Genomic DNA, 288,358 nt, shown 5'->3' with positions numbered 1-288,358 from the left:
TTGGACCTCTGCTGATTCTTGTTTCACTTTGCTTGGGCACAAATGTAAAAATTGGCATCAGATACCATGCGCATCATGGAGGTTGTGTTAAGAAAGAAAGAAAAAGAAAGAAAGAAAGAAAGAAGTCCACACACAACAAAAACCTCCTGAATACTCATTTTAAGAAATCTACTAATATATCTTACCTTTATTCTAAATCAGGATGCACAATTTGGTGCACATACCCTACAAGGTATGTTATGCTGAGAGATAGTGGCTGGGTCAAGATCACCCAGTAAGCTTGGTCACTGTGCAGCAATGACTATCTATTGCCTCCCTGGCCAGAGACAGTGTCTTTCTGAGTACCATTTGCTGGAAATAGCAGGAGTATCTGGTTTCCTATCTGGCTTCCTATCTGGTTGGCCACTGTGAGAACCAGATGCTGAACTATAGATTGGCCTGATCTGACAGGTTCTTCTTATATTAAGGGATTGGAACCTGGGTCTCTCTGATCTAAGCCAAGTGCAGGGAGCGGGGGTTGATATACTTCTTTTGGAGCCCTTATATTGCAATGAGGTTTCTGTATGCTATCAGTGTTTCCCCACTCAGTTCCTGCTTTGGCAGCATTTTCCCCCTTCCTCCAGGCTACTACATGTGCATCTTCTATGCAATACTATGCAATACTAGCCAGCTGGCAGTCACATGATAAAAAAGACGACTTTGTGAGCAGATTTTTCAAGTTTAAGAAAATGCTTTTGCTTGGGGAGTGATGTAATTAATATACGTATATATTAATTTAAGATCCAATGATTATTGTGGCAATGATTATTGTGTGTGAGCCCTCAAAGGAGAGGGTGCTTTTCAATCCCACCAAACATGCTTGAAAAAAGTAATCGCCCCCCACCCCAATTCTGCTAAGCCCTAGTTGTGTTGCTCTCTGCTTTGGCTCAGCAGTAACAAGCCCACAAATTTGAGAACCTGGCATGTCCATTGTCACAAGGTAAACAAGAAGTCACCCCAAACCCCGGGCATCTTAACCATTTCATGTAATATAGCCTACATTCAATACCATTATCTATTCATTATTCCTACCTTGAAATGTGGTCAGAGGGAGGAAATTCTCAGGTCTGTGTTAGGACTGTGTGACAGCTCTGAGCTGCGAAAGCTTTGAGGCAGCACATTTTTCTTAATTCCACGTTAAAGGATTATGTCAAAGTGGCCGGACTTTCTCTCACAAATCCCACCACAGTCAAGCAAATGTGTCTACACTTGGAACTTGCCAAAGAACAGGTCTCTCTCATTTACATGTGTTTAGATAGAGTGAGGATCTTAGTCTGAGGCATGCAGGGTGTAGCCTTTGGGCATGGATTTCCAAAGAGAAATTCTCCCACAGCATCTGCTACAGAAACAGCGTTGCTTCTGCCCCAGGAGGGTGATCAGTCTCCACTCCACTGCCTATTTGTATTACGTTACAAGTGAGATTTATATTGCCCACAGATTCAGCCATATACACTGTATTTGGCAGTCTGCTCTGGCCTACATCAACCGTGCGATAAAACTGATCTATGCACTGAACTCTGGTAAGTAAGGTTGCCAGTTGTTCTTTTTTAAAATGCTGGCACACTGATTTATGTGAACCTACTTCAGCGTTTGTAAAGTGTTGAAGGAAGCAGCCTTTTCAGGGTGGAGGGGGGAGGAGAATTTACTTACTTATTTGCAGATTTATTTATTTAATACATTTATATGCCACCTTTTCCCTGGAGCATATGAAGTTGCCTTATACTGAGTCAGAGAGCCAGTGTGGTGTAGTGGTTAAGAGCGGTGGACTCGTAATCTGGTGAACCGGGTTCGCTTACCCGCTCCTCCACATGCAGCTGCTGGGTGACCTTGGGCCAGTCACACTTCTCTGAAGTCTCTCAGCCCCACTCACCTCACAGAGTGTTTGTTGTGGAGGAGGAAGGGAAAGGAGATTGTTAGCTGCTTTGAGACTCCTTCGGGTAGTGATAAAGCGGGATATCAAATCCAAACTCTTCTTCTTCTTCAGACCATTGATCCATCTTGTTCAGTATTGTCTGTCCTGACTAGCAGCTAATCTCCAGGGTTTCATCCAGCCCTAACTGGAGATATCAGGATTAAACTTGGGACCTTCAGCATGCAAGGCAGATGTCCTTCCTCTGAGCTACGGCCCTTGTCTCTCTTATCCTCACAACAACCCTGTGAGGTAGGTTAGGCTGAGAGACATTGACTGGCCCAGGGCCACCCAGTGAGTATCACAACTGAGTGAGGATTTGAACCCTGATCTTCCAGGTCCTAGTCTTAGTCTTCTATCCATTACAACATACAGTCGTACCTTGGTTATTATCAAACAGAATCCATTCTGAAAGTCTGTTCAACTTCTGAAAACATTCAAAAACCAAGGTGTGGCTTCCGATTGGCTGCAGGAGCATCCTGCACTCAATCAGAAGCCACAGAAGCCGTGTCAGACATTCGGCTTCCAAAAAACATTTGCAAACCGGAACACTCACTTTAGGGTTTGCGGCGTTCCGGAGCCAAAATGTTCAAGTCACAAGTCTTTCGAGAACCAAGGTACGACTGTACTGCTTTACAAGCCAAATTACCAAACTGCATAGTAAAATAAACTAAGGTAAAATGCAACAGATGAGAAATTCAGTAAACAAACAAACAAACAAAAAACAACAAGCACATGTATGTGATTTTATAGAATTATTCTTTCATAAAATGACTGGGTCACACGTCTGTGGTCCCACTGTTGCAGCAATGTTTACTGAGGCTGTTGCACAGACGCTATTTCCCAGTTGGTGTTGTAGCACAGTCTGCTTCTGAGCAGGTGCTCAGACCAGCGTGAGGCTCAGAATTCCTTTTAAAACTACTGAGCTTCCACCAAGGTGACAGTAACTTTTAAAAAACCAACATAAATTAAATCATCTGCCCATCTGCTGCAGGGAACTGGTGGATCAACAGGTAACATCAGAGCCAGCCAACAGGTTGCAGTAGAAATGAATGCCAAATATTTGCACTGTTGAATCTGCTGTGTTACCATTGCACCATTCCCACAAACTACCCTGCCATAACAATTACCCTGTTTATGCATTACTCACATGCAGGGCAATCATGAGTAGGAGCAAGAGTTGGGGGGCTATGTCCATGCCTATGGTCTCTACACTGAATGCAAATGTCTGGAATATAGTCACTACTTGAGAGCACCTGTGGATATGTAGGGTTTCCAAATAATCTGGACACCTATTTGTGCAGACATAGCACACCTGCAGGAGCAGGATCCTTTACTGGGCTGTGAGGAGAGGAGGGAAGGGAAGGTGAAGGTGTAAATCTAGGAGGAACCTATAGCTCCCCAGCCCCAGGCAGCATGAGAAATGGACTGGGGAGAGAGGTGTCATGGTCCAACAGTGTCTAGAAGGTCACAGGTTAGCCACTCCTACCATTAAGGGTCTGAGCATCAATCGAAACACTTTAAATCATCACCTATCTTATGGTGCATCACCTAAACATGAGCAAGCTTAATAGTGACAAAAGTGGCACATTATTCTTGATAGATTGAACATTCCTGCCACCGTAATTGCCTGATGCAGAAGAACTCAGTCCTAAAGCTTCCTTTCTCTTCACTGCACCGTCTGCGTTCTTGAAAAATGAAAGAAGAGAAAATGATGCAGGAAATGGAGTTACATAACAACATTATTTTCAGTGTAAGTGTGCCAAACCAACACAACCGACACTAAGATGAAACTGGATGACTAACAGCACAATCCAAGATGTGCCTACTCAAGGGGGGAGCGGGGAGTCCCACGGTGCTTCCAGATGGCCTGTTTATTGAGCATTCATTCTGATTTGTTTGCAAGGAGGTCAGATGATGCCAGCTACATAATAATGTCAGTATTCACTATGATTTGATCATGGGAAGGCTAGGTGATGTTGCATGAAGGCAAACGCTAGCCTATGCTATACAGTACATTGCCATGCCAGTTTCCTTATCTCAAAGGGCCTGATATTTGGGGAGCCAGGTTTGGCGTGCAAGACCTCACAAACAGTGTTATTTGTGCAAACTGCACCAGTGTGGCAGTTTGGAAGCGCCACCACTTAGTCCAATGGGGCTTGCTCTCGAACTTTCTTTATGTACGCAACAACAGCAGCAAGAATACTGATTGCAAAGTATTGGAAGACACAAGATTTACCCACCCTGGAAGAGTGGCAGATGAAGGTGATGGACTATATGGAATTGGCGGAAATGACTGGCAGAATCCGAGACCTGGGAGAAGAGTTGGTGGAAGAAGACTGGAAGAAATTTAAAGACTATCTGCAGAAACACTGTAAAATTAATGAATGTTAAAATGATGTTGGATTGAAAATAAGTAGCATTAGCAACAAAGTTAACAAGAGTATGCAAAATTGAACTGATAATGGATGAAAATATAGAGTTATAATATGTTAAGATATAGAGTTAAGATAAACGAAAGAGGGTAAGGATTTGCTGATTTGATTATTTAAATGGGGATACAAAAAGGGGAGGTGTGAGGAGGCCAGGAAATAAGATAATGAGTTAGGGTTATAAAAATGGATTTGTTTTTACTCTTCTTTTTCTTATTTTATGTATTTTTTATGTTTCTTTTATTGTATTTCTTTCTTTTTATATGATTTTTTAAATTTATGTTTTCGTAAAACTTCAATAAATATCTTAAAAAACAACAACAATGGGGCTTGCTCTCAGATAATTGTTTTGGAGAAAGAGGCATATCCTTACTCTCTTGTAACAGAAATAAGCACAGCGGTGATTGCTCCAAACACATTCAAACTTGGATAGATTGTCATTTGCCCACATCCACCTTTAAACAAACATTTCATACAAAAATACTTAGGCTAGAATAAATCACAGACACTGAGTTTTACAAAAAAAAAGTGAAGATATTACTCACAGAGTTTCCAGAAGTTACATCAAACAAATCCCCATTTGCTGGCAGTAAAATAAAGATGAAAAAAGTTTCCAAAAAAGTTAAAAGAAAGAACGTGGTTTCTTTACAAAAAGGACCATGCAATATTTGGGTTAGCAAAGATGCAGACTATAAAACTACATTTTAGAGAGATTCAGGTCACTTGCAGTGCCCCATTGCTACATGGCTTCTTGCTTGTTTCAGAAAGCCTGAAGAGAAAAGAAGGGGGGCTAAGCCACACCCACTGGTAACTTGAGCCCAGCACTCCAGTTAATCCTTTCATGCACGCAAGTGTGAGTCAGTAACTGTATATTACAATCAAGTGTGTATAGGACTGAAGCCTAAATGGGCTTAATAAACAGGTATTTATGTTCTTAAAAGCAGTGCAGCAAAACTGGCAAGCGGGAGTTGGACACATTGACAATTCACTTCTCTTTGTATCTAACAAGGCATACATTATCCCTGTTGTCAGGCAGGAAGTAGTTAAATAAAAAGGAGTTGAGCTGACCACATCCATACAGCTGTGTTAAAGAAGTTGCTGATATCAGGGGGAAAGGGCACTTCTTTTTGTACTAACTGGGGAAAGTGACTGCTGGGCTAAATCAGCAGTCTTTGCAGCAGTCTAGGGAGAGAAGTCTCCCATCTCATTAGGGCAAGACATGCCTACAGTGAACTGAAGCGCTCTGATCAGAACTAAGTTAACTGGACTGTGGAGTAGAGAGAGTCAGTCTCCAATTGTGTAGAAATGTAGGATGTTGTGGAAATGAAGAAATGTGTAAGACCTGAAAAAAATAACCATAATTGGGATAATCATAAAACTATCCATAAAGCAGATCATCAAAAAGCATAATTTATCTGAGGGGTGTTCACATGTTACATTTAAGGTGTGCAATCTGTCCACACATGTAGACAAATAGTTGAGTTGCATGCTTGTACACTTATCCTTGTATAGCGCTCAACAAGTGTAGTCTGTGCACCTGTGTATACAATGGCTGAGCTGTAAGATCTTACCAGTGTCCGGATTAGCTACTGCATCAATTTCTTTAATATCAAAAATAGTAGTGGCTTTGAGCCAATTCCCCAGGAGTCTCACAACTGCTACACACTTACTCCAATCATAAAGTACACAATACACACTGAAACAGCTCCTCACCCAGACAGATTGTGTAATTCAAATACAATAGTGGGAATGGTTCTGACTGCTACTGAGTTTATTTTTAGCTGCCCTTGCTTTGGGATCTGGACTTTGGGGATAGATAGCATTTTGCTTGCTTAAAGATGCTATCTCTCGCTACGTATTGGATAAGAATCACTGATGAATCACACAGAAGCCAGCTGAAATTATTCATGAGCCCCACTTACATGGAAATGCACTCATTGTACGATCTTGCTGACTGCTGTTAGCTTTTTTAGCGCTGGATCCCAGTCTGAAAATGGTTTCTTTCAGATCACACTCAGATTGTAAGAAACAAAATTAGGCTGGAATGTGAGTAATGAGCAAGCATCATACCCTCTGTTTCCTGCGTGCAGACTGTGATTGTCAGTCAAAATGTAGCCAAATGGCATCAGGCATGCATAAGAGCTTCTGTAATGCCAAGGTTTGCAGAAGTACAAAAGCTTAAAGGGGAAACCCCCCGCAAAAATGCCTCATGAAGGCTGAGCATGCTGATTGACGGGGGCGGAGTTACTGACAACCATGCTTTTGCATGCGCCATGACACCCATGGGTGTCAGATTGATAAGCACTGCTGTAAATATTCTATCAGTCTACATATATTAGAAATTGTCGGAATCAAGCCTCAATCAGTCAGAGGAATTTGGCCACTGTCCAGGTGCCCGGCTTGGATTCCTTGTTGATCTCCCCCGTCAGCGACTCCCGGCAAGACAAGGCGAGATCCCGGCGATCCTTCTTCAAACGTGAGAAGAACACACCTTTCCTCCCCCATCCCCAGGGAGGGGAGAGAGACAGACAGAAATGTATTTACATGCCTTTATTTCTGTCTTTCCAGCAGTACAGAGAAAACGTGTCTGCACTCTCTTTACATCAACAGCAGAGAGAGAAAAACTCCACCCATGTACTTCCAGTACAGGGTCATGTGACACTCTGAGCTAACATCCGGTGCTCAGTGCACACAATAGACTGTCCCTCGTTCCCACGGTACAGTCCCAAAACATCAACATCCTGTTTGGCTTTCCAGCCATCTGGAGCACTCAGCTGCAGCATTGCTCCTTTTTCGTAACAGAAATATTTCCAAGATTCTCCTCCCTGGAATTTCTCTACTGTTTTTGCAGTTCTGAATTGCTAGTCTTGTTTCCAACTGAGACCAGAGGCCAGAGCGCCGCTTTTGATCTTAGCATTCCAGCTATCTTGGCATCTGGTATGATGCATTCTGAGATGAGCTGGCTGAAGTTCTTTTGTTAAGCATTAGTATGTTTTACAAGTTGAGCCTACGCAGTCAGAAGCAAGCATCACTATGTTCAAGGGAGCTTATTCCCAGGAAACCATGCATAGATTGCTGGTTCTAATAAATTGCGCATTAATCAATGTACCACCGCTTCTTCCTCCTTTGTGTGTGTGTGTATAACAATGCATCAACACAGCTGGCTGTATTTTTGGACTCTTCTTGGGGGCATAGTGATGGGGGCTGTCAAGATGAGCCCCTGAACTTCAAAATTTGCCACTGGCAACAATGCAATCCATGGAACAAAATCAATCAACATTGCACACTGCAACCACAACCTTGAAAGCAGAAGCAATTTGCTCGCACTGGGTGTCGAGGCAAGAGGGCATCACAGGGAGCACTCCAAAATGATGTAAAATGGAAGGTGAGAGGTGGGGGTGGGCATTGCCACTGAAACCACTGAAATTTGAGAGCCCAAAGTCAGCTACTGCTGAAAGTGCTTGTGTGAACCGACACTGAGTTTCTGCTTCACTTTGCAAGCAAATGGTATGAAAAAACAGAAACTGGGATATATATATTTAGAACAACAATTATATTGTCACTCCAAATGAATGGGGGGGGGTGTGTGCATGTACATCTAATATGCTCAGTATGCCCTTGCATATTGCAAAGATCAGCCATTTTGAGCAAGCGGTTTTCAAGATAGCTTGTCTGCCACCCTTGATTTTATTATTGAGGAATCCTTGATATATTTCTAGGGACCACAAGCTTCCAGAGAAGGTTGGCATGGGATGAACCTACATAATTCGCACATCACAGATTTCCTGTGTACAGATATTACAGCAGTAGGAAAATTGGAAACTGGCTTCTATCAAGTCAGACCATTGATCAGTGTAGCTCACTGTTGTCTACAATGATTGGCAGTGGCTCTCCAAGGTTTCAGGCATGAGTTTTTCCCAGCCCTTTCTGGAGATGCCAGGGATTGATCTTCTGATTTGTGAAGCATGTACTTCTAGACATATAGCCATACCCCACTGAAGGAACTGAACCTGTAAAGTGACTGAATCAGGCAGAAGCAATTCCCCAGTGAATAGGGCTAAACTAAACACACATTGGTAGTCTAAGTTAAAATCATGAAGTGAAGATAGATTTTGAAATTGTGTATATCTATATTGAGATAGATGACAGATAGATATACATCGGTGATGACTTTGTCACTGATTTGTAGTGTAATGCCTATCTGATCTTGTCTATCGTTCCCATTCTTGTATAAATATACAGATATATATATACATGTGTCAGAGCTGCCCAAGGTCCCAGCTCACAAAGGACCAACGCTGCTTCGTTGTTAGGTACAAAGTCTTTATTGAAGTTCAGTTTCACTTCCAGAGCCGCAGCGCGCAGCTCTACGTCTCAACTGTTAGACCGCTGATGCTCCGTCTGAGTCTCCTCCCCCCTGACACCAATTTAAGATTCTAGCCTTACTCCACCTCTTCCTCAGTTCCTTCCGCCTCTGGTTCCGCCTGGCCGTTGGGGTCTCGCCCTTTCTAGCCTCTTCTGACGCTGAGTCCCCTGAGCCTTCCCCCTCCCTCCGGCGGGCTTTAGGAGCTGGTTCCCCATCCGGGTCTCCTGCTGTTCCCCGCGCCTGCACATTTGAACTTGGCGCGCGCGCCCAGCCGGTAACTTTTCTCCTGACCGTTTCACTGCTGCTGCTGTCACTGCTTCCCCCTCTGGGGGGGCTAGCTGCAACTGACCTCTCCTCCGTTGGAGGCGTGGTCAGCCCTGACTCACTCTCTCTCCCCGCTGGAGGAGACGCTGGCCCTGACACATGTGACTCTTCCCCCCCACTACGCTCTGGTGGGGAAACTGGTCCCAATCCCCCACTGCTGCTTTGGGGTTCCCCTCTGTCTCCTTGTTTCTGGTGCGTCCCCCCTGGGACCCCCCTTGCCCTGACCATAGGCGCCCCCTTCTGGGAATCTTCTGATTCGCTGGAGAAGCTCATGGAATCTCTCGGGCCACTGTCATACTCCCCTACGCTGCCCTCGGATTCTTCCCCTTCGCTCTCCATTTCCTCTCTCCCCAGTGCTCCTGCTCCTGAGTCCCTGACAACATGAAAACAAAAGAAATGTTTCCAAGAATCTGTGGGTTCACTGGGATATAACCACTGTGCATGCTCAGAGTTCATTGAACAGGGGTGGGGATTTTTGGGTTGTTGTTGTTTTTTGGCTGGGGAGACACAATCAGGGTTTTATTTTTATACTTCTGAAAAACTTGTGGTTTCCCTAAGCTGCTGACCCCTCTCAATATGGGGGATGCCATTTTGGGTATGTAAACAACAGCGTTCGTTTCTGAACACTGAAAAAAGAGAGAATGATAACTGAGATTATTTTGATGGAAAGAAACTGTTCATACTGAAATGGAGTCAGGAGAAATCAAAGAAATCCTGCCTGCTATATTCATGTATGCCACGAGTTCTGCCTCTGATGAGAAGCTACAGGCATGCAAACATGTGGACCTGAGGAAAAAGAAGAAGAAAAACAGCGTTTTGATGAAGAACTGGGTGTGCACATTAAAGGTTTCCAGTAGACAGCGAGTTCTGAGGCTGCCAGCTATTTTGTTTATATGAAACAAACCGGAGACAGATTCTTTGTTCCCTGTTTTGACAGTTAGGTATGAGAAGTAAGAAAACAGCAATATCATGATCTGGAGGATCTGTAAAATAGTGTGGTCCCTTTCACTTTTAGGTTATGCAATGCAGTGTTATGCAATTTTGGTACACCCCAAGTTCCTGCAAATAAGCTATATTGACTTTAGCCCTCTTCAAGCTTTTCTCCCCTTTGAACGCAGCAGGAGACAGTGGGGCCACGTACGCTCAACAGTGTAGGAATGGTGCCAGCCCCATTCCTACACTGTTGACATTCTTGCACAGTTGACTTCCATGCACTCTTGCACTGTAAGGGGAAGGTCCAAATGCATGCAAGCTGTCTCCATAAACTAGAGCCCTGAACGTTCCCTTCCATAAGATTCTAGTCCACAGGGACAACCCATGTGTATTGAGTGGGATTCCCCCTTCAGATATTCCAACACACTGACAAGATAGGGAAGGGACCTGTGACTGAAAGTGCATCGAAAAGAACCTCTGAAGCATGTTAATAAGTATAATAATTCTAATGTAAACAATTACACTTGCAATATAGATGATAGATAGATGATAGATGATAGATGATAGATGATGATAGATAGATAGATAGATAGATAGATAGATAGATAGATAGATAGATGATAGATAGATAGAAGCCAATATCTTTATTTATATAGCAGAAATGGCCCAAGCTATTTTCTAATATGAAAAGCACAGCTCTAACTGCACACCCTACAAAGTACTGGGTGTGCACACTGGTAGTCTGTCAGAAAACTAGCAGCTGCACCCACAAGCAATTTGGCAAGAAGCAAGTTCACTAAATCCAGCCAGCAAAAACAGCTGATTAGTGCAAACACCGGCTTTCTGTGCACATGTGGTCAGTGGCGAAGCTGCATGCTCCACTACCGGGGGCGGAGAGCAGACATGGGTGTGGCTGGCACCCCCAGGGGGCTTGATGTGTCCCTGGGGTGTGTGGCATGCATCCCAGGGGCATGGCACGCTGCCCGCAGTGGTGTGACACACGTTTTGGGGGTGTGATGCGCTGCCTGTGGGGGTGTGGCACCTGGCGCACGGGGGGCGCATGTCTGGGGGGGCACCGCGATGGCACCCTACCAGAATAGTGGTGCCGGGGGCGGTCCGCTCCCTCCGCACTCCTGTTCCTCCGCCAGTGCGTGTGGTGCTGTTTTGGCTACATGAGGACTGGCACTCAATTCAGAAATTCAGAAATGGGTGTAACAAGCTCAGGGCCCCAGTCTCTCCATTCCATTCTTGCTCCCCCACCTCAGGGTTTCAATTTCCTCAAAAAAAGGTCAGCCAGCATTGTGTGCTCACCCAGTATGCTGTCTTGCCTGGCTGTTTTGGTTTTCCCCCTTCATTCAAGGTTTTTTTTCCGGGGGTGGGGAGGGGAGTTGCACAATCCCAGCAACATTAAAGCTTGGGGTTTCTCTATTGATTTCTATGAGCAGCTCTTACTTCTGCTCCTGGGCACATTTAAAAATAGCTTTTCAGTGTGAACTGGAGAATGACCTATTCAGACAATGATATGGCCTGTTTGTTGATTGGTTCTCATCTCTAAGCCTTTTATGTGTATGCTTCTCTTCTTCAGTCCTCCTATTTCTGCTGTTCCATTCAATTTCCCCTTCCACCCAGTTATCAGTGCTCTCTTAGTAGCCAGTCAGCATTCACACTCATTCGTCACCTTATTCCCCACTTTCTCATAATGAATTTTAATAATTCTGCAAGCCTCAAGATTATCCCTGAGTCTGCTGATAGCTCTGTCATGGCTGTTGTCAACATAAGTGATGATAAACTAAGGATTTACAATCTCATCATGGGGAAATATCTGTTCTCAGTGTGCAGGCTCTAAGGAACTGGGTTTTTGATCATGATTCTATTCAAGAGAGAGAACTCACTGCTCATGCTTGTTTTATCCTCTTGGTGACCTCATACCAAGACCAATAATTCAAGGCCCCATTATTCTGAGACACTGACCGTTTCACAGCTTTGCTGGGATTTCACAGAACTTAGGTTTCAGCAGATGCCCTCAGCATCTTTGGATGGGAGGTACCTTGGAATCCCAATTATAGAACGGAAAGTTATTTTGAACTGTAATCAGTACGTAGTCATTCAGATCCTCCAGTAGCACAAAGGTAGGGAGTAGCTCAGCACAGGGATCTCTGTTATGGGCTATATGGCAGTTTCAGAGTTTGCTTATCAAGGGCCTTTTTTGGACCCCTTAAAAGAACAAAGTTGAGATCACCATAGCAAATAACATTGCTCAATTACGGTACATTACAGTACATTTAACACGGCATAACTAAAGTTAATTTTATAGATATCTTTTAATACATTTATGCCTTGAACCAGCTTAGTGATGTTTTCCTTCAGCTTGATTAAGAACTGGAGTCAGTAAACCAAATTCTTTCCCCAGAAAAAATCACAATGCAACTCTTTCCCCACCCCAAACCCAACTCAACCCCCCCCCCCAGACTCTGACTGCACCACCACTTCTTTCCCCCATTATCTACCATACGGACATAAAAAAAACTTGCTTCAAACCCATCTAGCCTAGCATTTCTGATCTCACAGTGACCAAACACCTACATTACCTTCTTACTGCAATCATACCTTCCTGTGTTGAACACATTTGAATGCATTTGGTCAAACACATTTAGAACCCTCTCTGTGATCAGGAACCCTATGTAGGAACAGCACTTCTGCCTCCATTCTGTGGAACACACTTACCGGTAATGTGCACACATTCTTCTGAACACAGAACACAGTCTGAGCCTGCAATTTTCTGCTCACCTGGGAGTAAGCCCCACCAAACAATGGGACATACTTCTAAGCTAACATGTATAGGATTGGGCTCTCTTGTAAATTAAGTCTATAGCTGAGTTTTTATTTATTTATTGGAATAACTGACCCTGAAGATTCATAATTTTTGTCCAATTAAATTAAGATGCAGCATTCATCAGTAATGATCGACATCTCCATGTTAGCACATAGAGTTTTCCATACAGGCAGGGGGAGTGGGGTGTGTGGAAGGAGACATAGAAAGACATTAATAATGTGTTGCATGCTACCATACTGGGGAACGCATGACATAATTATGCAGAATTATAATTAGAATAATTGGAAAAGCAGAGTCAATCTTACTCTCTCTGTAAGCTTCCTAATCAAACTATCATTTTATTTGTAAATACAGTGAGGCTTCAATCCTAACTCTACTTGCCTGCTAGTAAGTCATTGAATTAAATAGATTTTATTTCTGACTTTTTGACGTATGGTAACAGCCATATAAATTGGCTGCAATCTGCAGGATTGTAGCCCAGTTTTCAAGTGCATCACTGGTTTAATCATTGTAGTTATGCAGGCTGATGGCAGCAACAGCATTTGTTCAGGATAGATATCGATTATCTCTCCTTTTTCATCTCTATGAATGCAGGGTAAGCTAGAGATCCTGTTACATAAACTAATCGGCCTCCGTCCAGCAAGCATCCGTGTTCACCCCTGTCTTTTTCCTACGCTGTATTTTTATCTTTTTCTTTTCATGGAAAGTTACACTGCTTTTTTTAAAAAAATGGGAAAATATGACACAAAACTGATTATCTTTTCAAAGAAATAACACATCCGATGCACAGATTAGACACTCATAAATTACAATAAGGGGGGGGGGGGGAATCAAGAACAGAATGGAGGGAAATGATTGGGGGAAGACAAAAGAAGCATTGCATATAATTGTTCCAGGAATACAGCATGATATATACTCATATACAATTCAAAGTGTTGGTGCTGATGTTTAAAGCTCTAAATGGCTTTGGCTCTGTGTACCTAAAGGTCCAGCACCAAGGGCCTTCTGGAGGTTCCTTCACTGCAAGAAGTGGTTGCAGGGAACCAGGCAGAAGGCCTTCTCGGTAATGGCGCCCGCCCCGTGGAAGGCCCTCCCATCAGATGTCAAGGAAATAAACAACTATTTGACTTTTAGAAGACATCTGAAGGCAGCCCTGTTTAGGGAAGTTTGTAATGTTTGATGTTTTATTGTTTTAAAAATTCTATTGGTAGCCACCTAGAGTGCCTGGGGAAACCCAGCCAGATGGGCAGGGTGATAATAATAATAATAATAATAATAATAATAATAATAATAATAATGAAGAAGAAGAAGTCTATAGCAGGGGTAGCCAACATGGTGCCCTCTAGATGCTGTTGGACTCCATTCCCATAGTACAACAACATCTGAGGGCACCACATTTGCCATCCATTGAACATAGCTGGAATTAGTTCTGAGCAAATATGGGGTGCATGGGATTGCACTCAGGAGCAGCCCAAGGTATTTTGTTGCCTTAGGCAAAGGACAGTGTGGCCCGACTGCACTGGCTGCCATTCTGTTTCCGGGCACAATTCGAAGTGCTGGTTTTGACCTATAAAGCCTCAGATGACTCAGGACTGCAGTACCTCAAGGACCACTTCTCTCCATAATGAACTGATCCGGGCCCTGCACTCATCACCTGAGGCCCTTCTTTTGTGTACCTCCTACACAAGAGATCCAGAGAGTGGTAACATGAGAACGGGCCCTTTCTGTGGTGGCACCCCCTTTGTGGAACGCTCTCCCTAGTGAGGCTTATGTGGTGCCTTCCTAGCATAACTTTACATTCCAGGTGAAAACATTCCTCTATGACCAGGCTGATTAAACAATCTTTGGCATTTTAAATGTTTTGTTGTTTTTGTTTGTTTATTGTTATTGTTATTATGTTATGTGTATGTGTGTGTGTGTGTGTGTGTGTGTGTATATATATATATATATATAGTAAACCATCCTGTGATATTTGGATAAAGGACGGTATATAAATTTAATTAATTAATTAATTAATTATAAATAATAATAATCTGGCATCCATTCCATTTGCAGACTCTGACTGGGCTGGCGGCTGAATCTTAATTCAGCACTAGAAATGGGACAGCACCCTTCACCTTTGCCTGGAGGCAGTGTGCTAGTTTAGGTGGTTCATGACGAGCTCAGTAGTTCTGATCTCCAACAGAGGGAAACATCCATGGAGCTCTGGATAAATAGCTGGTGTGGGGGTGCGCATGCGCACGCACACACATGCACACACTGTTCTTCAGCATCTGCCTACTGAAGCGATTTCCTTATTCTTCCTTGATCGCAACCTGCATCTTCAAATCTGGCACCTGCATAAAAGATGAAAGACATGAACTAGATATTGGGGAAGGACGGCAGCTGTTTTTGCTATCCATATAGATTCCCCCTCTTCCTCTAAAAATGTAGGTGATTCCTCATCAACAATAAATACTTTTTGACTAATACACACCTTATCCAAGGCAAGGGAGGCTGTTCCATTAGAGCAAATGGGGCAATGCCCCACCACCTTCAGGCAAGCCCACCTGCCAGCCTACTTACTTAAAACCAGTCCAGGGTGGTAGTACCACCTATCAGCTTCCTCCTCCTTAGGCCACATTCACACACTATGATGCCACTTTAAGCAGTCGTGGCTCCCCCCACTAGCAAAGAATTCTGGGCTCTGGGTTTGTTAAGGGTGCTGAGAGCTATTAGTAAAGGTAAAGGGACCCCATTAGGTCCAGTCGTGGCTGACTCTGGGGTTGCGGCGCTCATCTCGCTTTATTGGCTGAGGGAGCCGGCGTACAGCTTCTGGGTCATGTGGCCAGCCTGACTAAGCCGCTTCTGGGGAACCAGAGCAGCGCATGGAAACGCCGTTTACCTTCCTGCCGGAGCGGTACCTATTTATCTACTTGCACTTTGACGTGCTTTCGAACTGCTAGGTTGGCAGGAGCAGGGACCGAGCAACGGGAGCTCACCCAGGTGTGGGGATTTGAACCGCTGACCTTTTGATCAGCAAGTCCTAGGCTCTGTGGCTTAACCCACAGCGCCACCCGTGTCCCTGTGAGAGCTATTAGGAGACCCCTATTTTGTTCCCAGAGCTACAGTTTCCAGGGCGGTTTGACAATCAATCCTTTTTCACAGGGGCATCTGAGAATTGTAGCTTTGCAAAGGGAATAGGGGTCTCCTGACAATTCTCAGCAGCCTTAACAAACTACAGCTCCCAGAACTCTTTCGAAGAAGTCCTTGTATAACTCAGCAGGGAGGCGAAAGTGGTCAAATTAGATTTAGTTAGCTCAGACTGACATTGGCTCCACCTGCCTCCCTCCTTGCCAGTCCCAATGAGCACCGATCACTATTGAGTAAAGGAGCTGTCCTACTTATAGTTTGTTCTAAAACAGGCAGTTGAGGCTGGAGTACGAAACATAGTTACCTGGGAGTAAGCCCCACAGACCTCAGTAAGACATTTTAAAGTATGCATGCCTAGGCTTTCACTGTAAATATCCCTTTGTACCTAAATAGTCCTTACACAACATATCTGTGTGGAGGGGGTGTGTGCAGACCTTGCGAGAATTAAGAATAACCAGTGTCACAAAGGTCAAAGCGGATATTAAGAGGCTAAGTCTTCTCAGAGACATTACACAAGTTTTCCAATGGGTTAGATAAGGTAACTCTAGATCAACTCTATTCACACCGTTCAATTAAGCAAAGGTTAGTGTGCATTCACCTTTAGTTCAACACAAAAATATGCTTCCATTAGGTAGTCTGACAGATAAACCATGTGGTCAAGAACTGTAATAGGAGAATATCCAGCAATTAATGAATAATAAGGCCTCTGTGTATTTATAGTTCTAAAGATGGGCTTGAGTATCTCCACCCATTGTTATGAAGTCTTTTCCTAGTTAGACTTCAAAATGTTCTACAAATAACTGGCCTTAAAGGCAGATGGAGAAGGGGAATAAAAAATATTGTAATAGGTAATATTAAGCTTTTGGGGTTTGTTAAAATAAACTCATACTAGGAAGGTTGCCATTAGGTTGCTACTCTTATAGAAGCTATGTAGTCATACTCTGTGCACCCAGGGATTTATTCATTCATTTATTTCAATGAAGGAAGAAAGGAAGGAGAGAAATGACAAAACAAATAAGGACAACAAAGTTCCATTCTGGCCTTAAAAAATAATAATTCTGCCTCTTTCTCTGTTTGCTTCCCTTTCTCCCCATTTTTATAAACATTAGGGTATGCCTGGGCACACCTCTTGTGCATGCCTATGACACCATGACAATTTCTTTCAGTTGCTTCTCATTTTCTGCAATGATAAGCCATAAATGATCTTAACAAGACTTGATACATCTATCAGTTTTCAGAGGCATGGAGTAGATACCCATTGTGAAAACTGCCTGAGTCTCAAATGATAAAGACTTCACGCTGGGGCAATTCTTTCTGTCCTGAAAAAAAGAAAAGAAGGTGTGATATGAAATGTTGTGATATTATATGACAATGTTCTTCCCACAAACCGGCACAAACTGTTCCTAGTAGTGTAATGGTTGGGGACAGAAAAAAAGGAATTCAAACACACTTTGTATTTTCAAAGCTGTAAAAAAAAAGTCTTGGGAAAGTTATGTTAAAAAGGTAAGTTAGGAGAGTATTTAGCCTATAGAAAATTCAGGTGTAAGGAGTATGAGATTTCCATTAAGAAAGCATAAAATCAGGGGTCAGCAAACTTTTTCAGCAGGGGGCCGGTCCACTGTCCCTCAGACCTTGTGGCGGGCTGGACTATATTTGGGGTGGGGTGGGGGGGAGATGACTATATTTGTTCCTTTTGTTAGGAAGTTGGGGGAGGATTGTTATGTAATGGGGTTTAACACATTTTATGTTACAAGGCGTGTTCTAACCAATCGTATTAGACAAACCTTCTAATGGCAAGTAAGTGCATGCACTTTCAACTGTCAACGGTCAGTTCATGTTCGGCATTATTATTGTGTTGTCCAGTCAGTTCGGTTCTTGATTTCCTATGAGTGAGCTGTTGTCACTGACAAATGTTAAATAAACGTAGTTGAGGAACTTATACTACCTTGGGCTTCTGACTTTTTCCGAACATTTAACATTGGCGATGAAGGTGGGATTGATTATCTCCCACCGGCTGCCAGAGGCCTAAGACCGCACCGCAGCACGATTATACGATTGGTTAGAACGCGCCTTGTAACATAAAATGTGTTAAACCCAAAACATAACATCTCTAAAAAGCAGCTTCTCAAAGGAAATGTTTTACTCAAAAATAATTCTCAATATCCAAACTTGCAACTAATAAACAAACACGTCAGTGCCACTCATCCTGTATTTTCATTTACTGCCATCTGTTGTTGTCAAGAGTCATTCTATTTGTCCTCTGCTAGAAAGCTCCAGCAAGCTGATTACCAGCGATTCAACAGAGAGAACAATGGGAAATGCTGCTAGAACGAGCATCTAAGCATTATCAGTAATTCAGTGTATTCACATTACAGCGGCAGCCAGGAGTTCTGCCAGGAAGGAGACGCACTGAGATCTGCAGGTACCATAATATGCACACAAACCACTTACAGCAATTCCGCCCCCCCGCCCCAATTTATTGAGACCCAAATAAATCTTAAAGTGTGCTTAAAAGTAAACTTTAGCAGAGCTGGAAAAGACTCTTGAAGAGGCTCTGTTTAAGTGGACAACACTGGGCTACATCAGCCAATGGCTTGACTCAGTGTAAGGTGACTTCACCTGTACGAAATGGCTTCCCAGCATGCAGTTTGCCCAAACATCTAGTCTATCTTTGTTCAGACTGCTGATAATGTAGATACTGATGAAGATATGACAAAGGGAAGCTTGCTCATATCAGACAAAGTGTGTTCTCCTTCATGGAGAGCACGTGTTGCGGTGGGGGCTGACAGGACGCTCCAAAGTTGTGGGGCGGGCGAATTGATCATTGGCCACTGTTGTGATTGGGCTTCCCTTGATGTTAGGAAGCTGTTAATGTTGCAGTTTGATGACTGACAGCCAGAAATGTTAAAACTCCCTGCACGAGGCGTAGAGCTTCCTCTTTTTGCTCCGTGCATCGGATTGCCCCCCCCCCATATTTAGGGTTGTTCGCTTTGACCTTGCTATGCCTGTCATAGGGTCGTCTGCTCTTGGGGCAGGGGCCCAGTAGGAATTTTGTCCATCTAGCTGATTGGCTCGGGCCATTTGGTTTTTGCCTACTGCGTAGCAAATCATGACAACTTGTAAGGTTGCGGTTAGGCATTGGTTTATGGTTTGTTTGGTTGAGGGGCATGGGTTGACTGTGCCTGCCCCTCTAATGCTGCTGCTGCAAGGGATTCTGCTAAAGGAATACAGGGGCTCACTATTGCTTTTGTCCAAACCCTGTCAAGGGGCTAGGGCCACGCAAGAGCCCCTGGTTGCATTTGGGGAAGGCCGAGGGCAGGTTCCCTGCTCCATCGCTACCCCCAAATGTATTCCCCTTTTCTGACTTTCACAGGCTTGCGAAATGTCAGTCTGTTCCCCACTGGGGGGCAGATAGTTGCCACCAATGCCAAAGCAACCACTCACATTTTTGGTATTTTAATAAAGTTGTGGCCAAAATTATGCCACAAACCTTAAACAAAAATTCTGTGTGTTGTGTGAGTTATTTGGGGTGGCCTGGGGACCTCAACACGCAAATGTTTGTGGGTGAATTGCTTTTATACTTCATTCCAATAGCAACATCCCATATAATGGAATTTGCTTCCACTATGGAAGCAAATTCTTCCCATGGGCTAGATGGGCTTTTTTGTCTGATCCAGCAGGGATGCTCTTAACACATTTCTGTAAAATGACTCCAGCTTTTAAAAAACAAAAACATATGCATTAAAGGAGTAGATCCACTATTATGTGGAGTGGCACAGATAGCTATGGGAACACTGTGGCAAGTGGGGTGGGCAATGTCTCTAGAGCGGAAGAATTGCACACTGAGAAATAATGCCTTATAATCTCAGATTTGCTATGTCCTAAAGTGGGACGTGGATGACCTATAAGGCAGAGGCTGTAGGGTTTAAGGGGACACTACATTCCTGTTTGCCTTGAGAAGTAAAAAAAAAAAAAGGGAAATAAATCAAAAATCTGCCAACCCCATTTTGCTTGTTTCATTTATTTGGCCTTGAAGGGATTCCACCTGCCTCTGTAAACCACAGAGATGACAATCAAAGAAGAAGGGGACAGGAAAGCAGGAACTTGGAGTTTTGAAGCCCAAAGTGATGGGGAAAGCAAAATAGGCATGCTAAGATTATTATCTTTCCCCCGAACTCAAATGTACCTGTTACATAACTGACCTACCTGTAAAATCAGTGCACGGCTTCTTGAGTTATATATCCTGCTAGAGAATGTAGAATGTGGTTGGTGTTTTTTTTAACAGCCTTGATTTCAAGAGATGGAGAGGATGCACATATACGGGAAGTGTGATGTTTGCAGAAATAAAAAAAAATATGCTGTCATTGTACAGGTTGTTTGGATTTAAATCGTTGCAGCTCTACTAATGACCGTTTGCAGCAGCCATGCTGCCTAACTGCATAAGCCACCTGCAGTTTAATATATCAAAGAAATGTAGCAAAGAGCTGCTAAGATTGCCATAAGGCTTATTGTCAACAATCTGCATAGATAGATCTCTGGCACATGCTGTCTTTCTGTAGGACAAATCCGAGAACAAAATGAGTCGACCGTATTCACAAATGGTAAACAACAAACAGTCTGATGGTGTAGTTTGTGAGCCTCCACCTCACAGTTATTTTCTGAACTGCTATGCTATCAGGGAATATTCACACATAGAAACACTCACACTTCAGAGAGTGAAACAGAGCTGGCCTGCCCATCAGGTACCGGTAATCTGAAATAGCAGCCTCAGGCAGTGGAATCTTGTGAGGTTTTGCCCTGCTCACCTCTGCAGCCACTGGGATTGCATGGTGGCTGTTTCTTCCAGCAAGATCTCATGAGATCTCTAGGAGATCTTGTTGGAAGAAGTTGCTGCTGCTCAACTCCAGTAAGCAAGGCTTCAGTGGTGGTGTTTGGCCTCAAGCAGCAAAACAGAACAGGGCGCCCCTGGGGTGAATATATGTATGAACAAGCCAATGCTGGCAAATAGTTCAGCTACAGTGTGGGAACTGAACTGGTCAGTTCGGATGGGAAATAAACTTCACAGAGTGTCTAGGGGCAGGATGATCTGAAGGTGGTAAACAAGGCACGGCCGTCTTACTACTCTGCCCCCCCCCCCCCCGATACAAGCATACTACAGTGTGTTCGTCACAGAGGTTTGGATAAATTTACGCTTGCATCTTAGTTTATGTCAAGGCCCACCAGTTTTTACACACAACCTGCTACTAACAACTGTGAACGGAGGTGGCATTGCCTGCACTCCAGCACGCAAATGTGCTGTTTATTTTCCTTCTTCACACTTAATATCTTCTCCCCTCCCTCCATGTACAGTATTTTGTATCTCATAAAAGGGAAACAAACTTTCCTGTCATTGGTCTTTTTTAAAATTGTCATTTTAAACTTTAACAAAAATAGAAGGGAGAATAATTGAAGAAATAAAATAATAATTTGAATTTTTAAAATGAAATAATATTTTATTAATAATGTTAATAGTAACCAAACACACTCTCACACACACCCGATCAGGTCACAGCATGGATACAGTAGCCATCAATAAATGCATCTTAAGCTAAACATTGAATTTAATATAAACCCACGTATCCACATGAAACTGACATCCGTCTGAAGTATGTTAGAATGTAGCCAGAGCAGTGTGCCTCTCAGAGTATTGCATAATAGATGGTGGGTATTTATCCTTCAAGGCTTGAAGTGTAAGTCTGTTAGCAACCATAAGGGCTCACCAAGTCCACTTTTGTTATCCTGCTATTAATCCCCATACTACAGGAATACGATTTAAAAGTTCCCGAACCTCTTCAAGGTTTTTTTGCCTATGAAAAAGTGATGTGAATAGCAACTTTAGTCCAAAAATAATATATCACTATACAAGCCTGTCATTGGCCTTGACAAAAGTCTTGCTTTGCACTTCTTGCTTCTCATTAACCCCAAGCTTTCTGGAAGAAAATTGAAGTGCAAATGTAATACAGTGGTACCTCAGGTTAAGTACTTAATTCGTTCCGGAGGTCCGTTCTTAACCTGAAACTGTTCTTAACCTGAAGCACCACTTTAGCTAATGGGGCCTCCTGCTGACGCCGCGCCGCCAGAGCACGATTTCTGTTCTTATCCTGAAGCAAAGTTCTTAACCTGAAGCATTATTTCTGGGTTAGCGGAGCCTGTAACCTGAAGCATATGTAACCCGAGGTACCACTGTAATAAAGTAATGCATAATAACAAAATAAATGCCCCCCAATTGTTGTTTTCTCAATTTTGTTTAAAAGAACAGTTACATTTGTACCACTACACATTTTCTCTGAGGTGTTCCTACAAAGGATATTGTAACATCACAAAATCCCTGAATCCTGTGATCTAGCTCTCAGGCCAACAGCTTTGTACCTGGCATTGCTCATGAATTCTGAGAAGCCCAAAGGATCAGTGCAGTTTTGAAATTGCAGTCAACACTGCGAACCGGGTGTGAGGAATGTGTTATTTGGCAGTTGGTGCTGGTTCTGTAATTTTATCTAGGTTATCATTTCTCACACCTACACAGGAGTCTTACCAAACACTTGCACTCAAACCTTTCAGTTAATTGCAAATTCTAATCCTATTTTGTTTTGATAAGTAAGCGTGTCTGAGAATCTCTCATCAGCTGGTTTATTTTTCACAGAGAATCAGCAAGCCTCAGTGATATATTTTAATCATGCATTCATGCCTTTTCTTAACAAGGAAGCAACTGCTGAGGTAACTTAGAGGCAGTATTTTAAATACTTGACTGAAGCTAGAGCTCATGGGAGGTGAAGGTTAAATATCGGAATGTCTGGAGTTCGTTTTCTCTAAACAGCGAGGCAGTTCATTCCTCAGGGGAAAGGGACAAGTTTCCTCTTGAGAAATGCTCATACAAGGAGTATGCTCCACAGTGACTGGTGATAATAGGAAGACTGAGCCTATATGTGAATATTGCTAGTCTGGAAAAATACCCCTATATCATGCTTCCTTCTCTTCTCAAAACCATTCCAATGCCAATATAGCCCTGTACATACAACTCCTCCTCCTGGCTACATGCAAGACATAGAGAAGGACGTGGGTCCATTTCCATTGACCCAGCCCCCATTTGTACAATATCAGTGCAAAGCACTGTACATGTGTATACAGCTTTATACAAAATTTAAAAAATCCTTCCAGTAGCACCTTAGAGACCAACTAAGTTTGTTATTGGTATGAGTTTGAAAGCTCATACCAATAACAAACTTAGTTGGTCTCTAAGGTGCTACGGGAAGGAATTTTTTTTATTTTGTTTCGACTACTGCAGACCAACAGGGCTACCTACCTGTATCTACAGCTTTATACAGGTAGACTCTCCACACAATCTGTAATTGTGATCATAGTCCCTTAGAGGTGGAGGGAGCCCATGCAAGAACAGCTATGCATGTATAGCTTCCCCATCATGCAACACACAAAGCGTGCAGACAATGGGCAGCAGGGATGAAAGATATGGCAAGGTCGGCAAGGCATGGTCTCATTTTCACTCCATGTGTTTATACAAATGGGTGTGTAGAGGAATAAGGCTCACCTAATGTGAATATATCAGTATTCTATTGGATCCATATTGGGGAAGCAATGTATCAACCCAGTTGGATAATAATGATAATGATAATGATAATAATTTATTTATACCCCTGCCCAGCTGGCTGGGTTTCCCCAGCAATTCTGGGCGGCTCCAAACAGAATATTAAAAGCACAATAAAACACCAAACATTAAAAGCTTCCCTAAACAGGGCTGCCTTCAGATGTCTTCTAAAAGTCAGATAGTTGTCTATTTCCTTGACATCTGATGGGAGGGCGTTCCACAGGGCAGGCGCCACTACCAAGAAGGCCCTCTGCCTGGTTCCCTGTAACCTCACTTCTTGCAGTGAGGGAACCACCAGAAGGCCCCCAGAGCTGGATCTCAGTGAACGATGGGGGTGGAGACGCTCCTTGAGGTATACTGGGCCAAGGCCATTTAGGGCTTTAAAGGTCAGCACCAACACTTTGAATTGTGCTTAGAAATGTACTGGGAGCCAATGTAGGTTTTTCAGGCCCGGTGTTATATGGTCTTGGTGGAGGAGCTAAAAACACGGTATTTTTATTCCAGAAGAGGGAATTTTGCATCAAATTTCTGGTCTCTGCTGTCAGTATTGGAGAGATCTCAGGGAACAATCTTAGACAGGAGCACCTACACTTGTTTCCTCTCCTGATGAAAAATAGGCTCACCCTCAAGTCTTGTTCTAGGGCTGTGGTTCTCAAAGAGGGTGGCAAGTGTGGTGGGAAGATTAAAGGACAATCAAATAAACATTAGTATAGTATAGTATAGTATAGTATAGTATAGTATAGTATAGTATAGTATAAAAATAATCTTTGATAATTAAAATAATGAGAGCAAGTGCATCAAGTGATACTGAGGGCAATTCTAGTTGTGACCCAGAATCGCCATTCAAACAGAGTGCTGGAGAAGACTCACTGATAATTATATTTTGGGAATGGTTCATGTTCTTAGGTACCTGCATTGTGTTATACATTCTGGACGTCCCATGATCATATTATAAAGTAGCTGTGTTCTATTTTACAAATCAAGCACTGCCAGGAATTGTTTCTTTTTGGTTTCTAGTGTATTTATTATCAATTAAAAACAGTGCGGTGCAAGCAATTTTTTATTCTGAAAGTGTGACCCAGAGAATAACTCGGTCGCAGAGCATGTGCTTTCCATGCAGAAGGTCCCAGATTCAATCTCCAGCATGTTCAGGTGAAAGAGGTGACCTGGAGAGCTACTGCCAATCAATGCAAAGAGTACTGAGCTAGACGGACCAATGGGCAGACTCAGTATAAGGCAGGGTTTAAGGGGCAGGTCTTGTGGATTTCATGAATTCTCCCATGCGTCTAGCACTGTTGCACACACATTGTTGCATGGAATGACCCTCACCATTGCCATGACTAGAGAAGCCTAATTTCTGGATTAGGGCATTGACTTGTAACTACATGTGACTCTGAACCCCATCAGAACCTATAGAACCGCATCAATACCTATAAAAGTCATTAACATATTGGGACTATTCTTTTGTAACATGGGATATTTGTGCTTATGAGTGCCACAATTTGATGCTGCCCTGTCCCCGTTCAGATTGCTTCCCTTTGTGATCATTCTACTGCCAACTGTAATGTAAGATTAACAAAGACTTCTCCTTTTCAGCAAAGATAATATAAAAGAATGGGGATGATTTGAAATTGTGTCTGCCGCAGATGGTAATCAGGGAGACATAACTACTTTACAGCGATGGAATTGCTGTCTTTGACTGTAATGTTGGATCAGAATGAAATCGACATTCAAATGCTGAAATCTTGTTGACAGCTCAGAGAATATTTGTTCAAAATTCATCTGCTGCCTTACAGATATTCCTAACTGTTCTAGGGACTCTTGGAGCTAAAGTAGAGAGAGAGAGTGAAAACAGCCTCATGACTCTTTGCATTCAGGGAAAAAACACCTTTTGGTTTAGAAAGCTTTGGAGATGGATTTGACGTGTTTACACCACTTTTACAGTACTGCCTCTCTAGATAAAAACATGCCTACATAAAATGGGCTGGTGTATTACAGAGCTAAACCATAGTGTTCACTTCACTTTCTCTGCATTCTTCCAAAGAGCTGGATGAGGACACACCATACATTTAAAGCACATGGGTTCCCGCAAAGAATTGTGGGAACTGTAGTTTACCCACCTTGGAACAACAATTCCCAGCACCAACAAACTACAGTTCCTATGATTCTTGGGGTGGGGGGAGAAACCATGTATTTCAAATACACTTTAAATGTGTGGCTTGTACGCTGAACATATGAAGCTGGTGTTACTATATACTAAGCTAGACCATTAACAGACCCGAGTGTCTAAGCGTCCCAATTTTCCAGGGACAGTCCTGAAAGTACAGTAGCTGTACTGGTTTCTGATTGGATCCCAGAATGTCCTGCTTTCCCTTTTTCGTGTCCCCCATGCCTTGGAAAACAATTAAATGTGTTGTGTGTAGGTGCAAAAACGGAGTCCTATTTCTATGAAAAATAAAATATTTGCACCCAATGAAGGAAATGGTGAAGCTTTCATATGAAGCCCATCCAAAATTTTGAAGGAAAAGGTCAATGCAGACAATATTGAGGGAGATGGACCAATGATCTGGCCCACCATAAGGCATCTCCCTATATTCCTATAGAACAGTACTGGGAGGGGGGAGCGTAAGAGAGAAATTCAGTTTGGTTTGCTTACTAACTTGCCCTTTGCAGAACAACAAGGGAACCAAAACACAGCTATCATTTGAAATTCACATTTTGCACTGCAGTTTCCTGGCCAGCAAGAGAGCACAAAAGTATGTATATTAAGAGAAGTGTGCAAAAAATGTGTATATTTGTGAAAACAACTTGCAAAAAGGCATTCTATAAGGGTAGACAGATGTATATTAGGCACCATTGCATACACACAAATATGTATTATGCACTAAAATGCTGACAAACTTTTATGAGAATTTATTTTTTCTTCCCGGTGAAAAGAAAGAGCAAACTGACGCAGAAATGCAGCAAGCCGAATCGCGTTGGAAAAATGACTAAACTGAGAGGAACCAAAATTGACAGATCCATCCATCCCTAATAGCAGCCATGTACTACCCTACCCTCTAATTGCTGTGTTACATCGGCTGCTCCATTGCACGACACACAGAGAGCAGTTTTTACTGCAGTGCTTAATGGTTAATCAATGGGTACTGTCGCTTCAAAGGCATCGGATAAATCGCAGACAGTGCCCTCTGGAAGTGTTACGTTAACAGGGAGCAAATGGTTGCTGAATGCAGCTCAGTCTGCCAACTGCGGGCAGTTTTGGAAAGTTTGCTTTAGTTAATTAATTAAATTAATTAATGTGTTACACAATGAGAAACGTCTCCGACACCTCCCTGTGTCGCTTCCAGCAGATCCTGGAATGAGCTGGTTATATCTCATCCCCCGCAATAGCGTTTATAGTTTTGGGATAGGTGGGTTGTTTGGGGGGTGTTTTTAAAAGCACTGTTTCATTTTGATCCTTCAACAGTCCCAGTCGCTACTTCAAAAAGCAGGTCAGCTGTGAGCTCACTGAATGGCCTTACGCAAGATGTTTAATCTTATCCACCCACTTGTTATGCGTGTATGTGTGAACCCTCATACATGTCCAATCCGCGTGAGGACCTCAGCTTACCCTTCAGTAAGAAGCAGGTGTGTGTTGTTTTAAATGTGTGTTTATTCTAAACCCAGTAAAGAACAACTCCTACCAAGAGCTAGGGAAAGATTGGTTTATTGCAAGGGAAGGAAAACATGCGTGCTAAGTAGACAGTAAGGTACAATGGCAGAAGTCTTTTTTATTTAAGGGTTTATTTAAGTATTAATTAGGAGGATTAAGTTTTTTTATGCACGTAAATCTGCTTTTTCCTTTATTTTCTTCTTTTCTTTTTTCTGAAATGTTTTTTCTTTAATTTTCTTTTTGTAGTATGAGATTGTAAATTATTTGTATATGTGTGTAATTTAAATTAATAAAGATTATTTTTAAAAAGGAAGGTACAATGGCATGTAAATGTACAACGTGAAATGATCTGGAAGCTGCAGTTAGCACAGAATGCTGCAGCTTGATTGCTGACAGGGGCAAGGCCTTGTCAGCATATGACACCTGGGCTCAGAGATCTGCACTGGTTGCCAATTTGCTACTGGGCTGGGTTCAAGGTGTTACTATTAGCATATAAAAACCCTCAACAGCTTGGGACCAGTTTATCTACAGTATCACCTTACCCCACATGTGCCCATTCAACGGCTTTGATCGGTGGAATTGGCACTACTACAATTGATGCATAATGCCCATTCCGAATTTGTAAGAAGTCCATCGTTTACTATGGCAGCACTTACACTTTGGAATTCCCCGCCCCTTGAGATCAAGCTGGAACCTTCGCCGTTCTCTTTTTGGCACCTGCTAAAGACATTCTTGTTTAGACGAGTCTGCCCAGATGATTAGAAATTTGAGGTAATTTTAAAATCTGTTTTAGTATTTTAACTTTTTGTTTTAAAGTATTGCTGTAGTTTTTTGTTTGGTTTTCTTGTTTTATCTTTGTGTAACCTGCTTCGAGGGTTGTTGTTTTGCAATCAAGCAGTGTAGGGATTTTATTAAATAATAACAATAATGCCGACAGCAAATAATCATTGATGCATCAAAACACGCTGCTCTAAAGATAAAATGACCCTTACATCACAGAAATTTGTAGAAAGTGAGATTAACGGAGAGTTTATGGAACTCACAAAGAAAAAGGATAGGAGCAAAGATCTTATTCAGTACCAACAAACTACAGTTCCCAGGATTCTTTTGGGGATGTCATGTGTTTTAAATGTGCTTTAAATATATGCAGGGCTTCCCCCCCCCCTGCCGCAACGCACCAGAGTGCAATTCCGGCAGCTCTTTTGCCCTGCTTTGTACAAGATGTCTGTTCACCCAGCAAAGGAGGTTACTAAGCAGGATTGTGGCTAAAGTGGTCTGAGCAGGTGGGGAGTGGCAAGTGGCAAGCCCAGCATCTTGTCACATAATTTTGGTTTCAAGATGGCAGTAGCAGCATCTGGGTTGGCGACTGAGGCAGTGAGTTCCGCCACCATTTTTCCTAGAAAAAGAGCACTGGCTACAGTATATGGTATGAACACAGCCTATATACTATGTTGCTCTGCCCATACTGTTGCCCACTTTGAGAATCAACCCCACTCTAATCTACAAAGTTCAACCCATTCATCTGTATGGCAACAACCCAGGAGAACAGACCCAGCTTTTGGGGTTGTAAGCATTTTCATTTTTAATGATGTTACTTGAGCAGTTAAGAAAATGTTCCAACTATTGCTCGGAACAGCAAAAACAAAGAAAATAATTGGATGAGGAACTGTGAATCAATGTTTAGCTGTGGGTTGGTTATACATGAACCGAGAACCATAAACTACGATACTGCCAGGAAATCAATTAAGAGTAGGTTAAAAGAGGCTGACCTGCAATTAGGCATGGAGTGCATTTTTTAATATATCATTTTCTTGGTGGAACATTATATATATAAATACACTTTCAAATATTTTCTTCATTATTCTGCTTTCTGGTCCTTGAACAAGGCTTTTGATTCCTGCAGGTTTCTAGTTATTGCCTGCTTGGAAGAAAGGCATGTGAAATCCGCCAAATCAGTTTCTTCATGGTCAACTGATAGTTGACTGGGATTTGTAGTATGTGACATGGTGCTGGCTGATTTAGGCTGCAGACACACCATATTAAAATACAGGATGCCCACAAAAGAATCTTGGGAGTGCTAGTATTGGACTATGACCTGGGAAACTTGGGTTCGACTTCCCCCTCAGCCAGGGTGACTTTAGGCCAGTTGCCATCTCTCAGCCTAACCTACCTCACAGGGTTGTTGTCAGGGTAAAATGAGGGAGAGAGCAAACCATGCACATCACCTTGAGCTCCTTGGAGGAAAATGCAGCATTTAAATGTAATAAATGGTGGTCAGGGACAAGGAAACTCATGGGTTCAATATATGTTGTTATTGTTGTTGTTTAGTCGTTTAGTTGTGTCCGACTCTTCGTGACCCCATGGACCAGAGCACGCCAGGCACTCCTGTCTTCCACTGTCTCCTGCAGTTTAGTCAAACTCATGCTGGTAGCTTCAAGAACACTATCCAACCATCTTGTCCTCTGTCGTCCCCTTCTCCTTGTGCCCTCCATCTTTCCCAACATCAGGGTCTTTTCCAGAGAGTCTTCTCTTCTCATGAGGTGGCCAAAGTATTGGAGCCTCAGCTTCAGGATCTGTCCTTCCAGTGAGCACTCAGGGCCGATTTTCTTAAGAATGGAGAGGTTTGATCTTCTTGCAGTCCATGGGACTCTCAAGAATCTCCTCCAGCACCATAATTCAAAAGCATCAATTCTTCGGCGATCAGCCTTCTTTATGGTCCAGCTCTCACTTCTGTACATCACTACTGGAAAAACCAAAGTTTTGACTTTACAGACCTCTGCTACTTTGAAGCACAGGATGTTCCATCAATGTAAGGATTCCCACTGGTGTAGCTGAACTGTACCCCACCTCCTTTCCCTCTAAGGCAGTGTTGAGGGGTGGGTTCTCCCAACCCTCCAGAGAAATTTGGGGGGACTGCAGAGTCAGTGCTTGTGGGGAGAAGAGAAAGGGAGAAAGTTCCACTGAGTAAGTGGAAATTCTTGAGCTGATGGCGCAAGCTAGCTGGATCCCACCCAACATCTATAGTATTAAGAGATAACAGAGGAAGTAGGGAAACGATTGAAACCCATTTCCTTTCACAATGGTTTGCAACAATAAAAAAAATGTCTTTCCACTCCAAATCTGCAGTTTCTTTCTCTTAGTCATGTCTTGCTCATAAATAAATGACAGCTTTTCCAAAATCCACAGCTCTTTGTTGGCAAAATGTGCTTTGAATCAAAGAACCGTGTTTTCTTCCAGTCCAAAAAACACTCAGCTGGAGCTGTTTCCCCCGCCTGCCCCCACTTCTCATATTTCCAAATCTATTTTCTCCCCTTCTGCATTTGTTTTATTTCCTGGAATTATTTTTCTTGCCTCCCCACCCTTCAGCTTTGATTACAGGCTGCTGCAGTTTGCTTCCTTCGAGTGCCCCACACAGACGAAATAATTTAGTTTTGCTACTTGCTCTGAGAAGCACAGTACATTAAGTGTGAGACATGACTAGGCCGGTGCCAAACACAATCTCTTGCAGAGAGGAAGTGCAGGAGCCTTTATTTGAAGAGTTATTTATGTATTGAATTGATTTAAATAGAGCATCCACTGTGGCAAACACAGTGTCCCGAAACTGCTTTATGAATACACTCAGGTCTCTGGGAAGTAACAAGGATTTCTCTCTCCTGTCAACTCTCACATTTTTCAGCCGGAAACTTATTCTTATGAGTGACATCTTAGAGAGGCACCTTAACTGCTTCTGCAAGCAGGAGATCTCAGTGATTAAAGCTAAGTGGCAAACTGCCTATCATTATGATGGACGGTGTTTGGAAGAAGGGAAGACCTGTATACTAGGAGACTGTTGTGATGTGTATTTGCGCCCACTGCGCATATAAGATAACAGAGATGGGAGCCTCTGCAGAGGCTAGAGAGAAGAGGGGCCAAGAGGCAGTGATGAAGAAGCCAGGCTGGAGAAGAAGCCAGGGTTCTCGTCTACCTGCTGGTCTCCCAGAACCAGAAGCGGTGTGAAGAGGTTGGAGCAAAGACGGACATGGTAACGAAGTCTCAGAAGGGGAGAATTTGAAAGGTGGTGCTTTGTCCTGGATCTTAGACAAATCAATGAAAAAATCACACTCAAAAACTTTGGAGTGCTCCTATAAAAAACCTTTGGGGTGTCCTGGTTTTGAAATATGGCAACCCTAACTTAGGGAACTGTGGATAGGAGGGGACCTTCAGTCCCCACAACTGCCTCATAAGGGCAAAATCTACTGGGATGAGTTGCTGTGTTCACTAGGCTTGGCCTCCTGAGTTGACTTTGTTTCCTTGAATAAAGAGATAACTTCACTGACACCATTTGATTTATTGCTGACCTGCTCTTGGCTACCGCTTCTGACACCTGCCCACTTTCCACCCCCTTTTTAATGCTTTTTATTTTATTTTATTTTTTGCCAAATGTGTAAAACTGAATGCGTACAAGTTAAATGCACATAAGTTTGAGTTATCTATATAGGCATTGCAATATATGTGGCACAGATATGTAGGACAAAATTTTAACAGAATGATAAACAGTGTATAGAGTTAAGTTGCAACCAGGAGTGACCTGTTATGTTTGGGGTGGCGTCTCTTTCTATGTGAAATGAACATGGAAGCAAATGAATATATTTCAACACAAATACCTCAAGTCAGACTAGGCTGTAAGATGCAGTCAGATCGACTCATCTGCTGCCGCTTCTCTAAGAGATGACATTAAGCCAGCTGCAGAGGCTGATTACCCATTTGGCAAAGATGATTTGGTAATTAAAGCTGAGATTAATTAACTCATCAGGAGGAAATGGGGACAGCTAAAGCATTTCTACCAGGTATGCTTCCAGCAGGCTCTGGGTGGCATTTGTGAGGAGCCATTGAGTGAAGAGTTATAGCAAGTCAACATGCTGGCTTGCCCTTTTCCAAACTGCATTAACTTAAAAGATGAGGAAAATATGTATTGCTACAGTTTTGTGGGCCACATTTTCAAATGGTGTGGTCTCACTTGAAATTAAATCAGAGAGGGGCCACAGCTCAGTGGTCACGCGGAGGACTTGTAGATGATTGACTGAGCGAATTCAAATAGTGCTCATTAACAGATTCTCATCACACTGGTGGGTAGGGGGTGACTGGAGTACTGTGCTCAGTTCTGGGTGCCACAATTTAAGAAGGATATTGACAAGCTGGAGGGTGACCATGATGCTCAAGGGTCTGGAAACCAAGCCTTATGAAGAACGGTTGAGGGAGTTTGGTATGTTTAGCCTGGTAAAGAGGAGATATAACAGCCATCTTCAAATATTTAAAGGGTTGTCACATAGAGGGTGGATCAAACTTGTTTCCTTCTGCTCTGGAAGGTAGGACATGAACCAATAGATTCAGGTTACAAGAAAGGAGATTACGACTAAATCAGGAGGAACTTTCTGACAATAAGAGCTGTTCAACAGTGAAACAGACTCCCACAAAAGGTGGTTCCTTGGATGTTTTAGGGCAGAGGTTGGATGGCCATCTGTCATGGATGCTTTAGTTGAGTTTCCTGCATCCTACAATTTTGTGATTCTATGATTTGCAAGCAGGAGGTTGCAGGTCTGAATGCCTAACACCTACTGTTAAAGAAAATATGGATCAAGTACCACGTGTTTGGGAAAACTTTTCAGCTAGATGACCACCTCCCCTTCTGTGCAGCCAACCAAAGACTATATGCCAGTGACAAAAGTGAGCAGAGCAATGAATGTGAATATTACATTTGTGCAGTTGGCTGGTTTCTATTCATACTCCCTCACTCAAAAGCAAGTGGTATTTATTTTAATGTGGCTTTCTCCCAAGTATATGGGTAGTACAGGACTGTAGCCTAAGATATGATATAAACAAACGCAGCTATATTTCATCCTTGCTAATCATTATACAGCACCCAAATGTTTCCTTGTGTACTTGGTATCTTCCACTCTCCCAGCTTGAGGATATTGACATTTAAGGAAAGAAAGCTATTTCACTGTGATAGCAAATCAAGGCTTCATCTACTATAAACATTTGCAGTATATTAAAACATTGCATTGTTCAGACCATTGCTTTCAGTGTGATTAATTAGTTTCAAATGGCTGTTGGTGGTGATTTTCTGTTTGGAGGAGGTTCAGAGGAGTAAAATTCTGTATCTGATTTATGACTCTTAAAAGTGAAGGTTGGTCTGCAATAAAGATTGCCTGGCCCATCCAGCAATGGGGTATTGGCTTCCTGGTGAATTATGACTTTATTATCTACAGCTACACACAAAAAAAGCAGAGTCAGTATGCATCATTTCATGTCTGTGTGACATAGTTTATTTGTGTTCCAGTGGGCTGCAGTACCAAAGTTAAGTAACTGATAGGCTGTCATGGCTTCAATGAGCTTCACTAATTCCCATCTTCCAGCACAACCACTCCTATTTTCTTGGATTGTGCTTCCTTGTCATGAAGAAGTATGGGGTGATTTAGTGTACCAGTGAAATATACTCAGAGTCGCAAAGTGATTTCATGCTCTTTATTCAGCTCATAGTGGTGAGGAGGAATGAATGAATGTCCCCTCAAAGTATCTGCTTTATATACATTATTTATACAATGGGCTGCACATGACTGGCTAATTCCGGAATTCTACTGTAAGCCAATCAGGTTGTGGATTCACTTCTATCTGGAGCATGATTGGGTGGTTCCTGCCAACCAATCATACTGCTGCATTGTTCTAGGACCAATCAGACTGCTGCATTCTGAATCCTATTGTTCTAGGACCAATCAGACTGCTGCCTTTTGGATCCTATTGTTCTAGGACCAATCAGACTGCTGCAGTTTGGATCCTATTCAACTCAGTACATAACAACCAGATAGGCAAGTTCTTGCTTCCTTTCCCAGAATAAAGTACAAAGCTCTATTGGCCAGATAAGTTCAGACAATATTTATTTAGTTAGTTGTTTTGTTGCCAATTTAGATGACTGTTCAGCTTGGATTTTTTATTTTATTTTAATATGGATAAAAAAGATTAGGAAGATCCTTCTGTAAACACCTGTCTGTACTGGTAGATCTCCTTCGTGACTATTTAATGCTTTCATTTATCACATTTGTTGTTGTTGTTTAGTCGTTTAGTCGTGTCCGACTCTTTGTGACCCCATGGAGCAGAGCACGCCAGGCACTCCTGTCTTCTTTGTTGACTATGAGGGCCACTCCATTTCTTTTACGGGATTCTTGCCCACAGTAGTAGATATGATGGTCATCCGAACTGAATTTGCCCATTCCTGTCCATTTTAGTTCACTGATGCCCAGGATGTCAATATTTATTCTTGCCATCTCATTTTTGACCACATCCAACTTACCCAGGTTCATGGTTCTTACATTCCAGGTTCCTATGCAATATTTTTCTTTACAGCATTGGACTTTCCTTTCGCTTCCAGGCATATCCGCAACTGAGCGTCCTTTCAGCTTTGGCCCAGCCGCTTCATCAGCTCTGAATCTACTTGTACTTGTCCTCCGCTCTTCCTCAGTAGCATGTTGGACGCCTTCCGACCTGAGGGACTCATCTTCCAGCGTCGTAACTTTTATATGCCTGTTGCCTTTGTCCATGGAGTTTTCTTGGCAGGGATACTGGAGTGGCTTGCCGGTTCCTGCTCCAGGTGGATCACGTTTGGTCAAAACTCTCCACTATGACCTGTCCATCTTGGGTTGCCCTGCACGGCATAGCTCATAGCTTCTCTGAGTTATTCAAGCTCCTTCGCCACGGCAAGGCAGTGAACCATGAAAGTGTTATCACATTTATATCCTGCCTTTTTTATATAAAAAAAGTGTTGAAACCAGTTTATAGGATTCTCTTCACAACAAGTAGTAAGGTAGGCTAGACTAACAGACAGTGACCAGCCAAAGGTCATGCAAGGTACTGAACCATTCATAATATCAAGATGCATATGGAGAGACACCACATTCATTCACTCATGTAAACAAAATACTTGGTGCTAAAATCCTATACTCTGCAGTGTTTCACAGTTTGCCTTCTGACATGCAGCCCTTTCCACACCGTCCTTGAAAAAGAAGCACGGGGCTTGAAAAAGTGACTTTCTTACCTCACTGACTGATCTTTTAACATTTCTACAATCCCATCTCCAGACAGTCAATTGAAAATAGAAAGTTGGATTTAATTTATTTTGTTAGGATTCAGTGAAAAATGGCTCCAGTATATATGCTTTGAAAGGTCATATTACTTGTTCATGTTAATACATAGCTCATGCATTCCCATATACTTTATAGTCTCATTTGAGAATCCATTAAGCAAGTCTCTAGTTCTCATAAAAATGGAGTAGAAACAAAGAGACGATGAAAGGGATAGCTTTTAATCATCGTTTTTATCATCGTTTTGATATTTCCCTTTCAGGAATATCAGTTTCACTACGGAAACCATGAAATCATGCTAACGGCTCCGCCAGCTTCAGTGAGGTAGATGCCAGTCTCACAGACACTTAGTGGTCCTTGATTATCCAGACCACCACTACTTCTTCTTCTTCTTCTTCTTCTTCTTCTTCTTCTTCTTCTTCTTCTTCTTCTTCTTCTTCTTCTTCCAGGCATCTACTCTTGATAAATCATTTTGTTCCTGTATTGTCTTTGGGCGAGTGACAGAGAGTATTGTTGACACAAGAAGTCAAATTATAGAAAACACGGGGCATTTTGGTAAGTCTCCATCTGCACTACACGCAGGAAGCAGTATCATCATACTTTCCAACTTTTGGAAACCCAAAACCAGAACTCACATCTTCCAGGAGGCACTTCCGGGTGAGTCACCTGACCTGCACTTTTTGGGGGAGGTGAAATCTTGCATGGCACCCAAAAACACACATTTTTTGGCACCACGCAAGAGCGCGGCCACCGCAAAACTGCTTGGGGGGGGGGGCAAAAGTGCAGTGTGAGACTGTGCGAGACCATGGCACTCAAAATGGCCACTGCAATCTTGCACAAGAAAACAGGATGTCCCATTTTTTTCTAGGGCACTTGTATCATGTCTCTTTAAACAGGCATGACTTCTCTTAGAGAATCATGGGAACTGTAGTTGATTAAGGATGCTGAGAATTGTTAGGCAACTCTGATTCACAAGGAAACTCACAGACCTATAGTCTCCAAAGTACCTTGGGAAGAAACTTAATAGTCCTACATGGGTCCCTCTGAATGTAATGGTCAGTGTGTGTTGGACTGTGTGTTGAGCATCTTGACAGCTATTGTTAGATGTGCAACACATCAATGCTTCTGATGCAACAGTGTCAAAACATTCATCATTTTTTGCTAGACCACAATCCCTTGGACCCCAACCACAAAGGCTTGGTAAATATTTTCAGTGGAATATTGGATAGCAAGGAAAATGTGAATGATGAAACAGAAGAGATAGGAAAGACCACTTAACAGTCAGGTTCCCCCCACCAATAGTGTGACAATGAGAAAATTGCAGCAAGCTATTACAATCAAAGTGTTAACAGAAGGTGCCTGTCGCAAACAAAGCTCACCACATAGATACATACTCGTTCAGACAGAAAATGCGGTTGCTTCTTTCAGCAGACGGAGTTCCAGGGATCAATATAATATTTTCAGCATGAGCTATGCAAGTTGCCACCAACTGTGTTTGATTCAAACACAAAGCTAATGAGAAGGAGTGACAAGCCCATTCTAATCATTGGGAAGGTAGAGCTGCTCAGGCTGAAGGCAGAGCTAATGTGCTTATTCATGATCTAGAAGGAAGACTATTATGCTACCTAATATCATCAAAGTGGAGTTGGTAGGATGGACCTTTAGAATGAGTCATAAAAGCAGAAGCAATCCTTCAAAGAATTGGGTTTGATGAGGCTTAAGCATGGGTAGGCAAACTAAGGCCTGGGGACTGGATCTGACCCAATCGCCTTCTCAATCCAGCCTGCGGACGGTGCAGGAATCAGCGTGATTTTACAGGAGTAGAATGTGTGCTTTTATTTAAAAAGCATCTCTGGGTTATTTGTGGGGCATAGGAATTCGTTCATTTTTTTTTCAAAATATAGTCCGGCCCCCCACAAGGTCTGAGGGACAGTGGACCGGCCCCCTGCTTGAAAATGTTTGCTGACCCCTGGGCTTAAGAAATGAAGGATAGCATATGAGAACAAACACAAACTATCTTAATGAGCGAACTCAGCTCCTCACAATGCATTTGCTCATTAAGGCTGCATACAAACAGGACCTTCTTTTATGAGTTCCCCATCATGCCCTTGTGCAGTTCATATTGACAGAGGAACTGCACATTGATTTTTGATGGGTCACAGAAGATGCCTTCCCTCAGTCTATGTGCAGAACCTGGTCAGACTGGTAATTAACTCTTGCTTCAGCTCCAGCAATGGAACAGAAGTCTCTGGCTCTGCCAAACCAGAGGGCAGCAGGCTAGCTTAGGGAACAGAAGGCTGGTTTGATTTCATTTGATTATTTAATTTCTATCCCACTTAATATGGTATATTAAAAATATATCCAAATGGTGTGCAAAAAAACTGAACTAACAACGGACGACTTAAACAAATTATTACAAAAATACAGTTATTTATAAAAACGTTACATTACTACAAAATTGCTAATATATAAAAATCAGTATCAACTCAGGCATACCCTCCCTCTCAGCCTTCGGGTTCTTGCTCAGGATCCAACAGTTGTGACTCATGCTTTCTAGGCACAGGGAAAAGTGGATGAGCCCTAGACAACACAGCCAGCCAGCAAGATGAAAGCATGGCAGGCAGTAGGGCAGCAAGGATAGGAATGGTAAAAATGAAGTACCTGAATGCAGAGACTTTTCAGTGGCACCCAGGAACATGTTTACGATTTCAAAATGCAAGACGTATTTACTATAAGATACACTTTCCTTCCTCAATGTGGTTTTGGACTACAACTCCAATCACCCTCAGCCACCATCTGGAAGGCCCCAAGCTGAGAAAGGCTGAGATATGTAAAGGTGTTACGTGACTCATGCTGTAATTTGTTACAGTGGAACCTTGGTTGTCAAACGCTTCAGAAGCCGAACAATTTGGAACCTGAAAGCCGACAACCCAGAAGTGAATACTTCCGTTTTCGAACATGTCTCAGAAGTCAAACGGCTTCTGAGGCGCATTTCTCCATTTTTAAAAAGGAATTTGCTGACCTGCAATTGTGCCTCAGTTGTTGAATGTTTCAGAAGTTGAATGGTCTTCTGGAATGGATTACGTTCAACAACCTAGGTTCCACTGTATAGCAGTTCTTTTGGAATTGCTATAATAATTCCAGAACTTCTGGAATCATCTGGTGGGTGTTGTAACATTCCAAATTGTATTTGTTTCTTTTTTAAATCCATTGAAAAAATCCAATTTATATCACCCTTATGATAAAAGTGTCTCTCTTTCCTTTCTCTCTCCTTTTTTTAAATAATAAAAAAACCAACACTGTTTATCACCCAAGTGTAAAATGTGAACTATAAAAACAGCCCCAGACAAATTTCCCCTTACTTTGCATAGTTTTCTGGAAGCAGTATGGAAAGGACTTTGATCTGAAAAAAGCAATCAAAAGGAATAAAATAAAGGTTTGTTCAAACTGACATTGTGAGCTCTGAGGCAATATATAGGGAAAACATTATTAAATTTTAAATGGAGTAGAAAGACAGAGGGAAGCGTGGGAAAGTTTAGTACAAAAACAACTTGCCCTGCCTGGTGAACCTCCACTTGAGGTAGGCTGTGCCTGCCTCAGTTGTCCTCTCTGTGATTATGGAAACATAGAATCATAGAACTGTAGAGTTGGAAGGGACCCCAAGGGTCATCTAGTCCAACCCCCTGCAATGCAGGAATCTCAGTTAAAGGATCCATGAAAGATGGCTATCCAACCTCTGCTTAAAAACCTCCAAGGAAGGAGAGTCTACCATCTCCAAAGGAGACCATTTCACTGTCAAACGGCTCTTACTCTCAAACTTATTTATTTCTTTTTTAAAAAAAATATGTTAGGAATTTAAACATAACAATTTATCAAAAATACATCATCCTCATTCCCCCCATTTTCCCCCACCCCCCTCCCCAAAAAAGAAAAACCCATCCCCCAGACTTCCCTCAGCTCCTCTCTCTTGTTTCTCAGCACATGTTATTCTCTGCATATTATGAAAATTGTAAAAATCCTTAATTATTCTATCAATATATTACCAATAAAAAATTTGTGTATGTTTATTCAAAACCTGCCAAGGAGTCCAGTTCATTTTGTTGTTTCTTTAAGTACTTTGTAAAAACTCCTTTTTTGTAGCCTGAATCCATTGGTTCGGGGCCTACCCTGCAGAACTGAAATTGTCCCCTATCCCTATGGTGAGATGGTAAAATAGTAATATTGCGTGAAATGAGTCTAGAAAGGAGAAAGGCTTTGATTTCTAGGTTGAAATTCCATTTCAAGGGGTTTTGTTTTTTTTTGCATTATATGTGTGTGTGTGTGTGTGTGTGTGTTTAAAGTGTGACTGCCAACTGGCCAAAGGCAGGAAAAAAAAGTCATCGTATATCAGGATTGGCAAGCAATATTTTATGTATCAAACAATATTTTAAAATGCACATTGAACCATAGCGCTGAGTCATCAGGTGATAGGGTAATGAAACCTCTCTCCCTTCTTCTCGCACTGCCACAAGAGCAATGAAGGGAAGAGGGAGGAGCCTTGGAGGTGAATGGAAATGAGGCTGGGGAAAAGGGCTTGCCCATCTCTGCCTTGGATTAAAAGTTAATCCACTGAAGAACATTTGCCTTCTATTTATGTGCATGCTGAGATTAATATTTCTGAGCCAGGAAACATGAAATTTGGCAAGATCGCAGGAGACATCTCACCATAAGCGTATACTGAGAAAAAGAAACACCTTGTCAAACTTAGTGTTGAATAATACAGCTAGCAGCGAGTCTCCAACACTTCAGAGAGAGGTCTTTCCTTTCCATATCCTGGAAAGAACATAATGACGGGAAAATAGCCTGCATACCCAGCCAACTGCCCCAGAAAAAATGGGACATGCCCTTGTTTCTCCTGAGAGGAGGCGGCCAAATTGACCGCTGCAGTGCCATGTAGTTTTGGGCCTCACTCTCTCTTGGGGCAACAATCTTGCATGGCTCCCCAAAAGCCTTCCCCCCCATTTCCATTTCATTTTATTTTATTCACATAATATATGTTCTTTACAACAAACAACTCCAAAATAAGCAGACAACTCCAAAATAAAATCATATGTAACAAAACCATGAGTCTCATGGAGGGCATGATCTCATGGTCACATGACTCATGTTGGGGTGTTGCCACGGAAGACGGTGTCCCGATTTTGGGCAGCTTCATATTGGAGGGTATGCAACTGGCATTTGGAAGCATTGCTGCCTCCACCTGTGAAGGTAGAGAGCATAGCCATTGTGACTAGTAAAGGTAAGATAAAGGACCCCTGGAAAGTTAAGTCCAGTCAAAGGCGACTCTGGGGTTGCGGCGTTCATCTCACTTTCAGGCTGAGGGAGCTGGCATTTGTCCACAGACAGCTTTTTGGGTCATGGGGCCAGCATGACTAAACCGCTTCTGGCGCAATGAACGGAACACTATGACGGAAGCCAAAGCACACGGAAACACCGTTTACCTTCCCGCCACAGGGGTACCTATTTATCTACTCGCACTGCTGTGCTTTTGAACTGCTAGATTGACAGGAGCTGGGACAGAACAATGGGAGCTCACTCTGTCATGGGGATTGAAGCGCTGACCTTCTGATCAGCAAGCCCAAGACACCACAGCGCAACGCGTGTCCCATTTTTCTAATACTCTTTTAAAGCCGTCCAAGTTGGTAGCCATCACTGCCTCCTGGGCAGGGGGTGGTTCCATGGTAAATATCATTCTTGAGATTAGGTGACCAAAACTGTACACAGTATTCCAGACATAGTTGTACCATTGATTTGTATAACAGCATTATGATTTGGGCAGTTTTATTTTCAATTCCTTTCCTAATGCTCCCTAGTGTGGAATTTGCCTTCTTCACAGCCACCCCACCCTGGGTTGACATCTTCATCAAGCTATCTACTATGACCCCAAGGTATGTCCACTCCAGCTGAGACTCCATGTCCATGTCTATGTGAAATTAAGATGTTTTGCTCCAACGTGCATCACTTTACACTTGTTGACTTTCCTTTTATGTAGGACTAGTAATGGAGAAATAGTATTGCTGCATCTTAAATCAGCTGAAGGAACAGAAACGGGCAGAAAATTCAAGCAATCAGCTGTGAGTAGAGGGGGTGTCCTATCTGCTATCCTTGAGAACTCCTGGGAAACCCATCAAAACCTGCTGTCAGCTGGAACTGGGTGTGAAGAGGGCAGCTGGCTGTAGAACAGGACACAGCTGTGAGCAGTTTGAGGAAGCACCGTCAACCTTGGTGCCTGCCCATCAAAGCAAGTCTGGAGGGAGAGACTAGGTTGAGGTTTGCAGGCTCCAGAAAACCCCTTCCTTATTATATTTTCTGGGTGAGCTGAGAGTTTGTTTGGGCACTGGGAGGCTGAGAAGAGAGGTGTGTCAGAGGAATTGATATTGGTCTATAGTAAATTTGCATTAATGGAACATTTGAATATGCAACGGTTTGGATTTTTGTAACATCTGCTGCTGTTTAAGTTGCCCGTTGCTGCCGCTTTTGGAGATATTTTTATATATTAAGAAATGTTACAAATAAACCGTACAGTCTGCTGGGCTTGGGTTAGATATGAGCAGCCCTTCTGGCAGCGTGAGCCAATGAGGGCAAGGGAGAGAAAATCTTTCTGGATAACTCTGGATAACTGCCTTATCCAGAGCTGGCAAGGGCAGAAAGCGGGGGCCAGCTGGAGATTTTAAAAAAGAAGATGAAGGATTAGTATACATTTCCCTCCATCCCAGCAGTGGACCTGGGAAATGGGAGGGCTTTATACCCAGCAGATCCAAAGCCTATTCCAGTCTCTCCTCAACACATCCCTGGAAAATGTCATTTTGGCCTTTTCTGCCCTCAGAGTATCAATAGCAGGTGGATGATGAAAAAAATATTTTTTATCAAAGATTTATTAGTTTACAAAAATAAGTTCATTGTCTCTTTTTTCAAGTTGTGTTTTCTACAGAACAGTGATAGTTGTTGTGAGACATCAGTGTTGCGTGCAGTATTAGGTTGGCAAGAAAAGAGGGGGGAAGAGGGGGGAGGGGTGGGGAGTGGGGTGGGGTGGCAATGCTTCTATTCTTCTACTTTGTGTATGTGTAGGGTCTTGTGTCAGCGTCACTTGTGTGGGTTTTCTTTCTATTCGCTTGCTATATTTTCTTGGTGGTGAGAGAGGTTGGGGGTGTCCTAGGGTGTGGTTGGTTGTCTTTAGTTGGCTGTAGTGAGATGTGCTTGTGGATGTTGTGGGGGGGGGGGTTGGGTCAGGTTAGCCAGATCGATTCATATGTAGTTGGTGGATTCTTGTTGTTGTCGTGTTGGGCTGGGCCCGGAAACCAATGTCCCCACTGTGGAAGGACATGTGGATCCAGAATTGGCCTCCACAATCACTTACGGACTCATTGTTAAAACCGTGTTTATGGAAGACAATCTTACTCACCTACGAGTGATCGCCAAAGAAGAAAGAAAGAAAGAAAGAAAGAAAGAAAGAAAGAAAGAAAGAAAGAAAGAACATACCGGAGTGAAGGCGTCTTCTTCTATTTGTCCCCGTGTCAGTTTCAGTTTATTGGTTAATTTTTCTGGTAAGGCTGTTTCCCATACTATTTGATACCATTGGTCCATGTTTACTCCTGACAGGTCCCTCCATTGTCTGGCTATGATGCTTCTGGCTGCTGAGAGTAGGTGGGTTATGAGCTCTTTATAATGTGAGTGGGCATTGTAATCTTGGAAAATGTTCAGTAGGGCCAGGTCTGGGGTGACTTCTAATACTTGCTTAGTTATTTTGCACAATTCTTGTATGACTAACGTCCAGAAGAGTTGGATTTTGGGACACTCCCACCACGTGTGGAGGTGGAGGTGCATCCTCTTCAGCATTTTGGTGAGGCTCCTGGGTGTTTAAGCGCTAGTTTCTGTGGTGCTAGGTTCCATCTGTAAGTGAGTTTTAGGGTGAGTTCTTTTCTTTTAGCTGAGATGGATATAAAGGGAGGTTTAGACCACGTTCTAGTGCATTAGGTAAGGTTAATTTCATAGCCTATGCTGTCCTCCCATTGTTTTTAGATTACGTTGAGAGGCTTTGTGGGTTTTTGGAGCAGTATTTTGTATATTGTGGATACCATCCCCTTGCCGTGTCCCCAAAAAAAGGGAATTTGCACCATCAAAAAACAGGACACCACTTTGCATAAAATACGCATATAGTAATTTATATGTACAGACACAATTTGGAAATAATTCACATGAATTAAATAGAAGCACCAGACATCTCACCATAGTGAGAAAGCCACTAGGTGACAGCTAACTGTTGAAGGGCTGGGGAAACCCAGCCAGATGGGTGAGGTATAAATAATAAAATTATTATTATTAAGGCTCCTGCTCTCCTTTTTATGGTGCTTTATCTTTAAGTGAACTTGGACTGGACAGTCTACAAATAAAGGACACCATCAAACAGAAGACTGTCTTCTGTAAAGTAGGACACAGGGCCACCCAAACAGCAAGTATAAATTGACACATAGACTGAATATGCGGTTATCAGAAAGATTTAATTAGTTTATTAGTTATCAGAAAGGTTTAATTGTTTTGTTTTATTATTGTGACATTCCGTTCCTGGGTTGCTTCTTTTATCTGTCCATAAGCAGGCTGTTAAAACAAATTTATTTGCACAGTTACAGAGCTCCAAAATTTACCTTGCCTTATTGTTCTGTTGCTGTCTGTTTGGGGCTTGTTTTATCAACTTCTGCTTTAACTGATTGTGTTGGCTGATTTTAATGGTGCACCACTTGGAATGCACATGTACAGGAAAAAACGTGTGTTAACCAGCAGCATCCGGGCTTGAACTAAACACTTCACTTGCAAAAAAAAAAAAAAAAAGTCTACCAACTTCTGTTCCACTTGAGTCACAGCTGCTGTTCAAAATATTATGTCTTGCATTCAGTACAGATTTCTCAGCTTAGTCTACCAGTTTCTTGTATACAGTAAGGAGCAGAGTAAAAATGATCATCCATTTATTTCAGGCACTCTAGAATGAGGGTATATCCTGAAATTTTGGGATGGAAACTGCGGAGCTACATTGGTCACTTATTTTTCTGAAGAGCAGCAGAGACCCATCCATTAGGGTAAATGGGGCACTGCCCCCACCAACCTTGGTTTGCCCTTGGCCAGCCCCACCTGCTCACCTTTGAACTCACAACCAGCCCATACCCTACAACATTTCTCCGATGGAAATAGGGACATCCCATTCCATAAAGGTCATTTTACTATTTAAACCCCACACATCTTACTGGGTTGCCCCAGCCACTCTGGGCAGCTTCCAACATACCGTATATAAAAATATAATAAAACATTAAACATTAAAAAATATCTTCCCTATACAGGATTGCCTTCAGACAGCCCAGGGGTCAGATAACTCCATAACCTCCAGCATTTCTCCGATGAAAATAGGGACACCCTAAGGGAAAAGTGGGGCATTCTGGGATCAAATCAGAAACTGGGATGGCTTCTCTAAATCAGGGATGTCCCTGGAAAGTAGGGACACTTGGAGGGTTTGTGCCACATGTAGGGATGAAGATGGGGGGGGGGGGGGACAGAATTAGCTCGCTTTGCCTATCATTGGCTCAGGCTCCACCTATTGTTGGTTTTCCAGGGGCCAAAAGTGTGACCTTCCCCTCTGCAGGCAAACAGAGAAATCTGTGGGTGGAGTAGGAGTTCTGCCCATGGAGGCAGAGGAATAGCATTGGGGGGGGGGGTGCCAGGGGGTATGAACCAGGCATTCCCATGAAGGCGCCCAGTGCTCCTCTCCACCCGCCAGGGGCTGTGCTGGCCCTCTTGTAATAATAATAATAATAATAATAATAATAATAATAATAATAATAATTAATAATAATAATTTTATTTATATCCCACCCTCCCAAGCCAAAGCCGGGCTCAGAGCGGCTAACAACAGTAAAATGATAAAACATTCTAAAATCATTTCATTATAAAATTAATTCAAAACAGATTAATGGCAACCATTGGGCTAGAGTTCTGTGAGGATTGCCAGAGGAGGGAGTCAGGCTGTGCCCTGGCCAAAGGCCGGGTGGAACAGCTCTGTCTTGCAGGCCCTGCGGAAAGATGTCAAGTCCCGCAGGGCCCTAGTCTCTTGTGACAGAGCGTTCCACCAAATTGGGGCCACAGCCGAAAAAGCCCTGGCTCTAGATGAGGCCAGCCTAACCTCTCTGTGGCCTGGGAGCTTCAAGATGTTTTTATTTGAAGACCGTAAGTTCCTCTGTGGGACATACCAGGACACTGTACACTGCAAAGCGCTTTGCACGCTGCCGCAATGATAAATATAGTAACAAATGCACATCAAGTAGAAAATAGATACAATAGGATTTGAATAAACTTTCACAATTTTATTGAGTTTAAACATGGAGGACAATACAGTGGTGCCCCGCAAGACGAATGCCTCGCAAGACGGAAAACTCGCTAGACGAAAGGGTTTTCCGTTTTATGAGCTGCTTCGCAAGACGAATTTCCCTATGGGCTTGCTTCGCAAGACAAAAACGTCTTGCAAGTTTGTTTCCTTTTTCTTAACACCGTTAATACAGTTGCGACTTGAGTTCGAGGAGCAACTCATAGAACGCAGTGTACATAGTAGCCTTTTTTGAGGTTTTTAAAGACTTTGGTGATTTTTGAAGCTTTTCCAAAACTTATTTTGCAGCCATTTGGTAAGTTAAGATTTTAAAACTTTTTTTGGGGGGTTGGATTTTGGGTTGGGGTGTTTGGAATTCAAGGACTTGGTGTTGGGGAGGGGTTTGCAAGAATCTGGAAGCTTGTGTGTTTTTTCCCCTGCATTTTTAGATTTTCTGTGACCATTGGGGCACTCTGCTGTTTTTTTTTTTTAAAAAATCTGGATTTGAATTTCTGTGTGCTGGGTGGGTGGGGGAACAGTTGGGGAGGGGTTTGCAAGAATTTGGAAGCTTGTGGTTTTTTTCCTGCATTTTTATGATTTTCTGTGACCATTGGGCCACTCTGCTGTTTTCAAAAAAAAATTCTGGGTTTGAATTTTGAAATGCTCTTTACAGTATGTGTTACTTTAAAGAGCACTTAATAAACTCTTGTTGTACCAAATTTGGCTTTGTTTGGACTTTTTTTGACCATAGGAACGCATTAATTGATTTTCAATGCATTCCTATGGGATTTCGTGCTTCGCAAGACGAAAAATTCGCTAGACGAAAAAATTCGCGGAACGAATTAATTTCGTCTTGCGAGGCACCACTGTATTGCAACAACAGCTAATAGTATATATACATGCAGAATATAACAAGCAATGTAACAGCCCAGAAGGGGAAGTTGAGGGAAGTCAGGTGGGGAGGGAGAAGATGGTAATAATAATAATAATAATAATAATAATAATAATAATAATAATAATAATTTATTATTTATACCCCGCCCATCTGGCTGGGCCTCCCCAGCCACTCTGGGCGGCTTCCATAGAAACCAAAAATACAGTAAAATATCACACGTTAAAAACTTCCCTGAACAGGGCTGCCTTAAGATGTCTTCTGAATGTCAGGTAGTTGTTTATCGCTTTGACATCTGCTGGAAGGGCGTTCCACAGGGTGGGCGCCACTACCGTGAAGGCCCTCTGCCTGGTTCCCTGTAGCTTTGCTTCTCGCAATGAGGGAACCGCCAGAAGGCCCTCGGCGCTGGACCTCAGCGTCCAGGCAGAATGATGGGGGTGGAGACGCTCCTTCAGGTATACTGGGCCGAGGCCGTTTAGGGCTTTAAAGGTCAGCACCAACACTTTGAATTGTGCTCGGAAACGTACTGGGAGCCAATGTAGGTCTTTCAAGACCGGTGTTATATGGTCTCGGCGGCTGCCCCCAGTCACCAGTCTAGCTGCCGCATTCTGGTAAATGTAACAGTAAGGTAAGATTGGAAATTAGTGTGGGATATATGGAATTTGCAATTATAAAACCGCAATAAAAAATTATTTTAAAAAGTAAAAAGAAGAAGAAAATAGGTACTGCACATAATGAAGAGAATAGGGCTTGGGAAGTGTTTGCGCAACTGAAATTTTGCAGCAGTTTTTCTTTCTAGTTTGTAAAGATACACCAAATATGAATTTGGTCTTAGGAGTTGTCTTTGGTCAAAGACTCTTCTGAAGAAAGAGTATTTGATTTCCACATACAAATGGCTGTAATGTAAAACAAACATCCCCCGCCCCCAGGCAGGAAACCAAAGAAAGTCAAATTGGCTGTATGCAAATACTTACGAGCAAAACAGGTGGTGAACTCTTCTGCCCCTGAACGGAGCCGTTGCTGTGAGTTTGATGTTATTGAAAGTGACATGCTCAGCTTCTGCTGCACATTTGCTGATTATTTACAGTCCATCATGTTTGCAACAAGTCCTAGGGAAATTAGAACGTTCTTCTCCTTTGTATTGCCTCTGCTGATCTCTTTTGTATTCCCACGTGTACTCAGTTTTTTCTCGTTAAAACGATTTAAAACATTTGTTGAATTGTGCTCAGAGCCATGCGTGGAGGTAGCACATTTCCTTCATGGAGTTGCTTGGGCTGTAATGGTGTCTCAAGTCAATTTCAAAGTATGAGAAGGAGTGGCAGTCAAGTGCACTTATTGGTATTTTATTTATCAATTCATTATGTTTTTATTCCATCCTTCCTCCAGGGATGAGAGGGTGGTAGCTCTCTATTCCCTCCTTTTACCCACACCACCACCTGTGAGGTATCTCAGAGTAAAAGGCAGTAGCCATCCCAAAATGTATTATTTACAGTGGTACCTCAGGTTAAGTACTTAATTCATTCTGGAGGTCCATTCTTAACCTGCAACTGTTCTTAACCTGAAGCACCACTTTAGCTAATGGGGCCTCCTGCTGCCGCCGCGCCCCCGAAGCATGATTTCTGTTCTCATCCTGAAGCAAAGTTCTTAACCTGAGGTACTATTTCTGGGTTAGCGGAGTCTGTAGCCTGAAGCGTATGTAACCTGAAGCGTTTGTAACCTGAGGTACCACTGTATTTGTTAAATTTGCATACCTCCCTTCACCCACAGATCCCAGGGTGGCTCACGACAGAAACGTACAAGATAAAACATAGCTGCCCAGTGATCTGCTTAGCTAAGTGGGCATTTGAACCCAGATCCCTTGGTCTGACTCTCTAACCACTGCATCTTACACTTTATCTTGGCACAGTTTTGTCTGTAGTCTCACAAATGTGAGAGCAGAATCTGCCAACAGCGCAGCATGGAGAAGCAGGCAGGGGTATATGCCCATAAGGCTGTTCTGTAGTTAGGCAGGAATGTTCCAGAGTGTTCCAGAATGTTCTATTCTTTCCCTGATCGGGGCGGGGTGTCCTTCTAGACTGGAAAGTGGTTGTACTCTCATTGGGGGTAATGGGGTAACTCATGTTCCTGCAATTGGTCATATGCCGTGCTTTTTTTTTCTTTAAAAAATGTTTAGGGATACTCTCAGTGCTTTTTTCGGGGGGGGACGCAGGGGTGCACATACCCCTAAACATTTTGTGAATCTTTGTAATTTTGTCCATTTACTATTTATTTTTCCTGAGTTGAACTATAAAATGGTGATTTTTCTGGAGTCAAAAAGAGAGTTTCCCTAAACTTTTTTTTTTTTTGGTAAAATAAAGCACTGGGTACTCTCATTTTTCTACTCGAAATACTGCCCCTCAATGAGGCCAAACTTAGATTCACAAAATGTTTAGGGGTATGCGTACCCCCATGTACCCCCAGGAAAAAAAGCACTGGTCATAAGCAGCTTGTGTGTACAAAAGGACTTAGACCGGGGGTCAGCAACCTTTTTCAGCTGTGGGCCCGTCCACTGTCCCTCAGACCATGTGGTGGGCTAGACTATATTTTTTTGGGGGGGGGGGGGGAATGAACGAATTCCTATGCCCCACAAATAACCCAGAGATCCATTTTAAATAAAAGCACACATTCTACTCATGTAAAAACACACTGATTCCCAGATCGTCTGTGGGCCAGATTGGGCCGCATCTGGCCCCCGGGCCTTAGGTTGCCTACCCCTGACTTACACACTAGTTTATACTGATTAAAATACAGTAGTACCTCGGGTTACAGATGCTCCAGGTTACAGACGCTTCAGGTTACAGCCTCCGCTAACCCAGAAATATTACCTTGGGTTAAGAGCTTTGCTTCAGGATGAGAACAGAAATTGTGCTCTGGCGGCACGGCGGCAGCAGGAGGCCCCATTAGCTAAAGTGGTGCTTCAGGTTAAGAACAGACCTCTGGAACGAATTAAGTTCTTAACCCGAGGTACCACTGTTACGCATAATACTTCGAGCAGAATGGTCGAGCAGAATGATGATGAATATTCTGGCATGATTCTTTTATCTTCCCCCTCCCCTTGAATTTTTTCATTGAACCCAAAAGAGAGATTTTGAATTTCCAGGGGTGTTGTGGAGGTCAGAATAATTCTGTTTAACACCTAAAGTAACAGCAAGGAAGCAGAGGTTTCAGTTTAGACATGAAAAGAGCTAGCAAATGCACTCTCCTTTTTTTTTCCTGCTCAAGATTTCACCAGGGAGTTTATTAAATATATTGTTCAGATGTCCTGTGTAGTACCTTCACATTTTTATTGTTATTATAAAGATACTGGAAAGCCAAGACGGAACAGCATCAAAAAGCCATATTTTAAAAGAAAGAACAGAATCAAAGGAAATGCACTGAATCTTGGCTGTTGGATCACTTTGGAAGAGATCAGATGTCGAAAGGGAGTAATGAGTGACCCTTTTTAAAATACTTTAGAATGTTGCATGGGAAATTGATTTAGCAGCAGGGACAACAGAGTATGGCATGTCATAAAGTGTGATCAGAAGTGCACCGCCTAACCAAAGTATTTGGAATCTGAAGTCTTTTTACTAAACGGCTTAGGAGAATTTAATGCTTGTGCCTAGGACAGAAAAGAAGAAGAACGTTGGCCAGCTATTTGGCTCTATAATATTCTCTTAGGACAATTTAATGATTTTAGCATCTAGCATGTCTTTGCTTGAAAGAAGGATTGAAATTACTATCTTTGAAAAATCAAACTGTTGAGTTGCTACTGACAACTTAAGATCACACTTTGTAGGTTCTGTATAACTGTATAATAATCTTTCTGTGCATTAAAAGCATCTGTTCAAACACTGTCCCTTTAAAAGTGTGTGTGTAAGATGATTTGAAATCTGATGGGGTGGGGACAATGCAAGCACCCCTTGCTCGTTTACTTAACCCTCATGGAGAGTCCCTGAGGAGGGTTCTTGTTAATGGGAATACAGAAGGACTGGAACACTCACTCGCCCCTAAGCACAATTATCCTATGCAAATATATTGCTTTGGGATGCGAACTGGAGGCCAATGGCAGGCATCCTTGCTAAGGAAGCTGGCAAAACGCACAGTGCAGTGGAATCAATTCTACACTTTTGCTAAATGGCTGGTTTTTCTGTTGCTCCTGGCTAAACATGTAAGTGCCTGCAGCTTCTTTCTGTGATGTTGGCTCCAGCAAGCAGCTGCATTAAACAGAGCGCCAGAGAGTTGGCAAGAACTTGACATATCTCTCTCTCACGCAACCACACAGTATCGCACAGAAGCATTCTAGAATAGCAATTTCAGTGAGACCCCCTTCACAGCTGGGGAAAAAAAAACATAATAGAAATTATTCTATAGTGATGAAATGTGCATTTCAAATACGACAACCAGCTGATATAGGCTGTGTGTGTGTGTGTGTGTATAAAGCTGTAGCCCCTCCAAATCTTGCTGGACTACAGCTTCAACCATTCCTGGTCATTGACCATGCGGGTCCTCTAGAGAGCAACTCTTCACTTTTGGTGGAGTTAGTTACATTTTTAATGTGGCCTACCTCTGAAACAATGGGTGACAATGCTCTTTTTGGGGAAATCCTTTCATAAAGGACCGCTGGACAGTGTAACCCTTTCCTTGTTGCACTCTAATATGCAGCGATACTGCTTTTGCTACTGCTACCTTGTTTATTGTCACCAGTTCTAATGAAATCCTAATGTTTATTAAGCCCAAACATTTAACACCCACAGATCTAGAACAGGGATTCTCCTTTTGAAAATTTGAGAGCAAATGTATCAATAGGGAATCTCCTTTACTCATGGAATATCAGGATTCTAAAATGCATAGGAGCCTCTCTATGAGTTGTAGGAAGGTGATACCTAGTGTCACCCTATAGACTAGTTGTAAGTAAAGAAGTTGGCTGGTGGGGGTTGGCTGAGGAGAGGCAGAGCTTGGTAGGCAGTGATGCATTTGCCCTACTAGACTGGGCTCCATTGAAGATTCAGACCAACCATGCCTGGAAGAGATTCTGCCCCCCACCCCATTGGACAAAAATATAATGTTATTTCATTCAAAGAAAAAACAAACAAACCCTTCTCCCAAGAATAAGAATACAAACCCAGGCAGATGAGCTCCAAGATCAAAGTGTACTACTACATAGGTAAAGGTAAAGGGACCCCTGACCATTAGGTCCAGTCATGACCGACTCTGAGGTTGTGGCGCTCATCTCGCTTTATTGGCCGAGGGAGCCAGTGTACAGCTTCAAGGTCATGTGGCCAGCATGACTAAGCTGCTTCTGGCTAACCAGGGCAGTACACGGAAACGCCGTTTACCTTCCTGCTGGAGCGGTACCTATTTATCTACTTGCACTTTGATGTGCTTTCGAACTGCTAGGTTGGCAGGAGAAGGGACTGAGCAATGGGAGCTCACCCTGTCACGGGGATTCGAACCGCCGACCTTCTGATCGGCAAGTTCTAGGCTCTGTGGTTTAACCCACAGCGCCACCCGCGTCCCTGTACTACTACATAGATGGATGCTATTATTTCATTCAAAAATAGAGGTGCAGTAATCAGTATGCAGCTGAGCCTCTTGGAATGGCAATGTGGTGAATGAACAGAAATAGAAGCAAAGTATTTAACACACTCGTTAGATCAGGGGAGCACATGAATGCCAATTGCCACCTAATTGCCAGACATCTGAATCTGGGAGGCATCACTGAAAAACGGATGTGAACGGTCCTGCCTGAGACAAATGAATAATCTTCCCCATCCTTTTCATTGGCAGATCGCTAATGTGTGAAAGATTTTAAGGGAACAATCTGTCACGAACTCCTACAACAGAAGCACTATTGAAATGAACACAACTTGCAAAAGCATATGCTCCAAGGCTGTTTACCGGGGGCATATTTGTTTTTCCTGATAAATCGCTCCAAACGACATATAATGCTAATATGTAGCAGGGAATGACACCTGTCCCTCCATTGTTTAATTACAGATACAGGGATAATTTTCATTGGGACTGAACATATGGGAAGGAGATTTATTCCTTCCTGCTCTAGCCACGATCCTGGCAGAAATCCCTGCCCCTTGCAATTAGTATCAGAAAAAAAGTCTCCATTGGTGCTGATAGGAGATTCCTTTTCTTAGCCACATCTAGCCATGGAGTAGATTTATGCTGGGACTGTGGCTGTGGATTTACCAGCCATATCTGGTTGGTACGGCATCAGAGTTCAGTAGTCAGCTCTCCCAACTCTTTGGGTGGCAGTCAACTAAATTCTTGTGACAGTGTAAGGATTAGCCCCAGCACAAGGGGATGCCCCCTCTCCTGCCCTATGTGCACCCCATGGCGCCCCACAATCTGCTACTGAGTGATCAGAGAAAAGCCAAACAATGGGGACACATCAAGGGGAAAATAGAGGGATAATGTTTAGTAAGGAGAAATCCTTGCACGGACAAAACATTCCCGCAGGGGTGCCAAAGAGGTCCAAATTTGATAAAGTGAACATGCGTGAGGGCCGACCAAAGGTTTTTTTTAGGATTGAAGTTGTTGAGCTTTTTTTTACATTTTTTTTTTTAACATATACTGCTGCAGGGGCCAGGTTAAATCGATTGGCAGAGTGGATGGTGGGGATTGTGAGGCAAAAGACCCTGGGCCCAAGCACACATGCATATTGTATAAAGGTGCAAAGCCCTTCTTTTGCACCCTGTGAAACATAAATGCACAGAGTTTTTAAAAAACTGGGCAACGGCTGGCCGGCCATGACTCCCACGCCAAGTCAAAACAAAGGGGGAAGGGGACAGGAGATCGCACAAGACACATCATATGCGCACAAGACACATCATATGGGTACTTCCGGCGAGGAAGAATGGCGGGCGCCACGGCTGCGAGCAGCTCCTGAAGCCAAGCAGAGCCAACCACGCTACCAGGCTGGCTCCGGGCTGCTGAGGCTGCCGCTGCCACGTTTCCTGGGGACAGAATTGCAAATCTGAGGACATTTCAGGATGGAATTTGTCTGGGGACAGATTTGCAAATCCGAGGACCATCCCTGGAAACCGGGGACGTCTGGTAACCCTAGATTAGGCCCCCAAAAGGCAGTGGCGGAGCTTAATGGGGTGCGGAGAGCAAGCGGGGGTGGGGCTGGCGTGCGTTCTGGGGGTGTGGTGTGCCATTGTGGGGGCAGGGCACCCAGCACAGGCGGGGGGGGGCAGCCGCAAAGGCACCCCACCTGGATTGTGCTGCCGGGGGCAGTGCTCACCCCCTGCACACCTCTTCCTCTGCTAGTGCCGATATGGATTTTGAACATGCCTGCCTTAGTGCTACATTGAATACACCCCTTTAAGTTTTGCAGAAAAAGGTAAGCAAATGTGTTGTGTGTGTAATTTGGATCTGTGAGAGAGGGGTAGCCTTCTCCCTACACTACATTCTCCCCATACAAATGCCCCTGTGCTTTTTATTGTTTAGCATATTTTTACATTTTACATTTGAGAACACATGAGAGTTCAGGTTATTTTTCTCTAATGGAGCATATTGCAGCTTGAAGGCAGGGGATAATTTTCATAAGGAAAACGGCACCGGGTGGGGGGACGGGGACTCACCTATCCTAGTGTAATGGTCTGAATCCAAATCTATCTGCACGTCTTTTTATAAGGTCTGTCTAATATCTTACCTAGTCTGGCCACGAATGAGTCAGGGCTGGTGTCTGAGGGAGACATTCTTCGTCTTCTGCCAAGGCTTGTACGTTGCTGGAGGGGTACTGCTGACCCCAGAACCTCCTTGCTTACGTTCTCTGTTCACCTCCTCTCTCTGATCAGTGGCATGAGAGAGGACATGAATCGGTATCTTTCACATGCATTGCATTCTCCTCTGGACAGTTGTGTGGACTGGGTCCGAAGAAGAGGCAAATGAATGGGCAATGGATATGTCAGTGAGAAGGATGTAGGGGTCCCACTGAAGGCAACCTGAAGCCAGACCTGACATTGGTGATCCTTAGGCTGCGATCCTATACTCACTTGCCTGGATGCAGGTCTGTTTGAACAGAGGCTTAATTGCAAGTAGTTACATAGTAAATTGTAAGTAGTTACAATGGCAAATTGTTACATAGATGTGCACTGCTAGTGTGATAATAGGATCAGCACAAGTACATGACAGTCCCTGCTTGATGTATATGAAAACCTAAAGAGACCCTTGTTCATATTCCCTTCGTTTTGTGTAGCAGAAGTTCCCGTCAGATTGTGTCCATAATCTGGGGGGGGGGGGGAATGGGAATGTATGCCTCCCCCCCCCCCCGATTTGTGTAATAGAAACATGCTAGCATCTATAAACACTCGTTCATCAGCGAGTGAAATCTTTATTTAAAGTGACTATCTACATGGGAGAAATGAATTATTCATTTCCTTAGCTAGCTTGATAAATTCCTCTCAGCATCGTTTTTCAGATAACGGGAGCTGTATTTCATTAGAACTAACTGTATCCCTGGTTTCTTTCTTTTTTTGGAAACTACTTTATTATTGGATTTGAAAGACGACTTTTAAAGAAGAAAAATCCTTTAAATAGCAAGTAGGGTAAGCATCAATCAAAAATGAGTAGCGGCTCTCATCTATACAGTGATACCTCGGGTTACAGATGCTTCAGGTTACAGACTCCAATAACCCAGAAATAGTACCTCGGGTTAAGAACTTTGCTTCAGGGTGAGAACAGAAATCGTGTGGTGGCAGTGTGGCAGCAGCAGGAGGCCACATTAGCTAAAGTGGTACCTCAGGTTAAGAACAGTTTCAGGTTAAGAATGGACCTCCAGAATGAATTAAGTTCTTAACCCGAGGTACCACTGTACAGCTTTGGCCCTGTATACCTGAAGGAGCATCTCCACCCCCATTGTTCAACCCAGACATTGAGATCCAGCGCCAAGGGCCTTCTGGCAGTTCCCTCATTGTGACAAGTAAGGTTAAAGGGAACCAGGCAGAGGGTCTTCTTGGTAGATCTACAACTGAAGGGCATTATAAAAATTCAATAAACAACAACAACAACTAGGGTGTTAAACCTATAGCATCCTAGATGTTGGACTCCAATTCCCATCAGCCTCAGCTGCATGTCCAGTGATCAGGGATGATGGGAGTTTCTCTACACTTGTCACAGAAGGAGATGCACAGGACCAGTGCTAAATATGGCTCTTGGATTCTGGGTGGTAATGGTGTAAACCAGCTCTTAGAAATAACAAACAATTGCCTTTCCTACACACGAACTGAATTCCACCATTGCTGTCATCCCTTTCATACATTTCCAGTGGAACACTTCTGGCAAGAATGATTATCAATCATCTCATGTCTTAGTAAATTGGAGCAGGAAAAAATATATATGGCTAATCAAAGAGTTTGTCACATGAGCAGCTCTTAGGCTGCTCCTTGAATGCTAAATGGAGTTGCACAGATGGCCGAGGGAGCCTAAAGACGAGATGGAGAAAGTCATTAAGGGCTGCAGAGGGACCAGAGAGCATTAGGAAAATGCAGACAGCAGTGATTCAGCAGCAATAGAACTGGAAGCCTATTAGCTAATTACGTTGGAGACGACAGTCGTGTTTTCTTTTTACCAAGGGCTTGATCCAGCAAACGTGCACAGGGTGAGGAAGGGAGCAGTGGGTGCCCTAGAGAACAACATCAGCAGTGTCAAAACATCTCAGCTGGGATGTTTGGTTTAGATGGCTGTCGCCTAAGCTCAAGAACTGGATGAGCATATATTCATCATCTCCTCCATTTCTGATGTTCAGGCTTTGAGTGACATTGCTCATTAAGTAGCCAAAACAGCAGCATCTAAGCACAAAAGGGAGCAAATTTAGAAGGGCAAGAGTTTTCCTGACTCAGAGTGAGTCACCTGCTCTGCTGTTTTGAAGTTTCAGGCCAAACATTTAAAGTGCTATTTCCACACACACACACACAACAAATTCTGGGAATTGCAGTTTTTTAAGACCCCTGTGAGGTGACAGGGACCTCTTAACAACTCTCAGCACCCTTAACAGGCAACAGAGCCAAAGATTCTTCGTGGGAAGCCATGACTGGTTAAAGTGGTATGACACCGCTTTAAATGTGTGGTGCAGATGGACTCCTTGTCTTTTCTTCAGGTTAAACATCCCCATCTCCTCCAGTCTTTCCTTTGTTTCCACCACACCACCTTAGTTTCGGCCTCCACCACCCCCCTATTTTCAAGTGTCCCTATTCTCTCAGGACATTCGAGGAGGCATTTCCCTGCTGGAGCGGAGGCAGCGGATGCACGCAATGCTGTTGCCGGAAAGGGTGATTGTCTTCCCAGGGGTAAGGACCGCTGGTAGGGCTGGGATAGTTGGAGGGAAGCGGGAGGCTCAAGCTCAGTAAGCAATGGAGGCAGTGTGACCAGGAGCATTCACTAGAAAGGGGCTGGGGGAGACGAGGAGTGGAGTGGAGTAGAGGGATGCAGGAGGCAGATGGGGCCGGAGTTCAGCAGGGTCCTTGGCAGCTGGGAAAAGGGAGTGGGCAGCTGGGTGAAGGGGGTGAGCAGCAAATGTGGGTGCAGAGGGGAAGGGAGAAGATGGGTTGGGGGTGGTGGTCCAAATCAGGCAAGGCATGTGTGTGTGTGTGTTGTGGGGGGGGGACACACACACACAAATCTGCCCCTTCAAGGGGAAAATTTGATGATGGAGGATGGGCTCGTGTTCCGATTTTTATCACCAGGATGTTGGAGGGTATATTGGAGGGTATGTTCCTCTCTGAATGCATTCCAGTTTGTCGATCTCCTTCAATTGCTGACCATAAAGAAGGCTGAATTGATGCTTTTTAATTATGGTGCTGGAGGAGACTCTTGAGAGTCCCATGGACTGCAAGAAGATCAAACCTCTCCATTCTTAAGGAAATCAGCCCTGAGTGCTCACTGGAAGGACAGATCCTGAAGCTGAGGTTCCAATACTTTGGCCACCTCATGAGAAGAGAAGACTCCCTGGAAAAGACCCTGATGTTGGGAAAGATTGAGGGCACAAGGAGAAGGGGACGACAGAGGATGAGATGGTTGGACAGTGTTCTCGAAGCTACTAACATGAGTTTGACCAAACTGCGGGAGGCAATGGAAGACAGGAGGGCCTGGTGTGCTCTGGTCCATGGGGTCACGAAGAGTCAGACACAACTAAACGACTAAACAACAAGGGTCTCATGCAGGGGTATATCAGGAGGCCGGCTTCCTTCTATTTCCTACCAAGCTCCTGTCCATACCATCCTGCTGCTGTCCAGAAAACTGGGAGAATATTTCATGCAGAGATGTCAATGGCTGGGGGGAGCATTAAGTCCCTGCAGCATTGCTGGGATCTGGAGGCCAGTTGGGCATTCAATATGTCTGGGTATCCAGCTTAGGCTTAGGGTGTGCAATTTCATTCCTCCCCCATTTTGTAATGTCATTTATGTAGGTTTTAAGCCATCATTATTCCCTCGCAGAAATTGCATTTGTTTCATCATTCATTCATTAGATATAGCATTTGCTTCATTTCTCCAATTTATTTTGTTTTCCTTAGATTCCCCCCTCCCCTTTGATTCTTGTTCCGTTTTTCTTTTTTCTTTTTTCTGAAGTCTGCTGTAGCGGCAGCTGGAAAGCTGACTTGGCAGGCACTCCTGGTAGCTTCTTTCCCTCTTGCACACACACACACACACACACACACACACACACACACACGCTTCCACAATGCCTCTTGGATTCACATTGGGGGGAATGTTGATTGCCAGGAGAGGCTGCCAATGTCAGTTCCTGCTGCCGTTGAGGCCCCTCCCACGCCTCAATGGTACATGAGTATACAGTAAATGGAATCATGAAAAGCATACTCATTCATAATTCCATGGAAACAGTTCAGAATGAAGATATATTCAGTGAACCCATTTGATTCAATTTAGTCATTCATTCTTAACTGAATACACACCTCTTTTAGGTATCACCTGCTGAGATAGCACTTGTCACATCCCACGTGAAGAAGTTAGGGCTGCTTCACATATAAATGCACACCACTTGATGATTGCAGGACCAAGTCACTACTTGCATGCGGAAATGAGTCATCACAGTTCAAATGCCGCAGCAAGAAAAAGGCTCATATCCTCACACATCATCACCAACACAATGTTTTTAAACTATTCAACCATCTATTCAATTGCAAGTCGCCAAGTAATGGCTAATCAACTAAGTGACGGCCTTCTTTGTGACTGTTTTATTCTGATGGACTTTGGGGAGCTGAATATTTTGAAGCAAAGGGCTTTTAATAGTGCTTTGCCATTTTTTACTATTTGTGTTTTATTAGATGTGTTTTTTAAAAAATTCTATTATGGTTTACTTTTAACTATTACGTTTTGTTTTGTTTTTGTTGTTTTAGCTTTCTGCGATTTATCCATTTGTTTTAATTTTGTAAGCTATATTGAGTCCTGTTTCTGGGAAGAAGACAGAATATAAGTAAGTATAAGGAGGAGGAGGAGATATCAAGTGATACAAGTGCCTGCAACAAAATGTTGCGGCAAGATTCTCATCACTCTGTTTCCTTCCCTTCCCTTCCCTACCAGTTTGAAGAAGAAGAGTTTGGATTTGATATCCCACTTTATCACTACCCGAAGGAGTCTCAAAGCGGCTAATATTCTCCTTTCCCTTCCTCCCCCACAACAAACACTCTGTGAGGTGAGTGGGGATGAGAGACAGAGAAGTGTGACTAGCCCAAGGTCACCCAGCAGCTGCATGTGGAGGAGCGGGGAAGCAAACCCGGTTCACCAGATTACGAGTCCACCGCTCTTAACCACTACACCACACTGGCTCTCAGGTCTCAGAGCAGGGATAAAATATTGGAAGCAGATGTATGCACATCAGCTTCGCAATAAGAACAGCAAAGATATATGATTAAGGCCTCAGAGAGAAATAGAAAATTCTTGGAAGTAACAAATAGGCCTAGGGGTAGAATAAGAATATGTGGTAGTAAATATTAAGGATTAGAATACCAATAAAGGAGAAGAGGTTAGTAAATGAAAGGAGTTAATTTTATTAGAAATATGAACTTGGAGAACTGTTATACAGGAGATATAATGAAATTCAGTTAGAGGGGACTTGAGGAAGTCAGTTATCAATGTGATGAGAGTTGGATATTTGAAGAGATATTCTTTTTGTGTGTGTATTTAGTTTGTTGTAGTGTGGTGTGTTTTTCTTTGTTGTGTGTTTTGTAATGTTCTTTTTGTGATAAATGTTGAAAATCAATAAAAAAAATTGGGGGAAAAAAGATTAAGGCCTCAGGTGTACTATGCCTTAAAAAAAAAAAACCAATTTCAACAAGCATAACTGCCACCCAAAGAATTCTGGGAACTGTAGCTTGTTGTGAGTGTTGAGAATTGTATTTCTGTGACAGAGCTACAATTCTCAGAGTTCACAGGGGAGAGGGATTGATTGCTAAACCACTCTTCAGAATAGGATCTGAACCAATGGGTTAAAGTGACAGTGTTTTAGAATAAACAGGAGGAAAAGCATCTTGGTGCTACAAGCTTGCAGAATATGACTCCTTAATGAAACAACCTGAAGAGTCCCACACAGTCTTCTCCATCACTGCATCTTCCAGATTTTGGGGACTGCAACTCCCTTAAGTCCCCTCCAGTCTTGGACACTTTGCCAGGGAACTTAAGAGTTTGTCCTAAGGTGTTATTGTTACACTATAAGTGATACATTTAATAGGTATGCTATTATATTTAAGTTGTGATTTTCATAATGTTTGCTATTCAGATATTTTATATTTTGGCTTATGGGATTTTATATTTCTAACACTGAGAACCAACCTTCTCCCCTGTGACATCTACAAAAAATGCTACCTGGGCAATAAAAACCCCCAGCATGATCTCTACCACCCATCCATTCTACAGCAGGAGGGAAGCAAGGCCAATAAATCTTCCAGAAGCCATGGCCCTGTCTCTTTCAGTTTTTGTAAAACTCGCCAGCTGTTCAGGAGTCCCAGTCCAACTGTTTGGAAGAAGCATAATTTTTACTGAGATTGTGCAGGAAGCAAATCTATTTTATGGAGCGCCTCTGAAAAACCGCTTACAGACACACAATAGAAGCAATAAACAGCAATAGAGCGGCATATTAAAAATGAAATATCCGTCCTTTCATTACAGCCCAATCCTACATTGCCAGCTTTAACAGTTCTGTCACAAGCAGAGTTCCCTGCAACTATAACTGAAATAGCATCCTATGCTAGAGAAATGGAGCAAGATCAATGCAATATTTTTGTTTTATCTCTTGCCCTTTGAACACCTGTCCTTCTTCTGCTTCCCCTGGAAAGGATTCCAAAGGTAATCTAGTCTTAAGTGTTTCCCTATGCAGGAAATTTACTGTTACAGCATCCTTGGCAAGTGGCCATTCAGTCTCTGCTTCAGAACCTGATGTCTACCAATGACCAACTAACTACCCATGGCAGGGACTCGCTCTGTGGAGAAAGAACTGGAGGCAAATGAGATGGCAATGGATGGCAATAATGAAGCTAAATGCTCTCTCACTGATCTGCAGGACTGAAATGGAAGAGACCTGGATGGAATGAAAAGAGTTCGCTCCCTCCTTTTGCAGACCAGGGAAAGGAACAACAACAACAACAACAACAACAACAACAACAACAACAACAACAACAACAACAACAACTTATTATTTCTACCCCGCCCATCTGGTTGGGTTTCCCCAGCCACTCTGGGTGGCTCCCAACAGAATATTAAAAACACAATAAAACACCAAACATTAAAAACTTCCCTAAACAGGGCTGCCTTCAGATGTCTTCTAAAAGCCAGATAGTTGTTTATTTCCTTGACATCTGATGGGAGGACATTCCACAGGGCAGGTGCCACTACCAAGAAGGCTCTCTGCCTGGTTCCCTGTAACCTCACTTCCCGAAAGGAGGGAACTGCCAGAAGGCCCTCGGAGCTGGACCTCAGTGTCCGGGCAGAACAATGGGGGTGGAGACACTCCTTCAGGTATACTGGGCCGAGGCTGGAGGAAGCTGGAGGGGACTGGACAAACATCAACAAGCCTTCATAGTTCCACAGATTGCTTATTTATTCATGTATTTATGTATTTCCCATTACACAGACTTTAAAATATCCATAAGTAACATGCACCATAAACTACCCCATTGATACCACGCAACAATTAAAGCCCGCGGAATACCAATACAGTTGGGGCCTCACATATTTCATCAGGGAGTGCATTCCAAAACACCAGTGCTCTTCATGAGAAAGCCCACCTCCATGTGACCACAAGATGATAATCATCAGGCCATGGCAAGGCTCATAGGGTTCCAACTGTTGGTTGCAATGGTCTTACCAGGCAATGATATGAGCTCCTTTCATCTGCAGCATCACAGTGGGTCCCAAGCTTGTGTATGCCAGTGGTTCTGGGCTGTATCACCTGAGGGTCTCTGTACTCCTAGAATGTGGTGATACAGCATTTTAAGACACATACAACATGACTAAGAGCCAAGGAAGCTGATGATGTCCCCATAGCACCACACAGTTCTGCCAAGCAGCAGATTATGCCATAATTGTCCATAGACAAGGAGGCATGATGATTTTTTGTTTTTGTTTTATTGCGTATATTTTGTGTTCTCATTTTTTATATTTATGTTCTGACGCGCCCTGTCATTGGCTGTATACAAATTTAATTAATTAATTAATATTTTTTTAAAAATGATAGGGATGGCATTTCCATTACAACTTACAAGAAATGTGGCTCGATCATACCAAGTCATTAGACCTACAACCAAATTAATGTTTTGCCATCCTGGAAAGTGCATTCTTGGCTTGTTCCCGTCTCGCTTTGGCGCTATGAATCACCTTGAAGAATGTATTTCAGTGTGCAGCACACCAAAGGAAAATGAAAAACCGTCTGCGGCTGGGAGGTTGCAGGAGGGAATGTTCAGACAGGCAATAGTAGCCAGGAATGAAAAGGGAAATAAATTACAGTCAGATAAAATGGGAAAGACCTATGAAATATAGACTTTTTGCCTCTTTTTTGCCTCCTGGGTGCCAACATCGGTAGTGACTACAGGAAGGCATCCCAGGGCATGAATTTCTGAGGACAGACCTCCTTCTATCTTTTTTTAAACTATTTTTAAATTTGCTCAGTGACCAGTCGCTTTGCCCTGAATCTACCCCTGCCATCTATCATGGATGCTTTAGTTGAGATTCCTGCATGGACTAGTTGACCCACAGGGCCCCTTCCAGTTTTACAAAGCCATGGTTTTCCCAGTAGTGAAGTATGGAAGTGAAGTATGGAAGTATGGAAGAATTGATGCTTTTGAATTATGGTGCTGGAGGAGACTCTTGAGAGTCCCATGGACTGCAAGAAGATCAAACCTATCCATTCTGAAGGAAATCAGCCCTGAGTGCTCACTGGAAGGACAGATCCTGAAGCTGAGGTTCCAATACTTTGGCCACCTCATGAGAAGAGAAGGCTCCCTGGAAAAGACCCTGATGTTGGGAAAGATTGAGGGCACAAGGAGAAGGGGACAACAGAGAACGAGATGGTTGGACAGTGTTCTCGAAGCTACCAGCAAGAGTTTGACCAAACTGCGGGAGGCAGTGGAAGACAGGAGTGCCTGGCGTGCTTTGGTCCATGGGGTCATGAAGAGTCAGACACGACTAAACGACTAAACAACAACAACATGATTCTATGATGTCTTTCCTGCTTTTGGTGCCTTTGAGTGATACATATTGTTGATTTACAGTGCAAGAAAGATGACCGTTTTCAAGAGAGCTCATCTCAAAATATATTTGCATATTTTGAGCTAGGTAATTTTCAGTTGTGAGCCAGACATGATTAAGCAGTAATTCAATTCCTGTTTTGAAGCAAACACTCCAGTCATCCAGCCTTTGACAGATTTGGAATTTTGACAGTAAGGTGGAAAACCTTCTGGGAGAGTGCTGTGATTTTCTACGGTGACTTATATTTTATGGAGACGTCATTCCATGGCAGGTGACCCATGCAGTTGCATTCTTATCATGCTCCTTTTCCACCAGCAGGTATGAAGTGTCATAGCTCAGTGAACCATTCTGATCTGAGAGAGAGAGAGACCCAACACATTTGTACTAGGAAGAGATTTTCCATAGTCCAGTGGTCAAAAGACTGATTGGATCTGTTTGGATGCCTGTCATGGCACATTATGTGATTCTGCAGCCTAGTGCTTCCATGCTGCCCAACTCCATATCACACATCAACTTCAAGCAAAAGCCATGTGGAAATAGCAAATCAAGGGTAATCTCAGGCCCAGGACTCAGTTTTCTTGTGTGGATTTGGAGGGTAGGATAGGGTATCATTTATTATTTATCCTTCCTCTTACTCACTTGTGTGAGTTGAATGTCTAGTTAGCAGAGTTTAAAATTACCATCCCTTTGCAGCATAAAATGTGGGGACAAGGTTGCCTAACCTTATTAATCATTATCCAAGATGCTTTAGCAGACCAGATCTTTCCCCTTTTTGTGTGGCTTGAATGTACCATACAAAGCCATTTCCATTGCACCACCCACTTTTGCCTCTGGCCCCACCCACCTTGCCCTTTGACCCCAGAAGGTTGCCCATAAGATAGCATGGTCCTCATTCTGAAAAGGGCCCCACACTGCCATGGTAAATCCAGATGAAGTCGTGTGTGGACTCTGCAAAAAATTGCATGCCTGAGCAGCACTGAATTCACGATAAATTGCCATGTGGAAGAACCCCCAAGCCAGACTGTCTATAGACTATTCCAATATTTCAAGGTCATTATCTTGTTCCATGTGTTTTGTGCCTTATTATAAGCCTGTATGATCTGTCAGCAGCTGATGTTATATTCTTAAGCAAAGAAAAAGTTGTGACAACTTGTTCACGTCCCTTGCATCTGACACTGGCTTCAGCTCTTGACAAGACAGGGAATCTGTGAGTGTTGGTGTGAAGAAGTGACAAGGGTGGTTGGCAGAAAAAGTAAACTCTTTTCACCCAATTTCTCTGTCTAGTGTTATTGTACATCGCCAGTTTTATTCTGAAAATTAGAAGTCGGGAGAGAAGATCTAGATGACCTTGGAAATGCTCTGCTGGGAAATGAGCAATCCATAAAATTCCTTCCTCTTTTGTGCATGCATTTCTGTCTAAAGTATCCTTGCGCTGCTGTGCTTGCATCCTGCTTTTGGGCTTCCCATAGGCATCAGGTTGGCCAAAGTGACAAGAAGATGCCTTTGGCTTGATTCAGCAAGATGCTTCTCAGGTTCCCATGTTCTATAGTAAGGAGAGCATCTTCCCAAGAGAATACTTAACAAGAAAGTCAAAAGTTGTTGTTCATAATTCCACATAGCTTTGGACTGTTGCCTTGGTCACACTCTGCAGCTTGTTAGAACTTTATTTCTGGCTTTCAAACTGGAAGATTGAGCTTTTAAAATATATATCTACAGGGACTGTATGGATGACATAAATCATCTGAATAGCCAGCCAATTGACCAACAACTATGGCAATTTCAATGCACTCACTGGGAATATAGCAAAACAGCACTGTCACATTTGTCTGGCCTAAGCTGCATGTTCAAATCTTTAGGAATAAGACGCCAGATAGGTTTTTTTTTTGTTTTTTTTTGTTTTTTGCAGACAGTCGATGACCTTTGTGTGTACCTTGGCATTTTCTGTCTATTGACATTGAGCCACCCACATGGCCCACCACTGTCTGCTGCCGTTGCTGAAACAATATGACTATCTGGAAGTGTTTCACTGTTGCTATTTATTGATTTTAAGGGTTTTATGTATATTGTGATCACTTTGAGATTTATCAATGTATAAATGAAAAGCGATGTGCAAGTTTTCAACATAAATAAAGAAGGAAATAAAGCTTTCTGGTTTAAGTTCACAAAATGTAAATATGACCTAGATTAAGTGTTTGGTCGTCAGTTCATCCTAAGGGACCCAAACTGTCTTGCTTTATTATTTATTATTTTTAAAACCTATCTCATTAATCAATCACACTAGACCGGGAAATCTTTCTACTGAAGGGCAGGTATATATTGTGAAGTAAATCAGTCTATAAATAAATAGACCAGTAACGAGCCTTTGTGAAGTGCACTGCTCTTAGTATCCTGCAACCCCTTTCTTTCCATTTTAGAGATAAGGAGTGATGGGCAGATCCTCAGTTACAGCCAGTTAACATGGCCAGACTTGTAGTAAGTAAGCTGAGATTATGATATGGACCTCCAGCCTTAGCCAGTAGATCACTTTGTTTAAGAAATGCAGCTCATCCCTGTACCTTAAGCCATTCTTTCCACTAAGTAATGACACTGAGGTGGTTCAGATGAAGGAAAATCCTCCACACAGAGCAGCACCACTGGGCACAGTGGTATGGACAAAGTACACTGGGTCAGTGCATCTGGCTGTTAACCAGAAGATTGGTGGTTCAAGCCCCACCAGGGATGGCTGTGAGCAAGGTTCCTACATTGCAGCAGGTTGGACTAGATGATCCTTGGTGCGCCAAGTCTACAGTTCTATGGCTTTGTAGTGTCTGCTTGCAGAAAAAGGATAGACATATTTTCTTTCTTTCTTTCTTTCTTTCTTTCTTTCTTTGCATCTGGATATGACAGGCCAGATGCTATTTCCTCCACATAGTTATGCCCTCAGAGTTGTTCTGGATGGTGGACCTTCTAATAATAATAATAATAATAATAATAATAATTTTTTATTTATATCCCGCCCTCCCCAGCCGAAGCCGGGCTCAGGGCGGCTAACAACAATAAAATAATACAACATTCTAAGTACTGAGTCAGCTCCCAGACAGTGGGGCTGCTATCTCCAAAGTGGAAATTTACTCTACGATCATCTCTGCTGCACCAATGATTCCTGCAGTCCAGTACCTAAAGTCTGCTGCTACTTCCCACTGCCATAAACAATTATCACATCAATAAAACACAAACCTCTGTGATTTCTCCTGTGACTGAGCCAGGCAGCTTAGCTGTCTTAACTTATTCTACTCTTAGAATTATTATAAATTTTACTCATCCATACTTCAACTCTTCTGCAAACATTTCACTGGAAATAGGAAGGTGCAGTCAAAGTGAATCTCCTGCTGGGACTACTCCAGTTAACATGAACAGGATGGCTGATAATAAAGTTTACCTGGCTTTCCAGGATATATAGGGAATGTAGGAGAAATCCAGGCTGGCTTGGAAAGAATTTGGAAACTTATAATTCAATACCTGTGTTGGATCCTTAATATGACATGTTGCTGTCTGGATTTTAATAACCTGTGTGGTTTTATTGTTCTTACTGGGCTGAATATGGATAGCTACTAGTGTTAGCGCTGATTCTCATTGACCATTTTCTTATTTTATTTATTTATTTCATAAAAGTTACACAGCGCTTGATTGTAAAAATAAAGAAGGATTTAGAGCCGTGCTATAAAACACAAAGAAGTTAAAATGCTAAAACAGATTAACATTCTAAGCATCAGGATAGGCTTGTCCAAAAAGGAATGTTTTAGCAGGCTCCAAAAAAGGTCAGAGTGAAGGTCCCTCCTTCATCTTGATTGGCAAGGAGTTCCGAAGCGTAGGTGCAGCCACATTAAGTGACCAATTCCTTACAAATGTGGAACAGGTATTATGTGGCACCTGTAGTTGTGACAATTCCACCAATTGAAGCAGTCAAGTGGGCACATGTGGGGTAAGATGATCTTGGAAGTAAACTGATTTAAAGTTGTTAAGGGCTTTATAAAGGTAAAGGACCTCTGAATGGTTAAGTCCAGTCAAAGACTTTCAGGCTGAGGGAGCCGGCGTTTGTCCACAGACAGCTTTCTGGGTCATGTGGCCAGCATGACTAAACCGCTTCTGGCACAACGGAACACTGTGACGGAAGCCAGAGCACATGGAAACGCCGTTTACCTTCCTGCCAGAGCAGTACCTATTTATCTACTTGCACTGGTGTGCTTTCGAACTGCTAGGTTGGCAGGAGCTGGGCAGAGCAACGGGAGCTCACTTTGTCACAGGGATTTGAACTGCTGGCCTTCTGATCAGCAAGCCCAAGAGGCTCAGTGGTTTCAACCACATCGCCACTCATGTCCCACTGAGGGCTTTATATACTGATAATAAGACATTGAACTCAGTCCAGTAGCAAATCAGCAGCCAGTACAGATCTCTTAGTCCAGGTGTTATATGCTGACAAGGCCTCACACTTATCAGCAGTTGTGCTGCAGCATTCTGCACTAACAGCAGCTTCCAGATTAATGACAGGTTGCGCCAATCTCCCTTGCTCTACCATTCCACTGAATCAAAGTGCATGTTCTCTACCTATGTTTCTGCACTGGCATAATGATCAGCTGCCTTTCTCCAACTGTTCTTCCTCATGGTGCAAAGGAAGGGATAAGTACCATTCAGTGGCTCAAGTTCAGACTGGTGTGTCCAAGCAGGGATCTTGATAGGAAGCTTTATGTGCACCTGAAAGGCTGCCAGATGATGTGAAAATCAAACGCTGTGAAGCAAAGACATCATGAAGAGGCATCAACAGTCACACTGGCTGTGCATTGTTCTTCCTAGACACACAAAAGGAACAGAAGGTCAACCACTCTAAATCCTGTAGTGAGACAGGATTTTTTTTAAAAAAAATATCCACAGACATCTAAAAAACAGACTTCCATGATTGTTTGCCAAAACTAGAGCCCCAAAGCAAGCCAAGAGTAGGTGGCTTTTTATTAATACTGTAGAGCTAAAAGCTCCTGGAGCATCTAGGTGTGGACAGGCTTGGATGAGTAATTGGTCTGAAGAAGTAGCCCTCATTTTTCTTTCCTCCTTATGCCAGAGGCACAAATAATTAGGTTAGCAAAATTGGCCCATGCGTTTCAAGCAAGCAAAACATGGCACAAACCACAGGATCTCTTCATCCAGCAGGTATTAATGTCTGGGTAGGAAGCTCACCCTAGCTGCCTGCCTTTTCTGCCTGACTTGGATTATAGAAACAGAGGCAGCATTTTGCCAAACATCTGGCAGCTGACAAAATATAGCTGATGGGCTGTGTTTACCTTGGTGGCTCACAAGTTTGCAAACTGTTCTACTGTCAAACAGACCCTATTATTAGGATCCTTCTAATGCTCAGCTGGATTCCACTTCCTTGCAATTTCTACCCTTCTGCCTTCGGAGAAACAGAGTAGAAGTCTTCTTCATCTTTTGGGTGACACCTCTCCATATATCTGTGATGGCTCATTCACACAGCAAGAGGCCACTGTGAGATGCTGCAGTGATGGCTAGTTGAATGTGCCTCATGTGCTTGGAAGATGTGGGCCACTGAAGCTTCTCTATACATGAAACAGCAGAACGGACTGGGAGTGCAGGGATGTGCTAAAATAGACCGGAGGTCTAACTCAGTATAAGACAATTTCCCGTGTTTGTTCCTATGTCCTGCACTGAATGTGTTTTGTGTGCATGTGCGCGTTCATGTTGCGAAACGCCACCCTGCTATTTTATGAGAGGGGCGATACTTAAGCACTTGTTATAAATAAACTCATAAATGAACCCCCCTTCCCCGGAAAGATCCGGCTTTTTGCGATAGGGGACAGGAACGCTTGCTGGGAACTGGCTGTGTGTGCGCGATGCTTGATGCGACCTCATCTAACCTCACTCCAAGCAGGCGAATGCTCATCAGCGCGTCAACGTCGTCTAACGTCCCTCGCTGCGGACAAACCGGGGGAGTGAAATGCTCAATGAACAGCTCGTTCCGGGGGGAGGGCGCGCGGTTGCTACAAACGGCACCGGGCGGACGCCCCGTCTGCGAGGCGAAACCCCCAGCTGGGTAGCATCTCCATGCCTGCGCAACCTCGGAAGCCGTCCTTCGTGCTAAAGGCACCGGGACCGAGGAGCGATCGTGGAAGGCAAATATGTGCAAGCGAAGCCAGCTTGGGAGCCCCGGTCCCTTTCTTTGGGTAGCGGCGATGTGAGGAGGAAACGCTGGCTCAGGCCAGCTGCCTAACGGCGCGCTCCATCCTCCCTCCCTCCTTCCCTCCTCCCGGGCTCGTCCGGGTCGCTCAATGTCAAGCGAAGGGAAGCGGGCCCAGGCGCGCCGCTGCGGTCGGCAGAGGGCGCTCGAAGGGAGCCTGCCGCCCGCCCGCCCGCCTCTGGCTCGGCCCTCCTCCCCTCTCCCGTCGGTCCCCTTGCCACGCGAGGCGCGCCAGAAGGGGCTGAGGAGCCGCTGAAGGGCGGGCAGCAGTCGCAGCAGCCGCCGCCGCCGCTGCAAGACGGAGCCGGCTCGCCTGGCCGGCGCTGCCTCCCTCGCTCGCTCTCCCGCGCCACCTCCCTTCCTCCGCCTCCCGGCCGCTCGCTGGGCAGAGGCATGGAGGGCAGCAAGCCCGGCTCGTCGCCCGGCAGCCGCGACGACGGCAGCCCCAGCGCCAACGCCTGCTTCCAGGGCAAGGCGGCGGCGGACAAGGCGCTGGGTAGCCCGGGAGCCGGCGGCGGCGGCAGCCTCAAGGACCATGGCAACTCGGTGTGCTTCAAAGTGGACGGCGGAAGCGGCGGCGGCGGCGGCGGAGAGGAGCCGGCGGTGGGCTTCGACGATGCCGACGCCGCCGGGCGCCAATACGGCTTCATGCAGCGCCAGTTCACCTCCATGCTGCAGCCCGGGGTCAACAAATTCTCCCTCCGCATGTTCGGCAGCCAGAAGGCGGTGGAGAAGGAGCAGGAAAGGGTTAAAACTGCAGGCTTCTGGATCATCCACCCCTACAGCGATTTCAGGTGAGGGGCGAGCGGGGTCGTCTGGGGTTATTTTCTGGGGTGGGTCGGGGAATCGATTTTTCTGTTGGTCACGGTGCGCGCGCGCGCAAAAACCGGGGCATGTGTCAGCTCTGCCTCCCCAAAGATCTGCTTGTGCTGCTTGGGCATTTTGAGTGTCTATGATGCTCTGGTGTCCAATTTTGATGCCAGTCCCTGAAGTGGGTAGCCGAAGTTGAACCCTCTGGAAGAAAGAAATATTCCTATCTCTTCCTCTGTTTTTCTCCACTCAACCCACCTCAACAGAAGCTCAGAGTTCTGAAGAATGACAATTTTCCCGAGCTTGATCCCCTCCAACCTATTTCCTCTGCCCGCCCCCTTTGCAAAGTCTTCCTTGGCGTTCAGGGAAAGAACATGCCAAGTGCTGGAATGGGGAGCATCAAAGAGGCTCTGCCCACAGAGCTTTGAAAGTGCTCACACATATGCATAGAAGCCCAGGTTGGCTTCTTGTTTCATTAGTAGCATTGCTCAGAAGTAAGTTCCACTCCGCTCAGGTGTGCTGTGCGCAAGATTGTAACCTTAGACTTTCCCCAAGTTCTTGGAACCTCAGGGTCCCACAACCCTCCATTTTTGGAAGGACAGTGAGTCAGTGGCCTTCCAGAAGTTGTTGGGCGACTATCGGCCATCCTGGGTGCGGCTGATTGGCGCTGGAGTCCAACAATGGCTGGAGGACTGGAGGTTCCTCACTCCTAGACTAGACGTTCTTTCCATCGGCTGTACTGACCACCATGAAATAACTCACCCCCAACTTGTTTCCACTGAACTCTCGTCTATATAGAAGAAACACAAATGCTACTTACTGCCCAACTTCCAGTCTTGCCCAGGTGAAATGTCACTGACCTTCAGAGATGGAGGTTAGATTATTTTCCATTTGCACTTAAAGACAACTCTCACATCCCTTTTCCAGGCGGAAGTTATAAGGGAGCCCTCCCCTCCCAGGATCCTGCAAGTTTCATGGGTCACTTTTTGGCATTCCAGTAAAATGGAGCTTTGCACAGGAAAAAAAATATATAACTTTGGCAAGCCAAGCATGTGAAATGTGGCTTGATTGTCTCCCCCGGTCCCTAATTTAGGGAGTATAATTTTTGCATCTGCAAAGGAAAAGCTACTCGTTTTGGCTATCTTGGAAGAACTGCGTGGAATCTGGGGCATGATAAACTAAAAATGAGGAATACCGTTTTCACTCAAACCCAGAAACTGCAAACATCTAAAATACGTACCTTCCTATTTTAAATATCCAAAGCCATGATGACTTATTCCCTATCAAGCTGTCCCAGGAGAATAAACACCCTTTGCTTCATTTAAAAAATCCTTGTATGGTGCTGGCTACGGGAACAGTGCAACTGACCTTGACTAATGTCCTGTGCAGATGTTCTTCTCTATACATCGTTGGGGCAGGGGAGAAGATTGTAATCTTGCCAACTGGCTCTCCCTCCTTGGCACACCCAACGTGTTGCATTTATTGTCTCTGAATGGTGTATGCATGATTTTTGCGAATGGGGCCTACGTGTTTAAGTCTCTATGTGGCTATTCTGTCCATTGTGTGGACTAGAGTTGTGTCAAGGGGACAGGGTCATCTGGCACAATCTCCATCTAACCCTTCTATATTCAGGGAATAATGCATTCACAAGGCTTTAGGTTCTTTTATTAAAACTTTGGTTCCTTCATGCCTCAGTCTGTCTTAGTGCTGTATATCAGAAAAAGACAAGAAAACGAGCAAATCAGAAAGACAGAAGACAGAGAGAAATAGGACGCTCTCGCTCTCTCTCTCTCTCTGTGTGTGTGTGTGTGTGTGTGTTGCCCTTAAAATGAAAGCTTTTATGTCATGGTATATCCAGTCATGGTATATCCATGGGAAGTTTAAAAACACGAACATGTAAGATTCAGGCTCTTAGTTAAAATTTGCACTGCTTGTTATTGTCGCTCAGTCTGATATGTGTGTGAAAGCTTTTTTGTCTGACAACTGCACATTTTTAGCTCTCTTCCCAGATACTTTTGGAAAGGCTGTGCTATTAGCTTGATAAAAAAGCAGGAACCTGAAAAAAAAAGGATTACATGGATTGAGGGCAACTGGGATTTTGCTTAATGATTTTTGGCCAGAGTGGGGTTTGTCCTTATTAATTTACCTGGTGCTTGAAAGTCATCCAGAACGCGGTATCTCCTTGAGCTATACTATTATGTGCTGGAGGGACGCATGTGGGGAGAAATAGCATTAACTAGTAGAATTTATGCACCATCCTTAACTGGGAGCTATCCAGGGTATTGAATAATAATGCATCTGGAAATCCCAGCTTTAACCTTGGAATCTGTGTCCTTGTCATTTCCAGAGTATACATCATGTCTGCTCCCATATATCCTGTAGCAGATGTAGTTTTCCCTTCTCATGTGTGTAAAAGAGGATGTCATAAGGGAGAAAGCAGTGTTAAGTTTCATTGACCTTCTGAGACATACCATTCATAGTTGGCTTGGAACAGTCTTCATATTCATGAGATCTGTCAGGTAAATGAAAAAGAATCAGTTGTGCCTTGCGTGAGATAGATTGCAGGAAGCGTAGAATGAGATGGGCATGAAGGCCATTTAAATCTGAAAAAGGATAGCTACACACAATATAATAGAAAAATGCATCTCCGAAGATTGTTGTATCACTTTATTCAAATGTGTATAGTTTTACACAAGATGCTAATACAATTAACCTTTGCATATTGTTTACTAATTGCAAGGTGTCATATGTTTAGGTCATGAATTTCCATGCAAACATTGTGTATACTCAGAGCACCATGGCATCTTAACATACTAAGGGATTGTTTGCTTTGGAATCCTTTCATGTAAAATGTATTTGTAATAAATATTGAGTTGCTTACGGATGCTGTGAAAAAATGCTCCTCTATAGGACCAAGCATCTCGTGGTAAATATATATATATATATATATATGAATTTGTGGAGGTGATGTGAGAAAGTGGTGTCTAGTAAACAGTCCTTGAGCTTTACCAGTTGGTGGTAATTCAGTGCCTGTCTCTACTAATCTATGATAGTGCTGGCATTTTAATATATACTAGTCAGTTCAGCTGTCCTTACATATTATTGTTATTATCATCATCATCCCAGGGTGCTTCACAACAGAAAAATACACAATGAGAATACAAAACACATAATAAAAGAAAAAGAAAAACAAGCAAATTTGAGGGGAAAGCTTATTTATGGCCTGTGCTTTGCAGAAACAATGGATACATAGTGTATTGGCATGTTTAAGAAATTAAGGAAATCAGTACGTCCTGGTGATTGTGGACAGAGACAAATGGCCACCAAGTACTATTCCAATGAGCTGCCTTACCTTTGGGAGCCTCACTGAAAAAATGGAAGTGAGCAATTATGTGAAGAGATTCTTAGGGCTGAACTACGGTTTTAATTCTGGTACACTATTTTTAAAGTGTGTGTGTGTAGTGTTGTCGGTTGTGAATGCTATGTATGTGTATGCTAAAATGATCAGCGTTTACTGTCATGAAAATGGAATCAGTACCATGTCATTTTCCTGATCAAGCCAGCACATCTGTGTGGTGGTTGTTGCTGCTGAATTTCTCCCCTTCCCTTCCCATCCTTATAAGGTCCCAAAGTGAGCTCCAACAGTATAAAAATACAAGAATAAATTAAATTTGAACAATTTACAGTCAATTGAATAGGGTGGGTCAGGTGTCAAAGGCCAGGGTATAGACTTTATGTCACCACACGTATATCTTGATGGTGGCACCATGTATTTTGCATGTGCACAAAAAGGAACTAGAGTATGAAATAGTTCTGCCCTTGCAATTATTTGGGATCTGCTCTGGGCTGGCGACAATGAACTATTCAAGAAAATGAATGAATGGCAACACACAATGAAACAAGAAGTTTGGCATTGTTCTTAACCTGCTTAACACTCCAGAACTGACCACTGTCAGGAACCTGGGTCCATCTTGCAGACCCAACACTATGGAGCATTTTTGAGAACCATTTTTGTATTTGTGAATGAACCTTTTGGTATGTAGTTCCGTTGGCAGTTCTTGTGTCTCATATAGGCACGAAGCAACTGTGTTTGGATGGATAGTCTTATTCTTCATACTAGCAAAGTTACCTTCATGCATAATCACCAGATTAAATTTTTACACTTACTATAGAATGTAAATCAACCTGGATGCTATGTTTATGAACTAAATGAATTTTGATAGAAATGAAATGAGTTGTGCTGATGATACATACTATGCTGAATAAAATCAGTTCCAGATCAATCTACTTCCCCTGTCTGTCCTCTTCCAGCTTTCCTGCCAACCTGGTTTTGATCCACCTGAAGCTCCATCTTGCTGGGATGTCATTGCCCGTGCTAGAAGGTTGAAGGGACCTGTGTATGGGTTTAATAGGGCTTCTTAGGAAATGCATAGTGTTGAGTCTGAGAGATGAATGGTGAGAGAGCATGGTTGTATCTGGATGAGGGCAACAATATGTCTGTCTGTGAAGGGTGGAAATTTCCATGGGTATCTTGAAGTGGCCTACTTGTGCATTTAAAATTGGGAATGTGGCTTCCTAAGAAAGACGTTCCTACACCTAATAGGCACTGGTATTATTCATGCACATGAGAAAGGATATATTGCAAAGAATAGAATGTGATCTTCGCATATCTTTGGACATTAACTGGGCTTGCAGAAAGGAGGATGTGTGGCTAATTCATACTTCCTCTTTCCATGTTTCCATGCAAGGCTGTGAAGTGGTAACACGCATATCTTCCCTAAGCTAAATGTGTCCCTGGACTTGCACAGATCCTCATGGGAGAGATGCATGACCTGTGACCTCAGATGTACCTGGGAGGAGAGGATATAGCACAGACTTTTTGTTGCCTTCCATAGCCACAGACTTCCATCGTATCATTTGGTTTCATTATACAGTGTTAGAAACTCAGATATATGAGCTAGGCATCAAATGGCTCCGTAAACCAGGATTACAGTTGCCAAAACAGAATGTCTAGTTGCCATTATGGGGCAAGACAGCTCAAAATTCATATTTTTCAGTACTTGGTTATTTGGTTACTGAATTTCGTTCTGATTGTACAGATGAAATATCATAGGTAGCATTCTACACAATGTGTTGTTAGTGTGTGAAAACAGTCAAGATCCAATGATCCCCAGGCATGTACCTCCAGATGATGGAGACTACAGATGCCATAATGGTGTTTGGGCATCTTCACTGGTTTCATATAATATTTGAAATAACTAGCTCTGTCCGTCCCCCCCCTGAAATTTGATGAATACTGATTCATAAAACCTTGCAACTCATTTTGCTGTTAATACAGATTGGCTCTATTATGGGGTATTTCTCCTGGAAGCTCCGTTAGTAACTCTTGAATGAAACCACCCATTCCATCTTGTTCCGGTCCTCTTAATTGGTGAGGACCAACAAATTGCACCTACAGGAGCAAATCTATGTGCCACATATCTCAGTGGAACATAACTGTATAAGAAGCACTGAGTCCCATTGAAACCAAGACAATTTAAGAAAGACCTGGAGTGTGCCATGCATTTATTCCCTCTCAGATGCAAATCTTGCAACACTTCATTGGTCAGCCTGAACCATGGTTAATGTTAAACACCTTCATCAGTGCTAATCCATGGCCAATGCTTTCCAGAGCTGGCTTCTTAATCAGGTTGGGGAAGCAACTGTTTTGCATGCAGAAGATTCCAGGTAGGGCTGGGAATGTCCCCCCTTTAAAAAAAATAAAATCCTGGAGAGCTGTTGCAGTGAGAGTCGAGTATACCTAGCTAGATGTAGAAGGCAGCTTCCTATGTTCCACTGCTCTCCCCAGAGCCTGAAACAGCTGAGTACTCCCTCCATCTGAGCCCTGAGCAGCAGAGGCTTGCGTTGAGCTGGTGACCAGGCATGCAAGCCTTCTTCATTTGTTTCCATCAGCATAACATCCCCTGCTGCATGTGTTAGACGTGATCCTGCTCCTGAAGCAGATGGTTAAGCGAGGGGCTGGTGGAAAGCTCATGCTACTTCATTTACCAGCTCAATCCAAGCATCAACTCATCATCTTAGGGCTGAGCCTCCTGACCACAGAGCAAGCAAACTGGTATTTAATTCGTCTGCTCCTGGCTATCGCTCTCTGTGCTGGCAAATGGGATGAGGAAGAAGAAGAAGGAGCCATGAGTAGGATGAGGATGTGGAAGAAACATAGAAAATAGGACCTATATGCGAGGGTTCCTTTTTGTGGGAGACAGTAGGAGGTGTGCCTGTGCAGTGCGGGGTGTTTGGCTTCATGTGTGACAATTCACAGGGGGCTGTTTGCAGGAGAGGGAGGCAGTGTTGTGAGAATGGAGTTGAGTAGAGGAACAAATGTTCCTTCTGTAGCCCCTACCCCACCCCACGCCATTTCCAGCAAGTTTCCACTTGCTAAATTATTAGCAATTGGGGGGAGAGTGGAACCACAAAATAGTAAGAGAAAACCAAAATAATTTACATAGCACAAAGTGACCATATACAGTGGTACCTCAGGTTACATACGCTTCAGGCTACAGACTCCGCTAACCCAGAAATAGTACCTCGGGTTAAGAGCTTTGCTTCAGGATGAGAACAGAAATTGTGCTCCGGCAGCGCGGCAGCAGCAGGAGGCCCCATTAGCTAAAGGGGTGCTTCAGGTTAAGAACAGTTTCAGGTTAAGAACGGACCTCCGGAACAAATTAAGTACTTAACCCGAGGTACCACGGTATTTAACAGTATACTCTAAGGAAATGTTTCAGGCTTTCTTGGCTACAGGAGTACAGTAAATGTATGTATAACATACATATTTTATAGGAATTGGTGGTACTGAAATGAAAAAAAATGTTGTCTAGTCCAAAATACCTAGAAAATAGTCACTTGCAATTATATTCATTTTGGTTATATGTAGGCTGTGGTCCTATATTTCCTGTGTGTAGTAGTAGTACTATTTGTTTGGTTGTTTCATAAAATGTATACACTTCTTGATTGTAAAAGAAACAAAACCCCTCAAAGCAGTTTATTGTGCAAAGATCAATGAATAATGTAGTGGCCGCTGCTGGATTACTGTTTTTCTTTTGGCATCCTGGTGACTTTTAAAAAGATTTATAAACCACTTAATCCATAAGCTCTTTTAGGTGGTATACATAATGTTTTTTCCCCTTGTTGGTGTTGTAGTTCTTCTTGCGCTTTGATTTGTAGCAACTTTGCTTTGCCTATTTTGCTGCAGGGCTCCTGTGCTCCGTCACTGCTTTGTGTTCTGATGGAACAAGATTTTGCAGGTGTTATATAAGCTGCACCATCAAAGGCCACTTTCTTTGTCCCCTGGTAGTCTGCTCAAAGGAAATATCAAGAGTCTCCTGGGGCACCTTAAAGCCCAACAATGTTTGTAGCATGAGCTTAGGTGGGTTTCGGATGCCTGAAATAGACACCCACGTGCATGTATATGTATGCATACATATACAGGGTGAGTCCTTTAAAAGAGGCCCCCTGGGTACAGAGTACACATGTTCCACGGGGCCTCTTTTAAGACCCACCCTGTATGTGCACACACCCTATGGCAGAGTGAATAAATTGATTCTATTTATTTGTTTGCAAAGTAAGTCCAAAGAGAACGTGCCATTCTACAGGGAATTAATGTCTAATTAAGAAATGATTATGTAAGTGGCCTGACAGATCTTTTCTCTGAATGGTTTCACGTATTTTTTCACAATCCAGTTGTGCCACTGGAGCTGTGTGTCTCCGTTTTCTCTTGCACAAAGGCTCCCTTGGTAGAAACCCTGTGATTTTTGTGTGTGACACTACTCACTGGTACATTGTGATTGTAACCACAATGATTCTACCAAGTTATGAATACCAACATCTCGTTATTATTATTTCTACTTCTACCTGTGCAAGTATTTTGGTTTCAGATGAGTCGTTAAACTGGTTTTGCTTCTGTTGCCGCCAGAAAGTTGCAGATGCATCCAGAAGCTGACCATTGGTGGGTTCCATTCATATGTTTAAAGGATATTCATTTAGGCAACTAGACCTTAATACAACAACAACAACAACAATTAATAATAATAATAATACAGCGGTACCTTGGGTTACATATGCTTCAGGTTACATATGCTTCAGGTTACATACTCCGTTAACCCAGAAATAGTACCTCGGGTTAAGATCTTTGCTTCAGGATGAGAACAGAAATTGTGCTCCGGCGGCGCGGCAGCAGCAGGAGGCCCCATTAGCTAAAGTGGTGCTTCAGGTTAAGAGCAGTTTCAGGTTAAGAACGAACCTCCGGAACAAATAAAGTACGTAACCAGAGGTACCACTGTAATAATAATAATAACAACAGTAGTAGTAGTTTTAGTATTTATACCCTGCCCATCTGGCTGGGTTTCCCCAGCCATTCTCAACTTGACTGAAAAGCAAAATACTCAACACACAAGTTTGCATGTCTTAAACCAGGAATGTCAACCTTTTTGCAGCTTGAGCTGCACATTCTCTTTGGGCACCTTCTGAGGGGCGCATTTTACCTTCGTAGTACAGGCTGTTTTCTGCACACATCCTCCATCTTCCATCTAGGCAGGCAAGAAGCATTAACAGAATTTATGGACGCATTCTACTCAGGCATGTGCTTTTCCACTAAGCTGTGGTTCCTCCTTTATAACCATCAGCCTTATAAGAATCAGTTTATTTATGGCTTAAAAGGAATACTTTTCTGGCTTAAACTCATGCACATTGATTAATAGCTTATCCTTAGTTACCGGTATTTGTTTGAAGAGTCTTACCAATTTTATCTGTGTTTTTAATTATGCATATTTTCTTTTTTTAATTGCTGTGTGGATTGTATCTGTGTTTTATCTACAGTTATTTTTGTGCACCGCTTAGCTCTTTGATCAAGCAGTCTGCGCATCTTCTAAATAAGTAAATAAATAAAATTTAGAAATGCTTTGTGAGAATGGTTTTCCTTCGTCCTCGCACAGTCCTCATTAATAATTTCAAAATGTTGCATTCCTTATGTGACACTGCCTGGTACAATAACTCTTATTAACCAAGGCCCAAAGAAGTGTTGTCTGTCCAAGAGTTCTTTAGATTTAGGTTTCCAAACTGCATTGTGATATGACATTGGAGTCAACTGGTCAAAGAAGACTCAAGTTTAAATAATTACTTTGGGCAAGTGTATGCACTTGTGTGAGCGTAAACTGGATTTGGGCCTTGACTTCTTAAATACTTTTTCATTCATGGTGTTGTTGCTGTTTAGTCGTTTAGTCATGTCCGACTCTTTGTGACCCCATGGACCAGAGCACACCAGACACTCCTGTCTTCAACTGCCTCCTGCAGTTTGGTCAAACTCATGCTGGTAGCTTCGAGAACACTGTCCAACCATCTCATCCTCTGTCGTCCCCTTCTCCTTGTGCCCTCCATCTTTCACAACATCAGGGGCTTTTCCAGGGAGTCTTCTCTTCTCATGAGGTGGCCAAAGTATTGGAGTCTCAGCTTCAGGATCTGTCCTTCCAGTGAGCGCTCAGAGCTGATTTCCTTAAGAATGGATAGGTTTGATCTTCTTGCAGTCCATGGGACTCTCAAGAGTCTCCTCCAGCACCAGAATTCAAAAGCATCAATTCTTTGGCGATCAGCCTTCTTTATGGTCCAGCTCTCACTTTCATAAATCACTACTGGGAAAACCATAGCTTTAACTATACGGATGTTTGTTGGTAGTAGGTTTCTAATAGAACCATAGTGCTGGAAATGCTGGCTGCCACAGCATCCCTCATTGGTGGTTTCCCAGACTCAGGTTGAAAACCTTAAAGAAGACCTTCCAACCTTCCAAGGAGGTTTGTTCTGCTGTCAACATACGCAGAGACTTCATAGTTACTCAAAATGTTTTGGAAAAGCAATGTTGATACACCTGTATTACTGTTACTTGCTGAAATAATAATACATTCCTGGTCTCCTACTACATCAATTAGTATGCACGTAGAGCGATAATTAGAAAGCATAAAAGCACTATTGTTCAGTTTCAGAAATGACAGGGATTATCTTGTGCCTCACAACAACAGCATGCGCTGCAAAGCGAATTTTAACTTAGAAAATCCCTCTTGCTCATGCCCTTCTCGCTTTCTCCCCAAGGAGAGAACAAGGAGTGAGGTCTGCCTTCAATTAACATTTCCAGCTTATATTGATTGATATTGCGCTACTAAAAATGGCCATGACGCTATAAATTAGTCTGAGACCTTCAGACAATTTACACCTGCAGAAGTCCCATTAATTTCAGTGGAATATAGCAGGGAAAATTATCTAAAGGGCTGCAGCCTAAGTGGTTAACCTAATAGTTAGTCATAAAAATAACTATGCGGATCATAAAAAGGGTAGGTATCAGTGCTGGATCGCCATCTTTCCCCGACATTGTAAAATGTGAGAATTGCACCTTTCCTATATTACACATTCTGTATGAGTGGCTCTTATATTTTTATGCACAGAAATGTGGATTGTGAAACATGTTTCTGGACTTAGTCCTCCAAGGACACAGTAGGTTTCCTTGGAAAAGCGAGTACAGCGGATTTAGTTGCAGAACCCTCTTTCTGTATGCAGATTGTATTTGCTGGAATGGGGCATTGATCTGTATGTAGGTCTAAGGGAGGATGGGGAATATTTGTGGCTCTCTATATGCACATCTGAGGGATGCGGGTGGCGCTGTAGGTTAAACCACAGAGCCTAAGACTTGCTGATCAGAAGGTCGGCTGTTCGAATCCCCGCGATGGGGTGAGCTCCCGATGCTCAGTCCCAGCTCCTGCCAACCTAGCAGTTCGAAAGCATGTCAAAATGCAAGTAGATAAATAGGTACCACTCCGGCGGGAAGGTAAACGGCGTTTCTATGTGCTGCTCTGGTTCGCCAGAAGTGGCTTAGTCATGCTGGCCACATGACCTTTCTGCGGACAAACACCAGCTCCCTCGGGTAATAAAGCGAGATGAGTGACGCAACCCAAGAGTCAGTCACGACTGGACCTAATGGTCAGGGGTCCCTTTACCTTTACCTTTTACATGCACATCTGGAACTAAATTATGTGTGCGTTTGGGAACATTCATGTGCATGTTCCCCAAACCTCTAACTCCTTATTCTTCCAGAATATTGAGCCTTCTAGCTTGGATAAATCTATATACTGTAAATGACCTTGCCAGGAACATATGGATGAGCAGTTGAGGTTGCTTTTGAGATTTGTGGTGGGTCTTTCAGAGTTTGCAGCAAATGTCATATCCTGGAAGTTGGGTGAAAAAAGAACAACCTGAATAAAAAAAGAAATGTCTTATCTACAGCAGCCTCCTCCTCATACCCAAAAATTGCCTATGACAGGAATCTACCATCAGACATGGATCTTTTTGTGCTTTGAGCTTACTTTGTATTTCAGTGAAAGTCCAATATCCTAACCTCAGAGACAGGCAATCACAGGAAGAGAGGGAGAATAACTGTTCATGAGGATTGTGCATGTCTCCTTAAGGGGGAAGAAGGGATTCCTGAGAATGGGAGCAGCTCAGACTGGTACTTATCAAAGCTAGATAGATAGTGTCCCAAATCTGCTCAGGAGGGTGTTGGTGAGAAATGACAGCATTGTATGTTTGTGGGGTAGGACAGAGGAGGAAAACAGAGATGGCTGTAGTATCTGTGGGCAGGCCAAGTTTGTTTCAGAAAGAGATGAGGAAGGTATGAGAGAGAACTAAAGCCAAATTTTGAGGATGCCCGTATAATGTCATGATGTGAGATTTTGTTTTGTAAAACTAAAAAACAAACAAGCAAGCAATCTGATCAATATTGATTTTATATTTAATGGGCAGGCAAAAGCTGAAATTGAAAAGGAGCTCTCAGTTGCTTTAGCCTTGAAACTTAGCAATACAGTGGTACCTCAGGTTACATATGCTTCAGGTTACATACGCTTCAGGTCACAGACTCCACTAACCCAGAAATAGTGTTTCAGGTTAAGAACTTTGCTTCAGGTTGAGAACAGAAATTGTGCGGCGGCAGCAGGAGGCCCATTAGCTAAAGTGGTGCTTCAGGTTAAGAACGGACCTCTGGAACGAATTAAGTACTTAACCCGAGGTACCACTGTATAGGAAGCTGCCTTATCCTTGGGCAGATTATTTGTCCATCTAGCCCTGCTTTCCTGTTGTGTTCCAGGTGTTTTGGACTTCCAGCAAGTTGGTTGGGACTGATAGGAGTAGAAGTCAAAAATATCTAGAGGGCAACAGGCTGGGGAAGCCTGAGCTCAGCTAATCTTTTCTGTGTTGACCAGCAGGGGCTCAGACAGAGTGGTCCTCTTCCCTATACCTTTAACTGGAGACACTAAGGATTGAACCTTCTGCACTCAAACACATGCTCTACCACTGAGTTGTAGCCTGTTTCCTACTTATCACTGGCTACAAATCAGACAGACACCTATGGTTTTGATATTTTGTAACCCGCTGAAAACATTTCTGTGCTGCCAAGAGTTTTCAGAGAATTAATTTGATTCCGCTTTGGTCATGTGTTCCATATTTTATGATTATTATGATGTTTTAATGTTTTTTATTGTACACCAACATTATTTTTTTTAATGAGTTGGCGGTTTAGAAAGACCCTCATAAATAAATAATAAACAAGGTCTGCATTTAAATTGTACAGATTCTGTACACATGTTTTATGAAAAATATGCATGTAGAATATGCATTCGGAATGCAATTTAAAAGTTGTGTGTGTGTGTGTGTGTGTGTGTCCATGCTTTTGTGTGTATGTATTGCAAATTTGGCTAAATGTGCAATGAGAGCTGTGTCCCCATCTTCAAGCAAGTTTGGGAGCTTTAGATTGGGTTGGTCTACTACTGCAAAAAGCATGCCGAATAAATTCCTCCTCCATACTACTGGCAACAGCAGTGATACAGAGGTCTCCTTGATGCTTTAGAGCAGAGGTTTTCAACTTTTTTGAGTCCACGGCTCCCTTGACCAACTACGTTCTTTCTGCAGCACCCCTGTGGGGCTCAGGAACCCAGTTATATCACTCCTTGCCTGCAGGGCTGGCACCCTTTTTCAAACACCATCCCTTGTGGAATGTTCCTTCAGCCTTTTCTCTTCTACACCGTCCTTGGGAATCCTCTGGGCAGCAGCTGATGCAGCCCCTGCCCCAAAGAGAGGTGCCTCCTCACATTGCCCCACAGGGGCCTGGGAAGCACCCCCTGGCCTGCCCCAGAGGCAACATTTCCCTTGGGAGCTGGGAGCCAGGGCTGTTGCAACAAACAGCTGTGCAAATCTTTGGGAAGTAGAGACACAAGAGAAAGGGAGGGAAGGAAAGAGGGACAGAGGCCAGTGTTGCCCACAGCACACCTGACTATCGTTCAGGGCACCCCAGGGTGCCACAGCTGACTGGTTGAAAACCACCGTGCCTGGGTTCAGCTATCATTTCTGAACACATCCACGGTGAATAACAGGCGTAGCAACCCCTGTTTCATTTGAAACTACAAAAAAGTCTTCTTCTACAGGTCCTGTGTTGCTTATGCATCGTGTTTTGACGCTGCAAATACCAGTTCTCTGTTAGTTTGCTGACACACATTGAAGCGTTGACACAGAAAGTGCAACGCAGCAATTGCATACGTTACCACTGAGCCTGCCCCTCTGCCGACTTTTCAGTAGTGGGTGAAAAATACTACTGTTGCTAATTTGTGCACACAGGGCTTTTTCTAGTCCCTTTTGCTGCTGGAGCTCCACTATTAAAACTTGTTTGGGCTTGGAAAGCAGTTTTGTAGCTCTATGTGACGAGTCCCTTCAGGTAACAGTTAGCAGACCACCAACATATATATGCTCCTCCTTGATTTATTTATTTTTAAAATCACTGGCTAAGGGTTATTTGATGAAAACAACCAGTTCCTTTCAGCCTCTGCAGTCCCACATGCTGTTTAGAGAAATATGCTTCATATGCAGGTTTGACCCATAGTATCTCCAGTTGAAGGCTGTCTAAATCAGAGGGTGTTTTGGTGCTAAACCAGTGTCAGTAATGGACTGGATAAGGGTGAGGCTCAACTGAGACAAGACAGAGCTGCTCATGGTCAGTCAAAAGGCAGACTGGGTTATAGGGATCCATCCCATGCTGGATGGGGTTACACTGCTCCTGAAAACTCAGGTTCACAGCTTGGGTTTACTCTTCCTCCTCCTTCTCCCGTTCTTAATAAAAATACAGTTGTGCCTTGGAAGTTGAACAGAATCCATCCCAGAAGTCCGTTCAACTTCCAAAATGTTTGGAAACCAAGGCGCGGCTTCCGATTGGCTGCAGGAAGCTCCTGCAGCCAATCAGAACCTGCGGAACCCGCATTGGACGTTCAGGTTCCAAAGAACGTTCATAAACCAGAACACTCACTTCCGGGTTTGCGGCATTTGGGAGCCAAAATGTTCGACTTGCAAGGCATTTTGGATCCAAGGTACGACTGTATTTGTAATCGGTCTTGTATCCGTACGGATAGCAGGACGGGATGCAACAAATAAAGCCCCACAGAGCTCAGCTATTCAATACCTTAAGGACCACCTTCCCCCATACAGACCGACCCAGACCCTGTGCTTGTCATCTGAGGCTCTTCTCTATATCCCCACTCCCTGAGAGGCTTGTGTGTGTGTGTGTGTGTGTGTGTGTGTGTGTGTGTGCGTGTGTGTGGCAACACAAGAATGGGCCTTTTCTGTGGTGGCTCCTCAACTGTGGAATGCTCTCCCCAGAGAGATGTGCCTGGCGACATCATTAAATGTCTTTAGGCACCAGGCAAAAACATTCTTCTGTACCCAGACCTTCAGTCATTAAATAATTCTATGTCCTGTTAAAGCTGTGGGAGAGAGGTGGGGGGCTGTTACTATGATTATTTTATTATTATACTGTCTGTTATTACACTTTTTATTACTTTTTTATTATTGTGTTCCATAAAATGTGTTCTTAATGTTGTACAGCACCTTAGGATCTTTTTATAAAGGGTGGTTCATCATCATCATCATCAAACACACCATGAGAAACATACAGTTTTAACAGAGTAAGGCAGTAGTTCAACAGAAGAACTGGTTAAACAATTAAGACAAATTTGATTACCGTATTTTTCCCTCTATAACACGCAGATTTTTTCTCCTAAAAAGGAAGGGGAAATGTCTGTGCGTGTTATTGAGCGAATGTGTGGTCCCTGGAGCCAAATGGCAAAAAAAATCAGACAAAAATCAAATCGCGCGTCTCGGAGAAGGGAAACCTGAAAAGAGGAAGTGGCTGCTTTCCTGCATTCTGCCTCAGGGTCTTACTGCCCACCCTCCTTTGTTTCCTTGCTGTGTTTGCTCAAACGGAACAAAGAGCAGGGAAAGCCCCTCCCCTCCAGGCAAGCAGAGGGGAAAGCAGAGTGTCGTCTCTGTGCTCCGGTGCTGCTAAAAACATGCAGGAGGGAGAGAGAGAGAGAGAGAGAGAGAGAGAGAGAGAGAGAGAGCTGGCTGGCTGGCTTGGGTGGGTAGGTGAGGGAAAACTTTTGCCTTCCTTTCCTCCCTCCCGTTATACCCCTCTCCTGCATTCTTAGCCAGCTGCTTCTCTGCACACCCCTCTCGTGCTCCTTGTCCATTCTGTATTTTTCCTTCCTTCCCCACTTAAAATGTGGTTAAAAAGCATGGATCCACATGGATCCTCAGGATCTTTGCATTGGGTCACCCCAAATTCACCATCAGATCACATAGCATGTCCATGGCTACAGCCTGCCCCCCAAAAATCACACACGCACTGTTGCCTGGGGCTGCAATGGTGCAAAAATGTGGTTAAAAAGCATGGATCCACATGGATCCTCAGGATCTTTGCATTGGGTCACCCCAAATTCACCATCAGATCACATAGCATGTCCATGGCTACAGCCTGCCCCCCCAAATCACGCACCCACTGTTGCCTGGGGCTGCAATGGTGCAAAAACGTGGTTACAAAACATGGATCCTCAGGATCTTTGCATTGGGTCACCCCAAATTCACCATCAGAGCACATAGCATGTCCATGGCTACAGCCTGCCCCCCCAAAATCACACACCCACTGTTGCCTGGGGCTGCAATGGTGCAAAAACGTGGTTACAAAGCATGGATCCACAGGGATTCTCAGGATTTTTGCATTGGGTCACCCCAAATTCACCACCAGATCACATGTCTGTGGCCACAGCATGAAGCACAAAAATGATACATCCACTGTTTCATTCAGAATGTTTTTTCCCTTGTTTTCCTCCTCTAAAAACGATGTGCGTGTTATGGTCAGGTGCGTGTTATCGAGCGAAAAATACGGTAATTAAGGACACATTCCAGCCTACAAGGCAGGACCAGTGAGGGGGGTGGTCAGAAGGGAGTTTAAAGCACCATTCAAAGAGGCCTGGACCCAGCCTTTCTCAACCTTGCCCCCCCCCAATGTTCTTGAACTACAACTCCCATAATCTCTCTAGGGATAGCTAGGGATGATGGGAGTTGTAGTGCAAGAACATCTAAAAACCCACAGTAGAGAAAGGCTGTGCTAGGCAATGGAACCTGGAGAAAAACCCAGATACAGGGGCTCCTTCAGGTATTTGCTTTCCAATCCATTTAGAGGTTTAAGGATACATATTGGCACCACCAAACCTTTTGAGAGAAATGCTTAACCCAGTTTCATTTGTGCATGTGTTTGGGTGTGTGTGTGAATTAAATGTACAGCAGACGACTTGTTAATTGTCTAAAGCCTTTCAGCCATCTTTTCCCTGGACCTGTTTTCCCTGGAGGCTGGAACTCAATTTTGAAATTCATCGTGTGTTCAGTGCTAATTCCTAGAGGTCTCGTGCTAGACGTAGCAAAGCAAATTAAAGACAAAAATTATTGAGTGCCATTTGTGCCATTCCCAAGGTTACCAATAGATAGTTTTCAAGAAGTATATGCTAACAGAAGATGAATTCTAATTTAGACACCCCTGTGGCACCTGCCAGCTTCTCTGTCCACCCCAATTTTATTTTTAAAGTTTTTGTTGGGGGGAGGTTGTTGTCTGTACCTCCTGCAATATTTTATTTGGATTTGAAGGTGTGTTTTTTTTTGGGGGGGGGGTGTTGTGATGGTTCTGAACTTTGTCAGCCCCCCTCAAAAAATGGGTATTTTGTGATGCCCACAACCTTAGATTTCTAAATGTGCCTCTGGCCCCCAAAGGTTCACGAAATCCTGAATGAAACCCTGATACAATCTATACAATTCTGTTAGTTGAGTAGAGTAGGTTCAGACAAAATTGCATAGGTGTGCCCAGAACATTATGTTAATATACACTGCTTATGCTAAAAAATACCAGCTATAATTATAGTTCAACCATTTCTTCCCTTGTGGTGGTTTTGATAAAAATTGCACCTCCAAAGGCAACAGCAGAAAATTCCTCATTTTATTCATTTGTTCGTTCTGTCTTTCTGCCATTTCTAAAACATATAAATAATATAAAATGTAGAGCAACAGAGTCTTCTCAAGCTGACTGGTGGTCTTTTCAGGAGCTGAAGGTACAAGCTTAGTGACCTGGACATCTTGCCTTCCACCTTCCCTCAAGACACACAGGTCTTAAATAGCCTCAGGGAGGACCACATTTTCTGAGGTTTATATGTGGAAGGTGGAGAAGTTGGGACAGGATGGAGGTGATGTACATTTTCACCATGGCAGAGGGCAACTTCCAGAGGAGAAATGCAAAGCGCTTTGGGAACTAGAAGGAGAAGGTTCTGGTAACTGGACCTGACTATCCTAATGCCTTCATACAACAAGAGCAACAACAAGCTTCTGTATTGCACAGTGATGTTGGTGTCATTAAGAAACAGTGCACTTGTTAGGGATGTAGAAGTGACTATATCCATATTTTTAGTGTGTTGGCAGGTCAGTAGGTGACTCTGTCATATGTGGAGAAGCTCTAAACAGATGTTGCCAGTGAGGACATCCTGCCTGTTTCCAGTTCCCACCCACCTATGCAGGAGGCACTCAACAATAGGAGATTTCCCCCCTCTTCAGGCAAGGGATTTTCCTTAAAACCACAGCAGGGGAGGAAAGGATTCAATTCTCCCTCCATAGCCATGACTGTTTATGTTTAGTGCCATGGGAGCTGCTTCATGGTGGCTTTTTTCCATGCTTCTCATTAACACTGGAAGTCCATGGTCACCAGTGAATGTCCACTGTTAATTATAAAATTTAAAAATAGGAAGAAATTTAAGGATTATTTACAGAAATACTATAAAATTAATGAACTTTGAAAAGATGTTGGTTTGAGTTTTGGTGGTCTCTAGCTGTTATGATAAAGATAATGGGGATTAAGATTGTTTAAGTTATTAATTTTTTTTTAAAAAAAGTGGAATGAAAATAAGGCTTATTTTAAAAGGAATGTTAAGAGATTAGGATTTGCTGAATTATTGGGATGAACTAGAAAACAAGAAGGGGAGGTATGAGGAAGTCAAAGAAATATGTTATTGAAAGACTGTTATCGAAATTGATCTGTTTTTAATATTTTTCTTTTTCTTTTTCTTTTTGTGTTTATATAAAATTGGAAAATCTAATAAATATTTATATATAAAAATAAAATAAAATACGTCACCTGTACTTCTGGCTTTCCTTCTGACCTCACAGTTTACAGTCTCCCACCTCCGACCGTTTATATGCGTACCCAAAACTCAAGATCATGGCATCTGATTAAGTATGTTCAACAAAAGCCAGTGCCATAAGAATATCTGTCAAGTCATTAAGTTGCCACAAGTCTCTTGGTTGATTTTGCTGCAACAGCCAACACAGCCACCTCTCTGGAACTGTGAACTCGAATGTCATGACTCTGTAGATGTGTTTTGTTGAAGTGGTACTTGGAATAGATTGCTCTGATGTAGGAATCGCAGGGGTTGCCTGCTTGGCAAGTGGGATGAATGCATTTTGGCATGCTTTGACTTGAAGCTGCAATCACATCCTGCACCAGAGCTTCTTCAGGGTAATTTTTGCCTTGATTGACTGCCCCGCCCCATCGACAAAAAAGAAAAAAGAAAAATAAGTTTTATGATGCTTCACAGATTTAGTGATTCCAACCAGACCCCTGTCATGATTTACTGGCTGCATTCCTCTGCCATTTCAGTATCTGATTACTGTGCAGGATTGCATTCAGTTTCCACCTTTCTGCAGGCACAATAGCTTCGCAGATAATATTGTCTTCATTTGGGCAGGTTAGCTGTTAATTTAAATGTTGCCATGGACCAGTATTTGAAAACCAAATGCACACGCTGCCAATTTAAGTGCTCCTGCTGAAGGGCAAGACCTGAAACTACACATTGTTTATTTTACTTGTTTACTTCATAAAATTAATACACTGATGGTAAAACAACAAAACCTCAAAATGGTTCGCAAAGAGAATGAAACAATAAATTTATCAGTAAAACAGTTGAAAACAACTACAGTGGCACCTCTGGTTAAGAACTTAATTTGTTCTGGAGGTCCGTTCTTAACCTGAAACTGTTCTTAACCTGAAGCAGCATTTTAGATAATGGGGCCTCCTGCTGCCACTGCATGATTTCTGTTCTCATCCTGAAGCAAAGTTCTTAACCCGAGGTACAATTTCTGGGTTAGCGGAGTCTGTAACCTGAAGCGTATGTAACCCAAGGTACCACTGTATTTAAAACAAGTAAAAGTAAAGCAATAAACTAAAAGCAGATTGAAATGCACATCAACATTCTGCATGTCTGGGTAGAGTTCTCCTAAGTTGAATGTTTTTAGCAGGTGCTGAAAAGAGTACAGCAACAGTGCCTGCCTGATGTCAATGGCCAGGGAGTTCCAAAGTGCCGATTTCTTATAAACGCAGGTATTATTTGGCACCTGTAACTGTCCCAGTTCTGCAGATTAAAGCGGTCACGTGGCATACAGGGGTAAGGCGACCTCTCAGGTAAACTGGTCCCAAGTTGTTATCATCTTCAGTATTCTGATATTCTATGCCAGGCGTCAGCAAACTTTTTCAGCCGGGGGCTGGTCCACTGTCCCTCAGACCTTATGGGGAGCCGGATTATATTTTGAAAAGAAAAGAAAAGAAATTCCTATGCCCCACAAATAACCCAGAGATGCATTTTAAATAAAAGGACACATTCTACTCATTTAAAAACACTCTGATTCCCGGACTGTCCACAGGCCAGATTTAGAAGGTGACTGGGCTGAATCCGGCCCCCGGGCCTTAGTTTGCCTACCCATGTTCTGTGCTTTCCCTTCTTGTGGTGATGAAACGCACCCTGCTTGTCAGTCCACTGACAGACTTGTTAGCTGCCAATCAGGGCATTTAAATTAGTTAGTTAGAATTCTAGAGACTTTTCTGTCTTAATAAGCAAACTTGGAAAATTCAAGTTATGCATATCTCTGCATAATACCGCATCATGTTTAGGACTTTGATTGCTGTGATGTGATTATTTCAGCCTACGTATTTAACTCCCATCTTTTGTTTTGGTTTGGCTGTAATTTAAAATATAGTGTACAGTACTTGAACAAATAGAGTAGAGCAAATACAAACGATTTGGTGAAGGCTAGTGCAGTTGGTCTTTTATTTGTAGGATATAAGGCTGCAAGGGGAGGGCCGCGGGTGGTGCTGTGGGTTAAACCACAGAGCCTAGGGCTTGCCAATCAGAAGGTTGGCGGTTTGAATCCCCGCAACGGGGTGAGCTCCTGTAGCTCGGTCCCTGCTCCTGCCAACCTAGTAGTTCGAAAGCATGTCAAAGTGCAAGTAGATAAATAGGTACTGCTCCAGCGGGAAGGTAAACAGTGTTTCTGTGTGCTGCTCTGGTTCTCCAGAAGTGGCTTAGTCATGCTGGCCACATGACCCAGAAGCTGTACGCCGGCTCCCTCGGCCAATAAAGTAACATGAGCACCGCAACCCCAGAGTTGTCCGTGACTGGACCTAATGGCCAGGGGTCCCTTTACCTTTACCTTTAAGGCTGCAAGGAGGAGATGATGGGAATAGGTGAATTGAGGGAGAAATCCTGACATCGCATCCCTTCAATGTAGTGCATTTATACAGCACCTTTCCTCCAAAGCTTTGAAGGTGACATACATGGTTCTCTTCTCCATTTTATGCTCACAACTGCCCTGTGAAGGAGGTAAGACTGAGACACTGACCAGCTCAGGGTCACCCAGTAACATCATCATCATCATCATCATCATCATCATCATCATTACCCCACCCATCTGACTGGGTTGCCAGTGAGTTTCATGGCAGAGAAGGAATTTGAACTCAGGTCTCCCAGGTCATTACCACTGGCTTTTCTGCCTGTGGCTCTAATGAGTTGGAGCTGCTCAAGTGGAGAGTCCTGCACAAAGAGGAAAAATGGGATGTGGTCCCTAGAGAGACCCTCTGCTAAAACTCTACTTAATTTTAAACCTTATTAATTTTATTTAACATAGCAGTTAATGCAGTCTTGACTGTTGGGCTTTGTTTCAGGCTTAATGATTTATAAGAAAGAAAGAAAAATCCTTCCATGTCTCCAAGATACAATCTATCCTTCTGTTTTGTTCAGTGGTCCTGCAAATCTGACATTTAAGTGTGTTTGATATTTCGGGTTTAAGTCTGCTGAAGCCATATTCAGTAGCGGAGATGCACCTGTTGCTCATCTTTTAAGCACACACTTAAAGTGCTGTCCTCATTTTGATACAGGAGAAAAGGAGCATAACAGCGAAGCAAATAATCTATGTCTGTTAGACTGTTCTGAGATTCGAACGTGGCACTGCTGCTGAAATAAATGTGATGCATTTATATTCCTTTCGTTTTGGCGATACTTTCTGATACGTGTTATAAAAATGCCTTTAATTCTCCCTCTCAGTGTTCATCTCCTTTTGTCTGCCCCTGTCTTACATAAAATAGGAGCCATTTTTGGCCACGGTCCTGTTTTTAGATTTTGTTTTCAGTGCCAAGTGTGCTGCTCAGGCTGTAGAAGGGGGGGGACCCCAAATAAATAAATGTAGATAACTTGCTCTGCTCAGAAAACCAGAAATATGCAAAGTGGTTAAAAGAATATTGTACTCGGTTAATTTCATTGTACACAGGTTGTACATTGACAATAAAGGTATTATTACTTGGGGGGAAAGCCGCTAAATATGAGCACTTAACTGAAAATCTGTGGATGTTGCAAGGTAGCTGAAATGCCTTTGAAAAATCCTAAGTACAAATTAGAAGCAACATCCTGATTGGGAAGCAATATATGTTGCAAGTGTCGTTTGAGGCTGCCACTGTAATTGTCCCCAGCCTCTGATAATAGTTATCAGAAGTGTGTTGGGGGATGGCGGCGGCAGAGACAGAAGTTAAATGGACAAGAATTGCAGGTTCTGTATGTGACAAGTTCCTAAATATTAAGAGGAAGCTGGGGTAGTCCACATGGTTCTCTGCATATGTTGTTGGACTTCAGCTCTCAGCAGCCTTGACCAGTTTGGCTAATGGTCACAGAGGATGGGAGATGGAGTCCAAAATCCACTTGGAGGTTACCATGTTGGCTGCCACCTACATTTAATTTGTTTTACTTAATTGTATTACCGGTATGTACACCCTATCTTTCCTCCAAGGAGGTCAAGATGGCATCTGTCATTCCCTCACTCCTCATTCCCACTCCCCAACAACCCTATGAAGTAGGCGAGGCTGAGGGGCAGCAATTGGACCAAGATCACCCAGTGAGCTTCATGGCTGAACAGTAATCCTAAGGGCCCAATGCTCTAACCACTAAACCAGACTGGCTCTGCCAAAACAAACCTGACTCAGCTCTTTTCCTAAGTGATGAAGGTGGACAGCTGGCAGAATAGCTGCATTTTTTCTGAATGGTGCAGGATAGGGAATCTACGGCCTTCCAGATGTTGTTGGTCTACAACCCTCACATCATTCTGGGACTGATGGGAGGCAGAGTCCAACCACATCTGGAAGGCCCCAGTTTCCCCTTGACTCATTGGATTACCGTTTGCCAAATATGTAATGCAACCTACCATTTCCCCTTCATTTTAATTTCAGTGTTATTTGCAAAAAGGTCCTTATTAGCTTTCCCTGTTTTCTCTCTGTGCGCTTAACATACTATTTTGATAGAAGGATTTTTAACGGTGATGAGGATGACGATAATAAAACTGTCTGCAGAGACAAGAGACTTGAAATACAAATTTGATTTAAAGTGCAGCAACTTCATATCCCAATATGTAGAAAAGGGAAGTTTTAACTACTGAGGATAAAGTCGTTTATCAACAAAATAAAAAGGAAGAGACGTATTGGGTCACTAGTGCCGGTGACCTAAGGTTCGTCAAGTGCTTATTTTAAGAGCAGCTTATCAGTTAGCGGCAGCTATGGGCAACTTACTTTAAGGGAAACACTTTCCAAGGCCATCTTTAACCTGTTCTTTGTGTGTCTGAAGCAAAGGAACAGCTGTGGCAGTGCTGTGCAAAGTCATTAAGGAACTAGGTATACTTTGAACTCCCAGGGATCAGAGAGATTTTTTGTTCAAAGGGTTTCAGAGAGTGCAGACGGCAGAGTGGAATGCATTTCCAAAATATACATTGTGCTGGTGGAACAGGATTGTGTGAAATAATTCCGCTTTGTTCCTGGTGTATATATACATATATGAATTATTGATTCGGAAGCCTCTTTTTGCTTGAAGAGGTGATTAAATTTTTTTTGTGGGGGGGTAGGGGAGATGGCTATAAATGTGATTGTATAGTTAGTTGCTTGAGGCATAGCTCAGTCCCCAGACATGAGACTCTTAATCTCAGGTTCGTGGGTTCGAACCCCACGTTAGGCGAAAGATTTGTGCATTGCACGGGGTTGGACTAGATGACCCTCGCGCTCCCTTCTCTGGAAACCACAGAGGGGAATATGCTCTTGTGCTCAGATCCTGCCTTTGGCTTTCCCACAGGCAATTGGCCACTGTGAGAACAGGATGCTGGACTCAATGGGGCAGTGGCTCGAGACCGCAGGCTCTTCTGGGATCGTTTATGAGCATTGGATCTGTCTGTCAGTTCTCCCCCTCAAATGTCTGATAACATGGCTCTTAAATATTTAGCTCTGAGCTGTAGAAATTACCACGTCGCAAACTGCGACTCTAATAAGATGTAATAATGGAGCGCGTAGTGCTTTCTGCTTCTTAATGGTGTTTTATAAATTGGCAAATCAAATTCTGGTGTCACTTTCCTTATGCAAATATCCATTATTTGCACATGCATTTTGTGCTTGATCTGATTTAACTTTGCTTCCTCTTCTTCACTCTCTTCTCACAGAACTGAAGCAAACACGGAGTTGTAGCCTTTTGCCCAAGCAAGTTTCAGGCATTAAATAATGCTTAATGGTGCTAATGAAGAGCAAATTCATGAAGAAGGGGGAAAATATTAATGTGCATGTAGCTACTAAGAAATTACATTTTGATTTTTTTTTTTAAGTGTGGCACATGGCCAGTGAAGGTTGATTCTGCACTCAAAATTATGTTATAAATGATAAGTGATGAGCTGTTTCCCCAGTTCTGATTCCACTTGCTCACTTTTAAAAGACAAGAATTAATGGAAGCATTTGCATATCTGAGACTTTAGTACTTAGCTTTAGGGATAAATATTCTCAAATGGAAGCTAAATGCATTGGCAATAATGGTATTTGTAATGCTAAAGCTTGCAAGGTTAAATGGATAACTGCTGAGTGCCTTAATCTGTACTTCATGGACTGCACTGAAGGAAAGAATGGACAGATGTCCAGGTGATTTTGATTTGTTGTTATCCTTAGATGATCCTTAAATAGAAATGCCCATAGAGGAAATTACATACAGGTGCCTGGTTTCAATGTCGCAGTCCTAGTCTGATAAAGCATGGCTCATTGACCTGGGAATGTATGGTCAATGAATGGTCACCCTCCTTGCCCATCACTCTTTGTTCCATGATCCAGGGCAGCTCATGCAGTGTCTTAAACCACAGAAGTTCATACTGAGAAACTGTGATTTAAAGGCTCCATCCAAACTAGAGCAACAGGCCAGAATCATACTCTGGTTCCATATCCTTGTTTGAATGGTGCCTTTAAATCACTTTCCCACTGATTTAGCCTATGGGATACAAGGCTTTAAGAAACAAAGAGTGTCACTGAAGTTGAGGAGGAGGGAAGAAATGAAGATTTGAAGAGTGAGAGTATATTTGGGTGGTGATGATCTGTGCAAATGTGCGCATTGAAAACTTGTTTGATATCTGAAAGCAGCTTCTCAGCTACAGTTTGTACTCAAGTAGTGGCTCAGATTCCAGAGTAGGGCTGGGCAACATCTGGTTTTCAACATTGTGATATATCACCAGATAAACATGTCAATATAGTGGTATATCACAATGTCTGTATCATGGGATGTAACTGTGTAGAGGTGAACAGCATAATATCCTGGCAACTGCTACTACTTAGGGGTCTAAAACGGATTCATTTTTACTGTTACATATTGTCACAACTGTTGTTACATATTGTACATACATTTTACTGTTACATATTGTCACAACTGTTAATTTATAGTACAGAGCAACAGGAGCAGCAGGAATCATGAGAGAAGTAATGACTGTCTTCAGAGTTTTCCCCATATTGTGATTTTTTTTACAAAGCACATACACATTGTGCTTCGCGATATATCGCCATGCCAAATGTTATGAAACCATTATCACGATGTGGACTTCAAACTGATTTTGGACGATGTATCAATACATCGCCCAGCCCTACTGCAGAGTCCAAGACACACGTGTTACGTGCCATGCCTGGTTTTATTTTCTATGTATCACAGCTTCTGCAAGAGCCATGGGAATGGACCAGGAAATGAAAAAGCGGTGGCTGAATTCTATACCAGAGTCATTCAGGCATTTAATGTGCTTCTGCCTGCAGCCTGTTGGCTAAGGAGTAATTTCACTCTAGACCAAATAGAAGGGAGATAGACATTAGGTGACATTTTCTTTAAGATGATTTGGTTGTGCATATGTGTGAGAGAGATAGAGAATATTTGGGCAACCAAAAGGCAAAATGTGCCAAAATTCTGGTTCTTCCCTCCCCCTGTTATGGCAGGTAACAGGGTTGTATCTGCACATGTGTGGGCACATATTGAATTTTGCTGAAGGGACCGCAGATGAACTGCTGAAGTCCAAACCTAGAGAAAATGCAACACAAGAGATTTGAGAGTTAAAAGTACTCCCCCACAGCATGCCATGAAATACCATATTGCATTGAGATGTGAAATAATTTGATCAATACTGAAGGACAGTGTAGTATCTACAAACCCCCAGAAATAATTTGAATGTCAGTGCTGATGAACAAAGTTGACATTTTACCAGTTCTTTTTCTCCATGCATGGCCTTGCAAATAATAAGCCTACATTCCTTTAAAATGCACGTTTTTAAAAGCAGAAAATTGCTTAACAATGAGACATCTCCTTTCCCACCCTGCAATAGTCATGAAGTGGCAAGCTTTGGCTCGGAGCTTGACAAAGCTTCTTTGCATGCAGATACATGGCCCACACCATAAGATGTGCGAGTTGGCAATCTTTCCGCAGCATTTATTGAGAACAGAAATTGCTGAATGCAGCCAAGTTAAAATAATAATAATAATCCCATTAACTTAAAAATGTCAGCACTGGGTTGCATCCATAGATGACAGCTCATTTCTGTCAGGGGAATAGGGTGGGAAGCAATTGCCAGCAATTCCCCCTCACTCTGCAGCCCCGCATTGTATACACATTTGTGCAGGAGTAAGGCCCATTGAACTCAATGGAGATTGCTTCTAGGTCGACATGCGTAATAGCATTGTATTTTAAAACGGACAAATGTTACTGTTTGTGGCAGAATGCATGTTAAATGCTGTGAATACCTTAAAGCGCTATGTAAATGTACTTTTTATTATTAAAGTAAGGTGTGAAAGACAGTTCTCTCCAGCATAAAACAAATTGGTAGGGATAGGAAAGTGGCTCAAATGTTCTAATTCAGGCACCCCCAAACTTGGCCCTCCAGATGTTTTGGGACTACAACTCCCGTCATCCCTAGCCAACAGGACCAGTGGTCAGGGATGATGGGAATTGTAGTCCTAAAACATCTGGAGGACTGAGTTTGGGGGTGCCTGTTCTAATTGGAACTTCAAGTGTAAAGATTTGGCTTTAGGAAGGAAGTAAACTATAGGAAATTGATCTGAAAACCTTCCTGCTTTTGTGTGTGTGTGTGTGTGTGTGTGCCCTTCACTAATGTGTTCTGTATTAATATAATGTCACTTGGGGTTATGTAACACTTCACAGTATAGTGAACATAACAGCGTTAATTACTTGGTGTTTGTTAAGCCCTTGACTGTTATTTGGATAGGCCCCGATTTCACATTAGCTATGAGTGGTATTCATTGCTAAAGATACACTTGAATACTGATGAGTTGAAATTCCTGATTTTGTGCATGTGTCGGTGCATTCCCCTTCTGTGAATAAGCATCCTTCAAGTGAAAACAAAAAATTCATGAGAAGCAGAAGTCTTGCCCGCTATCATTCCAGAGGTTCAAAAGGGGCAAGCTTTTACTTCAGCCCCTAAATGTTTTCACATGTTAATTAAAATAATGTATATGAAGTATATCGATTACTTGAAAGGTGTTTCGGCCAATGCCAACTTTTATTGTTGAAATTATTGTTCTCAGTATGTTGAGAACAATCGTTCAGGAATTGCTTTTGTACAGCAATCCTTTTTTTTAAAAAAAATGGCTAATGTATCCCAACATTATAATATACTTTGTTTCCATGCAGTCATTCTGAACACAATTCATTATTACACCACATTTCCCTCCAAGGACATCAATATGGCATACCTGGTTCCTCCCTCCATATTATCCTTTATTTATTGCTTGCATGCATAGGTAACGTTTATTCCAGTGAGCATTATCTTAACTGCTTGTTTATATTTGCAACTTCATATTTCAAGGTTTGCAATTGTTTATTGTGAACCACCTCAAGGTACATCTGGGTATAGGATGGAAATTATTGAAATTGAAATTAAACAATGTGGCCCTTAGGTTTTGGTGCAAGGATGGGCAACATTGCCTAGCAGGCTGCTTCCCAGAACTGAGTGAACCTTGTCTGTTGTGGCTGTGGGGTTAGTGGCTCTTTTAGACATCATGCACATTGGCAAACATAGCATAGCAACATTATAATACTCTAAAAAGTGTGTCATACATGCTGTGTTTCACAGCACGGATGATGGTCACAACACCTTCTGAGGACAGGCCGTAGCTCAGTGGTAGAGTGCATGGATTGCATGCAGAAACGTCTCAGCAGCTCAAGGTAGAGCTGAAAAATATTCTTGCTTGTCTTTAAGTTAACATCTTACATTAAAAACCTGACAGTACCAAACTATCGAAGGCTTTTCACCAAAGCCAGACTAAACGTCTTTCCTTCTGCAGTGTTGGATGGCAGGTTGAGAGGAGTTCCCTACCAGGACAGACTTTGCTCGTGTGCTCAAGACATCGATTCCATAAAACATATTTTGTTGCACTGTGCAAAATATGAGCAAGCCAGGGCTGAACTGATACTACCCTTGCTGGTACCTCTCCTGGGAAAATCAGAGGCTCACTATGTCAGGTTCCTATTGGAAGACTGGACAAATGCTAGAACATTAGCAGTGGCAAAGTTTTTATCAGTGGTTGCAAGAACCAATGATCCCTATATTCTGCACAAAATGCTTGTTTAACCTGGAGGTAGGCTGTAGGAATTGTGTATTGCTTTGTAATGATTTGTTGGGTCAGATTGTTGTTTGTTGTATTATTGCTTGAAATGCCGGAGAGAATATGCAAAACTAATCTAGACAGACCACTGGTCTGATTTGTATAAGGCAGCTCCTATGTTCTCTGTAAGAGCCTTCCAGTGAGCACAAGTGCTCCATTTTCTCAGTGGACAGGCTATATATTACTCATGTGTTATGGGCTGGAAAGCAAGAAGAAGAAGATACATAGAAACGGGAGCAGGCTATATATTGTCCATTTGTCATTAAGCTTATTCTGGTACATTTTGGCTTTGCATTTGGAGGGAGACCAAGAGTGAATTTCATTGGGCTGCCAAAGTGTTCATGATTAACAGCAGGCACCAGTTCATTTTTATGTAAACACACTGATAGGTTTTGACAGGAAGGCTGGGGAAAAAATCTACCAAATGCAACTCATCCTTTCAAATATGCCATGGAATGATAAGCTAATTCTTCAGCACAATGCTGCATTTATTCCATATGCCAATCAACTGGTAGGAAGGAATGGCAGAACTTGCTTATACTCTCTGGATATAATAGCAGGAATTCTCTCCCTTTGTCTTAACAAGTAATCCCCATCAAAAAGATCTCTCCTAATCATATGACCAAGAAAGTGTGTGTTTTGCAATTGTGCTATTCAAGGAGAGAGTTTTACAGTGGATGCAAAGTTCAGTATTCTGATGCCCTCTGATTAGTTCAGATCACACATGAATGTCAGGGATCCTTAATGTTTTTAAACAACGGTGTTCCTTTAAAGCTTTATTTCATTGAACAGGAAATAGCAGTAGAATTCAATCCAGCAACTTGTCATTCAAAGGTCTTTTGAGATTATTATTTTTTTTAAAAAAAAACCAAAACCCACACTTGCTAAAAACCAGTGGTATTCAACCCTAAGCAGAGTTTTCCAGAAGAGCAGCAGTACTAAGAGAGCGTTGCTCTGTTTAGCCTAGTGGTTGAGTCGGGTAATTTTAGATTCTGGACGTAATGTTTCTACAGGACCCCTGGACTCTTGAGTTGGCCACATGTTTTTTCTTCATGTGCCCTGCTGCACTTGGCAGTTCTCCTGCTCCTTTTATTGAGTGGCACCTGGACTTGTGCTCCCATGCACATTTATACTGAAGCTAGCTACCTACACTTAACATTTAGTCAATGGGATTAAAGCTTGTGTTTTTTCCTCAGTCCAACACAGACAATCTGATGTAAGTGGCATTGTTAAATGCTAACCTTTCCAACTTGGTGCCCTCCAGATGTTTTGGACTAAAACTCCCATTGGTTCCAATGAGAGCCAATAATAAGATCTTATAGGAGTCATAGTTCCATAAGATCTGGAGGGGACTGCATTGGGCTATACAGTGGTACCTCAGGTTACATATGCTTCAGGTTACAGACTCCGCTAAACCATTACCTCAGGTTAAGAACTTTGCTTCAGGATGAGAACAGAAATTGTGCTCCGGCAGCACAGCAGCAGCGGGAGGCCCCATTAGCTAAAGTGGTGCTTCAAGTTAAGTACAGTTTCAGGTTAAGTACAGACTTCCTGAACGAATTAAGTTCTTAACCTGAGGTACTGCTGTACTGTCCGTGCATTTGACCAAGAAAAGTCTCCTGCCTTTTTGAAGGTAAGGGCACTTCATGCAACAAACATGAATGTAGTAGATATTTACCAATATGCTCTGCTATCTAGGACAGCATGTTGATGGTTATCTGTGTTATACTCACATCTCTTCTAATTTTTAAAAGCCTTACAATATACAATTTAATTATACTGCAAGAAAATAATATTTTTTGCTTTGTTCAATTATTGTGTTTTCTATCTTCTCTTAGGTTTTACTGGGACTTAATAATGCTTATCATGATGGTTGGAAATCTTGTCATTATTCCTGTTGGGATCACATTCTTCACAGAGCAGACAACCACACCGTGGATTATTTTCAATGTAGCATCAGATACTGTGTTTCTGTTGGACTTGATCATGAACTTTAGAACTGGCACTGTTAATGAGGACAGCTCTGAGATAATCCTGGACCCCAAAGTCATCAAGATGAATTATTTAAAGAGCTGGTTCGTGGTTGACTTCATCTCATCAATACCAGTGGATTATATCTTTCTCATTGTAGAAAAAGGGATGGACTCAGAAGTCTACAAGACTGCTAGAGCACTTCGTATTGTAAGGTTCACAAAAATCCTCAGTCTGCTGCGTTTATTACGGCTTTCAAGATTAATAAGATACATTCACCAGTGGGAAGAGGTAAGCTTTTCCTTTTGTATATTCATCAAATGGATGCTTTTTTAAAAAAGAAAGATCTTACGTTGAGATGTTGCAGCCAACTAAGACTTCATAGTTCTGATTAAACTTAGGAAATGGTAGGGTTACTTGTTGGGTGCGGTGTAGCATTTTATCTTTCCCACTATTGTTTACTTTGTGCTACTTTTGATGATGTCTGAGCAGTATTATTAAAAACTAAATAAAGATTCAGGATACATGCTACAGGAGCAGGGTGGGGGGACTTTTCCAGAAAGGCTAAAATGAGCAGTCAGCACTCTTCAATGCGAGAGCTTGATTAGTCTGACTGGTATTTGTTTCACGTAATAATTCTGCTTTCTGTAGTGGCTTGTCCATTGTTGGCAGCTGTATGCTTTTGAACACCAGTTGCTGGAAAATGTAGGGGCGGGGGGGGGGGGAAGAGTGCTGTTGCACTCCTTTCATCTGGTTGGCCAATGTGAGAATAGGATGCTGGACTCAAGGGCGTCAAGTTGAATAAAATATTGAGGGGAAGAGGTAAGCCCTACACATACACCGTTTGAATGGCAATACCCATCAACTGGCAGAGGGGGGCTTAAGTGTTTTATTGGAGGGGGAGAAGGGACTTTGGCCTTTGGGAGTTTACTCCTATGATTGGACTAGATGGGTTACTGTTCTGATCCAACAGGCTCTTCCTATGTTCGTATTTATAATAATAGTCATTTCAAATATCACTTTAGTCATAAGCTAGTGGCAATCTTCCCACAATCACTTTGAACTGGTGTTGTGTTTGTGTGTGTTGCGGTAGTAGCCCTAAGCCAGTGGGGAGCACAGTCCTTTCTCATTTCCTCAGTGGAGGTTCCTCGATCTCTTCAGTAAGAAAAGTGATGAGTGTAGTGAATTGAGGTGAACCACATTATTTTAACTTAAGCAGATAGAATTGTGAATGCGCATTGGAGCAGAGTCGTGTTCAGTTGCTTCACTGTCCCCTTGGTGGATCCTTAACGCTACTGAGCAGGACCAGAAAATAATTTCATCAATATATAGCCACCGTGTAAAAGAAAAGAAGAACTGTGTAATGTATGTGGTCCCATGAAATGTAACTGAATTTTGACAAGCAACTCTAATGGCAGTAAATAAGATTTGGTGAAGATCTTGAAGAAGTGAAAAATATTCGTGTCCATTCACTAATTTGAGGTAAATGGCATTAACCAGTTCACCAAGCTGAACCCCAGCCAGCAACTTGGATCAGTTTTGTTTTCTTCTTGAGTCTCATAAATGCAGCCTAGATAGCTTAATAACTACGTATGAAAAGTATGTTTCTGAATGAAAGTGGGATGAGAGGTTCAGTATGTTGTTGTTTATTGTTTATTTCTCTTTTGCTCTTCCATGCTGCCTTTTCCCCTATACCTTGCATGGTTTTAATGTCTTCTTTTTTAATACATAACTTTGATCTTATGGGAGAGGAAGGGAATTTATAGGTGCTATAAATAAATGATTCGAGGTTAATTCATGCTTTTGACCAATACAGACGCAAGAGGTGATATCCAACTAAGGCCCCATCTGCACTATGTATTTAAAGTAATATCATACTATTTTCAAGAGTCATGGCTTCCCACAAAGAATCTTGGGAACTCTAGTTTGTTAAGTGTGCTGAGAATTAGGAGATTCCTTTTCTCCTCGGAGAGCTGCAATTTCCAGAGTTCCCTGAGAAAAGGGATTGATTGTTAAACTACTCTGGGAATTGTAGGTCTTGGAAGAGAATAAGGGTTTCCTAACTCACAGCATCCTTAATAAACTACAGTTCCCGGTACTTTTAAGGGGGAAGCCATGACTGTTTATTAAGTGGTATGGTACTGCTCTAAATGCATAGTGCAGATGGGGCCTAAGTCATACCTGAAGTTGCTGTAATAAAATAATAATAATTTGATGTCATTGATTTCAGTGGATCTACTCTGTTTGCTTTGGTGATACGACTCAATAGAGAAGTTAACTTTTCCATACAACACTTACATATGTGGTTTATTTTCCTTCTCTGCCTCCACCCCCTTTTCATTTAATATCAAGCTGTTGACAGGGGTATTCAGGAATTCCAAGGTATTAAAAAGAGCCTTTTCCTTGAAGCCTTTTCCCTCAGATTATTCATTAGCAAAAGGATGCCGCTGTAGCCTTCAGCATATTGAATATAAATCTGAACTGGCATAGGTAATGCCAGCCTATGTTAGCTGCTCAATCAAGCAAGTGGTTGTCAAAAGGAATGAGAGCAAAAGACATGTAAACGAAGATGCTGTGGATAATTTGGCAGGACTTATAAGTACTGATTTTACAAATTTGCACAAGGATGCTCTTATATATTAACATTATGAAGGACTAAATGTACTATAGCATAACAAACAATGATGAATTAAGGAATACATAAATGGGTACCGCTTGATCCGTCTGTTGATAGATATAACTTTCATTCTCATAAACAAGACTCTTAATCTCAGGGTCATGGGTTCAAGTCACACTTCGGGCAAAAAGCCACTCCCGACATGAGGAGGGGGGTGTTGCGGGCTCACACCCCACCTACATCCTCGCGGGGCTGGTGGCAGCCCCGCGGGACTCAGGGAATTCCCGTCATTATTATTCATTAGTCACTCCGCCAGCCAATCGGCTGGCGGCATGGGCGGGCTTACTAGGGGGCAATTTAAGGTCGGGGCAGCCCTAGCTCGCCCCTTTCCTTTCTTCTAGCAGCAGCAGTTTCCCACCCACCCACCCTCTAGGTTTGCATTTGGACTTTGCTATGGGCTTCGGCTGGTCGCCGCAAGGGGCCTGGTAGGAATTTTTCCATTTGGCTAATTGGCTGTATTTGGAAGCCACTTGGTTTTTTCGCCTACCTCGTAGCAAAACGTCACAACACCTTTGGTTTTGGCGGTTAGGCATTGGCAGGGGAATTATTATGCAAATGAGTTGGGGGGAGGAATGCCATCACCTCCCCCAAATGTTGAAGGGTAGTTCGTTAAAGGACTCCGGGGGGCGTCGCCTCGTCCGAAACCTACGGAGGCTAGGGCCTAAAGCGCGCTCCCGAGCGGTAACCCCTCGGGGAGTGCCTAGGGATGTGCATCTCGGGGGCTCCCCCTGTTGGTGCTTAACCCTTCACGGTTTTATACCGGTAGTCTGATAGGGCCAATGCCTAAAGCCAATACCGCTCTTACCTGTAATCAATAAAGTTGTGGCCATTTTTCGCCCATTAACCTTAATTCTGGTGTCCGGTGTCTTTATTTACTCTCTCTGTGGGAAGGGGTGGGTATTGCCATGCAATATGCCTGATATGCAGGGTGGGTTGGACTAGATGACCCTTGTAGTTCCTTCCAACTATACAATTCTATGATTCTTGAAATCATGTGGGGGTTTTGATATGAGGGAAAATCAGTAATAGGTGATATTCCCCATCATTTTCTTGAGGCCAATGCTCCTTTTGTATATTTCCCCTCCTCTGATGAGATCTTTTTATTATTTAATTGATGTATACTTTCAGTTTGAGAAAATATTAACACAAGGCGTCTGTTTACTCTACTGTCTGTTTATGGCTGAACTCACCATGAACGCTTCCCTTGTTCTCTTAGAATGGCAATGGTGCTCATCTGAAAGATGCCGGAACTGAGTTTCGGTGAGTTCTGGCTGAAAAAAGAAGCCCTAGTAATAACCAAATGTCACACATACCCTGTATTTTAGCAATAAAAATGAAAACAAAGAGATTTACATTTTGTTCCCCATCCAACAAACAAACAAATCACAATGATTTGTTTGTCTGTTTATTCTTGTTGTTAGATTTCAGTTGTTGTTGTTGTTTAGTTGTTTAGTCGTGTCCGACTCTTTGTGACCCCATGGACCAGAGCACGCCAGGCACTCCTGTCTTCCACTGCCTCCTGCAGTTTGGTCAAACTCGTCTGTAGCTTCGAGAACACTATCCAGCCATCTCGTCCTCTGTCGTCCCCTTCTCCTTGTGCCCTCCATCTTTCCCAACATCAGGGTCTTTTCCAATGAGTCTTCTGTTCTCATGAGGTGGCCAAAGTATTGGAGCCTCAGCTTCAGGATCTGTCCTTCCAGTGAGCACTCAGGGCTGATTTCCTTAAGAATGGATAGGTTTGATCTTCTTGCAGTCCATGGGACTCTCAAGAGTCTCCTCCAGCACCATAATTCAAAAGCATCAATTCTTCGGCGATCAGCCTTCTTTATGGTCCAGCTCTCACTTCCATACATCACTACTGGGAAAACCATAGCTTTAACAATACGGACCTTTGTTGGCAAGGTGATGTCTCTGCTTTTTAAGATGCTGTCTAGGTTTGTCATTGCTTTTCTCCCAAGAAGCAGGCAAACCACTCCAGTATCCCTGCCAAGAAAACTCCATGGACAAAGACAACAGATTTATGTTACTTATCCACATATCTATTATTGTTCTGATATCCCAGTGTCCCTTTGGTTCTCCTGCTTTCTGATTCTGCCAAGAGTTCTGGATTTTTTTTTTTATGTTAGCAGCTGAATAGATGCTGCACATGCACCCAACAAAAAGTTCTTGAGAATTAATGTACAGATAAAGGTGCAGTTGCAAAGTTCTGCCGAAGTTTTGCTCCCTGTGGATTGTGTTGTTTTTGGTGTTTTTGTGTTGGCTCCAGCGATTGTTAATCAGCAGCATAGCTCTGCCTGAACACGGTGTATATAATGTATCGGAAATACTTTTTTTTTTGCCTATATGTCTAGTTTACCATTATGGAACACGCATTATTATTTGGCAATGTGCAGCTGATGAATCTGCTCAGAAAAAAATACACATAATTAGTCCCTCAGTTAAAATCCCATATGGGTAAGAACTCTGGGGGTGCATGAGAAATCCTCATGTTCTTGTAAAGTCTGACAATTTAAAAGGGAAAACGACACATTTTAAATGCCATCTGAAATGCTAAATGGCACTGGCTGACCTTTCACACAGGAAACGTAAGACGCTGCCATATACGAAGTCAGAATTTTGGTCCATCCACCTCAGTTACGTCTACTCTGGCTGGCAGTGCCTTTCCACAGTTTCAGATGAGTTTCTCCCCCAGTGCTGCTTAGAGATAACTGGGGACTGAGCCATGGCGCTCTGCCAGATAGGACTTGATTTTGGCTTGTATCGTTAAGGTTGGTATTTTTGTTTTATTGAATTTTCACTGAGATATTGTTAGCAGTCTTGAATATTTTTGGCAACAATATTTTCCATTACTACTTAGAGATACCAGGGATTGAATCTGGGGCCTTTTTGCATGCAAAGCAGGTGCTTTGTCATTGAACGATGGCAATTTTATCTTGAACTCCTAATTTACTGAATCAGGACAAATTACCTCCAGGTTTTCTGCTGATAATCATTTGGAATACCTCAGTTAATTTAACAACAACCACCAACACCAGCACCACAGCAACAACAACCATAACCACAACAACAACGATTACTGAAATATCTAAGCGTTTCTTAGTTTGTGGAGCCACATTTTTCTTTGGGCCTGTTGAGAAAGTCAGTGTTTGGGACTGGTTGAGAGCCAGTAGATTGAGCATCCACCATTCAGATAGGATGAAGATGATCTTCCTACATGGTTCATGTGCCTTGAGTAATAGAGTTTGGCCTGTTTTTGGATGCAGTTGCACTCGCCCAGAAGGTTCAGGTTCATAGTCCGAACATTTAGAATGTTGCCACGTTTTAATCTGGTTTTAGTTTATTATTAACTGTTTTTGGATATTTTGGATAGTTGTTTTTTTGTTTTTTGTTTGCTGATAATTTCAAATTGTGTTGGGGTTTTATTGCAATCAAGCAGTATACAAATCTTGTGAAATAAAAGGAAATCCTGGAGGTGCTATTGGATCCTTTATTTTCAAGAACCTGCTATCTAAGATTGGTGTGCCAGCTATGACCGTAAGGGGACCAGTTATGCATCGCCACAAAAGAGGGCAAAAGAGGGCCTGAATTTGCATAAAGTGTGCATATGGTAATTTATATATAAATTCAAATTTTAAAGCAATTACTATAATTGAAATTTAAATAAGATATATCTCACTGTAGTGGGGAAGGCACAAGGTGTTTTGTGCCTGCTCAGTTTTCCTGATCTTGGACTGGACAGCTCCCAAATAAAGCATGTCTTCAGGGCATCTTGAGTCATAGAGTCATAGAGTTGGAAGGGATCTTGAGGATCTCCTGTGAGCTAGGGATCATGGGAGTTGTAGGCCAAAAACATCTGGGGACACAAGGTTAAGAACCACTGATCTAGTCCAACCCTCTGTAGTGCAGAAATATGCAGCTGTCCCTGATGGTGATCAAACCTTCTACCTTGCTGTTTTCAGCACCACACTCTAACCACCTGGCCTATCCAGCTGATGGCTCACCACCCCCAACTCGCGATCCATTTCCAGCCCCAATTCATAGGATGGGGCTGGGTTGCCTACAAGACTGCCTTCTCCCACACAAACCTGTCTAGCTACTGAGGTGCTCCTCAGCAGAGGTGCCAACTTGTGAGGAAGATGGGGAGGGGCAACGTTGCATGTGCAGTGTTGCATGTGCAACGTTCTGACATCGCTTCAGGATGTCAGAGGAGCCAGGGGGTGGAGCCAAATGCAGTTGTAGCACAGATTCAGTGGCCAGTGGCTCCTCCTGCTGTTGCTGCCACCAGCGGCCGAGGGCTGCTTTCCCCCTCCTTCCCTTCCGCGGCAGGTAGAGGAGGAGAAGGAGCCGGCCACTAAAGTCACGCTGTGCTTGGCTCTGCACTTGGCTCTGATTTCCCCCCAACATTTGGGGAGTTCAAAGGGTTGGGTCCCCAGGAGTTAGCGCCTCTGTTGCTTCTCCTTTGAGCTGCTCTACCTACTCAGGTCAGGTGATTGCTGTCCTTTCCATTGTGCTGTCTCATTCTACAGTGCAGAAGGCTCACCTGACACTGAGATTCATGTATTTCTGATGTTGAGTGAAGACTCTTTGATTTGTCTACTTCTTGTGCAGTTTTTTTAAATGTGGAGTACTTTTTAAAGGCTCTTTGTGGCTCTTGGCTTTTATCTCTGCTAACATAAAAGTTATCAAATCTCATAGGTTTTTACATGAAGAAAAGTGCAGAAACACATTTAAACAAATGAGCACTATTTTATATCACCAGACTGCTGATCAGAATGAAATGCAGATGTGCCGAGGAAGGCCTGTGTTGTGCAAATGCTGATGCCCATGGGATGTTTCTGTTTTTTTGAGTGCAGTTTTTTTTAACTGAAACACATCCAGAGGCTTTTCACTTCAAGAAAGCCGGGGTGTGTGTGTGTGCCATTTTGGAATTCGGTAAAGGGATTTCAAGATGCACGTCACAGCTGAAAAGTTGACTCTGTGATATAGAAATGCACTGTTTGGACCTCAGTTTTAGAGCATTTCTTGTGGTTTCATTGAATTGTCCATTTTCAGGGGACCATGCATTTGTTGTTGTTGTTATTTATTGAATTTCTATCCCACCCATCTTCCTAAAGGAGCTGAGGGCAGCTAGCAACGAAGCAGAACAAACACCAAAGTTCAAAATAAAACCTATTGTACAGCATATAAAAACAATAAAGGACATTAACAAACATTTTAAAAAGCTACATGCCCTCACAACTAATTATTTCAAGGTTGCTAGGAACAGAATCTTTCAACCATCAGATGCCTGGGTGAACTGGAATGTTTTTAAATCCCACCTGGAAGTCCATGATGAGAGAGACAGGTGCGCTTCACCACTTGCCACCTGCTTGATGAAGGGAAAGCAGAGCCAGAGCATCTCCAACAGATGGCTGCCCAGCCTCTGCCTGATGACCTCCCAGGAAGGAGAGACCACCACTCCTCTTGATAATTGATTCTATTGTTGAACTGCTCTTACTGTCAAGAAGTGAATCAAAATTTATCCCCCTGTAACTCAGGAGATCTAGTCCTGCAGTTGGGAGCAGCAGGGGAAAAAGTTCTTCTGCTTTATCCTTAACCAGATAAGGGAGTTCTTTGAGGAATAATGACAACTTGCCTGAAACATAGTGTAGCGCATGGAGATTCCCATGGCTGCTGCCTGATTATGCTGAACCCACAAAGTTTGTTCAGTTCAGGTGTAGGTTTCTGTCGGGTTAGCTGAAGCAGTCCCACAAGTTGCAGTTTGCCACAAATTGTATTTTATTTTAGTTGCCATGCGAGCCAAAACATATCACAATCCTTTGTAGGTTTCAGCCTACCAGTTGAGAATGGTGGTCCTCAGGTTAGAGCACATGTGTTCACAGATGTATAACATTTATGTAATATATTACAAAAGTATCAAGGTGATTGTGATAAATAGATATGTATAAATTGAAGAGACCACAAGTATATTTGTACATTGGCTTCAGTATTGTCGATATTTTATAGGTTTTCTATGTGTAGATTAAAACATTTATTTAAAAATAAAAATAAAAAACACTGTATATGAGCATCAGTTGCAATCTCTCCCCCTTTTAACACATTCACTTAAATTGAGCAGTTGGGCTTCACCGAATGCTCTGATTTGTGTGTGTTGCATCTGTGTTTATATAAGCTTGTTAAGCTTGAGGATATGGAGAGGTCAAACAATTTGGTGTGAGATCTGACACGGAGTGTCACTCCCCCAGATTTCTGTCTAGACTTCCATCCTGATCCTCAGCAGTTTCCTGTAATCTTGAAACCACAAATCTTTTCACAAGCAATCTTGACAGTATCTTATTGCTGTTCTGTTCTCAGAATAAATATGGCTTACCCAATATAAGTAACACTTCAAAATACAAAATTGCACCTCAGCCTCTAACCCCTATGACAAGCTGTGGCCTGATGGAAACAGAAATAGGAGTGTTGCTTTCTCCTGAAATATGTACTTAGCAATCAAAACAGTAGGCTGCATATCAAAGGCAGTATCATCAAATAGCATGAAGGGCAAATAACAATGGAGCATTAAGTGATAGGGCTTGAAATAGATAAACACACAAGCACTGCATTTCTGGACCAGTGCAATATTGATGTAGTCCAGGGATATCCAATGTGGGGCACTTCACATGTTGGGCTCCAGCTCAAATTAGTTAGATTCTGATTTCTTTTGGCCCATAGATCCATATTTCTCCCCCAGCCATAACTGTATGTTATGCAAAGTATTCAATGTAAGCATGTTGGTTTCCTGGCCCAAAATGATGTGTATTATTTTCACAGCAGTTTTGAGTACAGAAGCATTGACGAATAAGTATGCTGCTTGTCATCCTTATCCAAAAAGATAACAATAGAAACAATATCATATTCCAAGGACATGGGAGTGGGCGTTTTGCATCATTGCATCATTTGCATTGATGCCCTTCATCAATCACCAGCACTGCACAGAACAGGTGAGAGCAGCAGACTGTTCAGATGTCAGAGTGAAGAGATCCTCTGCTCCCTCAGATATGCCCATCAAATATACACCAGTATAGAGGAAGCCTAGGCAGATACAGCCCACTGAATTATGGCATTTCTGAACCCAGTAAGATAAGAAAATCCTTGCTGGATTTTGTGTTCCAGCATTTTGTTCTCACCGTGGTCAACGAGATGCCTATGGGAAGTCCACCAGCAGGACACAAGCATAATAGCACTCTCTGTCCTTTATATTGGAGGATAGGGGGTGGCTGTGATACATATTTATATACAGTATAAGCATACAGAATCTGTGGAGGGAGGGATCATACTAGGAATGGATATGGAACTATAAAATGACAGAAGAAATGCAAATATCTGAAGTGCTGGAATTGTTTTGATGTAAGTACAATAAATAGATGGAGAGAATCCGTCCAAGGCTATAATATAGAGTTTATATGAGTGATTCTGGTAGGGGAAGGACAATATTTGACTTAATGCACTGGTGTGTTTATTTAAAAACAAGAGTTGTAAGTCCTCTGTGAATACATTGCTCTATCAAGCCATTCAGATATTGATCAGGTGGTTAAATTTAGCTCACAAAGATTAGTTCCTTATGGGCTCAAACCTTAACTTTTCTTGCACATGAATAAATCCATCAACCTTACCAGTGGCTCACTTAGCACACTGATTAGATGTGCTTGCATAATTGACTTATTCCATTTTTCCGTATTTCAGTGAAGCTTTTCTCTACAGAGTTAGTTCACATTAAGCAGAGGACACAAGAAGGGAAAGGCAAAATAAATGTGTTTCTTGATTTATTTAGCCAATACCATTTAAGGTTAAACTTCAGTAAAATTACTTGATATGTAGTTTTGTTAATTATTTCACTTGCTCTGTGTACTCAGATATGCAGAAAGAGCAATGAAGTGCAGAGGGGACAAGAAAGCAAAACAGGATTTTCTTTTTACTGCAACTGATTTGGACTGGTGATGCAGCTGATGCGAATTCTGAATAGCCCAAAAGAGACATGGACACCCAGCATCAACGAACGAGCCCTTGTGCCCACAAAGGCCTTGTCTTTGGGGATGGGCTTTGGCAACAATAGTGTGGATAAAGGGTGATAGTTCATTTAGAAATAAGCCCCACTGTGCAAAATGGGACCCATTTAAATTAATGGGCATGACTAACTTGGGTCCATTAATTTCAGTGAGTCTGCTCTGAGTATAAGTTAGTTGGATGTAACCTAGCATTCATAGGATTATAGTCAGAGGTATTTGCAATGTTTCCACCCTGTTTTTTTGAACTTCCTCTGCAGGGAATCTTGCCAAGGTTCTTCTTCATTTGGTTTTAGAAAACAGCTGAACACATTTTCCTTTAGTTGAAACTTGATTTTAATCTGGGTGTTCTATAACCTGCACTAATTCAAATGTTGGAAACTGCTCTGATTTTGAAGAGGGCAGGTTGAAATACTTTGAATGAATAAACTGAGTATTTTTCTGTTCACAAATGGAACTTCTTTTCTGAAACCACAGAGCACATCAGGTCAAACCTTTTACATTAAGGAAACCTTTGTGTCGATCTCCAAACAAAATAGAGTTGCAAATAGTAATTATCTTGATATTAGTCACATTATTATTCAGAACTAGTTACACAACTGTACAAAAACAAGATCTTGAATTCTGCTCTCGGTAGGTCCTCCGAATGTTCTATAGGCATTCCCTGTAGAAACCACTAGGATATTATTATTGTTTAATTGTATGACAGTATTGGATAATACTTTGAACTGGAATTGTTCATCAGTTCCACTCCATTTCCCACTTTTACCTTGTTGCTTAGCTGTTTTGGGTTCTGCGAAACCTGCAAGAGGTGTTTGGAAAGTTCATACCTTAGAGAGAACTCTGCGTACCAATTCCATTAGAAACAATACTGTACTGTTATAGGTTGTGGTTGACATTTCTTAAATTAGGGAGATGACTGGCATGCTGTGCACAAACTCACATTGACAACGCCAAATTCCCCAATATCTGACAACCATCACTATGGATAAATGGTGTAAATTTGGTGCTTTAAGGGAAAAGTGCACAATTGTGGTGAAACCTTGAGCTGTGCTTCCACACTAAAGCTGAAATATGTGTGGTTAATTCAGTTAAATCTATTGACTACTATATTTTGTTACGTTTAGACATTTGCTATGTAGGTCCAAGCTATGGTTCATTCTAACTCCAGAGATGCTTAGGTACTCTCCAGTCAGCTGTTTGCATGCTGCAAAATATGCCAGCAGACATTAATTTTGCAGCATCCTTCTGCCACCCAACCTTCCTTCCTTTCCTCGATTTGTCAGATACATCTTGGAAAACAGAAAGTCTCTTCTCAATGCTTAAAGGCAAGAGTTGTGAAATGTCAGTGCTAATGTTGAACATGCTGCTGAATTTGTTGCTCAGGGTCTTCTGATCCCTTTTCCAGGGCTGAAAATACAAAGCAAGATTGGTTTTCAGTGACAATGTCTTTCTTGACTAGCGTAATAAAATATATGCTTACAAGACATCTTCTCGTTTTGACTTTGAGGAAAGGTGACCCATAGTCATTTAGAAAGCTTTTCTGTATGCGTGTTTAATATTTGTTGAAGATACTGGATTGTTGGGCACTGTATATCTGATGAAAATGACAAAATGAGTGCCTGTCATATTCGCACACAAACCAACACACACATAACTTGCTCAGTTGTACCTGCAAGAGTACAGCCTGTTCACCATGAGCAGGGTGATGCTTACTAGGGGCTTCGGCAGATGAATAAATTCGCCGGTCCTGTTTATTGAGCATTCATCCTGACTTGCTTTCACAGAGGTTACACTATGCCCAATCTTTGCTGAGTATTCGTTCTGATTTAACTGTGGGGTGGTTATACGGCAATTAGCATTAATCCTTGTTGCCCTACTGCCAACAGGTAAGCAGTTTCTTGTTCCAACTGAGTTTCATGTGGGAGACTTTTGCAGAGCTGTCTGGATAGGCCAAAGATTAAACTGTGATTTTTTTTCGCATGAGCTCTGATGCTGAGCTGCAGCCTTTTCCCAATGTCACAAAGGAACAAGGTGCAATGTCGTGCGTAGGAGTCAAAAATCTTTCCTTTATTGCAACTTCTATTTTGAGTCAGATTTGAATCCTAGGAACAATGGACTGGAGCTGTTTTGAGGAAAATGTGCATTCTAATCTGTCTGCCACGGTTAATGAGGATGAGAAAGACAAACTTACATAGAATCATCCATACCATTTAGGCTCTTGAATAGGACTTGGTACTGTTTCACCTCCATTCAGGGCATTAATTCAATTTCAAGATGTTACAATAAAAATATTTACCGGTATTGAAAATAATCCTGGATCGAACTCCCCCCCTCCCCCCCAAATAGCAATCTTAACAACAACAAAAAATCCAATAGATGAACTTTTATTATTTAGATCAGTGTTTCCCAAAGTGTGCTCTACAATGCCCTTGGGTGTGTGTGGTGGAATGATCTGGGGGGGGGTGGTAGTAGCCTCGGGTGCAATTGGGGGGCATTGAATAAAAATAAGGGGTCAGTGGAAGCAGAAAAGAAGAAGAGAAGATTGAGAAAATATTGAAATTGTTGTTTAATGACGCTTACTGATGTAACACAGAGTTAAAGTTGTAGTGATTACTTTATTTTCCAAATAAACACACAAAATGCAAGTTATAACCAACCAGTGGTCAAGTCTGCTGATAGATCTTAAGAAGGTTGATTTCCAGGGGGGCTCTGAGTAATTTTTTTTCTGGAAAGGGGACAGTAGGCCAAATAAATTTGGGAACCTCTGATTTAAACAATAAGAAAACTATTGAAAAGTTCTTTTCCTTGTTAGTTGGTTATTGGGGGGGGGGGGGTTAATCCTTTTGATTCTCCCTGCAGGCAAAGACAGGCTCCTGCGGATTGAGTAGATGAGACCAATAGTGGGTCCAATGGTCAGGAAGTGTGCTGGTCCCGTGGCTTACCTGAGAGGTGAGGTCCAAGTCCAGTCCGTGGTCAAAGGTGCAACATGGAGGCAGTCTGCAGTAGCTGAAGCTGGGTGCAGGGCAGGGAGTCGGGGGAAGTCAGGAACAGGCTTGCAAGCAGGGAGCCAGGGTGGGTCAGGAGCTCCGGCAGTAAAGCAGGACAGGGTTCAGGCAGGAACTAGCAACCAACAATGTTGCTCCCGCAACCTGGGACTGGGGCTGGCCGGCTTTTATCTGCCCCGAGGCATAGGACGGCCCCGATCTTCTGGTGACTCGCCTCTCCTGACCTGGAGGTGAACACTCCTCCTGCAGGAACTTAGTTCCCTCCACCTCTCTGCCCTGAGCCTCTGCAGCTCAGGAGAGGCTGGAGGGTTACCGGATCCAGAGGCAACCTCCTCTTCCCCTGACGGGGCTGTGAGTGGAGCACCTGCAGGCAATCCTCCATCACCTCAGGAGCCGGAGCAGACTCAGCTGATGTCTGCACCTGAGGACCCAGCATAGGTGAGGAACCTTCAGGCTCAGGCCCTAGCCCCGGCTCACCTGGTTCTGGAGGCAGAGAATCCTGTGCAGGCTGGGATCCCTCAGGTGCAGCATCCGACTCTGAATCCCAGGCCATTACAGGAAGGCAGTTTCTGCATGTGCTGCAGAGAGAAGTGAAGGGTGGGTGCAGCTTATCAACCTGGGAAGGTAGCCTATCTAGGAGGAGGAAAACTCTGATCCTAAACCTCCACTGCCTTGCTGGATATCTTCGGGAGAAGAAAAGACCAAGGAGTAAAGCCTACACAAATTCGGAGTGGAGTCTAAGACGGCTGTATGGCACCTTGTGCGCCTCTTTCCCACAACTCTTGCAGCTAAGCTGGCGCCAAACTTGCAGCCAAGCTGCCTTCCTTTGGACCACATCATCAAGCCCAAGAATGGGTTCTTGTCATCTGGGCAGCCCCAGACCTCCATACACACTGCCCAGGCTTGTGCTCCAGAGAAAACACTTTGGTGCTGCTAACACGGCAGTTTGACTTCACCCCTAAGGGCGCACTCCATTGTCTCTTGAGACAGATGGATGCCAGCAACTGTTTCAGTGCTAACATTGTTTTGATTGATTGATTTGCTTCTTATTGTACTCTTGTCTTTTGGCCTTTGTTGTATTTGCTTTGAGAGTCTTGCTGAGACTGTTCTGCATATGTGGGAGATGTGTGGTGGACATTTGGAGGTGCAGAATTGAAGCATGGGTGAAATCTGAAGAAGAAGAAAAAGAGTTTGGATTTGATATCCCTCTTTATCACTACCCGAAGGAGTCTCAAAGCGGCTAACATTCTCCTTTCCCTTCCTCCCTCACAACAAACACTCTGTGAGGTGAGTGGGGCTGAGAGACTTCAGAGAAGTGTGACTGGCCCAAGGTCACCCAGCAGCTGCATGTGGAGGAGCAGAGACGCGAACCCAGTTCACCAGATTACAAGACTACCACTCTTAACCACTACATCACACATGTTGCTTCCGTCAGCATGAAAAGAGAGCAGTGGCATGTGCTTTACAGGCAAAAGACTATTTAATTGTATGCATGGATTGTATGAACTGAAACCTCCCTTCCTCAATCACTGTGCACCCTTTCTTGAACTGGCTGCAAGACCACATGGGGAAACAAGACAAGAGGGACCTGATGATGTTGGTGGACGTGCCCAAGGATTAAGGCTTTCTGGGAGATGATCTATAATGAAATGAAAAAGGTATTTAAATATACCTTTCTGAAGAAACCAGAGGCCTTTCTCCTGGGCATGGTCGGCCAATCGGTGTTAAAGAAGGATAGAATTTTTTTTATGTATGCTACAGCAGCAGCAAGAATACTTATTGCAAAGTATTGGAAGACACAAGATCTACCCACCCAGGAAGAATGGCAGATGAAGGTGATGGATTACATGGAACTGGCGGAAATGACTGGCAGAATCCGAGACCAGGGAGAAGAGTCGGTAGAAGAAGGTTGGAAGAAATTTAAAGACTATCTACAGAAACATTGTAAAATTAAGGAATGTTAGAAGGATGCTGGAATGAAATTATGTGGTTTTAGCAGCAATGTTACAAAGGAGTAAGTAAAAATGGATTGTTAACAGGTGAGAATGTAAAGTTACAATATATTAAGATAAATTACTAAGATAAAAACAAAGATGGAAAGGATTTGCTGAATTAACTAATTGAACTAGAATACAAAAAAGGGAGGTGTGAGGAGGTCAAGGAAATAAGCAAATGAAAGATAAGATATGGAAAGATTGACTTGTTTATAATTGTTTTTATTTTTCTGTATTTTGTATTTTTTGTTTTATTTTTCTTTATTTTTGTGATTTTGTGAAATTTCAATAAATATATTTTTTTTTTTTAAAAAAAGAGGGACCTGATGATGGAAAGCTTGCTCTCACTTCATTGACTCATTCCCTCTTCACGACGAGGGTGAAGTTCAACTTATGAGGGTTTCAAAAAGTGAATTGAATCAAGTCAAAGGGAGTTTGACCTTGCTAGTTTCTAACTCCCTGAGAGTTTCCACAAATATTACAGTGAAAACATGGAAAGCAGCTATTCAGGCCACTTCAGCAGTCTCTCAAGCAACATAGAAGTCACAACTATGAGAGCAGCATGATGTAGCACAGATTTTTGGCAACATGGTCCCTCCAGATGTTGTTTGACTCCCAGCTCTCATCAGCCTCAACCACCATGGGCAATGGTCAGGGCTGATAACAGTAGTAGTCCAACCGGGGGCCGGTGTAGTGTGAGGAGTGCACAATTTTTGAGGGGGTCAAATCAGGCACCCCCATGCAGGTGCCCTCAGTGTGGCCTAGCCCAGTGCTCCTCTCCGATCACCAAGAGCTGCATCGGCCAGCTGGGCTCCCCCAGCCAGTCTAGAGTTAATGGGCTGCAGTTATAGGAAGGTATTGCTCAGCTGAACTTTATGAAAAAATACTTGATGGCAAGTAAGAGCAGTTGGCCAATGGAACCAATTACAGTGGTACCTCAGGTTAAGAACTTAATTCGTTCTGGAGGTCCGTTCTTAACCTGAAACTGTTCTTAACCTGAAGCACCACTTTAGCTAATGGGGCCTCCTGCTGCTGCTGCGCCGCTGCTCGATTTCTGTTCTCATCCTGAAGCAAAGTTCTTAACCCAAGGTACTATTTCTGGATTAGCGGAGTCTGTAACCTGAAGCGTCTGTAACCCACGGTACCACTGTAATTAGTGGGGAGGTGGGCTCTCTCTCACTAAAAAGGTAAAGGTACCCCTGCCCGTACGGGCCAGTCATGTCCGACTCTAGGGTTGTGCACTCATCTCACTTAAGAGGCCGGGAGCCAGCGCTGTCCAGAGACACTTCCAGGTCACGAGGCCAGCGTGACGAAGCTGCTCTGGCGAGCCAGCACCAGCGCAGCACACGGAAACGCCGTTTACCTTCCCGCTATAAAGCGGTACCTATTTATCTACTTGCACTTAGGGGTGCTTTCGAACTGCTAGGTGGGCAGGAGCTGGGACCGAAAGACGGGAGCTCACCCCGCCGCGGGGATTCGAACTGCCGACCTTGCGATCAGCAAGTCCTAGGCACTGAGGTTTTACCCACAGCGCCACCCGCGTCCCCGCATCTCTCTCTCACTATTGGTCATCAAAGAAGATAGACAGCCATTTGTTGGGTGGTTATAGGTTTTACTTTGCAGAGGACAGTCCTCTATTTGCAGAGGACAGTCCTCTGGTCCAAGTTTGGTTTAAAGGTAAAAATGAAGAAGAAGGGAGAGCTAGAAGGCTCTTGAAGTTGCCCATCAGCAGTCAGCACCCAGACTGTGGACTGAGGAGGCATAGATTGTCAGCTGGTCACAGTCTTCCCTGCTGTTGTGAGATGCATTTCTGTTTAAATTATAGTAATCATTTCTAATTTTGCTTCTCTCTTCCCTACTGATAGGCACACTAACATTATCATATGCAAATTTTATGTGCAATTGTGTGGGGTTTTTTTGTGTGTTTTATGTGTGATGATGATGCACTCTGTCATTTTGGCGATGCATCAGTGGCTGGCCGTTGCTCTACCTTTGGATTTCCTGTTTTGAGCAGGGAGTTGGACTTAATGGTCAACATGCCCCCCCCCCAATTCTATCATTCTATGTGCATGAGAATGGAAAATCATATACTGTACATATATATATTTGCTGTCTCTGAACGATGTATCTTCCATTAAATGTATATCTGTATAGGTTTTTGAACTGCCCTTCGTAAATTGATTTAAGTGGACACAGAACAACTTTAATAACTGATTTTCTGGAAGTGCCTGCGACAGTTAAAGCAACTCATTGCCTCATCTCAGATTTCTGTCTGTGTTTGGAATGGAGAAAAGGCCCGAAATGCTCCAAGTGACAGCAGCTTTTCTGTCCACGCTAAATTTGGTGAGCATGGATTCTCTATAATAGGCCATTTCAGGAACAGCTAAAAGCATCACAGTGCCTGGAACAATTATGATGCTGTTAGAGCTTTCCACATTTCAATCACTACTTCTGCTGCTTAATGGTGTTCTCATTTGGATAGCCAGATATTACCACTGGTCTTTGCTCGGAATATAGCACACAGGGAAACTCTTCAAAATGTTACATTAAAAGAGAACCTGCTGCCAATTTCCCCACCCCACCCGGTTTGCTGATTCAGAGCCTCTTGGCATTGGTGATTCAGGCATGGCACAGGGAATAAGCATGTACATATGGTTCTGTAACAGACAGAGGGGGTTATTGTGAGTTTCTTAGGATAGGCAAGTCTTCATTTCATGCCTTCACTTTCTCGTCCTTACTGCTACTGAGTATGCAAGAAGAGTTTCTTTCTTTCTTTCTTTCTTTCTTTCTTTCTTTCTTTCTTTCTTCTCTCTCTCTCTCTCTCTCTCTCTCTCTCTCTCTCTCTCTCACCAGTGCAAAGAAAATCTGGTGTGTATCATTGCAGAAAATGGAGAGAATCTTCTGTGAGGAAAATAGCAAAAAGTATATGTTAAGAAAAAATTACCACTGCCAATATCTTCACCAAATCAATGTTGCCAATTGTAAAAGTCATTGCTACAAAAACTCTGTGCTGCTTCAGCCACATCATTTGAATGTCTAACAACCATCTCCTCAAGAAGGTATTTTAAGGAGAACTTGCAAATGGAAAAAGGCCTCGAGGTGATCAGCATAACAGAGATGGATAATCTTTGAAGCAACAGGACTTCGTTGTTCCTTTGGAAATTTATCCATGTATCTCTTATGCTAATCTCCTCAAGGTCTTTTTCTGTTATCCTTAGAATATGTTCAGGAGGAGCTGGAGATGATTATTAGGCATTCAAATGATGTGGCTTGGCTATAGCTTACAAGAAAGAGCTGGGATAAAGCTAAGATAATTTGAACATTTTGAAGAGAAATGCAAAGTGCGCTAATGCAGTTGGATATTTTGTCAAAGCTGCCAAACACTTGCACTTTAATCTGTTCAATTTATAGTAGAACATTTTGGGCAAGACTTGGACTTATCCTAATGACTTCAACAGGATCTAGTTGAATAATAATGTGCCACGGCCATAACTTTTGGTAGCAAAATACTGTGGTGATTATGTTTTATTGACCACTGAGCTTTCTGCTGGCTGAGTACCGGTAAGTGGAATATAAATGAATATCCTTTATCACAAATGTAGCTTGTAAGTGGAGATATCCCCTTTCTTGTTCTCAAAACAATCCTTCAGGGTTGATGCTGCTGAGAACTATGACTTGCCCATGGTTGAACTCAAGTTAACCTAGTCCAAGCCCAGCACTCTATTTAGAGTGTAGAACACCTGCTTTGTATGCAGAAGGCCCAGCTTCAATCCCTGGCATCTTCTGGAAGGGTTGGGAAACACCTCTGGCTGAAACCCTGGAAAGCCACTGCTGCACTCAGATAAAACTGTGTTAGATGGACCAGTGTTCTGACTTCCTCTGTTGCTTCACATCATATCCTGTTGGCTTTCGTTTTGATGTAGAGATACAGATATGGATCCAAATGATCATAAACAAATAAATGATCAGTTACCGTATTCAGGAATTGTAGACGAGCCCCATTTCTGATCACTAGTCAGGATTTGGATTAATTACATTGCCAGACAAGTAAGTAGTGCAGCTGGTTTATGCCACATAACTTCTCAAAGCCTTACTGCATACTCTCCAACATTTCTCTGATAAAAATAGGGACGTCCTATTTAATAATGATTGTTGTTGTTTAGTCATTTAGTCGTGCCCGACTCTTCATGACTCCATGAACCAGAACACGCCAGGCCCTCCAGTCTTCCACTGCTTCCCGCAGTTTGGTCAAACTCATGTTAGTATCTTCGAGAACACTGTCTCATCCTCTGTCATTCCCTTTTCCTTGTGCCCTCAATCTTTCCCAACATCAGGGTCTTTTCCAGGGAGTCTTCTCTTCTCATGAGGTGGCCAAAGTATTGGAGCCTCAGCTTCAGGATCTGTCCTTCCAGTGAGCACTCAGGGCTGATTTCCTTAAGAATGGATAGGTTTGATCTTCTTGCAGTCCATGGGACTCTCAAGTCTCTCCTCCAGCACCATACAACAACAACAAAACAGCAATAACAATTTTTATTACCTGTACCACGGCCATCTGACTGAGTTGTCCCAGCCACTCTGGGCAGCTTCTAACATAAATAAAAACATAATGAAACATTAAACATTAAAAAACTTCCCTATACAGCACTACCTTCAGATGTCTTCTAAAGGTTGCATCTGCTCCTTGTATCTCCTTGGCTTGAGGGTCACATAACTCCGTCCAACATTTCTCTGATGAAAATGGGAATGTTTTAAGGAAAAGTGGACATTATGGGATCAAATTAAAAACCAGGATCCTTCTGTAAATCTGGAACTGTCCCTGCAAAATAGGGACACTTGGAGAATCAGTTGCCCTGATCCACCAGACTAAAGCAGGGCTCGTGGGAGTGGTTTGGGGCAGGTATATGTAAGAAGGATGTGAAAAAACGAGAGTGTGATCAGTTCTAGTGCTTTATTAGAAGAAGGAAATGTAGATTTACTGCATGGCCTGTAGAGACACACAACCTTAACAAATGGACACTGCAACAGTGAGAGGTCCACGGCCATGCAAACGTTCATACTTTCTTTATACATAAAGCAGCATATGTCACTTAGGCCAGGACTTTCCATTGCTTCACCTGACCAGATGAGGGCATAGGTGGCAAACGCCCAAATCTTATAGATAGTTCCCCTTTCTGGGCTCAGAGCCCAACACCCCAAGCCCACAGATAAGCATAGCATCAAACCAAGCCAATTAGCATGTATTAAAGCAAGTGAATCATTCTTGCAACAACTACCAGTTAGTTTGGGGTTATCTGGACTACCAAGATGGTGTTTGCAGACTTTCAGGAGCATTTCAACTTTGGTTCAACACAGCTGTAAAATTAAATCCCCCAATAATACCCTTTCCTTCCCTGACCCCTCCCTTCCACTTAAGCAATTTACTGCTTATGAGTGGTCATTCTTTGTTAATCGGCCATCCTATTAATAACTATCCCTGAGCCTTTTCAACCCATTCATGTACAGTTGACATTCATGTTCAGAACATCATATATTTTATTCTGTTGATCAGAAAATAATAACAATAATATAGAGTATAGTTTGAGCACCAGTTAGGCTTATCCTTGCAATTTTGTTTGGTTTTGTCTAATATTCCCAATTTGTTTACTGTATAATCTCAATACACTGCATTTCTTTCTCCATAGCTTTAATGTTGCTATCACTATGAACAGCTGGCATTTGCTAATTAAAAATATCAATCTTTAGTTTACTGCAGTTTAGGATTAGCGTACCAACTTAACAGAGAACTGAGCGTAGCTGAATACTAAATAAACAAAAAAGAACTTTAGTGAAGAATTATTGACTCATTTTAAAAATAAAATTTAATTACAGATACATAGCTTAGATTTGTTTAAATATGCATGTGGACTCCTACTGTCAGTGAAACCAAGATCAGTTTGTGTGCTTAACTTTTGGGTGGTTTTTTGCTTTATACAGCAATATAAACACCCCAGTACAAAAACAAGCCATGATGTATCCTGGAATCCTCTGTCCATGATTCCTTTTCCTTGGAAGATACCTTATAAAAAGTAATTTCTCCTCCTATTCTCCTTTCACACCGAGTTTGTACTTTATTCCCACTCCATCAGTTTCTTTCATCCTTCCTTCCTGGTCCTTTTACTCCCTTCCCTTTCTATTTCCTGTTTGTTGTTGTTGTTGTTAAATGTATGTATGTATGTATTATTAAATTTATATCCCTCCCAGCAGGATGCCACCAGGTGGGTTCTTGTGTAATGGTGGAAAAGTACAAAAGCTCTGGCTTTCTGTGTTTTAAGAGAATAACACAATTACAAATTGTAACATAACATCCAGCCCACAACTAGCTCTTCTAAAAGTATTTGAAGATAGTGATAAAGGACCAAATATTTCTTACTGGTACACAAATATATGGGAATCAGCCCGTTTTTTTTTTTTAAGGCATATAAACTGAGAACCTCTAGAGGAATAAAAAAGAACAAATTTATTTTTGTTTTATATGATTTTATTGGACACGTTACTAACATAACCAATCTCCCCCCACTCCTTCATCCTATAAATGGTTGTGGATAATACAATAAAACAGGAATTTCCATTATGTCAAAAGTCTGGAATGTATTACTAATATCTCTGGCCTCCCTTTTGTCTCCTCTTCTATATTTGATGCCTACTTTCTGTGATGATTTTGTTCTATGCTTGATTTTGCATTTTAATATAGTAATAATAATGGTTTTATTTTATTATTAAACATGTACCCCACTTGTCCTGCCAGAGGATTCTAGTGCAGCAAACACACAAATGATAAAACACTTTAAAAAATAATAATTCAGGAACATATTAAGCTTTTATATCACTTTCTAGTTTCCTTCAACACCTCCTTTGCCCTTTGGCCTTCCACCCCCTTCCAACTCCTTTGTCTTCCAGCCATCTTTCCTCAGAATGCAAGTAATTGCTGATTCTGGCATTGATCCAGTCAAAAGGCTATGTCATGCCTTGGGAGCAGGGCAGAAGTGAGGAGACACTGGACAGACTGAGGTCTACCTGGCTAAGGCCACCCAAAAGTGGCCCAAGGCCCACTGTTTGAGCAACGCTCATTTATAAAACAAGAGGAAATAGTAAGATTTTGAAAGTGTCTGGGTGGTGGTGGTGGAAACAGAAGTGTGAGTGGCAGATGGGGAAATGTTATTAACAAGGACTGCAGATCTGAGGGAGAAGAATCCAGTGGGAGGAAAAGTTAAGTCCTAGTTGAACATTCAAGCCAAAGGCAGAAAGGGATGTTTTGCAAAGGCTGCCTATGAATAAATACCCAAAGGACCTTGTTTTCTTAATTTGTCTTCTGTCGTTATGTTTTGCGTTTCTTTAAAGAAATATTAGAAAAGGAGAGAGATGCTTTAAATAAGGTTTTGTGATTATCTATTTGCTTTTGCTTATTTAAATTGGTATTTTCAATGACTGCATTGCCTGGAGTTATTGATGTGTTCAGGAAGTTATGAGAAAGATTGTAAAATTCATCAATCACAAAAAATTAAAGTGGCCTTGCCGTTAAGTCTCGCCTGCCCTATGCATTCCTCCTGCTTTCAGTTGTTTTGTGGCATGTTAATGGCACTGGAGGGGGTGGGGGAAGGAGCAAGCTAAGCCTCTGGCAGCTTACAAATGCATCCCTGCTGGGTCACCTTGAGGTACCCCTTGTTCACCATAAGCAGCCAGGTGAGTGGCTTTTTACGAAACCCGATTAAGAAAAATGGGATAAGTACCTGCAATATTCCTGCAAAGAGAAGAGCAGCTGTGCATCAACGAGAAGACATAACAGAACTAAGAAAGCAGCTGAGCACCTCATCAGCCTTGCATGTCCCTCTCCACGTAGCAGTGACATTTACGTTCTTGCCACAGGAAAACAGCCACGTAGATACAAGAGGGCTGGTTGAAGCAAGACAAAGGACAAGATGTTCTGTTCTGTTGCTGCTTTGCGAACAAATCTCTTTGTAATGCACACAGGCAAAGTTTCATTGTATCTTGTTGCTGTGGAATTTTTGTGTGAAATGTTGCAGAGGGACAAGGATTAAACAAAGGCACCAAGTAGCCTCTGGCATTTGGGCAGAAGGTGAAGCCAGTATTAAATAGGGAAAGATCAATTGTTTCTCTGTGCTATTTGCCCTTTGAGTATATATGCTGTACAGATTACTTGACATTTTCCTCCTCATTGTAGTATCAGCATGAAAATTTTCAATGTCCAGCTAAATTAGAAAGGCAGAAACCTAGATGAATGCAAGACAGAATCTGAATTGGAGGAAGTTGCTTTAGAGTGGGATGAAAAGAATATCTTAGATTGTAATTACTGTTCCATATCTTGACATCTATTGTCTGGCCTGTTTGCAGCCATTTAGGATTTCAATGTAGTTGACTTCAATCTTGGTTGTTCTGAATTTGTATTGATTTTTGATGTGGTGTGTGACATATTTCACATTTTCTTACTACATTTTGATTGTAAGCTATGCATATTAAATGCTTTGTAAACTGCTTTTGAGAATCTGATGGACTGGCCCCGTCAATAAAAAGAGTAAAGCATATTTTAAAAAAACAACAAAAAGCATAGGGTGGGATGTTTCATTCCCTTGCATTATAGAACTTTTCTACCCGTTACTTGCCCATCCCCCCTTGCATCAAATAACTATGAGTGTAGATGTAGTGCAGTGGTTAAGGGACTGATCCCTGCACCAGAAATGCCCACGTTTGACTCTTACCTCACTATGAACTCACATGGGCTAGGTGTTATCCAGTGGCGTAGTGTGGGGGGTGCAGGGGGGCCGGCCGCACCGGCCGCAACATCTGGGGGTTAGGGTTAAGGGGGCGCAAATCCACGGGTTAGGGGGCACAAATCCACAGGTTAGGGGGCGCAAATTACTTGCCTTGCCCCAGGTGCTGACAACCCACGCTACGCCACTGGTGTTATCATAGAAACATAGAATTGTAGAGTTGGAAGGGCCCCTGGGAATCATCTAGCCCAAGTCCCTGCAATGCAGGAATCTCAACTAAAGCATCCATGAAATATGGCCATCCAACCTTTGTTTAAAACCCTCCAGTGAAGGAGAGTCCATCCACAATCTTCCGAGGGAGACTGTTCCATTGTCAAACAGCTCTTATTGTCTTAAACCTCTTCCTGATGTTTACTTGGGCTCTCCTTTCTTGTAACTGGAAGCCACTGGTTCGGGTCCTACCCTCCAGAGCAGGAGAAAACAAACTTGCTCCATCTTCCATATGACTTCTATGTGCTGTTGTTAAATTGGTATAAAGTGCTGTGGATATGTTCCATCATTGGTTTTGGATCTACCTGCTGTTGGCTTTCTAGCCTTCTGCCCTGCCAGTCCCAATGAGCACCAGCCACCACTGTCAGAATGTTCTCACAAGCAACGTTTTCTTTCATTTTAATATATATTTTGCACCTGACTCTGGTTGGTAGATGCTGGGGTTCTGTCGAAACAACAACACACAAGGTAGACCCAAGAAGATTGAAGACTGCCTGCTTTTGGCTTGAGTAACTATTAGTTCAGATGTAGATTTGGGCAACTAATCACATCTCAGAATAGGTGGCCTAGGATGTGGATGAACAATGTCAAAACACACATCCAGCCAGGTCAGCGGTATTAGGATGAGCGTTACAGCGCAGATGGGGATGAGATTATTTCTTCCTTTTGCTGTTCTCTCAGTCCAGTCTGCCCTGCCTTCCAGCATGCATACTAAGGCTAGGTCGTAGGTACTAAGATCCAAGGACAAAAGTGGGAGTATTTAAAATGAAAAAACAAAACAAAAAACCTTTGGGATTCAAAATAAGAACAAACTGATTAATGGGTCATTTTTGTTGGATCTGATCTGGGGCTTTTGCACTGTAATACATTAAAATCCTGTCTTCAAAAGAAGCTTCAACACTTCATGAAATAATGTTGTGCATTTGTAACTGTGAAGACTGATTACTCAAGAGGTTCAGATGATGACTAGAAATAACTGTTTTCAAGAAAGAATTTGTGGAATTAGATTGCACAGGAACATTGTTGGGTATCGTTTAGGGCTTTTTTTTGTTTTGTCTGGATCTTTTTACCTGAAGTGCCTTGTTGAGTGATTAGATTTAGTTGAGTAGCCTTCTCAGTCTGCTTCCCTGGATAAATTTCTTTTCTTCATTTTAAAGTATTCTTGTTAAAAATTTGTCTGTGTTGGTATCTTACTTCCAACTGCCCCTTTCCCCCCAGGGACAGTCCTTTCTGGAACCTGTTGCTGTTTTTAACTGGTTGGGGGTGGGGACCCCTCTGTCTTTTGTCCCTGTTTTACCTCTTGAGAAAAGATTGGTGCATGTGTGTGCACACTCAAAAAATCCTGTTATATCTTGATTTGAGTTCACATGCTTGTAAAATGCATGCACACAAAAGACCTGCCAGCTTCCAGTGCTCCTCCCTTCACTTGGATCCTTTGTCTGGACACAGAAAATCCCTTCTTCAAAAATGAATGCAGGACACACTCTTCCTGCTGCACCACCTCACCTGGCATTGTTTGTGGAATTAAGTTGAGCAATAGGCATATTCATCCATCCATCCATCCATCCACCCATCCATCTATTTTGTTTCAGCAAATCACTGTTTAGGATGGACATGTTGCTACTTAGACACCACAACTCTGCTTAGTATAAGGATATTAAACCTGTGCTATAGTCAGAAATTCTGGTGTCAAAGTTTGGGATCCAGATATAGGTATGCAATTTAGCTCACACAGCCTCTTGAATATTTTACATGCTCTTCCCTTTCAGATCTTCATTTGAAATATTGGCAGTCAGAGTCTGGCTGCATCGACATTGTGTATGCTGGCAAATAGTAGATGTGGCTTTCATAGCTTATTAAACATGGGGGCCAGAGATAAGCCTGGTTTCAATTTTCATCGAGGCTTCATAAACCATGGTTTATGAAACTGGAAATGAGCATTGAGGCTAAGAACCTCTCGCTTTGCTTTCTCACTTTGTGTGCTGGCTTCAGTGTGAAGATCCTGGCTTGTTGTTAAGCCAGAATTTCTCATTGTGTCCAAATGAATCCGGTCTTATTTTTCTGGCTTGTTAACCGACATGTCAAAGCTCCACTGTTAGGCTGTTATGTGTAACTTTGGCCAGGATATTTGCACTGAAATACAAATCAAGATCTTTGTAATGGGAGTGGGGAGAGGAGAAGTGGTTTGCCCTGATGCTTATTCAGTTTCATGAATCGTGATGTATGATACTTCCAGTGAATGGGAGGACCTGGCTGCTTTTGTTTTCTTCTCTAGTCTTTCCTTAGGGGTGGGGAAGATGTGATTCCATTTGCATTTAAAAGTGAAGCTGCCAAATCCGTATTTTCTGAAATGGTACACCAACCAAACCCCAGCCATTGTTTGAAATTCACCCGTCTCTGATTTTTTGCAATGCAATTCTCCAGCTAAGTAATGCACACAAATATGCATATACTAGGATAAAATGTGCATAAAACGGACTTGCGAAATGCATTGTATTAGAGAAAATTGCTTTGTGAAAATGTGCATATTAGGGAAAATGGCATACAAAAAAAGGAATGTGTAAGAAAAATACCAGACTAAAATGCCAATAGATTTCCATAAGCGCTTTAAAAAGAAAGCTGATGTGGTAATGGGGAGAAATGAACTCAAGTTTGGAAAAACAAGAAACTGTCATATTCATTCATCTCTCTGTCTCCTGCATAGCATCAAACTGTTCCCCTTGCCACTGATTTTCCCAGGGGGCTTTCACTTGTATTAGTCACCATTCTTTTCAATAATGCTAACAGGGGGCTGAAACTGCATTTCATTTGGATTGCTGGTTACTTTATTTTTTGTTTGTATTGTAACCAACTCACAAGATTGCAGCCAGTCTTGGCATTTCAGTAAGTCTTTCAGTTGTTTGCAATGACCAACTAAAATGATGGAATGGAAATGTAACCAGCTGAGAGATTCTGGTTGGCTGACATGGTGTGATATCAATCTAAAAATAATAAAATGGGTACAATTGATTCTGCATGTCTTTGTGTGGTTAGGGGCTTGCATTCCTTAAGACAGCAATCCCGCTGTGCCCCATAGCAAACCATTTTTTAAACTGAGATAACGTACACAGGCAATTATTTATTTTGGCATTCAAAGGAAGGAGTCTCACTGGGCATGCCCAACCTCTCAGAAAATGGCCACCTGAACCTTGGGAGTTCCAGGTTTTCTTTTAACACAGAAAATGTGCACCTTTTCCCTTGGAAACTTACCCATTTCAATTCAATTGGTATATTTGGGGAAAGGGGCTTCCTTTGGCTACAGCCAAGTAGACTAACATAGCTTACATGTAGCATGGCTACATTACCATTTATGATGGCTCCAGTGTGCTGTCACCACACAAGCCAAGCACGCATGACGTTAGCCACAATCCATCTGTATCCCTTCGCTTTTAGAGTACTCCTGTTTGATGTGCTTTTGCTCAAACTTAGTTTCCATCTGATTGGAAAACAGAAGCCACGGTTCTGTTGCTGTGCGAACAGCTCAGGCTGCTTTTCTGCACACACAGGGGACAGCTTCACTTAGCACACGGAAAAACATTGTTGGGTGAAGGCATCCTTACCTGTGCTCTGATGTGAACCTGGTGGCGGGAGAAAGCAACTTGGAAACATAGCAGACTGGTTGTGATGGAGGAAATGACCTTGCAGCATTGCAAGCCACTAGCGTGAGCATAGCCTATTATAGGTAACAATCAAACATGGATAAGGCAGTATGCTTTTGAATACCAGTTTCTAGGAAACAAAAAGCATTTAGGTCCTGCTTGCGAGTTTCCTTGGTTGGCCATTGTAAGGACAGGATGCTGAACTAGAGGGCCATTGGTCTGATTCAGTGCTGCTAAGTTACTGGGTAACAGATGGATTTTATATTTTCAAAATGAGGGATCATCAACAATCCTAGGGGCAGCTCTAGGTGCAACTTGAAACCTGCATAACACACCATGCAAAAGCCTAATCTAGTTAAGTCTGCACTCTTTGCCCACACTCTATTTTAAGAGACTAAATGCAGACTCTGCGATTTCAGCCTCCAGCCACCCTTTCCCTCCCCAACCCCACTCCTGCTTTGTTTAACGTCCGGACTGGTGCAGAATTCTGGATAAATTGAGAGCTTGCTCATTATTTTGTGGCATTTTGGTTGCTCTTTAATAAAGGTATCACCTGATCATGTAATGTGTATGTGTGTGTTTTGATGTTGTTTAAAAATGTGCATTTACCATTGCAAGTTGGTTAAGGCACTGTTTTAATTTTTCATTTTAAATTATCTTGCACTTCATCAAGAAGCATGCAAGCGCAGGCCTTTGGATTTCAATAGGTAACCCATTAAACACACATTTATGAAAGCACACAACCACTATTTTTATAGGGCGAGTAAAGGGATTTGTTTAATCTGTTCTATTTTAAAGCGATACCAGCCACGTGACACCAGGGTATTATGGTTAAGAGAACTAGATAAACACATTAGAGTAATTAACCTGCCTGGGAAGGGGGAGCTTTTGAAACTTAAACACACTGTATTAAAAGGTAGTCAGTGTTGAATTATCAGCAGCTGCTGGATCAAAGCAAATTATCTCATTATCATTTCTTGCAAGCAGTGGTGAATTTATGATCTGCAGGCTCCTGTGTACAGGCCTTTTTGGAGAGGAGGCTATTCATTCAACTTAACAAACGTGACTATGTCAAAATTAGAGGTGTATGAGGGTATGGTGTTATTCATGTTTCTGCTTTTGTACTGTGCTGTCCCTCCCCAAACAACTGTCAAGGACGGGCTGGATGAAGAGGAGTAGTGGGAAGTATCAGCTGGGGAACCCCCAAGGCAAGAAGGCTCAGAGCCCAGGAATTGGTGGTGGAACGATGATGAACAGTCAGATAGTGAAGAGGGAGAGGTCTGGGAGGAGGAGGTGTCAGAAGCTGAAGGGGTCGGAGGGTTTAGTGAGTAGGAAGAGGCTGGGGGCAAAAAGCAGTCCAAACTCAGGGGCAGAAGAGAAGGCTGGAGAAGAGGGGGCCAAGAGGCAGTGATGAGATTGGCTGCTGAAGAATCCAGGGAGTCTCCCCTTCCTGCCGTGACCAGCTTCCTTCCACCCTGGTCTCATAGAACACAGAGAAATGATAAAGGCAGAGGAGAGATTGGCTGTGCACAGATACAGTCTACTGCTGCTTGGAGAGGTGGGGACTTAGGTAGCTGTGGGAAGGTCCTTTTAACTTCCTTCAGTCCTTTTAACTGCCTCAGTGGGGCAAGACGTACTAGGAAGAGTTGCTGTGATCACTAGGCCTGAGTTGTTTTGGTTGCTTTGAATAAAGAGTTAACTTCACTGTATTTTTATTGCTGGTCTATGCTTGACTCCAGCTCCTGACACAATTTGGACACACACACACAAAAAAAGAGTGCTGTGGACCAGTCTGGAGAAAAAGGTGATGGTAATAATGATGCCTCTGAAAATGGATTCTCCCACCCTGTAAATCCTTGGGAACAATCATATTTTTTTTTTTAATAATGATGCTGATGATGGTTCAAAACCTACCCCAACAACTTTGGGAAAATTCCTGCTGTATGGCATGCAGCAGAAACAAGAAAGCATTACCATATCCTCCCTCTACCCTCATATTCAACTAAGGCCCCTCTTAAGTAGCTGTGTGCTCCACGTGCCGGTAGGCAGCAAAAGAAGCACAGCTACAACAGGACGACTACCATATTTCTTTCTCCAACCCTGCCCTCACCTCACTTTTCAAAGAGTCCCTCAAACAGCTGCCTGTCACAGGCATCAAAATGAGTGACAGGTGATTTCTGTGATTTCTTCCCACCCCAACACACACACTTGGTTTGCATGAACATCATTTTGAGAGCACAGTATTGAATACAAGCCAGAGTAAAAATAAATTGCATGCACAGAATCAAATTTTGACCATATCAAATTGTGGCCTGTAAGGATGAAGATCTTGGACCAAACAAACAGTGATCTCTGGTTTGGATCTAGTTCTAAGCTGGAGATTGTGGTTTGTTTCTCCCCAGTGCTAGCAGGGAGGAGTGAAGCAGCTGTGATCAGATCATAACATCACGGTGATGTCTTGCTATTCTGTCTCTCTTGATTTTGTAAAAGCCACACACAGGTTAAATAAGTGCAGACTTGTGTGGAAGTTTTTCAGCTTTGGCATTTCACACTCAAATATCTCCATGAAGGTTAAATGCATCTCTGATGAGAGCTGATGATAACTTGCTACTCCAAAATGAAAACAAACAAGAATAATCTTAAACTCTTTGCGAGAAAGGCTATAACTAAATTCATTAATTTCGGTGTCCCTGATCCAAGTAAAACTTAGTTGAGTGCCACCCATATTATTATTATTATTACTCTTTTTAAAAAATGGGAAAATCTGAAGAAATATAAACCTGTGAAATGTTGTGATTATAGAATATGGTTGGAGTTTGTTCTGTGGAACCTGAGAGCTGCCCTGGGCTACCAAAGAATCTCCTCAATTAGGTTAGCTGTAAAGATAACTTCGTTGATTACAATATGGTGCTGATGACACCAAGGTTGCAGGATCGAACCCAGTAAGGAAGAGCTGCATACTCCTGCACTGCAGGGGTTTGGACTAGATGATCCTTAGGGTCCCTTTCAACTTGATGAGATGAGATGACGTTATGATTATACTCATTACAGTTCCTCTTCTTTGCTGTGCAAAAGCAGCATCGCCAACAACACTTAAATATTCAAATTGTACTGCCTAAAGTTAGGGGGAGATAATGGAGGTGTGGCTTCACAATAGCAAGAAGGATGGACATAATCATGTCTTCATTTGGGTCAGTGCAAGGGGAAGTACCCAGATAACCATATACTACCCTTCTGTGAGTTCTCTTGAAACCATATTGTTCCATACTTCCCACATGAAGAAGAAACCCAAGGATGGACTGTGGGCAATAAAGGAAAACTCAAATCTTCCGTTTTTGTTGTTGTTGCAATGCCCACATGCTGTGTTGTAACTTTGTACTGTTCAAAACGTCTAGAGGGCTTTTTTACATTCTTTTTTTAGTATGAAGTCTAGTCTAAACTTTGCTCTCTGAAGAAAGTCCAAAGATTTTTATTATGCTAAAGCAGAGTTGTCATGCCACACACGAACCATAGTGCCATCACCACATTTGGAGGAAGATTCCTTTCATGTAGCAGAATGAAAGCATCTAGAGGCCTGCGGTTGGGCCTTGCACAAGAAGGTAGAGGAAGGGAGATTGGCAGAGTTTTAAGTGATGTGCCCTGGTGTTTTTCTAGAGGTGCCTACAGAGAGTGAAGGAAGAAGGGACTGACTATATATTCCCCATGATTCCACAGGAAAAGGAGAGGGTATGTCACATCAAATGGAGGAGTTTGTGGGGAGGATAACTGCATAGAGTAGATGCAAGTTCTGCTGGCTCAGATGGGTAATAGGGTTGATCTAAGACCCACTACAGTGGTACCTCGGGTTACATGCGCTTCAGGTTACATACGCTTCAGGTTACAGACTCCGCTAACCCAGAAATTGTACCTCGGGTTAAGAACTTTGCTTCAGGATGAGAACAGAAATTGTGCTCTGGTGGCGCGGCAGCTGCAGGAGGCCCCATTAGCTAAAGTGGTGCTTCAGGTTAAGAACAGTTTCAGGTTAAGAACGGACCTCTGGAACGAATTAAGTACTTAACCTGAGGTACCACTGTATTTGCCGGCACTGTTACACTAGATTTCATATTCTTTCACAGGATAGACGAGACTAGGAACATAGGAACCTGCTGTATATTGAGTCAGATCATTGGTCCATCCAACTTAAAATTGTGCATCTCCCAGCTGTACCTGGAAGTTTTGACCTGGGACCTTGTATATGCAAAGCATGTTGGTCAGCTGGGAAACTATGCAAAGCATCAACTGACATAAGTCTCAGCTACTGAGCTGTGGCCCTTCTCTGTCTGCAAATGAGGCGACCAGTTTGCATGATGCCATCGTATCAGAATATGGCTTAATTAACATTGTTTCTTTGGTTGCAGCTGCTACAAAGGGGTTCATGTCTATTAGCTCACTCTGTGCTCGCCTTCCCCTTAATAGATGTTGATACAGCATGTGCAATTAAATAGCTGATGAGTACAAAACAATTAAAATAACCCTCTCACCTCTCAATAACAGCAATCCTTCTCACATTAATATTGGGGGGAGGGTTCCCCCTCCATGTAACTAAAAGAAGAGTTTACTTGCCCAACAGAACAATTTTAGCAAAGTGTGTTACCACTATCCATGGTGGTCACCTTTTCATGCTTGCTAATGTTGGACAGCTTCCATGTTTCATTTTATCCACCAACAAAAGAGTGCATTAGCAATTTGATAGGTATAATTGAGACTATATCTTGAAAAACAAAAGCCTTTCAGCAATAATTTAACGTTAGTGTTCTCTCAGAGCAGTCATCCAGAATGTCCTTCTCTATGTATAACTCTGTCCCTACCATGACATTGTGTTATGGCTTGCAAAATTGTCCATTAGATTATACTTAATTAAAATAATATGCTGCTAAAACTGAACAGTTGTGATATTCCTTCCATACGGTACTGTCTGAGATACTTTTATTTTCCAGCTGGTGGAACTGTTGATTAACAAATGCCTCTCAGACATACATCTGTCAAACTCCCATTTCTGTGTTCTCCTTTCAACCTAAGTGAATGTAGACATCTGCGTATGTGCTGGGTTTTTTAAAAAAATCATATCTGTAGTGCAGACTTTCTGAACCTGGTGCCACCCAGATGCTTTGGATTCTGTAACACCCATCTTCCATAACAATTGACTATTCTGGCTGGAGTTGATGAGAAATGGGGAGGAATTCAAAGGAGTGCTAAGCAGATTGTCCCATCAAAAGCAATCATTTCTGCTTGCCTGAGTGAACAATGCCTTCTACTCCACCTGTGAGCCAATTGTGTTTTTGGGGGGCATGGGGGCATACGTGTGGAAGAGGGGGGAAAGTCCCAGTGCACTAGCATAAGTCAGGCTTCCTCAACCTTGGCCCTCCAGATGTTTTTAACCTACAACTCCCATGATCCCTAGCTAGCAGGACCAGTGGCCAGGGATGATGGAAATTGTAGTCTCAAAACATCTGGAGGGTTGAGGTTGAGGAAGCCTGGTGTAAGTTATTCTGCAGGTTTATGCTGGTGGGGCTAGTGAGTTGAACCCTGTCCACAGAGTCCAAAACATCTGGTAGGCATTGGGTCGAGGAAGGATGTTGTAGTGCAAGTTTGGAAATTTTGGTATTGTAGGCAAAATATTGATATGCATCAGTACATGTGCTCAACACAAACACACAGAAGGACTTATTTCCCAATGAAGTCTCCTTCACACCTCTCTGCTTCCATCCACTTATTCCTACAGCTGGGCTAGCACTTGTTTTGTGCATAGTGTAGAGTGGGAATGGGGGAATCTCAGATGTTGTTGAACCCATTATTCCTAGCTATTAGCTATGTTAGCTGGGGCTGATTAGAGTTCAGCAGTGTTTGTGGGGCTACAGACTCCCCATCCCAGTCTAAAAGCTTCATTTCTGAACCTTATTCCACCCCCAACAGCTTAGGTTTGTTTCTTGGAAGTATAGCTGCTTGACAGCAGAGTGCAAACATACCTCATCAGTTGTGTGAACACACACACAGAGAGAGAGAGAGAGAGAGAGAGAGAGAGAGAGAACCAGTTACCAGAAAAAGGATCACGCTCTCCCTTCTGTGAATTTCAAGGGAAAGCAGCAATTTCCCCTTCCACAAGTAATTTGCTCTGTGGGTAGCGTTTCCTCTTCTTCTTTGCTTACTGTTTTTCTTCCCTCCTCCTCCTCTCCCTGAGCCTGTCTTCATCAACTTATGTAAGTCTCGGGATTTGTAAACTGGCGTATGGTGCTTATTGGCCATCTTTCAATCTCCTCCCACGCTAAGATCATCCTCCCAGTAACCGTGTAACACATCAGGCAAAGATCCCCTAATGCCATGAGCCTCTTCAATTACTTAGGTCTTCAATTATACTTCTGGGATTCTGCGACTTGCAAACTCCTTCACAGATGGTGCATACAGTGTAGGAGTTCACGCTGCATAGAGTGGCGCAGACTTCTAACAAATTTATATTCAGAACAATTTTGTGTTAAGCGCAGTTGGAAAACCTCCTTCCAGTAGCACCTTAAAGACCAACTAAGTTTGTTATTGGTATGAGCTTTTGTGTGCATGGAGCATGGGATCACTTTGGCTCCCATTCCAACTTCCCCAGGTGAGATTTCAGGGTCGAATTCTCCCACATTTCCGTGCTGTGCATCTGTCTGTCATGGACACGCCTTGAGTTTATGCATTAATTTTGTTTAATAAATAAATATATTAAATTGTGTATTTAATAATATATATACTATGTATATTAACTAATATTAACTGTATTGCAAACACTTTAATTAATGATATAGAAATTTAATTCAAATACCGTATTTTTTGCTCTATAAGACTCACTTTTTCCCTCCTAAAAAGTAAGGGGAAATGTGTGTGCGTCTTATGGAGCGAATGCAGGCTGCGCAGTTATCCCAGAAGCCAGAACAACAAGAGGGATTGCTGCTTTCACTGCGCAGCGATCCCTCTTGCTGTTCTGGCTTCTGAGATTCAGAATTTTTTTTTCTTGTTTTCCTCCTCCAAAAACTAGGTGTGTCTTGTGGTCTGGTGCGTCTTACAGAGCGAAAAATACGGTACTTTTTTTGTCGCCCATCTGGTCTGAGAGGTGGTACCACCCTGATCTAAGCCATAGCGTCTAGCTGTACAGCAGCAACTACTTGCTGTATGGATTTCTAAACAGCGGGGATTGCCAGTTTTCTGTCGCTTTCAGCATTTTTGTCTATATTTGCCTTAATAAAACTCACCTGGTGGTTTTCTTTCCCCTCTTTATTTACTGCAGTCTTAGCAAATGTGAGAGCCATATGCAGTAGCATCAAGAATGGGGGGGGGGGGTAATCTAAATTTGTATCATTTCAATCTACAGGAGAGGTGTGCATGGAGCAGATTTTTGAATGCTCCTTCACATAAAAAGCCACATGAACTAGCACTTCAGAGAGAAGACTATGCTAAGCATTTTTTTCCTGCCTGAGAGGTGCTAACTGCAAGCAGACACTGAACTCTGGGCAGGCTGGGACAAGTGGAGTCATGTAAGCAAGCAAGCAGACAAACAAACCCACATTTCCTAACCATTAGCAGAAGATCTCACATACCCTGCAGCATTTCTCTGATGAAAATAGGGATGTCCTATTTCATTTATTATTATTATTATTATTATTATTATTATTATTATTATTATTATTAATTTTACTATTTATACCGCATCCATTTCACTGGTTTGCCACTCTGGGCAACTTCCAACATATATAAAAACATAAAGAAGCTTCCCTATGTAGGGCCACCTTCAAATGGCTCAGGGGTTGGAAAACCCTCCAACAATTCTCCAGTGAAAATAGGGACGTCTTTCCATACCCTCCATCATTTATCTGATGAAAATAGGGATGTCCTAAGGAACAGCGGGACATTCTGGGATCAAAACAGAAACCAGGATGGCTTCTGTAAACATGGGACATCCCTGGAAAATAGGGACACTTGGAGGGTCTGCTGTCATACAGACAATCAGTGCTCCCCCCCCTTAAAAATGATTGGGGTACTCTCATTTTCCTACTATTGAAATACTTCTCCTCAATGAGGCCAAACTTTGATTCATAAAATGTTTTGGGGTATGCGTCCCCCCCTCGTCCCCCCAGAAAAAAAGCACTTAAGCAATGCAGTGGGGCTTTTATAAAAACAGATGGCAAATGTGTTTCATCTGCCCGAATGCCCAGGATTTGATTCAGCTCAGGAAATGTAATGGCATAAGGCATTTGTACTTTAGTTGGGTTTGGGAATTGTCAGTTTATTAATTAAGTTTGTTAGTCGCTTTATCTTTGAATCATAGAATTGTAGAGTTGCAGGAAACCCTGAGGGTCATCTAGCAACCTGAAAAAGAAGAGTTTGGATTTGATATCCCGCCTTTCACTCCCTTTAAGGAGTCTCAAAGTGGCTAACATTCTCCTTTCCCTTCCTCCCCCACAACAAACACTCTGTGAGGTGAGTGAGGCTGAGAGACTTCAAAGAAGCGTGACTAGCCCAAGGTCACCCAGCAGCTGCATGTGGAGGAGCGGGGAATCGAACCCAGTTCACCATATTACGAGTCCACTGCTCTTAACCACTACACCATACTGACTTACAACCAAACAGGCAAACAAAAACCCATATAGATACATTAAAACCAAGGCAGGTTGGGTGTGTGGGGGGTGGGGGGTGGGGGAAAAATATATTTAAAGCATCCTGTCCTCTTCTAAGAGGCCATAGATAGTTAAAGGCCAAAGGTCTGGTTATAGAGAAAAGCTTTTGCCTTGTGTCTAAATGTATGAAGTGAAGATGGCAGATGAGCCTCTCTGAAGAGAGCATTCCCCAAGCAAGGAGCCACCGCGTAAAAGGTCTGTTCTTGTGTTGCCACACTCCAGGCCTCTTGTGGCACACGAGGAAGGGCCTAAGATGATGATCTCAGGGTCCAGGTTGGTTCATGTGGCGGGAGGCCTTCCTTGAGATATTGCAGTCCTGAGCTGTTAAAGGAAGTTGGCCTTTGAATTCTCTTCTTTCTTCCATTTCTATAATATATACACTATAATATGGTTCAGCTCAGCCATGTGAATTCATTGGCTGGCCTGAGGCCACCCAACATTTGCTTTTTAAAATATTGAAGGAAGAGCACATTAAATATTTCCCATTCTGTTAAAAAGCCTGATTCTTGCCTTATGCAAGTTTCATAGATGCTCTTGCCCCTACTTTTCCATCCATTGCATATTTAAATACTTTACACTAAAACTGTCTTAGAACTCATATAGCATACAGCTTGTTATCAAACGTTCTGGGGTAGCTTCTTCTACTCATGCTGACTTGCAGTGTAGCCTTTGTCTGGAATAAAAATTCTAAGGGGCAGATATTTTTTATATTATATTATTTATTTATTTATTATTAGCTTGCTCAGCCCAAAATTTAATTAACAGACCAAAATGGGTTCATAGAGTCATATCTTAAATAAAACCAGTTTTTTGTTCCTGATCCAGTCTTTTTTCTAAAACATACAGCTAATATAATCCTGTCCCAATCCTACAATTCTGTGATTCTTCAGCCAAACCGGCTCCCAGCTTACAGATCAGTAAAGAAACCAAGGCAGTTCCTGCCCTTAGGCTTAGGGTCTAAAAGACACAACAATATTTTTTTTAAAAGAGTGGGTGGGTTGGGGAAAAGCAAATTCAAGCACCAGTTCTTAAAAGTTACAGTGCTTACCATGACCAGCTGGAATGCAAATGGTTCAAATTAGCCTGATGGAACGGCCAATGCTGATTAAAACATTTTATTTATTTATTTATTTATTTATTTATTTATTTATTTATTTATTTATTTATTTATTTATAAAAGGCTCACATACACACATAATATAAAACCACCAACCAAGGAGACAGGAATAGTAGCTAAAATCTTGTGTAAAACCATTATCTGACGTGTTGTTGTTGTTTTAAAAAAGCTTGCTGGAATAAAATGGTGTTCGGTAATTGATGCAAAATAGTGAGGGAGACGTCCAGCCATGGTTCATGGGGAAAGGTGTTCCATAATCTGAATGCAGTGATAGAGAAATCCCTGGGCTCATCCACGCTAGAGTTTAATGTGGATCTGGAGTTTTTTGTGTCTGGTTATTGGTTTTTCTTCATCCGCATGATGCAAGTGGCAGCCTGCACTCCCCCCCCCTAAATTTGGATTTCCCCGATAATCCAATAAGGGAGCAAAATCCAATATAGAATTGCATGCTACCTGATTGTGGATGCATTAAAGTGCATTGTGTGAGCAAAGTTTTTACTTGTTTGGTGACGCTTCTGTAGGTGCAATACCCTCACTTCCATTTTGTTGCCATTAGCCCAGAGGAAAAGATGCAGCCTGCCTTCTTCCACCGGTTGTTGCTGAAAACATACTTTTAAATCTTTTAATCAGCTATTTTGCTCTTGCGCAAAACAGCTCTTAAAAATCAGAATAAAAACTGCCCTTGTAGGTAGAGGAGGTGGGAAGAAAGACACTCGCAGCCGATCCTGTGAGTGAGTTGAAATCCTCTTCTGGTTTGGAGTGATACACGGCCTTATAATTTTACTGCTTTTTTTGTGATACAGTGGTATCTCGGGTTACATACTTAATTCGTTCCAGAGATCCGTTCTTAACCTGAAACTGTTCTTAACCTGAGGTACCACTTTAGCTAATGGGGCCTCCCGCTGCTGCTGCGCCACCGCCCCGCGATTTCTGTTCTCATCCTGAAGCAAAGTTCTTAACCTGAGGTACTATTTCTGGGTTAGTGGAGTCTGAAGCATATGTAACCTGAAGCGTATGTAACCCCAGGTACCACTGTAATCTGGTATGGTATGCCAAAAAACAACTGTATTTCCATTGTTATTTCTTACACAATTTTTTCTCTCACACATTGGACAAATACATCCCATCAAGCACTGCTTACTAGCAGGGGCAAAGGAAGGGGGTGTGGTGGGGGCGGGCCGCCCTGGGTCTCACCACTGAGGGGGGTGACAAAATGCCACCGCGGGGCCTGCAGCACGCCTGAACCACTCATCTCTCCTGGGAGAGACACTGTGGCTTGGGTGCGCACAGGCTCTGCACTGCCCAAACGGTTCACCTGCTGCCTACCCCCCAGCTGTAGGGCGGCTGAGTGGGAGGAGGCAGGCAGACTCCAGAGGCCCTGGGGTGTGACCTGCCCCTATAGGCGGCTTGCCCCACCCCTGGGTGCAACGCCCCAGGCACTGGAGTGGCTTCCTCCACTGCTGCTTACCGGCATAGATGGGAAACACCCAGGATGGATTTCAGAGTCATAAAACTGAAAGCACTGATGTGTAGATGAAGGTGCATGCAGAAACAGCAATCCACATACAAATTAGCTCCCACCACTGTTCCTCATCCAATCAGTTCTTGATATGGGAGCGCCACTGCCCTGCCCTGCCATCTGCTACTGCCACAGTTTAAGGAATTACCCCTCTCTGCTTTGCAAGATAAAGAAACGTCATGCTTTTATTGCTCCCCAAAACCACCAGTCTAATGATCAAATAGTAATAGCTGGCAGGCTTGCAGGAATTTCACAAGTCTATCTATCGCACAGTGCTGCCATACAACCTTGATAAGGCAGGTAGATTTGGCCTCTCCTGCACCAAGTGGATGTTTAGTAAATAGGGCAATGAATTATTGAAAGAAGAATCTGGATATCTGATGCACTTAGCTTCCAGCCAGCAAGAGAACTGGAACGAATAATAGCATTATTAATAATAAAAACAAACAGGTCGGATTTAGCAGTAGATGAAATTACTAAGAAAGAAGATGGATTATGGTTGCTCTGATATTTGCACAAGACCTACCCTTTTGTAATTAGAAGATCAAGTATCTGTGTAAAACAAAGACGTCTGGGACAGCATAATACCTTTCACCAATGTCTCTGTTCCTCATGCCACAAAATACTTCAAGTTTGCCTTGTAATTACCTAGGTCTGTAAGTTTTTCAGTATGTACTTCAGCTCATCGAGCAAAACTGTGTAAACAGTACCCTGCCTCTGAAAATTGAATGCCGCCAGATAAGGGCTGCTTGAAATATTAGCCCAAGTCGTCTTGATGCACACATTATTGCTAATTTGCATTTCATGCGAACCAGATTTTAATTTGCTCCTTGTCCTGTGCTGCCTCCTATTATCCTGAAAACTTCTTCAGCTTTTGAATTCTTGGGAATACCTTATGCTACCTGCCTGTCTTACTTGCTAGCTATGTTCAGACACCACATTAAATCATAGTTTAGTGTGCAGTGAACCTTGTGCTTGTTTCTTCTTCCTCCCCTTCCTCCTTTGGTGCAGCCACAAAGAGGATTTTGGAAAGGTTTACTTCTGAATTTGATCAACCACAGCTTGATATCTCATCTGAATCAGGCAGACTGGCTTATTTGAAACAAGCCTAATTCAAATGATGGGTTATCCGGGTGGCACACTTAATGGATCATGGTTAGGAAGCAGAGAAATTAACCATGGCCCCAGGTTTGGAAGACATGCTAAGCCAGACCTTGGTTAGTTGCTCCACCATACCAGTCTAAAAGGACCAGGAAGGAGCAAAATGGATGTGAGGACCTATTCATAAACTAGTACATTCACAAGGTCCTGTTAAGCCATTGTTTACCTGTGACATGCAAACCTGGTCATTGTTTATTTTTATGTTGTATATCATTTTTAGGCCAGAAAAGCAGTTAAAATACTGTTAGTAAATAACTTCAACAACAATTTATATAATAATGATTCTCAGCTCTGCTTCAGGGAGCAGGAAATTTGCCAAACTCTGATTTTGGAGGCGGGGCAAGGATTTGTTGTGCAAATTTCCTTCAAGTAAGTTTACATTAACATTTGGATCTGAATCCAGGAATTGCTGGTTATGGGATATTTATGGTTTAGTTTAGGGAATAGTACACACCAGGAAAATAATAGGGGTGGGGTTTGCACAGAAGGGCCAAAGTATACTTCTGATTGAGCTATGTCTCATATATTAAGATCACTAAAAGAAAAATAACATTATATGTTAATGGCATAAGTCCAGTAATTTGGGAGGTGGCAAGTGAGGGCAGGCAAGATTCTGATTGAGAGGGTTCTGCTTGCCTCTCCTCTGGCGCTGCCCATAAGTTTGGATTTTTTCCGCCTTCCTTTCTTCCTGCTTGTAAGTTTCCTGTGTCCCAGCTGCATCGTTCAAATTGTTAAGAAGAAGCAAACAAAGGTTGGGAGAAGGGAGTGCAAGACATTTAGCGAAAATTATTCATATATGCCCAGTTCGGAAGGAATAATAAACATTTGCAATTTACTTTAGAAAACTATACGGGAGCTTGTGATAAGTATGCTGAACAGTAGCTAGAAGGAGGGGGGGAGCCAGCATTAATGCATGCTGCAGTTTTTCAATTAATTCACCACAGCATGAGTCTGCACGCATGTGACATTTGCACAATGTGTGCGCACTTCTACTCCCTTTTGCCTGACTGCTTCTTTAGGCAAGTATAATTTGACAAATCAGTTTCTTTTTGAGTTCCAGTTTTATTCCACTCAAAAATAGGTGCCCTTCGCATACAGCCATGCGTGGTAATCTCACATGGCTTCAGTTTTATGTGTGAAAAACAGGATGCTCCTACCTGCAGAAAGAGGAGAGATGATTTTCACCAGTTCTCCCTGCTCCCCATTGTACTCCCTGAAAATAGGTTTCAGAGGGATGGGGAAAGTATTCATAGCTGGAGGCTGTAGAGTGGCCAGTTCTCCATGGAGGGGGGTGGGCGGGAAGGATTTGCATCATGAAAAAAGAGGGCAGAAGAGGACACCCATTTGTATGAGGCAATTTATATGTACAGTGGTACCGCGGTTTACGAACTTAATCCGTTCCGGAAGTCCGTTCTTAAGCCAAAACTGTTCTTAACTGAGGCGCGCTTTCCCTAATGAGGCCTCTCGCCGCCTGTGCCCTTCCATTTGGATTCCGTTCGTAGACTGAGGTAAAGTTCACAAACTGGGAAACTACTTCCAGTTTTGCGGAGTTCTTAAACTACATAGTTCGTAAACAGGGCTGTTCTTAAAATGAGGTAAAGGTAAAGGTAAAGGGACCCCTGACCATTAAGTCCAGTCATGGACGACTCTGGGGTTGCTGTGCTCATCTCGCTTTATTGGCTGAGGGAGCCGGCGTACAGTTTCCGGGTCATGTGGCCAGCATGACTAAGCCACTACTGGCGAACCAGAGCAGCGCATGGAAATGCTGTTTACCTTCCCGCCGGAGCGGTACCTATTTATCTACTTGCACTTTGACATGCTTTTGAACTGCTAGGTTAGGTATTCGAACCGCAACCTTCTAATCGGCAAGTCCTAGGCTCTGTGGCTTAACCCACAACGCCACCTTTGTCCCTAAACTGAGGTACCACTGTACAGATACAAATTTAAAAATTATCGGTGGAGGCTCCTTCATTAGGGCAGGTAGGGCACTCAAGTATCTCTCACCTGCCTGCCTTAGAACAGTCCAGAGGGTAATTCTGACTGTCAGCTTCTTCCTCCTTAGTCTCAACTGCAATACGTGGAGCCAGAGCCAATGACAGGCAGAGCCAATTAATTTGAGATTTGTCCCCAACCTCCTTGTAGAACTCAGCAAGGAGGAGGATGGGGAGAAAACTAAAATTTGTTGGCTCTTCCTGTCACTGGCTCTGGCTGCACCTATTGCTAGCCCCACCAGTTCCAATGAACACCAGCCACCGCTGGAAAGAATTACTGTTACTGAAACAGAAATATAAGTTGTTGCTGTTGGTAAACAATGTCAAGTCTTCTGCTCTGCCCTTGTTATGGTTCCTTATTTTTAAACCAGAACCAGACCAGCCAGCTGTCAAATACAGGACACCTTCTAATAGAGGACTGTCTCCTGGTAGCCCTTCAAAATTTTGGATTGTCCTCTGTAAAGTAGAGCACATGGCCACCCTAGCAGGAGGAGAGGGAATCAACAACATTTTCCTCCTTCCTTCCATTCCACTGAATCCCACTCTCATCTGTGAGCAGATTCTTGAATCATAATTTTGATGCAAGCAGGGGCGGATCTTGCTAATATGCCATCTTGTTCAAGGTCAACATTTGACGCCCTCCTTCCCAGCCCTCACAGTGCTGGCTTAAGCTGGGCTTTGGGAAGGAGACACAATACCCTGGCAAGGTCCTAGAGCTCTTCCACCTCATTTCCAAAGCCCAACTTTTGGAAGAAGGAAGGCAGATTCTACGACCCTCACAGGCTTTGAGAAGGCACCCATCTTGGCTGCACACCCAGTGCAGGTCAACCAGTTGCACTGCCATAGATCCAATAGTCCAGTAAAAACTTAGCTCTACTGTGCCACCAAATACCAACCACAGCTTCTTCTTTTCTGTGGTGTGCGTGCTAAGCAGAACAAGGAGGCTTTGGAAACCGTTAGGATTGGCCAAGCTCAGAAACTAGGAGATTCCAAAGATTCCCTGCTGGGGCATAAGCAGAATTTGAAACTTTAGTTTGTGAGACGTCCTGAAAGCCCTCTCCCCATACTCTTTCTGAAGGTAAGAGGATTGCTGGTGGAAGGTTCTACACCCCCTGAAGATGCACCTTTGCAGGAAGGTATCAGGTCTTGAGCAATGCTAAGCATCCTCGTAGGAGCATCAAGTCCAGTTGGTATATATAGGTCAATCAACAGCAGCCCATGAGTATGTCGCGTAAGTGTAATGCTCCATAGTATTTCACTTTCATCCTAGCATTTCTGTTGTGGTTTGCACCCAGGCCTTAGGTTGGCAGACACCAAGTGCTTGTTTGTTTGTTTAGAACAATTTCTATCCCCCCTACCAGTGTAAAAACACCAAGCAGAGCAACTTGTAGCATAGAACACCACACTGTAGAGAAATAATATAAAATCATTAGAACAAAGAGACAGGGTCAGCAGCATTAAAAAATCATTATCTGCATCATAAAATGAAAGCCTTCTAGAATAAAAAAAAGATCTTCAGTAATAGCGGGGGGGGGGAGTGAGGAAGGGAAGCAGCCACACTCAATGAATAGAGGTGTCCCCATAATCTGGGTGCACCATTTGCACTTTCTCCCTTCCCTACCCAGCCATACACATCCTGTAACTTTGGGGTTAAAGTCAATACATTTATTTCCTGTGCAAACTGTAAATGGTTCAGAGTTAAAAGCAGCTTTAAAGGCTCTGTAGCAGGTATAGGCAAACTCTGGCCCTCCAGATGTTTGGGACTACAATTCCCATCATGCCTAGCTAACAGGACCAGTGGTCAGGGATGATGGGAATTGTAGTCCCAAACATCTGGAGGGCCAGAGTTTGCCTATGCCTGCTAGCATCTATAAACCCATTTATAGTTTCCCCCTTGCTTTAATTTCTTTATTGGACATTAAAGAGCAGCTTTAACCAAGGCAGATAGCTATTTCTTTTCTTCTACTCTTATTTCTTCCAATATATTCCTTCCTCAAGACTACATCATAGGTCATGTTTTCTTTCAAATGTATAAAATGCTGGTGGTAGTCCCTCCCACCCCAAAGACATGGGCAGTGCTCATAAATATCCCACTTTCTCCATGCAGCTACATAGAGCTGAGTTGTTGACTAACATGAGAATTCGCTTCTTTTTTAAAAAAGGACACTACCTAATCTAGCAACATGTCACTTTAGCAATATGTTACTGTAGCTGCAGTTAAAAAAAAATCACTGAATTTCATTGGAGGGAGGGAGTTTCCAAATGATTATAAGTGTTCAAATAAAGTTCCTTTAGCATCTAGTAATATTTACAGCTTGAGGGACGCGGGTGGCACTGTGGGTTAAACCACTGAGCCTAGGTTGGTGGTTTGAATCCCCGTGACAGGGTGAGCTCCCATTGTTTGGTCCCGGCTCCTGCCCACCTAGCAGTTTGAAAGCATGTCAAAGTGCAAACAGATAAATAGGTACCACTCCGTTGGGAAGGTAAACGGTGTTTCCGTGCACTGCTCTGGTTCGCCAGAAGCGGCTTTGTCATGCTGGCCACATGACCTGGAAGCTGTCTGCAGACAAACGCCAGCTCCCTCGGCCTATAGAGCGAGATGAGCGCGCAACCCCAGAATCGTCCGTGACTGGACTTAATGGTCAGGGGTCCCTTTACCTTTACTAATATTTACAGCTAAAATGGAACCGAGATAATTGTAACAGAACACTCTCCCCCTCTCTCTCTCTCCATAAAGTTATTGTATGCCACTCTTACGTTCCATCCTCCTCTAGAATGGCCTGCAATCATATTTGAGTCCATCATAACCAAACAACATAAAAGCAATTGAAACAATCAACAGTACGTGGGACATAAATTCCAGGAACAGCCTGAAACTTACTCAGAGGAGCAGGAGGTGCAGGAAGTTTATAGGTAGTGATAATTGAATCTGTCCCACTATATCTATTTGTTTTTAAAGTCTGTTGATTTATGGCATTTCCTTACAAATATTTTATATAATTTTGCGCAAACTGTTTAGAGGGTTTTAGTTGCTGTTGATTAAAAAGCTTATAAATCATGTTAAATCAAACAAATAAATAGTTGCAATGGACATTGTAATGGCAGCATTTCTGAAGAATTCCATTTGCCTGTAAAAATAGATAACTCCTTCATATTGGTGACTGTGAAGTAGGACACATGGCTACCCTAACGCTTCTGTATGTGGGTGTATCATATACTTAAGGTATGTTTTGGAAAGTTGTTTGCTGTGTGTTTGGAGGCCTCTTGAAATACTCTAAACAAATCTTGCATGATATGATCAAAGTTTTGGTTTATGTTTGAATACAGTTGGATACCATTTTGAACCAAGATGGTGGGCTGAACAATCCAAAACAGTACAAATTTTAACCACTGATTTTTTTTATTTTTTATTTTTAGGATGCTATCCAACAAAAAAGGTCGGCTAGCATAAGGATTTTGGCTGTACAATGAATGGGCCCTTGCCCCCGTCTACTTTCCCTATGCACCCTTTAATCTGTTCTGGAAGTCGCATCTCTAGTCTTCAAGAGCAGATTTGTTAATGATGTGGGGAGTGGGAGGTGATGTTGCATTGTGTAAGCAGAAAAATCCTTGTGCTAAAGGAACTACATCCTTTTGTTTTTGTGTGCACAATAATATGATTTTGTAACACAGGTCATCTATCACAGGGATTTAAGGACCCAAATGTAGGATTAAAATGTGTTAAATGTCTGAAAATCAAATAATGGTCCCCAAATGCAGCCTTCATTGCAATTGTGAGCATGGCACTTTCTATAGTGCAGTCAAAACATAGGGACCCATTGGACAATTGAGACTGAAGGTCAGTGTTTTGTATTTTTTTAAAAAAACAAAACTCCACAAAAAACCCAGTCATTTGCTGAAAAGTACTTGGAAAATGAAAACTTGGACTGTGCATTGATTTTTTTTTTAAGCAACATGACAAATGGCTCAAATGCTTTCTCTTGACATGTGTGGCACGTTTCCATTTAGTTCATGGGGGGACAATGCAATTTAGAAAGAAGAAAAGGTTCTGTCCTGTATTGTTTCCATTGGCTGCCAAACAATGCAGAATAAAGTGTGAGATTTTGCAGTGCTGCAAAACAATTGGCCTTTGCTGTCAATCTTATCTCCTGCTTTTTATATTCTGTCATCTATGTATCAAACTATCTTTATTTACCAAAGTGTGTGTGTTTATTGCTCTATAAAGCTGCTCTATAATTCTGGAACTATATGCAGTGAAGTAAAGATAAGTATTCAGACAAGCTGCAGACAGGATGAAATTGTGGAAGATTAAATGAAAGTTAGAACTTCAGAACTTCAATTTAGGTCACTGACATCTGTTCTCTAAGGAAAAGCTTAGAATTTAAGGTGGGCTATTTTATTTTTTTTAAATGCTACATACATTAAAACCCTACTGAGGTTTAATGCTGTGAGCCAATGTTAAAACGTCAAGCAAGTGAGGAAAAAAACATAATTTACCTCCCTTCCAAAATTTGATCACACCGTGTACCTTTAGAAATGCATAACAAGCCCTGTTGGGTATTGGCATGGAGTACTGATGGAGAACTGCGTGATAAGAAGGGGAATTGACAGAATTGAAGAATCGTAAGATTTTAGAGTTGCAAGAGATCTTGGAGGTCATGCAGTCTATCCACCTGCTCAGTTCTGCAATACACATGCAGCATTCCTCACAGAACTGCCTGTAAGCTTTCCTCCTCAGCCTCAAAGTTATAATAATTATTATTAAATTTGTTCAATACTACCCTTCATCGGGACGTGGTTGGCGCTGTGGGTTAAACCACAGACCCTAGGGCTTGCCAATCAGAAGGTCGGCGGTTCGAATCCCCACGACGGGGTGAGCTCCCGTTGCTCGGTCCCTGCTCCTGCCAACCTAGCAGTTCGAAAGCACGTCAAAGTGCAAGTACATAAATAGGTACCTCTCCAGCGGGAAGGTAAGCAGCGTTTCCATGCGCTGCTCTGGTTCGCCAGAAGCGGCTTAGTCATGGTGGCCACATGACCTGGAAGCTGTACACAGGCTTCCTCGGCCAGTAAAGCGAGATGAGCGCCCCAACCCCAGAGTCGGCCACGACTGGACCTTTACCTTTACCTTACCCTTCATCAGAAGATCAAAGCGCAGTTCACAACAAAAAAATCTGAAATAGGAACACAAAATACATAACAGAAAGCTAAGTACAGTGGTACCTCAGGTTACATACGCTTCAGGTTACAGACTCCGCTCACCCAGAAATAGTACCTCGAGTTAAGAACTTTGCTTCAGGATGAGAACAGAAATCGTGGTCCGGCGGCGCGGCGGCAGCAGGAGGCCTCATTAGCTAAAGTGGTGCTTCAGGTTAAGAACAGTTTCAGGTTAAGAACGGACCTCTGGAACGAATTAAGTACTTAACCCGAGGTACCACTGTAAAAAGAAACCAGTACCCCCCCTTCCACAAACACATTTAAAAGGCCATAGATTGTTTAATAAGCCAAATGAAATGTTTTCACCTGGCACATAAAGATATGCAATGAAGGGAGCATTCCACAAATGGGGAGCCACCGCAGAAAAGGCTCCTTCTTGTGTTGCCACCCTCCTGATGTCTTGTGGAGGAGGCACATTAAGAAGGGCCTCAGATGATGATTTCAGGGTTTGGGTCAATTCATGTGGGGAGAGGCGGCCCTTGAGGTATTGCAATCCTGAGCTGTTTTAAGGCGTTATAGGTCAAAACCAGCACTTGGCCCTGGAAACTAATTGGCAGCCAATGCAATTGGACCAGGACCAGTGTAATATGCTGAAACCATCTTGGTCTGATGAGCATGTACCCCCAGGCTACATACCTTCTCCTTGAGAGGGAGTATAACCCCATCAAAAGCAGGCAACCTCCCAGCCATATGGTCCAGGGAAGAGGGTCTAGTTGCCCTTCTGGAACTCAGCAGGGGGAACAAGATGACAAAACTAGACTGGGTTGGCTCTGCCTCTTATTGGCTCTGGCTCCACCTACTGTTGGTCTTCCTGCCTTCCACCCCACCACTATTAATAGGGACAAGGTAGAAAATCTGTAGCTGGGTTGCCCTCCCCTGCACCACATCTCACAGCATTCCTGAGACCTTTAGCAACAATTTTGACTTAATAGGGAATGCAGCAGAAAGAAAAAGACTGCAAAACTCTGTTCCAGAAATGACCATCTACTCTCAGTGCACTGACATATGAAATGCTATGACCTTTCCCTTATGATCTCCAGGTATGGTGGCTGGGACTCATGGGATTTGTAGTTTAGAATATCTAGAAGGCACCCATTTGCCAAAGGCTGCCATAGTGCTTGAATAATAATGCCCACATATTTTGAAGAAATTCTCTTTTCTGTATTATATCTATATCTATATCTATATCTATATCTATATCTATATCTATATCTATATCTATATCTATATCTATATCTATCTATATATCTATATCTATATCTATATCTATATCTATATCTATATCTATTAGCCTTGTAAGCTTCTGGAGGTAATATTGAATATTAGAGAGCTTGGGAGTTATCTGAATATTCATTTTGCACAATCATGTTATTATGTTGACAGTAAGTCACGCTGCAGAAAATGAATGCCATTTGCCGCAGATCGCTTAATAGTTCCAGTGATTTTTGCTTTGACAATTTTAGCATATAGGAGCACCCCTGATGCATTTGAGTTCAGAGATGAAAGCTGCAGTGTTTCCACAGATTGCAACTTGGAGAAGAGAACTCCAATATTAAACAGGAACTGTGGCACCAGCGGACTTAATGGAATGTCAGGTTTAATAATTTGACTTTGCAGTCTGAAACGTGATACATTTTGCAAAGAAAGATATTTATAGAAGCCAGCCCCACTGATGCAGAGCTGAGGGAATTTGGGACAAATTTGCCTGGTGAGCGAGTTTTCCTCTCTTTTTTTTGCATGAAAAGTTCATCAGCAATTTGGGGCCTCAACAGGACCTTATTAAAATGCCCAAGAACAAATAATATAACACAGAAGATGCATACTTTAAATATTATTTACCTCCCTCAAAGGCAGCACTGGGGAAATGCAGTGGACAGATGCCTCTAGATTTCTTTCACTGGCCCTAGACCACAGCCCCTCTCCCCAGCCTTCATTTAATGCTTTTGTCTGTGTCCTTGAACTGCGACGCTCTTACCTGCTTGGATGGAGGAATGTGTTTGAAGGGGTGTACTAGAACCCTCTGGTTTTTGAATGGATGGACCATAGCGTGTCACACAAAGAAAATAGACTCATCCAGGCATAGGCAAACTCGGGCCTCCAGATGTTTTGGGACTACAATTTCCATCATCCCTGACCACTGGTCCTGTTAGCTAGGGATGATGGGATTTGTAGTCCTAAAACATCTGGAGGGCCGAGTTTGCCTGTGCCTGGTCTCATCCATTGCTTCACCCACTTTTGCCCCTGGCTTAATCCGTCGCTGGCAATAATAATAATAATAATAATAATAATAATAATAATAATAATAATAATTTATTTATACCTCGCCCATCTGGCTGGGCTTCCCCAGTCACTCTGGGAGGCTTCCAACAAAATATTAAAATACTGTAATACATCAAACATTAAAAGCTTCCCTAAACAGGGCTGCCTTCAGATGTCTTCTAAAAGTCTGGTAGTTGTTGTTCTCTTTGACATCTGGTGGGAGGGCATTCCACAGGGAGGGCGCCACTACCGAGAAGGCCCTGGAAGAAAGCTCCTGAAAGGCTTCTCTCAGTAAGGACCTCCTCAGGCTGAAAAGGGTCCTTCACCCCTCCTCTTCTAAGCTCTACCATTTTGGCACACATAGAAAATAACTTCTGGAGATCACCTTTTTGGATCCTGCTGCGTTTCTTTTCTTTTTAGGAGATTAGGCTAATGGATGCTGCGAGGCTAAACTTTCATCCTGAGCCTATCAGACAAACACCAATTAGTTGACAAGTCCTTTTGAAACATGCCTGAAGGTAGGCTTTGTTTCACTTCAAGGCTATAGTTGTTAATTCACCGATTCCCTGTGCAGTGACTGAACTGCACAAACGGGGAGAATAATTGACAGCAAAGCGAATTACTGCAGCGAGTTCCACTGTGACAGCATTACAACTTGCTTCTTCATATTGTGGTAGTTATATACTGTAGTTTCGGCATGCTGAGTATTCTGATGTTGCTAACATATTTCAGAAACACACGTGTTTTTGTATTGACTTCCTATTCACACCCAAAAATCAGTTCCCCTTCTGGCAGTGACTCCATTAACTGAGATCAGGAAATCCATCACCCACCAGAGGGCTTTCTCCCCATGTTATCCCAGTTGTGGAACAGCCATCCATCAGAAATTTGGCAGGTGCCTACTCTTTTTTCTGTTTATCTTTCAGCACCGCCTGAAGACAGTTCCTTTACTTCTGGCCTTTGAACAGGCCTTCTGGAGATGGAAATTTGTTGGGCAGATACTGGTTAGAGCATGATGCCAATAACACCAAGGCTGCAGGTTCGATCCCCACTTGAGGCAGCTGCATATTTCTGCTTTTCAGGGGGTTGGACTATATGATCCTCAGAGTTCCTTCCAGCTCTACAATTATATGATTCTATGATATATTTTAGAAGACATCTGAAGGCAGCCCTGTTTAGGGAAGTTTTTAATGCTTGAAGTTTTATTCTGTTTTTAATGTTCTGTTGAAAGCCACCCAGAGTGGCTGGGGAAACCCAGCCAGATGGGCAGGGTAGAAATAATAAATTTTGATGGTGATGATGATGATGATGATGATGATAAGAAGCTCCCTTATATTGAGTCAGCCTATCTCAAGTATTGCATGCACTGGCTGGGGCTGGCTTTTTGAGGCTTTCAGGCAGGGGTCTTTCTTAAGAGATGAGGGATTGCACCCTGGGGCCTTCGGCATATAAAAATAGTTGCTCTATTACTGAGCTACAGCTCTTCCCAGCAGAGTGATGTTAAAGGGCTGCATTCGTGAATTTTAACTGTTATGTTGTATATTGCATTGTTGTTACTGATCAGGGATCACTTGTGATGAGAAGTGGGTTATAAACTTTGTAATAAAGTGGAATAATTATAAAAAAAATGATGTGAAATTAAAAGGGATCCCCCGCCCCCAGAAGGTGCATTGAAGAGAGAATTTGTTTCATTTAACTAGGTATGAGTCTGCTAGTTTATCTGTTCAATCCTCCATCTAGGTTTCTATAGTAAGGACTGCATCATACATTATGGTCTATGGCTGTTATTAAAAGCACTTTTACATTGTGCTCTTGTAAGATTCTTAAAATGTTTCCCTGGCAAAATCGCATATAAAATCTTAATGCTGGCAGAAGCAGCCATTAGATGCATGTGGTGGAGACACAAAGACTCTCCGTGGTTGGGATGATGCACAGAGTGAGACTTACTTGTTACAAACCCTGCATGGAGCACCAATGTGAAGGTGTTTTTGTGGCCTCCATGTGGAGTTGAAATACATGAAGTGGACCTAAGTCTTTGAAAGTGAGGCACTTCTGAATATAGGATTCCATTGCATTATTTCCCTGGCCGTTTTGGATTAATTATCATGCAGTTCCAAATTGTGGCTTTCCATAAGCCCTCTCTGCTCTTTTCAATAGAAACCTGCTGGAGCTAATGCTTAGTATTATATTGGGCAACGAATAATTAGGCATAAAGCACCGAGACAGAGACTTTGAAAAATGAGCATAGCGGAAACCAACATTCAGTGTGCTGTTGTTTTGAAGAAACCATGGCCACCAAAATAAGATGGTGGACAGTGAACCAAGAGTCAAGACCACTGGCATCTCTTGCACCATCCGGCACCCAGATCTTCCTAGGGAGATATATCTGCTTCAGCAGCAAAGGCACTCCATAGCCTGGCCTTTCCCTCGCCATACTTGCAGTTCATTGACTAACAATACTGCTCTAAGGGCAGCTATTGGGTATGGCCAGTGCAGAAGGTTATTGTTGCACTTTACTCCCGCATGCTGCCCACTTACTTTGCTGGCTGATTGAGCTCTTAGTGCCTGACCTTAACTAGCCTCTGCTCCTTCCATGAGCATCTTGATCTAGTCAAATAAATGTTCAGGTTAACGGCCCCGCTTGAAGTTTGCTATGCCACTCTACCTGTCCTAGTGCATCAATCTTGCTACTGCCCCTGAGCCTTGGAGAAGATCCAGCAAATGCTTAACCTGTATGAACCCAATCTTGGCAGCACCTCCCAGTAGCATCTGATGCACTCAGAAGGCTTTCATGTACGGTTTTTAAAAGATAGTCTAGGTTTGCCTCTGAGCAGTTTGCAACTGTCCCGATGAGTTTATTTGTATATTCTTTCTTCCCTTGCTTTGCCTTCCTCCTTCTCAGGGTGGTGCACAACTTGATGAAAAGTATGTACAATAATTTTAATGCACAATATGAGCAATAACTATGCACAGTAATCAAAGCACCTGAAAAAGCAAAACAGCAGCTCATCCATAGTAGTAGGTCCTTTGTGTGGAGAGGATGACAAAATGCTATTGGGTGACAGTGAGAAGGTGGAACTGCTTAATGTCTGCTTTGCCTCTGCCTTCAACCAAAAGGAAAGCAATGCCCAACCTGGTGATAACAGAATAAATGTTGCAAGAAGGCAGCTGAAGCCCAAGATAGGAAAAGAGATGGTAAGGGAACACCTAGTTTCTTTAATCAGTGATGGCCAAACTTGGCCCTCCAGCTGTTTTTGGACTACAACTCCCATCATCCCTAGCTAACAGGACCAGTGGTCAGGGATGATGGGAATTGTAGTCCCAAAACAGCTGGAGGGCCAAGTTTGGCCATCACTGCTTTAAATGAATTCAGATCTCCAGGGGCTGATGAGCTGCACCCAAAGTTACTGAATGAGCTTGTGAATGTAATCTCAGAGACTCTGTCTATAACCTTTGAGAATTATTGGGGAATAAGTGAGGTCCCCGCAGCAGACTGGAGGTGAGGAAATGTAGTTGTCCCCCCTTCAAAAAGGGAGGAGGAGGAAGACCCAGGTAACTACTGACCGATCAGCTTGATGTCGATACCAGGAAAGGTCCTAGAAAAAAATAATTAACCAGTCCATCTGTGAGGACTTAGAAAAGGATGCTGTGATTACTAAGATCCAGCATGAGTTTGTCAAAAACAAGTCATGCCAGACAAAACTAATTTCTTTTTGGGGGTAGAGCTACAAGCTTGGTGGATCAGGAATGCTGTGGTTGGAGTATATCTTGATTTCAGTAAGGATTATAACAGAGTCCCCCATGATACTCTTGTGGACAAGCTGGTAAAATGCAGGCTGGATGAGGTAACGGTTAGGTGGATTTGTAGCTGGTTGGCTGACTGAGCCCCAAGAGTGTGCACTAATGATTTCTCATCAACCTGGAAATAACTGTCAAGTGGGGTGCCACACTGCCACAGGGTCCTGTCCTAGGCCCATTGCTGTTCAACATCTTTATAAAAGACAATGGGTGTTTCCCATTGTGATGAAAGTAGGTTCATGCCAATATAAATGTGCATGTTTCTGTAAATTAAATGTATGTACATCGTTCTGCATGATGCTTTGGCCTCTTGAAATTGCCTTTATGTGCCAGAAAGAAAAATAAGTAACACCCCTAATGCAAATATTAGAAACTCTTATGGGAACTTAAATATTTAGAGTGCTTCAGTGAATGAAGTCCATGTCTAACAAAGTGATTTTTGGCTGAAATATCTGCAGAAACTCAGGTACCTGTGGCAGAAATCTCCAGCAATCCTTCAGATGTCTCCAGGACATCGTGTTCTTACTTTACATCTCTCTGTGTCTGTTTTTTTAAAAATAAAAACCCCCACCGTTCTTATTATTTCAGAAATAGAGGGAATAGGATGCACATTATACAAGCCAGTGCAGAGTCTTTTAAATTGGGGGCAGAATGCTGAATATTCTACTGCGGGATTCAGTTTTTCAAATCATTCATAAATGATATCAAGGGGCAGAGTGAGAATGCAGAGCTTTGACAATTTATGACAAGGAAGGAAAGGAGTGGTTTTGACTGAAAAGTGTCATCACAGTAATATGTTTGCTATTCCAGCCTAGTATTGCTCAGTCCCAATATACAGCTAAATGTTTAATGAGCAACATTCTTCATTTGATAGTTATTTGATTTTATCCTGTTTTTCATACACTATTGTCTTGTATCAAACGAAGACTCTGCCCCCAGCCTTTCAAACTAAAAAAGTTCAGTGCAGATGGGAATGTCCAAAGCTTGGTGGATGTTGATAATTAGCTATGAATGCTGTCAGTTCCAAATGAAACCCATGGAAATAAAAAAAAATATTTGTTTCTCCACTTTCTGGACATTGGTGAGTAGATACTGGAGCTGTGAAATTTGTCCCAATCCATGAGCCCCTATACATATTACTCACATGAACATTAAATTGTAGCTGCTGCCAACCAAACTGATTCCTTACCAAAATCATTGCTTGGTTTCATAATTTGAACTTTAACATCAAAATCATTCAAGCAGCAGCTTTGGTGAGAGATTGGAGGGGCAGCTACTGGCATCCAAATGACTCTCTCCACCCCCAGGTGTATGAGCAGGCAGTAAAATACTGGAAGTGGTATCAGGCTGGTTCATCACAGCAAAACAATAGTGGATGCATCGTATCTCCACATTTACAAATCTTAGACACTTTTAAGACGTGCCACATGGGAATCCCTTGTAGATGACCACTGTGCCTGGAGACACACAGTCCGTTAGCAGTGACCAGAGGAGGAATGACTGCTGGGAGGATTGCAGAGAAGAGAATAGCCATGGTGCATCGGTATCCAGTTCTTGTTGTATTGCAGGACTGTAGATTCTGAGACCGTTGTGAAGTGCGAAGTTCACGAAACGACACTTTTCAACTTGCAAATCCAGGAGCTGCATGCCACTGGCTGGATTAGGCCAGGGGTAAAAGTGGGTGAAGCAATGGATAAGGCTCTTAACCTTTGTAGAATAGCCTATATTCCAGCCGTTCAAAAGTCAGAGTGTTCTAATACAGCCCCTGAAACACATCATTCTATCCAGGCAGGTAGAAGCTATTATTGCTTTATGGCAAGTGGGTATCTTGCCACATGAGATGTAACCTTTTCCTTGAGCTCACATTCTGTTGTTTTTGAGACAATGTCACCCAGTGTCATGGAGCATGCATTTTAAAAGTTATCATTGCCATCATAGGTGTGTGGGTATATACAGTGGTACCTCAGGTAACAAACACCTTGGGTTACAAACACTTTGGGTTACAGACTCTGCTAACCTGGAAGTAGTACCTCGGGTTAAGAACTTTACCTCAGGATGAGAACAGAAATCGAGTGCCTGCAGCATGGCGGCAGCGGGAGGCCCCATTAGCTAAAGTGGTTCCTCAGGTTAGAACGGTTTCAGGTTAAGAGTGGACCTCCAGAACGAATTAAGTTCGTAACCAGAGGTACCACTGTATAGACAGAGGACCCTGTAGCACCTTAAAGATCAATTATGATTCACTTGCTTCATCTGATGAAGTCAACTCGTTTGTTTGTTTGTTTGTTTGTTTGTGTCTGTGTGTTTTTTAAAAAAAGCATGCCTCTGTTAACTAATCAGCAGTTTACATGCTACACAAAAGCAGCAGTGAGTCACGCTTTTGTTTATCCACTAATGACTGCCAAGAGGACTCATGCATCTCCCCCATGGTAAAGTTCTCACCAAGATTCAGAAGGTCACAATTTGCCCTAAATGGTTCCTGCTCTTAATCAGCACATCCAGAACTGTGTTGCCATTGGCAAAGACACAGAATTCTATGCATTGTCTGTCTGCAGGATTACAATGAGGATAACTGGAAAACATGTGATAAGTATAGCTTTCGAGAGGTAGTTATGAAAGGGCACCAGGAATCCTCAAAAGGAGAACTCTCCTCAAGACACCTCATGGGCACATGCTCCTGAATCAGTTGTGTGTCCAGGGAGAGATGAAATACACCTTCACATATGGGTAATGAAAACATGTCTTTGATCTTCATTGGCCTTTTGGCAATGTTATCTTCTGCCACATTGAACTAATTGACTCAAGACTAGTGTCCTGAGCCAGGAGTCGGCTACGTCTGCTGAACAGCAGTCTGAAGGAGGAGAAGGCAGCTGATCAGCCTTCACAGTGGAGATGGCATTGATGAAAACCAGCTGGAAGTAGCCTTCTTAAACAGAGCTCTCAGCAGCAGTCAGATGCTGGAAACAACGCCTGTAGTTCCTGGCCCTACCTTGCTTCCTGTTCTCCATCTGGATCCTTGACTCTGTGAGCATCAGGCAAGAGTTCCTCAGAGACTCCTAGCTTCTCCTTATTTGGCAATGGGACTTGGCCGGGGCCACAACAGCTAGAGGTACATCTCATAAAGAGTTAATGCCTTTCTCTCACATTGTGGGCAATTTTCAAGCCAGCCAAAATGTCTGCTCTTCTGTTCGAAGCACATCTGAAGCATCAAGCCCAGTCAGCATCATCAGCATGGCTGTGCAAATGCCAAGGCCCATGGACTTTGATGGACACACTTCAACTTGCATCAAAAATACATATTCTTTATAACTGGATATCTAGATATAATCTCCAATGACTCCATTGTCAGATGGGCATGTGTGCAGCACACGAGATTCCTCTGCCAGGTGTCTCTGGGCTAGGCATTTAGAAAAAGAAGATTGTAGTCAGTGCAGAGATTCCAAACTGGACTTTGATGTAGGTTGATTGGAGGGATCACGACTTTTGTGACTTAAACAGCTTTGTGTCAGGAATAAATTCAGCAGGCTAACTTTTTTTAATAGGATGGAAATACAATTATGGGAAAACCTGGTCATAGTATGTCTTTCAGGAAATTTATTTTTTGCCTTCGTCTCCTTCAAGAGAGGGTACGAATTTGCCTATGATATAAAGCATAAGCAAACTGGATGCAAATCTGTGTGCTCTTTTGTCGTTGGGCCAGAGGATCCAATCCACCTCCTGTCTACCTCTGCTTGGCCACTATGAGACCAGGATACTGGACTTGATGGGCCTTTGGTCTAATTTAGACAGGCCCTTCTTACTAGGCAAATTATGGCATTTAAGCCAATGCTGCCAGTTTCTGTGAAAGAAAGAAAAAATGCTGCCTTTTTGTTTCAGAAAGAGATTTAACTAAATTAGGCTTTTCACATTATGTAACATCACGGTGCAAAATTAATGTCATTCTCCTTCGAGAGTTTCTGCTGCTTGAGCCTTATCTTAACAATCTTAAATCCGCTTCTGTAAACGAGCAAAAGTCCTCCCAGTTTAACAGACAGCTGAAATTAGAGTTCCTCACAAATCACCTCACAAAAAGTGCAAAAAGAGAAGAAAAAAAGTCCTATTTATTGTTGAATGTGCAGTTGCAGCAAGATTTGGGTACACAGGACTCCTGGGGGCAGTATGTGGCAACTGAAACTGATGGATCCCAGTGCTTCTGCAGTAGAGAAGAAGTCAGTAGTGTGGAAACTTGAAATCTTTCTTTGCTGGTATGAATTCAACCTGTATCCTCTGAAGCGCATTCAGCAATAGCCCTGTTTGGGCGTTCAGTTTCCCTGCATGCAAGCCGACACTCAAGGAGAAGGGTCACCTCTACACAGTTTAGAGCACTCCATGAGTTTGAGGACCAAGATCCATGAGCCCCCTCCACTCCTGGGAGATTCCCTGAGCAGTTGAAAGAACCCTGCAGTATCAGCTATGAAGCTCACTGGAGTGACCTTGAGCCAGCCACCATCCCACATCAAACGGATGCTGTTAGAGTTTTAGAAAGGGTGTGGTGTAGGGGTAATGCTCCATATTGCGAAGGCAAACATCGCACAAAGATGTGCCACAGTATGTTGGTTGAGGAGCATCACTCTTGCTTTCTCTGACCTTTTGCCTTCTTGGCTAGAAGACAGGGTTTTCCCCTTGACCTTTTGTTTTTCGGCAAACTGTTTGCTTAGACATGTTGCTTGGCTGGAGCATGACGGGTGAAGCTGATGTTATCATTTTTTTATAATTTTTATTAACAGGCCAATCACATCACATTATTCAAAATCACATTGGTTCCAAATTATACAGCCAAATTTTAACTTTTTTTGGGGTACCCATATATCAAGCTCCGCACGAGTCCAAAATTCCAGATAAGTCCAGACATCACTTATTTTACTGCATTAATTAATCAGTTCTATCCAGTTCAATCCAGATAGTCCTTTATTATTTTTCTTCATCTTGTTGTTATTGTACATTCCTTTCTTTGCGATCTCTGATGATTCTCACAAGCAGACTGATGTTATCAAGTATCAGGGGAACATTTGAGGGAAGCACCTGTTGACACGTGTATTTGCTAACGCTGGAAATGTGCTTTGACGGAAATACGTTAAGTTCAGGGTGGTTTCGCTACTGTTTCCAATTGTTGACTTCTGCTAATAAAAGGAGCCTTTGCAGAGCTAGCCGGCAGCTTGCTTGGAGCATGCTTGCTTGCTTGCTTCAGCACAGCTCACATGCTGAGCTCACAGCTCACATTCAACTCCCATGCTGTCTCCGGTATTTCTACGGGGGGGGGGGGGGGGAGAACAAAGTATGCTACCTTGAGCTCACTGCAGAAAATGATTGCTAAAGATTAAATAAATAAATTTGGCTGTATCGTGTTGAGGTCAGGTGTGTAAATGAGAGAAGGATTAGAGGTAGACAAGTGTTTGTGACACCCAAGAAGCAAACTGTTAATGGGAGCACCTTTTTCAGGTGGTCTTCTATCTTGGCCCTAATTTAACACAGGATATACCTGAAGATGTTTGTTAACTTCTCTAAACATTAAATGTGTCTGTAGTTGCAAGCTCACGTATTTTGGGATGCTGTGGCTTTTCCTAATTCATGAGCACAGTTACAAAGAGAGGTTGCCGTCTATGCAGAACGGTGCACTGCTCAACGATATTTGGGCTGAGTAATAGCCTGTGAAATTAAGACTGTAATATTAAGACTATTTCATAGATGTGAGATGCATAGAGTAACTTCTTTGGTTCGGGTATGACCTGTATCTTTCCAAAAAGATAGGACCGTAAAGGTTCCTTTACGGTGGAGAGAAAGGGATTGGCATATGAGCAGTTATGGCTCTTTAAATACAAATTGGTTAAAAATGAAATGGCAGGGGCACCAATTATATATCCTGAAATATCTCAGACACAGGAGGATAATTTCAGTTTGAACTCTTTTGTGTCTAAAAATAGGTTCCTGCCTGAGCTGGGGAGGATGAATGTGACCAGTGTAAAGCTCAAAAATTCTGCAGGACACTATTTGACGTTACAGGATGTAAAATATTCATGAATGATTGCGTGCTTATTTTTTCCACTATTGTATCAAAATACCTGCTATACCATTTATAGCAGTAGATTTTGTTTGAGCCCTGCCCACCCACCTCCTTTCAATAAAAAGCCATTTGCCTTGATAAGCAACACATTAAAGGGGATAATTTCCATTATAAATATGCAATAATAACTTGTTATTGAAGTGCTTTTGATATTTGGGCGGGGGGGGGGAGAGAATAGTCTCTGTGCGTAATTTCAGTAAGAAAAAAAATGTCATCTCAACTGCAGCAAAACTCAAAAAGCAAAATAAAAGGCAGGGAATAAGTAGCACCATAACTTTGCTAGTATATGTGGGACTAGCAACAAAACGTTGCAGTTTATTCTCCATCCTAAATGATGGCTTTTTTTGAAATTTCAAAGAGAATTCCTTATTTGTGTTTTATTTTTATTTTTATTAAAAAAGGATTCTGTTAGCAGATGTCATATGGAAAAAGAGTGCAGGGATAGCACATGCTGTTTTGCTGGTTGCTCTTTCCTGGGTTGCATAGCGGCACCTGTGAATCGCTGTCTTCCAGCAAGATCTCACTGAGATCGTGTGCACTCTGCAAGATCTCAGTGAGATCTTGCCAGAAATGGGTGCTGCTTCTTTGCTGGTGTCAGGACAGGCAGGGCACCTGTAAGGGTGGCAACCTATTGGACTTCTGCCACCCGAGGCAGCTACCCTCCTTGCCTCGTGTGTGGGCTGGCCCTGGCTGGGTGACACAGCTGTAAGCATTTCCTGTGTCCCAAAATGTTTGGAAGGACTAACTGGGAAAGAGTTCCATTAAAAACCACCTGATATTGACCAATTCTGGGGTGCTGGGTGAGGTGGCCTGTTTTAAGATTCTGTGCTTTATTATATTTTTTAATGCAAGCATTAGATTCAGTGCTCCCTTAACTGGAATGCTAGAATGACAAGCTCATTGGAGCTCATGCTGGCAGACTCTTAACCTGATTCTCTGTTCAAATCAGATTGCTTTTGAATTTGTTTAGAGCCATTAACTACAGGCTGTTTCATAGATTTTCGAGGTGGGAATAGATCTCCTATATCATCAGAAGCATCTCCTTGACTATGCAGCAGTGTTCCTGGCAGAGCGCTTGCGGGTGTTTTACAATTTAGTGCATTCACCTGTATAAATATGTCGGTGAAGGCATTGTGCAGTTTTTAAAGCATAGCTCCTCCATGCTGTTAAAAGGGCAGGAATGATTCTAGGTGGGGTGACATTACCAGGCATACAAAAAAGGGGTGGGGTAATATCCAATGCAGTCTGGTCCATTAGGGCGAATGGGGGAACCTCAGGACTCAGCTACATTAGCAAAGAAAAATCGTTTTATATGCGTTATAACACTGTGGCACCAGATGGCGCTGTGGAGCTCCGTCTTTCGCCAATGTGATTTCTCACTTTGAGGTTTACAACGTGTTTGTCTGAAATGCTTTCCTGATGTGTCTACATGCAGCCTCAGTCTATCCTCAGGCAGCCCCGACCTGCCTACTTCCTTACATGTTTATATATGGGGGGGGGAGCCCAAAAAAGAATATAAACTATAGTCTTATAAGGGAAAAATGAATTTTCCTGTTGTGGCAATTCACCTTTTCATCACTGCATGGCACAATAAAGGTTTTTCTTTTGTGAGGGCAGTCAAGCAAAAAACATTGGGACTGCCTAAGTGTTTTGTCCAGCCCTTTAAAGTCTTGAACCCTTCAAAGATGGGAATGAATGCCCTCCCTCCTAAAAATGAAGAAAACCATATGCATCAGCAGTGAAGGCATAGGGAGGATCTTTAAGCTTGTGGTAGAGTAAATGCTTTGCAAACATAGGGTCCCAGCTTCAATCTCTAACATTTCCAGTTAATGGGATCGCACTCTAGAGATCACTGGAAGTCAGAGAATGCAGTTCTGGACTGGATGGAGGAATAGTTCAACTGCTCAAGTCAGCGCGTTATGTTTCTACACTATTTTATTTACTCTGGTACAGATACCTGAATACAAAACATCAGTTTAAATGCCAGTGCATGTGAAAATGGTCCGTTTCCCCTTTCAAGCATCCTACTAAAAGCAGATAATAGAATTCTACAAATGATAAATATATGGAACTGAGCTGAATCATTATTAAACATCTGGCTGAAGTTCTCTAAACACCTATATTGCAAAATTTAATATCATAAGGGGTACTAAGCAATGATATATGTTGAGATCTGGCTTTAATCAAAAATTTAACATCTACTTTCTGCTTCCCAGAAAAGTTTCCTATTTGTATCTACATACAGATGTTATTCTACACTGTGATTACAGTTGATCATCATAACATATAGCCAAATGAAATATTTGATCCCAAAAGTGCAGTTTAAAAAAAAATTAAATATCTGAGGGGAAAATGAATGTAATGTTTTAAAATCCCTGTTCTTTGTACTGTTGCAAAGTAATAAAATGCACAAGGTAATTCACAGAAAAGGCAGCATGTTGGGGATTGAATTATGTGCATATGGTTTTTTGTATTAGTTATATGACTAGCAGGCAGGTTTTGAATTACTTGGAATCTGTTAATCAGCTTTTCTGGCAGATCTGCTGAGGGAGCATTAGAATCGTCCAGTCAAGACGCAAGAAAGAAAGGCCCAAATTAGCTTTGAACCATTTCTAGGGACATGCAGTGCATCCCGCTGGTTAAATTTCTCATTTGGGGAGAAGCAGGCCAGTTATTCACTAATATGTTATTCAAAGATGAACAGAGAATGTCTAGCTCCACTTTCGTCTGCATCTACTGTATATACAAATACCAGTTCAGATCTTCCCAGCCTTGAGCTTATGCTGCCCAAATTGCAGCACCTGTGCAGGAGAGAAAGAAGAAGAGGAGGAGGAGGAGGAGGAGGAGTTGGAGTTTGGATTTGATATCCTGCTTTATCACTACCCGAAGGAGTCTCAAAGTGGCTAACATTCTCCTTTCCCTTCCTCCCCCACAACAAACACTCTGTGAGGTGAGTGAGGCTGAGAGACTTCAGAGAAGTGTGACTGGCCCAAGGTCACCCAGTAGCTGCATGTGGAGGAGCAGGGAATAGAACCCGGTTCCCCAGATTACGAGTCTACCGCTCTTAACCACTACACCACACTGGCTCTCAGAAATAAAGGCAGGCTCAGAGCAAACCTGAGGTATATATGTTAAGGCAGGGCCAGCTCCAGGTTTTGGAGGGACTTTGGGCAAAAGGGCTCTCAGTGGGCCCATCTCCTCTTTGTGACTGCCACACTGGAACGGTCTCCCTCGGGAGGTTGTGGACTCTCCTTCCTTGGAGGTTTTTAAGCATAGGTTGGATGGCCATCTATCATGGACGCTTTAGCTGAGATTCCTGCATTGCAGGGGTTTGGATTAGATGACCCTTGGGATCCCTTCCAACTCTACGATTCTTTGCTACTCATTCACTTAACTCAGGGATAAGGAAGTTTTTTTCCCTCAGGCTGAGGGCCACAGTCCTTTCTGGAAAGCCTTCATGTGTGTGAAGCTAAGGATGTAAATCTGACCTTTGTACAGTAGGCTAGTTTTACAGACACTCAGGCATCCCTCCGTCCAGGCAAGTGAAAGGAATTACCACAAGGTAAAAGTAGGGCCAGTGAGAGGTATGGCCTGGGGAGAGGAGGGGGTAACCTGAAGGGCCCCATTTGGCCCCTGGCCACCCCTCACTTACCTTTTCTTCTGCTCAACTTAGTCCACACAACTGTCCAGAAGGAGAAGGCAAGGCAAGAGAAGGTGGATGCTGCGTCTTCTCACTCTGGCCTTTGCATATTTGGAGAGGGTAAAGTTGAGCAGCTGAGCCTGGACGCATCACACCCCCCCCCCGGCAAAAAAAGATGAAATGCAGCACCAAATTAGGAAGTAAATAGATGCACACTGTACATTTGCATATGCTAATATGTCTCTCGGTGTGTTTATATATATGCACATAAAGTTAAAGGTAAAGGTACCCCTGACCGTTAGGTCTAGTCGCAGACGACTCTGGGGTTGCACGCTCACCTTGCTCTATAGGCCGAGGGAGCTGGCGTTTGTCAGCAGACAGCTTCCAGGTCATGTGGCCAGCATGGCAAAGCCGCTTCTGGAGAACCAGAGCAGCGCACGGAAATGCCGTTTACCTTCCCGCCAGAGTGGTACCTATTTATCTACTTGCACTTTGACATGTTTTCGAACTGCTAGGTGGGCAGGAGCAGGGACCAAACAACGGGAGCTCACCCCATCGCGGGGATTCGAACCACCAACCTTCTGATCAGCAAGCCCTAGGCTCTGTGGTTTAGACCACAGCACCACCCACGTCCCATATATGCGCATACATATACGCAAATTTAGATACAATAATTTAAGCAGAAATGCAACCCATCTCACCATTCTAGGGAAGAACTGTGCCCAGGCGTACTTGCTCTGTCTACTGTCCAAGATTCAACCTTTACATTGTGCTTGAATCGGCCACCCCTTAAGAGGACTGACCTCTAACAGCCCTTCAAATACATGACTGTCCTCTGTAACATAGAAGGCATACACACCCACCCTAGGGACCACACAGACCAGTGGTCTGTTAAGAGCTAAAAAGCAGTAGTTGTCACTGCCATTTCTGTGGTGTCCTGGGATGAGGAGAAGCAAGGCAGTAGTGTGGTTTGCACCATGGAAACATGCCACACTGACCACATCACTGCTTTGACGTCTCAGTCTGCCACACCAACAGCAGCGCAGGGAGGTCACTTTCCTATGTTCCTCTCTGCTCAGCTCATTTAGTAAAAAATTACCCCTCTCCCCGCAATGAATTAATGTGAAGCACGTCTAATACTTTTTAGAATTTTTGTTTTCCAGTTCCGATGGCCATTTGTTTTATGAAAACAACTTACTGACGATTTGATCTTTGTGCCTTTGTAGAAAAGCTATTGATTAAAACGGGTTATTTATAAGAACTTGCTGTTATTCTAGATTTAGCCGTTCATGTTCTGAAGGGGATAAAATGATGGAAGTATGAAATCCAATATTTCTGCTTTCCACATAATACAATTTTTTTCTGATTAGAAAATAAAATAAGCCCAGCTTTCGCAAAAAGCTTTTATACGTGTCAGTTGCGCCACTAGATGCAATTTTCTTCACAGTAAATAAGCAAATAAAATAATGAATCAATATTAATTAATTAATTATTAATTATTATTAATTATGAATCATTTCTTTTTTAAAAAGGAGAAAATACCTGGGGCTCCTTCAGGAGAAAAAGCAGGATGTAAATGAAAATAAAAACAACAACAATAAACCCTTTATCATTAGGTTGTTCTTTTATCTACTTTTCTCAGATTTACAATTTCTTTCTTTCTTTCTTTCTTTCTTTCTTTCTTTCTTTCTTTCTTTCAGATGGGGCTCCTAGAATAGTATTCTGTGTTTAAAATATGACTGAAGAGTAGATTAAGGGCATTAAACACAGTTGTATTTTGAACCCCTTTCTTGATAATTTTTTATTTTATTGAATTATCTCCCATGATTCCGGGTTGGGTACTGCCAGTCAGAAGATTCTCCAAGCACTTAAAATAGACAAAAACATCCTTTAAGATTCCTATTATAGTAAATTTACAATCTATTTAATTACTGCCGTGTACTTCTAGAGGCAATTTATTCTTGCATAATAACTTTAGTACCAGTGAAATGTACTACCAATTTTTTACCTTCCTTATTTATTTCTAACCAAACCCTTCACCATAGGGTCCCAGAATGGGTTACAGCCATATAATATGACATTCTAAAAGCAGATGGGGAAAAAATCTGTTCCCGCTACAACAGAACAGAAAATTCAACAAAAGAGGTTCATCCCACAAAACAAAACATTTTCGCTGTCCAAAGGCTGGGGCAGATATGTGTATCTTCAGCAAAAATGATATACTGAAGATGCTAGATGCACCTCTGTGGGGAGAACTACAGGGGTCAGCAAACTTTTTCAGCAGGGGGCCAGTCCACTGTCCCTCAGACCTTGTGGGGGCCAGACTATATTTTGGGGGGGGGGGGGAATGAACAAATTCCTATGCCCCACAAATAACCCAGAGATGCATTTTAAATAAAAGGACACATTCTACTCATGTAAAAACACGCTGATTCCCGGACTGTCCGCAGGCCAAATTTAGAAGGCGATTGAGCCCGATCTAGCCCCCAGGCCTTAGTTTGCCTACCCATGGTTTAGAGGGTGTTGGAGAGAAAGCTCATTCTGGACCACCATTCCCCACACTTCTGAGGCTAGTGGAGTCCCCTCTGCCAATTTTGTCATGCTACATTATAAACTGCTGTTGAACCTGAGAGGAAGTTAAAAAGAAATTGGTATCTGCAATTCAGAGGAGAACAGGAAACTCAAAAATTCCATGGAACCAGCACAAGCCCTTTATGTGAGCTGAGCATTTCTTTAGATGACATTTTAAAGACAAAACTGTCGGTTTAGATGTATGATTTATGATGCACTTTGAGACCTATTAAAATATGGCGAGATTTATGTTGCCCTCTAGTTACAATAAAATGAAAAGAGTAACTTTTCTGATCTTACTACAACAAATGGAATGTATTCTAACCTTGAATAATAATTTGTTTAACCTATGGTGACATCTGGAGAGTGCAGCTCACCTCATTTCTTACAGAAAATCAGAGCTATATAGGCCACAGAAATGATTAAAAATATGTAAGGACTTCTGTATGAGGAAATATTTAAAGGATTACAGCTTGTCAGAGAGGGGGGAATAGGAGCTGACATGATCAGAATTTATCAAAACAATGAATGGCTTCAGAGAAAATAAACAATGTTATTATTGTTTGTTCCCATCCTTAAGTAATCTTAGTTTTTGCTTGTTAATGGAAATGAGAGAATAGCCAGATCTAAAAAGTTATGGCCGCTAGCATTTTCTTTAAATAAGTACATTCAGCAAGATTGGGAAATTTGAGGCTTTTCAGACGTTATTGGACTACAACTCCCATCTTTCCTGGCCGTTGGCTGTGCTTATTGAGGCTGATGGGAGTTGAATTCCAGCAACATCCTGAGAGCTACATGTTCCTCATTCCTGGCATTGACAAAGAAAGTGCTCTCTTTTTGTACTGAGGAAAGATGGATAAGCATGGAATGGTACAAAAAAATCATTAGATTCATTCTTGGCCAAATACATTAGATTCATGAAATTATTGTCAGCCCAAGCTTTGAAGGCAGCTAAAAGGTTTACAGGCTATTTTCTGTATCGCTCCAAATGTTGACTCATGTGGAACCCTCCATAACAAGGGGCATTCCTCTGTTGCTCATTTGGCACCCAGCATATCCTTCATTGTCACAGTGAGTAATGTTCAGGGTAATTTATCATGAACCATGTTCCTTAATATTCCTGCAGCCCTTGTAAGAGATTGGGAGACTTATCCCTGTAGACTTGTTTAGATTCTGGCTTCACCTGATAAGATTTTTTGGAGCAACTTCTTGTTTTGCAATTCATGTTTCAACCATCCCTGGAATGTATCCATTTTCAAGACATCTGGGTAATTAATTCTTGCAGTGCTGGTCACTAAAGTCATTGGCATTGTTTATGCCTGAGAGCAAACGCAGGCTGTGGGAGAGGAAAGAATATCATCCCACATCCCTGAACTCTTGCTACTGGTAAAAAGTTAATCTGGGCTGCATCCTTCCTTGCGGTTAGAACAGAGAGGGAAAATAGCACCAGTGAACTTGACCTGACAATTGCCCATATTATATTTACATCCATTATTCCTTTATCTAGAATATAGTCCTGCCTATATTTGTGGGACATAATAAGATGCCTTATTCTGAAACAAACCTTTGGTGTATCTAATTCAGTACATCCTTTTTTAAATCTGGTGCCTTCCATATTATTATTTTTTTACTGTTGGTCCATCATGGCCAGTGATCAGGGATGACTGGAGTTGTAGTCCAAAACATCTTGAAGGTACCATGTTGAGGAAGACTGGTCTTCCTCTGACGGGCAGTGGCAATCAAAGGTTTCAGAACGGAGACTTTCTCAGTCCTATCTGGATATGCCATGGATTGGACCTTGGACATTTTGCATGCAAAACATGTTTTATTCCACTGAGCTGCCCCAGCCTTCCCCAACTGGGTGCCTTCCAAACTATCCCAGGTTCAATTCCCAGCATCTCCAGGTGGGGACCCTCATTGAGATCAATTTAAAAAACCAGGAAGCAGAATAAATCCTCAGTCTCCCCAGTGAAGAAATGTGGAAAGTGGACAGTCATATAGATTTATTTTTTTTTTGCACTGCCCCTTGTATCAGACAATTTGATCTAAGTTTATTAGTCAGTTGGTTGCTAGTAGGGAGTGGAAATCAGACCAATGTACTGTAAGGCAGCCTTCCTAATGTTTATTCAGGATGGGGATAAGATGGAGATAGTAGCCAGGTTTCTGCAACAAACCACGAGGATTTGTGAATGTTATACAACAGTATTTTAATGTTAGATGCAGATTCTGTTAAGCTATTTTATTGTACAGTGGTACCTCAAGTTACATACGCTTCAGGTTACATACACTTCAGGTTACAGACTCCGCTAACCCAGAAATAGTGCTTCAGGTTAAGAATTTTGCTTCAGGATAAGAACAGAAATCGTGCTCCGGCAGCGCGGCAGCAGCAGGAGGCCCCATTAGCTAAAGTGGTGCTTCAGGTTAAGAACAGTTTCAGGTTAAGAACAGACCTCCGGAACGAATTAAGTACTTAACCTGAGGTACCACTGTACTGAACTTTTCAAAATTTTGTCTATATGCAAGTATATGAGTATAAAAGGGAGTCATCGTCCCCAAGGGGGGGGTCGTCCCCCCCAAGGATAGGTACTGGTACCTGTGCTTTTTAACTTGTGCATAAATGACCTGGTGTTAGAGATGATTAATGAAGTAGTCATGTTTGCTGATGACATCAAATTGTTGTGGGTGGTTGGAAAAAAAGGGAGATTTCAAGGAACTCCAATATTATCTTTCAAAATTGGGTGAGAATGGCAAATGCTATTCAGTATAAGCAAGTATAAAGTGATATACATTGGGGCAAGGAATTTGAACTTCAAGTATACCCTAATGAGTTCCGAACTGGTGGTGACTGTCCAGGAATAAGACCTTGGGGTCATGGTGGATAGCTTAATGGAAGATACAACCCTGGGTGCAGCCTCTGTGAAAAAGTTGAATTTCACATTAGGGATCATTAAGGAGGGGGGTCAAAAGTAAAACTGCCAAAATCATAATACCTTTGCAGCTGTGCTAAGAATACTACGTAGAATTCTGCTCAAAAAAGGATGTTGTAGAGCTGTAAAATATGCAGAACAGGGCAACCAAAGTGTTCAAGGATCTCCCTATGATGGAGGGTCACAATATTTGGGGTTTTCTGTATAGAGAAGGGTGAGTAAAGGAGGCAATGGTATTGAAATGCATGGTATTGAAAAAGTGGGCAGTCCCCACCCCCTTCTCATAATTCTAGAACCCAGGGTCATCCAGTGAAGCAGAGTGTGGGAAGAGTTGCTTCACCATAGTAAATGGCTTACTATTATTTCCAGATGAGGCCAACATGTGGAACTCAACTCTACAGATCACTTTTAACTGCCTCTTTGAGTGTGGTATCCCTGTTGCCAAATGGATCACCCGGTTTCTAAATGAATCTTGTACTTCTTTCTGCATCTGTACTAACCATGCTTAATATTCACCTTACCTCTTCAATAATAGTAGACTTGGTGAGCATGTGTGTGTGTGTGTGTGTGTGCGCGCGCATCCATTTGTTTGTTCGTTCACAGTCCATTTGGGGTTAGGAAGTCTTGCTGTGGAATAAATGAGGCCAGCACAATGAAACTGAATGCCATACTCACTGAATTTGAGTTTAGAAAAAAAATAACACATTCAAAAGGACACAAAACACTGATTGCCTTCAGCTCATGTTTTCCAGATACACGTTTGATTAAAATTAGTGTGCACTTCATTAAATCTCTCTGGTGTTTTCCCCTTCATCATTAGTTTAGCCGAATCCAAGCTTTCTACACTCATTAGCAGCTTTGCATAAACCATGTAACCAGATTTAAAAGTCTTGTATATGCCTACCCACTTTTTTCTTTTGCAGAAAGATTAGTTTCCCAAAGAAATATACTGAAAATTAACCGTATATATAAGGATTCAGTTGAACAAACACTGCTGCCTTCCAGGTAAAATAAAATATTGCACTCAGCAGCTGTTTCACATGCTCTTTGTTCTCAGACTCAGCTTCTATTTCACGCCTAGCAAAGAGTTACAAACTATATAGGGCAATAGGGCTAGACTTGACTCTGCTGACGTCAATGAGAGAAGTCCATTTGTCTTCAACAGACGTCGAATCAGGCCAACAGTTTGCTATTGATCTTTTGCTGAGAACACAAGTGTCAACAATAGTTGCTTAGTTGACAAGCTGCCTATCTAGAGCACAAGATGAATCTGCTGAAATGGCTTAAGAGGTTTCCTTGTTAACTTTTATAGCTTCTAGTGCATGGGTGGCAACCTGCAGTGTGTGTGATACCATAAATGGCACATGCCGTGACCGATTGCAGCACACCTTGAAGAAGAGGCATGTCTGGACGGTCTCTCCTGTGCTCTTTGGTTGTCTGCTTCTTGCTTGATAGAAGCAAAATCATCTGCATAAAAGAGATAGGAAGTGTTGATTTACTTACTTGCCTGGACAACAATAAAAAGAACCTGTAGCAGACTTGCCTGGGCCCCATGGAGACGGTGGGTCCATGCAAGATCACAGCATCTCAGATGGAACTGTCAAATTAAAACTTGTCTGTCCAACTCATAGATCAGTAATTGTGGAGTGGCTAAGTTCACTGTTATTGATATGTCCATTAGTAGCCTGGTAATCTCCATTCTAATCTCATGCAATCATTATGAGCAATGTAATGGCTCACTGTGGAACACAAGAAGGACTATAATTCAAGGGTAATGCTGATTTGATTCAGAGTCAGTCTTCTACTCTAAGCATTTAAGGAATGCTTGGAATAGAAGACTGATTCTGAGGTCTTGAAGAGGTTTTGCAAGCTGCAGTAGTCAAATGCAATGGTCTGGTTAATCAGTGATCTGGCTTTTCAGATGTTGCTCCAACACGTGTAGGCTCTACTACAAACTTCAGATGGGGACAATAGCATGTACAAACCTGGCCCCCCTCGGCATATTGTTCATATGTTCAGCAGCAAAATTGTGCTAGTATTTATTTGGGGGGTGAGGGGGTTAAAGTGCAGATGTTAAAAACTAATTAAAATGCACATATGTTTTATTCCATGTATCTAGTTAGTTTCCACATCAGAGTGCAAGAGTGCACTTAGCTGCCCTGAAAAAAACCTGAACTAATTTTGTATGGAATTATTGGGAGCCACAAAATGACTTTGCTCATCATTACTCATATTCAGAACAGACCTGTTGAAATTAGGGGACTTGTGTAAGTTAAGTACATTGATTTTAGTGGGTTTGCTCTGAGTATGAATAACCATACAGTGTCATTAAGGAACATGACTAATGCAAGGATATATGTCTTTCAAATGAAGCCAGACGATCAGGATGAGTTTTGGAATGTTTAAAGATGGATTATTAATCAAGTGTGAATGAAACTGATAATAGTGCAATGAACCTCTTTGACTTCAGAGGCCAATCCCTTCTCATAACCATCAGCGTCTCTGCTGATCCGTTCTCAGCTTTTGCTGAAGTTGTTTTCAGCAAGGTGATATAAAGGGGTTACAATATACAGTAACTTAAGTTTATAAGAAAGGTCTAGTTTGTATGAGGAACACAATGTAAGGGGTTCAGCTTTAGAATACCCCCCTCCCCAAGATTTTGCCTGTCCTGAGATTGACATATTTGACAACTGTAATGAATGGTAATACAGGAGCCAAGCTGTTGTTGTTGATTTTTAAAAAACCTATATTGCTTTTTACAAATGTGAGTTATATCTTGCAATTTGAAAAATTAATTAGCCAAATTAATTAAATATATTAGAGTACCTCAGTGTAGCTTGCAATGTGTGTGTGTGTGTATTTAGTAGGATTTATCTTAACACTGTCTTAAGTAACCTGTGGTTTTTTTCCTCCTTTTCTTTTTTTCCTGCAAATGTTCAGTGTAAAGCTGAACTGAACAGCGTAGGATTATTTTATAGCAACAGAGTTATCTATCACCGGGATGTTTTTATGGCAATCAGCTCCTGTTCAAAAATTTAAAAAAAACCAAAACCCATTCTAAACTGTCATTGATGAAACAATTGCTTGATACTGATCACCATTGCATTGAGAGTATTTTTAGTTTTGATAAGTTAGGGCAGTGATAGCTATATTATATAGAACTGTATGCAGAGCAGTTAGTTGACCGTTTTGGAGTTGTGAGTTTCATTAATGAAAAATGGTCTCTTAAAACCACATTCCGCGAAATTATTTATTTATTTAAAGCATTTTCATCACAGCTAACAACCAAGATCTGTTCCAGCGTGATTCGAACAACCTATATATAAGTGGCCTGGTTTTGTTTTGTTTTTTTAAAGGTGCTCACCACCTGCAGGGTCTGACTTAGAGTTAAATTGGATTTGGAAAGTGTTTCTGAAATGCCAACCAGTTATAGTTAAGTGCCTAAAAATGGACCAGACCAGACATTTAGGCTTCTAGGTTTAATAGTTTGGGCCATGAATGTCTTCTTGACGGATCCCTTTAATGAGAAAAGATTTGGCCTCCATCCTCACTTCAAATATTAGAAAAATGTCACCGTACACCCTTGGCTCAGAAGTTATTTATTTACATGAGTTCTACCTGTTTCGGTTCTACCTGTTCACCTCTTTCTGACTGATGCCCTACCGGTTGGTTTTAGTTATTTGAGGCTATTAATAGAGAGAAGTGGCTGTGTGGGATGGGGTTAGCCATAGGACCAAGAACCACACATGGGCTGAAGTGGGTTTATAATGACCAAAACTTTAATGGACACCACTCACGGTGTTTGACATGGCATAGGGCCAACAATTCAGGCATTAGGGAACCAGGCTGATGCCACCCCAGCCCCACCACCAGTTTGCATTCTAGGATAATATTGGGGCAGGGTAGGAATGTCAGGCTTACCAGGCAGGGCTTTGGGTTTGGTGGCTCGACCACCAGTACACTTTCCTCTTCCACCCAGTAGGATTGCTCTGTTAGTAAGTTTTTTCATCCGCAAAATGGCTATATTACTTACTAGTCAAGTGAAGCTGTTGCTGGGCTGAACAAGATAAAGGCAGTGTGTGTGCACCTCTACTTTTTTCTTCAGAAAGTAGGGTGTGGATACATTCAAGCTGCTTTCTCCTGAACACTGAACACTGCACTTTGGATAGAAATTTGAGGCAACTGCAGTTGTACAACTAATAAGTAATATTTGCATGTTGTCAAGCCCCTACCTAGCTATTGCCTTGGGGAGACCTACACTGCGGTAGCATTACGGAAGTTTGACAGGAAACCCCAACAACAATAGTATCAAATTCACAGGACAAAAAATAATATTTCTAAAAATACTTTGAAATCATCAGTGATACATTTGATAACAGCAGAATGTTTTGTAAAACCAAATGTGTTATAGAATTTAGTGTTTCTACTGCTTATTCTTCTGTGTTTAGAATCAATGCACACTAACATGCCTCTGGTATTGTTCCAACCATGTAGCGACTCAGCAAATTTTCACCGCACGGCACCCATATGAAGTTTGTGTCATTCCCAAATCGGAAATGGAGAACTGTGTGGATGGAGCATGCTGACATTTGCACCTGTTCATCTAGTTAATACTGGGAGAGATGGACATTTCCATTCAACCATACTTTTGTTACAGCAGGGAACTTGTGGTCTTCCAGATGTTGTTTCACCCCCAGCCCGTATGGCCAATGGTCAGGGATGTTGGGGCTTGTAGTCTAACAACATCTGGAGGGTCACAGCTTTCCTACCACTCCTTTAGTGCATACAGAAAATACTTTCCAGGCCAATTTGTCTAGCAAAGAAACCTCAAGTATTGTAAAAAATTCTGAATGGTGGAATGGCCATTCTGAATGGAATTCTGAATGGCCTCTTGAGCTTGCCTGGCTCTAGAGGATTTTCTTTATTCTCTGTTGATTAAATATGCTGCTAGACCCCGCTTCAACTGCCAAGATATCAGGGCAGCATACAAAGCTAAAGGAAAATAGAAACAGATTCAGAGTGATCACTTGCCTTGACAAGAGAGGACTCATCAAGTTGCACGGTTTTGGTCTCATTGTCATACAATTTCTAATTTTCTCTACAGATTTTCCACATGACATATGATCTTGCAAGCGCTGTAGTGAGAATCTTCAACCTGATTGGAATGATGCTCCTCCTTTGCCACTGGGACGGTTGCCTTCAGTTTTTGGTACCATTGCTCCAGGATTTCCCGCACGATTGCTGGGTGTCCCTAAATGGTATGGTTGTAAGTATTGTTCATTTTTCATTGTGTTTTTTCAAACGTCCTTTTAAGAGCTGTAATGAAGAAGGCATATATTCAGAGCCTGTTATTTTACAACAGTATGTACAGTTTGCTAGTAAGGTTTTGAAGGTTGTTTTTTAGCTGATGTTGATGATGATGATGATGATGATGATGATGATGATGATGATGATAATGGGACCAGACATCAGCAATAGATAATCAAGTGGCAAGTGCAGTGAAATGTTGCGATGTGTCCCTGGGCAACCGTGCTGGGAATTTCCATGTGTTTCCTCTGAGCCAAGAGGAAAGCAGGGGAATCTGCCAGACCTGTCAGTCAAACCATCATTTCTCTTTGTCTTGCTTCCTTTTCCTCACCTGCCACGCTGGTTCTGACTCCCTCTTCCTGCTGAGCCTGCCATTCCATCCCCTTTCTTCTCCTTCCTTCTCTTTTCTCTGCTGCTTGTTCCGATTTCTGATTTTCCCACCCATAATGCAACTGGAACAATGTTATGGCGCAATGCAGAGAGATTCTGACAATGCACTGTGGAAGAACATTGCTGTCCAGCTGTCTGCCGACTGCTGCTATTCCAGGGCACTTCAGTGGCTGCTGTTCCTAGGCAGAAAAAGTACTGTGTAAAAAGAAAGAGAGGGAGAGAGATATAACCTCTTTAGAATAGATGCAGCTGCCCTGGCCTCTCATAGCAAGTCCAAAGTGTTTTAAACCAGGGATGAGGAATCTCAGGCTCAGCGGCCAAATGCAGTTCTCCAGTCCATTCTGTCCATCCCTGCGGACTTTCTCTGGGCCATAACTCTCACTGACCTAACTATGCCCTCCTTGAGTGCTTTTGCCTGGCTGGGATGAGTCCTTGATATCTGATAATGCCTCTATGCACCTAATACGTAGGTGGAGGGAGGATGGGTGTAGAGACTTCAGTTGTTGTGGCTGAAACATAGCTTGCTGTGCACTGTAAACTGTAAGAGTCACATCTTTTGCTCTGCTCATGTCTGCTTCTGTCCCCACTCAATGCTGTGGCCCCTGGAGGGTTGCACACGAGAGAATCAACTCTGTTTTGAACCTTCACCTGCCTCCCATTAAAATGGAGATCTTTTGTCTGAAAGCTCCCCATCGTCACCACCAAAAACATAAAGGTGAAATACTCTGGCATGTCTCTAAGAATCTGAGGCACCTGAGGATCTGATGAAAATGACATATAGTTCCCAGGAAATTGATGAAGAGAGATGTGTGGGTGCTGGGTTGCAAGAGGCCAGCTGAGAGTGACAGAGATGCCCATAGGCTCAAGGAAACAATGGGTAGTGGAGAGATGCAATTGTAAAACTGACTTATAGCAAAAAAAGAAGAGAAAGAGAAGCGCTGCAGAAGCAGATGGCTCAGGTATTTGGCTAAATGTGTTCTCACCCAAGGTAATTGATGGCTTGCCCCTAGGAACTGCTGACCACTGTGCCACATGGTGAGTCATGCAGCTGCAAGCTCTCAGGAATGAGACTTCTGGATCTGGTTTTGTTCCACCCACCCAGGCTGGCCAGTGAGGTTGGTTGTTGTAGCAGCAGGGCAATTAATCAAGGGCGGGCAGAGGTGAAGGGAGCCAGGGAAAGAATGGAAGTTTCCAGCTGAGAGTGCAAATATATTGTCTGGATGTCAGGTTCATCTGCAGATGGCCTCAGGTCTATCTATTGAGAACCACTAGAGTGGTAGACCGGGAAGCTTCTCAGAGATCAGGCCCATCCAGTCATCAGATCTTCCAGAAATGAAAGACGTGTTCTCAGATGTTAGTTATGGATGTTTATGTATTTATTTGGAGTGCTTACCTACCCATCACAGTTCAGAAAATGTCCTGTTGGCACCCTTGTCAGATGCCCATATACCTGTGTTATTTGTTTTGAGTTTTCTATGCAAGTCACTAACAAAAGTTTTTTCACAGCTTTTGAAAAACTTGGCTGCCAAAAAAAAAAAAAACGGAAAAGGAAACTCTGAGTGGTATACAGCTTTTTCTTTTTTTTTTTAAATACATCTCAATTTTTTCCCCTTATGTACTTCTGACACTTTGACATTTCTGGGAGATGACACTAAATAATGAAAGGCAGGCATGTAGAGGGAGATCCTTGAAGAATTCTAAGACTGGCTGTTCTCCAAGTAGAATGTCTAATAATCAGTTATGCTTATGTGCCCAGATTAAATGCAGAGTGATTCATGTTTTGGCACAATGAGCCCTATTTTTAAAATGGGTTAAAAGAAAGTTCAGCATTTTCAAATAAGAAGTAATCTGGAAATGTTGTTTTCCACGGGCAGAGCAATGACCGCCTTGAACCTGTTATCTTTTGTCTGTAAGTGATGATCAGTGATAGATGATCAGTTCAGGAAAAGTGAAATCTCCATAACTCACCTGCCTCTGCAGTACGCTACCAGTGGACAACATGCCTTCTTAGCCTAGCATATGTGCTATGAACCATCAACACTTACGACCCTATAAGTTGCATCTGATTGATGTTACTGTTCATGCCCTTCTTACACAAAGTAATTATTATTTTATACTTCTGCAAAAAAAACAAAAAACCATTTGCTTCCAAAATGTGCTAAATTATTAATTTCTCTTTCATTGGGGCATTCCCCACGATTATTGTTTTTTGGACAACTGAAGATAATGTGAATGATCATCCCGATTCTGTCAATCGGTGTTTGTATTGCTATGAAAGTCTTGCATAGGAGAATGGGAGGCACATCTTCTGGTTTATTTTAAAGTAGATGAAAGAGAGTTGGGAAGAGGACCTATAAGCTTGCTAGGGGGGATTTCTGTACTTGTTTCTTTGTAATGGTGTAAGAAAACAGTGGGGTTGATTGTGGGACCAGATTCTGGCCCATTGCTGCCCCATTGCTGCCCCATTGCTGCTGCTGCTGCTGTTAGAATCATAGAATTGTAGAGTTGGAAGGGACCCTAAAGGTCATCAATCCAGCCCCCTGCAATGCAGGAATCTCAGTGTGCTGGTCCGAGAGGTGAGGTCCGAGTCCAGTCCGAGGTCGATGGTCCGGTATGGAGGCTGTCCGTCAAAGCTGTAGCTGAGTCCAAGGCAGGGAGTTGGGTGGGGTCAGGAACTGTGGCAGAAGAGCAGGACAGGGTGCAGGCAGGAACAGGCTAGCAACAACGTTGCTCCCGCAACCTGGGACTGGGGCTCACTGGCTTTTATCTCCTCTGAGGCATAGGGTGGCCCCGGTCCACAGGTGCCTCTCCTGGCCTGGAGGCAAGCACTCCTCCTGCAGGAACTTAGTTCCCTCCGCCTCTCTGCCCTGAGCCTCTGCAGCTCAGGAGAGGCTGGAGGATTACCAGACCCAGAGGCAACCTCCTCTTCCCCTGACGGGGCTGAGAGTGGAGCATCTGCAGGCAATGGGTCCTCCATCCCTTCAAGGGCCAGAGCAGACTCAGCTGGTACCTGCACCTGAGGATCCAGCACAGGTGAGGACCCTTCAAGCTCATGCCCCAACCCCGGCTCAGCTGGTTCTGGAGGCGGGGACTCCTGTGCAGGCTGGGATTCCTCAGGTTCAGCCTCTGAGTCCGAATCCCAGGCCATCACAAACAGCTAAAGCATCCATGACAGATGGCCATCCAACCTCTGCTTAAAAACCTCCAAGGAAGGAGAGTCCACAACCTCCCGAAGGAGACCGTTCCACTGTCCCAACAGCTCTCACTTTCAGAAAGTTTTTCCTGATGTTTAGTCAGAATCTCCTTTCTTGTAACTTGAAGCCATCAGTTCAAGTCCTACCCCCAGAGCGAGGGGAAACAATCTGGGTCCCTCTTCCATGTGACAGCCCTTGTTGTTGGCTCATTTTATTTTATGAATCACCTTCCATGTGAGTCTTAAGGTGATGTACATAAAAACAGATAAAAATAGCTTTTAAGATCAGAAAATGAAAGCTAAGTCTCAAAACAATACAGAGTAAACACCTAAGGCAGAAACCATTTCAGCATGTTTTTTAAAAAATATATTAATTTATGACTCTCCTTCCACATGAGTATCAAGGCGTTTTACATAAAAACAAGTAAAAGCTGCTTTATAAGCAAGCAGCACAAAAATGACAACTGAAGAGAGGTGTTTATGCTATATTGTTTTAAAAAATAACAGACTTTCCCCCTCATCTAGAAAAGCTTTTGAAAACAAAAAGGCATTCAATTGTTTCCAGAAATCACAAACACTGGGTCTTTATAGGATCTCAGCAGAGATGCTGTTCCACAGAACAGAGGCAGTCACGCTGGAAGTCCTGCTGTGAGCTACTAAGGAGTGGACTTCTGACATTTTAGAGAACGGCTTCGGCCCAGTATACCTGAATGAGCATCTCCACCTCCATTGTTGAGCCCAGACACTGAGATCCTCCTCCTCCTTCTGGTGGTTCCCTCACCGTGAGAAGCAAAGTTACAGGGAACCAGGCAGAAGGCCTTTTTGGTAGTGGCTCCCACCCCGTGGAACGCCCTCCCTTCAGATGTCAAGGAGATAAAGAACTACACAACTTTTAGAAGACACCTGAATAGATATGTTGTAAGTTGCCCACAGTGGCTGGAGAAACCCAGCCAGATGGGTGAGGTATAAATAATAAAAAATTATTAATTAAGTAATTAAGTAATTAATTAATTAATTAAAAAAGCAACTATCCTGCAGAACACAGTGGTCAACCGGACATGTAAAGAGTAAGGTAGTCTCTCAAGTAACTTGATCCCAAGCTGTGAATAGCCTTGGATATTAGTGCTAAAACCTTGAACTTGGCCCAGTAGTAGATTGGCAGGTACCATTGACAAGATGTTACATGCTGGCAGATTGCCCCCACGAGCTTAGCTTAGTTGCCACTTTTGACGCTAGCTACATCCTCCAGACCAACCTTACTGATAACCCCACATAGCGTGTCTTGCAGTAATACAGCCTTGAGGTTACCAAGGGGCATGCACACTTGTTGATCAGTTCCGTTGGTACATTATGACATTTGAAAACAGAGCTGTGCAAAAATGTCTGCTTGAAATTCTTTATCCTATTTGTGGGGAAAGACACAGGACCATTTTACCTTTATTTGCCGAGGAGGAGAGAAGATTATCTTAAAGTTTCTGGAGGGAGGAGCTCATCGTTAGCAGTGGTAGTAACATAGCTTCTTTATTTGTTTCAAAGTTGTAAGAACATGTGGCAGCCTAACCACCATTTTGTGTCCTCCACAATGCCCAGGACCTAGCCTAGTTCCAGGGCATTGTGTGTCAGCAGCAGAATTGTTGTTACCATGCACAAAAATGATGCGGAATATGTGGATAAAATTCTGTAAAGGGAGCTACTTTTTTGTGGCGGTGTGTGTGTGTGTGTGTGTGTGTGTGTGTGAAGGGAAAAAAACCCTTCAATGTTTTCTCTGGGAAAATGTCTCATGAGACTTTTTTTCTTCGCATTACATTGCCAACAGACTTTAGAGCTGAGCCCAACTAAATTATAGATTGGATATTTAATTGCATAATCAGCCCTCCTGATGATGGTGATCATTATAGCAACAACAACTACTACTACAACAACATATAAGGCACCTTTGTTCACAGACCTTTGTGAGTGGAATACATTACATTGTTAAATTGTATTGACCTGCATGTAACCCTCAGGGTGAAGGGCCGGCCATAAATGTCTAGAAATCAATCAATAACAGCTAAAAACTAGTTATATTATTAAGTCTACCCAAATTGCCCCAAGCCAACTCTTCCCATCCATTATTATTAAAAAAAAAAGAAGAAGAAGTGTTATGAGTAAAAATAGATAGATTTCTGCACCTGCATGTTTTCATCTGCTAGTTGTTGGGGTTTTTTCCCCTCTTTTGGAATATTGTTCCTGATGTCTCACTGTGACAATGCCAGTCTCACAACAGCCAAGTGACTGTAGACATCCAGAAACATCTTTAATGATAAATGGCATGTTTGCTGACGCTTCACAAGTGCAGCTTTCCTGACAAAATAGTGACATATCTTCAAAAATGTAATTACTCTAATAAAAAGTAGGTCACCGAGTTGCTGACTGGCACGTCTTGGCAATCTTTGTGCAGCTGCTTTTGTGGCTTCCGCTCCGCATAGATTGGAAACTAAAAAGTGCATATTTCCTGCTGAACTGCTGAAGAAACCAAGTGCCTGAACCAAAGGAACAAAAGCACTGCCAAACCAGCTAGTCTGAATGAAAGGAGCAGATTTTGTATTGTGTTCAATAAAGAGCCACAGAAAAGACAGCAGAAGTAGGCACAGCCTTTGAAACTGCGTAAGAACTAGGAGTCTAACCTTCAGTTTGCAACTCCAAGCAGACTTGTGTGAAAGGCCAAGGAAACAACTGGGACTTATTTCCATTGAATGGCCCTGTTTGCATGTAATGCTAAGCCAAACCAAACCATGGACTACCACAAGTGAGAAAACATGTGGACTCCTGGAAGGGAGAGTGCTGCTACTTTTCTCCTCCTCTAATCACCCTGGTGCTGTGTTACACTTAGCTAAACCATGGTTTGGCTTAGTATGTCATCTGAACCCAAGCTTGTGATTTAGCTCTCCCCAGATAAACTAGGAGCTGCAACCACGGTTTGACTTCATGCTACATGCAGATGCCGGCAATGTCTACAAGGCAGAAAAATCCCCAACATTCAAGCAAATCTCTGCACTTGTGACTTTGACTCCTATCTTCAGTTCTCCTGCTCCAATGGCCAGAGCTGCTGGGCGTTCAGCAACAACTGGAGAGCCACAGGTTCCGCACACCTGATATAGAACAATTGGCTGCATATCTACAAAATGTGAGGGCAGTTATTTCAAATGTGCTCCATGCCCTACACAATCATCCCTTCATTACTCCTGCACATTGGTAAAACAACAGGCAAACGGTATCTTGATGATACAACAACAACAACAACAACAAATTTATTATTTGTACCCCGCCCATCTGCCTGGGTTTCCCCAGCCACTCTGGGTGGCTTCCAACAGAACACTAAAAACAGAATACTGTATTTTTCTGTGTATAAGACTATTTTTTTATGTGGCCATCTTATACACGGGTAGTGCAGAGAGGGGACGAGATTGGTGACAGCCGCAAGCAGGAGATTGTCAGCGGCGATTGGGCAGGTGATTGGTGGCTGTGGCAAGGTCTGCTGATGATTGGCTGCTGCTGCGATAATTGGGAGGGCCATTGGCGGCAGCTGGCAGCAAGCGGGCAGATGATAGGTGGCTTCGGTGAAGCATGCAGTTGGCATTGTGGGTCAGGCAGGTGATCTCTCCGCCCCCCCAAAAAAAGCTCAACAACCCTGGGCAATCCCACCCCCATTTCCTTAATTTGGTGTCCCTCAAAATAGGGGTCATTTTATGCACGGGGGGGGCTTGTTATACTTGGAAAAATATGGTACTTTACAAATATATATTAAGGCTGTGCAATAAATTGCCATATAGTTGAATTGTATAGAAATAACATTGTGATATGTGCTTCAACAAGGCAATATACTGGTGAACAAAAGGTGGAGACTTAACAGCTTCCCAGGGGGTATCTCAGCTGAACCAATACTTTACAGATACTTTGCAGATAATTTGCAGGGTGTCTTCAGCTTTGTTTGCTGTCTCCTTTCTCCCTCCTAACCATAAGAAATGAAGATAAGCACTTGCACAAACCAGCAATTTTTTTCAGCTTCACTGGTATATTTCCACTTAAAGGTAAAGGTAAAGGGACCCCTGACCATTAGGTCCAGTCATGACCGACTCTGGGGTTGTGGTGCTCATCTCGCTTTATTGGCCGAGGGAGCCAGCGTACAGCTTCCAGGTCATGTGGCCAGCATTTTGATGTGCACTTTGACTTGCGCTTTGATGTGCTTTCGAACTGCTAGGTTGGCAGGAACAGGGACCGAGGAATGGGAGCTCACCCCATCGCGGGGATTTGAACCGCCGACCTTCTGATTGGCAAGTTCTAGGCTCTGTGGTTTAACCCACAGCGCCACCCACGACCCATATAATTCCACTTAGAGCTCAGCTAATTATGCAGAGCCTGCTAACAATCCAGGAGGGAACCCTGCCCCCCCACAGCTGGCTAGACAACCATAGATCCAGCTGCAAAGTAAACAAAGAACATAACAAAGAACTGGAAAGCTCTTCTTTCTTTCTTTCTTTCTTTCTTTCTTTCTTTCTTTCTTTCTTTCCTCACCCTCACCCCCACCAGTGGAAGAAAAAGTGTGGGGAAGAGTTTCCATTTTCATTTTCTGGTGGTGTTTATGTTGTTGGTTCCCCCTAAATAGCTTTCCTCCATATGAAAAAGGAAGGGTTTTTTATTATTTAAAGGAGACTATCTTTTTGCTTGCTGTGTGAGAATGATGAGGAGGGTGCCGTGGTACACCTGCAGCAGCAGAACCAGACAACTTCATCTGCTCCAGCTGCAATGAAACATGTCTCTCTCATATCAGTCTCTACAGCCACAGCAGGCGCTGTAACTCTCCAACAGTTTGACTTCACCCTACCTAGAGACAGACGGATGCCAACCACATCACAAATGATGTTTGCCGTATTTTATTAACACACACATGCAAATTATCAATTATCAGAGAACTGAGAGAACAAAAATGTGTGGCAAATTCAGCATGCCCAATGCTCTGTGAACATTCAGTTATGGAACCATGGAGAATCCCAGAGGCTTTTATTTCATTTCAAAAACAAAACCAGCTAATGTGGATCTCCAAAATGCAGGTGGAGATTTGAAGCAGGAGAATTTTAGAAGCAGCCCTATTTGTCTTGCACATTTTAGGAGTTTATGTTAAAGAAATATCTAATCTTTTTGAAGTATACCTGGTTCCAGATCACATACATGTGATTCTGGAGGTCAACTATGAATTCGAAATGTATGTAACGGGAATAGCACCAATTAGCTCAGAGAACAAGGCTTCCATCACCAGAATATTTTATATGGAAGTACTGTGGGTTAAACCACAGTGCCTAGGACTTGCCGATCAGAAGGTCAGCGGTTTGAATCCCTGCGATGGGGTGAGCTCCCGTTGCTCGGTCCCTGCTCCTGCCAACCTAGCAGTTCGAAAGTACATCAAAGTGCAAGTAGATAAATAGGTACCACTCCAGTGGGAAGGTAAACGGCGTTTCCGTGTGCTGCTCTGGTTCGCCAGAAGCGGCTTAGTCATGCTGGCCACATGACCTGGAAGCTGTACGCCAGCTCCCTCGGCCAATAAAGTGAGATGAGCGCTGCAACCCCAGAGTCAGCCACGACTGGACCTAACAGTCAGGGGTCTCTTTACCTTTTTACTGGACTAGGTGGTTTTGGAGATGATGCTTATCCCGGTGATTCTTGCACTTAGGGTTAGCAAGATTGTTTTGCTTTGTGAAATAGAGTTGTGTGCAAATGGCCTCTCAAAATTTCCCTTTGTGTTTTAGGGGCAGAGAAATTGGGACAACTTTGCTGAAATTCCCCAGAGGCAGCATATACTTTCCAACAGTTTCTCAGGGTTGGGGCACTCGCTTGCAGTAGCTTAGCTTCACCACACACAATCTCTTTTTCTGTTGCTGTTGGCAGCCTGGCCCCACAAACATAAGGGCCATTGAATTTAATGGGCTTACTCCCAGGTAATGGCTATAGCACTGCTGTCAATGAGAAGAAGTCGAGTCCCTCGAATGCATTCTTCTCTTTCTCTGGATAAAAGAGGCAGAATGATGGCTATAAAGAGAATAAACTGGCATTTTATGTACCTTCTAAGTTTCCATAGATGCTCTGTTTTTCTTCTTTCTTTAGTGATGGCTAAATAGCTCCCTGTAGAGAAATGCATCAACATATGTATCTCAGGATCCTACTTTTGCAACAGTTTTGCTAGTTATCTAACACATGGGACTGGGATGTAAGAACTCATTTTACAAAACTCTATTCCTGTGCAAGTCTCCTTGAAATGAATGGAGGCTTTGCAGAAACAACATCATGATGAATTGTTCCTTAGATTGTAGGCCCGGGAGTTGTAGGTAGAATGCAGGTTTAGCAATTCTCCCAAGGCCTTGCAACAGCAGAATGCCATTTTAAGTACAAAGAACACACAGTTCCTGAAACCAAAGAGAGTAACTTACTGGTCTTGTTTGCACGTAGCACTAAGCCAAATACAGTGGCTTAGCAAGAGCAAGCACGTATTTCGGTACTCAAAAAGAAATTTACAGCTGCTTTACTCCTCTGCCAGTCTTCCTGTTGCCACTATCTGGAGCTAAGCCATGGTTTGGCTTAGTATTCCATGCAAACCTAAGTTTGTGGTTTGTTTTCCCCAGACAAACCATGAGCAGTAAACCTGGAACAAATCTGGCTTGTTGGGAGTGATACAAACCACAAGTCCAGGTTCACCCATAACACTAAGCCAAACCATGGCTTAGTTTTTGGTAGAGTGATGACAGCAATACTGGAGGAAGAGGAAAACGAGTTGTGATTTTCCCTGTCGGTACCCACATGCTTGCTTAATCCATAGTTTGGCTTAGCATAGCGTGTGAACCAGGCCACTAACTGCAACTGAAATGACACAGAAGCGTAGGTGCAATGGGTGCTTGCTTTAGGAATGAGATTGAATCATAGAATTGTAGAGTTGGAAGGCACCCTGAGGATAATCTAGTCCAGCCCCCTGCAACACAGGAATAAGCAGCTGTCCATTATGGGGATCAAACCTGCAACCTTGGTGTTATCAACCCCATTCTCTAACCAGCTGAGCTATCCAGGCTGCGTGAATTTTTCCTGGAGATTTTCCAACCGATGATAGGGCATTCCATTTTTAGTCCCTAGAGATCATTGCCTGGAATCCATTTTATTGTCTTTTTTTATTTCCCCGAGATTTTGAGGGGCAATTTTAACCATGCTGATTTTTGTTTGTTTATTTATCACTGCCTGTATAGTTTTTGTGGCTTTTACCTTTTTTTTTTACTTATTTATGTACATGCTATCTGTTTTATTCTTTAAAAAAAAAACTGCCATAGGAATATGCTTGAAGAGCGGTATTAAATACTTAGAATAAACATTCCCTACCTTGTTTTCTTGCCCCCAATTTTTGCTTCCTGTGAAATGGCAGAATTAAGCAACAACATTAACATCTTTACATTTTTAGAACTCCCAATGTAGTTTTCCTTTAAGAAGACTAGCAGGTGGATTCTATATTTGTGCTGCATAGTAATTTTGTAGATCATCCTGTAATCAGAACACCATGGCTTGGTGCTCAGATGTGAATAGATATGCTATGTTTCCGTTCAGAAAGGTGTTTGAAATGATTGCTAAGCATTTTTGCACTTTCTAGCGGCATTGCCATTATGCTATTTACACTGTGACAGGGGACCCTTTTTCTACCAGGGGGGCACATTCCTTTCCAGGCAACCTTGCCAGGGCCACATGTTAGTAGTGAGCAGGGCCAGAGTCAAATGTGAGTGGAGCAACAAATGTAAATTTGCCTGCGTATAGTAGACTAGTTTCTAAGCATCCCTCTCTCTCCTCCAACTGGGCAAGAAAGAGGCATTATCAGAATTCAAGGACACAATCCAAGCAGGTGAAAAACATTAAGGGTGCAAAGCAGTGAAGGGTGTAGCCTGGAGAGAGTATCAAGAGGGGACTAGAGGGCTGCATTTGGCCACCAGACCTGAGATTCCCCAAAGAGCATATATGCTATGTGTAATTATTGTAGAATTCTTAAGGACCGGCTCTGAGATATATAAATGATGCAAAGTGGATATTGGGCCAAGCTATCCTGTAGCCTATAATTTGAAGGGGGGAGGAGATGTATTCTTCTTCTTTGGCGATCACTCGTAGCCAAGTAAGATTGTCTTCCATAAACACGGTTTTAACAATGAGTCCGTAAGTGACTGTGGAGGCCAATTCTGGATCCACACCCATGGAAACACCAGCAAAATCCACCCTGCTGCCCACAGACAGAAGTAACCAATGAACTCAGGTCAACAAGGAGACAAACAACTGAATCAACATGCGCACACAGCGCACACAATTATTTCGGAAAATTGCCTTTCCATGAGTCCCAGTAGCACAGGCAGCCATGAACCCACTTCTGCTAATCTCCAGGCATCTCTGTAGGCAGGAGATGGTCATTGTTCAGTGATAGAGCACCTGCATTGCATGCAGGTCTTAACTTTAATTCCTGCCATCTCGCAAGTATGGCTAGAAATGTCCCCTGCCTGAAACTATGGTGAGCTGCTGCCAGCCAGAGTAGTTAATACTGAACTAGACGGACACTAAACGGTGTTTCCATGCACTGCTCTGATTCGCCAGAAGCAGCTTAGTCATGCTGGCCACATGACCTGAAGCTGTACGCCGGCTCCCTCGGCCAATAAAGCGAGATGAGCGCTGCAACCCCAGAGTCGGCCATGACTGGACCTAATGGTCAGGGGTCCCTTTACCTTTACCTTAGACGGACAAAGAGTCTCACTTGGTGTAAGGCAAGTTCCTTTGTCCCAAGGGTCCATCTCCTCTTGAGCTGCTTATAACTAGAGTAAAACACACTAAGGAAAGGGAAGAGAGTACCCACTGCACAGCACCCAAGCAGGACCAGATAGAGGACAGGTACACAGACCTCCCTGAGAAAGTGGTTCAGGACCCACTAAGGCAGGGAACAACTCTTTTTGCCAATCAGCCAATGCTAACAGTCAGGACATAGAACAAGGTGAATGGCTACATTTAAAACGTAAAGCAGATAGGATCACAGCATGCATAAAAACATCAAGGCTCGTGTTTAACATGCTTCCATCTTGGCTAATTTCACAAAAAACAATTTGAGAATATAAGATTGCCCCTGTGTTCCTCTGAGCCACTGGCTTGAGCATAGATGTTTACATTCAGCATCTTACTGCTGTGAATTCCTGGGGCATGGAAATGTAAATTTCCATAAAGACTGTTTCTGCACAGGAGATGCTTTAAACTTGGTGGTTTCCACATTGTATACCGAGTATTTCTGCAAAATGTATTGTTTGCTGTGGAAAGTATGCATCAGCTGAGGGATGTCCCCCACCCCCACAGTTTTTTTGTAAACAGCTTCCATTGCCTTGGAGGTTCCATTTGCACTTCTTAGAGAGAGAACATGCTGTGGAATAGCTAGTCAGGTTTATATCACTTCACTCCTTCAACTGTCTGTCTCCAAGACTTGTTACTATATAAAACTTAGGAATCATCTGTTTTTATTTTCTTATCAGATCACCACTGTTACCAAGTCAAAACTTGGCTTGGCCATAATCTTTCAGCAGTAGTCTGTTGTATAATGTCTCGGTTACTAACGACGCCCTATTTTCAATATTTTAATTAACAAAAGAGGACAAGGAAGGAGAAGCAAGCTAACTTTCTAACAAGTCACAGAGACATTTTGAGAGAAGGATTTTAATTCCAAGAGGAGAAAAAATTCTGCAGATATAAGGGACTTCATTTTCTTATTTTACTAAAGAGAAGAATTCTAGACTGAGGCTGTGCCTGTTACCATTTGCACTATATCCAGAAACCCACTACTGTTTCTTTTAAAGCTGTGAACACACGTTAGCCACCATCTATATCTATTCTGTACTTTCTTGAGAAATACTACTGCCGAACCAGCTTCAGTTCAAAGGAAAACCCAGTATTCCTTAAAATGTTGCTTTGCTAATGAATATTGCAAATCCTTCTGTGAGAAAAGAATGAGGCTGCTGCGTTCAGAGCAAAAACAAAATTCAAAGCATTTGTGCTCAAAATATCACTGGAAACAGCCAATAATTTATTTTCCCTTTTGCTGCAAAGCAGAAGCATCTGCTTTGGGGCAATAATTCTGCAAACCCGCACCACCAGGCTGTGACAGCTGGAACTAGCCTGCCGTAACAAGAGAAGGAAAGCCCCATTTAGGCAATAACCTTCAAGCTTCAAAATTTCTGAATCAATTTATATCTGAATGTGGGTGTATGGATGAGTGATGATAAGCCTTGCCTAAGGGACGAAGCTGCTGTGTGGCAACAGAGCTGATTTGCTTGACGAGAGAATCTCCCAGGAATAACTTCATCAAAACTTGAAAACACCATTAAACAACAGATGGTTACCTGAGATGGTGGCTGCCTTGTAGTTTTGAGGATGGCGAAGGCACATTTCTACCTGTGACGATGAATCAATCATCCATCCTCAAACTAGAAAGAGTGCATGCCTTGCCATCTGTCCTGGTAAAAAAATAAAATAAAAGGTATCAGAGGGTGAGGCTGTGGATTAAAGAACAATTGAAGAACAACATCAGAGGTCACCAAACATTTTAGGCCAGTGGACACATTTGGAATCCCCAGCTGGCATGGGCAATGGCGAGGACAGATAGAAATTGTAGATGTCAACATCCAAAGAGCATCAGGTTTGGGAAGGCTGGCTAATGTGGAGCTCAGCTGGTAGAGCTCCGGGTTGTGGGTTCAAACCCCACGTTGGGCAAAAGATTCCTGCATTGCAGGGGGTTGGACTAAATGACTCTTGTGGTCCCTTCCAGCTCTACAGTTCTATCATTCTATGAAGGGTAAAGCTATATTAAAGGTAAAGGTAAAGGGACCCCTGACCATTAGGTCCAGTCGTGACCGACTCTGGGGTTGCGGCGCTCATCCCGCTTTATTGGCTGAGGGAGCCGGCGTTTGTGGACACACCTGGAATTTTATAAAGAAGGCTGATCGCCGAAGAATTGATGCTTTTGAATTATGGTGCTGGAGGAGACTCTTGAGAGTCCCATGGACTACAAGAAGATCAAACGTATCCATTCTTAAGGAAATCAGCCCTGAGTGCTCACTGGAAGGACAGATCGTGAAGCTGAGGCTCCAATACTTTGGCCACCTCATAAGAAGAGAAGACTCCCTGGAAAAGACTCTGATGTTGGGAAAGATTGAGGGCACAAGAAGAAGGTGACGACAGAGGACGAGATGGTTGGACAGTGTTCTTGAAGCTACAAACATGAGTCTGACCGAACTGTGGGAGGCAGTGGAAGACTGGCGTGCTCTGGTCCATGGGGTCACGAAGAGTCGGACACGACTAAACGACTAAACAACAACAACAACTGGAATTTTAAGAAGGTGTTGTGGGCACCAGTCCCAAATGTCTGCCTGCCTGGCTCTCTCTCTGTAATATCAGAAAATGGTTGCTGTGGGGATGTCACAATGGTTGCCACATGAAATAGGACTTATGATACAGGAATATCCTATCCACTCCCCAGTCAGCCATCCCATCAATGAGGGAAGAGGCACCTATGTCAGCCGCTGCTGTGTTCGCCCATCTGTTCAGAACAGCTGAGTGGCCAGGCCTGGTGTCCAATGAAATAAGAGCATGTTCAGGGAATGCTGGAAAGGTGAAGCCACTGGAAACAGGAACTGAGCAGGAAGAGCAAATTGTCTCTTCCGTATTGTGGATTTTCAAGGAGGGAGCATTTACGCAGATCTTTCACGGGCAGCATATGAGGTAGTGGTGGTCACATGGGCACCTGCAGGTGCCACATTAGTGACCCTAAATCTATGTGAAAGATGTGCATTGCCTTTGGAGATGAAAGATATGGCCAAAGAGGTGCTTTTCAGCCATTCCGGTCCTCCTGGCCTCCACTTACTCTTCTGCCTTCCCCGTTTAACCATGTCCCTTTGCATGGTGGGATGGGAAAGGGCACTTAGGTGCCATACATATCATACACCAATGCTTATGATGAATACTGAAGGGGGGGGGAATGAATTCTACTTTCTCTCAGGCTGTGGTCAGCAACCTAGAGAGTCTCTTGATCAGAAATGTAGGTCTCCCTCAGTGTTGAGTTTGCACCTGTATAATAATAATCATAATAATCATAATAATCATAATAATCATAATAATCATAATAATAATTTATTATTTATACCCTGCCCATCTGGCTGAGTTTCCCCAGCCACTCTGGGTGGCTTCCAATCAAGTGTTAAAACAGTACAGCATTAATATTAAAAACTTCCCTGAACAGGCCTGCCTTCAGATGTCTTTTAAAGATAGGATACCTGCTTATTTCCTTCACATCTGAAGGAAGAGTGTTCCACAGGGCGGGTGCCAATACCGAGAAGGCCCTCTGCCTGGTTCCCTGTAACCTCACTTCTCGCAGGGAGGGAACCACCAGAAGGCCCTCGGAGCTGGACCTCAGTGTCCGGGCTGAACAATGGGGGTAGAGACACTCCTTCAGGTATACAGGACCGAGGCTGTTTAGGGCTTTAAAGGTCAGCACCAACACCATTATTATTATTATTATTATTATTATTATTATTATTATGCCACTGAGCTGCCTTGTTTCCATGCAAGGAGGGTTGGAGGAAGTCCACTTCCCTGAACTTAGAAACCTAGCATGCCAGGAAGAAACATTCAGTTTATTCTTCTCAGTGACATACCCAGAGACATTTTTCAAACAGGATTATTTTGTTCCAGGAAAGCGTTCACACATGCAATCGCCTGCCTGCAGCCTTAAAGTGGCACAGTATAGGGAAATGACGGTGTCGCTTTAGCTGATAATATACTGCTTATTGTAAAAAGAACATATTTCCAACAGAACAAGTCAGTTACAACTAATTGAGTCGCACTGCTTGCTCTGTTAGTCGTTGAAATCTTCTGCATGCCTTTTCAGAAGTAAGCTGCACTGAGTTAGTGGATATTGGATTGCAGCTTAGCTTCATCCTGGTTATCTTTTGCTGTGTGGGACCTCTGTGTGGGAGGCAGTATTCCTTGACTAAGCAGCATAGAAAAGACCCTTAAACACAGAAGATGCACTGTATTTAAACACTGATTACTAAGGAAGACCTATAAATTAAGGCTTAGACTTGGGAGACTAATTGCAAATAATCAGCGACCGGTGCTTTTTACAAACGTGAAGATTTCCTGACATCCTCAAGCTTTATTACATAATCAATCCTTGGATAAACAGCTTTCGTATTTGCCACAATTACTGTCTTTAATAGGTTATTTCCCCCCTCAAATTAATGTTTTTCTATTTATATCAGTTAAAATGGATTACTACTAAGCTGAAGCCAGCGATAAACTTGATGTCAAATAGGAAATTAAATGCCCCCTTTCCAAGGTAGATGGCATGCTTCCTCCAGCTCCTCCGAGGAGCAGAAGAGATTTAAAACAAAACAAAAACAAAACAAAGCTGCATTTTTGTAGGAGCTTTTGGCAGGAAGGGGGGCTAACAAAATAACAGAATAGCCCTGTTTTAAAAGTCGATATGGAAATAAAAGATTTGCAGTTTGGATTACGTGTTTCTAAAAACCATCTGCTTTGGACCAAAGTGTACAGGGGCTGAGGATGTGTGTGTGTGTGTGTGTGTGTGTGTATTCACCTGAATCATAGAAAACCCACACTTACCTAAACCTCAGTTCATACATCCTTTGCACACAGTGGTGGAAATCCATGCATGGTCTCTGACTGAGTAAATTACAAGAAGGTCATCTCCTATCCTGCACACAGTGCTAAACAAATATTTTCTGCTATCTGCTCTTGCAGCCAATTCCCTGTTCAGAGGAGGAAGAAGGAAGGGCTGGGGAGTCAGTTCACTCCTCCCTCTTTAGCCATGTAATGAGCACTGTCAGAGGTTTGCAACATATTACTTATTGCCAGCCTTCCCCATCCTGGTGCCCTCCAGATGTTTTTGAGTACAGCTTCCATCATCCCCAGCTGGCATGGGCAATGGTGAGGACAGATGGAAATTGTAGTTGTCAGCATCCAAAGAGCATCAGGTTTGGGAAGGCTGGCTAATGTGGAGCTCAGTTGGTAGAGCTCCGGGTTGTGGGTTCAAACCCCACGTTGGGCAAAAGATTCCTGCATTGCAGGGGGTTGGACTAAATGACTCTTGTGGTCCCTTCCAGCTCTACAGTTCTATCATTCTATGAAGGGTAAAGCTATATTAAAGGTAAAGGTAAAGGGACCCCGACCGTTAGGTCCAGTCATGACCGACTCTGGGGTTGCAGTGCTCATCTCACTTTATTGGCCGAGGGAGCCGGCGTTTGTCCGCAGACAGCTTCCGGGTCATGTGGCCAGCATGACTAAGCCGCTTCTGGCGAACCAGAGCAGTGCACGGAAACACCGTTTACCTTTCCGCCGGAGTGGTACCTATTCATCTACTTGCACTTTGATGTGCTTTCGAACTGCTAGGTGGGCAGGAGCAGGGACTGAGCAACGGGAGCTCACCCCGTCGCACGGATTCGAACCGCCGACCTTCTGATCGGCAAGTCCTAGGCTCTGTGGTTTAACCCACAGCACCACCCGCGTCCCTTAAAGCTATCTTACTAGTTATCAAAATAGTACTTATTTATTTATTTATTTATTTATTATTTTAAATACATTGATCCCAAGGCCTTGAATGTCTTCTTTTCTTTCCCTTTCACCCAGTGAGTTTAAGAATGCAATATTGGTAAGGAATTCCAATGTGTGAAACAGTTTTCTCTGCGATTGTATCGATATCTGACATCCTCGAAGGCATTATTGTGACGATGTAGTGATAATGAATATCCCTTTTAACATTTCCGAGTTATGTATTGCAAGGATGCTCCTTCAAGATAAGTTATCTTCTTCTGACATAGGCTCAGATTCCTTTGTTGCCCTAGCTGACTCAAGCCCTTTCTCTGTTACCTTTCTCTGTTGCAGAATGATTCCTGGGGGAAACAATACTCGTATGCTCTCTTCAAAGCCATGAGCCACATGCTTTGCATTGGTTATGGAGCCAGAGCCCCTGTCAGTATGTCGGATCTCTGGATAACCATGCTGAGTATGATTGTGGGGGCCACCTGCTACGCCATGTTTGTGGGTCATGCAACAGCCCTGATTCAGTCTTTGGATTCATCACGGCGTCAGTACCAAGAGAAGGTAATTTGCTCTGAAATACCACTTTTATTTTCAATGCCTCTAGTCAGTGGCGTAGCGTGGGGGGTGCAGGGGGGGCGGGCCGCACCGGGCGCAACATCTGGGGTTAGGGCAAATCCATGGGTTAGGGGGCGCAAATCCACGGGTTAGGGGGCGCAAATCCACGGGTTAGGGGGCGCAAATTACTTGCCTTGCCCCGGGTGCTGACAACCCACGCTACGCCACTGCCTCTAGTTATCAAGTTGTTGGGGGTGGGGGAGTTTTCACAGAATCTGTTCAGATAAGAAAACGAGAGAGAAATGATAGATAATTGCCTGGTTCACATGTAACACTAATCCATGGTTTGTTGACCAAACCATGAGCGAACCACAAGTAGACCGTGGTTTCTTTCTCCAAAGCTTGCCTTATTTTCTAGCTGCTGTCACCTCCCATGTTTGTAGCTTGGGGAACTGCTGAGGTGAAATAGCCAAACAAACTATGGTTAAGGAAATTTGTACCAAGCCATAGTTAAAACAAACTAAGGTTCATAAGCCAATGACAAATCATGGCTTCAGATCGTGGCTTGTTGATAGGAAATAAAATATAGTTAAACCGGCAGGTAGGGTTTGGATGATCAAACAGCCGTAGCTGAATAAACCATGGCTAAAAGTTATGTGCAAACCAAGAGGATAAAGCCACAGAGAATATGCTGGGGCAGGGAGGATAATACCATCTGTGAGAATTTCTTAGTATTCATAATCAAGTATTGTACATTTCAAATGCTTATTAAACCCATCCTGTGACACATAAGAAGAAGTTCTTGAACTTCATGTGTAGTTTCCTACTGAAATTATCTGATTTGATCCTGTTGTCCTGTCATATACTACTGTGTGACAAACAGTGTATATATATATAAGTATCAGGGAAAAGTAATTTCCTTCCTTAAGAATGTCACCCTCTGTAGATTAGAAGGAGCAAAACAGCCACCAACGATTATACCTGCAATTTATTTTGCTTTAGTGTCAGTTATACAGTAGAAAATACTTATAAACAGAGGGAATAAATGTGGGCAAAACACCAGCTTTAAAGAATAAAGTGTTTATAATACATTGCAAGGAGATTCTGTGGGGTGGGGATTGAGGCAACAGATATTGTTTGATCAACAAGGCTGCAGGAAATTCAATGAGGGAATGAACTGAAAATAGGAAGGTAATATAAAACGTTCTGTTCACAAAAGGCTCAGTTGATCTAAATGGGGAGGGAACAGAAGAACCTAAAGCAGTAGGCATTTTGATCAGCAGTAGATGAAACCTGATCATGGTATCTTCATTGGGAGAGGGATGCAGTAATGAGGGTTTGTGAAGACAGAGGGTTGATGCAGAATTGTCAGTGGCAGGTAGTTGAGTTGGATGCTGGCATTCAAAGTAAATATCTGAACAAAGGAGAAGATGCTAGAGCTGAATCATGCTTGGAGACCAGATTCATGCTTTGTTATATCACATTTAGACTGCTGCATTGTTCCCCGTCCCATGAAGAGTGTCTAGATCCATGGTTCCCAATGTGGGGCACCCCCCCCACAGGGGGTCAATTTGATTTTTAAGAGGGGCAATTTGATAATGAGTTAGACCAAGTTAATGACCTTTTAGGCTTCCTCCACGTGAACAGGAGTTCACTTTTGGGTCTTTTTTTTGTTTTTGTTTTTCTAAAATGATATTTATTAAAGTTTCAAAAAGAGTTACAAAAGTAAAAAAAAGAAATAGAAATAAAAAAGAGACAAAAAATACAAAATACAGAAAAAATAAAAACAGTTAAAAGTAAATCCATCTTTCCATATCTTGCCTTTCATTCACTTATTTCCCTGACCTCCTCACACCTCCCTTTTTTGTATTCCAGTTCAAATGGTTACTTCAGCAAATCCTTTCCCTCTTTGTTTTTATCTTAATTCTTTATCTTAATATGTTATAGCTTTACATTTTCACCTATTAACAATCCACTTTTACATGCTCCTTTTTAACATTGCTGCTAAAACCACTTAATTTCATTCCAACATCATTTTAACATTCATTAATTTTGCAATGTTTCTGTAAATAGTCTTTGAATTTCTTTCAATCTTCTTCCACCGACTCTTCTCCCTGGTCTCGGATTCTGCCAGTCATTTCCGCCAATTCCATATAGTCTATCACCTTTGTCTGCCATTCTTCCAGGGTGGGTAGATCTTGTGTCTTCCAATACTTTGCAATGAGTATTCTTGCTGCTGTTGTAGCATACATAAAGAAAGTTCTATCCTTCTTTAACACCAATTGGCCGACCATGCCCAGGAGAAAGGCCTCTGGTTTCTTCAGGAAGGTATATTTAAATACCTTTTTCATTTCATTATAAATCATCTCCCAGAAAGCCTTAATCCTTGGGCACGTCCACCAGAGGTGAAAGAATGTACCTTCATTATCTTTACATTTCCAACATTTATTGTCGGGCAAATGATAGATTTTTGCAAGCTTGACTGGTGTCATGTACCACCTGTATATCATTTTCATAATATTCTCTCTTAAGGCATTGCATGCCGTAAATTTCATACCTGTGGTCCACAACTGTTCCCAGTCAGCAAACATAATGTTATGTCCAACATCTTGTGCCCATTTTATCATAGCAGATTTTACCGTTTCATCCTGAGTATTCCATTTCAACAGCAAGTTATACATTCTTGATAGTATCTTAGTTTTGGGATCTAACAGTTCTGTTTCCAATTTTGATTTTTCCACCTGGAAGCCAATTTTCTTGTCCAAATTGTAAGCCTCCCTTATTTGATAAAGGAGTTCACTTTTTGAATAATAAGAATTATATATCATGGTAGGGCATCAGGATTTTAGAGATGCTTAGGTGGGGCATGGCCAAAGAAGGTTGGGAACCACTGGTTTAGATGCTTCATTTGGTACAAAATGCAGCTGCCTGACTGCTAGGCAGCATCAGGATTATATTACTCCAATATTGAAAGATCTGTGCTAGTTGCCAGTGTTTCCCAGACTCCGTTCGAGATGTTAATTTAGGATACTGCTACCTGTAAGACATCCTCTTGATGGTGTGCATGAAAGGACTTTCTCCTGTGTGCCTCCCAGCTTGTGGAATATGCTCCTTTCAGAACTACCTTTGGTCCCTGCCCTCTCTGTTTTAGAAAAGTTAACAAGACACATTTTTATGTGGCCTTTTAAATGTTTTAGTAGTGTTGCTGTTTGAAACGTTTTCTGTTGCTTGTAATGTTTATATTATGTTTTTGATTTTGATTTGATAGTTTTCAGAAATGTGATGTTTCTGTAAATACTATAGTACAAATGATTTTTGGCTTGAGAAAATCATGGATTTTAGAATGCTAGTATTGGGTGATTCTTTAAATTTTAATACTCATCACCTGTTACTTAAAAGATTATGACTTGACAATATATATGTGAGTTCATAGTGTAGTGCAAAAGAAAATGTAAATTTGTAGAAACATTTATTTAGAGTAAAGTGTACTAAATACTGGCTTTCCCGACTTTGTATGGAAGCTAAATTAATACCCTTATGTTCAAACTCAGGTAGCATTTAACAATTGCATTTTTTGTACAAGAGCAAGTAAACCATTAAATTAAATTTTCATTGACCCGTTTCACTCACATAAACAAAGGAAACACTGAATTAAATGGTTATTTATTTTTCTTTGTTGTGAATAAGTATTCCCCCCACCCCAGAATTTTGAAAATCCTGTAATATTTTGATTTCCACAAGTCAACCCTTGGTGGCCACTTGTTGGTGGAAAGTTATCATATATAAATGAAAACAAATGTAAATCATTAGGCAATTAAGATTTATGTTTGAAATCACCCTTATGCTTTTTGAAGGTCTTTGAGAGCCAGGAGTTCGTATTAGGTTTCTCCGTACATTCCCTCTGTGATATCTGGCACTGGAAGACTCTTGCTATTAAGATCTGATAGGGCAGACTACCTCTACCATGCCCATTGATTGGAAATCCAGAATTACATAATGCATAGTCTGCCTGCAGAGGATGCCCTTTTATTTGTGCATATTTTGGCTGGGTTATCTTAAGACATTATCTATTTTGAGTCTCTTGGGCTCTACCGTTCAGATAGAAAAACTAAATATTAAAGTTGAAATGATAGACAGAAGCCATCACCTGTTTCTTTGGCTCTAGTACTGCTCTTTTTGTTTCGCCCTGTGTCCCTTGCGGGCCTGAAAACTGAATACACTGAATGATACTGAGTGAGTATCATGCAAGCCTCTGATAAGGATTATTCTCTTTTGCTTGCAAAAAGGATAAATGGCTGTTTCAAAGACTAGGTTTCTTTGCTGCCTGTTCTGCCACCACATTTCTGCATGTTAAAAATAGGCTTATTTTCCTGTAAACATTTATTTGACTAAAGGAGGATATAAAATCCATCAGGAGAATTATCAGTATTTCTATGATAAAAGGGTGCTGGGATTCTTTTATATCTGGATGCATTTTTCTTGTCTTGAAATCCAGATAATTTCAAAATGTACTAAGGAACAGTGCCGCTGTTGTTTTTCTGGTCTTGTTTCTGTCATTATATTTTAGCGTTTGTATTTCATGCCACATAATAGATTTCGACTTTGACAGATACTTGAGCAAACTGATAGTAATAATCACTTTGGTGCCACCTGCTTTAGGGAAATAATCCATCAGCTGCATTTAGTATTCAACTTATGTAGGCTAGCTTGCATGATGCAAATGTCAGAATTGCTGAACAGCTTCAACCAACAAAATCCACCTGCCCGAGATTTTGATGGCTGTTTTCAGGACCCTTTGGTACCAGAGATCTTCTGTTCCCAACCTCTGGTATTTCAGTAATTTGAAACCATTGAACAGTCTGCTTCAACTTTTCGAAATTAGATGATTTCAAATAGGTTGCAGAATGGACAAAAGGCTGGAAGCTGTTCAGAATTTGCAGGAGACAAAAGCAGATTAAAGGACAATGGCCGACAACTCAAATGGCCGCTGGACTAGAGCATGCTGAACAAAGGAGCAGTGGGCCACAAAAACATGCCCGCGCACACACGCACACACACACACACCATGAAGAGTGCCCACCCCTTTTCCACAAACATTTCTCCATGCCATCTCCCTTCCCCTGGTTTTTCAGATTCTTTTCATAGACAGCTCCGAACAGCCAGAATTCTTGGCAGACTCATGATAGCCTTAGTCCGTTGGAGTGAGCAAGTGACTTCTGCTATGCTTGTGGTATTCTTGGTTCTTTTTTCATCCCCAATATTCTCTGTATATTCGTTGCAGTTCTCCAAATAACACTCCCAAAATATGGTATAGAAATTTAATACAAATAAAATACACATGCCATGTCTAAATATAGTTGTTTTTCTCCTGGATTCTACCTGTTCTAGAGATGACAAATAGCACAATCCTTTCCCCACACCCTGTTTTCTTTGTCATAGGAATTTACCTGTAAAATGTCCTTTCAGCTTGAGTTATGCAGTCGTTTTCTCACAGTATTCCACAGGAAAATGCACAGTAAGCTCATTGCGAAGACAGCAGCTTTTTCATAGCAAAATTAAATCAGTTCTGTGGGAAAGAAGTTAGACGGGGAATCTAACTTTGCAGGCATCTTTCTGTGTCTGCACTCGAATCTGCTGCCTTTTACTGAGAGATTCCTAATGAAAGAAGCCCAAGGTTGCAATCCTGCAGATCTACGTGTGCACAGCCTGTTCTAGTACACATTACAAGCTTTTAAAAAACCATGTTTCAGGCTGCTGAGATTGGAGGTGTTTGTGACAAGGATGGCCTATCATCTCCACCTGATAGCTCAGTTGGTATAGCATGAGACTCGTAATCTTACGGTCGTGGGCTTGAGCCCCACATTGGAAAAAAGATTCCTGCATTGCAAGGGGTTGGACTAGATGACCTTTCTGGTCCCTTCAACTCTATAATTCTATGATTCTATGATGTTGGCCCCAAAAGAATTCATGGGAGAGCAATACAAAGTGATTAAGACTTTAGAACCAATTTTCAGCTCTTATAGAGGAAAAAAACACTATTGGGGGCATATATTTGGTCATTTGCTTTTAATGGAAAGTTTATTATTCTTATTCTTTTTATATTCCACCTTTCCTCCAAGGAGCTCAAGGTGGCATACATGATTCTCCCTGTTCCCAATTTTATTCTCACAACAACCCTGTAAGGTAGGTTACACTGAGAGGCAGTGACAAGCCCAAGGTCACCAAGTTAGCTACATGGTTGAGTGTGGATTTGAACCATGGTCTCTCAGGTCTTGGTCCAGTCCTCTAACCACTACACAATGCTGTCTCAAAGTTCCCCCTAAAACAGTGAGACTACATGCTGAAAACTCGGTAGCCCAGTGTGTGAACAACTCTATACATAATTCTCTGATGTACTGCTGAATATTTACATACTAATCGTCATGCTTTAGCAAAGTCCATCCTGAAACACTCCATCCAGAAATGAAATAGAAGAATTGAGTGCTCAGATATCAAACATTTGCTAAGAGTGGGACCAGGGGTTCAGTTTACAGACCAAGTGTAGCTACCATGGTGCCGTTCAGATTTTGCTGCACTATAAACCCTATTCTTCCCAATGATCAGGGGTGATGGGATTTGTAGTCCCATACCTCTGGAGGGTCCCAGGTCAAAAAAGTCTGGAATTAACTAGTATCTGAGGCAACCTGAACATTGATAGTACAATACCGAGAAATAAAGGAGCACTTAGAGGCCTTCAGCTCTAACCCATATATCGCATGCCTATCATTTCATTGCTCCATGCTAGAGAACTGTATACTTCATGATTCACAACTGCATATGTTTGAACAATGAGAGTCAAGTTACTGGAAAGAAAAACATTTGTGATAACATCGATGAAGGCTTGATCCATATATGCAGGTCATCACCTTGCAATCATCAAGCGATAAACATGTGTGTTAACCAGCCCTCTGTGGATTCCCTGCTGTCATTTGACAGGCTGAGAGATTGGTGGAAAATCTTGTGTTTCCTCTACCCCTTTCCGCTCAGTGTGCATGCACGTGTAAAGCAATACTGTGATCCATATCGCTGGGTTCACTGAAGTGTTAATTTGTTTGTTTGTTTTTCACTTCTGTATTTCAAAGCATTAGTTTGATCCTTGGTGTGCTTTGCTGGCTCTTGTTGACTGCTGAGAGCACATAGTTAATATTTCCGGTAGAAGTGTTCCGTGGACGACTCCTTTAGCCTGTGCCTTATCTCCTACAAGGTGGAATCGAAGCTTTCTGATGCTATTGAAGATGCAAGATGAAACAAAATATAATATTGCATGATCGATATTTGTGGCAGTTTAGCAGGGGGAAACACAGCAAAAGAAATCTGCTGAAAGGTTTGTTGAAAAAGTACAGTGTGTAAAAAAATTATCTCTATGATAGTCTAAAGATTTTTACCAGGGAAGTGTTTTGATGCATCTATTTTTATTTTGTGCAGTGTATGTGTGTGTAACACAGTGAGCAAAGTAACATGACCAATTTCTGGAGGTCATGTCCCATTGACGTCATTAGGAAGAGTGAATCAGATGCTAGATATTGTCTGGACCAAACCTTATGTAAATTCTGAGACACTTGCATGGAAGATTGTAAAATAATGACAGTTATTGGTGGGATTTGCCCTTTGATGTGTAGTGGACAAAATCTGGGTGACCGTAAAACACCCAGAAACAAAGGAAGCCCTAAAATCTTTCCAGCAGTGGGAAGTTTGGTCCCAGGACCATTGAGCCACATGACAGTGTCAATGGGAAGCAATCTCTTACTTAAGTACTGCTGCATAATACTTTATAATTAACATGAAATGCAAGGAGAGAATACAAGGAAGGTGAGAAAGTGAAAGGCAAATGAGTTTGTTGTGTCAGCTTAGTTATGATAAATTACCTCAGGCAGTTTCCCTTATGTAAAAGCCCTACTGTAAGGAGAGTGTCTCATTAATAAGTAGGAGAAAGTGACAAGATGAGTTATAGTGGAGCAATCCACACTTAATATGGTACACACGTGTGATTATAAAGAATGCTACCAAATATCCCTGGAAGAGAAAAAGTTTCTTTAAAGACATATACTATCTTAAACCAACTCTTTAAAGCATGTAGGAAGAATATTCATAACTGAAAATACATCTGTGTATACAAAGACTCACTCATTGCCAGTAGTATCTTCCATTAAAGCAGGAGCCTTAGGTAGGCTTATAATCAAATCACGGTAACTAATTTCTTCTAACATAGCAGGATCCATATAGGAGGTGATTGGAGTGAGTTATAGTTGTACAGAAAGAAAAACAGGTAAAATGGGCGAAGGCTGCAGCAAGAATGTGCTGTCAACAAATCAGTTGCAATAATCTAGCTAGCACCAATCGCACAAAATGCCTTCTCATGCTAGTGGTCTGTTTCCATTAGCAGTGTGATGTTGGAGCAACTTAATTCACACTAGATTGCCCTTTCTTTTCCATGAACCAGAAAATCACAAGTCTCAATTTTCCAGTTCACAGGAGAAGAGCTGAGATGTATTGTGAGTTAGTCATCGTAGTGTTTACAGTATTCCTGCAAGAAGACAATCATTTGTAAGAGTGAGCTTGAAGCAGAATATCTGAAGTCACTCACTTTACGAGTCTGCCATTCCCTATGTTGGTCTGGGCTGAGAGATGTCTGGTTTTCAACATCATGATAAACCAGCTAAATGTCCTGGGCAACAGCTACTACTTAGCAGTCTAAAACTGACACATTTTTAGTTACTTTTAACTCATCGTTACAACTGTTATTTTATAGTACAAAGCTACAAGGGCTGCAGGAATCACGATGACCCGCTTCACGTCTCCCCCCCCCCCCATTTTTACTTGGCGCACACACAGTGCTGGATGTACCTATAAGCTAAACAAGCTATAGCTTAGGACCCCACTCTCTTGGGGCTCCCAAAAAAAATTAAAGGGAAAAAAACCTAGATGTACATTTCCAAAATACAAGATAAAAAACAAATAAAATAAAACCTACATACAGCAACAGTGTTTTGTTTTGTTTTGTGTTGTGTAGGCTCCTATGATGTAAGTAATGGGCCCCGCCTGCTAGCCTGCTCCCTAAAATATCACTGGTTTGCTCATTTCTATATATAGGGTGCCAGTGTTGTGTAGTGGTTAAGAGCGGTAGATTCGTAATCTGGGGAACCGGGTTCGCATCTCTGCTCCTCCACATGCAGCTGCTGGGTGACCTTGGGCCAGTCACACTTCTCTGAAGTCTCTCAGCCCCACTCACCTCATAGAGTGTTTGTTGTGGGGCAGGAAGGGAAAGGAGAATGAGAGCCACTTTGAGACTCCTTTGGGTAGTGATAAAGCGGGATATCAAATCCAAACTCTTCTTCTTCTTCTTCCTACATTCTGCATGGCAACATGTGCAAATGGCTTTAGATACCTATTAGATCCATAAATTACCACATAGCATATATTCAATGCAAAAAACAGCGACAATTTGTTGTTGACAAAGGACAGCTGGACATATAAAGGGCCCCGTTACCTGTAGTAGCTTAGGGCCTCATCAAACCTAAATCCAGCCCTGCACACACACACATCATGATTCATGATATATTGTCATGTTGGATATTGTGAAACCATTACCACGATGTGGACTTCAAACCAATTTAGATGTTGTATTGATACATCGCCCAGCAATGCTAGAGGACAAAGCTTAGAAACACAGGAAGCTACTTCATACTGAATCTTTCCAGTGGTCCATGTAGCCCAGTGTTCTCTACACAAAATGGCAGTGGTCTTCTGGTTTTCAGACAGGAAAAGTTCCCAGCCCTACCTGGAGATTTTGGGGATTGGACCTCAAACATTGTTAGGATTGTACTGTAAGTGAGTCTGGATCCCAGGCCATTGCTTTGTATAACTCCGTATTTAAAGAACATAGAGAGTCACAGTTAAATGGCATAACTATACCATTTGGCCGATAACAGTCCTCCAATCAGTTCTTCATATAAAACGATTTTACTGATTCAGCCTAAGAAATAGCTGAAATTATAGTACATGTCACTCTGGGTGAAATAATGTGAGTAATCAAAACCATTTCATGGTGTGGCTGATGCATGATCAATGTCAAAAAACCTCAGTATGATTTTAAAAGTTTTTTTTTTAGTCATCTGGGTTTAATGGGTGTTCTCTTTCAGTGCTATTTAGATACAGTTATTTAGCTTGTGCCTTGGGATTCTTAATTGTACCATCTGTTGAACAGTAAAGGAAAATAAGAAGGTTGCTTATATTTATTTACCTTGGTGTTTATTAGTAGTAATAATAGCAAAAGCTCCTCCCCCCAAAAAAATTAGTTTTTGAGCTATTTTAAAATAATGTTTTTAGAAATTTCACAAAAAAATCAAAACTTCCAATAAGAGCTGCCATACACCTAGATTTTCCTGTACATTTTAACCAATTTCTGAAAATTCCACCTGGGCAGTATTTTCAGCGGATGAATCCCAGATATGTCCAGGAAATTATGGACATATGCCGGCCCTATGTTTAGCACAGGAGGGGTCATTTTCTTTAAATTGTGGGATATTTGTCAAGTATAGCCAAAATACCTTCTACTTGGTTTGATTAACAGTTTGTTCATGACTGACTGAATGTGAAATGAGGTATGGTTTTCCCCACCCCACTAGATGACTTCATGTCATCTGATGCACTGACATATCAGGCTAACAGTTAGGCTATCACAGAAAGGCATGGTTCTCACATAACACTAAACTATGGCTTAGCAGTATGCGCGAACCCATCACAGCAGCTTTACTATGGCTTATATAATAACTATGGTCAAAAACCACTTGTCGACCAAGGTTTATAGCTGGTTTATAAAGCTTAGTTAATGTGAACTATAGTTTAGCATCATGTGCAAATCCTGACCTACTCCTTAACCATGGTGAAGGACTGTCACTGCCCAAAAGCTACAGAGCTGCGAGTGAAGAGTGGCAAAAGAATTAAACTGCTCTCAGGGCTTGGCTGCTCTCATTGGTACTATTAACTATTCTGTGATGAAACCTAAGGTTTAAGTGATTGTCTGCCAAGTGTCTCTGTTTTAGCTGTGGTTTATTAACTATGGTCGACATTATAGTTAGGCATGGTTTAGCATTATATGTGAACCTTTACCATGCTCTCCAAGTACTCCCCCCCCCAAAAAAATAACCTTCACTTCCCATCCCTTCCCTCAGCAAAAGGGTTCATCTTACTTGGTTTATTTTCTGCCAGGAAGGCTATGCACATACTTAAAGCTATCAAGCTAATAATAATTGTAACTGTTTGTCAAAGGTGGTTTGATGGCCTCACTGCCTTTTTTTTCTCAACAGAGAAATGCAGTTATTATTTTTAGCACTGTGAGCGGTCTTCTGCTTGCCATGTCTGCCTGCTCATTCCCTCATCCAGGACCCCTTGCTAATTACCTACCAAGAACTTTTATAATACCATTTAACTTCCACTCAGTAATTAAACATTTCATCTCAATAACCGGTTTATACAATGTCTTACTATTGTTCATTTCAGTTACAATGATTGAGAAATTAATTAAGTTTGAGTGAATTTTTTCAAGAAGATTCATGTTCTCGGTCTGTTCCCATGGAGTCAGTGGTTTGCTTTATTTTATTTTTTTAATATAGAACACAATGCTCATAACTTAATTTACTTTGAAGTAATAAAAAAACCCACCTCATGCTGAAATTCCATGGAAGCGGGGCAGTGTCTTCAGATATCATCCTTATCAGCTTTCCCACCTTTCATAATTGCCTTCCTGGGGCCAGTCAACAAAGCTGAAATTCAGGGTTTGGCCTCTTTTTGGGTAGCCTTGAAAGAGGATCGGGCAATTTTTTGAAAAATAAGACTATCAATTGCTGTTATTCATTATAGCTAGGTATAGGCCTTTGAGCACCAGTTGCTGGGAATCACAAATGGAAGAGTGCTGTTGTGCTCATGTCTTGCTTGCAGAATTTTATAGGTATCTGGTGGACCACTGTGGGAACAGGATTTTGGACTAGACAGACCCAACAGGATCCCGTACAGTCTTCTAACCCATAACCAGGCAAATAGGTGTTGTAGGTTCTATTCTGATACACCCGCCATGAAACAACTTTGGAGCCACAGTTGAACATTCAATTCTCTTCAAGAAGGAACACCTGCAAATTATGTGTAAGGTAAAGGGACCCCTGATCATTAGGTCCAGTCGTGACCGACTCTGGGGTTACGGCGCTCATCTCGCTTTATTGGCTGAGGGAGCCAGCATACAGCTTCCGGGTCATGTGGCCAGCATGACTAAGTCACTTCTGGCGAACCAGAGCAGCGCACGGAAACACCGTTTACCTTCCCGCCGCAGCGGTACCTATTTATCTACTTGCACTTTGATGTGCTTTCGAACTGCTAGGTTGGCAGGAGCAGGGACCGAGCAGGGGGAGCTCACCCCGTCACAGGGATTTGAACCGCCAACCTTCTGATCGGCAAGTCCTAGGCTCTGTGGTTTAACCCACAGCGCGTGTAGCCAACACATAAAATAAAAGCATCCCACTTAGGCCCAGCTCTGTACAGATCTCCTTATTCCTGAATTGGGAGAAAAACTGAACATATATAACATCAAATAAACCTAGCAATTAAGGCTTTTGGGGTTGTTGTTGTTTTACCAAACAGCATATGAATTTGATCCTTACCAGGTAAGCAAATGAGGGTTTGTGTCATTCAGTAATCAGGGTCAACATACTGGGTTTCAAATGCTGTTCATTACATTAGCAGTGAACACTGCATTGCATTGCTGGCTAGCTCCTGGCCACAACAAGGCTGGTGATAGCTTGAGCAGCCTGGTGAAGAAGAGGAAATTGGGAAAGAAGCGAGCTGTGAGAAAAAGAGAGAAAAAGACTTAGCTTAGAATCATAGAATCATAGAGTTGGAAGAGACCACAAGGGCCATTGAGTCCAACCCCCTGCCAAGCAGGAAACACCATCAGAGCACTCCTGACATATGGTTGTCAAGCCTCTGCTTAAAGACCTCCAAAGAAGGAGACTCCACCACACTCCTTGGCAGCAAATTCCACTGTTGAACAGCTCTTACTGTCAGGAAGTTCTTCCTAATGTTTAGGTGGAATCTTTTTTCTTGTAGTTTGGAACCATTGCTCCGTGTCCGCTTCTCTGGAGCAGCAGAAAACAACCTTTCTCCCTCCTCTATGTGACATCCTTTTATATATTTGAACATGGCTATCATATCACCCCTTAACCTCCTCTTCTCCAGGCTAAACATGCCCAGCTCCCTTAGCCGTTCCTCATAAGGCATTGTTTCCAGGCCTTTGACCATTTTGGTAGGGGACCAGCTTGGTAGGGGACTTACTCAAAGTCTCTTTCTCTCTTTTTCTCACAACTCGCTACTTTCCCAATTTCCTCTTCACCGGGGTCTAATGTGGATTAAATTGCCTATTTGTGTCCATTTCTCCCAAATAGGCAACTCCCAAAAGCAAAACAAGCGAGGCTACTTCCCTAATGTTAGGGCCCAACCCATTGCCACCTGGGTACCTTATCTCCTGAGATGGCCTAATATCCCCTATAATCTGACTTTGTGAGACATATACTAGAGCATTTGCTCAGCAACAACAGCACCTGGCCTCACATCTGATGCTAATCCTGTGTGACATGTCCTACTTTCAGTGCAGGATATTATTTTCATTCCCCACCTAACTGATACCTGGGGTCAGTGTTCACCTCTTAAACAGAACAATAGGGATATTAATTGGGCATTAAAATATCTGACTTGTTAGCCAATTGAAGGATATATACTGAGCTCTCACTGGGAGCTGGTTAAAGTCCTAAGTACTCTCCCCAGTGAACAGAATATGGGTTGTAAATTCTGTGAACACTAGACTTGTTAAAGCACAAATTATCCAGTGAGATACAGCTGCATATGAAGGGCATATACACCCAAGAATGCATTCACATTTTTATCCTGTATCTTCCAAGAGCAGGAAAAAAGTAGAGTTCTGATCTTTAAAAAGTGTTCTGCAAAAACTCATTGACTGAAGGCTGGAAAACTCCTCCTAAATCCTGCTGTTAACATGCCTTGGTATTAAGTAATGAAAGCACCATCATCATGAACCAGGGAAGCAACTACAGTCATTAGCCATCAGTACAATCTGGTCATATTGGCAGAATGTGACCTGGACTTATTGATGTGATTGTGCAGCCTCTTTGTTGTTGATTTGTCTTTGTGAACATAGTGATCCATTTAAAGTAGAAGTGGCAAACCTGTGGCTTTCCATATGTTGTTGGAGTCCAACTCCCTTCATGCCTAGTCTTCAGCAGATTGGGGAGGGGGCATAACCAATTGGTTTTTTTAAATCATCAAAAACAATAGAAGCTTATTGGGAGATTACGGTCATATGTAGCACTTCTGAACAACAGATAGTTTGGTTAAGAGAATGGTAAAAAGTGTGTGTGTGTGTACGCACTCACAATGGAACTTCCACCCCCCTCCTCTCCTCCCAGAACAGATTTAGGGAGGACTGCAAGGTAGGGGGGTGGGTTCCATTGATCAAGTGGAAATTGTTGCACTGATGGAACAAGTTAGCTAGATAGTTTTCCTAGCAATTTACCCAAAAGACTTTGAACAGATAGCTAAAACTGGTGTCATTAAATCTCAGGTTAATCACTCTTAGTGTCTGAGGCTGATCAAAAGATTTTTAGGTTGGCCAACAAAATAGTAAATGAGGTATAATACCTACAAATGTCTTTTGAGACCTGGCTCCAGCAAGTCGAATCACTTAGTTCCAAGCTTTGTTACCTTTATTATTTATCTTTCACCTAAGAATGTGGGTCGAAGGCTATTCAGTTGCAAAGCAGAGCGCAGTCAAAGAAACAAGCAACAAAGGAGGATTTGAACAGGTGACAGAAGATCACAGATCAATGCACAGGGGACTGGCTATCCGACTCATGCAAAGGATAAGGAAAGGAAATGGGTCAAAGCTAGGATTGGAACTTGTTAAAGTGTATTAATTCAAATCTCTTAGGTCAGTAATCTGCCAAGAGGCAGAAATGTGGATAAGAGTACAAAAGGCATGGCTTAAGCAGAAGCAATTAATTGGACTGTCATGTACTAGAATGCTACCAGTGCAGCTGAAAAAGGCGTACATTGCCTTGTAAAGGTCAAATTCTGGGGAACCAAGCAGGAAAAGAAAAGTTATAAACACTAATTCTGTGGTCAAAGCTTGAATGTCATGGTGATTAGACCAGACATTACCTCCACCAACAGATACAGGCTTTTCCTGGTCCTGTCCTATATGTTCTCATGCTGTGGTTCACTTGCTCAGTAGACTAATTGAATAATTTTCTTCAACATACCATGTGTTTGAAGTGTTCATGTGTGTTGAATTATCAATTAATTGTTACTTTAAGCAGGTATAACCAAACTATAAACTTTGGGGTGGCATTTTGCTCAACCTTTTCTACCTGGGTATTGATACTGAGATATAAAAGACATGTGCACGCCAATATGGACACTTAAACAGAAGCAAGAAGGAATAGGTAGAAGGAGCCGGACGTGAGTAGCTGGGTTACAGCAGCAAGATGATTTTGACTAAAATTAGCTGGGTTGTTAAATGGATAGGGTAATGTGTGCAGCAACCAGTGACAAGGTCTGAAGTACCTGGGATAGCTCCTTGCAGGGGCTCTGTGAATAAGAGTGGCGTTCTTGGTGTAAAGGCCAGCATTAAACTCTGCACAGTTAAGCTGGAATTCGTTGTCAGAGGTTATAGTGATGGCCACCAACTTGGGTAGTTTCAAAAGTATTTTAGGCATGTTCATAAAGGACAAGACTATTGACAGCTACTAGTTATGATGCCAACGTACTAGCTCCAGCATCAGAGGTGGCATGTCTCTGAACGGCAGTTGTGAGCTTCCCATAGGAATCTAGTTGGACACTGTGGGAACAGTTTCAGCCTTTGGTCTGATCCAGCATTGCTCTTGCTATGCAGTGTCCAAAGGAGCCTTTAAACCTGGAGACCCAACTCCCTAAGATTATAAGGCAGGGATTGGGGAAACTTGTGCCCCTCCTGTTCTGGGGTCTGATTCTGACTCCTCAGTTGGAAACATAGGAGTAAGGTGAGCTGATGTATCAGGGATATTAAACCAGTCTGGTGTTCACTGCTGACAATCCATTCTTACTCTGACAGATTGCACCAAGTTCTCTGCCTTGGACTCAGTTTTGGGTGGATTTCAGAATTTATTTTATGAAAAATTATACAGTGGTACCTCGGGTTAAGTACTTAATTCATTCCAGAGGTCCATTCTTAACCTGAAACTGTTCTTAACCTGAAGCACCACTTTAGCTAATGGGGCCTCCTGCTGCCGCTGCGCCACTGGAACATGATTCCTGTTCTCATCCTGAAGCAAAGTTCTTAACCCAAGGTACTATTTCTGGGTTAGCGGAGTCTGTAACCTGAAGCGTATGTAACCTGAGGTACCACTGTACAATGCTTGAGTGTAAAAAAACAAACAAAACCCCAAAAACCTCAAAGCAGTTTATAAAAAGAGAAGTCTCTGGGACAGGTATTTCCAGCTGAAGATCATCTCAGAAAGATCTAGGGGTTACCGAATTTTTCGCTCTATAGGACGCACTTTTTCCCCTCCAAAAATGAAGGGCGAATGCAGGCTTTCGCTGAAGCCTGCAGAGTGAGAGGGGAGACCCCGCCGCCAGCCCCGCAAGCTCCGGGGACAGTGGGGAGGCGCAGCGCGTCTCCCCGCTGTCCCCGGACCTGGTCTGAGGGCGGACGGCAGGGAGAAGAGCGCTTCTCCCCACTGCCTGCCTCGCAAGCTCTGGGAACAGTGGGGAGGCGCAGCGCGTCTCCCCACTGTCCCCGGACCTGGTCTGAAGGCGGGCGGCAGGGAGAAGAGCGCTTCTCCCCGCTGCCTGCCCCACAAGCTCCGGGGACAGCTGGGAAGCGCAGCGCGTCTTCCCGCTGTCCCCGGACCTGGTCTGAAGGCGGGCTGCGGGGAGAAGAGCGCTTCTCCCCGCTGCCGGCACCACAAGCGCCTGGGGGGGAATAAATTTTTTCCCCTTTATTTCCCCCCAAAAAAACTTGATGCGTCCTATGGGCCGGTGCGTCCTATGGGGCGAAAAATACGGTAGGCTGTTGTAGGACCCATTCCTTCCCTACCTGCCACTGCTGGGAACTTTTCAAGGAGAATATTTCCAGACATTCTCTGTTTGCATAGATGAAGAGCTTTTCATATGGACATACTCAACTGATTCATACAGGAAATGTTTGTACTTCTTTAGTGTAAAAGCATTCAGTTAAAGGTATTTGACAGAAGAGCCCGTAGATGAAAATCTTACACCATTGGTTATTTCACCTTCTCTCATATAACCTTGGTAGTAGGTTTCATGTGTTTTGCAAAAGGACCAGGTTCATCTTCCTGAATTAGCTGCATGCACCCAAAAAAAACCTTTACCACAAAACATGGCTCATATGTACAAATCAAAAGCAGCCAGCCTATCCATCCCCAGTAATTAGTGCAATATCAGCCACAATGTGCTGACAGCAAATATACTGATTTTATAACATCTGGTGCTGAGGACTAAACAGTGACCTTCCTCATAATGACCTTTCGGTTTAATCCCTTTTGAAAATAAATCTTATTATGGATGAGTCAGCAAACAGCTCTACTGTGTTTGCTGTTTACAGCTTGCATTTTTCAGGCAGCAGAAAATGCAGATTTTAATATACCGGTATATGTTTTAGCCTTTTCATTTCTACAGCATCCCTCTGTGAGGTTAGTAATTTTTTAGCAATCATTTTAGTGAGTACCGTACATGATTTGCTTGTGATCTTCCCCTGATTCTCTAAAATCTATAATGTTTGGACTAAAGCAGGATTGCTCCTTGAAATGCCATCCCTCCTATGGTTGTTTTCAGCATTGGCATTAGGAATCTCAGATGTTGGGGGACGGTTAGGCCAGGGGTTAGGAACTGAATGCAACAGCCAGATAATCCTCCTCAGTCCTCACAGACTTAATGGCGAAAATTACACCTGCAACCAGCATTTAATTCCAGCTACCGCTGGGCGAAGGTAAGAATGGATGGATCAGTCTCTTTCCATTCCATAGAAATAAATTCATTCACAAATCCATGTAATCCTATTTCTACATTAAATTTTAATATGTATTTTTAAAGGATTAAATATGTATTTTCAACATTTTTGTCTCAATATACACATTTCTAAACATACTTTATCCCAGATATATACTTTTATATTACATAATTATGATACATTATTATAATTGATGCATTTATGAGAATGCAATTATCCTTTTTATACAGATCTGGTATAGCTTAGTGGCTAATGTGGTATGTGCTGAAAGGCACAGCTCAGTAGTAGAGTCGATATGTGGCATGGAAGAGTCCCAAATTCAATCTGCAGTTGGGAAAGATCCCTATCTGAAATCCTAGGAAAAGTGCTGTCAGCCAATGGAGACAATACTGTGCTTGATCTGACTTCCTTCCTATATTCTTATGAGTCAGGGCACCCCAAATTCAAGTATCACTTCAGCCATGATCACTTTCATAGAGCTGCAGAGTTGGAAGGAACCCCAAGGCGCATCCAACACAACCCTGTTCAGTGCAGGAATCGTGCCTGCAGCTGTCCCCGGGTGGCCTCAAACCACCAACCTTCTGGTTAACAGCCAGGCACATGGACCCATTGGGTCACAGGTCTCACAGACTATACGTTTGCTTGAAGAACACATTAGCCATCACTGCCAATGTTCTCCTGTAGTGGTTTCAGCTGGTGGAAAAGACAACATGTGTTCCAGGTCATTTCTAGACTTCTAGTGAGGCCCAGCAGTCGTGACTGGGATCCCATGTGAACTGTGTGGCTGCTCTAAAACATGAACGTGACTCATGTGAAGAGTTCTGGCATTCAATGGCAAATATTCAAATGGCCATGGGTCCAATCAAAAGGCCATTGTTTCCCACATGGGGAAAAGTTCAAAAGCCAAGCTATATAGAAAGAAGTTTTTGACCACACAGTGCGCTAACAAAAAGTCTTTTCTGAATTATCACCTCAAAACTTTGTGCAGTGTCAAAGCAAGGGAGAAACCACTTATTATTATCCTTTCACTCCCTCTGCTAATAGCCACACATTTGCCTTTTTCTTTTATGATGTTAGTAATTCACTCATTATGGATTTCCCCCATTATATTTTAAAAGCCTATTGCATTAATATACTTTTTTTTTTACATTTCCTCTTTTTCTAGTACAAGCAAGTGGAACAGTACATGTCGTTTCATAAACTACCTGCCGATATGCGCCAGAAGATCCATGATTATTATGAACACCGTTACCAGGGAAAGATCTTCGATGAAGATAGCATTCTCAACGAACTCAACGACCCACTTAGGGAGGTAAGGATGTCAACATTGCGAGAGGGTTTCTCCCTCATTCTGAGATTGAGAACAATTCAGGTGCATGAAAAGTACACCCTTCATTTGAGGTGGGCTTTAAAGAGCCCCTGAAGTTTTTCTGAATTTGGCTTGGGTCGGGAGAACTTTGCTAGTTTGTCTCCAATTAGACACAACAGGCAAACTAAAAAGTTATTGCGATGATATGTTTATTTAAAATATGGTTTACTGTTCTGTTTTGCTTCTCAACAACTCAGTTATGGCATTTCAGTTATTATGTAATGTATTGCTAAAACCACCCCTCTTAAGAAGAGGATTGAAAAACCACCAACCTGGGAAAATTCAGCAAACTTCATCCCAGTTCCTCCACTCCGCCCTAGTACCCTTGAAAACAATATTAAGACCAGATTTCTTTTTTTAAAAAAGGCCAGGTTCACAAATCACTTTACAAGCTTAACAGTGGTTTAAAAGTGAACATACAGTGTGCTAGTTCAGAGGGAGAGAAAAAATATATTCGCTGCTTTGCTCTTTGCTTTTTCCTCTGTACTGCGCTACTGGGAACTAAGCCATGGTTTGGCTCAGCATTACATCCACATTATGGTTTATCTCTCTGCAAACAAACCACAAGCTGTTTTTCCTTGGCCTGCTACTTGTGGTTTGTTTGGTGGAGACAAACCATGAACCTGAGTTTGGACAGAATGTTAAGCCAAATCATGGCTTAGTTCCGAGTAGTGATGCAGCAACAGGAGCTGGAGAAAAGTAAAATGGCCATTCTTTCCTCCCTGTACATTTGCCTTTAAGCTACAGTTAAGCACAGCTGTGGTGGTTAAAAGTGATATATGAAAGAGGTTGGAGAATCTCAGCCCTTGTTGAAGAAGAATCAGCATAGCTTCTCTAAAAGAAAGTTTCACCTTACTAGCAGGGTTGGTCAATAGACTCTGAAGTGACAAAGTACTGAGAACCAAGTGGAACTGGGTCATCTCAACTTACCCAGCAAATAATGCACTTTGCAGCTTCGACAAGCTCAATATTTTTGCATTTTATCCAACTAATGGTGACTGCAGCATAAATTCCTTCTTTGTTTATAAGCATGAATTTGCTATTAGCATTATCAAAATGTCATGCTCATTAATTGTTAAGCTCTGATATGGAATGACAAATGCTAAAATTTCCATGCCTGATAGTGCTTAATGCCAACATTTTTTAACCTTTCCAAACTACACTTTCCATGTACTGGGTAACAAATTGTATTTCTCTTGCACACAAGGAGCAACAATTCATATTTTTCCCCCTCAAGTTGATCCTAGGAAAAAATATATGAGTGAGCTAACAAAAACACATGCAAATGCTTCACTCAAGAGGTGAGCTTCTGAAAATATGAGCAAGAGAACTGAAATGCTTATGTAGCATTAACTACAGTAGGTCATTGCTGTTCCTGTTGTAATTGCATTGTGATTTCAGTTGTTCTAAAAAATTAAACTGCATAAAAACTTTAAAATACAGGACTGTGCTCAGGATGAGGACTACAGCAATCATTTGATGACAGTGCATAATTATCACTGATGGGAGATTTTAATTATGTTTGTGGAAACTTGACAAAGCCAACTGTAGGAGCATGTTATGAACAGGCATGACATTGATCAAGTTACTTAAGAACAGGATGGTGGGTGGGTTGACAGCAGCAGCAGCAACAACAACAACAACAACAACAACAATTCAACCTACAAATGCTGGCACAAATGTCTCCCTAAATTTAAAATTTCCATGTGCCATCAATGATGTTTAACAGGATGGGGATGAAAAACAATCTGTTTTCTATCCCAAAATGAGGAAAACTGCACAATATGTTGGAGGGGGGGGGAAAGGATGTTTGAGATACCCAGGTTATTATTTGAGCCCAGAAGCAACTGGCTTGGCCATGCTGACAAGTTGGAAGCAGTTGAATGAACTGCGGGTGGCTCAGTACCAGCAGATGTGCGGAGCCAAGCATTGACTGAAAATGCCATACCAAGAATTGCGGCTAAATAAATGCTAATGCTAATGAAAGGATTGGTGGACAAAAATAAATAAAATAAAATCTAGGCATGAATCTGCAAGAGCAGATTTTTATTTCATACATTCCCTTCTGGGCTGGCGATGTTGGGAGCAGATGTGAATGTTCCCTTTGTACATTAGGTGACACACACAGAGAGACCGATCTCCATCTTTTGTGCCACCAAGAGACATTCAAAGGATTCATTCCAGCTAGGCAAAAACATTCAAGATGGGTGCGAAGTTAAGTCCAGGCAGGATGTGAAGTCTTGGGAGATTACTTGAGGGCCATGGCTGGTCCTGAGATTCAGCACTCCCTTCCAAAAAAGAAACCCAAACCCAGATGTGATCAGCAGTGGCACATTTAGCATCATGCACAGCTAATCCCATAGGTTTGTGTGTGTTGTTGTTTTTAATTAAGGGGGAAAGCTGAAGAGCAGCAAGCAACTGTGTTTTGAGGGACATGAAAAAATAACACTGGGACAATAAGAGACTAGTGCCCCATTGCTGAGTGATAAGATTTCCAGACTCATGAATGCTAGGATAAAAAATGCCAGGAACTCTCTCCGGCGATGTGCCTTATTGTTAAACTGTCTGGAGAATAGCATTCCACTAGCTGACCTTGCTCACAGGGGTTTCGTGGGCATCATTACTTGCTTCTTGCAGATAATAACAAGTAATGCAGTGGGATGGCATCGGTCGGATAAGTGTTCTTTGCAGTTCCTTAAAGCAGCTCCAAGTTCCTGTAAAAAAAAAAAATGAAAAGAAAGTCTTGACACTTTGAATATGATGAAAGATTTTTGTGCCTGACTATTACCCAGGCTATAATTGGTTCCATTAGTTTGTTTCATGGGGATGAAGAAGAAACTTCAAAGCTGTGCAGGGAACCGTGTGGGCCACTGTTCCTACGAATAATAAGATAGTTATTGCATAGTACACAACACTACAGTATAATCCATTAAGTTGTTGGTGGAATTGTCCCTCTAATCAGAAATGTGGGGAAAGATGTAATCTGTTTTGGGGGGTTTAAATAATTGTTTGCCCAAATTGTTTGAGTCTTCCTTGTAACTATTTTACAAATTTAAAGTAAATATAAAGGTCTCTCCGAGTGAGACTTCAACCGTCTTGAAGGCAACAAATCTCTTCCTCACCCCCACCCCACCCCGTCACATCTGGCCATTGAATAGCACCAAACCATTTCAGCTACACAGATTGCTTACAAAAGCTCTTCAGATCCTGAATCTACCTTTCCAAATGAAACTTAACCTGGTCCATAACACATTGCCAGGCAAAAACATTCCTCTTCTCCTAGGCTTATCAAACAATCTATGGCCTTTTAAATTGGGGTGGATATTGTTTTAGTATGTTAAAATGTTGTGTATTTTTGTGTTCTTATATTGTAAACCGCCCTGTGATCCTCAGATGAAGGGCAATATAGAAATTTAATAAATCATCATAATCATCATCATAAGTAAGAGGATTTAAGCCAATTTATAGCAACGGAAAAATTATTTATTTCCTCATTTCTATATGGCTCTCCATAACAAAATCTCAGAGTGGCTTACAAAAATATATAAAATAATATTTGAAATACAGAAAACGGAAACCAACAGCAGGAAGAAAATACTCCTTACAGACTGTTGACCAAATCAAGCTGTTCCCATGAGCACTCAAAGGCTTGAGTGAAAAGGTGTCTCTTAAGCAGCCTATAGACCCGACATCAGGAAGAAGCCTAATGGACCTTCAGAATCAGGGAGTTCCATTACATCTGAGAAGGTGCTACAATGGGTCCCCACCCCCTGCACACTTCTCAGGTGTGCGATTATAAGGAGGGCCTCCTCCACAGATCCTTTCTGCCAGGCTGACACATATTAGGAGAGGCACTCAGTTGGGTCCTTGGATCCCAAACCATTTAGAGCTGTATAAGACATGCAGATTCATGAGAGTCCCATGGACTGCAAGAAGATCAAACCTATCCATTCTTAAGGAAATCAGCCCTGAGTGCTCACTGGAAGGACAGATCCTGAAGCTGAGGCTCCAATACTTTGGCCATCTCATGAGAAGAGAAGACTCCCTGGAAAAGCCCCTGATGTTGGGAAGGATTGAGGGCACAAGGAGAAAAGAGGACGGCAGAGGACGAGATGGTTGGACAGTGTTCTCGAAGCTACTAACATGAGTTTGACCAAGCTGCGGGAGGCGGTGGAGGACAGGGGTGCCTGGCATGCTCTGGTCCATGGGGTCGCAAAGAGTTGGACATGACTAAATGACTAAACAACAACAACAAAGACAAAATAAGTATCTTAAAGTAGACTCCATAGCAAATAGGCACCCAGATCATGGGAAATAACTCACTCAATAACTGAGCAGCGTCATTCTTCACCAGCTGCAGCCTCCAAACCATCTTCAAGGGAAATGGGTTGAGGGCTGAGATCCAGCAGAGTTCTGTTTTCTAAGCAGTACTTGGATTCTCTGCATGTCCAAGTATAATAGGAAAGCAACACTTTGATCAAAATCCAGTCTGCCTCATCAACAGTTAGATGTGACTACGGAAGTTTAAATTGGTCAATTTTGGTTTCTCAATTTTCTAACCTTCAGTTCTCCACATTTCCATGTCAGTTGTGATTTTTTTTTAAAAAAGTCCTCATGAGAGTGTAGTGTAGCTTTATATTGTAAATGTATGCATGACATTTTGCCAAAACTGCACATTTTTTTTGCAAAGCAAAATAATGCATTTATGTATTTAATAAATGTATATGCGTGTTTATGAGCGCTTTACCCCAATGTACGCATTTATGTAATTATTTGGCTGGAGAATTGCACTGCAGAATTCAGATAAGAATGGATTTCAAAAGATGGCTGTATTTCATTCCCGCTTTGTTTTGGAAAGTGCAAATCAAATGTGAACTGAATCAAATTTCTCCCCATCCTTAAGAAGTGACACACTAGAAGTTGGATGGTATTATTTCTGCATCACCATGACAAAGCCTTAATACATAGCATTGTAGGGCAGACCTATTCTGGACACCTTACACTGGATACTTCAGCATCTCCCATTGCATGCCATTGCATGCTCCATTGTAGCTCTGCAGATCAGATCAGATCAGCCCCAGAAAATTATAGCCCGGTTGCTTTTCCAAGGTAGGAGACAGCTACAGTTCTACAATGCAAGTTGTGACAGAGCTATAGCAGCACAGCAAACCCAACTTGTGAGAAAGAGGTTAATACCCTTTCTGAGCCATTATTTAAAGTTCAGAGCCAGCCTATTTTTAGATCGTAGTGTGAGAAGACGTTGGCTGAAAATAGATACAGATCACGTCTCCTTGTAGAATATAGAACATTGGGACACTTCATTTTCAGAGAACATAATTGGTATTTGGGATATAACCTCCCTGCTTTCAACCTTTCGTGCACTGTAAAAAGAGATTTGTTATAAAAACCTCTCATCTTATGTGAGTATTCCTAAGAACACAGAGCACAGCAAAGGGTGGGGCAGGGGTGGATTTAGTTAAGATTCCGTTTTGCTAGCCCATTTTGGGTGTGGCTAAGGTCAAGCTGTCCCCAAGTTTCCATTGTCTTGGTATTGTTTTGGCAGAACGTACGTTTAGCTCTCAAGCAGTACGCTCTGTAGCAGCAGAATATATTATCCATTTCAAAAGCAGACAAATGAAAAATGCACAAGCCCCCACCATTGTCTTCTCCAGTGCCCTGTGGTACTCCCATCATGCTCAGAAGTTCTTTCTTAATGGTGATTTCACTTATTTATGTATTGTATGCTAGCTGTACCCAGCAAGAGCAACTCTCCCAGTTGCTCATATATTTTATTCATTGATGGACAAGAGGATTTCTAGGTTGGCCTTCATTACACGATCCCAGGCTAGATTGTGCGGCAATAAAAGAGCAATAGCAACAAAGAGAACACTATGAAACCAGATTCAGCACAGCTTTATAAAAGCAATTTTAAAAAACAAACAAGCAGCATCATTAAAAATACCCAGGAAGCACAACCTGGGCTTCTCATCTGCAGCAACAACATAATTCCTAATGACTTTTTTTTAAAAAAAGAAAAGCCTGGGCAAATGAGGGATTTGTCACCTAGTGTTGAAATGACCAAAGTCTTGGCACTAGTTGTGCCTCAAGGGCAGGGCTACCCAACCTTTCTCAGATCAAGGGCTGAACTTTTTTCTTGACAATGTTCCAGGGCTGCATCCCAGTAGCAGGCAAGGCCAAAAGTAAAAGTGGGTGGAGCAGTGAATGTGAAATTGATTGATTGAATTTATATACCGCCCTATAACTTCACAGAACAAAATCAAAACATAAAACCGCTAAATACATAATAAAAATAAAAACAACTCAATGACCCCCCTCCCCCCCAAAAAACCCCCACATTTTTAAAGGGCACAGGATGTAAATCAAATCAACCAGAGGCCTGGTTAAAAAGGAATGTTTTTTGCCTGGTGCCAAAAGGTGTATAATGAAGGCACGAGGTGAACTTCCCTGGGGAGAGCATTGCACAGACGGGGAGCCACTGCAGAGAAGGCCTGTTCTCGTGTTGCCACCCTCTGGACCTCTTGAGGATGAGGCCCACGAAGGAGGGCTTTACACAGTTCAACTTTACACAGCTGGTTAGTTTCTACCTGGACTCTTCCCCCCCGCCCCATCCTCCTTCAAGGCAAGAAAGAGGCACTATCAGCATCACAGAGTTGGAAGTGTTCACAGACACATCCCAGCCAGATAAAAACAGGGTGTGTGAATCAGGGCTAGTGACGGATGTGTCTAGGGAGAAGGGAGAGGCTAGAGAGAAAGTGGGGCATCAGGAGAACACTGAGGACCAAAGAGAGAAGCTTGGAGGGCCACCTTTGCCCCCTGGGCCTGATGTTCCCCACATCTACTGTAAGGGAAGGGTTTCCAAAGTCAGGGTGATACTATGCACATGAGGAAGGCTGACCCAAAAGCTTTTAGAGGAGTCAGAGTGTGTCACCTGACATATTCTGGCCTGCTTTATTGCTCGCCTCCTTCCCATTCCTTCCTTTGGCCAGAACTGCACAGTCCTGCCAGATTTTCAGAATTTCCAGATTTCCAGGTCAAGACCCCCTGTGTGTTGATATTGCTCTAGTGCACACATTTTAACAATTTGATTAGTGGAGGAAATAATACCAGAATGGACTTCCATTGTGTACAGAAGAGCTCAGGGTGGCAGCTTCGATCATTTTGTTAAACTCTATTCGAATGCAGTGTTTATCTGTCTAGCTCCAAAGTGTTAAGTGCACTGTACCTTGACACTTACAACATTTTTTGCATTGCCCCCTTGGGCAGTAAGTTCGCAAGGTTTGCCATCATTCCACCTTGGCTGACACCAGGAGACCTGATGTCCCCTTTCCACAGCCAGATGGTGGCACTTGGTCATTCTGGCCAATATGCAGCATCTGAGTCACTGGCTTGAAGAGATTAGACCTCGTGTCCGGCTCTCGGAGACTGCTCAGGCACTATAAAAATCAACTTTGGTGGAATCGCAGAAGTGGTGATTAACATGCAGGCGTGTTTCAGAATAATTCAAACCACTTCTTGGCGAAGGCAGAGGAGTCTTATTTCTTACAGAAATGATCTTTGGTTCATAATTAATTTATAAGTTAGGTGAGATAAACGTAATTGAAATGCTCTTCACCACAAAAGACATGTCAGGCTGTAATAGGCCCGTAAATTAGCCAGTCTTGGCTTTGAGTCATTTGAATGTTCTTTTTAAGATTCCCTGGCCACATGAGTTATTTAAGGAGATGCAGCCAGGCCACATTGCCTCTTAGGCAAACTTCCAGGGCCACACACCAGTGGTGGTGGTGAGGAAACAAAGGCCAACGTGGGCAGATCCATGGATCTGAATTGGTTAGACTGCAGGCTTCCTCAAACTCAGCCCTCCAGATGTTTTTGGCCTACAACTCCCCTGATCCCTAGCTAGCAAGACCAGTGGTCAGGGGTGATGGGAATTGTAGTCTCAAAACATCTGGAGGGCCGAGTTTGAGAGAACCTGGGTTAGAGTGTGGTGCTGAAAATGCCAATGTTGCAGGTTTGACCCCTGTATGGGACAGTTGCATAGTCCCGCATTGGAGGTGGTTGGATTAGATGCTCGCCAGGGTCCCTTCCAACTCTACAATTCTATGATTCTATGACTCTTACCTTTGTACGGTAGGCTACATTCCATTCATACAGAAGGCAGAGGCTTCTACCATCCACGTATACACACCTCTCCACCCACCACCAAAGCAAACAAGAGACATTCATAAGGCTGAAGGACACAGGCAAAATCTCCTGAAGTACAGGAGCAGGGCTGGTGAGGGCCGTGGTCTTGGGAGAGTTCTGAGGACAGAAGAACATAAGAAGAAACTGTTGGATCAGGTCAAAGGCCCCTCTAGCCCAGCGTTCTGTTCTCACAGTGGCCAGCTAGATGCTATGGGAAACCTGCAAGTAGGATTTGAGCACAAGAACATTCTCCCCTCCTGTGGTTTCCAGCAAATGGCATTCAGTAGCATTGTTGCCTCTCACTGTGGAGGCAGGACATAGTCATCATGGCTAGTAGCCATCAATTCAATCTGATTTGTTAGCAGTATGCAATAGTTTGCATGGGGATTTTTAATAATTCATGGATTCCATATTTTTGGGTGTATTTCTCTATCACTTTCCTACCTGCAAAAAAAGTCTGTTTCCTTTTTCCTTTTTTATTTTAATGTGGATTTGTTGTCCTGGGGCAGCAGACTGCATTAATCCACTTCAATTCCACAAACTTTGATTTCTGGGTATGTGCTTGAATCACTCCCACAAAAAAACTGGCAGTCTGGAAGTGCCCCAAAATGGAATGAAGGAATGAAGATTCCCAACCTGAAACTATTAGAAATCCACACATTCAGCAGTTCCTCTGGTTTCTGTGCTGTCACCAGAAATTCCGTGTATACCCTTTATAGCATGTCCTTTTATTTTAAAAATGAAATCTGGGAGTCTCAGGAAACTGGCATCCAGTGCCACATCCTGTGGTTTGCAGAATCATGACGAACACATTATCCTTGACCTTCCTTATCCAAGCGGCAGGGTTGTGAAAGAAGCATTATATGGAACAATTTGTTTTGTCTTCATTTTCCATATTAGATGTCCTCAGGATGAGTGGCATGCCTCGTCCCTTGTTGGCAACTCCATGTCCTCAACTCCATGCATCTTGGGCTTAGAATGACTTGATTCCTGTTCTGCTTTTCCCTTTCATACCACTATGCCTTTTTAGCTCTGTTCTGTAGGCAAAAGGACTAAATTGACTGAAGTCCCACTGCTCCCACTTAACCAGCTTGTGGGATGCAGCCATCATCATAATTTAATCACTCCCCAGACTGCTTCTATCTTCTATCCACACAGTGGTAATTGCTAAGATAATATTTGCTGCTTGTTTGATGCAGTTTTTTAAAAGAGAGAGAGAGTTTCCAGAGGTGACAAAATCCTGTTGGTCCTCCTGCCTTTTTTCTGGACAACTTGCTTGTTTGGATCGGCAATTATTTTTTTGAAAAGATTTTCGTTGGTAAAGTTGCTGCATTGAAATAAGTGTGCCTGCACATACACAGTCCAGGAAGTACTTCTGGGCAAATCTGAATCAACAAGGCATGCACAAAAGCACATATTTGCTCCTAACACAGCTGCCACTCGTTTCTGTTGGGTGTACACAGAAGACACTCCTAATGAATCATTGTGTTTTTAACTTCAACTTCTTCCTTGCCAGTCAGGTAGCTGTGTGTATATAGTTTTGTGGTGCTAGGTGTCTGAACTAGATTGCCTCTTGATCTTGCCACATGATTCTGTGTCTTTCTCACTTTTCCATTTAATTTCCTTCCATCTGAACATGCCTTTGTGATGACCCCAATTATTTTTCCTCCCATTTTTAGGAGATTGTCAACTTTAACTGCCGGAAGCTTGTCGCCACAATGCCTCTCTTTGCAAATGCTGACCCAAATTTTGTAACGGCTATGCTGAGCAAGCTGCGGTTTGAGGTGTTCCAGCCTGGAGATTACATTATCCGAGAAGGGGCTGTGGGGAAAAAGATGTATTTCATTCAACATGGGGTTGCCGGTGTTATCACTAAATCCAGTAAAGAGATGAAGTTGACAGATGGCTCTTACTTTGGAGGTGAGTACAAAGGAAATGCATGCCTTGAGGTTTATATATAGAGGGAGCGAATGCAGATTAAACCCTTTGGATTCAGGAAGGTTATGAAGACAACATAGCACATCTGTTGGGTATATTTTCTCTTCCTTCCTTGAGGATTGTGGCAACAGGATACAGTAACTCATCTGAAAGCTTTCTACTGCACTCATTGCTAAATTGCCAAGAAGGATGGCCTGTGTCCTGATTTGCTAGTTCACTCACACTTCCACAGCATTTTGATTGCTCATTGGTTAATGGTTCACAGAAAAATGTTTAAGTTAATGCTGTATAAAAACATTGTGTTTTGGAAGGACAGTGGTTGATACGAAATGACTGGTTGTGGTCTTCAAAAGTCATTGCTTGATGCTGCCGTCATTGACAAATGCATGCGTGAACTCACTATGATGCTGTTTATATGCAGTCACAGAGCACATGGATGTCTATTTGGCACAAAAAGAAACATGGCAGGACCTTCATTGGGTTATTTCCAACTGTATTTTATGTACCACTGGAACATGCACAATGGCACTTCTTCTCATTCCCCAGGAAGCTCTCCATTCCTCTGATCTGCTCTATAATGTTGGGGGGACTCTCTGGGGCAGATTTGGGAGCTGAAGGGGCTTAAGAGGGAAGAGAAGAAAGGGAAGCTCCATTGCACAAGTATAATACTGCCCATGTGATGTTCAGTACAACCAATTGGCTTCTTCATGATTGTTTGTATGCAGTGACCATACTTAATGTTGCATATGCTGGTGCGTGGCAGCAAGGACAGTGGATCTGGAAGCTCCCCAGAGCAGTAGGGAAAGATGTCTTACAGGTATTGCTGTTCTTTAGATAGTACTTTTGGCGGTCTCCTACGTCAACATGGTAATAACTTCTTGAGGCGGGGAGAGAGAGCAATCTTGCAGCAACTTCTCTTTCAATTTGATTATACTTAGGATTAATGACAAATAAATGTTTTCCGTGCCTTAGGAGAGACTAGGTGTGCAAAGATTCAATTAGCATAATATTATTTTGCATGGAAATAGCTTTAATCTTTGAATGCTTTCATTTTTATTAAACCTCAGAGATAGGCTTGCCATTTCCTGTCAAGTCTCCTATCCATTTGTGTTTATGAGTTTCAATAGCTTCTAACTAAGAGAATGGAGCAATAAAACTTATCTAGCACACGCACGCACCAAACCGCCCAATTTTGATAATGAATCTGATAAGTGTACAGTGGTACCTCGAGTTACAAATGCCTCAGGTTACAAATTCTTGAGGTTACAAACTCCGCTAATCCGAAGTAGTACCTCTGGTTGAGAACTTTGCCCCAGGATGAGAACGGAAATCGTGTGCCGGCGGCGCAGCAGTAGCAAGAGGCCCCATTAGCAAAAGCACGCCTCTAGTTAAGAACAGAACAAATTAAGTTCATAACTAGAGGTACCACTGTATGTTTCATTTTTAACTCACACAATATTAGCCTTCCTTAGAGCATAATCTCCTACATGGTGCCCATTCTAGTTTTGACCGGCGAATACAAATCATCCGTAGAGCAGGAAATAACTTGAGACATGGAATGTAATTAGCTTTTATTCACAGAAAGTAAACAACACAGCAGAGTCCCTGTGGCTCATCTCACCTAGCTTGAAGACGTTGCTGGAACTGACCACTGACTCCGCCTTCCCCCTCTAGCCTCTCACTCCCGATCCCTCCCAAGCAGCCGTAGACTGCAGCGAGGGGGTGGACTTCTTCTCTGCGCCTGTCCTGCTTGGCCCGTTGCTCAGCAATGTCCTGGACTCTCCTCAAGCGGAGGGTGTCAGAGGGGGAGGAGAGCCAGCAGGACTGGGACTGTCCAGCTCCTGAGCAGCAGGGGCAACCTCTGACCCCTCCCTGTCTGAGTCTGCACTCACTCTCTGCCTCCAACCCTGCCCTTGAAGGCCCTGCTTCTTCTGACGCCCCCTCCCTCCCTGATCACTCAGCCCTCCTGCATCTAGCAGCTCCCAGCTTGTCCCTTCTACAAACTGGTCCCCTGTGTCCCACCATCACTGTCTTGGGTCTAGGTCGTCTTCTTCTGTGTCATCCCTGGGGGGCTCTTGGGGCGGCAGTGCCCACTACTCTTCCTCATGCAGCCAGTCCCTGACGGCCACCCTCTGAGCTGGTTGTAAGAAAGAAGGCAGATACATGAGGCCAGCTGAGTTTAGTGGGACAGCGCCCCATTTGCTCTAATAGACCAGCTTCTCCTGCTCAGGATTCTGAGTCAAATTAGCATAGTGCAGGTAGTACAATAAGCAAAGCTTATCTTAGTCACCATAGTGACTGTTTAGGAATGGATCAGTCTGTTGTTACCTTGTATGCATTTGGACTCTGCCTTGATTTTTTAGCCCATTTACAAATTTCACTGTGCCTCCTTCTCTCTCTCTCAATTTGTGTATGTGTTTATTTGTACAGCGCCATCTATGAAGATGGCACTTTGCAAAGAATAGCTTTGACAGGTCGCTACCCTGAGGGGATTACAATCTAAAAATAGACACAAGGGAAACCTGAGGGAAAGGAGAGGGCCATAGAGGCCGGAATAAACAAAGGGAGGATATGTCATTATTTCAGTTACATATACTTCAGTTAGTTATACCTAAAGTAGTGAAATATATATGTATATTTGGGCCGGGGGGCAGGCGGGGTGTGTGTGTCTTCCTTTGACAGCTTTGTATCTGGTGGAAGTGCATTCTAGTGCATGGACTGCAATATATGCTGCAATATATTTGTTTGCTTTGTCTTTTTTTAATGGGTTGTGTTTTGTTTTTGCGATAAAGAGCCATTTTCCATTTACCGTATTTTTCGCTCGATAACACGCACCTGACCATAACACGCACATCGTTTTTAGAGGAGGAAAACAAGGGAAAAAACATTCTGAATGAAACAGTGGATGTATCATTTTTGTGCTTCATGCTGTGGCCACAGACATGTGATCTGATGGTGAATTTGGGGTGACCCAATGCAAAAATCCTGAGAATCCCTGTGGATCCATGCTTTGTAACCACGTTTTTGCACCATTGCAGCCCCAGGCAACAGTGGGTGTGTGATTTTGGGGGGGGGGGGGCAGGCTGTAGCCATGGACATGCTATGTGCTCTGATGGTGAATTTGGGGTGACCCAATGCAAAGATCCTGAGGATCCATGTTTTGTAACCACGTTTTTGCACCATTGCAGCCCCAGGCAACAGTGGGTGTGTGATTTGGGGGGGGGGCAGGCTGTAGCCATGGACATGCTATGTGCTCTGATGGTGAATTTGGGGTGACCCAATGCAAAGATCCTGAGGATCCATGTGGATCCATGCTTTTTAACCACATTTTTGCACCATTGCAGCCCCAGGCAACAGTGCGTGTGTGATTTTTGGGGGGCAGGCTGTAGCCATGGACATGCTATGTGATCTGATGGTGAATTTGGGGTGACCCAATGCAAAGATCCTGAGGATCCATGTGGATCCATGCTTTTTAACCACATTTTAAGTGGGGAAGGAAGGAAAAATACAGAATGGACAAGGAGCACGAGAGGGGTGTGCAGAGAAGCAGCTGGCTAAGAATGCAGGAGAGGGGTATAACGGGAGGGAGGAAAGGAAGGCAAAAGTTTTCCCTCACCTACCCACCCAAGCCAGCCAGCTCTCTCTCTCTCTCTCTCTCTCTCTCTCTCTCTCTCTCTCTCTCTCTCTCTCCTGCATGTTTTCAGCAGCACCGGAGCACAGAGACGACACTCTGCTTGCCTGGAGGGGAGGGGCTTTCCCTGCTCTTTGTTCCGTTTGAGCAAACACAGCAAGGAAACAGAGGAGGGTGGGCAGTAAGACCCTGAGGCAGAATGCAGGAAAGCAGCCACTTCCTCTTTTCAGGTTTCCCTTCTCCGAGACGCGCGATTTGATTTTTGCCTGATTTTTTTTGCCATTTGGCTCCAGGGACCACACATTCGCTCAATAACACGCACAGACATTTCCCCTTCCTTTTTAGGAGAAAAAATCTGCGTGTTATAGAGGGAAAAATACGGTACTTCCTGCTAGTTGAAATGCCCAACACATGAATACGAGCCTATCCCTCTGCATTTAATAACTGAAAGACACGTAACTATAGCAATGTTGATTTGGAATTCAGCAGAACAGCAATCTTGCCAGCAGGTCAGCAGTAGGCCCTGGTTTCCCCCCCACCCACAAGTATAGAGTGCTTTCAGATAAATACTGCAATTGTTTCATTTTGTTCCCCGTTGTGTGTCATTTGCTGCTGAATCCCCTCATTGCTTCTTCAGCCCACACTAGATGTGACATGCAGTCACATGTATCCTTCACCTGACTATTTTTTTATTAAAAAAACCAAAGCAACCTTGGGGAGGGTGGTTGCTAATCCTTTCCCCAAAGCTATTTTTCTGTTAAAAATCACCCCACTTCCTCCCTCCCTCCCTCTCTAGCTTCTCCCCATAATAGGGGGGAGCAGATGAAGAAAGAGACTCTTATAACAGAAAACCCAACAAAGCAGGTTTTATATGTTATATAGTCTGCATACAGGACTACAGTCTGCATGCAGTGTAGGTCAATCTTTCCCATATCCTGGACCCAAACAGTTTGGGGCTTTGAACATAGAAAGGGACATAGGAAGCTGCCTCATACCAAGCCAGACCATTTGCTTGCTTGTTTTATTTATTTTTTTATAACTTCTTCATTGATACTTATTCATAGCTATACAAAAATACGAACCCATTACAAAATATCTTTTTTTTATAATAGACTAAGATAACCAGCTACTTATTTGGAAAAAGAACCCACACACACATGCACAGTGTTTGCTTATCCATACAGAAATACATAGCTAAATGAAAAAGGAAGAATTAGCTATGTCTTTTAATCCATGAATGTAGCCTGCCCCCAGCCACAATGACTCAAGTCCCAATAGGCATCTCCTCTTCTCTAATCTTGGACCATGCTATAAAAGGAACAAACCTCTTGTGCTGCAAACTTTCATCATTATTCTTAAGGGATCATGCAGTTGGTCAAGCCTTTACTATATGTGACTTGCTAGTTGATGGTAACCCTTCTCCTATCCAGACTTGCTAATTGATGATCATCCGATCTTTTCAAAGTTCAATGTATGTCTGTACAAAGACTACCTAATTGCAGCTGGTTACACTAGACAGGGTGGTATGTATTGAGTTTCCCGACAACAACAGCTAATTTCTGGTTAGCTTAAAATGGGTGCTAATCTATCACAGTGTTTACTAAGTTACATCCTGTTGCAGGAAGCAATCTGTTGGCAAAACAACCAGGTGAAATTTCAGACTTGGCTGGCAGTTAGGCATGGCATTAATGTCTTTCTTGAATCCCATGATTCAGAACTGCATCAAATCCTTCACTTTGGATTTTAATTTTTTTTTTAAGAAACAAGCCTGGTCAGTGCAGGAAAATAGAAAACCGAATCAGACCACATTAAGCCCCTGATGTCATTGAGGTCACTGTGGGATCTTGCTTCCCCTGTGAAATGCCTGTCTCCCTCCAAACAGATGTGAAAAGTGCCGTGAAAATGATATTTTCCATTGTACCTGGAACTTCTCACAGTCTTTACTGCATGCATTACACTAGAGCAGGGGTGGCGAACCACTGCTCAGAGGTCAAATGTGGTCTTCCATTCCTCTCACCAGCCCTTGGTACATTCCCACATGACACTCCAGGCCTGACCTGTACTTTCAAGGATCCGCACCCATGAACTGTGATAATACCTTTCTTAGTTTGAGAGATGAAGGTATGTAGAAACCTCTGGCCTTTGCATGGCTGGAATGCAGCCTGCTATACAAAGCTAAGAGTCATAATCATTGCTCTGCCTTCCTTGGCCTCTGGCCTCACTCTCCGCTTGCACGCAGCCCCCAGAAAGTTGCCTGTGAGGAAATGCAACAATCTCAGGCTGAAAAAGTTCTCTATCCCAGTGTTAGAGGCAGAGAGCAGGAGACAGAATCACCCTCTAAGTAGCAAGAAAGACACATGGGTGGGAGAGGGAGTTTGGAGGTGTGTGTGTTGATAGCAGCGGTGGCTGACTTTGGGGTCTAAAATTTCATCAGTGCCCTGTGCAATGCCAAAATTCAGTGCGCCCTCACCTCTTGTGCTCCATTCTAAATAACAGTCGCAGCATCTCCAAGGCTCTGCGCCCTCCCCTAAATCCATCTCTGATAGCAGAGGAGCAGGAGTTCTCCATTTCTATTAAAATCTGAGCCAGAGCAGATCTTTTAGAGCCTCAATTCTCACCTCATATTTAAGCCAAGTATTCCAAGCCAAAAAACATTCTTATTTACACAACAAGAAAAACGAAACTGTGCAACACCTGTAATCTCAGAAGTCTCCCTGAACACAGACCACTATTCATTATGTGATTACCTGATTTGTGACCCAACTATTGTTACTTGTCTTTAGGATGTTATCCTCTGTGATATTTTAAAGGATCCTTACACAAAAGTTTGAGGAACGTTTTGTTTTGTTTTTGTTTTGCTTTGTTTGTTTTGTTTTTACAGTGCAGTTGAGGTAGACACATTAAGTAGATAAGAATTACGTTTGGATAAACAATGGAGTTAAGAAGTAAAAGAACAGAAATGCAACGTTTGAAGGATCCTTTGCACCAGTGATACCTTCCATCTTAATAGACATCATAATGACTTTCCATTAAATATTTCCCATCTTGATGCATGGATGGCTCACTGAGAAGGCTGTGTGATTAATTCTAAACAACGATGCATGTAAATTGCTTCCCTTTCTCTCCAGCTAATATAAATGGTGTGCTGTTTTAGAGTTCATTCAGTATGAGCTTTCAGTTTCTGCTGCATCCCCTCACCCCAGTGCACACACACTGCTCTGGATAACGCAAGTATTTAAGAAGAACTTGTTCCTGGTCACTTCCTAACCTTCTACTTCCTATGGGTGGGCAAATGGATACTTTGGGTCATTGAACCTACATTTGTACTTAATAAAGTTTAGCTCCTGCTGCTTGTTCAATTTCTAATGACAGTTACAACTGAGGGGGTGTACTTAAATTAACACCAGAGCAGTGAGTTGGTTTGGTGGTGGTGGTGTTTTTAAAAAGAGCCAGAATGCTATAGTTTCAAGTACATTTTTGTACATGCACATTGGGGCAAGAATGCTCACACAAGCTGTGTGCACCCATCACATCAGATTTCAGCTTTACCAACAGTGCAATCCTATACAAGCAGTGGTCAGTCCTACGCAGGTCTGGGGGAAAAAAGTAGTAAGCCTGTTTTTCAAGATTTAGGGATTTGGGGAGAAGAGGGGATGAATTGACATTGACAAAGCTAAACTAGTGTAAAATCCAACTATTTGTGTAGATTGCTGGAATTCTATACTGTAATTTTGGAACATTTTCCATACATAAAGGCAATGGAAGTTGGTGCATCTACATGAATGGACACTGTCCCACCAGCCTCAACCTGCCACCACCTGTCTACCTTCCTCCTTAAAACCAGTCAATGGGATGGCACTGACTGCCATCTTCTTCCTTCTCCTTCTCCTCCATCTCAGTGGGATTCAGTGCCCTTGTGGGATTCAGCAGGGAGGAGGACGGGGACAAAACTTGAATAGCAAATGGATAATAGTTGAATTTTGGATAATGTATTTCTAAAATAAGACTGGACACTGCAAGCTCCAAACTGTTTAAGCCAACCTACAGGCAAAATAATTCCCTCTCCCTTCAAAGGAAGGGTTTGTGAATTATTACAGTTTTGCTTCCATAACTGTATTGCCTGGGTGTGGGTTGCTGACTAGGCAAAAGAGCCAAGTTTAAGCATTTTGCTGTTGCTTGCAGTATATCAGGGCACCAGCACTCCTCTTTTTATATTATCTTTAATGTTTTTATTGTGTTTGCATGATTTCTGACAGTAATGTGGCCATATCGGAACAGGATAAAGACTTTGACCTATCTGCTTATGGAGTTCCTCCCTGGTTTCTAGATCAGTACTGTTTTCTCTGTTTTCTAGATCAGTACTGGAAAATTATGAACTGGGAAGCAGTGTAACATTGCATTATGTACGAGAAAATCCCTTTTAATTAGGCTCTGTATACTCTGATGTCACCACATCATAACGCATAAGATTAGTGAAAACAAATTCAGCATTGCCTTGTTCTTTGTAATGCAATCTGCCATTCTGTGCTTCCTTTGCACAGTTATGTATTTTTACACTTTGCCATACTGCAAAAATGGATATGACGAAAGCTGTGACCCACCATGTTAACTTTAAGCACATTATATTTTGGCTGTGTGTTGCATTTTGTTTGAAATGTTGGTCATTTTAAGCCACTGCTCGGTTATATGAAACACATTGGATGTCTTTGCTGCCCTTTCATGACTCCCCAAATCTGCTGCCTGAGGTGGCCAGCTTACTCTGCCTAATGGTAGGGTCTGCCCTGGTGGCTCACCTCCATGAGGATAAAACAATGACACCTTATGTGCTACCATGGGCAATACAAACAATATAAAGGTGTTGCGCTTAAGTCCTGCTTGCGGGGTTCTCATGGGCATCTGCTTCGCCACTGTGAGAACAGGAAGCTGGGCTAGATGAGCTTTTGGCCTAATTCGGCAGGACTGTTCTATATGTGTGTGTGTGTGTATGTGTGTGTGTGTGTGTGTGTGTGTGTACTGTATTTTCTGGCGTATAAGACTACTTTTTAACCCAGGAAAATCTTCTCAAAAGTCTGGGGTCATCTTATACGCCAGCTACAGCAGCAGCTCCTGCAACAACTCCCCACCAAAGGACAAAACAACAGCAAATTAAATCAGAGGGCACCAAGCTCTCTAGATGAAGCAGAAATACACTTGAAAATTGGCCCCAGAAGCCCCCCCCCCAATCACCAGCAACAGAACGGCCCTAACCGCTCCCGGTAGTAGACCATGTGGTCCAAAATGGCAGCCTCGCATTGCCCCAGTAACTAGACACGTGGCCGCTGCCTCAGCCCAAGCAGCCCCCACAGTAAAAGAAAAGAAAAGGCTCACAACAAAGGCAGGGAACCAACAACAGCATTAAGCGCACCCCCGGCCACTGGGAAGTGGAGCAGATTTCCGAGCTGGACTGGAGACTGTTTTTTTTTTAAAAAAAAAAAATTATTTGGTGTGCGTTGGAAGAGGGGTAGTCTTATACGGTGAGTATACCCCAAACTCTATATTTTAACTGGAAAAGTTGGGGGTCGTCTTATACGCCAGAAAATACGGTATATTATTGTGGGAAACAGAATTCTGGACTAGAAGGAGCATTGGTCTGCTCTGTCTGGGCTCTTCCTCTCCCTTTCTAACGTTGATGGGTACAAATCTTAAGATTTATGAGCAAACAGAGCTGAGAACTGGTGAGAGATGCTGGAGTCCAAAGCTGCATTTCTCTGTAAGGGAGAAGGATGTGCGTATTAGAAAAGTGATTGACTGAATCCTCCAGCCATTTACTTAGTGTGAGCGGAAATCCGTTTGCTTGGAGTTCTCGAGGAGTCTTTAATCCATAAGGAAATGGAGGGTCATAAGAATTATCAATAAATGATTTCAACATCAGTAGAATTTAATAATTTCTTAGATTCCCTCCTCCCACCACAAAGAACTTATAGCTTGACCAATGAACCCCACAGCCAATGGGAAGCAAGACTGAGCTGTTTGATAGATAGACCTGGCTGAGCCCTCTTCTTCCTTTGCCTGCTGAAAACTACCATATGGCCTAGATAAACAGCTTGCCCGTTTAGACAGCAACATAATATGCCTGGTACATGATGAAACACCCACTCCCTGCTGAGAAATTAAAGCTGAAGTCAGCTTTCCTCAGCTGGAAGGATATAATTCATTACAGCCTATAATCTGAATTCCGCACCAGATGACAGAAAAGGCCTGGGTTCGCTTGGAGGAAGCAGGACAATAAATACATACCTTCCCGCAGAAAAATGTATAGCAGTCTGGCCAATCCATATAGAAGCATAGAGTTGGAAGGGAACCCAAGGGTCATCTAATTCAACCCCCTGCAATGCAGGAATATGGAATAAAATACAACTACACCCTATGTTTCATTTATATCCTGCCTTTATTCTAATGAGATCAGAGCAGTCTACGTAGTCTTTACCCTACTTTGATCTTACAGCAACCCTGTTAGATAGGTGACTCCATGAGTTTAATATCTGAGGGGGATTGGAACCTGGATCTTTCCAGTCCTAGTCCAACCACCACACCACAGCAGCTCTGTAACACCCAAGAGGGAGGGGAAAACAAAAAAGAATTGTCCGTGCCATTATTTATTGGTAAGCTTTGCAATGATCTGTGACAAACAGATTTGAGAGCTCAGGTGTTCCTTAAATATCATTATGGAGTAATTGCCAGTTGCATGGACTGAGCTGGCGTTCATAGAGTGTATTTGGCTGATATGACCACTAGGACCAGGGCTGATGGACATTCAATATGTTTCTCCTTATACAAAGCTTTAAAATTAATAGCTCCATGCACCCTTTTAGTTCTTCATTTGTGCTTGTGCCATAACTGTGGTCTTTTAACAAAGGGCAGCATATAAATTTTATAATAAAGAAATAAACGGAATTACAGGTGATGTCTGTAAGGGTGATGTCCGTTGGCTTAGCAGTGGAGGCTGGTCCATAGAGGCCCTACCAACCCCAGTCTGTTCTCTGCTAGCCCCCATTGGCCTGCCTTCTTACTTGGAGCTAGTCTAAGGGATGGTGCTCCTTCTTGTTAGTTTCAGTATTGCCCTTGCCATACTCAATATAGAGGAAGATGGGGACATAACTTGAATTAGTTTCTGCACCTCAGATTTCGATTCATGATTTGTAGATGCCTCTCTAGAAGTCCTACCCTCTTACTGAAAGCCTTGAGACAGGGTTAGCTGAATGCTAATTCTACATTCCAAAGGCATTACGACTGAATTTGCTTTGGAGATATGTGACGCCATCTGTTTTAGGGGCAGCACGAATCATGACTCCCCCCCCCTTTTAATTAAACCTCTAATTGTCATTATGCAGTTTGGCCTGAGGAAATAAACTGATGCTTTTTAGCATTGCCTTGCTGCCTTCAGATGGTTCTCTTCCCATTAGGAAAGTGATCAACCTTCTTGTTTTTTAAAACATGGGAGGAGTTGTTCATAAAGACCAAGTAACTTAAAAAATAAATAAATCTGCCATTGAATGATGCTAGTGCATAATTTTTAATTGGGGCTTAGCTAAATTTTTGTGTCTTTCAGTTTTAATGTCAGGTGTTGCATTTAGTGTCAGGTGTTCAGCAAAGGAGAATCTTGAATGAAACAGCTAAGTAAATCATGTGAACACAAAAAACAGAGCGGTGAAAATGCAGAGAGGGAGAGAGAGAAAGGGCACCAAGAGACTGAATTCCTAAGATAGTTCACAGAACATCTAACAGGAGCCACTGAACCTTTTGAGGCAGGCCACTGTGCAGTCCCTGCAATTTGTAAGACCAATGTCATCAAGTTCTATCCCACCCAACTGAGATGAAATGCAAGCCAAAATGTATTCCATCCATATACTCTGAATCTTTCTTCCCCCATCCTAGTCCATGTTATCTATAAGGCAGGTAGGTCGTGTACCAGTCAGATAGTCACGTGTCCTACTTTACAGTCCTCTGCTTGGAGAGCTCTGTTTGAAGGAATCTTCTCTATAAAGACTCATAAGAAGGGTAAATATAGAATCATTGAATTGTAGAGTTGGAAGGGACCACAAGGGTCATCTAGTCCAGCCTCCTGCAATGCAGGAATCTTTTGCCCACCGTGGGGCTCAAACCCACGACCCTGTGATTAAGAGCCTCATGCTCCACCAGCTGAGCTACCTGGGCCCTTGAAGTTGCCTATCAACAACTAGCAGGCTGAGCAGCCACAAGTATCACCAGATCACAGCCTTCCCCGCTGCAGTGAGATATATTTCTATTTAACTTACAACCATCATTTCTAAATTTGCATTTATACATGTAATCCAGCATACGTACATGTTGGGGTTTTTTTAAAAAAATCTCTGCCCTCATTTGTCCTCTCTTTTGGTGATGTTATCAGTGTCCATCCTATTTGCCATTTGCATGGATTGAGCTGGCATTCATAGAGTGTCTCGCAGGGCTGTGTCTCAGTTCTAGCTCAGTTGGGAAGCTCTGTTAAGTATTGTGTGACACCCTCCTTTCCAGGCCTCAAGAGCTTCCCTGAGCTGCACCTTCTGGGCTGGCTCACAACCACACAGTTTTCTGGAACCTTTTAAAAAAGAAACTACCCTTGGTTCTTTCCTCCTGCTTCCTTCTGGCGTACAGGACTTGGATGAGAAATAGACATAGTGCCAGGTGGGCAACTGAGAGCACAAATGCACACACAAACAGAAGTGTGTTCCCACAATCACAAAAAAAAGCAAAAGCTCGGCTCAAATTTTAATGAGAGTTGCATAGTTGATCTTTTAATTGGGCCAGGATAAAAAAAGAAAGCTGGAAATACAGTCATACCTTGGGTTAAAGCCACTTCAGGTTGCGTCTTTTCGGGTTGCGGACTGCCGAAAACTGAAAGTACAGGAACAGGTTACTTCTGGGTTTCAGCGGTCGCACATGCGCACATGCACAGAAGCGCTAAATCGCAACCCGCACATGCGCAGACGCGGGTTGTGAACGCTGTGGGTTGCGAATGTGCATCCCAGACGGATCACATTCGCAACCCCAGCATCCGCTGTATAATCAAAATAATGCAGACCTAGAGGTCTAGGTAACCTAGTCATTTTCCTGGCTAGTCCTCTTCACTCAGGATGTACCAGACCTTGTGTAAACACAGAAATCTGCCTTATACTAAGTCTATGTAGCTTAGTATGGTCTGCATGGACTGGCAGTGGTAAGATTCTTTCTGTCCTGCCTGGAGATTCCCGGGGATTGAACCTGGAAGCTTCTACATGCAAGCAGATGCTCTACCAGTGAGCTGTGATCCTCCTCCTTTAATTCTGCAGACCTTTAATTCTGAAGTAGCTATAAAAGAGCAGGTGAGGCACGAAATGCAACACAAGACTCAAAAATCAATCCGTCAGGCATGAATCACTGTAGTAAATTACAGTTCTCTGTGCAGCACAATAAGCACCAGTTGGATAAAAGTCAGATATGCTTCAGTTTAACACGGGGAATTCCAATACATCTCTCTTTAAAAGATTCCCCCTTCCAATCGAAAGAATGAACTCAGAATGCAGAGATAAGGGCAAAATAAGAGACTGAGGGGGAAATATTTTACATACCTTCTGAGAACTTTCTGCTAGCATGCTAAAATAGCATTGTAAAATTGTCCTAACTGGGATAATGATTAGTAGGCAAAACTGAAATGAAATGAAGGCAGCTCAGAGAAGGTGTGTGATTAAATAGCGACAATATTTATTAGTTACACAGCATATTTTAAAAATCAGGTGTTCTAACTAAATTTTAAACAAAAGACTCTGCTCTCCAGTCTTGTAAGGGGGGGGGGGATGACATTTAAAAAGTGGTGCAACGAAATTGAAAGAATGGCCTCTTTAAATGATAATGCGTGTTCTCACTAAAGGAGAGCACGTGTTGCGGATGGGGCCAGGCAAAGCACCCCGTAGTTGCCAGGCAGGATAGATTGAAGGGGCCTGGCTTGGATTGGTGGTTGGTGTTGCTGGGGTAAATTTGATGTTGCCAATTTGGGGGTGGGAACAGAGGTTATTTAAACAAGGTTCACAGCAAGCTGCTTTCTCTTTCGCTGTGGGCACTGGATCACCCGCCCTCCCTCCCTTTTGGGCTTGTGCTTTGACCTTGCTATGCCTGTCATGGGGTCGTCCGCCTTGGTGCGGGGGCCTGGTAGGAATTTTTCCATTTGGCTGATTAGTGTGTGCCATTTGGTTTTTGCCTACTGCGTAGCAAATCATCACAACTTGTAAGGTTGGCGGTTAGGCATTGGTTTAAATTGGTTGGTGGAGGGGTATGGATTGGCTGGGCCTGCCCCTCCAATGCTGCTGCTGCATGGGAATTCCGTTAAAGGAATTCAGGGGCTTACCATCCTTTCGTCCAAACCCCTGGAATCAGGTTTGGGCCGCATAAGCCCCTGGGAGCATGCGGGGAGAAGCTGAGGGTCTGTGCTGCAGTTCCAGTTATCCCTGATCTTGTTCCTCCACACTGGCTTTCGCTGGAATCCGGGAGTCAGTGCTGTCCCCCAAGGCGGGGGGGGGGGACAGATAGTCATAACCAATGCCTAAGCAACCACTCACAATTTGTATGTTTAATAAAGTTGTGGCCAAAATTATGCCAAAAACCTTAAACAAAATTTATGAGTGATGTGTGAGTTATTGGGGTAGGGGTGCATCTGTGGGCCCTCCTGCTCATTCTGCTGAAGGGAACCCTACACTCCACCCCAAAAGCACCTTTGACTCACCAGATGTTATTGGACCTCCATCAGCCCCTGCCAGCACAGCCATTGGTCAGGAATCCTGGAAGAATATCTAGAGGACCATAGGCTCCCCATACTTTCATTGGACCTCAAATGTAACATAATGGATCATCTAAATATTTAAGATAATTTTATATTTCTCATTTGAATCTTCTGTCTCGTCTAGCTTATTTTTATTTATTTCTAAGTATTAATATACAACAAAATCATAAAATATCTAGTTGGTGTACAACATTTAAACATTAAACACCGTTGAAAACGATATGGACAATCATTAAGGTGATTGGCTAATCAAAAATACACACAGGTGTCCTGCTTTCAGAATGCTCGTTATCCACAAATTCTAGTGTGTGTGTGTGTGTGAGAGAGAGAGAGAGAGAGAGAGAGAGAGAGAGAAATTCACCCCAATTGGTTTTTGGTTTTTTTAAGAACCATGCAATACCTTTTACTAAGCTGTCAGATAAGATTGATGAGAGCTCCTCCTCATTTAAATCTCTCCTACGATACGCCTGAATTTTCCACTAGGATTTATAAATGAAGCCAATCAGATTCTGCCTCTGGGTGGTTTAAAGGTCAATTGTGGTTATACGGATTGGGCCCAAAGGAAGAGGGCAAGTGAATTGGTGAGCCCTCTGAAAGCCACCAAGGTCCCACAAAAACCTGGAGCTGGCGCTGATGCCAACAGACACACCCAAGGAATCTCTGGAATTTTTTCAACCACCTACTAATCACAATTCCAGCCACAGATTGTGCTCCCAGAGTAGCCAATCCCAGAAGATAACAACCAGCAAGTGTAGATAGTCAAATGGGATCCTTGCACCATGCAACCGTGTGCAAATGTCTCCCACAAACACACAGAGCGCACGACCAGGTGCCTTCATGGAACTATGGGTAGGAAGTCTACAAAGAGAACTCTGAATTTGAATCCACTTAGGAACAACACATCCATTCATGGGGAAAAATAAAAATAAATTAAACCATGGACTCTTGTATTGATATCTTTGTGAAGGGAGCCAGCATCTTTGCAGAGGAAAGTGGTGTGAGCCAATGACTAAGGACAAATGAATGTTACAATGTTACAGCTCAGAAAATTACATGAGGGCAGATGTCCAGTGTTCTCTGTTGTCTCTTTTGACTTAGTGTTATAACACCATCTATTTTGCAGGTATAATGTCACTCTGTTGTCAGGGGCAAGATCAACTCCTGAGCGATCACAGAATTTTGGCCAGTTTATCATCTTCCTTGACAAGAGTCCCTCCAATATTATTTCAACTGAGCGTGTCTGTGTGTGTGTGTGTGTTTGTGTGTGTTTTCAAGCATTGTGTGTTCCACCTGGACAAAGGGGTCTAGAAGCAATTGTATCCCTCTATCAGGAACACAGCTCAAGGATATAGGATTGCTCTGTTAGCCATATATAGTAGCTATTTTAGTTAGTTAACCACTTCCAGGATATCAATTGCTTGCTATTTAACTTGTTTTTGCGATCAAACTTTTAAGAGGTTTCATAGGAAAGCGGAAAGATTTCTATATGAATTCCAGAAGTTCCCTTCCTCTCTTGCAATGTTTTTCCCCCTCCAGAACCAGAGGGTGGCCATTAATATCGCACAGAATTATATTGGTCCCGTGGGATCAAGTTTCCTGCAAGAAATGGCACAGGGCTCATGAGCCAATGGTTCTTCACAGCACTGTTTCAGTTGCAGGGATTCCCAAAGTGATAGTAAATGATAACCTCAAGTTAATTTAGTGTGATCCTCATATTAACGATTCACAAAATGATATATATATCCTCTTTCACTCTGTTGATGAAGCTGCATGCACAGGGACATGTTAATAAACTGTTCTAAGCAGGGTTTGCCTCTACCAGAGCCTCTACCAATGTGGCAGCGCGGTTCCAATTTTGAAAATTTCATTTGGATGCCATCTCTAGCTAATAATGCGATTGCTAGCATTTGGGAATGTCTCTGTATTGCTAACTGAATCCTTATTTTTAATATACAGTAAGTATGCTAATCACAACTGGGTCCAGCTTTGCAAATACTGGAAATGTGTGTCCTTTGGAGGGAGATGTGGTGGGTGTCCATCTTTGGAACACAGTGGCTCCTAATTTCCCTCCTACAAATGGAATGGAGTTCAAGTTCATGGAAGAGGGCTTCCCCTCCTGCCTTGCAGTCATGCTGCAACCTTGAAATCTGCTGCTGGGGGTTGGGGAAACCTTGAGAATAGTGTGGGAAATGGTGCTAGCAGGAAGAGGGAGTTTGAGGAAATAAGGGAGGGAGGAAATAAGCCTCCCTTCAATGAGTTACGTCCCAAGGTAATAGAATCACAAGGGCAACACATGAGGGAGACACACATTTCTCCATTCCCCCACCCCAGAGCAATGAAGCCTGGGGCAAAAGCACCTGTGTCCCATCTCCCAACGCGTTGTTCATGTGTATGGAGCACATGAAGAGGTGTGTGATTGGTGGGGCAGACCCTTGAGGGAGGGAGCATGTTAGCTTCCTTTATGACAACGCAAGGAGGGCAGTGACAAAAGGAACATCCACCTAGAGCATCAAAATAGGCTGAGCGCAGTATGGGATCTGCATCTACTGAGAGAGGTTGGTAAGAAAAAAGCTTGGAGCCTTCTGATTTAGTGCAGGTACTAAATATCTTGATTTCCATGCAGGCATTTTATTTTATCAAAATGTTGCACTTTGCTGTTTCTATACAAGGGTATGGATAGGGAAGATGTTGCTCGACTACAACTCCCATCATCCCTGAGCATTGGGCCTGGCTGGTTGGGGCTGGTGGGAACTGGAGTCCAACAACGTCTGAAGGGCCACACATTCCTAGCCCTGTTCTGGGGTAAAAATATATAATGTCTTTATACAGGCAACCCGGTTGCTTTCTGGGTCATCATGCATGATGGCCCATTTTACCTGCTTTTCCAGCCACTTCTGGGTAGTCATAATGCATGCGTGTGTGGTTGCAACAACTGGACATGTGTAAATTGGTTGTTGCCTAGATTGAAATGGCAGGAAGTAAACCTAACGAAATGAGCCTGAGTGAAGAGGCACGAGGTGCTTACAAAACTGCAGGAAATATTGGAGCTGGGTTTGAATTGCTGCTGTCCTCCCCACCTCTGCCGCTCACTCATCACTTACCTTTTGAAACCATTTCATCTCTTTTCCTTCCTGTGTTTTGTTCTTCCCTTTATCCCAGAAATCTGCCTTTTGACCAAGGGCCGCCGCACCGCCAGTGTGAGAGCCGACACGTACTGCCGCCTGTATTCTCTCTCTGTGGACAACTTCAACGAGGTTCTGGAGGAATATCCCATGATGAGAAGAGCCTTTGAAACAGTAGCCATTGACAGGCTGGATAGGATAGGTATGTTTTTGGTGTTTTTCCCCCCCTTTTCTGTTCATATAGCACCAGCCACAGAAGTATTTGTCTTTTAGGTCAAGAAAACTAAAACATTGTGCTCTACTAATGTAGTGGTATCTTTCAAGGCATGGAGGGATAAATAACTGCAGTAAATAAATGCAAAAATAAGGGCCAACCCAAGACATTTTGCTGCCTGAGGACAAGATGGCTTCCCCATACGCTGCACCTGAGGGGAGCAGAAGTTAGTTTGCTTGGTGGGGTAAAGGCAGACTGTGTGGCACATGCACAAACACACCTCTGTCCTCTTCGCACTTCGTTACCGCTCCCCAACTTCCCAGCCTGTGCTGTCTGAGGCAGATGCCTCTCTCTGCCAAATAATAGGGCCAACCCAATAATGATAACTGTTTGAAGAAGACTGGGCATGATAGCATGTGTATATGTGTGTGAGGAGGAGGGAAGGAAGCAAAGCCACACTTTTCTGCATGTTAAAAGCTCCCCATCCCCAGGACTATTTTGGCTGCCGCACCCTGGAACAGAGCTTCTGAAGCTCCAAGGTCGGGTCAGAAGAGGAATCCACCAAACTCAGATTTCCAAGCAGGCACAACTGATTCAAGCTGGGCAGATCATGACTCAAATCAGATCATGGGTTCACTTCAGAATCCACTGTCTTGAGGGACCCTCTATGAAGCAGTCCAAGAGGCTGCAGTGTGGTCTCCATTCCTCCAAAATTTATTTATTTCCACACAGTCTGGAGTGGCTAGCATTTGGTGCTGCTGCTTGTTGCTGTATACCGTGAATACAGTACAGCAAGTCCCCTGGGGAGCAATGGGACCTAATGACATTCTGTTGCTTTCAGAAGGAATTATAAGGAAGTTTTCATGGCTGCCACCATGTAAACACAAAAGGTGGTGGATTACCTGTTTTAAAAGTTTAAAGGAAAGAAGTATATTTTAGATCAATGGAGCACCCTTGGAAGTACTTAAAAAAAAACACAGCTTTGTGTTTCTTTGTGGATTTTTAATAATTTTCCCTTTAAAAATCCACATGGAAATATGATGGACTTAGTTCTGTCCCCATGGAGAACTGATGTGGACCAGACTTTAATGGGTCCATCCATCCCTGCTCCAGGGCGACATGAATTACTACTTTGTTCAACATTGCTTAGTTTGCATACTTCAGTTTGCACAAATGAGTCATCTGTTGTAATGGGTGAAATAGGAGAACCCTGCAGCTCTCTGCATCTGCAGCACCTGCACCCCCTAGTCCTTTGGTACATGACTCTCCCCACATGTTTGCATGTTGCAGTGGAAACATGAAAACAAGGAAGGACAGCTCACTTGCTTTCAGATCTTCTTGTGACATATAAAAGAGTCTTGCTGAATCTTAACCATTTGAGTTTTTGCAGAATCTCTAAAACATTTTGCAAAGGCAAGAGTAGCATGCAAGAAGCATTGGAGACACTAGGAGAGGTAAGGGTGAGAATAAGGAAGGTACAATCTTTTGCATGACTCCAGATATATGCAGAGTTGGTGCCAGGCCCACAGCAAAATGTAGCAAGTACCAAAGTCTGGGGGCCACACCACTGTCCCACAGAGCTCTGAGAGCAGCCTTTCAGGTATTTTAGACCCAATTAATTTAAAGCTTTATATGCCAAAATTAAGACCTTGAATTGGGCCCAGAAGCAAAGAGGTACCTAGTGCCGTTCTCTCAATATGAGTTCTGTTGGCCATTCCAGTCTGGTTGCTGCATTCTGTATAAGCTGCAGTTTCCGAGTCTCTCTCCTCCCCACCCCCGTGCATTGCAATAGTCCAGTCTGGAGGTTACCAGAGCTTGGGTCACTGTTGCCGAGTCATTTCTCTCCAGGAAAGGTCGTAGCTGGCGAACTAGCTGTAGCTGGAAGTTGGTGCTCCGAGGCCACCTCGAATGACAATGCTGGATCCAGGAGCACCCCCAAACTATGAACCTGCCCTTTCCCAGGGGAGAGCAACCCTAGGACAGGACACCTCTCCACTTCCTGGACTCAAGAACTCGGCACACAATACCTCCATCTTGGCTGGATTCAATTTCCATTTATTGGCGCCCATCCACACCATAACCACCTCTAGGCTCTGGTCCAGAACTCAACAGCTTCTGATTCAGATGGAACAGAGAGATAGAGCTGGGTGCCATCAGCATACTGATGACATCTCACTTCAAATCCCCTGATGAAATCTCCCAGGAGCTTCATATAGATGTCAGACAACATGGGTGACAAGATGGAGCCCTGTAGGACACCACAGGTCAATTCCCATGGCGCCGAACAGTGGCTCCCAATTGTCACCGCTGGACACAGCCCCATAGGTAGGAGCAGAATCACTGCAATGCAGTGCAGCGCATGCTAAGTTTTATGAGAGTGTCATGATTATTCTGCTGTCTTTTGCCATTCTTATTGTTTTTCCGTTCCTTTTATACACCACTTTGATTCCTTTTAATAGTAAGGTGGCTTATAAATGTTTTAAATAAAGAGCCACGGATACTGTAGAGAAGTGGCCAAAATCAAATATTAATACTTTTAAAACCTTAAAAAAAAAATGCAGCCCACTATCCCATTCCATTCCATTAAATGGCCATGTTGATTTATGAATAAGAGATGTGTTGCTATAAAAGAGAAAGTGTAAGTGAAATTTAAGTAATCCAAGGCTCTCACATATCCCCTGAGAATCTAAGTTTGGAAGTCATGCTTATTATTGTTTATTAATCATGTATAGAGGCTGTCAGCAGCATTCTTGGGAAAGGTCATTATTGCACAGATAGTGAAGGGGGGAGGGTCTCTGAGTCTGTGAGCCAAAATGATAGGACCATATTTGTGTATGGCTTGGATTTAGTGAATTATGGCTGAGCCTAGTGAATACAGTATCAAGGCTGTTTTAAAGTTGGCAAACGTGGCAGACCTGTGCAGTACGTCACCGATTTGTCAGAAATATTCTTTGAACCACCACAGACCAGCAGCATGGAGATAATCAGCCAGGCCAAATTTTGAGCTGGAAATTCACCATTTCGCTATCCTCAAATTATCCAGATGATCACCAAGGTTCATAGATATGTACCAACCACCACCCCACCTGTAGGAATTTTTATTAGTATTATCATTCATTACAATTGGTGGGTTACTTCTTTTTTATATAACAAAAAGTAACCCAAAGCAACTCACAAAAATAGCACAAAGGTTGAAATGCATATAAAAACCAAAACAAACTGAAAACCCCAAAACTTGGCATTCTTGGCAGTGGTGCTCTCCCTGTGCAATGCCCTCCCATAAGGAGATAAAGAACTACACAACTTTTAGAAGACATCTGAAGGCATCCCTGTATAGGGACGTTTTTAATGTTTGATGTTTTATTATGTTTTATATGTGCTGGAAGCCGCCCAGAGTGGCTGGGGCAACCCGGCCAGATGGGCAGGGTATAAATAATAAAATTATTATTAATTATCATTACTAAAAAGGCAGGTCTAACACATCCCAGCCGCTGAAAGGAGGCCACAAAAATCTAAAACCCTCCAGTTTAAGGGATGAAAGCCTAGGTAAAAAGAAAGATTTTTGCCAGCTGATAGTGGTGGCGCCAGAAATGCCTCCCTGGGGAGAACATTTCATAAGAAGTGCTCATTCTCATGTTGCCAGCCTCTGAACAACCCTTGGAAGGGGCATGGAGAAAAGGGCCTCAGGTGCTGAATGAATCTTCAGTTTCCAAAGCAGTGCTGTTTATTCAAACTGCAGATTAATTCAGGCGATTGCTACAAATGCATTCAAATGTATGAGATTTTGCTCTGCTGCTTAGACTGAAGCTGTAGGGCGTTGTTTCAAGAGTCATGCAAGTTGTTTTTGAGGCCTGTAGACTTACTTTGGGGGCAGTGGGTGATATAGATCTCGCGTTCCGCAGCACCCAAACCAAGTATAGTCAGTTTGCATGCAGTGAGTTGTGTTACACAACCAGGTACTACATAATATCCCCTGAGTTCATATTAGTTCACAGCCATTTGGAAAGATTACTACTCTCAATCTGGTGGTCACTACTTAAGCAATGTTTAATAATTAGTTCCAGGAAATGTGTTAAATGGACACATGTATTTATAACTTACATAACACATTGGGCATTTCAAAAATTAGGGCAGCTCAACAAGGAGAGGGAGAGAGAGAGAGAGAGAGAGACTCTTTTAACGCAACCTAGTTACTTCATTTCCTTTCCACTGCTGGCAACCTGTCATGATTGGATTGCAAAGTATATTTGCACGTTAAGAGTCAAACCGGTCCCCACAATAATAGGAGTAAAATGCCGAAGTATTAGCAGGCATTAGCCTTTATCGTTAGCAAATAGTAAATCACGATGGTGGTCAGTGTGTTAAGTGGTTTTTTGGGGAAGGGATTGCTAACCACGGCTCATAGGATGCTGCAAATCCATGCAAATATTCATGCAACATTTCATAGGATGCAGAGCAAATCAGACGCTGGCATCGTTTGGATTCTGGTGCACCATTTTTATTTCAGCAAGCATTTCTGGAACATTCTTTTTTATCTGGCCATTTTTAATACTCTGCTTTATTTTATGACCTATGTTGTTTTGTATTTTATTTTGTTGTAAGTTTCTTAGAGATTTATGGTTATAGGTGATCCATAAGTAAGTGTCTGCTCGCCATGTGCAAAATTGGCTGTGCATTCATGCTCACTTGTGCACACACACACACACAAACCCTTGTCAGCGAGGGCAAGGCAGGTTTTTGCTTTCATTTCATGTGCATCATGCCTGTGAGTAGTAGTATTATGAACAGCATCATCGACTTATTAATTTCCTTGTAAATAGCCATCTCAAGGAGATTTACACATAAGATAACTAAAAGCAGTTAACAGTAGTGTCTTTATATGCACTATGGGGCACTATGGGGCACGGTGCTATCATCACAGCAGTGACCCATGTTCCTTAAAAGTGGGGATTAATGACTATTAGACATGAACATCTGTGTTAGGAGGCAGCACGCCACTGAATCATAGTTGCTGAGAAGGAAAGGCAAGAGGAGTCTATTGCCTTCATGCTGTCTTTGTGGGTTTCCCAGGAACCTGAACTATAGAAGTGAACGGTTGCATTTTCCTATGGGGGAAAGTGAAAGGATGTAATGGAAGACATGAGTGGGAAGGGGCCTAACCTGCCCTGTAGTGGTGATCCCAGTTACTCTAGCATCCGAGAATTGTGTTTATTCCCATTTTGGATAGCCTCATCTATCTGCCTGATCATCCCTTATTTTATTTTTCTTATAGTGTGATGTAATCTGAGGAATATATATAAAAAAAGAATGTGGCTGATGTTAAGTCTTTTGGCTATTTTAACCATTTCCCTTATTGCCTTGATGCAAGAGACAGACAGACAGCTAGGTAGATATGGTATGATCTGCCTGGTGACCAGAGAGATGCTAACTTGCATGCTATGTTGTGTCCGTTTCGCCCACAAAGGAAAGAAGAATTCGCTTCTGCTGCAAAAATTCCAAAAAGATCTCAATACTGGTGTCTTCAACAACCAGGAGAGCGAAATTTTGAAACAGATAGTGAAACACGACCGGGAGATGGTGCAGGCAGTCGGGCCGGCAAATCTGCAGCAAATGCCAGCACTGAATTCGAGTCCTTTGACCACTGCCCCCTCGATGCAGATGAGGACTCAATCCCCGCCTGTGTATTCTGTAATGAGCCTGAATTCTCCGACGCCGAGCACACAGACGCCTCAGCAAGCTGCCGTTTTCTCCCCCTGCTCCTACCCTTCCGCAGTCTGCAGCCCACCGGTACAAAGCCCTCTAGCCGGCCGAACTTTTCAGTATGCAACGCCTACAGCTTCGCAGTTGTCGCTGCTGCAGCAGCAACAGCAACAACTGCAGCAGCAGCAACAACAGCAACAGCAGCAGCAAATGCCTAGTGGGTCGCAGAAGAGTGAAGTCCACAAGAGTACGCAAGCTCTTCACAATGCTAGTCTGACAAGAGAGGTGAGACCCCTCTCTGCCTCACAGCCTTCATTACCCCACGAGGTTTCCACTATGATTTCTAGACCTCACCCGACAGTGGGAGAATCTTTAGCCTCCATTCCACAGCCCGTCTCCGGTTTCCAAAGCACAGGCATCCAGGCTGGGAGCAAAGGCACTGTCCCCCAAAGAGTGGCCCTCTTCCGCCAGATGTCTTCAGGAGCAATTCCACCTACGCGAGGGCCCACGCCACCAGCTGCCACGCTGCAAAGGGATTCTTCCGCAGTCTTAAGCACGGAACTAGAGGGCGATAAACCGCGGTTTGCTTCAAACTTATGATTCATGCAGACTTCAAATAAGCGGAGACTGACATAAAACTGAGATCACTCCCAGGATTTCCAATAGATCCCAGCTGTCTACAATGAAAAGGAGCACTTTGGACAAACTGAACCCTTGAATGTATGGAGAGAGACAGAGAGACAGATGGACATCAGAGAGAGAGAGAGAGAGAGAGAGAGAGAGAGAGAGAGAGAGAGAGAGAGAGAGAGAAGAGAAATCCAAAATGGCCTCTCATGTCTTCCTTTCTTAGAAATTGTTAAAATGAGTCTAAAAACAGTGGTTGTAATGTTATTTATTTTTAACCTGGTTAGAAATATGAAGAGATTTCCTGTTTTTATTCTACATTAAAAGGCAGTATTAATAATTCCAGGAACTAAGCCACACAGAAATAATAATAACAATAATACTAATAAAAATCCATATATAATGCACCCATTAGCTTGGAATTTGCAAACAGTAGTTTTTAACTTTTCTTAAACAAAAATAATTGAGACACATTTCCCATTTTAGAGGTCCAGATTACTTTTTGGTGCTTTTACATTCAGGTTTTCGATTGAAGGATCAATGAAATTCTTCCTGTCTACAGAAAAAGGTCTAGCAGTACTGCTTGTTTTTGGATGAAATCTAACCTCAGAATCATTCTCCTCTTTCTGAAAGCTGGGTGGACTTCTATCTTCATATTGGGGGGTAAAATTAGTGGAGACTCATTAATCTTACTGTAAATAACTTTTTAGACCCAAATAACAACAACAACAACAACAAAAATAGCTCCTGTGTGGTGTATCATTGCAAAGTATTTGTTTAGAAATTTAGTTTGCAACTCTTCACGCCAAAATATAAAAAAAATAAATTTTACGAAATATAAAATGCAACACAACTGTAATGCAATGGCTTGAGACCTACAATGCTCCTTTTACATGCAGTGTTTTTATGCAAAATTATATGCTTGATCCTGCTCTGTGTACTTCACCAATACCATCACCTATTTCTTCATTGCCCTAGGTGGTGTCTGAAAATATTCCACGCATGCTTGGATTCTTATTTTTTTTAGCAGAAAACAAACCAAAAAAAAAATGAACAACAAAAGCACCCTGCACCCTGGTACAACTCATCGCTTCAGTCAGCCGTTTTAGGGAAAAGCCCATATGTGTCTTTTTAAAACTTGGAAAATGATCAATGTGAATGGATGGTTTCTGCATTTCATTTCCTATAATGCTGACTTCAAATCTGTAGTTAATAACTAAAAGTGAATTTGTTTTGATTTCTTGAATGAATTATTTTGTCAATCACTGCTTCGGTTAGGCTTTCAGGTGTGTTCTCTGTCCTCACTGTAGTTCTGTAGTCGACTGTGACGATATTTTACAAACAAGAAATAAGTATACTATAGCATCCTGTTTGTTTGGGAATGCACGACTTGCTCAGTGTGTACTATAATAATTTGGACAGCATATTCTACTATGGCATGTATTGTCAACCGTAGAAAATGAGGTTAATTTTTTCTTCTTCTAATGTCTGCACAAAAGGGAGGGAGTCATTAACAGAAGGCAGGGTTAAAGCATACAGTTTTGTAAACCTTTTCTTTCCTTTGCTTCCGTTCTCAAGTTAACATACGACTTACAAGTGCTTCCAGAGGAAGGATTTTCCAACTGATTCAGGCCCCAGTCAAACGTTGGCTACCATGCTCCTAGTGCTTGTCACATTGGGGATGGGTTTGCTAGCATGAAACAGTACACTTTTCTCTTATTGTGGGGAACGGAAGCTGCAGACATTCCTGCAACTGTAGCTCAGTGGTTCAGCATCTTCTGTCTAAGCAGAAAGTTCTCGATCCCTGGCATCTCCAGACAGGAGTAGGATTGTCCCACATCTGAAATGAAGATTTAGAGAGCTGCTGCCAGCCATACTCAGCTAAACAGACCAACAGTCTGATTCGCAATAAGACGGAGCCTATGTTCCTGCTGGGAGCAGCTGTCCCGGCATGGTGAACATCATGTTGCTGTAAGTAATACGTAAACCAGGGCTTGATGTGTTGCTGCCTCCCCACATAAGCTATGCTAGAAAACTCTGTCGATCCTTTCTGATCCAGGTAGTAGACTGGGAGCTACAAAGTTCAGTGTATATAAGAATCTGATAGAGCACCTGTTGCAAGCAAATCCCTTGATCCTTTCCCCCGGGACATTCTTTCCTTCTGATGTGATCCTCCATCTCAGAAGCAGACATGGAGGAACTTGTGTCACCCTCCCCACAAAGACCTGTGTCACCCTCCCCACAAAGGAAGCCCCTTAGCAAATTGATAGTGCCTGGGGAGGGCCACGGTTAAGCTGACCATGCCGTAACTGAACTGCATTCTGAACGGCGGTGCAAACAACACTGCCCATCCCTTCAGCCCCAAATGGGTAACACCTGGTAAGAGAACATGCCCATTAGTACTGACATCACTGAGCAGTGGAAGAACAAAATGGCACCTCGCAACTGTGTATGTTGTGGTGCTTTCGTATACACTTGAAGGTTAAGCGTGTCCTAATTCCAGTGAAAAACACAACCCACCAGGAATGTTTTCCCTGTGCAAGATGCATCCATTCCAATGGGATTTATTCTGAAGACACCCCAACGGATGGTGTTCAAAGTTGGTGGTCTTTGAAGTGTACAAAGTCTTTTCTCTACAGGAGCCTCTTTGTCCCCAATGAGGCCACTGTAGAAGGAAGGGTAGCTTCGAGAGTGCCGCCCAAAGTCATTCTGCCTGTTATGCCTTTTCTCTGATGCTATTTCAAATGCCTACATGGATAAACCACACTTAAAGGTTTTAGTGAATCCCCATTCCCAACTGAAATAAAGTTATTGACGTAATTTATTCCGTGAATATGATGATGGTGGTTAAATGGGAGTGGTCATGAATCGCATACAAGGAATGTAATGCTATGGCTAAACTGCAAGACCATTTATTTTTTGGTACAATAGAACCCTGACTTTATTTTAATACTGATAATAAATTTTATCCAATTTAAGACGATCATATTCTGGTCCTTAAAACTATTCAAGGTTTACATTTGATAGGAGTATAATGGAGTTGGTAGTGAACTATTTTTATACATATGTTTATTTTATTTTAAGTACTATAAAGAAACATTAACATACATGGTCTTTCAGTGAAACCATTAAAAAACCTTTTTAATGACTTTGTAATAGAGTGGGCAAAATCTAAGATTTGTAAGTTAATTAAAAATGGTACAGGGTATAAAAAGATATACATATATGTATGTATGAATGTGTATATATATATATTTAGGTTACGAATCAAATGACTCTCATTTCTGTAATACTGTATAAAGAATATCCATTGCTATTTTGAGAATCAACCTATTTTTCTCTGTATATAACTAAGCCCTTAAATATGGAACCTTGCATCTGTATAGGATGAAATGTATTTATGATGAGGTTGGATCATGTTGCTGCTGAAAAGACAATATACATCAAACTGATTCTTACAATGACTGTGTGATCAGGGATGAGTTAGACTTTTTTCTTTTGTCTTTGCTCAAAGCCATAAATATATATATAAATATAAAGATTATTAATAAATTGAACAAAAATATAAAACAATAAAAAACATGAATATTTTATTTGATCTGTGGTGTTTCCACGCAGGTATGTCATGTTATTTCGATGTGAACCTAAATGTTTTCTTACATTGTCAAATGAATGTGTGGCAAATTTTGTAAAACACATTCTGTATTATAGAATTCCTGAGATAGATAGATTTTCCCCACCCCTGGAAAAACATGTTATTTGGTGGCCTAAGACGGGGAAATATAACTGGTTCAATTATGGAGAGTCATGTTACAATGATAAAGGCCTGGGTAATTTGTATACTCTAGTTGTGTGCATACTTAACAAGATATGTACAGAGGTACCTCAGGTTACGAAATTAATTCGTTCTGGAGGTCCGTTCTTAACCTGAAAGCATTCTTAACCTGAGGTGCGCTTTTGCTAATGGGGCCTCCCACTGCCGCCATGCCATCGCTGTGCAGTTTCCGTTCTCATCCTGGGGCAAAGTTCTCAACCCAAGGTACTACTTCTTGGTTAGCGAAGTTTGTAACCCGAAGCGTTTGTAACCCAAGGTACCACTGTATTGGTTACAAATCATAAACTTAGAAAGTTAAAACAACCAAGAGTCTTGTAGCACGGGAAGTCAAGGAAATACCATATTTTTCGCTCCGTAAGACGCACCAGACCATAAGATGCACATAGTTTTTGGAGGAAGAAAACAAGAAAAAAAATATTCTGAATCTCAGAAGCCAGAACAGCAAGAGGGATGGCTATGCAGCGAAAGCAGCAATCCCTCTTGCTGTTATGGCTTCTGGGATAGTTGTGCAGCCTGCATTCACTCCATAAGACGCACACACATTTCCCCTTACTTTTTAGGAGAGAAAAAGTGAGTCTTATAGAGCAAAAAATACGGTATATTATGGCATAAGCCTGTGTAGACTACCGTTGCTGCAACAGACTAACATGGCTTTTACTCAGAAAGCTGAGTTAAATACTTCCTGTTCTAAAACAGTTACATCTGATTGTGAATTACGAAAGTATCACTTGGTTCATCTAAATCTGCCTACAAACACTTCCAGAATCAGAAAAGTAATTACCCAGTCCACGGACTTGCAGAAGGTGCTTTGAAAATCACACCAAGGAATATATCCATTCACTTCAATGGATGGGACTGGTCTGCACACAAATCCTTTTGAACACATGGGTATAACTTCATTGAAACAAGTAGGTAACCTTACATGTTCCTATCTTTCACATATCCTATATATTTTTCAGAGTGCACACAACCTTGCTTTCAAAGAACTCCTAGTGAAACATTTTGTGCTAAAACGTGAATTAGGCTGAGTTACTTGCAAGATGCCCCCTAATGTGTGTCACGGCTGCCTGAGAATCGGACCTGCAGGTCTACCAAGCTAAAACTTGGCTAGGTAGTAGCTGACAGGGTAACTACTATTTCCCATTAACAAAATACTGCAGTTTGAGCTCCAGGGAAATGAAGCTCTAGCAGAAGCTCTACTTTCTGGCTCCCTGATAAGACTCACTCATGTATTTGTCAAATGATGGGCTGACCGTCTGAGAAGACTCCAAAGAGCTCTGAGGAGACCCACTGGAATTAATGGGCATGACTAAACAGTAGCATCAATAGGATTGCTCTCTGTAGACCTTAGTTGGAAACAAACCTAAAATGCCATTCTCACATATCTGGAGACTTTGGGCCCAACCTACCTATACATGTGAAACTTCCATATATTGAGTCAGAGCATGGGTCCCTCTAGATCAGCTCTGTGTACTTAGACTGGAAGCAGCTCTCCAATCTCTGAGGCATAGATCTAAAACAGTTCTTGCTACCTGTCAGGCTTTGGGGAATTTGCTCCCCCCCCCCATGGCAGTAGATAAGAAGATCAAATGAAAGGAATGTCTTACCAGTTAGAATCTTTAATAATCACAGCAAGAGAACAAAGAACACATCTCCTAGAAATGGCAATACTTCTAATTAAGGGTCACTCCTATGTCTTGTAATCTGAGTTTGTAGCCTCTCCGCTTTCTGTTCTGACACTTTCTGAGCTCTCCATGACTTTGGAGACAGGGGGTGAATGTTGTCCAGAGACCGTGAATCTGTTAACTCTCTCTTTTCCAGTGTTTCTTCTCCTAGCTGTTCCCCATCCAGTTCTTCCCAGCTTCTGCCTTCTGAACTATGTCCCTCTGCAAACCACTGTTCCAAATCTATACTGTCCTCCTGCTCCTGGGAAGATTCAGGATCAGGAGGAGGGGGTGGCTCCCACCATTCTTCCTCAGTGCAGCCCTCCTCAGCTCAGTCCCTGACACTACCTGAGATGGTTGATCTATAATTGCCTGGGATCTGAGACCATCTGCTTACAAACCATGTTCTCTACTGACCTAGGGCTCGGGTACAAGTAGGTCATGAACAAGAAGATGTGTCCTCCTCCACAGCAAAAGATGCCAACAGCCAGTTTAGTAGACCCATCTAAGCATCACACATCTCTGTTACTTACCTCTGGCTCATACTTTCTGAATTCAAGTGTTTGGTTGTAACTTTGTGTACAATTTCACTGCTTACATCTCATTGTAACCAATACTTCACATAACCATGGTGGGAAAACTGTTGACTTCCAACACCCATCACCATGACCATTTGTACACTGGCTAGAGCTTATGGGAGTTAAAAGTCAACAACAATTGGAAGGCTACGATTTCCCCAACACTGTAATAGAAAATGGGAGAGAAAAATAGTAACTTAGCATAGCTTATCTGGAATTTGAGATAGGTTATTTTCATTTACATTTTCATGTATTTTTTTGGTGCACCCAGCCTATCAAAGCAAAAACATAACAACAACAACAACAACAACAACAACAACAACAACCTGTAGGTTTAGTTTTGGGGAATCTTTGGGAAAAACTGATGTTTCAATATGAAGGATGGTAGAAAGGTTGAGAACCAAGCTAGCTCACTGAGACATAATGATTCATAAAGTCCATTACCGTGATGCATGTTGTAAATGGAAGCATTTGTCTTTTCTAATAACCGTTTCCCATAACACTGGATTGTTTTGCTGTCATCATGCAAAGTGGCTTCTGCCCACCCCACCGCAAGTATCATTGCATTCTAGGAGCCTGATTTTCCCTGTTCTCTGATGCAGGGGGGAAGGGGAAATTCATGTACAATCATAGAATTGTAGAGTTGGAAGGGACCCAAGGGTAATCTTGTCCAAGCCCTTGCAATGCAGGAATCTCGGCTAAACCATCCATGGCAGATTTTCCTGGAGATTAGCAATCCAGTGTGAATATTGCCTCCCACAGCTCTTGCAGCAGGCACAGTGCTCAGGAGTGACAATTCAGGAGTTCAGGAGCAGCGTAAGGATTTAAGTACTGGATGGAAACACCATCAATGTCCCAACAAGTTTCCTCATGCCTCCCACCAAGCTTTTAATGATGAGGCATGGCACGGTCACTTGGAAGACTCTTGTCTTGTGGGACTTCAAGTAGGGGGGGAATCTTCTCCCATCTGTGAAGGTGGTGCCTGGTTCTAGGTGACAGCATGGATAGCTCAGTTGGTTAGAGCGTGGTGCTGATAACGCCATGGTTGCAGGTTCGACCCCCATATGGGACAGCTGCATATTCTGCATTGCAAGGGGTTGGACTAGGGGATCCTCAGGGTACCGTCCAACTCTATGATTCTATAACTGCTCCTTCCTGTTCTGCCTCTGGTTCAGTCATCACCACTTCCTGCTCAGTCTCTCCCACCGCCCCGCTGACCCTGAGCTCATTAAAGGCTGCCTGAGCCTCAGCTGAAGGTCTACACTATGCTAGCATCCCTGCACCCCTTCCAAAGTCTGGGTGAAAAGGGGAGGCCCACCCTCCTTCAACCCAGGTCCCCACAATTCACACACACCATTTCTTCCTGCCAACTCAAGCTCGATCCCAACAGCACTGCAGGGCTCATGAAATCAAGTGCCAAAACTGGGGACAGGGCATGTTGGCTCAGACCTATTTCAAAAATTCATTACAGCGTCACACCATTGTGACTGGGAAGATTAGGTTCATTAATTTTAAGCAGTTGACTTCCAATTTGTTCTTCTTCTGTTTGTTTTAATGTGTCCCTCAAAAAATGAACCATTTATTCTTAATCGCTTTCTGCAACCTGCTCATGGCTTTGTATGTTTTAAGTCTTTTGCCCATGCTTTGTGTTTCCCATCTTATTAAGCCCTGAATGTTTCTGCCCTTTCTTGACATGAATAGCTCACACTGTCATTTTTCAATACACCAGTTATATTATATCCAAATATCTGAAAAATTGTTTAAAGGATATGCAGCCTTTTTGTGGTCCATTCAAAAGACGCATTGGTGAGATTCCCATGCTGACCTGAGGCCTTCAATATTTCATTAAAATGATCAGCCTGTAGCATCAATGGAATATGTGTATACTTGGAAGTTAATGGAAATGAAATGTTATAATTTTTATGGGTTGGCCATATCATTTATTAATGAATTTCCATAACTCAATTTATACCCTAAAATACAAAAAATGAAAACGAAACTCCTGCAAATGCCAAGGAACCATATTTAGGAAGACTTTTCTGGTGAATGATTCAGTGATTGGCAGTTGAAATGCAAAGGAATAGAAAATTTTCTGCAGCTGGAATAGTTATTTCATGCACCACTCCCCTTATTTAATTTTTTAAAAACCATTTTGGGGCAATATATTGTTACATTGGGGTTATTTATTTGAAGCTAAAGCAGTGGGAGTAACTATCACAAATCAAAGAGAATAGGTTAATGTCTGTGTATACCCCCCAAAGGCTGTGTGTGTGAGAGAGAGTGGATTCCTGCTTTTTTGAAGATCTACTCCTGAAAGCACACCTGGATTAGTAAATCTACTACATCATCATTAAAAACAAATGAACCAAAGGCTATGACAATGCAAGATTTTAGCTCTCTCTTCTTTTCACTGATGCACAAATGGAGCTCCTGCATGCTCAGGTGCTATGTTAAAATACCTGATTGCATTTGCATATTTTTAATTTTCTGAAGTTTGCCTTCTGTGGCAAAGAACAAGAAAATGAGGTCGATGAAAGGTTTAACCGCTCCGTCCATCCTCCTGTGATTTGCAGGGAAGAGAGGGCTGCAGGTGTTGAATCCATATTTTCTATTCAAACAATTCTATATTCACATACGATCGCATATTTAATGGACCATCTAATTTGACTCTCAAAGGCAGAATAAATAGTGAATTCCAGCCAGGCACAAGAATTTGACGTCACAGCTAGCCTCCTACACCCTCAGGCTCTTGTCTGCCAATCACTCTTCTAGCATAGCCTCCTTCAGTAGTGTTTTTTTGAGTTCCAATCGGGCATACCCCATTAAACTGGACTGCAACTGCACTTCAGAGGTGGGGCAAGTTCTCATAATATCCATGTACTCTGGAATGACTAAAACATGCAGCAATGCCACATTCCCTCATCTGCAGACTTACACATGTGCCCCATGTAAAACTGAAAGTACATGCATACATGGAGGAAAAGGATTGCTGTAATTTCTGCCATTTCAGTGGCTTTTTAGGCAGCTGGAAGACTGGGAGAATGTTGGTACAGGTACATGTTGGTGTGGTAAGACTTTGGCTGTGGACATACTAAACCTTAAAGAATTCTGGAGACGGTAGTTTCACCCTCACAGAGTTACAATTCCCAAAAAGCATTAACTATCTCTTTGAGGGGAAGAATATATAGTAAAGTTGCAGTGTGTACCCAGTCCATTTTCCATGGTGGTAGACAATATAAACAGAAAACAACAGTAATAATAAAGTATTGGGATAAAACGTTAAAATGTAAAACAGACAACCCCAACAACATGTTAAAATAAAATTTAGCCAGTATATAATGTGTTTCTAGAATGACAGGAATAAAATTTCAATAAAACAGCAGCATGAACATGAAAACACATTAGTTAAAAGTACAGTTCCCAGACTTCCCTAGGGACCTCTCTGAGAACTGTGAGGGGAATAGGGGTCTCCAAAGAACTCTCAAGAGCTTAACAAACTACAGTTCCCATGAATCTTTGGGGGTGATTTGACTGTTTAAAGTGGTATGATGCAGCCCTAAATGTTCTGTGCAGATGGGGCCTAACTAGGACCAGATCTGCTCTGATTAAAACTGAACTGAATGCTGCCCAATGTTATATTGGTCTCCACAGGTGGAGCTCCTCAACAAGCTCCTGTTCTCCATATGCAGGTGCAGTAAATAGGAGGTTTGGGAGGCTAAAGTTTGTATCCACCTCCCATCCAGGAATCCCAGAAAGCCACTGCCAGTCAATGTAGACAGCACTGAACTTGATGGAGCCAATGGTATGAAGTAGCTTCCTGTGTTTTTGGCCGGCAGTGCCACTCCTGGGATTGGTTGTAAGATAGGCTGGCTGAGGGCAGAATGAGGTTGGTGGGGCAGTGTCTCATCTGCCCTAGTGGAACAGCCTCCACTGCACATGGAGAATGCTTCAATAGGGCTATGAAATGGGGAAAGCCACCTCTTCCTAGAAGCTAACTAACAACCAAATGTGCACACAGAATTTCAAGAGGCAGAGCTCAATGAATGGTCTAACTTGGCTCAGTCAAAGCTCATGAATACCCTAATGTACTAAAGTTGCCAGTGAACTCATTACTTGGCAAGAACAGCAAGAAGGACCACATGTTGTTTCAGTAATAAATCCAAAGAAGAAGCTGTTGTTGCAATGATGCAGCCTCACTGATTAAAAGAATAATTACAACCCATAGTCGTTTTAATTGTCTGTGGCAGTGGTTCCGGAAACTTCGAAAGCTGAGAGACATTCTCCCCCACCTCCATTAACAATCATGTTAAGCTATATGAGAAAATCTTGAATCCACATTAGGGATCTATCTACCTTACTCGGGAAAATCTAAATATTACAAAGTAGTGATCAACTCTTCATCAAAATAGATTGTAAACAAAACAATGGACCGACCGGAGGAAAGGGTTGGCTGGTTTTGGAGGCATGGATGGAGGCTGTTCTGTGACTTGGGTATGATTTCCTATTTAGATTTTAAATTTCTGAGAACTTAAGAGTGGAACTCACCTGCGTGAAAGTCGTCACAGGTTTCCAAATGCAACCAAGCACTTGATTTGACACCAGGTGAGAGGTGGGTTGGGATTCTTGGATATGTCATCAGCTTTTTATATATTGTTTGTTAGATCTTATTGGCTGGGGTGTTGTATACTGGTGATACTGTGATCTTCTTCGGAAGCAGAAGAGTTTGATTATAATTGCTTATAAAGCAAAAATAATAATACAGCACTGAACTTCTCTGCTATTTCCATTTTTCTAGTGAAGCTACACCAATATTTTTTTATGTTTCCAACAGTGAGAAATGAAAGGCATTTCCATACATTGAGCCACAGTGGGGCCAGTTAAATGCTCTTAGAGCTGCCCATGTCCCATGCTTACCTGTCTGTGAAAGAACAGTGCTTTTCTTTATGAAAAGATATAATCTCTTAATGCCCAAAGTGTATTGTACAATAGTTATTAACTCCCATCAAACTTTTGCATGTACATGCCTTTGATATTATAAAGCCACTCAGCAGTATAAACTGCAAGCCTGCAAATATATTTTAGTACATAAAATAAGACACATTTGGGACTCTACAACCTGGATGTATTGTACATGCCGTGAGCCTCTCAAACAGCCACCCTTACAAAGCTAGAAACAGAAATAGCCCGTGATCTCTGGGGATCAAAATACTCCCAAAATAGTCAGGTAAGTAGGGAAATGTTTTAGGGATTTTATTATATTACATATATAATATCTATCTCACTGGGCACTTATCCATAAGCTTATCATGCTAGCTAGGTGAACTCATTAAGCTGTTGCCTGAAAATCAATTGGTCTTTTGTCCCTAAACTGGGGGCGTAACACAGCAGACTGCCATTTATTTTAAAAATGTACTTCCTTTTGCAGTTCAAAAAATTAGTTGATTCTATTCAAGTCCAACTGAAGGTTTTGTTCAGGATGTGGGTGTGTATGGAATGACCTGACAGTACTCAGATGTGATGTGTCAGGGACCTTCAAAATGCAGCTGTTAGGCAACCTGATTTTTCCCCCATGCACTTTTTTCAGTTCATAATCTGGAAGGGATTAGCACCATGTCTAATTAATCTAAATCAAATGGACAAATGTAAGCTAAAACTCACATTGCTTTAAAAAGTAGTACACTGGGAAAGGACACGGACCAATAAGCAGGTATAATTATGAGAAGTATTGGGATGAAAACATTGGGTAGGGTATCTTTTGACTCCGATATGCTTTTTCAGGCCCTGAGAGAGAAAGGGGCAAGTTTGCTACATATAGAAGACACAGAGAAAAGCCTGGGCTGTGGGCAGTAGTCTGAGCAGAGTCAAGAGAACGAGTCTGGGGTTCTGGGACAAGCCAGTCATTAAGCCTAAAGACTAAGTTATGACCAATGCCAGGAGACAAAGTGAAGAAGCCAGCCAATGGCCAGGGCTGCTTCCTTGTTTGACTCAGGTCAGGATGGAGCAGGATGGAGAAGTAAGCCATAAAGTAGGGTCAAAGGACAACAAGAACACACCAGAGTTCAGGAGGACTTCATAGCTCAAGTAGAAAAGGAAGCCGTCTTATACCCCTTCCCATCCAGAAATATCAGTGACCGGTTTGCATGGGTGGAGGCAGCCCAGGACCTGAAGACAAAGACAAAGCATAAATGAATATTCAATAGAAAGACCACACATGAAAGAGCTGGGAGATTTTATTTTTTTAACCCAGATGGTTTTTATATTGAATTTGATATGTGTGCATTTGTAATTGTTTAACTGTTGTTTTTTTAATATGCAATTGTTTATATATGTCTTTACTGCAGTGTGAAGTTGCTTTGAAATGCTTCATAGGAAGCAATTAACAAATGGATTAAATAATAACAGTTTCCACATCTTTCTGGGATATTTATGTACAGTCAGTCTGTTTCACTGATGCTGAGGAAGAGCTGTCTTGCAATTGCTTTATTTTATATCTGGCCTTTCTACCTCCACAGGACTCAAGGTGGCTCATAGCATAAATTAAAACACATAAAACTAAAAGGTGGGATAAATCTAAATATTTTAAAAACCAATTAAATAAGTAACACTATTTTAAAAACCAATGGGAAAACAGTTAAATCCATTTAAAAGCACACACACAAACCTCCTTCTGGTCAGCAATCCAGCCCCAGAATCTTGGACCAGCTTAGGTTTCTGAACACTTTGCAAAGGCAGCCCCATGCAGAGTGTGTTACAGTAATCTAAATGGGATGTAATCAAGGCATGTATCACAGTGGCCTTTCCTGCAACGCTGAACTACTCCTCTGCTGTCTATGCCATGGGTAGGCAAACTAAGGCCCGGGGGCCGTATCTGGCCCAATCGCCTTCTAAATCCGGTCTGCGGACATTCTGGGAATCAGCTTGTTTTTACATGAGTAGAATGTGTGCATTTATTTAAAATGCATCTCTGGGTTATTTGTGGGACATTGGAATTTGTTCTTTCCCCCCTAAAAAATATAGCCCCCCCACAAGGTCTGAGGGACAGTGGACCAGCCCCCTGCTGAAGAAGTTTGCTGACCCCTGAGACTCTATGCTATCCTGCAACTGGAACAGGTGCATCACTTTGCAAAACTTCATTATACCATGTGTTTGAGAGCCTAGTCCTTCTGGACGTAGGTGGTTCCACACACAAACCCCCAATTGCTGAAAGAAAGGCTTTTCGGCAAAACCCAGTTTGATGATGGCATGGCTATATAGTTTTACTTTCACAGTGGTTTTGGAAAGTTTCCTCTTCTGCTTGCTCAATACCAGGTTGTTGTAATGCAAGGCTATAGATCCATTAAAATGAAATTGCAAACTTTAACATTGCATTTCCCATCTCCTGATCATTTTCAATCTCCTGGAACATGTGCTACTGCAATTTCTCATCAGCCGTACCTGTTCAGTTTTAACACTTTTGGAAATGTGGAAAGGAAAGTTGAAAACGGAGATGTATCTGATACTGACCCACCCTTTCATTTTCCAAGAGTCTAGTCACAAGGGGAAGATGTTTCTCTGCCCTGACTAATTCATCTAATTTCCTGTTTCCTCCATCCCATTACTAACTGCCCTTTGTTGACTTAAATTGATTTCTAAACTTCCTGTTGTTTGGCAAACCCTTAAAACATGCCAATATTAGAAATGTGCAGTCAATAGATGTCTAAATCAATTGGGGGGGGGACCACACATTTTATCTAGGAGTAAAACATATTGAAATAGTGGGATATTACACACAATTTTGTACACCAACATCCTAAAGCGGAGGTGTTTTCATGATAGGCAGCACCTAAATATTTTAAAGCAATAATTAGAAGAAAAGAAATAGAATACAGGGTATCCTAGGTAAGCATAAGACACTGAATTTTTTTCTGTGGCAAAGCAGCTGATATAATATTAAAGATAAAATGAAGCTACAATCTTCGTTTTGTGCAGGGGTTACATTCCAGACCCTCGTGAACATCAGTGGGGCCTGCATAAAGCATTCCACTGCCACTATTCCTTGCTTTTAGTGATGTTTTAGTGATGTTTTGGGGTCACGTCCAGGTTCAGTGCTGTGTGCACCTGAGTGATCGCCCATCAATTGGACATACATAAATCGGTCGTTGCCTATATTGGCAAATATTTGCTTACAAGGTTAATAGGGTTAATAAGTATTGAATAACACATTATGGCAGTAAGAGTTTATATCTTTTCATAAAGAAAAGCACAGTTCTTTCGCAAACAGGTAAGCATGGGACATGGGCAGCTCTAAGTGCACTTAACTGGCCCCACTGTGGCTAAATTTTATGGAAATGTCTTTCATTTCTCACTGTTGGAAATATTATTATTTTTTAAATGGGGAAAATGAAAACTGAAATTATAACATGCACACCCACAATATAGAATTGGAGAATATAACAAGTCATTCAGTGTTGGTGTAATATGGCTTTTAAAAATTCATTTTTCCTCCACCTCAAATAGATTATTTATTTTAACAATTTATTTGCAACATTCAGGGCCGTCTTACCCATAGGCGCTAGGGGTGCGGGCACCCGGGCGCCGGACTCTCAGGAGCACCAGGCTGAGAGTCTGGGGCCCAAGAGTTGAGTTGGGGGAAGAGCTTGCCTGTCAGTTGGAGCACCACAACGGGCTCTTCTGCTGCTGCAAGTTCGGAGGCGACTGAGCCAGCAAGACGCTGAGGCGGCCAGCTAGCTCCACCCTCCTGCACACCTAGGACTGGGCAATCGGGGGGTGGGGGCGTGCCGGGCGAATCTTTGCACCCCGGCACTGCATATGCTTAAGACAGCCCTGGCAACATTTATATGCCAGGTCCTCCTCAGCCTTGATCCAACAAGGAACTCTATAGATGAATGCGTAATGGAGGGGCTGGATGGGCGGTTTCCCTGACACAGCACACTGTTGCAGATATGGAGGGCATGAAGCAAGGCAATCCATTTATCAAAAGTTGACTTCAGATGTGAATCATGCCTGCTGGATCACAGAGATTATGCTCCTGCTATAATATGTTTTCTTTTTGGGAGCTCATTGATGTTTTATGAGATGTTGTAATTTGAAATAGATGTGAACTCAGTTGCCTCAATCCATTCCATGTACAGAAACTGGTTTCCTCACTGGAATCATTCTTGGAATACAGCACCCCCTGCCCAAAAAATACTACTTGCACCCTGAATCCTACTCCAGGCCAGCAACCAAGGATGTGAATAGGGATGGGCAGATCTGTCTGTTTCAGTTTCTCTTTTTTCCAGTCATAAATTCACTTCTCATTTCTGCATCAGTTTGTTTTTTTTCTTAAAAACACACAATTTAAAAAAAAATCTTTCTGTAAATTTATCAGTGAATTTCTTCCAATATACAAATTTTTGTATGCCATTTCACCTAATATACACATTCTGCAAAGAAATCTCCCCTAATTCACTAATTCTTTTCACTAATATTTGCATTTTTGTGCAAACTTTACCCTAGTCTTTGCCTCTTTGTATATATCACTTAGCTGGAAAATTGGGCAGTGCACAATTTGGAAAAGTGTGAATTTCAAAGGATGGCTGTGTTTCAGCTCGCAGATTGTTTTGGAAAATATAAATGAGGTAAGTTTGCAAAATGAATTGCAATTGTCCCTCTTTCCTAACTGTGAATGGAGTGTTTCTTGCTGGATAATGCTGGTAAGCTTGCCATCCCACACACAAGCATATAAATATACAAATCTAGTCAACTATGTTATCAAAACATATATAAATATGTGTCCATCATATACACCTATTTCTCTCTCTCTTTTTCTAAAGAAGCAAAATCATAAAGAAAGGTTAGGAAAATTGCATCCATGATAAGTTGATTTTTTCAATAATCCCCATCATATTTTGCTCTATTCATTCCAATAGAGCAAGCTCCATTTTTCTACAAATGTATTATATTTTTGCCTGCTTTCCCATTGTCTAATCAAACTTTGACCAGATTAGCTATTTCCTAAACTTTACATTACCAAGAATTAGTAGAACGTGCTATAGGATTTTTCCAGACCTGACAAATCATCCTTTTAGTTGCTGCTGAAAGGGAAGCTGCCTTTTCAAACATGCTGAGGTGTGATATTCCCAAGAGACACGTATAAAATCACAACTGGCTCCCTTGCAAGTTCACAGCCTGGGTTGTTCCTTATTTCTGCCAGAACAGATTCCTTAGCAGTGTTTATTACAGGGCATTCCCACAAAGCACAAATTAGATTATTTACAGGTCCACCATTGGTCACTGACTGTTGGATAAATTTTGCTCAATCTAGCTAGTGTTCTACCAATGAATACTATTTTAAAAATAAGATTCATTCACAGATTAATAAAAAATGGAGATATATGGAGGGATTAGAATAAAAAAAGGCTTCTCAATAAAAATTATGAGAAAGTCCCATCAGCTGTCCACCTCACATATTAAGACTGCACACACACCATAGATTTAAAGCACATTGTTTTTCCCAAAGAATTATGGGAACTGTTGTCAGAAGAAAGTGATTTTTTAAAATTCCACCAATCTAAAGAAGTGTGCATGCACACAAAAGCTTATGCCCAGAACAAACCTAGCTGGTCTCCAAGGTGCTACAGGACAATTTTTTAATTTTTATTTATTTATTTCCTCTGCATCAGACCAACACAGCTACCTACCTGAATCTAGAACCAACAACTCAAGTTTCACTTATTCCAGTGCATTTTTCCCAGGACAGATGCCATTTATTCAAACCACTTCCATAATGCTTAGACTGTTTGCCTGTCTTTACCCAATAATTTCTATGGTGCACTCTAGATGTTTTCAGCCCTGAGTGCTCACTGGAAGGGCAGATCCTGAAGCTGAGACTCCAATACTTTGGCCACCTCATGAAAAGAGAACACTCCCTGGAAAAGACCCTGATGTTGGGAAAGATGGAGGACAAAGGAGAAGGGGATGACAGAGGATGAGATGGTTGGACAGTGTTCTCGAAGCTAACAGCATGAGTTTGACCAAACTCCAGGAGGCAGTGGAAGACAGGAGTGCTTGGCGTGCTCTGGTCCATGGAGTCATGAAGAGTCGGACACGACTAAATGACTAAACAACAACAGATGTTTTGGACTACAACTCCAGCTGGACCTGGCTGGGGTTGATGAGAATTATAGTCTGAAACATCAGGAGGGCACCAGGTTGGAGAAGGCTGGACTGGAAAATGATGTAACAGCAGCTAGTATAATGACTGGAAATAGTCTTGGATTCTGGGCCATAGCCAAGATGACATATCTTGCCCGTTTGGATTGCTGCAATCGTTTTTCTCATTCATGGGTCAACGGCTGAGCACTGAGCTCAGCGTTCTTCTTATTGATCTTAGAAAACTCTTGCAATTAGCTAGAATCATTATGAAGGAAAATTTAATACACTGTTAACATTAGCATTTATGCCCACAGGGAGAAAGGCAGATTTAAGATCTGCTTATATCAAGGACAGATAAAGGACAATGTGCACAACTCTTTCAATGCATTCATGAACTTGTATCTGAGAAACATGATGATGTCATTACTGAGGGGGTGACAAAAATATGAGGTGTTGTCAGGGAATCAGGAGCAGGAGCACTGGGGAGAGAGGATTGGGAGAGCGAAGGGGAAGAATCCGAGGGCAGCGTAGGGGAGTATGACAGTGGCCCGAGAGATTCCATGAGCTTCTCCAGTGAATCAGAAGATTCCCAGAAGGGGGCGCCGATGATCAGGGCAAGGGGGGTCCCAGGGGGGACGCACCAGAAACAAGGAGCCAGAGGGGAACCCCAAAGCAGCAGTGGAGGATCGGGACCAGTTTCCCCACCAGAGCGTAGTGGGGGGGAAGAGTCACATGTGTCAGGGGCAGTGTCTCCTCCAGAGAGGGATTCAGGGCTGACCACGCCTCCAACGGAGGGGAGGTCAGTTGCAGCTAGCCCCCCCGAAGGGGGAAGCAGTGACAGCAGCAGTGGAACGGTCAGGAGGAAAGCTGCTGGCTGGGCGCGCGCGAAGTTCAAATGTGCAGGCGCGCGGAACAGCAGGAGACCCGGATGGGGAACCAGCTCCTAAAGCCCGCCGGAGGGAGGGAGAAGGCTCAGGGGAATCAGCGGGAGAAGAGGCTAGAAAGGGCGGAACCCCGGCGGGCAGGCGGACCCAGAGGAGGAAGGAGCAGCGGAGAAGGTGGAGCAAGGCTAGAATCTTAAATTGGTGTCAAGGGGGAGGAGACTCAGACGGAGCATCAGCGGTCTGACACTTTAGACGTGGGGCTGCGCGCTGCGGCTCTGGAAGTGGAACTGAACTTCAATAAAGACTTTTATACTTAACAACGAAGCAGCGTTGGTCCTTTGTGAGCTGGGACCTAGGGTAGCTCTGACAGGTGTATTTTTTTAAAAAAAATTGGGCTCACGAAACTTTTTAGCTCCATCAAGAAACGTAACAAAATGCGGCTGGCACTGGGCACCACACTACAGGGGCCAGCACTTACCCAAACCAGGGGCCTGCAACATGCCCAAGCCATGCATCTCTTCTGCAGGCTCCGTGCTGCCTGAAACGGCAGCGTGGGGCTTGCGTCTGTCTACTGCCTCTCCCTCAGCCGCCCTACTGCTGAGGGGGAGGTGGCGGAGAGGCTCCACACAGCTTGCCCTGCCCCCATGGGCAGCTCACCCCACCTCCAGCTGCAGGATGTGCGTGCCACACTGGGCACCTGAGCGGCTAGCCACGCCACTGCCACCATGCTATCTAGACAGTAGGTGGCATCTACTAACCTCATACCAAATGGTTGGCACAGCTGCCCCACACCCAGCTAATAATTGAATCACCAGCTACTAAGCTCTCCCCAACCCCCAGACCACAGCTTGGGGAATAACTGCTTGTCCCTCAAGGAATGGGTTATTTCTTCCTCAGAGTGATGATCTCCCTTCCCAAGACTCTCATTCTCCATAACAGCCATGGTTGCAGATGAGCTTTATCTGAATCCTCTGTTTTGGGGGGCTGCCTGCTACTAGCCATTCTCGTAGCTTTATTATTGTCATTCCATTTTGTCTCACAGTTCTATTTCATGCTCCTGCCACCCTTAGCAGAAAGGTATGATGTCATTGACACATCAAAACTCACCACCACTGCACTTTGCTCTTTGGTCTGGTTCCCTCTCAGCTATCGATCTCTCCGTCTCTAATATGTCCTTTCCCTTAAATGTCCCCAAATGCCTTACAAAATTAAATTCATTCTTCATCCACCAGCTTCACACTCATAATCCATAAAAGTCCATGTGTAAATGCTACTATATTAATAGATATAATGGCTCAATAATCACTCCTGTTAAGTTTATAGCATTAAATGCACATTTTGACTTATTTTCTTTCTCTGTGACAAGTATTTAAAAAACAGCACTTTTTGGGGGGCCTAACATTCTCTATGGAACTATCTTACTGCACAACGGCGATAAAACATTTAAGAGGCAATTTTAAGAGATCATCACCTACTTTTGTTCAACACATTTATTATAATTATTGTTCCACAGTTACCTAGCCAGGTCTCAAGAGCGGGAAGATAAAGATGAATTTACACATTAAAATGTTGGCAAGAAGCCATAATGAATTAATTGGGAGCAGGAGACTTTTCTTAAACAGAGATCATATTGTTAAGGAGTTCCATCAGGCTGGTACCATTAAAGGAGGAGGGATAACAGCCTGTATTATCTTCAGTAGGGGTGGGAAACCTGGACCTGATGGGAGTTGTAGTTCAGCAGCTTCTGGAGGGCAAAGATTCCCCAGCCCCATTCTTCAACTTTTAGGTTTCCTATGTGCTAGAGAGCTGGTTTAACGTAGTGAGTGCAATTACCAGGGGGTGCTTTCCATGGGGTTAAAAAGGAAGCCCATCATCTACAGTGCACCCATGCAACTGGATTAGGGCCAGATTACCACCACCAGAAAAAGCTACTGTTCATGGGGCAAAAGAGAGCTGGTGTCATGACCCTGGAGTTGGACTCTTCATCTGCAGGGGATGTGGGGCTCTGAAGCAAAAGGGGAGAGCATGCAGGGTCAGCCCCAGAAGTGTTCTCAGGTGAACCTGTGGAGAGAGTTCCCCAACCCTGTGGCCTGTGGATGTAGCTCTCACTCAAAGGATTCCACTGCAGAAGAACCAGGAAGCTCTGAAGTATGGGCACCCAGGAAGGCTGCATTCTTCATGGAATTAAAGCAAAGATACAAACACACATGGGGAAAGGTCATAGCTCAGTGGCAGAGGATTTGCCTTTGCATGCATAAGGTCCCAGGTTTAATGTTGTGAAAAGCTGCAGAATCATTTAGCATGCTGCATCACTGAGACTCATCTTGAGAATGACTCATTCTCTGTATAAGTACAGTAGTACCTCAGGTTAAGAACTTAATTCGTTCTGGAGGTCCGTTCTTAACCTGAAACTGTTCTTAACCTGAGGTACCACTGTAGCTAATGGGGCCTCCCGCTGCTGCCATGCCGCCATGCCGCCATGGCACAATTTCTGTTCTCATACTGAAGCAAAGTTCTTAACCTGAGGTACTATTTCTGGGTTAGCGGAGTCTGTAACCTGAAGCGTCTGTAACCTGAAGCATCTGTAACCTGAGGTACCACTGTACAATGGTACCTCTGGTTGTGAACACGATCCATTCTGAAGGCCCGTTTGCAACATGAAAAGAGCGCAACCCGCAGCAGCACGTCTGCGCACACGCGGGTTGCAATTCGACACTTCTGCGCATGCGCATGATGTCATTTTGCGCTTCTGCACATGCACGAGTGGTGAAACCCAGAAGTAAACCTTTCTGGTACTTCCGGATCGCAGCGGGACATAACTTGAAAGAATGTAACATGAAGCAGATGTAACATGAGGTATGACTGTAATGTATCTGCTGTGTCTGTGTCTCTCTCACAGCCTGTGCTCTGTGAAGCCTGCGCTCAATGGAAACTCTGTGTATGCTCTGAAGCTAGTTTAATCTTCTGTTCATTATGCTGTTATTTGCAAACAAGTTTATTTTAACTCAGTAAAGCAGAGACATCACCTTGCCAACAAAGGTCCGTATAGTTAAAGCTATGGCTTTCCCAGTAGTGATGTATGGAAGTGAGAGCTGGACCATAAAGAAGGCTGATCACCGAATAATTGATGCTTTCGAATTATGGTGCTGGAGGAGACTCTTGAGAGTCCCATGGACTGCAAGAAGATCAAACCTATCCATTCTCAAGGAAATCAGCCCTGAGTGCTCACTGGAAGGACAGATCGTGAAGCTGAGGCTCCAATACTTTGGCCACCTCATGAGAAGAGAAGACTCCCTGGAAAAGACCCTGATGTTGGGAAAGATGGAGGGCACAAGGAGAAGGGGATGACAGAGGATGAGATGGTTGGACAGTGTTCTCGAAGCTACTAACATGAGTTTGACCAAGCTGCGGGAGGCAGTGGAAGACAGGAGTGCCTGGCGTGTTCTGGTCCATGGGGTCACGGAGAGTCGGACACGACTAAACGACTAAACAACAACAATAAACATTTTATTCTTTTGCTGAAGAAGACTCTGCATTATAAATTTACGTTGTGTGTCAGGAGAGACTCCTGCTTGAAACCCCAGACAGCTGCTGACCGTCAGTGTAGACAATACTGTGCTAGATGTACCTGTGGTCTGACTTGGTCTAAAGCAACTCCCTATGTTCCTATACATTGGCCAACACAAAAGCAAGGTAAACTTAGCAGAACTCCCGCCTTCCACCCATGACAATATCACTGTAATGCTCCACCCCCACTGATAATTGCTTAAAATGCAATGTCTTTTCTCATTAATTGGTGGGAAGCAGTCGGAGGGGGAAATGCAGTAGAAATTTTCGGCATGGTGCTAATGTATATATTACACATTCTTATTGTTAGTTGGAATCAATTATTTCACTAATTCTAAACAGGGTGCTTCTAATAAAGATGCTAATGAGAATCAACCAGTGTAATGTTTTTTTAAAAACTGTTATTGTTAGTGAGGACATCATAATACCAAGCTGATTTTAATTATGATAATGGTCTGAAAACTGACATTTATTATTCTAGTTGCTACTTTGGAATCATGTTAATTAACCGAAATGTTTCAAGATGCTACTGGGATCACGCTCACTTTGTTGGCCTGGTTTCATTGAACACCATATAATATGGCTGTGAATGTAAAGAAAATGTGATTGAGAATGGGGTTGAGAAAAAGCAGCCAGCTTTGTTTTGAATGGTACTTAGAACTGATTCACCCTTGATGTCTCATCAGTGGTTTAATCAGCACTGATGATTGACAGCAGTGATTCCCAAGGTACCTGCCTCTGTGCAATATATACCATCAATTGTTCCTTTCAGCATTCTCACTTTTCCTGTTTTTCCCACATCCATCCCCACCACCATCAAAATAGCTACTGCCATTCAGTATATTTCCCCCTTTGCTGGGGGTGGGAGGATGAGGCCCCAAGGGCCAGGTCCCCCCATCTTATACTAAGAAAATTGGGGGGGGGGGAGAACAGTGGTAGAGGGGGAGGGGGCTTGGCATAGGGAAGAAATTGGTGTTTAGTGGGCACCAGGTAGGTGATGAAGCAAAGAGAACTTGCCCATCAAAACCAGCTAGCCCCTCAAAGACCCCAAAATCCCCTGAGCCACTTAACACCATTGCATTAACAACCCATATTTTCTCCTCATTATGACCAACAGAGGTAAAAAGGCCATAGGAGGCCTTTTGTCTGGATGCAAACATGGGAAAATATCCTTTATCTTTAAAGACATTTTCAGGAAGAGTTAAGATTGTGCCTTTATATAGACATGCCAAGGGTTGTGGCCAATGTTATTCCTACTCAGAGTAAACCCATTGAAATGAATAGACATGGCTAATGTAGGTTCATTCATTTCATCGGATCTACTCTGAGCAGGACTTAGTTGCTTACAATCCTAATCAATTTTTTAAATAAATATTAAGTCTTTAATATGGCAGGCAAGATGTAGAGTTGCAAAGGGCAAGGCGAGTGTCACATGCCTCCCAAGATTCTTGTGGGAATAATATTAAATGCTGCTCTCCAAATTATCTGAAGAAGAGAACTGAAATGTAGGTACCAGTTCCTTGGTGTTTTAGTCCTCAAGTGATGAGTGCACATCTGTGAATTCACTGTATCTCTAGGTTTTATGGTTTAATTAAACTAGGAGACCGATGCCAACAAAAAACAGCAGGCACTGAACCAGACGATTATTCCTTTTAAATTTTTATTTACTTATTTCTGGAAAGTACATCCTGCACATTTTCATTCAACAAGGTGTGCTCTAAAAACCAGGCAAAAATATTAATGCTGCACAGATTGGGGGCCTTTTTTTTGTCTGAATGCTACTCACATATAACACCCACCCACCACAAATACTGATACCCATGCATACATACATGTACATGCCACACAAATACACACATGCACGCACACAGACATGTATAAACACACATGCAGCACACACGCACATTCAGAGTTTCACTCTCCTCCTCTGTCCAGCAATTAGCACTGAAAAAGTATTTTAGCTCTGCATCAAGAGCTCTGTTACTCAATTTGCTACAGATGTGATTTCCCTCCCCTCCTCACCATTTAAGGTAAATTATCTATTTGAGCGATAGCTTTTAACCCAGAATGGTTTAGGGGCAAAGGAACATTTGGTCCTTCTGACTAAATCGGTGTTCTTCTTCGCTTTGAAGCACAGCAAAAGCAAGAAGGAGAGCAGGACGACATGCAAATCTGCCAGAGTAGAAACCTCATTACTGCAGGAAGAGATAATCACATTAGGGAAATTTCATGTATGAGAATTAATTATATGGATGCCTTTAGGGCCATCATTATTCTAAACAAAGACATTGGAGGAACAGAGTGATGAAATTGAAAGTAGCAGGACATTTCTGTCTTCTTGTTATAAAAGTTTTAAATGTATGACAAAACCGAGCACTAATGTGTCCAGCATACTAGATAACTGGTCTGTGTTGACTCCTAGTTGTGCTCCCTCAAGGAGATATGAATCTACTAAAGACAAATGTGTTGAACAGGTTTTTGAAATATGAATTATTAATTTATGCCTCAGATGTGTTCACTAGACAATGGCCTAGGTCAGAATTTAGTAGCTAATAGTGAAGCACAGTCAGATCCAGAATGACTTGCTGCTGAATAAGACATTGGTTCTCCTTTAGGCTGAGGAGATGGCCACATTGTAGGCAGACAGCGTAAGAGACACTGCAATTAATACAAATGAGGGATTGTAAGAGCATATAAAGAGCTGTACTAGAGCAGACCAAAGTCCTACCTAGCTGTCAGGGACTGGTCCAAAGAGGGGGAATGGTGGAGTCCGCCCCCCTGCACTTACCAGAGAAGAGGGAGACAGTATAGATTTAGAACAGTGGTTTGCAGAAGGTCATCGTTCAGAGGCTGCAGAGGGGAGAAGCTGGGAAATATTGGAAGAGCAGCAGGAAGAAGAAGCACCAGGGGAGAGACAGCTAACAGAATGCTGTCTTTAGACAGCATTCACGAGCCCCCCTCTCCCAGGACACGACGTGCATTAAGAATAGTAGAACAGAAAGCTCAGAGGCAGAAAGCACAGATTAGCTGGCACAGGGATGACATAGAATAGAAGAGACGGAGGGGGTGGGATTTTACTTGGAGCAACGCCATTATCTAAGAGAGACAGAGTCTCTCTCTCTCTCTCTCTCTCTCTCTCTCTCTCTCTCTTTCTCTCTCTCTGTGAATATTAAATAAAAGACTGGTAAGAACTCTTCTTGTTTTTCTACTTCTTGGCTGCCACGATGAGAGGGACTGGATTCCTGGAAGCTGTGACACTAGCCCAGCAATACGTTTCCAACAATAGTCAACCGGATAACCCTGGGAGTCCAACTTCAAATTGGCCGCCATCTCAATTTTGCTTACAACCAACCCTGTTGTACACTGTATGTTAACCCTTTCACCAGCCCAAGTAAAAGAAACAAACAGGGGGGCATTGCGGAAGGGAATAGCAGATAGCCGTGGGTTCCAGCAAAACACAAGGGAAGCAGGATGGGCTATTTCCCAGGTAGTAAATGACAGTCTGAGTGCCTTTTCCATCTGGAGCTACGAGCATCATGATTCCAGGTGGAGATTCCAGGTGATTACAGCATGCCCTCAAATAAGGGCAGAAACATAAATGCTTCAAAGAAGGACTGCAAAAGCGGAAATTTTGTCACTTATCTTTCATCCATTTGGGGGGGGGCACTCAATTTATTTTTAAAACCATTTCTAGGCCAACTGCACAAATATAATTTCCAGAGTGCTCTGGGTGTACTTCAAAGGTTGGCGGCACCTTCTTGTCCAGTGCCAACATTTAGTTAACCTTATAAAGTCCACTTTCAGGCTGGAAATAACCATTATCACTTAGGAGAACAAATGGCTCGTCTTCACATTGTTAAGAAGATCTAAGCCAAAGGATCCCTTGGGACTATAAATGACCGGGGAACATTTATCAAGAGCTGCACAGCCCCCTGGTCTTGCTTTCCTATTACAAGATGAACCTTTTTGCCATAGATCCCAGAGAATAAGGAAGGCCAACCCATATTCTGACCCACAAAGTGCCCTTAGCAACCTGGCCATCTACCCAGTCAGCATACTAATCACTTTCGCTTTCATACTCAGGAAATAATGGAGCAAGATAATACATTACCTCTCCATTGACTGACACTCACTGTCTCCACGTGGGCCAAATTCCTGTCTCATTTTCTTTTACATAAGTTGAAAAGGAATAGCAAGGATCTCAGTGGGCCACAGGAACTATGATTATGTTCATTGACAATATTTTTTTGATCATCATATTTATTTCTTCATTTAATTTGGTATTTACCCACTACATTTTTTAAAAAAGAAAACCATCTATATCTATGTAAAACTTTTCATGTTATCACGGTGCATAATTGTTTGACCTTCACAACTTGAGACATGCATCCCTAAAGAACTCCTCCTCTCTGTATTAGTCTACATCCTTGTTGCTGTTAGATCATGCCAATCTTTGTATGTGTGAAGGAACTGGAATTTGCTGACCTGGACTGTTTGCATGGACTTTTCCTGTAGGGACTATTGCGTGTTATTTGAGAATGCATATCTGTCTTGTCTGTTTTGGGATTATAGGGCTAACTTGTGAAGCCTGGCATTACCCCAAAAGCTCATTTGGGAAGAGGAAATTTCATTGCAGATGAGAAGTTTCTGAAGGACTCCATGACTTCCTGTAGCCTACTGGGCAGAGCCCATAATTGACAAAGGTAGCTTATATCTGTATTTCGCCACCTTGGAGGTCTTTTAGATCAAGGTGATAAAGAAAAAGCTTTGAAAACCTGGGAGAGGCAAACAAAGAGCAAGGGGTTACTACTCAAGAGTAAGATTCTTTTGAGGGACTGCTTAAATGGATGGCATATGAACCTACAGTGGTACCTTGGTTGTCAAACAAAATCTGTTCCAGAAGTCTGTTCAACTTCCGAAACCATTTGATAACCAAGGCACGGCTTCTGATTGACTTAGTCGGAAGCTGCAGTAGCCACGTCAGACGTTTGGCTTCCAAAAAACATTCACAAACCGGAACACTCACTTGCGGTATTTGGGAGCCAAAATAGATGAGTACCAAGACGTTCTGAAGGAACAGGTTAACAGCCATTTGGGGGCTGATTTGGGTAGCTCTGCGCAAGCAGGTTTCAGGCTTGGTTAACCTGTTGGTTAACCTGTTCCTTCATTTCGAGAACCAAGGTACGACTGTACTTTATTTTCTTATTTTGTTCCAAAGAATATATTGTGTTTCCATACCCTCTTCATTGCATATCTTTCTCTTAACACTCTTTTTTTTTAATTAGCTGGATTTCTGTAACTTTTGCATTGCATATCTTTTTCTTTAAAAATCTACGTTTATTCCATCTTAACTTTATAAACATGTGTGGTCTTAGGTCATTTGAAACACCCTCGCCCTGTGTGCTGTTTTGGGGGTTCTACCAACTCCCTGACTGAATTCCAAAGGTTGTGGGGAATAGAGGGGTGACCCTATTGTGCTAGGAAATGTCCTTGCACAGGCTTTCACCAGCGGGACCAGTTAGTTGAATCTCACCCCTGTTAGCAGAACCGTCAATGTCCATCAATGTGTTTTACATTTACAAAGCAGTTTTTCATAGTCAGAATCACTTAAAGGTTAAGATATAACTAATAAGTGATTTAGGCTATGCCCACTTGTTTAAAGAACACAAGTTCTTTTCTTGGTCAGATCAAGGTCTACCTATGCCAGAAGTCTTTGCAAGAAGCCCAGGAATCAACAGGCAGAGATTGAACCATCAGAAATTGCCGAATGGACCATCAGCAGATCATGAGTCTATGTTCAGACATGTTGTACAGTAAAAGAATCTTGTAGCACCTCCCTCCTGGTAATGGCACCTAACATGCTCTAGAAAGCCCCATCATAATTGATTGAAGGGTTTTTCAACATTTTGACAGCAGTGTTTTTCTGGAACAAGATGGAACAAGATGGAAAAAGAGAAGCAGTCTTTATTTAGGTAGTGATACAGGCAATGGAAATGATGCAGGAACCTTGGAAATGTGGGTTGTAATGAAGTAACACCAGCACTGTGAAGCATCCTCATTGTGGGACATAAAGTCAAATTTAAGAGACCAAATCTTTCTCTAATCTTCTTACCAAGTTTTGCAAGCATGGGGTGTGCCAAAAGAAACTATGTGACCTGACCTATTTCTAAATACAGTAATTAAGCTACAAGATCAGGAAACAGTCAACCTTCTTATCTAACTTCTCTTTAATTGGATGTTCTGTTACATAGCTATAGGCTGTGTTTTTCTGCTGATCAGCTGTCCATCTGGAACATGACAACAAAGATTTTGAATGTATAGCTATGTCAATAACAATCCCTTGGCAGAACCCAACCATTGATTAGTACAACATTCAGCTGATGTGTGTTGGCAGTACCAAGTATTGAATATTGAGTGTTGAAATAATAAGCATTCTTACTAAGTAAGTGTGTTCAGTGGGACTTATTAACTACTAAGTGTGTTTAGGATTGCAGCCTAAGTCTGTGCACCTGAGACTTTAAAACAATTCACATTGAAATAAATGTAAATACATCCAGGAATCAGGATGTAAAACAGTTTCTTGGTGCTTGGGCAGTTAATACAGTCCTAGCAATTTGAGTTATCTCTAGAGCCTCACTGTTGTGGTTGTTAGACACAATTCAGCCAAAATTAAACACTGGAAAGTTCCATTAATTTCAACGGGAGAGATTAAAATACATGTTTAAATGGAAATCATCATGCTGCAAGGGTGCTTGGCTTTGGCCAGATTGCCACCATTTTATTTATGCTCTTGGTTTCTGATATGTAAAGCAGTTAAGAACTGCTGAGGGTGGGGTAGGATATTGTCTTATGCACAAGTTCTTTGGGATAATAAAATCTGCCATCATTGGAACCTGAAGAGTGAATGTTATTCCACTCTGTAGTATCTTAAGGCTTGGCCAACATCTGATGTGAAAATATTCATGCAACCTCCCCCCCCCCCATTCCTTCTGATGACCATTTAGATCACTCAGAGGTACAAATAAACACTATGCCAACAGTAATTCTATTTCCCTGTGACTTTAAATGATCACGAGAACCTTTCCCCCCAGTGGCACATGCCCAGGGACAACAGTAAAGAAGTAATTACTCATGCAAATGCAGGACGTCTTGAAGGAAACACTTATATATAATTTACATTCATGTATAATGCACATTTCAAGTAGCTCAGAAATGACTTGCCAGTGGATGCAGTTTTCTGAGAAAATACAATTTGTTTTGTCTGCGCTCCAAGCATCTGGGATGACTGAGGAATTGGATCTTTTTGAACCAAACAGAATTGTGCTTCCCAGAATAATGGGTGGACAGAACATAGTTATCATTTGACTTTTGCACTGTTCTGAATTTTGAGATGCAGCTCTTGGCGGAAAAAATATCAGAAAGTGTCTTAAAATGCATATTTTGAGACAAAACACATCTACCAATGTATACTTTGAGTAAAAATACAGTATCAACCACCTGAAGACCTACAGTTGTTGGTAATGCCGCTACTGGGTGTTGCCTGGTTGACACTGACCCATGAAAGGGCCTTCTTGGTGGTGGCTTCCCATTCATAGCATGTCCTCCCTGGTGAGGTGTGTCCCTTCCCATCATTACTAACATTTGTGAGGAATTTGAAAACATCTCTCTACACCCAGGCATTTGATAGCTGAATGATACTGCTCCTCGCAATCTTCACATTCTCTGCTGTGTGGGGATCTGGCTGCTTAAAATTTCTTCCAGATATTCTTCGGGAGTAATCCTTTACACAGGAAGCTGTCTTAAAGCAAGCCAATGTGAGCTCAGCCTGTGTAAAGTTACACCAGATTCAAACTCTGCTCAGCAGTGGATCTGCACCTGGCTGAACTGTCAGAGGGAAAACACACCTTTAAGATGGTGTTGAGTTACATCGCCCTTTTTCCTGGCTTACCTTATGCCACATCTGCCACCCCCATGCCCCTAGAATGTCCCCTTTTCAGAACTTACACCAGCTCAGCCAACTGGGTCCCAGGATGGGAGAGAGATGCCAACATATCTTGCTTGAAACCCAGGAGAGCTAGTGTCAATCAATAGAGACAATACTGAGCTAGATGTAACAATGGCCTGACTCAGTATAAGGCAGCTTTCCATGTTCCTGAAAGCAGTGGGAACTATTTTGTTCACTTAGACATTACGGAAATGTTGTTGTTTCTAATATAAAGGTAAAGGACCCCTGGATGGTTAAGTCCAGTCAAAAACAACTATGGGGTTGTGGCGCTCATCTCGTTTTCAGCCAAGGGAGCCGGTGTTTGTCCACAGACAGCTTTCCAGGTCATGTGGCCAGCATAACTAAACCACTTCTGAAGCAACAGGACACCGTGATGGAAACCAGAGTGCATGGAAACGCCATTTACCTTCCCGCTGCTGCAGTACCTATTTATCTACTTGCACTGGCATGCTTTCGAACTGCTAGGTTGGCAGAAGTTGGGACAGAGCAATGGGAGCTCACCCTATTGCGGGGATTTGAACTGCCGACCTTAGCGAGCCCAAGAGGCTCAGTGGTTTAAACCACAGTGCCACCCGCGTCCCTGTTTCTAACATAGCACTGCCTTAACCATAGAGGGAAACTCTTGTGAAACATGGAACACCTGCTACATTTTTATTCCACTTTCTCTTACATTCAAAAAATGTTTTTTAAGGATTGCAAAATACCTGCCATATGTTCCATTTGGAATAATGTTGAGATTTATTTTTTTTAATAAAATAAATTAAAAAGCAAACCTTCTCAGTTCCAAATATTACTTACGCCTTTATGATGATGAGTGATGCAGAACTGGATGGACACATTAGATGTTCTTACCATGTTGGTTTCTTTGTCTGTGCTCAAAACAGAAACTTCCATTCAGCTGCTTTTAGTGTCATACCCATCTACTCTTGAGTTGTATCATCTGTCTCCCGTAAGCCTAGATATAGCTGCCAGGCAACCTCCTGGTATTGTACAAACTACAGCAGGCTATTTTTAGTTGGGTGATGCTTTCTTTATTAACTTGCGTAGATGGTTGGCATTGTTTAAAATGATGCTGTGTCTCTTTAATGTGGGACATGGTTAAATTCCCCCCCTTAAATATAGTTTTGTGTCACTTCACTTGCTGAGTGAATTCCTATCAATACCCTTTCCTGGTTTGCCCATCTAACACTTTGTGACATTTCAGGGTATCTGGATGTGATATATGTAGTCAGTGAAGAAACCGCTTGCTTAAAAATAGAAAAATAAAGGTATATCCCATTCCTGGATTACTTAACTCTTCTGCTTGTATCAAGAAAGGTTGGTTGTAGAATAATTGGTACTTCAGCTCTTTAATACATTTTTTCAAAAGAGTAGGGGGAAAGGCAGAAAAAATAGAAATCTTTTAAATTAGCTTGATCCTAGCTAGACTTCCACTGGCCACAGAACAGGAATAAGCAAATCTGCCAGTTTTGGCTTCTCTCTGTTGTTAATTTTTCCATTTTTAGTTCTCTGTGTTTCCATATTAGTTTGCAACTTATCTTTAAAGTTCTCATTAAAATTAATCAGTAGTTTAGTGTGGATTTTTCCTAATCTTTGTAAACAAAGGGTCATATTTTTGCCAAGCACATTTTTGCAAGGCAAGGTTCACTAGCAGCAGATTGGTAGATTGTTCCCTGTTGCCTCTAATGTTTGTGCATTCATACACCCTTGCAAGGAAGTTCTGATACACAACGAAGCATGTTCCTCTAGACGCCTGTGTATTCAGTCATCAGTTAATCACATCCCACACAACAGCTGTAGGCTCTGTTTCAGTGGAAAACCAAAACCATAGCCCATTACACAGCAAAACAAAATATTTTTGAGGCAACATGTGCTACCAACATGTTTTTGTAGCTATTTGACGGAAACTATCTAAAACTGGTATAGTGCATTATTTTAAAAAGGATAGTCATGATGGTAAAGTTTTAACACCAAAAATATGGTCAGATTTTAATGACCGCTGTTTTCAATGCAAGAGGTGTTAATGAATTAATTAGTATGCCAACAGAGATGTCTAAGTGATTTATAGACAATTTACACTGGTGAAGGTGGATCTGATGAGTCTTGGAGTCACCATCTTATGTGTTGTCTTTATACAGCAATACTTACCATATACAGCAATACAACGGGACTTGCAGGTAAGTGTGTGTTAAGGTCTGGTTGGACGTAGAGGAATTATGGGAGGCACCAGCTGGAAAACCACCATGGGAAGAAGGCTGGGGATTGGTGGTGGGATGACAAGGAGTGGTCAAAGGGAGAAGAGGGAGCAGACTGGGAGGAGGATGTGTTGGAAGCTGAAGAGGTAACAGGGTTTAGTGAGTAGGGAATCCAGTATCAGAATAAGAAGCTGAAGCTGCCAATGGGCAGAGATGAATCAGGTTGGTGAAGAAGCATGGGGTCTCCCCCTCCTGCTGTGACAAGTTCCCCTCCTCCTGAGTCTCCCAGGACCAGGAGAGGCATGAAGTGGGAGAAACAAAGGCAGGCATGCCAGTGCAGTCTCAGATTGCTTGGGAAAAACCCTGGAGACTTATGCAGCTGTGAAAAAGCAGGGACCCTTAGGTCTTGCCCCTATCAGGCAGTTGCAGAGACTATCGAAGAAGAGTCGCTGTGCTCAATAGGCCTGGCACTCCTGAGCAGATCCTGTTTCTTCTAATACAGTGCTAACTTCACTCATTCTGTGTGATTCATGGCTGCCTGGCTCCTAACAGTGCGTATAAGCATGCAGCTTCTCAGCACACCTCTTACTTAAAGCTAAGGCCATAATTGCCACATGACGCCACACAGCGTCATTCCATTGCATATATGTACCAAATCACACAAGGATTTACAGCGAGGCTGGCCCTCCAGATGTTGCTGGACTACAACTCCCATCACCCCTGAGCAATGGCTATCCTGGCTGGTGCTGATGGGAGTTAAGAGCCCAACAATGTTTGAAAGGCCACCAGTTCCCCATCCGCAACTCACAGAATCCATGGCTGAAAAGAGAACAATTGTGCATGGTGGAAATAAAACATGGTGATAATTAATCTATCTCCATTCCGGTTAAATGTGGGAACAAGTCTGCAACATCCTTGCCATGTGCTCCACTGAACGTCTGGATCTGCCCTCAGGAAGATGACCAATTTTCAAGTATCTCCAGTAAAACTTAAATTGGGTTTTCTTTCTTTCCATTCATTTTTGTGGCTTGGGCTCCCCGCCCCCACTTTTTTTAAACAGTCAGTTTCCCTGATAGCCTGACATACCCTTTCATGATAAGAGGATGCACGTTATGAATATTTCACATGGGCTGAAGCAGCAGCAGCAGCAAAAGAAAGATTTTTCTGATATGATAGCTTAGGCAATCCACCTAGGGAAAGCATATCTGTGGGTTATAGGAAGCAATGAGCCAGTTTGTATGATAAGTGCTCTGCAGCTCTGAAATAAATAGGAGGATCTCTCTAAGTCGCAGAGGGCTGGACCATAGACTACAGTAATTGGTTGGGATCTGCTCTGTGATCATATTTGCTTGTTTGTTTGTTTGGAATTTAACCTCAGTTTTGTTTCTGGTCTAGCACAGGCAAATGAGGCATTTCTGCATCCTAATACGGAGCTTGGGGTGGGGGTGGGGATCCATTTGGTTTATTTCTGTATACGTTTTGCATTTCAGTTTTGGTTTCTGGCCTTTCAGATCAGAATATGACAAAGTGTCGCATTTCCTTATCATGATAGGGCTGATGAATAAAACTTTTGTGAAATGCATTGATTTAATTCCCAGAAGTGTTACCATGTTTGCTTGCTGGGATAAACGCAACAGAATTGTCTTCCAAGACCTTTATTCATCCATGTCATGCAATCAGAGAAGAGAGAAGTGGGATTTTGCATGCAATGCAAAGACACAGGCATGCGCATATATATATATATATATATATATATATATATATATATATATATGGGATCTGGGGTGTGGTTCCTGTCCAAAGCCTGGGTGTGGGTTAGGGCCACGCCACAACCCCATTGGTGACCCTGGGGGTGCTCTTAATTGATGTATATCATAGGGCTCCCCCTATCGGTGGATACATTTGCAGGGAAATCTTCACAACCATGGTTGTGATGGAGCTTTGATATAATTCTCTTGTGGCAGGGAGGCCCTTCTGATATTTTGAGGCTTCAACAGCTTTCAAGTCCAGCCAGCATGGCAAGTGTCACGAAAAAGCCTATGGCTTGGTGGCGGCGCATCTGAATTGCATCCAGAAGCTCTCAGGTTTAATCCTTGGCCTCAGCAGGTAGACCTGGGAAGAACCTCTGTCTGAAACCCTGAAGAGCCATTGCTGGTCAATGCGAACAATACTGAGCGAGATGGACCAATATTCCAACTCATTACGAGGCAGTTTCCTATGTTGCTAATGTTGTAAGAACGTGTCGGGGCTGCAGTCAGATGCAGGTTAGCAAGCAAGAAGCAGAGTTTGTCAGATAAGCTAACTCTTTATTCAAAAAACCTGCATATATCTCAGAAACACCCAGCAAGTCTTGCCCCTACAGAGCAGTTGCCAGGACTTACTGTCCCCACCTTCAATCCCCTCTTAAGTCTCCTCCTCTGATGAATGTTTCCCAAACAGTTTCAAACTGCATCTGGGCACCTGTAATCTCTGTTCCAATCTATGCATCATCCTGCATGCCCTTGGAGACAATGGGGGAGGGGAGCATGTTGCAGCAGGAGAAACAGACTCCTGGGATTCTTCTGCAGCCTCTTGCCCCCTCCTCCTACTCTGCTTCAGCCTCTGAGTCTGAACTATTCCCTGTTACAGGTTCTCCTTGCTCACTAAAGCCCGTTGCCTCTTTAGCATCCAGCAACTCCCTCTGATCTCTCCTCAGTGTCCCACCACCAGTCTCCTGGCTCCTGGCTTTCCACCTCTGATGTGTCCCTTGGGGTTCCCAAGCTGGTGCCTCCTATCACTCCTCATAATCCAGCTAGTCCCTGGCAGAACATAAGAAGAGCCTGCTGGATCAAGCCGGTGGCCTGTCTCATCCAACATCCTGTTCTCTCAGTGGCAAATGGGAAGCCTGCAAGGAGGACATGAGAATCTCCACTTGACATTTTCAGTAGCTGTTATTCAGAGACAAACTGTCAGAGATTATGGGAGCTGTAGTCAAACACACTTTGATGCTGTTTGAGGCTTTCATTTCTCTCTGTATGCAAACCAACCAGTACAAACCAACTCTGTCCTATGGACAGAGCCCAGGTTAGCTATATTTCAGTCAAAGTTTCTTTCTGATTCTGCAAATATGTCTACAATCTCATGTTCTCTGGAGTCAATGCAACTTGCTTCTAATTAAACATGCATACGATGAGACTGTAGCATCGCTAAAGTGGATTCATACAAACATTGTATTTTTTAAAATAGAAACCAAAAAATGAAATCACAATAGTACAGCACAGTCCTGTGCATCTTCATTGTAAATTACAATTACTGTGGTACCTCGGGTTACATACGCTTCAGGTTACACACTCCGCTAATCCAGAAATAGTACCTCGGGGTAAGAACTTTGCTTCAGGATGAGAACAGAAATTGTGCTCCGGCGGTGCGGCGGCAGCAGGAGGCCCCATTAGTTAAAGTGGTGCTTCAAGTTAAGAACAGTTTCAGATTAAGAACGGACCTCCGGAACGAATTAAGTACTTAACCCGAGGTACCACTGTAGTTGTTACGAAAATGATCAGTTGTGTTGCTGGGAAAGTTGAATATATAATCAGACTTACACATACAAGTTAGAAAGTCTCTCTTGGATTTGTGTCATTTAACAGGAAAGCCGAACTGAATCATGCCTTTAATGCTTATTTTTGGATCTGCCTTCCTATACCATCTGGGATGGGAACATTCTGATCTTAAGCTCTGATCTCCACTGACCCTTATTAGTTACTGCCGTTGTAGCTGAGGGCACTGACATTGCTTTGCCTTGCAGTGTCTCGTGGGCAGCAGCTTTGCCGAATAACTATCCCTGACCTTTGCCCTCTTAGCTTCTTCAGCTTTTATATCATTAGAAATCAATCGGTCTAACGGATGACTCACTGTGGTGAGATCACTTGAGTGCGCACTGATCGATCATATTGGCTCAGCCTTCTGTTGGGAAGAGAAAGTAGCATCCTCGTGCTTTCTGAATCTCTAGTCCAGAATGAGACTCATATTTGGGTCAAAAGCAGCCCTGAGCTGATTTTCTTTTAAGTGATGGTGGGGAGGGGGTGGCGATCCATGGAAGTATTTTCCAGAACTGAAATACAGCCACACTTTTGCCAATTTTCCAGGCATCATTGTGAAAAGGCTGATAAAATCAGAGGGTCGTTGTGAAGGGGATTTGATTCCTAGAGGTTTTGTCCCACCCCCCTCCCCTAAGATCACGGAAGTAATTAGCACAGGTCTCTCTCTCACACTAGGCTAATTTGACCTGGGTGATCTTAGCTGGCTAGGGACTGCACAGGTATGTCACAGCATCACATCCAGTATGTGATGTCTGGTTGGCTGGGATCATTTGGAATATAGAAACAGAGGGGAAGAGAGACTTACTGCTGCAGCATCAGTGAGGAACAATGGCTGCAAATAGTTACTACCAGACACAAAAGAGGTAGAGTTTCATACTGTGCGAATTTCTGAAGCGCCCCCACAGGGAGGTGAGCAGCATGCAGGACCCTGGGAACAGCTTCAGACCTGCACAAAAAAGGAGCAAAGCCTACAGATCCCACTCCTTAGAATAGTTTGGGCTGAATTCCTGGGGAAAGGTGGTAGCTCATTAACAGAGAGCATCTGCTTTGCATGAAAAGGGTTCCCTGTGCAAGCCCCAGCATCTCCAGGTAGGGAAGTGAAAGATTCCTGCCTCATATGCAGAGAGACAATGTCAGTCGGTGTAAATGATACAGCACTGAGCTAGATGGATGAATCGCCTGACTCAGCGTAAGACAGCTTCCTATGTTCCTGTTGTTTGTTTCAATGCTTTTTTTTTAGTATTTCTTTACAGAAATGCATAGCTGTTTTTAATCACCCGCCCTCCTAAAAGAAGCTCATCTAAACTGTGGATGCTGCGAGAATGTCAGCAGTAAGGAAGCGGGGAAATGATGTGTATGATTCAGCTGTCTAGGCAAATTTTGTTCAAAATAGATCTCTCGATAAAATATTCATTCTGTGAAATACACGCCTTCTCCACCTCTGTTTTGCAACATCCGCCATCTCTTGCAGTGAGAACAGAGATCCATTGAAGCTTTTTACTCAAATAAGATCCACCAAAATTAATGGGCCTAGCTTGGTCACGCAGCATGCCCTATCAATATCAGTGGGTCTACTTTGAGCATGATGAACATTTGGTACAACTCCAGCAATGCCTCTTTCTTTAATCCTAATCACAGGAGTCACTTGCTGGTGAGGTGGATCTGCGAGGTTTATTTCCCGGCTGGTGGGTCACAGTTGCTTCCCGGGATGGAGACCAGAAGCTGGTGAGCTGCTTCTGCCTAACTGCTTAAGGCCCTCTCAAGATGTTGCTCACTTTGGTCTGCCCTAAAGCTGTGAAGCTCCTCCCAGTTGCAGTAGGAAAGGGAGGAGACGAGGAGCTTTGGGGTGGGGCTAAACACATGGCCCCACAGCCTCTGTCACAATGCTTACATTCTTCATGGGAGTAACAAGTGAAGAGAGCTTATGATCGACGCTGCCCTTATAAGGGAGGGAGGAGGGAAAGGCAGACCTCGCCAAATGAAATATCATCTTAGGAACAGGTGCACTCTCAACATCTGAACATCAGCTGACTTGCACTACTAGGTTTCCACAGCTCCACAAGAAAGAAAACCATTGCATTGTGGTAGAGCACATGCTTTTATATGCAGAAGGTCCCAGGTCCAATGGCAAGTTCAGTTATAAGGATCTGGTAGGTGGTAGATGGTACTGTGCGGTCCTTGAAAGACTTCAGTCATGTCCTCAGATTTGCATAAATTCTACATGTTTATATATGCCAATTTAGGCCAACTTTCAGAGGGAAATGTACCATGTGTACCACATTTTTTCCAGGTTTCAAAAAGGGTGAGAAACTTCAGGAGATCCAGGTTCTTGCCTGGCTCTATCAGGCGAGAAAGGAGAGAGATCAGCTACTGCCTTTCCCTCACTGCAAGAAGTGAAGTTACAGGGAACCAGGCAGAGGGCCTTCTCGGTGGTGGCACCCGACCTGTGGAACGCCCTTCCATCAGATGTCAAAGAAATCAACAACGATCTGACGTTTAGAAGACATCTGAAGGCAGCCCTGTTTAGGGAAGTTTTTAACGACTGATGTTTTAATGTATTTTTAATCTTTTGTTCGAAGCCGCCCAGAGTGGCTGGGGAAACCCAGCCAGATGAGTGGGGTATAAATAAGTTGTTGTTGTTGTAAAGGTAAAGGTACCCCTGACCATTAGGTCCAGTCGCGGACGACTCTGGGGTTGTGCGCTCATCTTGCTCTATAGGCTGAGGGAGCTGGCGTTTGTCCGCAGGCAGCTTCCGGGTCATGTGGCCAGCATGACTAAGCCGCTTCTGGTGAACCAGAGGAGCGCATGGAAACGGCGTTTACCTTCCCGCCGGAGCGGTACTTATTTATCTACATCACTTTGATGTGCTTTCGAACTGCTAGGTTGGCAGGAGTAGGGACTGAACAACAGGAGCTCACCCCGTTGCGGGGATTCGAACCACCAACCTTCCGATCAGCAAACCCTTGGCTCAGTGGTTTAGACCACACTGGTACCATTAATCCCTTATGTGCAATAAACAGAAATGTCAATGAATTTATGAATCCATTTTTGCAGCAATTGATCACGGGTTTGGCAATATCTAGGAACCGAAACAGCTGCCTTGAGCAGTGGCGTAGCGTGGGTTGTCAGAACCCGGGGCAAGGCAAGTAATTTGTGCCCCCTAACCCGTGGATTTGCGCCCCCTAACCCTAACCCCCAGATGTTGCGCCCGGTGCAGCCGGGCCCCCCTGCACCCCCCACACTACGCCACTGGCCTTGAGTCAGTCCACTGGGCCATCTAGCACAGTTATTGTCTACCATGATTGGCAGAGGCTCTCCAGGGTTTCAAACGGGGGTCTCTTCTACCCTTACCTGAAGATGCCATGGATTGAACCTGGGACCTTTTTGGACACCGCACTACCACTGAGCTATGGCCCTATTTCATCCTCCCATTCTACAAGGGCATCATTCCCAGCACAAAGGATTTGCTTACGAATGCATTTCTTAAGGCGTAATTTTTGACCCTTGCATATTGTACTAGGATACACATGTAATGATATAATGTTATTTGAATCATATTGCTCTGCCAACACATTGTATACAAGGAAACAGTGGTGATTAGAGTTAATAGGATTAGCCCTCCCTGATGCCTGGCTTGTCTAGTCATTGTTCAAATGCTACCATAAATAGCATTTTAATTGTATGCCTTCATATTGCATCTAGAAGTTGGTCATCATTTAATCCATGGTTTGTTATTTAGTTTTCCTTTCAATAAATATGCCTTTCCACCCACTTCAAAACATTCCTTGAGCAAAAGAATCCACGGTGCATTTCACTATAATAAAAAAATTAGTACATTTTTTTCCCACAGTAACCTATCTAATATTGCTCATTGGGTGATCTGAAGTCTAGCTCACTTAGATGGAATTACTTTGTTTTGTTTTTTTAAAGAAATTTTTGTTACTAAAGATAAAGAGCATAAAGAAATACTGTTACAGCAGGCTGAAAGCAGAATAAGGTTGGGCAGCCTCACTGAACTTGTTGTTCCAAAAGATTACAAAAATGTCAATTTTTCCATAAACCTGTTAGGCTGGTTTATATGTATTCTTTTATAATAGGTTAGTCATTTTTTGTGAAGCAAATTTTCTCAATCCATTCAGATATAATAGGAGATATGCTCCACCCCACCCTAATTTTTAGCTGTTACAATCTTTGCAGCAGTTATAAAGTTGAACACTCATGTTCCAGAATAACATCTTTTAGATAACCAAGCAGAAATATTTTAGGTTCCAAGCACATATGATACCCTAACATATCGGAGATATGAGTCTGAATGGATTTCCTGAATATTTCTATTTGAAAACAACTCCAAAAGATATGTATATAATCTGCTTTATTTAATCCCCATCTCCAACATTTATCCAATCCTGATTTATATATTAAATTCAATTTATAAGGAGTTAAATGCCATTGATAGAGGATTTTAACATAGTGCTCATTTAGGTCTGTTGAAATTATATTAGAATGGAAGTAGTCCCAAATCCAGTGCCATTGTTTCCTGGTTATTATATGATCCAAATCTCACACTCATTTTCTCATATATGTATCCTGGTTCCAATCCAAGTTTATCCAAAGGTCATAGAATCTCGCAATTATGCCTTTCTTCAAATGGG

General features: G+C 42.7%; 1 protein-coding gene across 1 annotated transcript; it reads left to right on the top strand.

Moving 5' to 3' along the window:
- The first annotated feature begins 69,809 nt into the window (after window positions 1-69,809).
- Window positions 69,810-251,865, top strand: HCN1 (hyperpolarization activated cyclic nucleotide gated potassium channel 1). The gene is made up of 8 exons (XM_083576073.1): window positions 69,810-70,399; window positions 100,962-101,385; window positions 175,574-175,735; window positions 194,339-194,557; window positions 213,823-213,969; window positions 223,908-224,148; window positions 241,767-241,931; window positions 247,408-251,865. Exons 1-8 carry the CDS (start codon window positions 69,999-70,001, stop codon window positions 248,241-248,243), a joined length of 2,595 nt encoding a protein of 864 aa, XP_083432199.1. The 5' UTR covers window positions 69,810-69,998; the 3' UTR covers window positions 248,244-251,865.
- The last annotated feature ends 36,493 nt before the right edge of the window (window positions 251,866-288,358 follow it).

The sequence above is a fragment of the Podarcis filfolensis genome (assembly GCF_964270895.1).
Source record: "Podarcis filfolensis genome assembly, chromosome: 11".
NCBI classification, from domain to species: domain Eukaryota; kingdom Metazoa; phylum Chordata; class Lepidosauria; order Squamata; family Lacertidae; genus Podarcis; species Podarcis filfolensis.
This window is presented reverse-complemented; position numbering and strand designations above follow the sequence as displayed.

Excerpts from the sequence above, each read along its gene's own strand:
- HCN1 (XM_083576073.1), top strand. The coding sequence starts at position 69,999 with ATGGAGGGCAGCAAGCCCGGCTCGTCGCCCGGCAGCCGCGACGACGGC. Across the intron at positions 101,386-175,573 it reads ACATTCACCAGTGGGAAGAG|ATTTTCCACATGACATATGA; the intron begins GTAAGCTTTTCC and ends TTTTCTCTACAG. Across the intron at positions 224,149-241,766 it reads AGATGGCTCTTACTTTGGAG|AAATCTGCCTTTTGACCAAG; the intron begins GTGAGTACAAAG and ends CCTTTATCCCAG.